Source organism: Sitophilus oryzae, unplaced genomic scaffold (genome assembly GCF_002938485.1).
Source record: "Sitophilus oryzae breed Bouriz unplaced genomic scaffold, Soryzae_2.0 scaffold_1297_pilon_pilon, whole genome shotgun sequence".
NCBI classification, from domain to species: Eukaryota; Metazoa; Arthropoda; class Insecta; order Coleoptera; family Curculionidae; genus Sitophilus; species Sitophilus oryzae.
Genome location: NW_022145945.1, coordinates 11278101 through 11542797, shown reverse-complemented (window position 1 = coordinate 11542797; position 264697 = coordinate 11278101). Strand labels below are relative to the sequence as shown.

The window sequence follows — 264697 nt, the reverse complement described above, 5'->3', positions numbered from 1 at the left end:
CTATCAGTAGGAGTCATATTGACATCTAAATCAAATTTCTCATGTCAAAAAACTCCTAGACACCAATTTTTTCAAGGAAATATTGACGTTACTTCAGAAATTATTTAGAAAAAATCGAAATAAAAATGAAACTTCTACACCCTGTATCTCTGAAACTAACCATTTTAGGACATACATTTATACGAACTTTTTTGCTTATTATTATCTGCAGAATATGCTGCCGAAGTTTCCGGAATACAGTTCGGACTACCCTGTATATCTAGCATTTACATATGAAAAGTATAGATTTTAAAATAAATTTCTTAATATGTTATGGTTTGATGTTAAAAGTTTAAAGCAAATAAAACCTTTTTTTAAAGTAAATTAACTTTTGTTTGATTGCTTCACTATAAGAACCTTATAAGAACTTCATTTTAATTTTACAAAATAACATCACAGATCAAAATCAATAATATGTAATAGTTATAGCTCCCGTATAGCCTTTAGTTATGAGTTGATGACTCGCCAACTCCATGTCCTTGTATTGGGGTTCTGAACCTGGATAAAGGCTGAGCAGATAGGTGGTGTCTTTCCCCTTGCTCCTGGGCAGAAAGACCGTGATGGTCGCCCCTTTTGGGATGTTTTCTCCCTTCACTGCCACTAGTCCCGGCCCTTGCCAATTCTTATTTCCGAAACTAAAATTTTCTATTTTATGCAAACCATGTATAAAATTAATTTATCCCTCCTCCCACGAGTTGATGACTCGCCAACTCCATGTCCTTGTATTAGGGTTCTGAGCCTGGATAAGGCTCAGCAGGTAGGTGGTGTCTTTCCCCTTGCTCCTAGGCAGAAAGACCGTGATGGTCGCCCCTTTTGGGATGTTTTCTCCCTTCACTGCAACTAGTCCCGGCCCTTGCCAATTCTTATTTCCGAAACTAAAATTTTCTATTTTATGCAAACCATGTATAAAATTAATTTATCCCTCTTCCCACGAGTTGATGACTCGCCAACTCCATGTCCTTGTATTGGGGTTCTGAGCCTGGATAAGGCTCAGCAGGTAGGCGGTGTCTTTCCCCTTGCTCCTGGGCAGAAAGACCGTGATGGTCGCCCCTTTTGGGATGTTTTCTCCCTTCACTGCAACTAGTCCCGGCCCTTGCCAATTCTTATTTCTAAAACTAAAATTTTCTATTGTATGCAAACCATGTATAAAATTAATTTATCCCAAATCTATAAAAAATATTTGGAAACCAGGACTCCAATTAATGCCTAATGAAAAATCAAATCTTTCTAAAGTTTCCTATTAAACTATGTCTAAAATTACTTTACCCCAAAATATGCATAAAAAATATTTAGAAACCTGTGTGTCTTACACTGGTTGCTTACTGAAAAAATTAAATCCTGAAATTTTTTATTCAAATGGTCCGATTCTCGTTACATCTCCGAAACTAAATTTTTCTATTGTATGCATATGGATTCATTGTATGTGGTACGGAATGAAAAGAAATGTTAAATGAATATTTTAATTTTAATTAAAAATGTATTATAATCATTATTCTAGATTAAAAGAAAATTATCGTCAATACATCAATAAAGTAAATATATACTTAGAACAGAATGCCTATTACCACTAGTACAAATTTGAAGGAACAATTAACGTTAATGAAATAGTTTTGTGTTGCGTGCTAGTTTGACATTTTCATTATAACGTACGTGCCTTGGTGTCTATCATGAACACAGAAATCAACAAGAACAGTGAGATAAGACCATAGTTAATAGTAAAATTACTTACATTTATCTAAATTGTTTTTATCTAAATGAGTACTGTAAGCTAGTTTAATGTTTATTCAAAAAAGAAAAATAATATGGAATACAAGTACAGGGTGTCCCAATTTTGTTGAAGACATATGGTATCTTCGTTATTAGTGAAGATAGAAAGAAGTCTTCTTCTGTGATAGAAGGGTGCGGTTTGCACAAACCTGTCACTTTTTTGTAAATCGGAAGATTTTCATAGGCCTCTTCGTTTCTGACCTACAGGCTCTTTTTTAAAGTTTTGCAATTTGGGACACCCACCCGTATCTGTTATTGTTAAAGGTATCGAGAAGGTGAAAACTAAACATTATTCTGCGAAAAGAATATTTTTAAAGATATGAACTAAATTTATGTTTACTTGTCTTTAAGATATCGTTTTATTTGGAATAGTAATTTAAAAGTTATTTGCAAAAATTTACCTTCAAATTAGTAAAGTTTGTCAAATTCAATTCATTATGTCATTGTCAAATTCGTTGTTCACCAAATATGTTCGATGTAACTGGATGTAACCAAATAGAGTAATTTTATATAAAATAATTATATATATATGAATTTCGCAACTTCTGAAAAAGTTTTCCCGCTGTGTTAGATATGTTCGCAGCCCAGTCTCCGGAAAGCCTATACCGAATAAATCAACAGTTTAAAGAATAAACTAGAGGTCTGAAACTAAGGGCACTAAAGGTATTAAGCACATGGAAGTGTGAAGACAAAAATAATTTAACAGGAAGAAAACAACAATGACTTGAATATTCTTCATGTTGAAGAAAAGAAAAGCATTGCCTCCCATTTATTTGGGATACAGTAGGAAAAGACCACAGGATCTTTCGCCGAACGATTTCTTCCTGTGGAATACACTCAAAAATCGTCTTTATGGGCGTATTAATTAAATACAGAAATTTAAATGTACTGAAACGACATCTATGTGCATAGAATGTCACTAAAAGGAACTTAAAAATTCCCCCCTTAATAGCTTTGTATTGTGAATATTGTGAAGTATGACTTTCACAATCATTTGAGGTATTGTTTGGCTGTGAATGGGGGATTATGTAAACATTTTATTAATTATTATAGCAAAATAAAACACTAAATCACCACAATACACCAAAACACTTTTACTTTTACAATGGACGCGCGTTTCGCTAACCATGTTAGGTTAGGTTTGAAGACTGAGTCTTGATCACCTGCTGATAATGCTAACATGGTTAGCGAAACGCGCGTCCATTGTAAAAGTAATAGTGTTTTGGTGTATTGTGGTGATTTAGTGTTTTATTTTGCTGTGTAACATCAAAGGTTCCAACCCCCAACTGTAATTAGTATAGTTTAATAAAGTTCCTTTAGTTACAAATATTTCTTTTATTTGTTAAATTATTGTGGATATATGCGGAAGTAGTAGCGAGCAGGCCTGCGAGTGATCGAGTAATAAACAGCAAACATGTCATATACCGCGAATACTATTCTTAGTACAACTAATTCTTTTGTACTTAGATGATCATTCCAATTCAGAAAAAAATATCACTCTTTTCAAACCACATAAATTCTTGTAAACAAAAAAATGTGACATCAAATTTGACAATGACAAAATCATATTTTTGCTGGTATTTTAATTATAGCTTTCTCTGGGCCGTATTATATATTTTTAGTAAGTAATTTGAAGGTAGATTTTTGGAAATAACGTCTAAATGGCTTATTCCAAATAAAATGAAATTTTTAGACGACAGTACAACTTTAACGCCTCTTTAAAAAGGTCTAATACATTTTTTGCATAAAATCATTTGGGGAGATAATATTCGACCTTTTCAATTCAAAATTTTTATGGGATTTCCTATGTCCCGCGTTCCTATACAGGGTGCTACAAATTCGAGGTACGAGCATTGGTATCTCGGTAACCGTAATAGATACAAAGATGGTTAAATTGGGGCAAAGTTGCGCTTTGGGATATTCACCAAAATGCCATCAAAAAAGTTTTAAAAATTTCAAGGATTGCTGAGTTTTTTGGAAAAATATTTTTAAAAATCAATTTTATTTTTTCCTGTCGTTACTTTTTAGAAAATCAAAATACTAATTGCACATTCTCATAGCCGCTTTATTAGGGTTATCTGATAGTATTTTTAGATTTTCAAATCAGCTGATAATTTGTGAGATACAGAGGTCAACTTAATTTTTTTAAATACGGAACTGCATTTTTTATTTCCGAGTTTGAAAGAACTCGCTCTCCTGAGTACAATGATATACCACATTTAATATTTTTTTATTAAGTTATAGTTTTGGAAATTTGGGCACAATTTATTTAAACTAATTTCAAGTCCGGCTCTGTTTTTTTTTAATATTTAATATATTTATCGTTACAATATTGATAAGCTTTCAAACTTAACAGTGACGTGGGTTGAATACGGAAAATCAAATGCAATGTAATAAAGTAATAAAAAAATAATATAAATAAAATGTAATATAAACAATGAAATCATTTTCCCGGAAGATGGATTGGAAATGGTAGGGCAGTATAATGTCCAGCGAGGTAACGTCAAATGATATCTGATAGCGTCAAATAATTTGACAGGTCCAAATTTTTTCAAAAAAGTGAAATTAACACACCTCGGCAGTTACAATAATGAGTACAAAATGCATTCGAAAGTATAAGAAGAAGATCAAAAGCTATAAATAAAATTGAACGAAAAATAAATTTCTGCAATAGGAAAGGTGGTAACCATAGAGTTAAAATAAAATATAGACTGAGCATCTCATTCATAAATAGCTGGAACGTGCGGTCAGACAATGTCTTGTTATTGTTGTGTTATTGTTTTAGGTTATAACGAGTGCGATACGAGCGATAGATAGGTTGTCTCTGTCGTAACGGTCGTTCCCTGACGACTCTGCCGAGAAACACAACACTGTCTTTCGTTTCTCAAGTACACCTGAACTCTCCGTATCATAGCCGGGTAATTTTTTTATTTTAATGCAGCTATAATTAAATTAAAAATATATCGTATTTAAACTTTTTTATATTTTATTAAGATTTAGGACAGGTTTTTTAAATAAAAGTTTAGAAAAAACGTCTTAGAGTCCAAAAAGGATAAAAATAATAAAATACACGTTATAGAAGAAATTTTATAATCGAAATTACGTAATTTTTGAAATGAATAATAAATTATTAATTTTAGTCAAACATTTACAACCCTTAATATTAATCAAAACAGGATCTATTCCACAGATATAATAGAATCGGCGACAGGGAGAGAAAAAAAATATGATTGTGGTATTTTTTTTTCTGGTTAAGTGATGTCTTATGTAAATTAGAGAAAACATAAATCTGTTCCATTAAAGCAAGGAAGGTGATAGGAAGTGGATAAAATGAAAACTACATTTATTTAACTCGGTACTGTCTTTATTATACCGGGTGCGTCCCAAAAGTGGCTCATCCCCCATAATTTTTTTATATTTTCAGATAAAAAAACAAGATTTAGTATGTTAGTATATGACATAAATTAGGATTGATTGACGCATTCAATTGTTTTTGGTCACTTCCTGTTTCACCGGAAATGACTATAACTTTTAATTTTTAAACGGCACTTCTACTTTATTCGATAGAAAATGACACTCTGAATAGAATGACATATCATATGTCAACTTTTGACATTTTCGCATATGGTTTAATTGTAATTGTAACACGCGGTTCATAACGACAATTTGACTCGAAATACCAAGTGTGTGGTATCAATATATTCATAAAAAAAGGCTTTTTCCAAATATGCTAATGAGTCACCCTTGTTCCATTTGAAAAAATTGACATATGTATGATTAAAAATATGATTTGTACATCTTTTAACCGGCCTAGACAAGACACGAAACCCATTAGACGATCAAAACTATTTTTCCAAGGTTCCTTGATTAAAACTTAGTGTTTTTAACAACACCATGGCACCGTGGATTGAAATTTAAAATAGGATTTGTTTTTAAGCGACAATGTCAAAAGTTGACATATGATATGTCATTCTATTCAGAGTGTCATTTTTTATCGAATAAAGTAGCAATATACCGAGGGTGCCTTTAAAAATCAAAAGATGTAATCATTTCGGTGAAACAGGAAGAGACCAAAAACAATTGAATACGTCAATAAATCATAATTTATGTCATATACCTACTAGCATACAAATCTGCTTTTTTTTATCTGAAAAAATAAAAAAGTTATAGGGGGTGGGCCACTTTTGAGACGACCCGGTATATTAAAAAATATTGTTTCATAATGTAATATCATTTTAAAATTCTTGTATGTTATTTTAGATTCTGAAGATAATTTTAGAATAAACCGGAATATATTTTTAATAAAAACATTATTAATTATTAACAGTGTTATAATTATAATTTTGTTACAATGTAAGTAAGTAAATAATGTAATGTAAGAGAAAAAATTCAGATTTTACATTTTACTAAAATATTATCTAAATAAGCGCCTTTCTACAACAACGTCACTGACTCCTAATGGGTAAATTGAGAGTTGCCTACCGGTCAAAAGTCGTTTCAAGACTTAAATGGATTATTTAAGTCAAATTTCTTTGCAAATTTGGCACTGGCGAACCATATTTTATAGTTCTTGAACAGAAAAAGTCAATAAAATAAACACTTAAGGACTACAAGCTAAGAAAATGCGTTAATACAGCCGGGGAGATAGCGGCAACAAAGCTTTACCGCACACGTCCGACACGTACTACAAGGTAATAAATGAATGAATAGGCTCCCTCGGCTCTAATCGGTGTTGTCATATTGTAAAGAACTTATCCTTTTTAAACAGTATTCGACTTATAATTTAGTAGTATAAGGACTATTTAATACATCTATGGAATATTAAAACCTACTTTATTAAACTGTAGTATTAATTTCTCAATATATGTGTATAACAAGAAAAAAAATATTGATAATATTAAAGACGTGACAACATAGGCTGGATGAGGAAGGCTCGGTCGACTGTACCCAGAAGTAAACATGTGTACAAACAAGAATGTTTGTCCGCGTTGAGATGTAAATAGTGTAGTCTATATTTTATTTTAAGTCTATGGTGGTAACCCTTTAGAACATGTAGACTATGTAGAGCATTAGAAACTAGTTTGTAGAAGTTAATTTATTTATAATAATTACGATTAATATTATGCAAATTATTAGATCGTACACTGAGAATTTCAAATTCACAATAAGAAAAGTTAAAAATAATATCTTTAAATTGCTGATCTGGATAATATTTGTTTGAATCTTTCAAGTGGCTCAAATTTTCTTATTCAATGTTAATTAGCACTGATTAGTATTGTTGCGATGAATATAATCAGATTAAATAATTTTAAAAACAGAGTTGGACTTGATTTTTTTTAATAATAATTAAATAGATTTGTTGCTGTTAAGGTACCCAAAACAAAAAAAAGTATAAAGTTTGGCATATCATTGTACTCAGGAGACTGAGTTCTTTCAAAATCTGAAGGAAATAATGCAGGTCCATATTTAAAAAAATAAGTTGGCCTCTGTATCTCACACATTATCAGCTAATTTGAAAATCTAAAAATACTGTCAAATAGCCCTAATAAAGTGGCTATGAGAATGTGCAATTAGTTTTTTGATTTTCTAAAACCTAACGACAGGAAAAAATAAAATTAGTTTTCAAAAAAATCCGTTTTTTTCCAAAAAACTCAGCAATCCTTGAAATTTTTAAAAAAATTTTGATGGCATCTTGGTGAACAGCCCAAGGCACAACTTTGCCCCAATTTATCCATCTTCGTATCTATTACGGTTTCCGAGATACCACTGCTCATACCTCGAATTTGTAGCACCCTGTATATGCACCACACGGTATAAGACTTATTTCTACAACAAAACCTGAATTTTTATTAAACTACTACAGTAACAGGAGATACAGATATATCAGTTGATTTTCAGTGAAACAATTTTGTAACAATATTTTCTGCTCGATTTTTTCCCGTGTACTTTTTTAATGACCTAATTTTGCAAATAATTTAAAAAGTTCCATTAAATGTTTTTTTCCAAAATCAATAGGGAAGCCGACAGCCGACACCCTTAAAATTATTTAGACGGGATTTTCTATGGCCTGAGCTAATGCATAACCTGGTTTCGCCGATTTCGATATATTTTAATCTAGTTTTACTTTAAATTAATCTGATTTTCCTACATCTTTACACTATTTTTTGCTCGAAAAATTACGAATTATTACAGTATTTGCCAAAACTCTCCTTCTATCCTACGTGAGATTTAGTGACATTCAGCTTGATCCACACCTCCCTACATCCCCTTACGTAGTTAATTAACGCCTCCGAAATGTTTCATAAGTATATATACAGGGCGTCAAAATAGCGTTCAAAAATCTAACTGGTGGGTTATGCTACAGATAAAAATAAAACAAAAATTTCCTATGAAGTCCCTGTTTTGAGTGTTCTGGTAAATACTTTGTGAAAGAAGCAACCATCTCACCATTACAATAAACAATGTGAAAATGGACCAATCATAAAAGAAAATCTAAAAAATAGAATCGTAAATAGGAAATCTGTGTCTTGTCTTTCCATTTATTTATTAAAAACTCTCAGAAAGCTTTAATGAGCTTTTATTTGTTACGTTTGATTCATTTTATATTAATGTAAAGCTTTAAAAAAATTATGGGTCCTGTAATAACCTCATGCCTTGTTTGTCTTCATGGAACCATATTAATGCTCTTCGAATCTATTTCAAATTGATCTTCTGGTCTTTCCAACATGTAAGTATATTTGATCACAATTCATGCAAAATAAAGAGGTACTCGATCGATTTCTATTGTGTTAAGCCTATTCTAAATATTGGATTAGAAACATTCTATATTATTTAGATTATTTTTCTATATTATTCTAAACCTTTTAGATTCGATAAAGAAGATTTCAGTAGCAAAGAAGATTACAGTAAAAAGAAATACCAAACATGACTCTTTATGAAATCAAACATGACTCAATCATGAACAAACATGACTCCTCGCATGACTCTTTATGAAAAAGTTCATTTGATGAGTGCAGTCAATTTTTAGATTTGCAAAAATATGAAAAAATCTGTTTTAACTCTGCTCTGTTAATATCTTTATTAAGACTGTCCTTTGTAAAATAAATTCAATTTTTAAAATACTGTTAGGAAAACCTGGACCATCCTGTATCTGTATATTTAGAGGCCCAATAGTTCCCAACAAAAAGAGAAAATATGACACCTAATAGATCTAAAATTTCTATATGACTAACACTAACAGCCCTGATAATCAGCTGTCTTACTATTTATTAAAAATGAAAATAAATAAATTCAATATTGCGCCATAGTAAAATTTTATCTTGGAAAATCACCCACGCTCCCAACGTGCCAAAAGATCGATAACTCCGGCACTTCCACAACTTCCACGGAACACTTCAATTTTCAGTCGCCTCACAAGCGCTAAACACGTGTTTTTCCTTTATTCCAGACATTTTATATCATCGAAATCGGTCTGCAAATAATTATAATCCTGCCGGTACCACCTTATTAATAACAGTACTCGGAACATATTCCACTTCAGTTATCACTGGTCTGTCGTATAGCAAGTATCGCGAGTGGTTCTGTTATTTACAAACTTGTTTTTAGACAAATCGTTTACTTTTTAATATAAAACCATGTCGGAGATGTTGGTGAATGGTTTGAACAAAGGCAGCTCCCTGGGATTTTACTCTACCTTCGATGAAAACGAAGCAGAACAAGAAAATTCTAATAAATTGCTGGAACAAAGAATAGGTTAGTATCTGTTTGTTTTTCGTAGTCGTTGGCGCCGAGAATGAGGTTATGTTTCGTATCGATTTTCTACGTACGAGGGGCGATCGATTGTTGCCCTGACCTGCTCTAGTTTGCCTATGCATCGAGATGGCGTACCATAGATATTAAAAATACAAGAAAACGTATGGGTAAAATTCATAGAAATAGGTAAACTTAGAAAAGTACCAAAATATTTGTTGATTTAACCGTCATAATTTAGTCACATAGTCTTTTACACAAATAAAAACCTACCCCTTTAAAATAAGATGATTTAAAGAAAAAAGAGGTAGTGTTTGTGGTCTTATATTTACGGAATTCTCTGAAACTTTGAACAGCCAAGTTACAGAAAGACCAAAAATATACTTTTGAATTAAAATGATAACAATCTGTCGCTAATATTTCATTTTCATTTGCTCAGCAGACTATATCTACAGGGGTTCGACAATAGTGCGTCGGCATTGTAGCTCCTAGAATAAAAAACTTGGAAATTTTGTTTAAGTGCAAACCTAAAGTATACATATGTACTACGATGTATTTCAGGAAAATATTTTAACTTCTATAGGATGGCTCAAAAAAGTGAGTGGATCAGGATTATTTTTTTTAAATGGAACATGCTGTATATTATTGCATTTTTGTGGCTTTGTTTCAGATTACTTTACATACAAGATACGTACAGATTTCGATAGTTTTAGAGATATTAATAAATAAGTAAAAAAATATATTTTTTCAACCTTGCTTTAAAAAAATTATTACAAAAATACAAAAACTGTCCTGAAATCAAAACTACATTAGGAATTTATTTTAGATCGTCTATACTTACTTTGCTATAAATGTCGTAACCTTAAATCATTATAGGGGAAAATTCTTCGCCAAACTTTCTAAAATATAAAATAATTTTTCTATGTTTTTTAAAATGAAACACCCTGTATATTATTTTTTTTATTAAATGGATAATTAAAAAATAAACATAGTAAAGTAATCGCAAAACAATTTCCGATGCACGTGATCAACTTTGAGTAACAAGCGATGGCGACAGCGCTGCCGGATTGAGATGGATTTGTGAGATGAATCTTAATGTAAAATTGGGAGACAATATACTGTATGATTATTGTTAGTTCCCAGTAATAATTAGTACGCAGAAAGAAAAGAAAAAAAATCGTGGGTGTTTGGGAAGGCTCGAAAGGAAACAATGTTCTTGCGACGTTTCGCGACTTTATTGTCGCTTCTTCAGGCACCAAAACATATATTAGTCCATATTATGCTTACAAATATTCATGGCGACTCCTAACCTAACACCAAGCCACATACGGAAGAAAGAACAGAAACTTATCGGGTATTTTTTTGCCCGATGTACACCGATGCTCGGTTTGTGTCGTACTACAAACGATGCATATTTGTAGGCATAATATGGATTAATATAAATATGTTTTGGTGCTTGAAGAAGCGACAATAAAGTCGCGAAACGTCGCAAAACATTCTTTCCTTTCGAGCCTTCCCAAACACCCACGATTTTTCTTCTTCCTGCGTACTAATATACCGTATGATCGAAAAAAAAACGGCGTCCAGTGGGCTTGGAAATGACGATCGATGACATTTCCCATATAATTTTACATATAAAATGACAGTGATCTTAATTCCATAGCCATTACTGACGCCGTTTTTATTCGATCATACGGTATTTATTATATCATTTTTTAAATATTTTTTACGTTTTATTTTTAATTTAATACTTAATATTTGAGTAAATAATTAATTTATTAATAGTATAGTCACTAAAACTCACAGTAGAAATATTTAAATTTAAGGCAGCAGCTACTCCCTACAAATCGAAATAAGTAGAAATAACTTTGAAAGTGGTATGAAGCTTGGACCTTTGTCAGGTTCTCGTTCAAAATAGTTTTTCAGGAAAGCTACAAGCTCTCTGCTTCGACTCATGCGTCGGCATATTTTCAACACACAATTTCAAGAAATGCAATACAAAAACTCGAAAATTTAGTTCTTCAAAGAACTGTTTGTGCTTAAAAGTACAATTTTTCAAAAAAGACTATGAAAATCCGCAAAAACGGGAATTACTCCCAAAGAAACAACACGATATTATACAAAATAAGTACTGACATTATGATAATTGTCAAATAATAAACGACAACGTTGCTGATCGCGGCGCAATGTGACCAACAAATCGCTTTAAACTAATTTTTGCAGTTTTAATCTAAATAAAATATCTGTTACAATCATTTGCTCCATAAAGTAAAATGAAGAGCTGCTCGGTATCTTTAAATTATACAACAAATATAAACATTTTTGGCCAAAACTTCATTTAGTCAGGTTTATAGGCTTTAGTGTCAATTTTGATATGACTGATGACGTGCATTGGAAAATGTTTTGCGATTACTGTATGTAAATACATAAAATAAAGACTTTAAATAAAGACGCCTGATGCACTATTGCCAGACCCTGTATATTTGTTTGAATGAAAAATACATCTTTTAATACTAATTTGAAGTAATTTCAAGCTTTCTGTTTAATAGTCTGATAGTCTTGACAAATATTAAATTTTCGAAAATACCTATTTTAATAAATTTGGATTCGAAAGACCAAATATCCTCGATATTTAAAGTATAAGCAGTGGTATACCTATGTATATTAAAAAAATAAAGATTACTACAAGCCAAATTGCGTTACATACTCCATGTAAATTGAAATGTAAATATATTAAAAATAACAACCTCGGAAGCTAAGTATCAAAGAAGATTTGTATTTGAAAACAATTCTTTTTAAAAGTATTTTTAACTAATTTACAGTATATTACAAATTCTCCACTATCTTTCGTAGAAAACGATAAGATTATAACAGTACAGTTATTGTGCTACAAAAATTACTTAATGTATTTGTATGGCAAATATTTGCCAATATCTATTGGAGTGGAATCTTCTGGTTTTTTCAACCAAGCAAAATAAACATGATATTTTCCAGCCATTTAGAACCAGTAAATAACATCTTTGTTTATATATCACTTAAATCTTTCTTGTTATGTTAATACGGAAATAAATTTTGGGTAGTGTAGTAAGTGTAGTAATATTTACGTCAATTATATTTGTGCTGCTAGTTCTACTAAAAATAGTTTCAAAATTTTTATTTTGACATTTTATTATCATCTCTAATATAAAAAATAAAAATTTATGTTATGCCATCAAAAGGTATTAATATTTATTTTAATCTTTCTTTTTTATAGCAATAAAATTGTGGATCTAAATCTCTTTTATTAATTTTTAGATTTGCGGCTTAATAACTATATATATACTGTTTTATAACTTTATTTCGAGATAAAAAACAAAAAGGGGATCAAAGAGTTCATAACTTTAGATTATCTTATTTCATAATTTTAATAAATTTTATGAAGTTTTATGTCTTAATATACAGGGTGGTTCAACTAAGATGAGGTGGAACAATACGTTTAAACATAAATGAAATGTTGTAAACTATATTTGATATCAATTAAACTTTTAGTTACGTAATGGATGGCGCGATTTTTAAATTCACTATTGCCATCCATGGACATATTAGGCTCCGGGCTGACTAACTGGAATTTAAATTTCGCGCTGGGGATTCAGATGGTAGCTCTGCATTTATTTATTTATTTCCTGATATTGTCATTCGTTTTGACACTTTAGTTTTGTATTACGAGATTTTGGTTTAAATAAATACTGTTGTGATACTTTAAACTTAAATATGTTTAGTAGCAGTCGAAGTGTGACATTGTTCTTTTTCTCCAAAAAAAATTCTTTATGGGTATTTCGCCACTGCACTGCAAGAAAATTTACAAAATAAAATAGTTATTTTTTGTAAACACTTCTGCGTTAAACCTAAACGGACGCTGCTTGTCAGAAGTTATATTTACAGTAATACAAATTTGCCTAACACAGAAAAAAATGCTGTTAAAAGGACATAATAACAACGTCAACGGTTTCTTGTAGACGTATCTGTTTTAAAAAAGTAAAGTGTTCTCGAATAGTTGAATTTAAATATTTTAAATAGTTTTTTTTCTTTATTCTTTGTATATTTTTTTGCTTCCGACGACGGAAAGAGATAACTTTCCGAAACGTTAAGCATTTTTTTCTTTGTTAGGCAAATTTGTATTACTGTACATAACTTCTGACAAGCAGCGTCCGTTTAGGTTTAACGCAGAAGTGTTTACAAAAAATAACTATTTTATTTAGTAGATTTTCTTGCAGTGCAGTGGCGAAATACCCATAAAGGATTTTTTTGGAGAGATGAATCCGCCACATATACTATAACTGTATTTCAATATTTTAAAATTTATTGCACATTCCGCATTTTTTTTGGTTAAAATTACTTATTAAAACGGGTATTTTTGAGGAAAATTTTTATTTTCTTAAAATTATTCTAGTGTCCGTAAAGTCGAACGGCCCCATTATTTTGAACCATTTACCTATTTTTTTCTATTAAATTTGCATAAAGTTGACCTAGATGCTTTCAAAGAAAAACTATTTTGGTATTCCAGAAGTTTGCTTTTCATTTTGTTTCATTTGGCATGCCTTTCATATCAGATGTTTTAAGATTATTTTAGTTCTATTTATAGGTTTTATGGTATTTATTTCTGGAATAATATAATAATTTAGATTTTTTTATTATTTTAAGTAACAAGATACATTTTGAAAACGTTCTGGTAGTCTTAGAACTTAAAATACAGTTTATTCGTAAAATTGGTATTGGTAATAAAAATCATATTTTTTTCTTATTACAGGTATATCTAAAGATTCGTCTACCTAATCTTAATTTTGTGATTTTCATTTATATACAGGGTGAGTTTCCTACGATGTTCTCTATGGGTATCACGTAAACTATTTGAGATAAAGAGTCGGTTAAATGGCGAAAGAATTGCAGTTTTGTGGGGTCATAAATATGCGCCTTTCAGATTTTTGAAAAAATTCATGGCTTACTAGATATTTCGAAAAAAATAAATTTTGGATATTTTAAAAGTTGTCCCTAATTCCATTATAATCTATTTTAGCCAAAGTTTTTAGATAAAAGTTGTAGATACTCACATCCCTAATGAGTTTGTATTCTCCGATTTTTTCTAAAGCCTTTAATTTTTGACATATGACACAAATATATGTTTTTTTAAATGGAAACCATAGTTGGCCATGACTTCGTAAAAAGCGCCATTTTTTAAGCTTTTCAGCGATATAAGCTATAATATGTTTTTTTCACAAAATTACTGAGTTATAGCCAATTCTTATCTTTCTTGACCAATTTCACTTAGTTAGCCATAGAAACAAGTTCAATTGTTGTTGCTCTCAGAAATGTGGGATCTATCGATTAAAAATATTTTCAGTATTAACTGCGGCACTTCCGGAAATACCGAAAGTTGACAACAACTTTCTTATTTTAAATGGGTGCTCATTTTTTATTACATACTTAAATTCTCTGTAAAATTCTATGAATATTGATGTTAAACACTCTATACCCAACATTAACCGTTTTTGAGAAAAAAAATATTTAAAATTTTTGGACGAAAAAAACTACCTGTCTACGAAATTTGTATAGCTTAAAAGTGAAATAAAGTGATTACCACAGTCACTGTGACATAAAGAGAAGACATGTGGCTATCTATTTCAAAAATTGAATTGTTCGAATTCGATTGTCATATAATATTGGCGGTAGGTCATGGAATTGAGCGATTAAAAATTATTATAAATCATTTTTTTGAAATGGAAACACACTTTTTTATTTCATTAGTGAAAAAGTTTTTTAATTCATTACTTTTTGACTATACATGTTCCTATACCTAAAATAAACCGTTTTTAAGTTATTTAAGATTAAGTTTTAAAATGTATATTTTTCATGATTTTATCTAGCTTCCTTTGACAATAAGTATCAAACAATCAAACAATTTATTTCTCTCTATCAGAAAACTAATTATTTGAATTTCCTATACTTATTATAATACTGTCTGCCTTAAGAGTTTAAAGAGTGTATTTATAAAAATATATCTCGTATTTTCGTTCTTTAGTGATATCTAATAGATTATTATTAATAATATTTCAATTATTGTGATTTATAAGTGAATAAAGGTTTAAGAAAACGAAAGATATCTATTATTAATAAAAATTGTAGATCGAAAAAAAAAACGGCGCAAAGTTGGCTTGGAAATGATAATCGATGATATACTACTATTTGAACAAAGTGTCACAATATGACATTGTCAGAGATCTCTTGTTTTACATCACTTGACGGTTAAAGTCATAGGCTACTGGTTAAAATCAAGAAATACCCTTTAAAATTAAATCTTAAATAACTTAAAAATTTTTTTCACTAGTGAAATAAAAAAAGTAGGTTTCCATTTTAAAAAAGCATATTTATGATAATTTTTTAATCGCTCAATTCCATGACAGCTGCGGCCATTATTCTATGACATTCGAACAATTTAATTTTTGAAATAGATAGCCACATGTCTTCTCTTTATGTCGCAGTGGTTGTGGTAATCACTAAATTTGACGTTAAAAATTTTAAATATTTTTTTTTTCAGAAACGGTTAATGTTAAATATAGAGTGTTTAATAACAGAATTCATAAAATTTTTAAAGAATAAAATAATTTAAGTATGTAATAAAAAATGGGGGTATTGATTTAAAATAGGAAAGTTGTTGTTAACTTCCGGTATTTCCGGAAGTCCGCCATATTGAAAATAATTTTAATCGATACATCTCATTGTAAAACAATGATGTACAAAAAATCTCCGATCTAGATATTTTAGTTCTCTAGAACCTTTTAATTAACGCTCAACCTGGGACACCCTGTATTATAGTAGTCATTATCTCATTACTTGGTTGAGGAAATTTTAAATTCCTAAAATATTTTCTCATATTAAATTTGATTATATTAAGTAATATCCTTGTTAATCAAGGGTAATATTGTAAGGTGCGCACTTAGCCGAAGCGTCGCGAACGGAAGCGTCGCGAGACAAAGCGTCATTTAGCTGATGTCCGCGCACTGGGGCGAAGCGTGGCGTCTCGAACGACGCGACACGAATTTTATTTATTTCATGATTTGAACGCAGTACGTTGTCTAGTGTAGTAGATGAGCAGTTCGTCAGAAGATTACCTTTTTGTACTAAGTTTAATTGCCACTATGGAAGAAGAAGAAGAAGATAAAAACAAGAAAAAATGCTGGGTTCATAATATAAATCAAAAGAGAGACACCTACGGTGAATTTCATCATTTGTTTAATGATCTTAGACAAGATAAAAAGAAGTTTGCCCCAACTTTAGCACCTCTTCCTACCAAATAACGCGAAAACTGGAATATGAGACAAGAATCAACAAATATTTGAATCTTCTCGCCGCCTATTGCCGCGAAACGACTCCTAGTTGGTCCGAAGAGAATTCGCGCGTCTACTGACGCGTCTCTTCGCTTCGCGACCCCGTAGTGCGCGGGCTGCCATTAACTTAAATGTAAATTTGTCGGGCGAAAAATCTACGATTTTCTTCGAGCAGCTTCCGTTCGCGACGCTTCGGCTAAGTGCGCGAGCACCTGTAGTGTTTCTTTCTCTAAAAGAATACAAATGAAGTATTCCTTTAGTTTTCTATTGTATTTTTATTTACAACCGCATGTAATGTTGACATTACTAATTTGTTAAAATTTGGTTTGGTTTGGTGTGTCATATTTTCTGCGCACTTTCATTTTACTCTCGATTATCCCGATTTCTCTCATTTCATTCCTCTTACTCGTGGTATTTTGTTGGTATGGTATGTAACAAAGTTTTTTAAATATGATCAAAATTTAAACATATAAATTTCTAAAAAGATTAAATTATGTAGGTGCTTACTTTTACTTTTACTGTTTTTACTTTTCAATTATGTGAATAAATCAAAATTTGTCATATAGGTCAGTCAAAAAATAGTTTACTATAGGTGTCACAAAAAAGTGTTGGAAAGCTAATTATGGTTTTGATTTGTTCAGTTGACATGAAAGACCAGTACGTATCCCAGGCTTCCCCTTGGTGCAATTTTTGAGGTGGTAGGTGCTAATGCTGTGAGTAGGGATCGGCAAGACAAGAAATCTTGTCTTGACAAGCAATTTCATTTTTTGTCTTTGACCATTTCTTGAGAGTTGATTTCTTGTCTTGATTCAAGAAATCTTGAAATTTCTTGATATCTTGACAAAAGGGGAACCACCTTTTAAAATTCGCTTATTAAAGGGGAACCCCTGTTTAAAAATCGCGGTAAGATTGGTTAATGTGATGTTTATGCTTTATGCGTAAAATCGAGGGTCAGGCATCTAATTTTCAAAAAATTCAAAAACTTTGGGCTCATTATACTACAGTATCCAAAATCATCAGATTTACATAATTTTGTTAATTATTATTATAATTAATTATCTAACATTAAAATGAGTGATTGATGGTTCGTTGAGCAGCAAATCTGAGCCATTCGTAATTGAATCTGGTTCAGAATACCTACCACTTCCAGACACTCAGACACCTGAACGTTGGACGTAGAAGTTTAATTGAGATTTTGACAGTAGTGACGGTGATAATACTACTACAGATAAAAACACTCAAAACAACAATGATAAAAGCATAGATAAAAGAAAATAATGGATAAAAGCTACTCTACTTCAGTGGCGTACAATAAAATGTATGATTTTTTTTTATTTTAAAAGTTTTACGTTAATTCGAAAAGTCTGTATGCCACTGAAGTAGACCCGCTTTGCAAAGGTTTTTTTATTCTAATATCGTAGGCCATAACATTGTTGGCCCACAATATGCCATCTTTGGATATCCGACTTTGGACGTACTTATGTTAACTTTGGACATTGGACATTTTACAAAGTGCCGCTTCGTACAAATCTTTTTTGCTTAATAATTTTTTTTATGCATCAATTAATGGGTATTCATATAATTTACAAATATCTAAGTAAATGAGTATTTTTTTTTTATTTTATATTTTCAAGAAATGTCAAGTTTTTCTTGATTTCTTATCAAGAAATCTTGATCTTCAGAAGTAATTTCTTGTCTTGTCTTGAAAACCAAAAATCATTTCATGTCTTGATCTTGTCTTGAAATCAAGACAAGATCAAAAAGTTGTCACGAAAATGACTACCCCTAGCCGTGAAAGACCAACAGATTGTGTCTCCAACAATAATTATTATTGATGGTTAACTCAATGATATGGCAGTCTTAACAATGAGTCTATCAGCATCTTCCTCCACTATTTTTACAATAAATCCTTCATCATCTAGCTTTTTATGGAGCATGCTAATTAGACGTTTCTTATTACGGTCGTTGAAAAGGAAATGCTCTTTTGAAGTGGCAAAACTGGTAAAAATAACTATTTTAAAGCATCAATTTTAGCTATAATACTACAAATTGTTGGACGACGGAACATATATTACCTACTTGATGTAAAATGCTAATTTGATGCTCTGTGACTTTTATTGTATGATTTATTATTTAGAATGATCGTTTCGGTGTGATGAACGTTTGAATGTCACTTCATTGCGTTTATCAGAAAAATTGGTAAATAGCACTATTCTTCATCTTTCGATTTCTGCCATACTACTGGACCAAATTAAACGAATTAAATAAATAAATGCCTTTATTGACAAAAAATTTTTCAATTTGTAGACAAAGGTAAACTAAACAAACAAAGTAAACAAACAAGGTACACAAACAAACAAACAAAAGATAATACAAAACATTATACAAATAATATTGTCAGTCTTATTGTTTAAAATAAACATTTATAAATGTTTACAATGTCAAAGAACAAAAAAATAAAAATAATATTCAAAAATATTTAGTTAGTTTATAGTAAATATCAATGACCTCTACATAAATTTATTTCGATGTCATTAGTAAATATAGCAATAGCAAACATTAGACCAGTGTTTACAAGATCAAATTCGATTTTCAAAATATAATTTTACGGCGTGGAAAGCCTTGTCTAGTAAATAAGAGTTCATTGCTTTGCGAAATGAAGAAAATGATGTTATGGATTTGATTTAAAATGGCAGGTGATTGTGCATTTTTTCGAGTTGTATAATATTGAACTTTTAACTAACTCTGAGCGTGGGGTAGGCAGATAAAGATCTTGCTCCGCGTTCCTGAGTAGATAAGTGTGAGATGGCCTTTCTTGAGAAGCTGATACATACTTACGTATTAGGTAAACGGATTCAAATATAAATAAGGAAGAAAGAGTCAATATTTTTAATTCTTTAAAAAAGTCCTGGCAATGAGTTCTGCTGTTTAGTCTCAGTGAATATCGAACAGCTCTCTTCTGGAGCTTGAAAATGCGGTTCTAAACTGTTACTAATTGATAGTCATTATACGCAGATTTTAATGGTCTTTAATTTATATAATAATGAAATATTGGCTAGAACGCAACATTTCGGAACCATAGGTAAAAATCCGAAAAAGTCCAAGAATTTTACCATCTTTTGGTCCTCCTGAGCAGGGTTCGGAAGTAGTTAATTAAGACGTACTTTACCGGATTAACTAGGTGTAGTTTTTCTTCAAAAACTACGTCTTTTTCCGTTCATTAACTACATGAAAACTACGTGAACAAACTATATATTGACATTATGAATAATTTTCTTTGTATGAGGTGTAATAGAGGTAATATGATGTAAATATTATATTTAAAGCCATATTTCTTCTGGTTTCTTAAATACATTATGTGTTTTTAAAGCTTCAACTTATTATAACCTCACCTCAAACCTTTGATATTTGAAAGTTACATACATAGGTTACATAAACTACACCCTCTACATAAATTACATTAACTCCATGTAATGTAGTTTATGTAGTTTTTAAAAGTAACATGTAGTTTTCCGAACCCTGCTCCTGAGTCGAGCGGCGGTCGAGCAACCGTGCAAAACTAGGATACTTATCCTTCATGTCAACTGTACAAATCAAGACCATAATTAGTTTTCTAACACTTTTTTCCCAGTGAACCCTCTAATTTGATTGGTCTAATAACAGAATAAATATACACATTATGATGTGAATGTTTGGGAAATTAAAACAACTTTGGCTGCACGTCATCAATGACACCATGCGTCATCTTATGAAGTTTGCTGGTGGTCGTATTATGATGTGCAACCAAAGTTATTTTAATTTCCCAAATTGTGATACCTTGTATTTACATATGTTATATGTTATTGACGTTGTCAATGTAAACATGACTAATGCCAGTCATGAGAGACAAACATGTCTAGAAGAGGTTTGGTCAGTGAATCGTCACATTCGTTCCCAGTTTCTAGTAAGTTGTATTAGCAAATAGCTATTTAATTTAAATGGGTGTCATATTTAAGAACTAATAATTCTAATTAACATTACAGTAAATTGATATCGAGATAATTCGACTCTGTAACATTTGCTTTTATTATTATCCAAGCACTTTCTATATTCACAATCGGCTGTTTATTGAATAATTTTCTCTCTTTATAAGAATGAGCGGCGTTATGAAATTAATTAAGAAGTTTTCAACCTTTATTAAATATACACTCAGAAGAAAAAACGCAACGGAGAATTTTTTCGTCAAGTTTAAAGTGTTAAATGTTATTTTTTTTACTTTTAGCCCTATTTTTATGAATTTTTAGCAAACTGTACTATATGAATCTATCAACTTTAATTCACAAACTCAGTTTTTTATAAACTTTAGTATTTGGCTTATTATACACGGTTAATTGAAGGGTCGTTTTTTATCCTAACTTTAAAACACCCTGTGCAATCATTTTGTCAGTAACTTTTCTTAAAACATTATTTTTCGATCAGAACCATGTCTCCTGAGCATTTTCTTTTTTGACTCATGTTGATAGTCAATGCCTTGGTTAAATTTTAAGAGCGAAATGAAATGGTGTTAATAAATATTAGTAACACTAGCAGAACTATGGATATTAAAATAATAACTGTAACTAAGTAACTAAGTGTACAAACAAAAAACTTGTAAAAATACTATAATACTTCTTAACGTCGGTTCATACTGTTAATGAGACTGCAAATATATTGTGTTATGTTTTCCCATTCTTCTTCAAGGACCAAGAATATGAATAACAAGGAAATTTCAACGAAAACAAAGGAATATTCATAATTTCGGCCATCTTCAACAAGATCAATGACTTTTGCATAATATTCAACACTAAGAACCAAGTTCATTCGTACACAACAATAATCACCAAAGCCACCTCGTCATTGTGAAGACTAACATCAAAAAAAAAATTATAAAATGAAAAAATTGCAAAATGTTTGTGGTGAGTTCATTTTGCTTTTAAAAATTAACCAAGCCACGTGTTGACATTCACAGGCACGTGTTGACAGTCAAGAATCAAAATATTCAGGAGATATGTTTCAGACCGAAAAATGTTTTAGGAAAATTTGCTCACGAAATTATTACACAGGGTGTTTTGAAGATAAGGAAAAAACAAAACTCTTCGATTAACCCTGTAGGTATAATAAGTAAAATACTAAAATTTATAATAAACCAAGTTTACGGATCAGAGTTGATATATTTGTAAACACTTTTCTGAAAAATCAAGGAAATAGGGCTAAAAATAAAAAAATATATCATTTTAAACTAGACCAAAAAATTTTCCGTTACGGTTTTTTGCATATGAGGGTAATTAAATAAAGATACAGTATGCCCTGGTTTAATACGACCGCAAGAGAAGACACCAAAGTTGATGCGTTCATTTGATGCGTCCATGCAGACAGTGAGTATGATGCGTTGCGTCAATGCGGTTCGTGATTGCGACTCGCTTTTTGCGTTAGTTCGTTTGGAAATTCGTCCATTGTGTTCGTAATATTTCCTTGATGGTTCACGCACAACCCAACGCATCGGCGCATACCGCGTGGTGCATCGGAACGCGGGACATAGGAAATCCTATGAAAATTTTGAAAAGGTCAAATATCTCCCCAGATCATTTTATGAAAAAAATGTATTAGACTTTTTTGAAAAGGCGTTAAATTTTACTGTCGTCTAGAATTTCGTTTTATTTGGAATAGGCATCTAAAAGTTATTTGTAAAAATCTACTCTCAAATTACTAAACATATGTAATATATTGAATTGTATATTTCTCTGGGTCGTATTATAAATTTTAATAATTTGAAGGTAGATTTTTGCAAATAACTTTTAAATTACTAGTCCAAATGAAACGAAATTCTACACAAGTACAACTTTAAAGCCTCTTCAAAAAAGTATGATACAATTTTTACAACACGGTACCTATAGTTCAGTCATTGGGGATTTTTGTTTGGAAATAAGTCTTTTGCAACTTTGCAGGTTTATAGGTCTTGGGGTCCGTAACTAAAATCCATAAAATGCACATTTCTAGACTTACCGCCGGCGCCGCCATCTTGCCAAGATGGCGCCCAAAATCGGTATTTTGTGAATATCTCCGAAACTATGCGTTTCTCGCGAAAATTTAAGGAGAGCAGAATTAAAGAGAATAAAATTTCCTATAAAAAAAGTTTTATGAAAATTTTCGCTAAAGTTAACCGTTTAGGCACAAAATCCCTGGAAATTTTACAATTTTTGCTTTAAATATGATATATTATGTATAGTCGATTCCGAAATCAAATGTCAACTAGTTTATAAATCAAACTAGTTTTAGTTTAGTTTCTTCAAACAGTGGCGTATCATTAATTCGGTCATTCATTTATGAATAATTATTGAAAATGTGTACTTGTTTCCATACCACCCAAGAGGTAAAGTACATGGCGCGTTTATTTTAACGTGGTCTCCCCGGAGGCCTCCGTAGGTAATACGGTAATACGTAGGTAATACCTACTCCACTAGGTAAATTAAAAACTTTAACTTATCTGCACAAGCCCGACGGATCTGGCTCATTGCTGTCAAAGTCGATCGTGTCTGCTGTGCTGGGCTCATCAGGGTGGTCTCTCAATACGTCCAACTCTTCATCTTCATCTTCAGCCGCCAGAGGGATATCTACAGGCAAGTCCAACTCTTCTTCATCGGATTCGTCGAGTGACACTTCAGTGACGTTGTCACAGGATTTCTCATTGCAGTATGCACAAATCATTGAACATTTTAATCCTACTTTCCCGCATCCGCAGGCTTTACCACAGTTGTTGGTTTTGCATTAACAGGATAAAATTGCCAATAGGGATTTTGGAGCTGGATCTTTCAACGTTGTGACTGGAGTAATGCCTGTTTTTGTTTTCTTCCAACCCCATTCTTCGGCATCTTTGGTACAACCAGACCAATGCTGAACCTGGTGGTAAGTTCGCAATGAATGCTGTCCAGCACGACAATTAATTATTCATAAATTAATGAGCGAATTAATGATACGCCACTGTTTTATGACAAAATTGAAGAAACTAAACTAAAACTAGTTTTAATGAACACTAATCGACATTTGATTTCGGAAAATCGAGTATAATATGTATATCATACTTTATGCAAAATTGTAATATTTCCAAGGATTTTGTGCCTAAACGGTTGACTTTAGCGAAAATTTTCATATAACCTTTTTTATAAGAAATTTATTCTCTTTAATTTTGCTCTCTTTAAATTTGCGAAAAACGCATGGTTTTCGAGATATTTAGAAAATACCGATTTTGGGCGTCATCTTGGCAAGATGGCGGCGCCGGCGGCAGGTCTGGAAATGTGCATTTTATGGATTTTAGTTAGGGACCCCAAAACCTATAAACCTGCAAAGTTACAAAACTTCCGGACTTTTTTCCAAGCAGGCTCCTTTTTTGATCCCATTGACTGAACTACTAAAGTATGTTATCTATTAGTGGGAAAACAATAGTTAATAGAAATAAACTGTCTTTGTTATACCTGGACACCACACACCAAACTTGAAGAAAATATTTAAAGTAAATATTTAAAAGTAGTTTACGACATATTGCGAGAAATTCGATTTTTTTAAATTTTTAACACCTTGTAAAATCAGAAAGGAAGTAATTTACGACTTATGTTTGTAATAATTGTATTTTCTTATAAACATATACCGGGTGCGTCTCAAAAGTGGCTCAATCCTATAACTTTTTTATTTTTTCAGATAACACAACGAGATTTGGTATGTTAGTATATGACATAAATTGGGATTGATTGACGTATTCAGTTGTTTTCGGTCACTTCCGGTTTCATCGGAAATGACTACAACTTATGATTTTTAAATGGCACCCTCGGTATTTTTTTACTTTATTCGTTAGAAAATGACACTTTGAATCGAAGGACATATCATACATATGTCAATTTTTGACATAGTCACTCAAAGACAAATAGTATTTTAAATTTCAATCTAGAGTGTCATGACTGTGTTAACACACTAATTTTTAATCAAGGAGCATTGGAAAAACAGATTTGATCGTCTAATGTTTTTAGTGTTTTGTCCTGGACGGTTAAAAGATGCCCAAATCGTATTTTTAATCATATCTCAATTTTTTCAAATGGAACAAGGGTGGCTCATTAGCATATTTAAAAAAGCATTTTTTTATGAATAATTTGATACCACACACTTGGTATATTTGGAATAAAATTGTCGTTATGAACCGCATGTCACAATTTTAAATAAACCATATGCGAAAATGTCAAAAGTTGACATATGATATGTCATTCTATTCAAAGTGTCATTTTCTATCGAATAAAGTAACAAAATGCCGAGGGTGCCATTTAAAAATCAAAAGTTGTAGTCACTTCCGATGAAACCGGAAGTGACCGAAAACAATTGAATACGTCAATCAATCCGAATTTATGTCATATACTAACATACCACATCTCGTTGTTTCATCTGAAAAAATAAAGGTTATAGGGGTGAGCCACTTTTGAGACGCACCCGGTATTTATGAGAGACCAAACTCTGAATGTTTTAAACTACTTAAAAGACACCCTGTATATTTACAAATCAGCGGAAATAAATGCATTTTGACAAGTATTTAAAACTTCTCTTAGCACACCGAAAGAACCTTGAGAATCGAAGCACACAGTAGTTGCTAATAATAAAACATTCCATTAATCTATTCCGGACAAAATATATGACTCTCATTCTAATCAGCCAACAAACCGACTTACTACAAAACGATCACATGACATTTTTGATATAAAATATGGTATATTTTAGAGTAGAACAGAGTAATTTTATGTGAAATTTCCGAATAATTATCTAGGTTAAAAAATGCACCGTGCAAAAATTTATTTATAAAATGTTTTTGAAATTGTGCCAGAACAGTTCGTAGTGCTTTTTGTTTCAGTCAATGTTGTTAATTTTTACGTCGTATTATTTCCAATAAGGTTTTCGTCAGTATTGTTCCGTTTAGCTTGGCTTAACAGTGAATTTGGGGGCTTGAAAGTGTAACAAAGTGATATATTTCGCTGTGTATTTCGCTCTAACTTGTATCGATCCTGGTTAGATACTAGAAATAATTCATTTTAGTTAAAAATAAACGTTTGAAGACAACGATTTGTGATATTTTCGTCTTCTGGTTGTGACAATGTGTTCTAGAGGAGTGAATTTGGACTTGGAATTAGAGGTAGTGAACGAAGTAGTGAATTCACCAAATTTTTTGACAGTTAACTCTTTCGTAGACGGAGATAGATCAGGTAAATCAACGAAATTTTTTCATTAGTATTTCTAAATATGTATTTGTACATACTTTATAATAAAAGATTACACACGATACATACTACCGTATGATCGAAAAAAACGGCGTCAGCGATGGCTATGAAATGAAGATCGCTTTCATTTTATATGTAAAAATTGTAAAATTATATGAGGAATTTCATCGATCGTCATTTCTAAGCCCACTAGACGCTGTTTTTTTTTCGATCATACCTTATAACTGTATTATCAATTAACATACAACATACAATACAAAAAAGAATGCATTAAAAGGATAGCAAGGAAAGTAGCAAAAGAAACCTATAGAGACCATCCATAGACATGATATATTAAAGATAGATATGCTAATCATATACAAATATTTGATTTGGCTCAATATACAGGGTGTTTCAAAAACATGTGCCATCTCTCCGTGGGGAGATTTCCCACGTAAAAATAAGACTTACTTTTCATATCAACATAGGTCCGATTTTGCTTTGTTTTATAGCTACATGTAGTTAAAGTCTTAATAATCTTTCGATATATTATAATTTTCTTCCAAGCACTTTTAATGATATGAATGAAATTTTGGGGGTAAAAGTGACTATAAGTGTTACATATTTTAATGCTAAAAAGGTGTCAATAAATTCATCAGGGACTTGCATATGGGTTATCACCGGAATATCTTTCGAGAAAAAAACATGTGCGCCACTGACTTTTTTCTGTTGCTATCAAAACTGTGTAGGGCGTTTAATGCCAATTAAAAGTTATCTCTTGATCCCAATTCCAATTCGGCCTCCTTGATGAGATAAACGCAATTTTATCAATCACAATTAATAAAATTAAAATAAAAACAATTAATAAATTATATACGTATACGTAATTATATACGTATACGTATACCTAATTTATTATTAAATATTATTACTATTAGTTATTATTACTATTAGTCCAACATACAGCAATTTCAAATAAAAAAATAATGGCATTTAAGATAATTACAAAAAACCTAATTTTAAAAAGTTTTAATATTTTGTAACTCTAAAACTATGCATTTCCATACCCATGTTTAGAGGAACTTTTTTCATATTTTTTGATGATGAATCAATGAGTACTTATTTAAAATTTTCGCAAGCTAATGATTTTAAATTTTTTTAAAGGTTGCTATTATTAGACTTGGATCAAGGCAAATTAATAAAATTGCGTTTATCTCATTAAGGAGGCCGAAATCGACAAAATATCCAGAGACAACTTTTAATCGACATTAAACTGCTTATACTATTTTGCTAACAAGAGAAAAAAGTCGGTGGCGTACATGTCTTTTTTTAGAAAAATATTCCAGTGATAACCCATATGCACGTCCTCGGCAAATATGTCGACCTTTTTTTAGCTTTAAAATATGACGCATTTATAGTTACCTTTACGACCACCAAAATTTCATCCGAAATGGTAAAAGTACTTGGAAGAAAATTATAATAAATCAAAAAAATATTAAGACTTTAACACCCTGTAGCTACGAAACAAAGCAGAATCGAACCTATGTTGATATGAAAAATGAATCTTATTTTTACGTGAATCTCCACGAGAGATGGCGCATGTTTTTTGAAACACCCTGTATACAAGCAAAATGTAAACAAATTGTTTATATATTTACAGTTTAATTTGACTAGAACTTTTTTTCTCAAAATTTGATAGGCCATTGGCGTAATTGCAGGATCCTATAAAAAACAGGTCAAGAGTGTTATCATTGAATAATAATTATGAATAATAATTGAATATATTCAATAACGGCAAAGCTGGCGATACGTCCCTGCTTGCCTCCCGGTGTTGGACGGCTTTCCATCCTGGCTTTTTTCTCTCCCTGCCGGAGAAGAGGTGAGAGGTTCTCGCTTCCTCTCTTGCCCTTTGATGGAGATGAGTCAGGTTGTTTCTTGGTTTCTGTACTCTCCCCTTTTCGGAGGAGTTTTTTCGCTTTTGCTTCCTCTGGAGCAAGTCCTTCGTGGAGCAGTCGGAGGTATCTCCGTGCTTCTGCTCCGCTAAGACCTACTCTCAGAGGATCGTCTAGCCCGCCTAGTTGATCCACGCCTGCGCCGGGTACGGTGGATGAAACGGTAGCTTGTGTCGCTCATTGGGTCTAGAGGTAGGCTCCCGACCCTTGCTGGAGAAGGTGGTAACTGGTGTGCCACTTGTGTAGGATGATCCCAAGCATGTGTCAGCAGCCCCTCTTTTAGTTTCATTTGTAATGTTCCCAGTGTCGCTAAGGGGCTTCCCCACAGCTTCATCGGTGGTGTTTTTAATGCTAGATCTCATAGTGTTCCCACGAGTTTCTAGGGATAGTCGGTCCACTTCTACAGAGCCCCGCATGTAGAAATAAGGGGTAAATACAATGGGGTGCCCCCTGATGCTCCAAGGTTGAGGCCAGTAATGGCTAGTCCTCTATTTAGCCACGCATCCATAAGGTTGTCTCCTCTTGGTCCAGGCGGTTAAGCCAAGACCCCCTACACCCTGTACCCGCGAGACATGACCAGAGTCAGTAGAGGGTGCCTGATATGACTTGGTAGTCCCGTCCGGCATCGTTATATGTCTTGGTGTAATTCCCTGGCCACGGACAACCACGGACAACCATTTACAGCCATGGACAAGACGATGAGTGAGATGCTTGTTAGACCAAGCCAAGCGCTAAGGGGATTCCCCCCAGAACCTAACCAGGAGCTTCCCCACCAACGACAAGGTCTTGCATCTCCTACGGGAAGGTGGACTCTCTTGGTATCGATTTAAAAAATATATTGCTATTTATTTAAATGTTATTTGTCCATATTCCTTTCATAGACACAGATCCAGTAGACGTACTTTAGATATGGCGGCGTAAGCGGCACAGATACGAGGTGCCAAAGTTGGAAATTTGAAAATTCGGAAAGAGCACATCAAAATCTATAAAATTACCAATTTTCAAAACTCCTGGAAAACTTTCCAGGTAACGCCCTTTTTTAGAACCAAACAATTCCGAATTGCCGAATTCGAGGATAGGCTTGGGGACAGGTCCAGACTTAACGAATTCTGCTCTGCGCCTTCGGTTCGTTCGGGCTAAAATACTCAAGTCTGGACGCTCTATACCGTGTGCGTCTCAAAAGTGGCTCACCTCTATAACTTTTTTTTCAGATAAAACAACGATATTTGGTATGTTATTATATGACATAAATTAGGATTGATTGACATATTCATTGTTTTCGATCACTTCCGGTTTCACCGGAAATGATTACAACTTTTGATTTTTAAACGGCACCCTCGGTATTTTTTTTACTTTATTCGATAGAAAATGACACTTTCAATAGAATGACATATTATATGTCAACTTTTGACATTTTCGCATATGGTTATTTGAAATTGTAACATGCGGTTCATAACGACAATTTGACTAGAAATACCAAGTGTGTGGTATCAAATTATTCGTAAAAACATGCTTTTTCCAAATATGGTAATGAGCCATCCTCATTCCATTTGAAAAAATTGAGATATGATTAAAAATACGATTTGGGCAGCTTTTAACCGGCCAGGACAAGACACTAAAAACATTAGACGATCAAATCTATTTTTCCAAGGTTCCTTGATTAAAAATTAGTGTTTTTAACACAGCCATGGCACTCTAGATTGAAATTTAAAATACAATTTGGTTTTGAGCGAATGTGTCATAAATTGACATATGATATGTCATTCGATTCAGAGTGTCATTTTCTATGGAATAAAGTAAAAAAAATACCGAGGATGCCATTTAAAAATCAAAAGTTGTAGTCATTTCCGGTGAAACAGGAAGTGACCAAAATCAAATGAATACGTCAATCAGTCTTAATTTATGTCATATACTAACATACCAAATCTCGTTTTTTTATCTGAAAAAATAAAAACTTATAGGTGTGAGCCACTTTTGAGACGCACCCGGTATCTGGGGGCACGGCAGTGCCCCCGCCAAGTTGGGCACAGCCGTACCATCCTTTTCTCGAAGGTATTACCGGCACTTTTGACCCCCCTGCAACTTCGTTGAGGATAAAACAAGAATATTAATTTTCATCACACTTGAAGACATACTACTCGTATAGTTGGCTAGGTTACCAAAATATACTTATTACAATAACATTCAGGAAATAACAATAATAAATTATTTGGATTATTTCTATAATGTTTAGAAACGAGTATCTTTCTTTAAACAAAGTTCTAAATATATTCTTTATTTGTTATCAAAGTTTGCTGAAATGTGTATCTTTTTTTTGAAATTTTTAATACGATGACCTTTTAAACGGACAAGAAATAATTTATTGTGTTGAGTTTTTATATTAACATTAAATAAATAATTAATCGTGTGTTAAAATATTTGTATGAAATTGATACAAAAAAACACAAAAAACACAGAAATTGGTTAAATCTGGCAATTTAAGAGACGATTTCATCACTTCACAAAATGACATCAAAATCAAATAGCATAAACGACAGAAAAATCTTGCAATTATGAGTTAAAGCGCCTGTATCTTCCCTTAGGCCTACTGTCCAGGGGGCATAGCTTCATAGACGTTTCAAAATTTGTGTAGCCTAGCGTACTAAACTCTGTCAACGAAGCGTATTGTAAGCGTGCGATTTTATCCATTCGTGACAATGCCGTTCAACGAGGAAGATGTTATTTTGTCATAATTGGACCCATCTGTACATAATATATTCGATACCAAATAATAAACTTTTAGTTACGTTCATCAAGGGCGCGATTATTAATTCAATTCATTGCTACCAACCATGGCTATATTCGGCGCCGGACTGACTAACTGGAATTTAAGTTTCCCACTGGCGATTCAGGTGGTAGCTCTGCTGTAAAAAATGTCAAGTTGCCACATTTATTTTTTTATTTCCTGATATTTTGATTCATTTTGACCCTTTTAGTTTTGTATTACGAGTTTTTGGTTTAAGCGAATTGTGTTGAAGTGAATAAGTGTATTGAAGTTTGGTTTAAGCGAATCATATTTTAAGCTTAATTTTTTTTACTATCAGACCTTGCAGTCGAAAATTGTTCTCTTTAGAACCGCTTGTAGTGCGAAGTGTGCGAACAGCCATTGCGAAAGACTCATCGCAAGCCTATTAGAATATTTTGAACGAGAAAGCGTGTGACAGTGTATTTATTTTATTTTATAGAATGATGATAGATGACTAGAATAACTTATCAGAATTTACTTCAAATCACTGCACCACTATTATAAAAGAAAATACCAATATGTGAGAATGTGTTCGCTCAGATAGGATATAAGCCTTCCCAGTGCCAAGTCTTTTCTTGCTATTCAAATATTCAGTAATGTTATTGTTATACAAACAAGGATATTTTTCCACAATCTGTACAAATCTCGAGTTCTAACAAATTCAATTCTTTTCGATGTAGCCTGGCGTATAAAAGGCAGTAGTCCACAGAAATTGCGTTAAAGGGGAACACCCTTTTCTATAGGAGATAGACGAAAACTAATATCGGTGTCTGGCACCCAATTTTTATCAAAAACATAATGGTAAAAACCGCAAATCGATATCTGTTAGCGTTTCAGAATTACGGGTGTTTTTCAAAAATGTGCATTTCTAACTAAAAATCGCTGTAACTTTTTTGCTGTGAAATATTTTGAATTTTTACGAAAACATTTCCAAAACACCTTTTTACGTAGAATTAATGGTTTAAATATATATTTTTTCAAATTAATAATTTAAAAATTATCAACAGAAAATTTGATTTTTTATATGGGACACCCTGTATATTTCTAATTCATTAAATATAATTTAAAATTACCTTTCCAAAAATATAGCACACTTAATATTTTGCTCGATTCCTCTTCGAGATATAGAGTTTTTAAAAATTCGCCCACTTTGAGTAAGTACGTCTTGAATGAAGCCGTCTGTAATGCAAAAAAATTCTAGCTGTGAGCAGCAATTCAAACGAAAATAATATTTGCAATTATAGATGCAGAATTTTATAACAATTTAAACTATATTTAAAAACATCAACACATTGAAACTATATCTAATATGTATATCTAATACATAACAATAAAAATAAATAGCAAACCAAGACATGAGATTTTGGTGTTCGACATATCGACCGTCTTTTGTTATGGACAGACGGGACCGTTTTTTCCGATTTTGAACATTTCTTGCGGAATTCATTAACTTAGTAGGGGTGAAAGATACCTTTGCATAACTTCTACTTCTTTTTCTTGTCTAGATTATACAGGCAATTCAAAAATAAGAATCTTTATTCTTCTGCAAAGTAAAAATCCATAGGCACTAAGTCCGGGGGCCTGGACGGCCAACGGTTGGGACAAGTTGGGTTGGTTAGCTGTTGAATTATTCCCGAAATTGGCTACTCAAAATTTGCTGATAACTTCAGCGTTTTGAGGTGATGCCTCGTCTTGCTGGAAACATAATATATTTTTGAGTTCCATTAGGGGCAGATCATCAATAAGTGATCCAAAGCCTACTAGTTAAAAGTGGCGAACTTTTAAAAATTCTGTATTTCGAAGGGGGCTATAACAAAATATCAAGTGTGCTACATTTTTGAAAAGGTAATTTTATGTTATTCCCAGTTAATTAAAAATATACAGGGTGTCCCAAATAAAAAATCAATTATTCTGTTGATAACTCTTAAATTATTAATTTAAAAAAAATTATACTTAAACCGTTAAATTCTACGTAAAAAGTGCTTTGGGAATGTTTTCATAACAATATAAAATTTTCCATAGCTAAAAAGTTACAACGATTTGTTAAAAATCCTCGATTTTGAAAAACACCCCGTAACTCCGAAACGGTAACTGATATCGATGTGCGGTTTCACCATCATGTTTTTGATAAAAATTGAGCTATAGACACCGATATTTTCGTCTATCTCTTATAGAAAAGGGTGTTTCCATTTAAAAGCGTCGAATTTGACCCACCCTGTACAGTTCAAATCTCTCAAATGTCGTTGCATGTAGGGCCCTTTTTACCCACGTTGGTCCGCGTTATGCATCTTGAATGCAGCGACACGAGCGTGAGGCTGTAGCTTTTTCGGAGGTTCACAGTTTTGCATGTTAGGGGCAACCAGGTATAGTCCAAACATATAATGACGTATGAAGTGGACAATAGTGGGCCTTAGGCTTCTGAGATAATAGCATTTTTATGATAGAAATAGAACAATTCGTTAGAACTAAATTATAATTTACAAGTGTCATTTAAACGCAAAACTCCAATTAACAGTTTTTTGATCACACGATTGTCTTCATCAATCATTTTCGAACAATGATAACAACGTTAATGTGGGTTTCGTTAATAAAAATACTGTTTCGACATACTGTATCTTATTTTAATTTTAATAAGTCTGTATAGTATTCGGAGGTTATTAATATACATTAGACGCTTGACAGTAGACAGCAGTACTGTCTGAGATTCCGTGCGTGATGATCGTGCTATACTTTTATTAATTTTCTTACTCTGTTACCTTTTATCTTTACTATACTTTTTAATTAAATTATTTTATTGTGTTGCTTTATCTAATATTGAATTAAGAGGTTTATATTTGACATTAACTATACAGTGATGTATTTTAATTCTTTGTGTGTAGAAGATATCCAAGATATTGAAAAATCTACTCAAGATTCTGGTAATATATGTTTTATTTACTTTTTAAAAATGTATACAGGATACTTCAGTTCATTGTTTTAGTACTTTGTCAGCTCATATTTGAATCGTGATTTGTTCAATGGGCATCAGCAAAGCATTACTTACTATTCAGTCATCCTTGATTTTTAATTTTTTTTCAATCCTACATATATAGTTTCTTATTCTCTGTCCTGTCATTCACAATGTACAAAATATTTGGAGTTTCATATAAAGTGTACCGGCTGCCGTGTTATATTATCATAGGTGGACAACTTAAGATATGTTGACATTTGTCTGGTTTTGCATTGGTACCTGTTGGCATGTGTATTTAGCATACGCATACCTGTAAACAACTTATTTATGATTTTGTTGTAAAATCATTAGGGAAGCCAATATTTGGATAGTCCAAAATTTGCATGGGTTTCCTGTTTTCCAAGCCGATCCCCACCCAGCCACCCACCACCAGGTATATTACTATATCACTGGCTAATACCAAGTGACTTTTCTCAAAACTTAAGTTCCTTAGCAATCACGATTCATTTAAAGTCTTTAATTTTTAAGAAAATTTAAGAAATTTTATATCAATACGTATACGAATGGTGCAAAAACTAATTGCACATTCTCATAGCCACTTTATTAGGACTATCTGATAGTATTTTTAGATTTTCAAATTAGCTGATAATTTGTGAGATACACAGACCAACTTAATTTTTTTAAATACGGACCTGCATTTTTATTCGAAGTTTTGAAAGAACTCGGTTTCCTGAGTACAATGGATATGCCACACTTAATATTTTTTTATTTCGGATATTTGAACACAATTTATTTAAACTAATTTCAAGTTCGGCTCTGTTTTTTAAATATTTAATCTATTCATCGTTACAATATTGATTAGCTTTCAAACTTAACAATGACATCAAATGCAATAAAATAATAAAAAATAATATAAATATAATATAATATAAACAATCAAATAATTTCCTCGGAAGATGATTTGTAAATGGTTTAGAGAAAAAGACTTAATAGTTAATGGCCAGCGAGGTTCCCGGACCTCTCTCGCCAAGGGGCGGTAGGCATTACTTGACGTCATTTGTAAAAGTGAAATCAATACATCTTAACATTTACAATAAAGAGTACAAAATGCATTCGAAAGTATAAGAAGAAGATCTGTTCAAAGAGCAATAAATAAAATTGAACGAAAAATAAATTTGTGCAATAGGGAGGGTGGTAACCCTTTCGAACATGTAGAGCATTAGCAAGTAGTTTGTAGAAGTTGATTTATTTATTATAACTACGATTAATGATGCATATTATTAGATCTTATACTGAGATTTCAAATTCACAATAAAAAAAATTAAAATAATACATTTAAATGGCTGACCTGGATATTATTTATTTGAATCTTTCAATTGGCTCGGTTTTCCTTATTCAATGTTAATTAGCGCTGATCAATATTATTGCGATGAATATATCAGATTAATTAATTAAAAAAACAGAGTCGGACTAAATTATTTTAAGTAATAATTAAATAGTTTTGCTGTTGTTAATGTACCTACCTAAAACAAAAAAGTATAAAGTGTAAAAAGTATGAAGTGTATATATAAGTATAAATATCATTGTAGTCGGGAGACCGAGTTCTTTCAAAACCAATACAGGTCCGTATTTAAAAAAAATACTTGGTTTTTGTATCTCACTAATTATCAGCTAATTTGTAAATCTAAAAATGCTATCCGATAGCCCTAATAAAGTGGCTATGAGAATGTGCAATTAGTTTTTTGAGTTTCTAAAAAGTAACGACAGGAAAAAATAAAATTGATTTTCAAAAAAAAATCTGTTTTTTCCAAAAAACTCAGCAATCGAAATTGAAATTTTTAAAACATTTTTGATGGCATCTTGGTAAACATCCCAAGGCGCAACTTTGCCCCAATTTAACCGTCTTCGTATCTACGGTTTCCGAGATAACAATGTTCGTACCCCGAATCTGTAGTACCCTGTACAGAACAAAAAAAAAATATTTTCTCTTTCATTTTAGTTTTCCTATAATTTAAAATTAGTTTTTACTGAGAGTTGTTAAACTTTTCTTTTAAATTAAATTCCAAGATTCAAAAGTTATTATATTAGGTATTATTATTTTTGAAATCTTTAATATTTTGGTAGAAAACATAATAGTTAACCGTGTTAAGTATTTTATACAAACTAGAAAATGTTCAGTGTTTTCTCGTATTTTTTTATAATTTATGTATATTTAATAAAATATAGTTATAAATTGATGAAAATAAATACATGTTAAAACAATAGGCAACACAATAATTTTATAAATAATTAATTAAACTATTGTTATTCAGAAAATAACTAATAAATATAAGCTTTTTCTATGCTATTTTAATAATTGTTCTTGTCAAAGTATGAATTATTTACATAAATAAAAAGTTTGTTTTGAATAAAATTTTCATAATTAATTTTACCTTAGTATTTTCTTGTAAATATACAAGAGTCATAATAAAAAACAGCAAAATAAAACACTAAATCACAACAATACACCAAAACACTTTTACTTTTACACTGGTCGCGCGTTTCGCTAACCAAGTTAGCATCATCAAGATTCAAAGTCTCTGGAATCTTGATCATCTGCTGATGATGCTAACTTGGTTATTTTGTGGGTTTGGTTATTTTGGTGTTTTATTTTGCTGTGTAACACCAAAGGTTTCAACTCCCAACTGTAATAAGAGTCATAATGTTTACTTTACATCCATTTGAAATTGCAAAATACTTTAATAATGTAGGTACACCAAATTTGGTTCATTTATCTCTATTAGTTCTATTATCTCTATTATTATTTTATTTTTACAAGAAGCTTTTATAACTGAACATTAATTTTTAACTTTTTAAATTTGTTTTTCTATTAACATCTAAAGCCCTTTTATGAATACAACTTGACCACGCTCTATATAGAGCAAGTAGTATAGGTATACAGCTTGTATTAGAAGTTAGTTGACTAGTTGAGTTAGTATTAGATGTTTTTATGAAGCTGCAGCACCTATATTGAAGGTTTTTTACATCTTAGAACTATGATATGTTCCACTTAAAAATATTTTTAGTTTGACGAGACTTCCAGAACGACTGGAAATTGACAGGCTTTTTCTTTTAAATTTATATTTCGTAAAAATTTTCGAATTTTTATATCAAAATTCTCTACACCTAAAATTACATCATTTATGTATAATATTATTATGTCATGTTATATTATTATTATGCCATTTATGTATACACTATAATGTATACTGTCAAATAGAGTATCTTATCTGCTGAATTATGATGAATGCAAAGCTAAATTGAAAAAGATATTTTATTTTCCATTTAATAAGATTTATTTAATTTAGAGTTTTATCCAAAGACATCCTTTATTTTAGTGTGTTGTTTGGTTTTATCATACTTTCCATTGTGCTTGGGTGTATTCATATATAGATTGGTCTGATTACATAGTTGTTACAAGTTCCATCTTCGTAGTTTTTTAATTAACAACCTGAATTTTATTATGCAGACTAGCCGGATTCATTAGTATTCATTACTTTAAATTCATTCTTACTTTATTTTCACACCTTCGATGATATGGTCGATTGTAATTAATTTGAAATGCTTGCATGAATTTGTATTTGTAAGGAACTTATTGTGAAATCGACGTGGGTGTAGGCATAAAATAATATTCCTGCACTTATGAGTATTAATTTCCAATCTATTCCCTCTTAGAGTATACAGGGTGGTGACAATTTCAATGCTCAACATTGGGATCTCAGGAACTACGATAGATACGAATTCGGTTAAGTGAGACAAAAGTTGCGTTATTAGAAGTTTGGCAAACACCTGTGAATAATAATTTAGGTAAAAAATGAAGCCAATGCTTTTTATTTAAATGGCAATATCTCCAAAACTATTTAATCTATAGCAACGTAAATTGGTAGTTTTATATTTTGACTTGTACCAATTAAATGCCGTTTTTAGAAAATTTCTAAGCCTTCTAGATTTCGTATAATCAAGTCAAGTTCTCGTTTTCTTATGGCCGCTATATTAAATTTTTATAACATTAGATATAACGAAAAAAAAAATTATATGGTCATATATCCAATTTTGGACTATTAATATGTAAAATTTTTAGAATTTTTTTAAAATATGCATAAGCATATTCTAATTATGATATAAATCAGGTCTGCCTTGGAAAACCATATGCGGACTTTCATTCATTTGCCGCCTTTGAATTTTGTTGGTATCCGGAATAAAGAGGTAACAATATCAAAATTGTCCGGTTGCTAAGAGACGCCGAACTACTGGAGTGTACCATTTGGCGCGTGGCCAATTAGAGAAATTCTACTGCACCTACATTTAAAACAAAAAATGTTATTATTGTTTAAAATATTTTATTGAGAATATAAATAGTAATGTATAGAAAATTTAAAAGCTATAAAATACAGAGTACAGTAGTACAGGGCGCTACAAATTCGAGGTACGAGCATTGGCATCTCGGAAACCGTAATAGATACGAATATAGTTAAATTGAGGCAAAGTTGCGCCTTGGGATGTTCACCAAGGTGCCTTCAAAAAACTTTAAAAAATTTCAAGGATTGCTGAGTTTTTTGGAAAAAAACAAATTTTTTTGAAAATCAACTTTATTTTTTCCTGTCGTTACTTTTTGGAAAACCAAAAAACTAATTAAGGATTTTCATAGCTAGTTTATTACGGATATCTGAGAGTATTTTTAGATTTTCAGATTAGCTGATAATTTGTGAGATACAGAGGCCAACTTATTTTTTTTAAATACGGACCTGTATTTTTTATTTCAGGTTTTGAAAGAACTCGGTCGCCTGAGTACAATGATATGCCACACTTTATACTTTTTTTTGTTTCGGATATTTGAACACAATTTATTAAATTAATTTCAAGTTCGGCCCTGTTTTTTTTTAATATTTAATCTATTCTTCGTTACAATATTGATAAGCCTTCAAACTTAAGAATGACGTAGGATAAAACATTGAATACGGAAAATCAAATGCAATAACAAATAAATAATATATAAATATAATATAATAATACCTAATATAAACAATCAAATATTTTCCCCGGAAGATGGATTGGAAATGGTAGAGCAGTATAATGGTCAGCGAGGTTACTGGACCTGTCACCAAGGGGTAGAGGGGGCATTACTTGGCGTCATTTGTAAAAGTGAAATTAATATAATAATAATATATTTCAACATTTACAATAAAGAGTACAAAATGCATTCGGAAATGTAAGAAGAAATGTTCAAAGAGCTATAAATAAAATTGAATGAGTAATAAGTTTGTGCAATAGGGAGGGTGGTAACCCTTTCGAAAATGTAGAGCATTAGAAACTGGTTTTTAGAAGTTTATTTATTTATAATAACTTCAATTAATATTATTCATATTATTAGATCGTTTACTGAGATTTCAACAACATTCACAATAAAAAAAGTTAAAAGTAATATCTTTAAATTGCTGACTTCGATATTATTTATTTGAATCTTTCAATTGGCTTGATTTGCCTTATTCAAAGTTAATTAACGCTGATCAATATTGTTGCGATGAATATAATCAGATTAACTAATTTAAAAAATCAGAATCGGACTTGAAATTATGTATTTTAAATCATAATTAAAGATTTCTGTTGTTAAATTACTCAAAAAAAAGTATAAAGTTTGGCATATCATTATCCTCAGGAGACCGAGTTCTTTCAGAACCTGAAATAAAAAATGCAGGTCCGTATTTAAAAAAATTAAGTTGGCCTCTGTATCTCACAAATTATCAGCTAATAACAAAATCTAAAAATACTATCAGATTATAGCCCTAATAAAGTGGCTATGAGAATGTGTAATTAGTTTTTTGATTTTCTAAAAAGTACAACCTAATCTAACCTAATCTAAACGACAGGAAAAAATTAAATTAATTTTGAAAAAAATCCGTTTTTTCCAAAAAAACTCAGCAATCCTTGAAATTTGAAAACTTTTTTGATGGCATCTTGGTGAACATCTCAAGGCGCAACTTTGCCCTAATTTAACCACCTTCATATCTATTACGGATTCCGAGATGCCAATGATCGTACCCCGAATTTGTAGCACCCTGTATATAGTCGGTCCTACGAGTGAGGAAGGATTACAACAGACGACATCCTTACTTACTGCTATTACTCGCTGACGAGTATTTGACACGCATCAGAAGATGGTTACGCAAGGCGTTTTCTTTCATGAGCTTTTCTGTGACTGAAAAGCCCGATACAGGATGATTATCTCTCTTCAGCACTCCGGACATTCAAAAATCTCATTACTTTGTTGCCTCTTTACTTTTTGGTTGTCGTTGTTAACTGAGTTTACAATTCTTCTTCATTGTGTTCTGTTGTGCGCTGCATCCTCCAACTGATTCTGCATGCTTATCCCCTTTAAGTTTTCGTGGAAAATATCCTTGTACCTTTTGAGTTGTCCACCCTTTTTCCTCTTACCGTCTACAAGCTCACCGTAAAGAAGAGATTTTGGTAGGCGGTTTTCTTGCATCCTGCATACGTGACCAGCCCATCTTAGGCGGGATTTAGTAATCATGACAACATCTAAAAACTGAAAGAAAATACAATTTAGGCTATATACTGTTGTAAAACCCGGTTAACAGGGTTGGTAAATTACTGTAAGGATCCGTTTTTGAAAAATATCAACTTAAGACGGAGCAGTTTTATAAAATAGTAGAAATTTAATATTTTGGCAATTTTTAAATTGCAATATTCTGGTTATAGAACTTTTATTGCATGCTCTATTCACCTTTGAAATGGAGTTAAACGTCGAAAAATAATTTGTAAGTAAACTTTGAACTCGTCAGACAGTTTAAGGTTTTATTGCAACAAAAAAGAGATTAAATGACAAACGAACCAGAACAAATCCAAGGTCTATAAACGAATCACTGTCTCACTCTTTCCCTTACCTCAGTCCCAGCGGCTTTGATTGTGACGTCACGCGGCGATCAGTTAAAATGATATTTTTTATTGTTCCAGGAAATGAGAGTCCATCTTCGTTTGCTGGCGGTGCTTTCCCCGAGACAGAACCAGAACTACCCAACGAAATATCAGCTCCATATGAAGTACCGCAATTTCCCATCGAACAAATTGAGAAAAAGTTGCAGATTCAAAGGCAGTTGAATACCAAGTAAGTACTTTTAGCGTAGTTTTTGAAATAATAAATACTGTAATGCCAATCGACAGAAAACATGATGTAAATGGGAGATGGAGGTTCGCGTTGCCAAGACGTTATGGATAGTGTGGAGATTGTTGGCAATTTAAGAATAAATGACATTTAGAGAGTAACCTCGTCAAAATCATCACCGGTTGTCGATTCCCAACCGTGTTTGACGGCGTTTTTATTCGATCATACTGTATATATGATGTGATATTCTATACGATTATTTTATAGCCAAGCCAATTTCATGTGTGCTTTTCTATTTTAATTTTATCCAATGGCATTTCGTTGGCGTGAAATATCAATATAAACAGATACCTTAATTTAATAAATGTGCGTGATTTAAATTAGATTCATATGGATATCCAAGGAATATTTGAATTCGGTCATTTTTTAGTGACTTAACCTAAATATACGTTATTTCAGTAAGTCCAGTATTCGGAAGAGCACCGATGCTTAAATGTGCGCGATTGATAGCTATGACAGCAGTGGGTTTTATATAAAATTGCGAGTGTTGTAACATGTACCTGGTATTTTACTTGTATAAATCAGATTTCATCAGTTATTTAATAAATTCGGGAGGCATCGATCGGTCTAACTACGTCGATACATCGGTTTCGGCTTGATCATCGAAGTTAATAAGCAATTTACACAAATTTATGATAACTCTATCCAATTCGGATATAGTCACTTTTGGAGAAGACTACATTTTCAAAATTTACAAGAATGAACTTTTTTTATTTAATTTACTGAATATACTGATATTTCCACTAATGTTAAAGCTGCTTACTTCGACAAGAAAATCAATAAGGATCATAACGTATCTATTACGTCACTGATTATTAAAGGATTTTCTCGAAAACTTTACAGCTGAAGTTAAATCCTCAGTTTTAATCCAATATACGCATATCTAAAGGAAATTCAAGTGTAATGTCAAACATTGTTTAGTTCATGTTATTTTCTGTATGTATGTAGTACGTATTATAGTTAAATAGAAAATAATACTTGAGATGTTTAATTATTTTACACAAATGTCTTAATTTTAAATAACTAGCTGTGCTTAAAAGTTTAGAAGTATTATCGGAGATATGGACGAACGCGTCTGTATACTTTTAACCGTTTTTACTATGTTAGAATAATGTTTGGTTTTGCCACAGACTGGATAAATTTTCAACGGTAAGGAATATAATAAGTTAATTTCTTTTATTGTTTTTTTAATTTTTTTTTTAAATTTTTTTTTGTGTTCCTAAATACTATCCAGAGCTGCCATCTAATTTAAGAGGAGTACGCTTGTAGCTTTTCAAAGGCAAATCTCTTGATGTATTCTACAGGGTGATTAACGGCGATGGCACGTTAACTAAAAATTAACATTTTTTTTATTTAGTACGGGAGAATAAAATTAAATTAGTGCATTAGAAAATATTTTATTGAATTCACTTTGTCGTGTGTCATTCATATAAAGAAAATTCTAATTTTTAACTAAATGATAAAATTCAAATTTTTTCTATTTTTCCAAATTTTTCCTTAAATTTTCCCTATTTGTCGCGATTTTTTTGGCACAACCATTTTTCCGCTCCATGTGAAACAGCACTTAGGATTTTTTCTTTGCAAAAATAATTTTTCTTGATATATATTTTCATTCATATAAAAACTAAATATGACAGTGCGTACAAATTCTTCTTTTTGTTTCAGAGTTCTAGAAGATAGAAAGACGCACTATGAACCTTCAGTATCAGGAGCTCCAGAAGTGGAGGATTTGGACGAGCATGACCTTTACGTGCCGCATTTCCAAAGAGTTTCGATATCAGGGGAGGATACAAGTGGCGTAAGTCATTTTTTTAAATGTTAGGTTTCGATATTTTATTTCCCATCACAGGGAGAGATACTAATGTTTTTTCGCTAAACAAATTCTTTACGACTAAAGAACTACCAGTTGTAGAGATATTACTGTAGAGATATTACTGTAGAGATATTACTGCACTGCTATTACTCGCTGTAAAACTATTTGACAAGCATAAGAAGACGGTTACGCAAGGCATTTTCATGCATGACCTTTTCTGTGACTGAAAAGCCCGATACGTGATAGATAGTCTCTTCCGCACTCCCGACATTCAAAAATCTCATTACTTTGTTGCGTCCTTACTTTTGGGTTGTCGATGTTAACTGAGTTTACAATCCTTCTCCATTGCGTTCTAATGCACGCTACTTCTTCCCACAGATTCTACATGCCTATCCCCTTTTAGTTTTCATGGAAAATATACTTGTTTCTTTTGAGTAGTCCACCCGGTTTCTTCTTGCTGTCTTTCGGTGTTTCAAGTTCACCGTAAAGAGGAGATTTTGGTTCTCCTGCATCCTGAATACGTGACAAGCCCATCTCAAGCGGGATATATTAATCATGACTTCAACGCTCTCGCAGCTAGCTTTTTCAAGGACCGATACGTTTGAGACATTGTGGAACCATTTGATTGTTAAGAGTTGTCTAAAGAATCTCTGTTGCAACTTGTTTAATGCGTTTATATGCCGGCAGCGGTACGGCGCGGCACCCAGGTTTCGCCACCATATAACATGGTGGGGATTATTATTGCTCGGTACACCGCAAGTTTCTTTTTTATGCTAAAGTCATGATTGTAGAAAACCCTGTCTTATTTCCAGAATGCTTTTGAGGCACTGCTAATTCTGTGCTGAATTTCAGAGTCGATATTGGCCTTTTCCGAAATCAAAAATAGTTCTTCGATTTTTATAGCATTGTTGTGATTTTCCGGCGGAGTGCACATGATCTTAGTTTTATCGATGTTCAGTGTAAGGCCCAAACCCTCGTATTCCTAAGTATATGTGTTCAGCATTTCTTGTAATTGCGCAACTAAAGCGCAGCAATCATTTGTATCTAATGCCGATTTCTCTTTTCTGCAGTTTGCTATCCACTATACTGTGGAGTCTAAAAACCAGTATTATTTCAAAAAATTAATTATTTTAAATTATCCAATTTCAGTGACAAGATGTTTTTTATAATGTAATATTTTTAATGTCATTTTATTATTCTTCAGTTCTCCGATGTCAAGGCCATTGAAACCCCGAATCCTTTCATGTAACGTATAGTTATATAAACGACAACAGTCACGCCAATATCATATTAAAGCCCCATTTCTTAAATCATATCACGTTTTTTATATCTGTAATATTTAAATCACAAAAGAGAATTTATGTCTCTATTTAATAGGCTTGTTCTTTTTTAAATTTAATTATTTAGTTGCATTTGTCATGTTTTATACAGGGGGTTTCAAGAAACATGTGCCATCTTTTATGGGGATATTTCTCACGTAAAAGGTTTTGTATCAAAATAGATCCGTCCGATTCTGCTTTGTTTTGTAGCTACAGGGAGTTAAATCTTTATTTTTTTTTTAATTTATTATAATTTTCTTCCAAGCAGTGCTTTTAGTAATTCGAATGAGATTTTCAGGGAAAAATGAAGTGCCACATATTTTATGAGTGTAGACTGTTTAATGCCAATAAAAGTTGTATCTTGATATTTTGTCGATTTCGATCTCCTCTATATTTATAATTTAATGTAATATGTCCCGAATCCTTCCAAGGGAAGAGTGCATGGCGCACCTCATTCGCCTTGGTTGTATATACGAAAACGGAAAGATGTAGAAACAAAATATTTTATGGGTATATGTGGGGTACATTGCCTCAATGTGCACAATATAAAAATTATTTTGAAATATGCAGGGTGTTCCTGAAATAAGATCCATACCAAAGTTATATGTTTTCTTATGGAACACCCCATATTTTATTTCATTTTTGGGCCTAAAGATTCTTGTGCCTAAAACGGCATTTATTATCAGGGTTAAATATGTTTAAAATAGTTTTCGAGATATTTAAAGATATTTTAATATGCATGCTACAATATAATAGACATTACTTTGCAGAATTAATTCTTGTGCTGAATTTAAAAGTAGAGAAATAAACTTTACTGAAAAAATTTATTACTTCCTTAAATTTATACAGGGGTACCAAAAATTGTCGATCTATTTTAAATATTTATTTTACATAAAACCTTCGTCATTTCAAATGCAACGCCCTGTATTTTTTTTAATAAATTAAAGCAGATTTAAATGCCCTTTCAAACTATATTAGGGTTTCCTATACCTATCTAGCTCAGATTTTGAACAAAAAAATACTTTTCAATAAAATAACAATCAAGACAGCTCGTGGTCGCCATGGCAATTTTCTAGTGACAGTTAGTAACTATTTTCAAAATTGACATTAGTTTATGGACATTTTACACAGCAGTTTACTTAAATTTAACCATAATAGATTAATAAGTAAGTATCCATTTTTTATTAAGAAAAATAAAGCAGTATTTGCCGGCGGAACGAATGGATATGTTACTAGGGTTTTTATTTTGTCTTTCCACTTATATGTTTGTTTATGGGGGCTAATGGCCTCTCATATTTTTTAAAATGTCAAATAGATAACTGATAATTTTTTGAAAGAGGGAGTTATCATGAATAATAGAAAATTAAAGTAATAAAAATCAAATAAACTCCTTTGTAATAATATTTTTTATGTATCAATAGGTTCCTTTGGAAGATCTGGAAAGAGCCGCCAAACTCCTCATACAGGCTCTGAAAATCCGGAAGCGATACATGAAGATGTCACATCAATCGTTTTCTTCCACGGCTGCCAGATTTTTGGACCCCGAGAAGGAGCAAGAACAACACGATGACAAGCAGACTATTGAAGGTACGTCCTATAATATTTTTCCAGGCAATAAACATTTTTTTTTGAAAATAATCTTTTAGTTTTGTATAATTTTACAGCTTACTATCTACAAACGCTTTGTATATAGCAAACCCTGTTTTACATCCCAAAAATAGAATATTCAAAATATATTTACGTATTTATTGCTTTTGTTTATTCAAAAGATATCTAACCAAATATTAGGATTAATCAGAAAAAATGAATTTTACTCGATAGAGAGTCTTTATTGAATAAAATGATGTTCATTTATTAACCGAGAATATCCTACGGAACTGAAATTTGTTTTGTGAACATTTTCAACAATTTTGGCGGAAATTAGCCAATAATTCTTTTAACTTCCCGATATTTGCCGCAATTTTAATAGGAATACAAATTTTAAATTCAGCACACCATACCGGGTCGTCTCAAAAGTGGCTGACCCCTATAACTTTTTTTATTTTTTCAGATTACAGAACGAGATTTGGTATGTTAGTATATGACATAAATTAGGATTTATTGACGTATTCAATTGTTTTCGGTCACTTCCCGTTTCGGAAATGACTACAACTTTTGATTTTTAAATGCCACGAGGCACCCACGGTATATTTCTACTTTATTCGATAGAAATTGATACTCTTAATAGAATGACATATCATATGTCAACATTTGACATTTTCTAGTATGGTTTATTTGAAATTCCAACATGCGGTTCATAACGACAATTTCACTCGAAATACCAAGTGTGTGGTACCAAATTATTCGTAAAAAAATGCTTTTTCCAAACATGCTAATGAGCCACAATCGCGCCATTTAAAAAAATTGAGATATGATTAAAATACGATATGAGCATCTTAACTGACCAGGGATAAGACACTAAAACATTAGATGATCAAACATATTTTCCAAGGCTCCTTGATTAAAAATTGGTGTTTTTAACTTAGCCATGGCACTCTAAATTGAAATTTTAAGTAGATACATTTTTGTTTTAAGCGAAAATGTCAAATGTTATTCAGAGTGTCATTTTATATCGAATAAAGTAAAAAAATACCGAGGATGCCATTTAAAAATCAACAGTTGTAGTAATTTCCGGTGAAACAGGAAGTGGCCGAAAAGAACTGAATACGTCAATCAATCCTAATTTTTGTCATATACTAACATAGAAAATCTCGTTTTTTATCTGAAAAATTAAAAAATTGTAGGGGTGAACCACTTTTGAGACGCACCCGGTATAGTTTAATGTTACTATTTAAAAATAGTCATAAAAAATTAGGTTAGTTATTTAAAAGAACGATGATGAAGTCATCTTATATCCAATTTGGGACTGTTGTATAGGCTTGGTGCATTCTCTGGTGCTGCCGCCATCGGATTGAGATGCTAATATTTAAGGAGGTGATTCTTGGACCTATTCTAAGAAAAAAAACTTCATATGAATATATGTCTTAAATATCTTAACTTTTCAGATACAGGATGGTAAAATTTTCTATTTTGTTTCAAAATATCTCTAATGTTATATTTGACACGCGTCTTCCATGCATCAAAATGCATATTTTGATATACAAAAAAAATTGTTATATTTCTTAATTTCCTTCCAGCCGATGAAGAAATGATTTCCACACAACAGTCATCGCATCAGACTTTCGGCGATTTTATCCTGAAATAAACTGATTTTAATTTTTTAATTTCTTACCGATTTTAATTTTTTAAGCAAAAAAATTAAAATCGGTAAAAAATTAAAATCGGACGAAAAAATTATGAGATAAAAAATGTTTAGCAATGAATGGAGATGTTGACGACAATTTTTATTTTAAGAAGAGTTTTTTCTCCAAAAATATTCAATGTAAAACACGTATGGACGGCACTGGTTGAAATAAATAAAATTATTCGTACACTAAAAAAGTATTTTGATGCATTGAAGACGTGTATTAGGTTTCATAAATATATCTATAATAAAATCAAAGTTATTGTAAAAAAAAATTAGAATTTGCCACCCTGTATCTCAGAAATTAAGATGTTTAGGACATACATTCATAAGAAGTTTTTCTCTTGAACAGGATCAAGTATCGCCCCCTTAAATATTACCATGTCATTAAGGAACATCCTGTATAAATATTACTTCACTATGAGTATATTATACTTCACTATGAGTATCTAATATTTCCATATTTCTGTCATGTTCTAATGTAATAAAGAAATATAGCATTTGACAAACAACAGTGATGATGGTAAATATATTATGAAAATTCATGTAAATAAGATATTCCATTTCTATTTCTGTCTTTATGTCTTGTACCCCCTTTTATTTTTTGTTTTGATTTTTTGATAAAATATTTGAACAAAGCCAATATATTCTATATTTGACGCATAACCCGTAATATACCTTATGATCGAGAAAAAACGGCATCCAATTGGCTGGGAAATGACGATCGATGACATCTCCCATATAAATTTACATATAACATGACAACGATCTTCATTTCATAGCCATCGCTGACGCTGTTTTTTTTTTTCGATCATACGGTTGTTGAAACAGATTTCTATTTGTTAATCTCTAAAGAAAATGATAAAAATGTTATGGAACCTAGATGTGTGTGTGTTGATTATATGTATCTTTTGTACCTGACAAATTTATAATAGCAATTTTGTAACACTCTTTAGCTGGACAGACTATACTTGTATTTTTTAGGTTTCTATTTAGTATTTTAATTTTTTACTTTGTCGTAAAAGATGCAAAGATATATGATAATATGGCTCTGTTCGGATATTTATTCATTTATGATATCTATATATTTTGGATAATAAACAACTATAGAAGTGATTTTAGATTTAACATTATTATACAGGGTGACCTCACAACAGTTTCAACCTCAAGAACACGTCTGTGATGTTGTTTTCGCAAAAAAAGATGTTGAAAATCGTGTGTATTTTCTTTTAAATGTTTGTATATAATTTAAATAACTTTTTAGTTTACCGCAAATTGTCCCACGGTATAATTTGGTAAGAAATTATGTTTTTAAACTAAAAACTAAAAAAATTTCAAAAACATTTTTCAAAAAATTTCGAATTCTCAAATTTCTTTTTCGCGAAAAAAACCTCATGGGCGTGTTTCTGGGGTTGAACTATATTACCAGTTAAAATACTTGCACTTATTTCTGGGACATCCTGTATAGTTAAAAAGAATGCACAATAAATACACTTCTTAGACGACATATTCAAAATATACCGATAATATAGCTTATACAGAATGTTTCGTTTTTATAGCAGGGTTTTTACATACAGAAAATGTTATTTAAAATCTTTCCAGACGAGAATATACACGGTCGGCAACGGTTTCCTTTGGGTACCAATTTTCGTGGTAGTCAACGAAGTGTAAAGTCATTAAGTAAAGCCACAGTTACACATATCAAGTAGCTAAAGCAAGCTACTAAATCAAGTAGCTAAAATTTAGCCTGTTCATCTTAGTGAGCGCCTACATTTTAATGTTTATTTTTGTTTAGTTGTTGATTTAAATGGGTTTTTACTTTTTACATTGAGGACATAAATATCCTTCAACCCTGCTCGCGATTTCATAAATGTTTTATTTTCTTTTTTTTGGCAATAAGAAGTTGACCCTAATGCCCATATTTTGTTTTTAATTTCATGAAATCGGAATCCTTCTATACCCATGATCTCGCCCATGATCTACTTAATTTTCTTATATGCTGTGTCTTGTTTATTTTTATAAACGGCAGCCCTTGTATCCATAAGCCGCCTTTCACGATATTTTTCTACTTATTCAAGGGACAGAATTAACTATTAATAATTCAAATAAAATAAACGCTAGTAGTTTTTACTAATTAACTTGAGTATACACTTGTTTAGTCGGCGCTTTAGTTGGTCAAAAACAAAGGTGTGGATGACCACTTGCGCAAGTACATAGGAATCGTTTCTATTCAGTTGACTAAAAAGTTTACTAAATCTGTTACTTGCGCAAGTACTAAATCGGGTTGTTTGCACCATGGAGGTCACTAAATTTAGTAACTTGCTTTAGCTACTTGACATGTGTAAATTAGGCTTAAATAAGATGCTCTGAACCTTCTCTGAACGAAGGGAGAAGAGCAAGTATTTTTCCAAGCGCGTAATATAAAGCATCGGATTAAGTATATTGTTATGTTTATCTAATAAACACTTCGCATTTTTCTCTCTCTGACTTACAAGTTCACTATAGCGATTCACTCCTAGACATGTAATTGCCTACCCTGTATAACCATATATCGACAAAAAAATTAGCTATAACTTATTGAAAAATGATTTAATTGAAGGTTGTGTACATTAAGTGTCAGTTGTAGTAAGTTAATCTTACAACTAAACCAAACCAAAACAAAATAAACTACAGATCATAGTCCATGCAACGATCCGAAAGATTTGGACAGATGAGATCCAAAAAATGACAGAAAATACAATTGACGTGGGAATTTAAATAATAAACGCTACGGAAAGGGCACCTTGAATATCGGTACGAATATTTCGCTAGTTTTTAAAATCCCTGGTCTATCGACTGTTTAATCCTGCTATAATATACGGAACAAGATGTGCCTATTTTTTCTTTAAAACTGAGTACGGTACCACCAACATCCCTTACAATTTGCATGATAATCCTTGTTAACCTAGATGAAGCGTACGTTGAGCTGTTGAAACGTGCGGCGAGGTCGTCGTTTGATGACGTCGTTTTATCGACGCTGAATCGAGAAAACATCGAAATGTTCAGGAGAGTTTTAGCTACCGATTTGAGTTTCTTCCCAGGTAAAAGACAGTATATGGCAACGTATTTATTTTTTCCTACGCACTACTTCAGAGATCAGATAAAAGTGACATTATTGGGTTAAAAAACATACCTTATTCTAGATAAATATCTTAAAATGAGACTAAGATTCTACTTATATTTAGAAAGTTAAAAAAATATCGAATGCCACGATCTTTTGTTAATATAACTTGCCTTAATATTCATACACATGAAATTATTGTTTGACAATATTATAAACAAACCAAAATATAAACAATTATTGGTTTATTGGTAAATTGAAAGCATCATAGACATGAATAAATTGGAGACTAACCAAAATACTTTGATTTGCTTAAACCCAACATATAAAGCATGATTAAGTTAACAAACCGTTTGTTTATTTCTTTTCTTTTGTTCTGCTTGAGTGCTTTCTTGAGTTATAATGAGTTATAACTCATCATACAGTCACGGGGATTTGACTAAAAACGGTTTCACAGAGGTTAGTTCTCGATCTTCGATATCTCTCTTACCAAACTTCATGACACGAATGGTTGTCATCTCGGCGCACTCAGTAATGAGGTGTTCTGATGTTTTTCCATTTCCCCCCCCCCAGAATCTGCAATTGCCGTTGTTTCTTAGTTTCAGTCTACTGAGGTGTTCATTGAGGAGACAGTGTCCTGTTAAAAATCACGTGACAATCCCAAAGATTATTCTTACTTAAATCTAGAAACATCTTTGAGTTTTCTCGGTCGTAAGTTCTCAGAAATTTCTTCAAATCTTCTTCAAGAGTCTTCCAGATTCTTTAAGAATTTACGCTTTAATTCTTTAAGAATTACGCTTTAAGTTGGTTACCACTTGGGAAGCAGAACGATTCCGGTCCAGTTAGTGGAGTGTTTGCTCCTTTTCTACTAGATCGTTTGCTTTTTCATTGCCTCTCTCCCTTGGTGGGCCTCCTTCCAGTGTAGGAGGGCTTTATTATCTTTGCCTAATTTGTTCAGCTTCTCTAGGCATTCTTTGACCAATTTCGAATTGGTTATTAAGTTGATCGCTTTTAATGTTGCTTGACCATCTAATAAGATAGTTATTTCTTGTTTTCGATTGTTCTTATATAAGATCAGTTGTACGCATCTTTCGGTAGCGTAGATTTCTGCCTGAAGGATGCTGGGTACCCATTGGTTCGGAGTATTTAGTTGTCGGCCCAAATACTCCCATCCCTTCCCTGGTTTGGTTTTAGAAGCATCAATATACCACCTTTGTATGGTTTTGGTTTGGTCTTACCTGTTGAGCGAACGTTTCTCTCTTCCAATCCTTTTTATTGCTAATACTACAGTGAGATGTTTCTCAAAGTTAAGTACATTCTTCGAAGTTGCAGAAGTGGAATTTTTCTTTTGAGGGTGTTCTAAGCTCCTGAGCTGACAATTGCCCCAGTACTGTTTCCGTCAATGCCCATTCTAATCATGTCGCATTGGCATATCTACCAACGATAATGTGCATTGGTGTTAGGTCTACAATGACCTCCATTGCTGCTGTTGGACATGTTCTCATGGCCCCTGTGATGCAGATGCCTATCTATTACAAAGAACCGCACATCTTCCAAACTCTCGCACTGACATAAAATGTGTCCTTTTGTTTCTACTTCAGATTGACAAAATCTGCATATGGCTACATCTGTCAATCTCATCAGCTTTAGCTGCTTAATAAACCTACAAAGTGCCTTGTTAGTAGATCCACTATATCTTTGACAGACTTCCTTTTTTAGCCGATCAGGTTTGTTGTAAATTTTGCCGAATATTCTATTATGAACTTATTCACCTGTCACTGCTCTGGTGAATTTCACCTGCTAGAGATTTGTTGGTCATCCACTGTTCTGTCGTCATTCTTGTAACTGCTTTTACAGAAGAGTTCTTGAGGAAGTTACTTGACTTTTTTTTAGCTTTTGTCATCCTTTCGGTATGACTTCCCATGCCAGGATGAAGTTTTAATACCCCTTACATATATTGGGTATTAATACTTCAAATTCCCATCTGTAATAATATGTGGTATATACCGTCTGTCCTTCGTAACTTGTTTGCCTACCTAACTCTACTTAGTCTTGTGACTTCTGTCACAAGTTTCCAATGTAAAGTCCTTGGCCTGACCAACTTTCGGTCTAGGTTGGTGTGCGTGGTAGAGTCGTAGAGTCAGTCAGAATTATTGAGGCCGGAAAGTGAACCTTTATTAGTTCTTTAAGACTTTCCCCTTTATTTTCTTATAAGTGCCGTCAGATTTTATAACGAAACCTACTCCTTTGATGGTTGTCCCATCTTTTTTCAGGATTTTATGGATACGAGAACCCCCATGCTGGGACATCTGTAATTTCCTCGCAGAACGTTCTTCATGAATTCCTTTTGACTTTTTTTATTTTCTTACTTTGTTATTGTAATGCGTCGACCCCGACTTAATATAATCCTTTTTTTGGGGGGGTTTTGACATCTTTGCTTAGTTTCTAAATTCCATAAACCATGCACTTTAAACGTTTCATCGCACATAATTTCTGTTTTACTTTGATAAATGGTCTCATAGCGTTCAAGAACAAATTTTTAACAAAAATACATAAGATGAAACTTAAAAAATATAAACAAAGCAAAAATTATAAGTTCTTCAGGTGTAAATAAACAACTGTCTTACGAATGTTTCGAAAACTGACGTATATGATCTTCCAACTCCATTTATGTTATTATGAATGATACAGAAACATATAAACAATATATGCCAATAGATCATCATCTGTTTTAGGTAATGGCAATCAAATTGGTTTTAAAATCTATAAATATTTAAATGAAAAAAATATGTGTCTTTTAGAGAAAGAAATTGTATAATTAAAAGAAACATTATAATAATTATGTATTAATCGTAATATACAATCTTCGTCAATAAACTATTTTAATAAATAAGTAGCAACCTAGTAATTTTCTATTTATATCTGCTTAGTACTTACATGTTACCCTATGTTACATACATTAGTTTTGTACAATAGAGAGCTTCTACTTATATTAATTGTTAAAGTTCATACGGTATATTTACGTTAATATCCACTTTTAAAAAAAATAGTGAGAAAACATAGTCCCCTATTTTTTAAATTTTCCATAAATAATCTAATTTATATATCCTATATAAATTTAACCCAATATATGTTACTTTACTATATCGACTTTTAACTTTAACATAGCAAATAAAAAAATAATATACATCTTTTAAAACTCAACAACACCTTAACTAGACAGGTAGTAGATTCGTGTGCAATCGTATAAATATGTACTGTACGTTGCAAAAGTTTGTTTTTCTTAAAGTTGCTGTTTAATCCTACAAACCATATAATACGTCTTTTATCATTTTAATAATAATAATTACAAACTGTAAACTTATATAGATTACACCTCAGTAGACTAGAACACTTATTACACTAAATTAACTTAGTGTGCCATACAGTTTGTATAAAAAATATATATTTAACTGTTCCCTTTTAAAAGAAAATAGATTCTAACATTTTTGTAACTCTATAACAGCCATTGTATTAACATTTACCTCACTCTTGGTCCACTAAATTGCATTTTGTATGTTGTTTTTTTGTATTTTTATAACACCATTGTCCTACATATAATTTGCATTATTTGTTTTTGGATCATATATAGTATAAATCTATTAATTTTTTTCATTCATTTAGTTTTAATACATACATATAGTTTTAAGAAAGGTATAGAAAAATAAAGATTAAATCTGCTTTTTACATATTTAGGTTACAGAAATAGATATTTCACTGTATACACTTATCACTATTTTAAACACTTGAGTTAAAATAAGTATATTATATTAAATATGTAAAATTTATAAGTTTGCTCAGTGTTCTATTTTTTACTTAAAATGTTACCAGAACTACAAGTAAGGTAATCTGTCATATCTAGTTCGTAATCACACCATGTATACTTTGAGCAAGCTTTTTTATTATTACAGACAAAGAACTTATCAGATGTCAGATGTTTTCCATTCAGAGTAATACCAACAATGTAATTTCCTTCAATTTCCAGTAGAGTAATTGTAAATATATTTGGCATACTATAATATAGTTTTCGTTCTTTTAAACAAAGAATGATATAAGAATAATTTCCAGTTCTTTGTCTGTATTTTTTATGTATTTTTTTCTACTATAAGAGTCCGAAATTTCAATAAAACAATTTAAAACGCTTAAAAAATAGAATAATATATTTTTGTCTTAACAATTAACACTGTTATTACACAATGTTATCTTCTAGAACATGGAATTCATCATCCGCCGACGACCAAACCCTGGGAAGCCCCGGAAATTCCAGATACTCCGGAAGTATTCGTTCACAAAGGCGGTATTTATAATGTTTACGCCAACGAAGAAGCTGTCAAAAATGAGACTGCTTACAACTACCCTTATCCAGACGTCATACAATTTACTACAGATTTCTATAATATGTGCAATATGATTGCTGACGGACCTCTGTAAGTTTTCTTATTTTAAGTATAAAAAAGTATATTTATTTATGTATTGTTACGTTTTTCATCGGTACCGTGTGGATAAAAAGTCTAATTTATTTAACACAATTTATTTCACTAAGTTAACAAAAACAATAACGATAAAACAATTAAAGAACTATTTATAAACTTATTTACAACTATTTATCTAAAAGGAATTTATTTCAATTTATTTTAAAAGGCGCGAGCACGGCAATCGACTCTGATTGTTTCTGTCCTTTTCGCACAGATCTCGGTTTATATACGAGAGAAACAGAAAGTCTAGATTTTACGCGATCTTTGTTCTAGTCTTTTCTTTTCGTTATCGCGCGTTCTCTGTCTTTCTGGGGAATTCCGCAAGGTCAAAATGGGGGCAGGACATACTAGAACGGGGCTGATTTCGCAACAGTATATTAATTTAGTTCTGCAAACTTTCGGATATTCTGCCACAAAACCACTTTAAGAATAAAAATTATTCCTTGACATTTCAGTCGACAAGCATAATTTTTTACTATAAGACGGCTTTTCACATAAGAATAACGATTAAAAAAATCAATAAGCGTTTTTTACTTTTTTTTATTAAATAAAATATCAAATTTTAGGTGTATTAGTAAATGCAGTTTCAATATCTTGCTCTAAACCTTGTTCGTCTCCGGCGAATGAGACTCCCTCTATTAGCAATAACAAAATAAAATAATTATTTTAACCTAGTAACACAATATTTTACCAAAAACTAATATTTGTAGAGTTCACATATTTTTGATAAAAACTTCATTATTATATGTATATTTATTATGTATATTTATTTTACAACTACAGTAAAAAACAGTGAATAAAATTTAAAATGTGCCTTATAATTTTTATTAGTTCACAATTGTTCACTAATGAGGGAAGAAGAAGTTAGAAAATTCAACATTTATTTACCTTAACTTTAATTTTAGGGATGTTCCACACACAGTGACTCAGAACTCAAAATATAATATGTATATTATATGTTTATATCTAAACAAAATTATTTGATATTATAATACAGTTATCAGAAAAGTCTAGCGATAATTTTACAAAATTATAATAGTTATTAATGATACAAGTTCGATACGTATAATGAAACGTCGGCTAACGCCTCGTGGCTTAACGTTACACAAGTTTCATTAAAAAGTTCGTATCGAACGTGTATCATTCAAAATTTAATTTACGACGCGACACGAGGGACGATCCAAAGAGATTTGATTTAATTTAAAATATCAGAGATATCCTCATAAAAATTAAAATTCAAAATTATCAGGTGCCCATATTACTCGACGCTGTGGTAACCGTGCTTGTTGATTGTTTCCATTTTGACTTTGACAACTGTCTTAAAGCCATAATGACATCCAAATGACAATATTAAATGTGTCATAATGACATTGTCGTAGGTTAATAAAATAAAATGGTGATTGTTTAATAAACGGCTCTTCCCTTAGTTTTAAAAAATATTTAGTTTTTTTCTCTTGTTTGCAAAGGTAAATTAAAAATATTGTTTATAAACAATAAAAAGTGTATGTGCTCAGAATTTCAATACCATAAAATATAAAAATACAACAAAATGTAAGAAAGTCATAAAATTCAGAACCACACCGTCTTCGATATACTTTCGCTAGCCGAATTAGAGAAAATAAGTGTTTTATGCGTTGACCACAGAACGATTGTTGTCTCCACAGTGCAGCACTTGAGCCGTAAGGGGAAATCAAATCAGCCTTGTCACAAATTCGCCCATTAGGATGCGTATCTTCCCAAATCTTTCAATTAATGGTATTAATATATAAACTTATAGTACAGCGTATTCAAATCCAGTGATACATTACATAAACAATATCCACCATTGAAACGGGGTACTTATCACAGACTACTGGGTGCGTCTCAAAAGTGGCTCATCCCCTATAACTTTTTTATTTTTTCAGATAAAAAAACGAGATTTGGTACCTATATTAGTATATGACATAAATTAGGATTGATTGACGTTTTCAATTGTTTTTGGTCACTTCCTGTTTCACCGGAAATGACTACAACTTTTGATTTTTAAATGGCACCCTCGGTATATTTTTACTTTATTCGATAGAAAATGACACTCTGAATAGAATGACATATCATATATCAACTTTTGATATTTTCGCTTAAAAACAAATCGTATTTTAAATTTCAATATAGAGTGCCATGGCTGTGTTAAAAACACTAACTTTTAATCAAGGAGCTTTGGAAAAACAGATTTGACCATATAATGTTTTTCGTGTCTTGTCCTGGCCGGTTAAAAGATGCCCAAATCGTATTTGTAATTATATCTCAATTTTTTCAAATAGAATAAGGGTGGCTCATTAGCACATTCGGAGAAGTATTTTTTACGAATAATTTGGTACTTCACACTTGCTATTTCGTGTCAAATTGTCGTTATGAACCGCATGTTACAATGTCAAATAAACCATATGCGAAAATGTCAAAAGTTGACATATGATATGTCATTCTATTCAGAGTGTCATATTCTATCGAATAAAGCAAAAAAATACCGAGGGTGTTATTTAAAAATCAAAAGGTGTAGTAATTTCCAGTGAAACAGGAAGTTACCAAAAACAATTATTGAATACGTCAATCAATCCTAATTTATGTCATATACTAACATACCAAATCTCGTTTTATTATCTGAAAAAATAAAAGAAGTTATAGGGGTGAGCCACTTTTGAGACGCACCCGGTATACTATGTTTTTTTATAGTGAGGCTATACTAGATAAATAATTGTGCATATTTACAATTTACAATCATTATAAAGCTTTTGCATTTAATAGAGGTCAAAGTTTTATTTTCATTCTTTTAGGAAATCCTTCTGTTACCGGCGTCTTAGCTATCTCTCTTCTAAGTTTCAACTCCATGTTTTACTTAATGAACTGAGAGAACTAGCCTCTCAGAAGGCAGTACCTCACAGGGACTTCTACAACATCAGAAAGGTTGATACTCACATCCACGCAGCTTCCTGCATGAACCAGAAGCATTTGCTTCGGTTTATCAAGAAAACTTTAAAGAATAATGCTGATGAAGAAGTGACAGGAGTCGGTGGAAAAACCATGACGTTGAAAGAAGTTTTTCAGGTTAGTGTCGGTTTAAACCATAAAACTATAAAACTGGAAATTGCAAGAAATTTACTGTTTCTTTAGGGAGTTGAATAAAACTATAATATAATAATAACTAGTATTTAAAAAAAAATAGTATTTAAAATTGTTAAAATTATCTAATATTAATAAAAATAACTTAAATAATATATTTAATACGAAAACTACAGGTACGCCAATGATACATTTATTTAAAATTTATAAAAACGGTATGTTGACATAACATGGTAAAAATAATGGGAAATGAAGGAATATCGGTTTACTCCATAGCAGTATGTCCCCGGATTGTCTTTATAATAGAAAAAACTTTTTTGTCCGTATTTAAAAAAATAAGTTGACCTCTCTGTATCTCACAAATTATCAGCTAATTTGAAAATCCGACTAAAAATACTGTAGGATAGCCCTAATAAAGTGGCTATGAGGATATGCAATTAGTTTTTTGATTTTCTAAAAAGTAACGACAGGAAAAAATAAAACTGATTTTCAAAAAAGTCAGTTTTTTCCAAAAAACCTTGATTATTATATATTTATTATAGTATATTTCTAATCCTTGAAATGTTAAAACTCTTTTTGTGGCATCTTGGTGAACATTCCAAAGCGCAACTTTGCCCTAATTTAACTATATTCGTATCTATTACGGTTACCGCGAGATACCAATGCTCATACCCCGAATTTGTAGCACCCTGTATATGTATCAATATCGAATCAATGTCTATCACATTCAAATATACTATAATATTATATATTTATGTTTCTTTTTTTTCAGTCAATGAGTTTAACACCATTTGATCTCACGGTTGACATGTTGGACGTCCACGCAGATAGGAACACTTTCCATAGATTTGACAAGTTCAACGCCAAATACAATCCCATTGGTGAAAGCAGACTGAGAGAAGTATTTTTGAAAACTGATAATTTCATCAAGGTAAATATACAATACAGTTTTGGTAAATTTATTCACTGCTATCACCTTTTTGGATACGGCGATAGAAAAAAAAAATATTTAATATATTTTTTTGCTTATATTTTAGGGAAAATATTTTGCGAGTATTATAAAAGAAGTGTCGAGCGATTTAGAAGAATCTAAATACCAAAATGTCGAACTAAGGCTGAGCATTTACGGAAAGAGTAAAGACGAATGGGACAAATTAGCAGCTTGGGCAATAGATTCCAATGTCTATTCTGACAATGTACGCTGGTTGATTCAAACACCTAGACTTTTGTAAGTGTTCTTAACCCTGAACTGGCGTGGTGAATTTATTGTAATGCTTATGGCGTGATGATGAAGAGATTTTATAAAAAGCTTATTATTTTAACACTGTTTACAATATATTCAAACAAAATTCCATTAATTTTCAACAAATTAATAAGAACGGACACAAAAATAAAGTAAAACTTTTTTTGACAACAGAAATATAACTTGGCTAGAGACCCATAGAAATTAAAAACATATATATTTTATGATTTTTCCGTATTATTAACAGTACAAACAACTGAAATGTGAAGCTAAAGTAATAAACATAAATTATTTTCAACAAAACTGCAAGCCATGAATGTATATAACTTTTTCAAATTCAGTTCATGCTAATATGGGATCTGCATTTGCCGCACATGGATCGAGCACATTTGATTCATGAGATTTTTGTTTTTTGTCATTTCTTCATTGACATAGGGTTGCCATATACCACATCTTTTTCTTTTCTCGTATTGATTATTCAATTTTCTCTCTCCAATAAGTAAAAGATTCAGAATCGGAGTTATGGTTACTCTTCGGAGAAAAATCAATGTGTCCATGGTCTTCATCTCACTTAAGCCTCTTTAAGTTCGGATCATCAAACCACTCAATTAATGCTTCCCCAAAATTAGCGTCCCACTGAGGCACACTTTTTAGATTACCCACAATCCTAATAATGAAACATTCTTGGCGTGGTGGTGCCACACAGACCCCAATGAAACTTTAGCCCCCGCTGGTAGGAACAATACTTGATAAAATCAAGTGCGCCTTTAACAGTTGCATATTGGTACCCTAACTTAAAGGTAAATGGCGCGGCGAGGCCTAATTCTTAAACGTAAACAATTTACAGAGGTTTAAATAGTGCTTGGGGTCCGCCACGTAATAGTGCTTGGACCCCGCCACGCCAGTTTGGGGGTTAACTGTCTTATTGTAACTTTTACCAAAAATCATACATAACTATAATTTGTTTTATTTTTTTCAGCGACATCTTTAAGCTCAACAAGGTTCTCACCAACTTCCAACAAGTTATCGACAACATCTTTTTACCGTTGTTTGAAGTTACGGCACGACCAAGCTCCCATCCCAATCTTCACAAGTTTCTTCAGTATGTCATTGGTTTTGACTCAGTCGACGACGAAAGTAAACCAGAAAAGAACCCATTGTTCGACAAAGACACTCCTAAACCTGAGGACTGGAATGACACAGAGAATCCGAACTACGCCTATTACATGTATTACATGTACGCGAACTTGACGGTCTTAAATCATTTTAGAGCTGAGAAAGGTCTTCCTACTTTTGTCATGAGGCCTCATTGTGGCGAAGCTGGTCCTGTGCAGCATCTGGTTTGTGGTTATATGCTCTCAGAAAACATATCCCACGGTCTCCTCTTAAGGAAAGTACCTGTGCTTCAGTACTTGTACTACCTAACCCAAATTGGCATAGCCATGTCACCTCTCTCAAACAACAGCTTGTTCCTAAACTATCACAGGAATCCTCTACCGGAATACTTAGCTAGAGGTTTGTGTGTTTCTTTATCAACTGATGATCCTCTTCAATTTCACTTCACCAAAGAACCTTTGATGGAGGAATATTCTATCGCAGCTCAGGTTTGGAAGTTGTCTAGTTGTGACATGTGCGAATTAGCAAGAAACAGCGTTTTGATGTCTGGGTTTCCTCATAAAACCAAGCAGTACTGGTTGGGACCTAACTACACCAAAGAAGGTGTTGCTGGGAATGATATTGCCAGAACCAATGTTCCTGATATTAGGGTGGCGTTTCGATATGAAACTCTTATCGATGAATTGTCAAATATTTTTAAAAATTTTAATTTAGAATTGGAGTACAGGGATCAACAAAAGTGAGCCTGTAAAGTAGTTTAGTGGAAGGTCAGTCAATACAATTTATCGATTTATAGTATCGTAGGGATATTTTTTGTTGATTTAAGGAAGACAATTTTTTTAACATGATTATCAGATATTTGTGATGTTTGCAGTTCTACTTACCATCTGTAGTGATGTAGATGGTTTATTATTGTTTTCTGCAGTATTTTTTTATTAAAGCTTTGTTTTTTGCTTTAAATTTGCAACCAAAAAACTGAGTCTACGAAAAAGGAAACAGAACACAGACGAAAAAAATACCAATTTTAGTACTATAACAGATACAGATGTCTTCCTTAAAAAAATTGCATGTTATATTTATAAATAATTACAATAACATCAATCGAGTGAAACACTTTATACTTAAAAAAATATTTAATAATTTTACAAAATAATTTTAAAAAACTTTTTAAGTTATTTCAGAATTACGAGTATATCATAAAATATATTTTATTCTTTGTTTATAAGCTTATAATATTAACTCCCATCAACTATATTTTTTCTTTATATTTGTATTTTTTTCTACATATATTTTATATTCCTATAAAATTGTGATATAAACACAGCCTTAAAAAATGATACAGATAAAAATAACGAAGTAGATTCAATTATTAATTTCAAGTAGATTTTATATATTTTTATATTTGTTTAATTTACTAGAATCTATTTAATATAATATTATGAAATAAACTGATTAAACGTATTTAGATTTAATTAGAGTTTAATTCATTTGATTAAAAACCTAAATATTTTATATATTTACATTTTTTAGTATAATAGATTATATTAAAATTTAATAGATTGCGACTGATAGTTCGTCAAATTGTTGTTAATGTAGGTATTTAGTTTTATAATAAAAATTAAATAAGTAATGTAATAGTATATGTGCTTAAATAAATGAATATAGACTAGAGTTTGTTTTATTAAAAAAAACACGAGTTCTTTGATAAAAATCTTTCAACTAATTGTTAATAAATGAAGTAAATATGAATCAGATGAACAAGCGGAATAGCTTATCGACAATTTGAAGAAAGGCTTAAATCCAAATTGATTGCAGATTGTAGTTTAACAACTTATGAACTATGATTCTATTGAAAACTAAAATTTAATATGCGATAACTAACATGAAAGTGAAGGTATAGTATTTTTAATACCCATTTAGAATAACACCATCCTTATTTATTATTAATAAATCAGTTGAAACAAAAAATTACCAACAAAAAGGAACGTCGATTTGTTAGATGTCACGTTTTTGAAGTTACGTCAAATTTTGGTTCAAGAAGCCGCATACGTTAAGTTACTAAAACCGCTGGTACCTCTTATAGGTACATGTGGTAATACCTAAGGGTAATACATACTGTTAAAACAGTTAAAAATAACGAACAACAATGAAGCAAGTTTTTTATTGTCTTCTTCAATGATCAATAATTCAAGAGAGGTACAAAAATAGAAATTATAAATAACTTAAATCTAACTACAAAATCTAAAACTAAAACCTAGACTAAAATTTCCATAAGAGTTTTGTGGTTATTATGTACAATGACTAGCAGTTTTAGATATAAGTTATAGTTTACTCAGAAATAGTTGAAATCTCAGACTAAATCTGGTTTGAGGTTGAAATAGATATAGTCATTTAGATAACGAATTTATTATATTAAAGTAAAAAATATTTAAAAGAAAGTAAATATATAAAGTAAAAACTAAAAGAGTATTCGTTACATGACTACTATATTACTACCCATATATTTATCTTAAGTTATTGATATATTTGCTATAAAATCGTAAATAAAAATATTCGTCTATATCCAATAAATTATTTTGTATGAAAATTTGATGTTGTGTACCTATGTGTAGGCACATTCAACCATTTCTGCTTAAACTATAGCTTGACGCTTGATGACAGAATAGGTTCAATCCATTTGTCTTTATTTAGAATGTGTTTTTTTCTTAACACATTTTTTTTAGGGCGTTAAGTACAAATAAAGGATGACTTTTTATGAGAAACAAACATAATAATAAAAGTATAAAAAGGAATGAAAAAAGAAAAATAGATTATGGATTGAATGATAGTGAGTTATTGTAAAACACACTCGCGAAGTAAACCGAAGTAGGTCAAAGTCGAATAGTGAAGCGGGTTATTTCGTGTATCTTCGCCTAATGAGAATAAGTCGAGACGACACAAATATAGGCCGTTTGATATTAATAATAAGAAGAATGCTAAAATAATATGTACAATGCCTAAAATTATGCAATGGAGTAAAACATTTAATAATTGTCTTGTACACTTCAAAAAAATAAGATTTAACTGTTTTTTATATTTTAAATTACACTTCAAATATAAACTTAAAACGAAAATATTGAATTTTAAAAATTGGAGATGTCTTTGAAAACTTTATTAATTTCCAATAAAATTGTGGTACCTAAGAACGAAGTTTTTCCTACATTTAAAGGAAGTCTTGGAAACACAAGTTATTTTTAAAAGCATATTCGTCAGAATATAGTGTAAAATAAAATGAATTAAATACATTATTAAGTTCGCATCCTTTGATAGGAAGAAACATTGAGGGTTTTTATATCCATTAATAGATATTATAAAACGATATGCTGAGAAATCGCATGCAAATTCTAAACTCTCCAGATATTGGCTCCCCTGTTAATATTATGGTGCGTTTAGACTTGAGCACGCACGAGCTGAGTTAGCGCGCACGGCATTCGTTCGCGCTCTCGGCTCCGTTCAAATTAAAAAAATTTTTTTCGACGAATGAAGTGATCCATATGGGCGCGCACGGCGGAGTTGTGTTGGCGAAAATAATGGACGACCAAGAAATAGTCGAGGCTGCAGTCATTGTTATGCACAACTTAATTATTAAAAAGGAGAAAAATCGAAAACATCGTCGCTGGTAGCAAATCCAAATTTTTAGAAATCGATATAATTTACTGCAACAACTTAGTGACTGAGGAGGGCTATGATTAGTTCAAAAACTTTACAAGAACGACCAAACCCGACTTTGAATATTTACAAAATTTACAAGATCTTGCGTTTTTTTTTATTTTTTTAATAATACAAAGAATGTTTAACATCCCATAATATAGGCAACTTTTCATATTCTTCAATTAATAATAACGAAGATTCATTGATCCACTCCATAATTTTAATAAAGAAAACGAAAAAAAAAATCACACACGCACGCACGAACGCAGACAAAACAAATTGCCGGTGCAAACTGAGCGTTCGCGCACATCAAAATCCCTTTGAGCACGGACCAAAAACCGACACCATGCCGACACCAGACGGCTCACGTTCGCCGCTGCTCGCGCACAGAGAGATTCAGAGTGAGCGTGCGCGCACAGCCGTTTACACTTGAGCATTCGCGGAGGATCAGTGCGTGCGTGCTCAAGTCTAAACGCACCATTACAGCGAAGTCATAAATAGGTGTTTTTAAAGGCCTGTGTATGGCTGTATACGCATGTCAAATTTGAACAATTTTGAACACGCCGATTTTAAGTAATTTAATAAAAACTGCATCTATTTTTAAATTAAAACTGAACAGGCTAGCGATTCTGTACACATATTTGTGACTGACTATTAACTCATCAATCGTATACAAATACCATAGGCTAGACAGGAAAGTTCTTGCTACGAAGCTTACAGAATCCCACTGCAGGTAACAATACAACACCAAGCACCTGCTAACGTACCTGCTTAAGTTGTCATCCTATAATTTTGTCAATGTCAAATTGTATTTACTAAACATTCGGCTTTTGCCTTATCCTAGTTTTAAATTACAAAAATACATTTCGGGGACACTAAGCGTAGCTACTATAACGTTGTAGTTGGTTGTAGTGTAAAATAATAAATACAAGGTGTAGACAGCGGAACAAATTACATTTGACAGTGATAACAGCATAGGTTGACAACTTAGAGTATGATGACATTTGACTGGTTTTTGTTACCTGTTCAGTTTTAAATAAAAATAGATGCAGTTTTTATTAAATTACTTAAAATCGGCGTGCCCAAAATTGTTCAATTTGGGCATGTGTATTCACCATACGCGGACTTCGCTGTAAAATCAACAGATGATTCAATATTTGAACAGTTCCAAATTTACATGGGATTTCCTATGTTTCCAACTACGATGCACCACCCGGTATATAATATGCAATGAGCCACTGAATATACAAACAAAAATATGCCTAGTTCTAGCAAATCGATTCACAACTAACATTTTAACAGAGCTCTTATGTATTCTTTTTTTAAAATCATATTTTATCAGCGAGGCACGTTGGATATTGCTATTAATAAAACCATGTAAAAGGTATTTCGCTATGGAATCAATATACTATAATCATATTACAAGGATATTACTAAAGAATTTACATGGGCGTAGCCAAAGGGACAGTTGGGATAGCTGTCCCCTCTTGAAGTTCAAAAATTGCTTTAAAGACCAAGTTCTCGAGAAATTTACAAAAAATCCCGAAGAATTTGTTTTACCGAATTGTTTTACATGTTTATTCTATTTTTTTTCGAGATAAAATATTTTTGTTTACAAATTTTATTTGTGATGCTCCCAATTTGTAATTTCTCCGCCCTTAAATTTCATCAACTTGCTACCCTAAATTTATTCCTGTTAGAATATTTAAAAAAACAATGCTCTTGTTACTTTCACATAAAATTTAGGAATTATTTTTAAGTAAATGCCTTTTGCTATTAATAATTTAAAAAGTATCTTATAAATAACGGAAGAATGATTAGGATTCAGAGCAATATTAGTTGCTTAATACCTTATAACGTCATCACTTATAAGGCATATTTAAAGTCTATCCAACGATGGTCTAACGAATGAATACATAACACTGACAGTTGTCTGTCATTTTAATTCACGGGTAAATTAGCTTTTCTGTCGTTTTTTGGATGTCGTCTGTCGAAATCTACCCTGACTCGTTAGACCGGACTTTACTTGACTTTAAATAAAAGCTGAACATTTGATTATGTAAAATAGCCTTACATACCTATTTAAATCACAAAAGAATATAGCTCGAAAATATATAAATCAACCTATATTTTATAAATGACTATCTACAGTTGTTTCATTGACATCTTCTGTCTTTTCGTTGTTGTTCTTTTCTTTGTGTTTTGCTGGGAAGAACATAATTGCGAATATGTTCCTGAATGGTGCTTCTATTAATAAATATAATATGAAAGCTACTATGAACGAGAGCACTATATCTGATAATGCGTAACTTATCTGAAAATAAAAGGGAATAATATTAGCATTTAGGCAATATACATATATAGACACAGATATAGGACGAGTTTTTTCTCGTGAGACTTCAAGTTAAGAAAAATATTCTTTACATCTAACTTACAATATCAAAGTATGAAGTTACGTCGGCAGCTGCCTTCTTTGCGGTTGCTCTCAGCTGTATTTGGAAATGTACCAAGTAAGCACCATACACCAGTTTACTTAAGGGTACCCATGGTTTCCAGGATAGTACGTTGTATACCCATTTCACGTGTCCATAACTAGCCACATACAGTACGCCAACGCTTCCTAAAATATACTTAGAGATATACAGTATGTCCTAGAATTGTCTTTTTCAAGAGGAAAAACTTTTTTATTATTGATATTTTGAGAAAAATGCGTTCTTTATAAAAATTTTTGCTTGTTCTAAAATGGTTAATCTCGTTTATACTTTTCCAAATTTCTATTAGAGAAAATTAAATAAAGCATGAAAATATAGTTTTGTAGAATTTAAAAGTTCTAAAACGAATTTCTATATGGAAATATCATTTGGTTCTCATTCTTTGATAGATTGTTATTGATAGAATTTTAATTAACGGCATATTTTTTGCTGTTTGAAAATGTTAATGTTGAGAGCGAGAGATCTTTCACATACCTATTGACCAAACAGTTCTGTGTAAAGATGAATAAGCTGCTGCATCTAGTGTGTCGTATTCGTAGTAAGGGTCGTAGAATATCACACCAGTGAATATCGATACTAGCATGAGGATTATTGATATCAGGAATATCACATAGGACGATATCTGTAAAAGAGATTTCAAAATAAAAAAAAATATCTCCAAATACAGAAATTACTATTAAATTACAGAAAATACTAGATTCAAAAACCATTAAACTCAAAGCTAAACTTATATATTAGAGCAAGCCGCTGACTATTCATAAGTGACGGAGTTGAGTGCAGTCTCACTGTCACTGAGGCTGTGAAAATGTCCATCATTGGATCTCTAAGATTTTATTACTGTTTAATATATACTATATATTTAATATAAAGTAAAAAAATTCCGACGGTGTCATTTAAATCAAAAGTTGTAGTTATTTCCGGTGAAACAGGAAGTGACCAAAAAAAATTGAATACGTCAATCAATCCTAATTTATGTCACAAACTAACATACCAAATCTCGTTTTTTCATCTGAAAAAATAAAAAAGCTATAGGGGATGAGTCACTTTTGAGACGCACCCGGTATAAACGGTTTTATTAAATTTATCTTTTTTCTAACGTTTAAGAAGTTTATTATGGACAAACCGGGATTCCGACCACTACAGGTTGTAGTCAGTGGCGCAACTAGGGTGGAGCAAGGGGGGCTAAGCCCCCCTAGATGACTGGTGTAAGTCCTTTACGATTGGTTTTAACCTAAATCAATATTATCTTGTAGTGACCTAAAGCCCCCCAAAAGACTTGAGCCCCTAGAAGTATATGTCTAGTCGCGCCCCTGGTTGTAGTGCTTGGACCTCTTATGGTAGCAATACCTGACTCCATTTTATCACCTCTTTGCGTATGTTTTTTGTGTTCGTTAAGTAGCAAATTTAGACAACGTTTCGTCTCTTCATTATACGACCCACCGCATACAAACGGTACCTAATGGCAATCTTTCTCTTGTTTGGACGTTTCCGAGTAGCTTTACTATAGACAAAGAAGTTTTACTTCGATAGTTCTCTTAGAACTTCGATAGTTCGGACATATATAGGAACAGCTACCGCCGAATTCGGCACAATAACATTATTATATTTTATAATGTTATTAATTAATAAAAATATCCGGATTACTGGGGGAATATTTTATAATGTTATTGTTGAAATAAAAATGAATGTTGAATAAACATGTGTTTAAATTTTGAGTTTAGGTTGGAAACAATAAAAGTAATCCGGATACTTTATTAATTAATAGCAAAAGTAAAAAAAAATATCCGGATATTTAAAATATTTTTATAATGTTATTGTTTCATATTTTCATTGTTTCCAATCTAAACTCAAAATTTAAACACTACCTAAACACAAAACACTTTATAAAATCTATACTAATATATAAAATCCTTAAGTGACTGATATACTGATTAATCACGATCGTGCTCAAACCACTCAACGTAAGAAGCTCAATTTTGGCATACAGGTTAATTCTAGGGTGTAGAGGTTCGATAAGAAGGGATTTTTCGAAATTCCAGTTCCAAGAGGGTGAAACCACCCCTCAAATATTACAATATTTTTTATTTAAAAAACGGTCAAGTTTCCGAAAAAATGCTTAAACACGTATATTTTATTTTGTTTTTTTACATATTTTAAGATTTTTAAAAATGTATACAGGGTGTTTCCAAAAATCTGGTCATTGATTAATCACGATCCTGCTTAAAGCCCTTGACGTAAAAAGCTGATTTTTGGAAAACAGATTGACTTTAGGGTGTAGAGGTTCGATAAGGAGAGATTTTTCGAAACTCGAATTCTAAGGGGGTGAAACTATCCCTCAAATATTAAAATATTTTTTATTTAAAAATCGGTGCGTTTTTCGGAAAAACGCTTAAACACGTATATTTTATTTTGTTGGTTTACATATTTTAAGATTTTTGATAAATTTATACAGGGTGTTTCATAAAATATGACCATTGAGTAATCACGATTCTGCTTAAACTGCTTGACGTTTAAAGCTGATTTTTGGCAAACGGATTGACTGTGGGGTGTAGAGGTTCGATAAGGAGGGATTTATCGAATCTCAAATTCCAAGAGGGTAAAAACGCCCCTCAAATATTACAATATTTGTTATTTAAAAAACGGTTATTCTTTCGGGAAAACGCTTGGACAAGCATAATGTATTTGTTTTTTTTACATATTTTGAAATTCTTTAAAAAATCATACACGGTGTTCCAAAAAGTTGGGTAATTTCTTAACCACGATTCTGCTTAAACTGCTTGACGTAAAAAGCTTATTTTTTATTTGACTTATTAAGTCAAATTCCAACGAGATGAAACTACCCTCAATATTACCAAGTTATATTAATAATATCGCCATATTGTTTTTTCTCATGCTGACATAAATGTGAGAAAATTTTTTCCAGTTTGTATGTTAATGGAAATTCTTGCTTTGCTTTATCATCACCATTACAAATGATTAATTCGACGCGAACGAAGTCGCTGGTACACGCTAGTATATTATATTAAATCTCGTTTTCAACACATTATTATCTTCTGTTTTATTTAAGACGTCATTTGTTTCCTTTGTTTCCAATGCCTTCTCTTCAATTTGTCTCTGCCTTATACTATTCAGTCAAACCAGAGACAAATTCTTTTTGTACATGGTTTGATTTTTTTATTTGTTCTTTGTACATGGTTTGATTTTTTTATTTGTTCTTTGTAGATATATATTTTTTGCAATATACGATACTCTTGGCTCCTGTACTACAAGAAAAAACTACATACTGCATCTAACCGTCCACCGTCCACGAAAAAATGCGGATTTTCATTAATTTGCCTTTGAATTTTGTTGACATCTGGAATAAGGAGGTAAAAATATCAAAATTGTTCGGTTGATAAGAGAGGCTGAAATACTGAAGTGTGCGAATTGGTGCGTGTCCGAATTAGAGATGTTCAACTGTATTTGTATTCTTTCAAATTTGGAAACGTCAAGAGAGAGCATCTTCCTCAGTCTGACGAACCACTTCGTCAGACTGAGGAAGTTCGTCTGGCTTGGTTGGTCGGTATAATTTTTTTTCAGAATGTTTTACCTATTCTCGTTTGGTTGCTAAGGAATGGTTCGACTGAGAACTTAGATGGTGATTGAAAAAGAAGTTTCAAAAAATCGGTAGAGACTTTATATAAAAAAAGTAAAGTAAAGATTTCAGTTCACGTTTCCTTTTTGCTGCCAGGGCTAATCTGGACGGGGCCTACTTTGTTTACGCGGAATCCGAACCGCGGTCCTCGGCTATATATTGATCAACGGCCTACCGACTTGGCAAGTGATCGACTCTTACTCACGAGATATCCGATCTCATCCGGCCTCAAACCGGCGTGAATGAGCAGTGTGTATCAATAGATTTTACACTTTTGCCTTTTTTTGGACAACAGCACGATACAGAGTTTCGAACTGGTCACCCGTCCATCCACGTCGCCTTACGTCGCTTAACTCCGGTGTTCTAATGGGAACCGGTGGTTCGACGTAGCTGGGCCGTTGCCCTTTATATAAAAAAGATTTCTTTAAAATCAAACAACAACCGAGATTCACCAACTAGGTGAAGCATTTTGAGGAATTTTTTGACCCCCTCTCTCCCTCGCCCCATGTAAGATGTCTTAAGATTTGTATTGACCCACTCCCCCCTCCACTAATCCCATGTAAGATCTTTCAAAATTTGTATTGTGTATTATAAATGCGTTGGTATGGTGAAATCTAAAAGTGGTCTATCTAAAAAAACAATTTGCTGTATTATTTTTATTGACTAGTAAAGACTATGAGTACTTCTTTCAGATCGTAATCTAAAATCACTGTAGCAAATATTAAATAATACCAGATAATCGAAAAAACGTCAGCAGCTTGAAAATTAAGATCGCCGACAGCATGTAAAATTATATGGGAAATGTGAACAATCGTCATTTCCAAGTATACTAGACGTCATTTTTTTTCGACCAAACATTAATAGGGAACATTCATTCTAATTCAGTCCATGTAGACTCGACCACATTTTTCATGTATCAATACTAAGTAATTTTATATCTATTCATGGATTTTAATCGGCATATAAAAGAATTGTGTCAGATTTGGGCATATTTTGGTCTACAAACATGTTTTACTTTAAATTAATCTGATTTACTCATCCCTTCATGTAATTAATTATTAGTTATTAGTAACTTTTTTTGATACGTACTTAAAAGTATAATGAAAAATGCAAATTACAAAAAATAGAATGCAATCAAAAACGTTATAAACATAGACTTAAAATAAAATAGTTATAAATGTTTATATTTTAATTTGATATAATTTAAGTCTTTAACATGTCTTCGACAATAATTCATCTTAGAAAGAGTTCTTATGAAAGTTCTGTCAAATTCTATACAAAAAAAATGATAGTCAATAGCTATATCAGTGGCTATATCAAATTTGGCTATAATATCAACTGACCGAACACTATTTTTATCTATCTAATGCAAACATCGTACGCAATCAATCAGGACATTACAAGGCAATAAATGGATATTTCAAATAAGTAAATTTTACGTCAAAAAATGCACAAACATTATCTTATCATCACCTCACCTTAACCAGTCATCAATAAGTTCGAACATAAAATTATTTTATTTATGTAGATAATACGTTTCAAAGTACCTGCTTACCGCTTAGTCACGTTTCAGTAGCGTTCGGTACGTCCAGGTGATTTAAAGTGAACAATTTTAACAAAAACATGGTTCAAACCATCGCTATTTTTGGTTCTACGGGTCTATCTGGCTTGGCTACCACCGAAGCTGCTTTAAACAAAGGTTATAATGTTAAAGTGCTTGTCAGAGATCCAAGCAGATTACCAGATGACATTAGATCTCGATTAGAACTGATTCAAGGCAACGTAAGCAATTATGCTGATGTCTACAGCACAGTCAAAAACTCAAATGCAGTGATAGTGACTTTAGGAACAAGAAGTGACCTCAAACCGACTACAGAATTAAGCGAAGGACTTAAAAATATCGTCAAAGCCATGCAGGAGTTGAAAGTTGATACCGTTTCAGTGTGTTTATCAGCTTTTTTGTTTTTCGATGACAATTCGGGAAGAATTCCGGAAAGAATGAAGGATATAACCGCTGAACATCAAAGGATGTACGATATTCTTAAAGATTCGGGGTTGAGGTATGTTGCAGTGTTTGCACCCCATATTTCTGAAGAACCAGCTAGCGGGGTTTTGGTGGAAAATGATAAATATATTAGTAGAAGGGTCTCGAAATACGATTTGGGTCAATTTTTGGTAGATTCGTTGGAGAAGAGTGAACATCACGGCAAAATTGTTGGAATTGCTTCGAAATCTTAATATGCTTTTAATACATTTAATTGTTTGTGTTTATATTATATTAGTAAATATTTTTTATTTAATTGATTCTGTATTGAAACGTGTGTAAATTGTGTAAACTATATTATTAAATATTAATACATTATTTATTAGCAGTTTTATATTTAAAATTCTGATTGATCAGCCAAGCAGTTTCCATTATCTATTTCAAATTTCAAACAATATATTTAGTTAAGAATGAAAAAGAAGCAACTTTACATACAAAGACCAAGACTAGCGTTTAATCTGCAAGACCAAGACCAAGATCGATCAGTGCAAGGCTTGTATTTTTTCCGTAGTTTTATTTGTATTAAATTGCCAAAAATAATATTTTTTTCAAGCGTCACAAAAGTGTTAGTTTTTGCGATGTGATTGACTATATAAAAAAGTCATTTTAACGTCTAGGCATATAAGTAAAACACTTTTACGTCTAAGCATAAAAGTACGAAAATATATTATTAAACTGACATAAAGTATCAAATTCAACGAGCGTAACCGCAGTTTCTCGATATACAGGGTGTTTCAAAACAAATGCGAAAAACTTCAGGGGGCGATCCCTTGTTCAAAATAAAGGGTAGTTTCCTTCATAAACGTTGGGTCAAAAGTCAACCATTAGGGAGATATCGCGGTACAAAGATGGCGGAAAAACAAGGTTTTTATTTTTTATCTTGAAAACGAAAAGAGATAGACTAATAAAGTTTTATGGAAGCATTACTGTTATGAAAACACACTTTCTGGTAATTTTTTCACTTTTTTAAAATGAGTGGAAGGGGTTGAAATAAACTACCCCTATCATTCTTGTTAACGAAATTTAAAGAAAAATCTTATCAAACACATGCAAAAAAAATAATTTGGATAGTTTAGTTTGTTTAGAAACTTTTTTTATCTCTTGTATTTTTTTGATAAAACTCACCGATTTGAAATTAAAAAATAAAATGTAAAGCATTACATGTCAGGACAAAAAACATTTTTAGATGAAGAATCTAGTGATAATAACGATAATAATAATCATCTAGGATAATAACGTATTGCAGTAGAGTAATGTCAAATAAAATAATATTAGGAACATCCTAAAAAGTAACAGCGGCCGACTAGATTTTTTCCTAAAAAAATTACAGCTTTAGACAGATTCTTTATCAGAAAGAGCTACAGATTCTTTATCAGAAAATGTTTTTTGTCCTGACATGTAATGCTTTACATTTTATTTTTTAATTTCAAATCGGTGAGTTTTATCAAAAAAACACAAGAGATAAAAAAGTTTCTAAACAAACTAAACTATCCAAATTAAAGCATTTGCATGTGTTTGATAAGATTTTTCTTTAAATTTCGTTAACAAGAATGATAGGGGTAGTTTATTTCAACCCCTCCCACTCATTTTAAAAAAGTAAAAAAGTTACCTGAAAGTGTGTTTTCATAACAGTAATGCTTCCATAAAATTTCATTAGTCTATCTCTTTTTGTTTTCAAGATAAAAAATTAAAACATTAATTTTCCGCCATCTTTGTACCGCGATATCTCCCTAATGGTTGACTTTTGACCCAACGTTTATAAAACAAACTACCCTTTATTTTGAACAAGGAATCACCCCCTAAAGTTTTTCGCATTTGTTTTGAAACACCCTGTATAATTACTTACCAGGCATTACTTTTAAATATTTGTATATTATTTGGAACGTTTGAATTTGTTTAAAAACTTATTTGTGGCGCTTGAAAAAAATAACATGTTTTATTCGGAGTAAAAATGCCTTTTTGTGCCTCGGCTGTATGTCAAGCAAAAATGCAAGAAATAATATACAGGGTTTTAAATAAATGAAAATATTTTTAGAGGTGGTATACCGGGTGCGTCTCAAAAGTGGCTCACCCCTATAACTTTTTTGTTTTTTCAGATAAAAAAACGAGATTTGGTATGTTAGTATATGACATAAATTAGGATTGATTTACGTATTTAATAGTTGTCGGTCACTTCCTTCACCGGAAATGACAACAACTTTTGATTTTTAAATAGCATTTTCAGTATTTTTTACTTTATTCGATAGAAAATATCACTCTGAATCGAATGACATATCATAACTCTAACTGTATAAATATGTCAACTTTTGACATATTCGCTCAAAAACAAATTGTATTTTAAATTTCAATCTAGAGTGCCATGAATGTGTTAAAAACACTAATCTCTAATCAAGGAGCCTTGGAAAATAGATTTTTCTATGCCCAAGATGCTCAAATCGTATTCTTAATCATATCTCATTTTTTTCAAATGGAACGAGGGTGGCTGATTAGAATATTTGGAAAAAGCATTTCTGACGAATAATTTGATACCACACACTTGGTATTTCGAGTCAAATTGTCGTTATGTACCGCATGTTCTAATTTCAAATAAACCATATGCTAAAATGTCAAAAGTTGATATATGATATGTCATTCTATTGAGAGTGTAATTTTCTATCGAATAAAGTAAAAAAATACCAAGGGCGCCATTTAAAATTCAAAAGTTGTAGTCATTTCCGGTGAAACCGGAAGTAACCGAAAACAATTGAGTATGTCAATCAATTCTAATTTATGTCATATACTAACATACCAAATCCAGTTTATTTATCTGAAAAAATAGAAAAGTTATAGGGGTGAGCCATTTTTGAGACACACCCGGTATTTCGACCCCAGGAACACGTCTATGGTTTTTTTCGCAATAAAAAGATGTTGAATATCGTGCCTTTTTTATAATTTTTCTATATATTTTAGAAAACTTTTTAGAACTGCCTGTGTACCGCAAATTTTTCCACGGTATAATTTCTTAATCTAACTAAGCCGTAACGGTTACGGCACTAAAAGGAATGCAAATACCAAAGACAAATACAGAAAAAAAATCGTAATAAATATATTTTTTTAATTTTCAAACTTGAATAACTCGGTTATTTTGGACTTATTTAAAAAACGGTAAAGAGAAAATATGATTCTTTTATCGGAATCTACCAGCGCTGAAAATATTTGCACTTATTTAAAATTCACCCTGTATAATTAGTTAATTCTTGATCGGTTTAGGTTTTTTATAGTCACTTTTTTTATAGTCACTTATCATTCCATTGTTTCCCTCAATTTTTGACAGAGAACTACCGCAAGCTACACAACCAACTATTTTACAGTCTTTTTGGATATATCGCAATGAGTGATAGTGTCAGTGTTAAGTTCTGACACAATTTCCTTCTATATTTACCACTTCTAAACAAAATCAATTGCAGAATAAATAAATAACAAGTAACACAAAATAAGCTCAGTAAAGACAAACAAATCCACAAAATTTTAAATCAAATTCCAATGTTTCAATTAAAACGTCACACAGAACTGTCAAGGGCTATGATGTCAATTCCGTCCACCATGTAGGAATATATGGATAGTATTATACAGGGTGGTCCGAATTGTATTCCGGAAACTTCGACCGCATAAAAATTAGTAAAAAAGTTGGTATAAATGTATGTCCTAAAATGCTTAGTTTCGGAGATACAGGGTGTAGAAATTTCATTTTTATTTCGATTTTTTCCAAATAATTTCTGAAGTAACGTCAATATTTGGATGAAAATTGGTGTCTAGGAGTTTTTTGACATGAGAAATTTGATTTTGATGTTATTATTACTCCTACTAGTAGAGGGCGCCACCTACATATCTTTTAACTGGTTTGAAGAGTAATAACTTTTCGTCCGTACCTGTATAAAGCTACTGAGTAAAACAGTATTCATTTACGACGTTTTTTACGCGAAAAAGGTCTCTTGGTAAAAATCGCTACGAGTAATGGTTTTTGAGATATTTGGAATTGAAATTATCAATACCTGTCAGCATTGACATAACTTAAACATGTTGATTAAACAGTTATTAGACTGAAATCATAAATTTGAAATGTCTTTATACTAAAAGTTCAACAGAAACTGTTTTATCATCATTTTTTGCAGAAAAATTTATGATAAAAAATAAAAATTTCCTAAATATATTATTTCAGTGAAATAACTAACTCAACGTGTTTATTTTTCGTCAATAATGACATGTATTGTCTATTTCCTTGCTAAATATCTTAAGAACGGTTGCTCGTAGCGATTTTTACAAAGTGATAGTTTTTACGTAAAAAGTCAGAGATGTATATTTTTTCGCTCAGTAGTTTTATACAGGTACGGACAAAAAGTTATTACGCTTCAATACAGTTAAAACACATGTAGGTAGCGCCCTCTACTAGTAGGAGTCATATTGACACCAAAATCAAATTTCTCATGTCAAAAAACTACCAGACACCAATTTTCATAGAAATATTGACGTTACTTCAGAAATTATTTAGAAAGAATCGAAATAAAAATTAAACTTCTACACCCTGTATCTCTGAAAGTAAGCATTTTAGGACATACATTTATATGAACTTTTTTTACTTATTTTTATCTGCAGAATATGCTGCCAAAGTTTCCGGAATACAGTTCGGACCACCCTGTATACTCCTCCCTTAATATTTTCATTGAAAGATTTGAACTAACAAAAGGGGACATAAAAAATCTTTGGATCTTCCCTCGTGTTTTGATGGTATGTCAGTATAGATTATAAACTTTGCTTTTTCTTTATTGTTTTTCGTGGTTCCAATTTTCGGAATCGGGCACTAGTTAGATAACTAGTTTGCGCACATAGCACGCCCATTTATGGCCTCTAAAATTGTGCACAGCGCCAGACCAGTTATTAGAGAGATATCGGAAAACCGAATAGCGTCATGCAGTATTTACGTGTACCTTATCATGGTTACGATATGCGCGAGTCAATTTTTAACGCAACACCCGCTAATAACGTAACGCCTGACGTAATTTGCGGATCAATTACACCAAGCGCTATTTATAAATAACGTTTAAAAATTGCTGAACTGGGCATGTGCGGGTATTTGACAACCGGGGCCGGCCGGCGAGATCTTTTATTTTAGGTTGTTTGAATTGTTTTGAATTATTAATTTAGTTTTATTAGGTAATTTGATATTTAATTAGCTGGGATTAGTTTTAATTAAATAAATATGGGACCAAAATATTCCATCTTTATACCAATCATATACCATCTTCCATCTTTATACCATCCAATATCATGGACCAAAATATTCCACCTCTTCCAATATTAAAGAACCTATAAAAAGGCTTAGGTTTACAGCAGATGACGACTTAGCCCTTCTAAGAGAATTTGTTGCTTGTTGCCCTAAACCAAACCTAAACCCACTGGCAGACGTTGAACAATAAAGCACTATGGAAATAAGCACTTTAGCCCTTTAGTTTTAAAATACCTAGTAAACAAAACAATTTCAAAGTTTTAAATTCAAAGTTAAGTTAACTTTAAATAGCGGACGCGACGCGAACAGAATTCTTTCCGATCCGATAACTATAAATGAAGAGAGTTAATACCACGTCACGTAAAGGAAATAACACCTGGCCTTATTAACGTCCATGCACGCTATTCGGTTTAGCGATATCTCTCTATTACGCTGTTTATTGTCATTTTACGCGAGTTTATTTTTGTGCACAGGAAATTTTACTCGTTTGCACATCGTCATAAAAAACAATTTTCGTACCACAAATTAGCGATAAAATTTTTATCTGTATACATATAGTATACCTAATCCGTGGTATAACTGTCACTTTTTGTTCCTGTAACCGTTTATAATTTTACTTTTATTAACGCCGCACCGTAGCCTAATGTCGGACTCGTCTCTCACTGGGACACTGGGTTACGAAATCGACCAATTTTGCCACTTTCTCTTCTTGTTTTATCTCATTGGCGACCTGCAGTTACGTCACTAGTATTTTTTTATTTATTTCTAGTCTAGTTACAGTAGGTCAGACACCGACGCAAATCAGATTCTTGAAGGTTCTTCCTTGATTTATTATTATTAGAGTAGCCTCTTAGGTTCCTTGTGGATTCGTCTATTGATATAGTAATAAAATCATAGAATTACCCATTTATTTATAAATCCACATTTGATTACCAATGTAGTATACAAACATCAAGCAATGAAAAAATAACATACAGGGTGTTCCGTTAAAAAAAAACGAAGAAAAGTAATTTTATACTTTAGAAAGTTTGGCGTAGAATTTTGAACACCCTGTATTTTTTTATTCCCCATTTCTTTCAGAATATTGAGCATTGGTAGCGCACAACTTAAAAATATTTTTATAAATATACAGGACGATTTAAACATATTTTCAAACAAAAGTTAATACTATATGTATATATTTTTAACTTGATAGATTTGGGATGAAATTTCCATTCCAAAAATACCATAATGTCATATTCTATACCGAGTAATTTTTGAAATATAACCGTACTTAAACTAAACTGACAGCTTATTTAAAGCCCTCCCAAAATTCTAAATACGAAGAATTGTAAAACTGTTTATTATACCGGGCGCGTCTCAGAAGTGGCTCACCTCTATAACTTTTTTATTTTATCATATAAAAAAACGAGATTTGGTAGGTTAGTATATGACATAAATTAGGATTAACTGACGTATTCAATTCTTTTCTGTCACTTCCTGTTTTACCGGAAATGACTACAACTTTTGATTTTTAAATAGCACACTCGGTATCTTTTTACTTTATTCGATAGAAAATAACATTCTAAATAGAATGACATATCATATGTCAACTTTTAACATATTTTCTTAAAACAAAATTGAATTTTAAATTTCAATCTGGAGTGCCCTGTCTGCGTTAAAAACACTAATGTTTAATCAAGGACCCTTGGAAAAATAGATTTGATCGTCTAATGTTATTTGAGTCTTGTCCTGGCCGGTTAAAAGATGTCCATATTTGGAAAAAACATTTTTGGAAAAGCATATTTGGAAAAAAAAAATTTACGAATAATTTGGTACCACACACTTGGTATTTCGAATGAATTTTATGAACCGCATGTTACACACTTTCAAATAGACCATATACGAAAATGTCAAAAATTGACATATGATATGTCTTTCTACACAGAGTGTCACTTTCTTTCGAATAAAGGAAAAATATACCGGGGGTGCCGTATAAAATCAAAAGTTGTAGTAATTTAAACAGGAAGTGATCAAAAACAATGTCCATAATAAATATTTTTTTTAACGATTTTATAGCAAAATATGTCAATCAATCCTAATTTATATTATATACTAACATACCAAATATCTTTTTTAGCCGACCATACCAATAGGTATGGTAGGCTATTAGGATCGGCAAAAAAAGTTTTTTTAATTTCACTCAAAATGAGTTATTTGGGTCATAAATGACCTAAATACAAAATATTTTCATGGTGTCTGTCTGTCTGTCTGTCTGTCCATCCCATGGACGGACATCTGTCTGTCCGTCTGTAACACGATAACTCAAAAACCGCTGAACCGATTTTAACTAAATTTGGCACAAAAATACTGTGGCACCCGAGAATCTGGCCATTCGTTTTTGGTGGGGGTGGGGGGTTGGTAAGGGGGTATGGGAGGGGGTTAAAAATTTTAAAAAATCGTAACTCCAAAATTTAAGTTAGCGAAACGCGGTTTTCAAATTAAAATTAGGAATAATATTTGCAACAAAATTTGTAATAACATCAAAATCAGTCAAAGTCACAGTTTTCGAGATATTAACATATTTTAGTATGGGCGGCTATACGTACCTCCCGGCGTCAATTTTTTTATCTGCGAATGTCAAATCTTGTCTTATGTTTTCAAAGAAACTTTTGAAATTTTCTCGATTTCAATAAAGTATTATAATAATAGTATTTTAATAATCAATTAAATATCGATTTTAGGTATAGGAAGGGTTACTAGGATCTATACACTAGGATCTATACACTAGGATCTATACACTAGGATCATACACTACTCCCTATAATTCTTCTTATTTAAAATTTTGAGACGGCTTAAAATAAGCAGTAAATTTAACGGTAGTAAAAACGGTTTCATTTCAAAAATCACTCAGTATAGTATACGACATTATGGCATTTTTGGAATGGACATTTAATGGCAAATCCACTGACCTAAAAAGTGTATAATACATATTCCATTTAAAAAAATAAAACTTTAGTCTGAAAATATGTTTGAATCACTCTGTATGTTGACATACATGTTTTCAAAATGTGCATTACCATTGCCCCCATATTATCTAAAAAATTGAAATAGAAATCACAAACCGAGAACTTAATATAAAGTTATTTCGGAAGCCGGTGTCACCCTGTATATGAAATTTCTTTAAGGTGTAAAATATAAAAGAAATATATTACAATTACAAATGCCCGAGTAGTAAATTAGAACCTAAATAATCCTTTTAATAAACCAGTGGAAATGAAAATCCCTAAAAGCAATATTGATGTTTTTAAATTATAGTTGGTAAAACGTACTACCTATTTCCCAACCCATTCGTTATCTTTCAATACACTGACGTTTAGTACACTTACCCAAGTTAAATTGGCTTTTCTTTCTCTCATCCTGTAGAACAAGTACCCGGCAACCATACCTACGAAATAGGGCGTACTCCTAGCGTGCGATTTGACGTACGTCAACAGAAAATCGGGATGAGTTTTGGGACTTCTGATAAAGTCCAAATAAAAGAACAACACTGCGGGTCTAGTATTGACAAATACTATAACGAAAGGTACTACTATAGATGTGATGAAAGTGATGCCTAACAATATAAGTCCTGTTTTCTTCTTTTTGCTGATGAGGAGGCAGAGGAATATGGCTACTATGAAGTAGTGGAAATCGCAAGGCAGGTACCAGCTGTGCACCATACACTGAAAAGATAAACAAGAGAAAAATAATTAATGCACAATTCTCACAAATTATCTTTGTACTGGGTAAATTATGTTTTTGTTAGGTAATCTTAATTGCGCTTACTGCCAATTGGCCTTAGGAAGGTTTGTAATTTATTTTTATATCGAGTAAAAATTATTTTTAAATGGTGTAGTTTAAAAATCCAGAAAACATATTTTTTCGGAATTACACTCATCGGCACGAAAAACGGACACCTTGAAGTAAAGTTTTATACAGGATGTTTTCTACGATGTTCCCTCTGGGTATCTCGGAAACTATACTGGAGATAGAGAGTCGGTTAACTGGGGAAAGAATTGCAGTTTTGTCGGATCATAAATATGCGCCTTTCAGATTTTTGAAAATGTTTATAGCTTACTAGATATTTCGAAAAAAAAAACAAATTTTGGCTATATTAGAAATGGTTCCTAATTCCATTATAATCTATCTTCGACCAAAACTTTTCAGATAAAAGTTTTAGATAATCACATCCTTAATGAGATTGTGTTCTGCGTTTTTTTCTTAAGCCTGCCACTTTTGATATATGACACAAACATATGTTTTTTTTAAATGGAAACCATAGCCACGACTTCATAAAAGCGCTATTTTTAAGCTTTTCAGCTATATAAGCTATAATATGTTTTTATTTTAAATTACTGAGTTATACCCAATTAATATCTTTGCAATTATCGATTGCAAACATCTAGAAATAATAAGAAAAAACAGCAAATTGGTCGAAGGAATTTATCCTTATCATTCACTCTGATAAATGTTTAAAAAACTTTTCAAATTTCAATCCTTCATATTTTCCCAATGACTCGACCGATCTTCAAAAACGAAGCAGGAAAGTATAAAAAATACAAAGCCCTTTTCATTGCGGTACCACTTGACCACCCTTCCCATTTAAAAAAAGTCGGGAGATGACACCCCCGCTTAGAGGGTTGAAGATTTTGCAATAATTTTTGGTGCAAAAGTCCCCCTCAGAAACAAAATTGACGTGTTTTTGAATTTTCTGAAAAAAAAATTACCCTGGCCGTTATGCCTTGCGGAACGTTTTCGATGGGCCACCCTGTATCTAGTAAGCCATGAACTTTTTCAAAAATCTGAAAGGCACATAGTTATGGTTATGACCACACAAAACGGCAATTCTTCCCCCATTTAACCGACTCTCTATCTGCAGTAGTTTCCGAGATACGCATAGAGAATATCGTTGAAAACTCATCCTGTATATTGTGTTCTAGTGGACTCATTTTCATGAAAGTATTTGTTGCTAAATTATTTTGACAATTAATATCTTTCTTGACAATTGAAATGAATAAGAAGGCATCTACTATTGACTTTTTGTATATTTTTCTAAATTAAAAATTAAAGTTTCCATCTGTCTATTATACGAGGGAAAACAAAATATTGATATTTAGGTAAAAGATTGAAACACCCTGTTGAATATGTTTTGTATTTGACTAAAAGTGGGTCCCATGGGACCATCCACTGCGGCCGCAAGGGCCTTGTTGAATATGTTAATAAAGCAAACAATTTAAAAATAATTTTATCATCTAGTTGCATCTTTTCTTGATAGTTGTTACACTTACCATGTGATCTGCATTGACGTAGTTACTGACATACAGTAAGCTTGTCCACCAATTTTCCCTGCAATCTTGGACTTCCGGTGCTATGATCGTCTTCCACATCGGTCCATGCCCAACAAAATAGAACATGGTAGCGCAGAAATAAATCACATAAGCGTACATAGGGGTCAGTCTAAAAATAATATTCTCTAAATAAATACTGTATGATCGAGAAAAAACGGCGTCAGCGTTGGCTATGAAATAAAGATCGCTGTCATTTTATATGTAAATTTATATGGGAAATGTCATCGATCGTCATTTCCCAGCCAACTGGACGCCGTTTTTTTTCGATCATACGGTACTTGTATTAACTTATTAACTTTATATATAATAAAAATAATAAAAAAGTTTAACAAACAATATTTTTTATTGACTTAAACTTTATTATATTTAGATCAAATGATCTGTTTGTCCACTTTAGTGAAATTTTAGAAAAAAATGCTTTACCTTATGTATCTCATAAGGATAATGAATCCTGGATTTAATACTTTCTTATCGAACTGTATTAGAAGGCAGTAAGTGACGAGAATACCACTAAGGATAAAGAAGGAATCTACAAAGAGATCTCCATGGAAAAAAAGTGTTCCAAGTGTTGATCTGTATTGCTAAAACAATTTAAAATATATTATGATTAAATATTTATAGACTCTTATAAAGTCTATTATGTACGGGGTGACTTCTCATACCACGCGGAGGTTCCAAGGAGAACGGTAGTTATATCGAAATTAAATTTTGGGAACATATGTAGGTTAATTGAAAGGCTTTTATAAAAATATATATAGGACAATACTACAGAATGTCCCCAAAAAAAGTTATGCATAAAAGTTGGGTTTTTTGTAATGGAACACCCTATATCTTAATTAATTTCTGGATTCTAGAAAAAATAAGGGTGGGTTTCATTAAAAAAGCATATGTTTAAAGTGTAAGGATATTGACATATTTCACATTTTGTAAAAATGAAGAATAAAGTTTAAATTTCAATAACAGCTACCTAAATTGTAATTTACCCTGTATATCCTGATATTTAATTACAATAACCATTGAACCTAAACCAAATTAAAATTTGACCCGAAAAGATATACAGGGTAACACAAAATTAATATTAAACATTGGTCACTTTTAAAATCAAGTTACTCCGTTATTTTAAATGAAACACCCAGTATATTATGCCGGTATACAATGAAGAATTCATATATCTTCAAAAGACTATTAAGGTTGCCTACCCCCCAAAGATTTTCCTAGGTATTTTCATTTTTATGATTTTTCGTTAGTAGATGTTTATTATTTCGTAAAATCTGGTAGCTGTGATATATTTTTTGTTAAAATACTCAACAGTAATAAAAAATACGCGTTTAAAACGTATTTTAATTAATACAGAATTTAAACTAGATATAAACGTTTAATTTTGTGACAAAAATTAGCTAGATGAAATCAAATGTTCAGAATGCTTTCTTTCTTGTTCACTGCATAAAATGATTCGCTTTTCAAAAGATCTTTTCATGTTAAAAGGCCATATGTGGAATTACTATTACTACTTCGAAAAGCAGCCGCAATCATGTTGTCGATAATAGTTGGTCGAGTTTTGTGAACACTGTCTTTAACAAATCCCCATAAAAAAGTCCAGACCAGAAGAATCAGGAGCACTTAAATATTATCTTAATTGGAGAATGCACTCTACAGTCACCAACTAATATAATCGTATCAATTCTCTTTGATACTTATACCTATTACAAGTTTTTATTTTCTGCAAATTTCTAAGATTTTTTTTTGTTTTAACTGCCACAAAATGATAACTATAATAGTTGTTAAAGTTGAACTGATTTGACAGCTATGTTGAAGTAACGTCAGACTAAAATGTATGCAGACTGTAATGTGTCAGATTAACGCCAGATTCAGTATAAAATTCTTCTATAACACAGCCACCTAGATTTTATCAACTAATAAAGATCTACTGACACTTAATCATAAAAATGAAAATATCTAGGAAAATCTTTGTTTGGTTAGTACCTTAATATTATTTTGAAGAGTCATGAATTCCCCATTGAATATCGGAATAATATACTGGGTGCTCCATTTAAAATAAAAGAGTAACTTGGTTTTAAATATGACCAATGTTTAATATTAATTTTGTCTCACCCTGTATAATTTTTTGTGTCAAGTTTTAATTTGATTTAAAGTACAATAGTTATTTTAACTACATATTAGATTATCCCGGGTAAATTTTAATTTAAGTAGCTTTTATTGAAATTTAAAAATTATTCTTCATTTTTAGAAAATATTAAATAATCTCAAAAACCTTACATTTTTTAGTCCATATACCTCTTTAAAAAAATCACCTTTATTTTATTCCTAAAATCGGAAAATCAATTAATATATAGGATGTTCCATTACAAAAAAAAAAACTTTGGTGTGTACCTTTTTTGGTGATACCCTGTTACAACTCTCTATATTTTTAAAAAATGCTCTAAATTAACCTGCATATGTTCACCAAATTTGATTTTAATAAAAAAATTGTCGTTCTCCTCGAAGCCTCCGCGTCGTATGAGAGGCGCCACCCTGTGCATAGTGTCCCAAAAACAGAAAAATATATTTTTTCTATTTTTACACTTTTTCGTATCTAGATTGTGAGACACCCTATATATATAAAATACCTCTTCAACTTCATTGAAATTCATGATAGCATTGCTCAAAAATGTTCCAAATCTATGGTCCGTTATGATCATACAAATGCATATCACTCTCATACCATAAAGAACCTTAAGGGCTGGATTGGAATCATCACTGTGACCTAGTCTTGGATAATTTTTCTTTATAGAAAACGAGACTAATAGCCGTCTTAAAGATGAGCCTACAACAGAAATAATAAAGTTGTCAAAATGAATAATTATTAATTTTTAAAATAACAACAAAAATATAGGATTTAATATTATTTATGTTAATATCTATTAAATGAAGCCTTTAAATTGATATCTTAAAACTTGTATTTAGTGATGAGCAAATGCAACACCATGACCAAGGGAGTCTTGGTTATGGTTTTGCTGTTAATAGTAATCTTGCAGGGTTCAGTCTTAGTCTTAGTCCTGGTCTTGCGCTTAGATTTTTACTAAGCGCGCTTTCTACACAGAAAATCTTAAAATAAATAGTATTTTTTGTAATTTAATGCAAATAAAACTTCAAAGAATGAAATTATTAAACACCCTCTACATTATGCGCGAAACAGTTGGAAGTAGGTCAAGGTCATCGAATAGTAAAGACGGGTTATTCCGTGTTTCTATGTCTCATACTCGTCTACCTATGTCTCATATCGGCTTGTCTCGGCTTATTTTCATTTCTTAAAATGCCTCGAAACTACTCGGAAAACCGCGGAGAAGGGGGCGTTTTTTGGCCACTTTCGGTTGTCTCCTGTTGTCTCATTCATTTTCGTTATGTCTCGAAATACTTCCACGACATGTCAGTTTCTGAACCCGAGACAAAGGACTTTTTTTCATGAATCTCACTGAGTAAATAAGCAGACCTGACGTTTCTAAAATATCTGTTGTTACAATGATATTTCTTTAATTACATCTTGTTATGTCGATATATTTTCCACAAGATTGACATATGAACACGCGTTTATAAAATGTATAGCAGATATTTAAGAACAAAACTTTTTACTTAATTTGCAGGAATATAATTACAATATTTGTATTATTTAATTTTATTATAATGAATAATTAATAGATGTCATGTTTACGGACTTAATTTATTAATTAACTGTAGTATTGCTTAATGAGCAATACTAACAACATCATCAATATGTCCAGATGAGAGCGAAAATTATTCATTGACCCGTTGTCAACAAAAGTATAGTCTACGGACATTTTTTAAAAGCAATGTTCTCTCAAGAATATAAACGCGTGTTATAAAAGTTTTGTCGAAAGATTTCGCGAGATAATTCGAATAACAATTATAAACAAACAACCAATCACGGTTTTTCTCGGTTGATTTCGCTCTGTTTCGGTGTTTGCGGCCGAGATTAGCCAAGACCCCGCAATATAAAAAAAAGCATAAGGTTTACTTTTGAAAGTATTCTAGAAATGTTTCGCGAAATGTTTCACGTCCAGAAATATATTCGCGACACATTTCGGGAATAGTGTAGAAACTGTTCAAGACTATAAATATTAACTAATAAATCATATTTCTTTGTTTAGTTTATCCAATGTTATTTGCATTTTAATATTTTTTCTAAAGTTGATATTCGCAAAATATTGGCATAAAATTACGAATGCCATTGCAAATGTTTTTTACATGACTAATATCAAAGATCTAATATGAACTATTATGCGACAACTTAACAAAATATTTCCCATCAATACAGATATCATATTAAAGCTATTATTATTTTAATTTAACAAGAATAATTAGCAAATAAAATTTTAAGTGTCGCTCAAACTTTTATGTCAAGGTTATTAAAAATATAAACATAATTATACATAACAATTCAAAACCTATTTTGTTAGTTGTAGAATAAATTAAATAAATTAATATTTTATAAACAAATTGTTAATAATTAAATAATAACATATAAAGATAAAAAAAATTTAATGGTGAATACTTAAATATTATCGAATGGTTATTTTCCAGAAACGAAACAATTTTATGGGAGAGATTTAAGATAATTTTTATGTAGAAGATTCTCGAACAACAATAAATTTTAACAGTTTTACTAAAACCTAAAATTATGGAAATAAAATTTTCATATTAATGGGTGTCTAAACTTGTATGTCAAGGTAAGGAAAAAAAATCATTATAATAAACATAATCTGAAAATTATTCCATCAGGATCTTGGCACAAATCTTGGTATGAGATAATTCTAGTATCTTACTAAAAATGGCCGAAAGGCACAAAAGAATATTAAAGCGAATTAAAAATTATGATCCAAAATGGACAAAAAGAAAAATTATTTTAATGTAATGAAATGTAAATAAAATGTATGTATTACATATTACATCCTCAAGTATGAACAATTTTACGGATGATTCTATTATTTTTGTATTTTTTACCTTACATACTACTAATTATATTATTGTACATGGTCAAGATTCTAAATGAATAAAGTACTACTGCAGAACTACTTGCTGTTGGTATTATTACCAAGTTTGGTGTAATAAAACTTTATGGGACTTGAAATAAAAGAAATACGGTTTATGTATATCATAAAAAGGCATATTTTGAAGCATAGAATACTCCTCGAAATACTCTAATTTCAGAGTTTGGTCAGTTGGTTATCAGAGAGTTCGACAGTACGTTTATATTATGGCAGATGATTGGCTATAAATTATTTTTTAAACCGCATTGCATTTCTTTTTACCCTTAAAAAATATGCACTTAAGCTTATGCTTCACCTTAGGTTATGATAGAAAAGTGTATGATAATAAAACGGAATATTTTGCAAAAGTGGCTCACCCCTCTTTTTTATTTTTTCAGATAAAAAACGGAATTTGGTATGTTAGTATATTATGACTTAACCCGGGATTGACTGGTTGGTTGGAAATTACTACAACTTTTGATTTTCAAATGGTACACTCGGTATTTTTTTACTTTATATGATAGAAAATGGCGTTCTGAATGACATATCATATATCAACGTTTGACATTTTGAATTAAAAATAAATATCATTTTAAATTTCAATGTAGAGTGCCATCCATAGCTGTGTTAAATAATTAATTCTTAATCCAGGAGCTTTGGAAAAATAGATTGAAAAATAGAATACGATTTGGGCATCTTTTAAGCGACCAAAAAAAGATGCCCAAATCGAATTTTTAATCATAACTCAATTTTTTCAGATAGACCGAGGGTAGCTCCTTAGCATATTTGGAAAAGGCATTTTATTATTGGATAACACATACTTCTTGTATTTCGAGTCAAATTGTTGTTATATTTAGGGCCGTGGCATATAATTATATCAACTTTAATTTGTAAACTAAGTTTTTTTTATAAACTTTAGTATTTGGTATATTATACAGAGTTAATCGAGGGATTGTTTTTTTACCCTAACGTTGACACACCCTGTGCAATAATTTCGTGTGTAAATTTTCCTGAAATACAATTTTATGGTCAGAACCATGTCTCCTGAGTATTTTGTTTTTTGGATCATGTCAATACAGGCCTTGGTTAATTTTTAAGAGCGAAATGAACTTGCCACCAACAATTTGCGATATTTTCAATTATAAGTTATTTTTGAAGTTTTTTTTTCAATATGACAAGGCAGCTTTTCTGATTATTGCGAACTACATATATACTACTATGAACTGCCCATCATGTTCGACGTTTGGGAAATGATTGGCAGGAGCGTAGAGGTCGCGAAGCGTTACAAGCTTCATTAAATGAATTCCGCTTGGTCCTTAAGGAAGAATGTGAAAACATATCGCAGTATGATATATGCAGCCTCAATGACAATATATGAACAAACGTATACAGGCACTTATGGCAGCCAGGGGAGGCAATACAAAGAATTAGGGTATTTTTTACATTTTTTTTCTCTTTGTATACTTCAGTATTACAGATTTTTTCCTTAATATCAATAGTTCTGTTATCGTTATTAATGTTTATTAAAACCAGGACTGTATCGTTAGTCTTTAACATTTTTTTTTCTAATTTAATATAGAGTATCCGATGCAGCGTAATATGACGTTACGACAATAGTCACCAAAACTATCTCATCTTTTTAAAAAATTATATCAAAAGTATTTACTTTAACGATCATTTGATAACTGAAAAAATTGCAAATTGATCGTGATCAGTTCATTTCGCTTTTAAAAATTAACCATAACATGCATTGACATGATCCAAAAAACAAAATGCTCAGGAGACAATACATGGTTCTTACCGTAAAATTATATTTTAGGAAAGTTTACACACGAAATTATTGCACAGGGTGTTTTAAAGTTAGGATAAAAAACAACCCCTCGATTGACCCTGTATAATATGCCAATTACTGAAGTTTACAAAAAACTGAGTTTACGAATTAAAGTTGATATAATTATGTAGAGTTTGCTAAAAAAGCTATGAAAATAGGGCTAAAAATAACAAAAATAAACACTTTAAATTTGACCAAAAATTTCTCTGTTGCGTTTTTTTGCAGCTGAGTGTATAATTAGTAGTAGAATGACTGGAAGGGGGGTTAATCACAGCGACCTTAACTAAAAAAACTATTGCAACCCCCTTTCTTGAGTAATTATAACTTATCATGCAGTTTATAACTCATCATACATAGGTTCATCCTGTTGTAGGGGGGACAGGGTATTTTCCATCGGCCTCTGACAACACATATTCATCCTCCGAAGAGAGAATCTTCTACTTCCTACGAGGGAACACACACTTCCACGGTTGGGATTTAGTCCTCCATATGATATGTCATTGTAATCAGAATGTCATTTTCTATCAAATAAGGTGAAAAATAACCGACGGTATCGTTTAAAAATCAAAAGAGGTAGTCATTTCCGGTGAAACAGGAAGGGAACGAAATTAAATGAATACGTCAATCAATCCTCATTTATATCATAAACTAACATACCAAATCTTGTTTTCTTATGTGAAAAAAGTAAAAAGTTACAGCCACTTTTGAGAAACATAGAGTATAAATTTTTATTTATTGCTTTTGAATTATTTCGATTAAAATTCGAATAACATTAAAACTAAATATAAATATTAAGTAAATTTGTGATAAGAAATACACATTATGATACATTAACAATAATTGTGTTTTTGTAATTATAGTTTCGGAGATATGAGGCTGAATATTATATATCAGTTCAATAAAGGACCATATTTTTATCCTGTAGTCTGACTATTTAAAAAGGGTGTGTGATATATGAATTATAATAATTAATCATACCTCTAATTATTTTTGTAATAGTAATATTAAGATTATACTCGTAAGTTTTCAGACATAAAGAACATACTTATTCAATAGATATATGTTGGAGGCAGATGCCGAATTCGGCCTATGTCCGAAATAATTAGACATATGGCGATTTGTCCATACTAAACTTGCCAGGTGCGTGCAACTTCGTAGTTATAAATAGTCTTTATATAACTTCTTTGCGGAAGGGGTTAATCTTTTTTTGGTATAATATAACAACAAAAGATTAACATCCTCCGCATAAAAGTTGAAACCAATGCAAAACTCTTCCGCGTAACTTTGTGGATATAGGTAGGTATATTTAATTATAATCGCCATATGTCTAATTATTTCGGACATTGGGCGAATTCGGCATCTGCCTCTAACAGATATAAGGAAATTTGTTGTTTAATACTCTTGATGTTTTAATGTTAATACTTTTAACAACATAATCATAATAAGTAAACGTTTTAAAAAGAAGAAGAAAGAAAGAGTCTTCTTTCTTCTTCTTTTTAATTTAAACCATGTCTCTTTGAGAAGAACGGACGCCGTCTATAAAAAAAGTAAACGTTTTACCTTTTCCTAATTTCTCCTCATCAGTCCACATTACGTCACATATAGTCGATGCTATTAATAATAGGACTACTATCAACGTCACCAATCTATAAAAAATATAAATATTATTTAGATAAATAAACTAAATTAGTACACAGTACGGCAAAATCTGGGTATACGGGGTGGTAATAATATCGTTGCTCACCAATAAGCATCGAAAAAAAGATACGAATTCCGTTAAATCAGAGAACAGTTCAAATTATCAAAATCCGGTACAGTAGCGGCTACAACGTCTCTAAAATACGCTTTATTTTTAATACATCGGTTTTTATATTCCTCGCAGGAGACCAAATCATTAAAATGATTCAAATCAAAAAAAGACTTAAGATTCTGTGTCCCTGATCACGGCTAAAATGTTTCTGATATATTTCGGTCTAACCTAAGACATGTTTTATGATCATTCAGCCCTTTTAGACATTGATAGTTTACCGGTATCAGCAAAATTTCGAGAAATGCCTGAGAAAATTGTAAGATGAGCCTGTAGCCTTTCAGGGTACAGTGTTCTTACCCTTAATGTCATCAGAAATTCAACCATTTTTCAGATAAACACCATACATATTTCGTTTTTCTTTATTTATGTAAACAGGGTGGTCCGAACTGTATTCCGGAAACTTCGGCAGCATATTCTGCAGATAAAAATAAGTAAAAAAGTTCGTATAATTGTATGTCCTAAAATGCTTAGTTTCGGAGATACAAAATTTAGAAGTTTCATTTTTATTTCAATTTTTTCCAAATAATTTCTGAAGTAACGTCAATATTTGGATGAAAATTGGTGTCTGGGTGTTTTTTGACATGAGAAATTTGATTTTGATGTCAATATGACTCCTACTAGTAGAGGGCGCCACCGACATGTGTTTTAACTGTTTTGAAGTGTAATAACTTTTTGTCCATACCTGTACAAAACTGCCGAGCGAAAAAATATACATTTCCAACACTTTCTACGTAAAAAATATCTCTTTGTAAAAATCGCTACGAGCAACCGTTCTTAAGATATTTAGAATGGAAATAGTCAATACATGTCATTATTGACGAAAAATAAACACGTTGAGTAGATATAGTTATTTCACTGAAATAATAAATTTGGGAAATTTTTATTTTTTTTAATTAATCATAATTTTTTCTGCAAAAAATGATGATATAACAGTTTCTGTTGAACTTTTGACACAAAAACATTTCAAATTTATGATTTCAATCTAATAACTATTTAGTCAACATGTTTAATTTATGTCAATGATGACAGGTCTTGATAAGTTCGATTCCAAATATCTCGAAAACCATTATTTGTAGCGATTTTTACCAAGAGACCATTTTCACGCAAAAAACGTTTTAAATGTATATTTTTTTACTCAGTAGTTTTATACAGGTACGGACAAAAAGTTATTACTCTCCAAACCAGTTAAGAAATATGTAGGTGGCGCCCTCTACTAGTAGGAGTCATATTGTCATCATAATCAAATTTCTCATGTCAAAAAACTACCAAACAGCAATTTTCATCCAAATATTGACGTTACTTCAGAAATTATTTGGAAAAAATCGAAATAAAAATGAAACTTCTACACCCTGTATCTCCGAAACTAAGCATTTTAGTACATACATTTATACGAACTTTTTTACTTATTTTTATCTGCAGAATATGCTGAAAAAGTTCCGGAATACAATTCGGACCACGCTGTATATTGTTGACCCTAGCAATACATTCTACAGGGTGTCCGGACATTAATGCAACAAAATTTAGTCATAGATTCTTGAAAAAAAAATAGGTGACCCGTATTTTTTATTTTTGGCGAGTGGCCCCGCCTAAATTTCGCCCCTAAAAAGAGTTCTTTTTAATAACTCAGGGCCCTGTTGGACGAAAATTACTAAATTTGGTACACGTTGTTTTACAAAAAATGACATTTTTTGATGCTATTAACTTTTTTTTTTATTTTCATAAGTGGCGTCCCTACGGTATTTAAATTAAATATTATTAAAGAAAAAAAAATGGTACGCCACTGGTTCTTTTTTAATAAAAATTATTTTTAAAATCTACATATTAAATTTGGAACAAATTTGATCTCTTGATTTTTTTTGGTACGACGCGACGCACAGTGGGGTATTTGACACCGATAGTTGATCGAAATTATTTTACCTTATATAAATTATTGCTATTTTCAATTAAAGAGGAAATGATATGAACAAAATAAAGGATAATTCGTCGATTCTAACAAAAAGAAAAATCACTGTTCCCGTGTTTCCACGGTCAATGCCACTAATGCCAGTAGTAATATCGCAACTAATAGTAATAATGCTACTACTGATCTGCGACCAATGCCCATACCACTAAAGCCACTACTAATGCCAAATTGTTCTATACTGCTAACGGCACTAATGCGATCGCTTTGTACACAACAATGCCATCGCCGGTTTACACTTCGCATTAGTATATCACTGATTTGCAAATTAGAGGAAACTAAGAATGTTTTTCTCATTTTATCAGCAAAGTCGCAAAAAGTCGCAGTATTTTATTTTACTGTATGAAAGCCCAATGTTTAGTAAACGTATATAGACAATATGCTGAATTCTTCGAAATGCGCAACTAAATCTCTAAGTATAATAAAAATGTCACAAATTTAATCAAATTTTCTGAACGCCTAACTTTTAATTGCGAAAAAATCGTTAGTATAGAGAATATCAAAATAAATAATATGTTTTTGTAGAATATATACCTGCAGCTTGCTGAGTTCAATCAAAACAATAATAAACGTAAAAGGAGCACAAGAACAACAACAATTTATAATTTTAAACATAAAATTTAGCCATTTACCTCTTATCTGTGAGAAGTAACAACTTTGACGTTTCGTTGAAACAAATGAATGCAACTAAACACACCCATAGCAACGCCATTCATGGCAGAGATGATTTAACTTATCATTTATCTTTTTTTGGGAAATCTTAAACACATTTGCTTTTTCGAATTTCGATCACCTTTTTCATGCTAATACCCCACCGTGCAACGCACCGTTTTCGCGTAAAAAAATAAAAACCATTTTCATACATGACTAAATCGCTAAAATTTTAATGTAAATTTTCATAGCAAAATTTAAAAAACGGCAATTTAGGTTTTTGGACATTTTGGTCCGCACTTAGGCAATAAAAACAAGATTTTGGAAAATAAAAAATTATTTTAAACTTAAGTTTGCCGTTTTAAAAATTTTGCCATTGAAATTTACGGTAAAATTTTAGCGATTTAGTCATAGGTGATTGATGAAATGGTTTTTATTTTTTTACGCGAAAACGGTGCGTCGCGTCGCGCGTCGTACCAAAAAAAACTCTAGAGATCAAATTTGTTCCAAATTTAATGTAGATTTTAAAAATAATTTTTATTTAAAAAAAACAGCGGCATACGATTTTTTTCTTTAATAATATTTAGTTTAAATACCGTAGAGACGCCACTGATGAAAATAAATAAAGTTAATAGCATCAAAAAATGTTATTTTATGGTAAAACAACGTGTACCAAATTTAGTGATTTTCGACCAACAGGGCCCTGAGATATAAAAAAACTCTTTTTAGCGGCGAAATTAAGGGGGGCTGTAAATCCGAAAAGGGGGGCCACTCGCCAAAAATAAAGAATACGTGTCACCTATTTTTTTTTCAAGAATCTATGATCAAATTTTGTTGCATTAATTTCCGGACATCCTGTATAATATCTACTATACAATTTTGCCTCCTATAAAGGGTCCGGTCGGTTGGATTTCCAAAGCTTATCCGATATTGGGCATATTTTTAAGAAAATCTGAATTTTCTAAAGATTTTGGATATTATTGGATCAATAGTGGATAAACTAACCCTAACCGTATATATACATATATTTATTTTCGCACTATCTAATGGTAAAAAAATTCAAAATAGTAGCCATAAGAAAAGAAAAACTTGACTGTTGTTGTGCGGGATCTAAAAAGCTTAGAAATTTTCTGAAAGCGGCATTTAATTAGCCAAGGTAAAAAATATCAAACTACCAACTTACGTTTGATACAATAGTTTTGTGGAGATATTGTCATTTAAAATAAAAAAAAACAAATATATTTTTTTCATATAATTTTACATTTTTTTTTCATTTTTTTACATAAATTGGGAACTAATCAAGTTACCGGTATTTTCGTCCCAGGCATTTGTCAAACTTCTAATAACGCAACTTTTATTTCAAATAACGGAATTCGTATCTTTTCTAGTTTCCGAAATACCAATGTTGAGTATTAAAATTGTCATCACCCTATACAGAGTAATTTAAATTCGGCCCCCAACATTTTATCATCTAAAGGACTTTTTTACACTTACATGAAAGACACATCGATTTGGTCGAATCCTTTGTCGTCATTTTGGGCTTGACAACTGCTTTCCAAAATACTTGCGGAATAAGTAACATTTTCTCTCCTCAACGGTGTGTCTACTGATGACAAATATTCGTTGAGGTAGTCTTGCAAATCTGTTGGCGTACATGATGCAGGAATGCACCAGCCCATGAGAACTACGTTTTCAGATTGTTGAGCAGGATCTTTTTTATCCTGAAAAAAAAGTACTTTTAATATATATGTACAAATGTACAGGGTGTCCCACTAAGAATAGATCTCGGCTGTATCTCGGAAAGTATTAGTCGTAGGGCGTACAAAAAAAAATTATAACTATAAAGGGGCTATGAGAAATTGCTGGAAATTATTTTTAAGTTTGTAGAACGGCCGCTAAAGGGCGCAACTGCTATAAAAAATAAGAAAATTGAGTTTTTACACAATGTTGCCTAGATAACTAGTACTATAAATAATAGCTTCATAATCTACAGAAAATTTTGAATATTTTTTGTTATAACCATTTCCCACTATCTGCCAAAATATAGTAGTGGGGGAAGGTTCGATCTGTTTTTATTTAAATATTAATAACTTCGGACTGGATAAACGGAATATTATACCGTATAAACGATAATAATAAGTTTTTGAATGTAGACGCTAGGAGGCGCGGACTTACAATTTAACAAACATTGCGCGTTTTTTCAAAAAAATTAAATGCGACAGTAGATGTAATTTTAGCTGATGGTAAAGAGTAATAAAAGCTTTAAAAGTCAGTGAAACCCACATCTTGATATTCTCTTTCAAACCAAAGATATTAGCAAAATTATAAGCCCTTAATTAGATTATTTTTATAACGCGGTTACAGTAGCCCTCTTCATTATGACCATTCTAATAAAAAAATAAGATAAAAAAGATTATTATATTCAAAAATCGACAATGTACCAGAATACTATAATAATAGGTGTATTAATATCTAATAATTAAAATATCAATTACGGTAAACAAGAAACGACGCCTCAGTGAATTCATGGTATTATTATAGGCTTTGGAAATAGTTGCGTTTAAAGGGATAGTTTAAACATCATAATATTAGTATATTAACATTTTGATAGTCTCAGCAGCCGTTTTTTATCTTTTGATTGCATTTCTCAAAATATTTTTCTTCAAAAGAGAAAAAAACGAGTAAAGTTTTGACTCTAGCCCCCCGCCCCTTTCGCGAATCCTGGATCCTCATCTGATCGCTATGGCAATCTAGTAAGTCGGAGAGATAAAAATGCGAAATGTTCATTGTATAACATCGCCTATAATAATTACATGGCAGTCATAGTCAGTTTTCTTCATAGTCACTAGCAGTCGCTTGGCAATAAAATTATATTTTGACAGTACATGTACATTTTTACCGAAATGAGACACCCCTCGTATTGACCGTACACACAAAAATCGGCACTCAAGACCAGAAATGCCAAACTGGTGGTATACAAACAAGTTTATGTATAGGAATAATCTTCTTCTTCTTCTTTTACTTATTTGAGATCTTTCAATCTGTTAATTTTAAGGTTCCCCTTCTCAGATATTTCTCTGGATCATGGTAGTGCGACATATCTATTCCTAGGTATCTTAACTGTGATACTTGCTCAATAATTTTGTTTTCTACTACCAGTTTGCATCTTATTGGATCTTTAGAGAAAGTTAAGCATTTAGTTTTTTTTTCTGTGGAGATAATCATATATTATATCACGAGACCTATAAATTTAATCGATTAAACGGGTCCGGTGAACTATCCTGACACACGATTTTTGCATTTGTCTTTTTTTTGTCAAAAAGTACCCATTTTTAGTAGTAGTTTTAAATAAAAATAAATGGAGATTATGCACAGAATTTTAAAATATTTTAATTTAATTTTAGTAGTTTTTGACACATATTTGACGTTACGTTGAATTTTAACACTTGATTTAACATGACAGCGACAAAAGGAAAAACAATGTTGCCAGTTCCACTGAATTTTCTTTTTCTGTTTTTTATTTTTATTTTGAAAAAATAGTCATTTTTAATAATAAAAATGCGTTAGTCATGTGTGAATGGGAAAACTAAAAAACAACAGAAGAGTGAAACAAAAGCAACCAAAACACGCTTACGCGTGTTTTGGTGGCTTTTTTTTCGTTTTTGTTTAAACAAAAATATCAATCAAACAGATAAAAAGAAAAAAAAACAGCCAAATCAACCCAAACCAACCCGACCAAACCCTAATCAACCCATACAAAACCAACCAATACAAAACCAACCAATACAAAACCAAACCAAACCAACTCAAGCGAGCCAAACACAAACCAACCGAGCCAAACACAAACCAAAGAATTGAAAACACGCTTACAGCGTGTTTTCTTTCCTTTGATGGCTTCCAGCTTACAGCGTGTTTTCATTGCTAGAGCTATAACTATAGCAATTGTCTCGCCGGCGCGGTAATTTAGCCAATTTGATAAAACAAAAAAGATGCATGAAATTCCGGATAATTTACTAGCTGATCTGACAACCATGTATCAATTCGCAATATTTGTCAAAATTCGACCTTCACTACTGTCAGCGTAAACATAGAAACGGATATAAACAAGTCCGCCGCTATTATAAGTCCACAAAACATCCCCTTTAGAACTTTTTCTTTAATGGCCATAAGCGGGAGTAAAAGACCAACCGCCCGAACAAACACTAGAGGCGCCACCGGTCATCAAATAGTGTAAAAATTGCGAAAATTTAATCATCTAATTTTGACACAAGGGGTCGCGCTTAACTTTTTCAATTTTAATTCAATATTCATTGTTTTCAAACTATATTATTAGACTTTGTTGTATTTTGTGAATGTATAAATGTTTTCTTAGTATAAAGTTGCATTATAGTAATTTAAATTATATTACATATATATTTAAGATTCAAATATTATGACATATATGTCAGTTGCCGTCTAAAATGTCATCTTGATAACAAAAAGTTAGTTATAGTCAAAAGTAGTTAAAATCATGTTAAAATATTAAAATTTACAAGTTATAATTAGATATTTTATATTACATCAACAACAAACACATAATAGTACAGCGTAATGTTGATATGCAGGTCCAAAACAAAAAGTGCCGTTATATTTTTCAGATTTCGTTGTCAGTCGAGGAAGTTTCAGTGATTTTAGTTTTGTCGGATTTTTTTATTTGTGAAATAGAAATATTGCGTTTGGATTGCAAAACTAAAAGTGGAAGTTTTATTGCAATGTAAGTAAGCGTTTGTCCATTTTATATTTTACTTTTTTCATACCTACGACAAATATACATATATTGAAATTTTATAATTCGTTTTATTTAAAAATGTTAGAAAACAAGCTTGTAATCCTGTAATTGACATAATTGTTATGTAATATATTCCATTTAAATGTAATATATTACTTTACAATTAAAAAAATGTAAATTTAAAAAATATATTAAAAATATATACAGGCATTAATTGAAATTTTTTGAGTGCGAACAAACACGAGAGGCGCTTTATTATTTACTTAAAGATTTACTTTCATTTCTTAACATGACAGACGAAGTTCTAAAGGGGGATGTTTTGTGTATAAGTCTTTTATCTATGCCGCCCCTCTTTCATTATCGGTTATGGAATTTGCCCTGGAATTTGCTATAAAAATAAAATAACATTTTTAAGAATATTTTTTATGTGAAACGTGTTTTTCCGCATCAGATTTTAGTCAAAGAATCCAAGAAGTTCATTTTAAGGTAACATAAACTTCATTTTCTAAGAAAAATCGTGTATCAGGATAGTTCACCGAAGCCCGATTAAACTATTCAAATATATTTTGCGCGTAATTTTGCTTGGAAAAGAGTTGAATTTAATAAAAACCAGAGACCGCTTCGCGGTCTCTGTTTTTTATTCTAAAATTGTGTATGAAACTATTTTCTAAAAAGCAAAATCATGCAAAAAATTATTTGAATAGTTTAATTATTTGGATAGTAAAATTATTTGGATAGTTCATCGTTGCTGATTCCTCCCGTATTGACGAAGACGGAAGGCAGAAACATTGAGTGTCTACGGGTAGTCATGTTTTAGTCATGTCTCATGACTAATCTTACTGTAGACTTGCCCAATAAATTCTTTCTTCCCTTTATTTATATATGTATATATCATGGAAATTTGAAAAAGTATCTCGTTTATTCTTTTTCAAATTTCCATGATATATACCTACATATTCTGTTTGAGAGAAAATAAAAAAAAAACATGAAAATATAGCTGCATTTTTAAAAATAACAAGTTTCTATGGTAATACAATTCCGATTTCAATCTTTGATAGGTGGTTCAGTGCCTTCTATTAAAAGATCAGCCTACGGGCGAGATTTATGACGTCACGCTAGTTAGATATAACGGATTAATAAATATGTTGTAGAATACATGGAAAACATAATTATTCCTCAGATTTTTGGTTTGTATTTTAAAAATGATATAGTTTAAATGAAATATACAAAATATACAGTTAATAACTACAACATATATACCTATTTATAGTAATAAATCCTTTGGCAAATAAACTATGAACCATACAAATGCAGCAAATGTTTTACAATGTACAAATAATGTATAGGTACATAAGATAATGGGTAAAATGTAAATATATTTTAAATTTTGGGGTTTGAAAATCGATCTAATTTAACAAAAAACATTTAATATCTACTAATAGTGATGTATTATTATTTGCATTCACAAAATTTATATGTATATTTTGCAAGTATCAATGTTCGAAAAATTATATTTACAAATAATACAATATTATCTAAAAAAAGGCGTCAGCGATGGCTATGAAATGAAGATCGCTGGCATTTTATATGTTAAATTATTCTAAAATTTTTGATTTTCTTGGGATTTTTAGGTTCGGGAAAAACGCTGATTAAGTTTTCATTTGGGTTTTCATTATTTTTATTTGGTTTAAAAAAAAACGTTTCGGCTAACATTATAGCCTCCATCAGTGTTGTGTCATATGAAAAAAATAGTGTCGAATATAATCCAAAAAATTGCATATACAATATAATTCACACCTCATAATGTTTACTGCAATTAATAAACTAATATAAACTTATCAAAAGATGACCACATATTTTTTAAAATTATTATTCTTAACACTAAAATTATCTACATTGACTATGGAGTACGCAGTAAACATTATGTGCGTGGTGTGAATATTTTATATGCAATTTTTGGATTATATTCGACACTATTTTTTCATATGACACAACACTGATGGAGGCTATAATGTTAGCCGAACCGTTTTTAAACCAAATAAAAATACTGAAAAACCAAATGAAAAATCAATCAGCGTTTTCCCGAACCTAAATTCCAAGAAAATCAAAAAATTTAGAATATTTAGAATCAAGGTTCAAGAATATCAAATTTTCCAAGATTGTAAAATTCTAGTTAATTATTTTATGTGTACAGTTATTTAGGGAATGTCATCGATGTTCATTTCCAAGCCAACTAGACGCCGATTTTTTTCGATGATACGGTATAATTCTTACGTAAAATGTAAATAACATTAGACCAATTAAAACAAAGAAATATGAATTTCTTAGTATTTTTAGTAACACCTTTATTCTTAAAACTTAATTTTGTATTATGCAAATATACCAATTGTATTGTTATTTTATTCATATTGTATTCAGCCATCACTTAAATATTTGATATTAATTTGGTATTATAAATAATCAATACTATTCATTAAAAATTACTGAACAAATATATGTTATGCTTAACATACATTATATATTATCAAACAAAAACACATTCTTCTTTTAAACTGTATCAGTCTTGTCTTTACAAAAATCCTTTTTAAAATTTGAACTCAAAATAATAATCTTTTTCATGATCTCTAATACACATATTCTTTATTTTTCCCTAGATCATAATACCTACTTACGTGTTTGAATCTATCGAAGCTGAACCAGCAACACTTGGAGTGGAGATTCCACAATATGAATAAAATAAACATAATTGTCCAGTTTTCATTAATACCATCATGGGAGAATATTATTTTTAAATTTATTAAAGATATTTTCAATAAAATTCTCTTGATTTATAACTTGTACCCACTTTTCTTGCTCTTCCGGACACTTTAGGCTGCCTAGTATAATAACTATCCTTAGTAACTATCCTTTCCACCAGGAACACAACAAAGATGAGGCATAGCACCAAAAACACACTCCACTTAAGCTTTATTGATGAATTGTTAGAGTCTTAAAAAACACACACAAAAATCACGATAAGTAAAAAATGTATGGGCACTTTTAGGTTAAATCACTTACACAACGTGTAATTTTTAAAATTTATATTTTTTATGCGAAACCGAGAGTGACCATATATCTGGTAGTAGTTTATGTCACTTCAACACCAAAATAATTAGTTTTTTGCACTACAATAATAAATAATACCAAAAATCAAAGAGTTAAAACCAAAAATCAACCGACAAAATATGAAACGGAATCTAACCCAATATCTAAGTATGTACAGCTGATGAAGTATATAGTATATAAGTAAACAAAAGTCCGCCCGTAGGCTGATCTTTTAATAGAAGGCACTGGGTGGTTATTATTACTTTTGATTAATCATTAATCTTATTTATTTTCGTCATATTTTTTGCTGTTGTTAAAGTGTCACATTTTCCGATAACGATTATCATCCTTTCCGTAACATTGGACTAAATAGATTTTGTGCTTCTTTAACATTTTAAAACAGCAAGAAATATGGCGTTAATTAAAATTATATCAGTAACAATCTATCAAAGAAGGAAAACGAAATTATATTACCATATAAACGCGTTTTGATTTTTAGGACTTAGGTATGGAAATTTGGAAATGTACAAACGGGATTAAACCGTGTGAAAACAAGCAAATTTTTTTTATCAAGAATGCAGTTTTCTCAAATTGTCAATAATAAAAAAATCTTTCTTCTGAAAACAACCCAGGGACATACTGTATAAACAAAGAATAAATGACATCAAGGCAACCTTTGGAATAACAATCGTTAACAATGTCTGTCAGCCGGTCTTTAAATATCATTAATTAAAAATTAACATAAGATGTCAAAAATTCTTATTTTATTTAAAAAAAAGTTAAGTCTCCCGATGAGAATTTATTTTCAGAATTAATTTTTACTGAATAAATTTTCCTGAGAACGGCGAATGGTATTTGGAAGTTTTTATTTTTACCTTTTAAATATCAATTTTTGACAAGTTTTTTTTGTCAATTTTTAATAATTTAAATAAGCGTCTGCCACTTCAAAGGCCAATGTAAAGCAGTTTTTTAATGTTATGGTGAAATAATTAAGTTAAACAAGATTCTATTACATATTCATTATGAAATGTTTATTGCATTATAACTTTATCTCGAATATTTTGTTAGAATAAAAATGATCCACGCCACTTTACACACAGGTTTTAACTTCCTTATATGTAATAATTCAGGGCTACGTTCAATATAACCTTTTTTCTTACATTGACCTAAGGAATATTATTGCGTCTGTATATGTACATATGTATATCTATATAATGTCCTGACATTTTCAAGAGAGTTTATATTAAACAAATATTACATGATCGAAAAAAAAAACGACGTCAAAGCTTGGAAGTTATGATTGATGTCATTCGCCTTACAATTTTACATAATATATGAAATGATGGCGATCTTCATTTTTCTAACTCTCAAACGCCATTTTTTTTCGAACGAATGATATTTCTGACAGTAGAACCCTGTGGATTGTGGAATATTAGCATAATTTGTATTCTAACGTAAATGTGTAATAATAAATCTTATGTCTTATTCTGTATATTACACATATTACTGAATACGACAAAAATATGATATATGATATACCGGGTGCCTCTCAAAACTGGCTCGCCCCTATACCTTTTTTATTTATACAGATAAAAAAAGAGATTTAGTATGTTGGTATATGACATAATTTAGGAGTAATTGACGTATTCAATAATTGTTTTTGGTCACTTCCTGTTTCACCTTAAATAACTATATACAACTTTTGATTTTTAAATGGCACCCTCGATATATTTCTGCTTTATTGGATAGAAGATGACACTCTGAATAGAATGACATATCATATGTCAACTTTTGACATTTTCGCATATGGTTTATTTGAATTTGTAACATGCGGTTCATAACGACAAATTGACTCGAAATACCAAATGTGTGGTACCAAATTATTCGTAAAAAAAATGTTTTTTACAAATATGCTAATGAGCCACCTCAAGCCACCTTTCTATTTGAAAAAAATTAAGAAATTATTCAGAAAACGATTTGAGCATCTTTTGACCGGCCAGGACAAGACACGAAAAACATTAGACTATCAAATCAATTTTTTTTACTCCTTGATTAAAAATGAGTGTTTTTAACACAGCCATGGCACTCTAGATTAAAATTTAAAATACGATTTTTTTAAGCGAAAATGTCAAAAGTTGACACATGATATGGCATTCTATTCAGAGTGTCGTTTTCTTTCGAATAATGTAGAAATATACCGATGGTGCCATTTAAAAATGAAAAGCTGTAGTTAGTTAAGGTGACGTGACCAAAAACAATTGAATACGTCAATTACTCCTAAATTATGTCCATATACCAACATACTTTTTTTATCTGTATAAATAAAAAAGGTATAGGGGTGAGCCACTTTTGAGACGCACCCGGTATATCATATATCATATTTTTGTCGTATTCAGTATATACAGAATGAGACATAAGATTTATTATTACACATCTATGTTAGAATTTAAAAATCAAAAGTTGTAGTCATTTCCGGTGAAACAGGAAGTGACCAAAAACAATTGTATACGTCAATGAATCCTAATTTATGTCATATACTAACATACCAAATCTTTTAACATACCGTTTTTATCGAAAATAATAAAAAAGTTATAGGGGTGAGCCACTTTCGAGACGCACCCGGTATATTACGGTTAAAGTCCGATGTCCGGTTAATGTCGATATTAACAGGTTAATGTTTGGGTTTGGTTTTGTTTTTGGTTGTTTTGTTGTGTGGTATTCTCGAGATTAACCGGGTAATGTCGATATTAACCGAATATCGAATCTTAACCGTAACATACAATATACCGGGTACGTCTCAAAAGTGGCTCCCCTTATAACTTTTTTATTTTTTTAGATAAAAAAAGAGTTTTGGTATGTTAGTATATGACATAAATCAGGATTGACGTATAAAATTACTTCCTGTTTCACAGGAAATGACTACAACTTTTGATTATTAAATGGCATCCTCGGTATTTTTTTACTTTATTCGATAGAAAATGACACTCTGAATAGAATAACACATCATATCTCAACTTTTGACATATTCGCTTAAAAAACATGTCGAAAACGTCTAATGTTTTTATTGTTTTGTCCTGGCCGGTTAAAAGATACCCAAATCATATTTTTAATCATATCTCAATTTTTTTTAAATGGAACGGGGTAGCTCATTAGCATATTTAGAAAAAGCATTTTTTTACAAATAATCTGGTACCACACACTTAGTATTTCGGGTAAAATTGTCGTTATGAACCGCATGTTACAATTTCATATAAACCATATGTAAAAATGTCAAAAGTTGACATATGATATGTCATTCTATTTAGAGTGTCATTTTCTATCAAGTAAAGTAAAAAATACCGAGGGTGCCATTTAAAAATAAAGAGTTGTAGTCATTTCCGGTGAAACAGGAAGTGACCAAAAACAATTAATTGAATATGTCAATCAATCCTTATTTCTTTCATATACTAATATACCAAATCTCGTTTATATCTAAAAAAATAAAAAAGTTTTAAGGGCGAGCCACTTTTGAGATGCACCCGGTATATGTATAGATAAACGATATTGTGCATCACATAGAATATCAACGAACAGTTAACAACACATGTGATAAAAATGCCTCGCAAAAGTCTTGTTAGATATTTCATATTGATGAAACATCTATAGACCTTTAAATATCTAAGTTAAAGAACATAAAGTTTTTTAAAAGAATGGGGTCACTTATGCTCATTGAGCACAGGCTATAAAATACACTTCTTTTCACTTTTTGCATTTTTTTCATGTTCCGGTACAAAATTTTGTTAGCAACCCCCAAAATCAAATTCAGCAACCCAAAAAACATTACAAATAGAAGAAATTAGAACACCCTCAAAACTTTCCCCCGTGAAGCTTTTTTGACTAGACTACATATCATAGTCCGGCAGCAGAACCCCGATTTTTCCCTGAAGATGCCAATTGTGGGATAAAGTTTTTTTATGACGGATTATTATAGATCTATATGTCTATTTTCCATATCCGGCTGATGACAAACTGTCACCCTTGGGGAAATCCAGATATACAGCGTGTCCCAAAATATAAGACATAAAAATTGATTCGATAGGTTTTTAAGCTTTAGGCCTTAATTTTTGTGTGGGTTGGTCAATTTATTGTTTATACTAAATATAATAATCATTATTATTTGCAATATAGAGGGTGATTTAAAAAAAATAAAACTTATACCTAATTTTATCCGATTAATATTTTTCTTGTTTTTAGACTTTGTATCTTAAATTCAATTCAACAATCGTTATTGGTATCAATAATTTTAGGTTAGCGTTCGAAGGTATTTGAATTACCGATAATTTTGTGTTTCCATTTCAATGATCCTGTGAAATGTTTAACACACATTTTTAATAATTTAGAATAAAGCCATAACATTGAGTTAATGAAGCCTCAACAAAAATGTTAGCATAGAGATATAGGACTTATCAATACAGTTGCTGATACTTTAGTTTGTAACATAAAGTATCAGTAAAAATAATAAAAATATCATAAACAATTGCATTCAGGCTCCATTAACTCAATTTTATTACTTACATAATTATGTTATACTAATTATATCTTTTTCAGGGTGATGAAGGAAAATGCTTAGTTTGCCAATATCAGTGTCCTTAATTAAAGCCTAATAATTATAAGCCCTGCAGTTCGCAGTTGCAAACTGTAGTTGGCCGTTCCAAGTTCATGAAATTTTAAATCTGATGGAACGACGGACTGCGACTACTGACTGCAAACTGCAGATCTTATAATTTAGACTTAAAGGTCTATCTCAAGGCAGAAAGAGAATTGAAGTGATTTCTATTTCAGATTAAAATTTGATTGTAACAATAATAAGTAGTTAAACATGAGCAAAAAGTGTTTTTTTGACTGGAAGTTTTCCTGTCAGAAGAAAAGTTAAAAACTTTTAATTGCTGGTGCACAACGCATAGAAACTATTATAAAGTATAGCAAAGTGTATCAAGATTGCAAATGTGAAAAATTTGAAGAGAAGATCACTACGGATAAGGATTTTTGTTTACTATATCATAGAGGTTGCGTGCGTTTCGACGTACACATCTAAAACACATTTGAAAAGGACCTTATCCCCGAACAATGCTATTAACAAGGCGGGAACTTCAATTAAGAAAATGCAGCGACGTTCAGAAGTGTCAATCTTTATCTTCATAGAATACGAATAGAAGCACTCACATCGATGGAGAGCGGCTTTCCGGTTTCGCGCTTTAGAAGACAACTCTAAGAAAATGGTAATTAAAGAAGCGATGTTGAAAACCTGTATAGAAAGGAATGATACCTGGGCTTCTGAAGTTAGACTAAGATTAGCGGGCTGTGTAGCAGACCTACATGCAGTAGACGCCAGATACCATCTGAATTGTCCAAACAGATTTATGGGCCGAAAAGCTGTTTTGTAAGCCAAACGACGATCAGACCAGAATAACGACGAAGAAGATATTCCATATAATCAAACCATGAAAAAACTACTGGCAGATAAAGAAAGAATTTGGAACTCAGTTGATATAAACAACATTTATTCTCAACATGGAGGACATATTCCTACGAGAAGCACTTTAATTAAAGCACTTAAAAATCAATGTGACGATCTTGTAATACTTTCTGCTCCAGGATATGCACATATCATAACATTTCCTAACAAAAAGGTGGCATCTTCCGATATATTACAGATTGATTCGTTGCTCTTGTTCAAGTGCCAGTCCGTGTAGCACAAAAATATAAGGGTGCTAGCTTGCTTTGCACAATGTTTTGTATGTGCCACGGGAACGAACATTGTTGCAACGAACTGACCTTCGCTGTACCGGCTTATCATAATGAGGATGAAGATGTTGTGGTTTCCGATAAAGAAGTTGATTCTGATTCTGAGGTTGATACCGACTGATAAACTTTAATGTTTTATGATATGCGTGTTTAAAATATTTACTCTAGTCTGTCGACGGAAGTAATGTTTTTTTTAAATACCCTGTATAAAAAATGTGTTTGTTTAATACATTAGGTATATACATACCTACAAAGTATAGAAAATGCAAAAATTTAATTTTTCGCTTTACCTTCAATTAACGTGAAAATATATTATATTTTTTTAATCACCCTGTATATAAGATCTTTCGTTATCACTTATACCTAAAAAACCTACATTATGAAATAAATCAATGCAAAACACATTTTTTCACGTTAAAAACACACAAAATAACTCGAATAACACTCGATTTCACATAATTGATAATGAATCACCCTGTATCTTAATTTCCCCAAAGATGCCACTTTGTCATCACTCGGATATCAAAAGTAGGACACCTATAGATGATAAATCCGTTTTCAAAAAAACTTATTCCCAAAATTTGGGTTTACCCCAGCGGCTGCCGGACTATCAGTGGGATTTAAGTTTTAACTGGACGGGCGGGCGGGCAGTTAATTTAAAGATATCGGAAGACTGGTTGACTTTTCAAACACGCAAGACTTTTGTAGATAATGGTGAATATCCTGTAAAAAATCGACGGTTCTCTAATACCGCATGTTGTTTTGATTGATGAGCGAGACTGGTCTTAGTCCCGCGGTCTTGGTCTTGCACAAAAAGCATGACCAAGACCAAGACCAAGTCTAGCGTTTATCTGCAAGACCAGCGTACAAGACTCTTGCGGTCTTACATTTTTTACATTCTTTATTTACATCCCTTTTTTATTTTCATCATCTTTAGAAATGACCACGAGTAGTCGCCACTACCTTAGGTATAGATAACTTTAATTCTGTAAACTTTGGTATAACTACCTATATCAAGAGGTGTTTAGAACAAGAGTGAATGTTTGAAAACACCCTGTATAATAACTAATCAATACAATTACCACCTCCACACTGGCCATATAAATGTATACTCAGCTCAGCTAGTTTTATTATATCTTTAAACTTCATATACGATTGATTATTGCTCAACTCTGATGCATTTACCATTTGAAATATTACAAGCAAGCGTTACTTAAGTTTTGAAACCTGTTATTTGGAAAATCGTAAATGTTTGCACGATAGAGTTGATTGCTAATTGAGTTTAAGTCGTTTATTGATTGCAAATACAATTCTAAGTGAAAGACGTTTCGATAGTTATGAGAATGGCATACGAGTTACTACATTATTTTTAAAATGTTTTTTGCCGAACAATTTTACAAAATTAATAAAATATATCAGTAAATCACACACAATAATTTATCACTGAAACAGAAATTTAAAAACCAAGTATTTTTTGTCATAATGTGTCCAAAATTTTTTTGTCATAATGTGTTCGAATCCAACTAAAACCAACAACCACCTTCTCAGTAGCTTTTGTATATCCAAAAACTACCCAGTAGATCCAGTACTATGAGGATATATTTAAAATGTTTAGTAACATACGATTTATCACCTTGCATATTTATAAGAACATTGTGGTTAAATTGTGAAATTTTCTGCTGTTAACACTAAAGGTTAACACCAAACCAACCCTTATAGTATTGATACACTCATCGACACGAAAAATGGGGACCTTAAATTTTTCATTTATTTTAAAGATTTATACAGGTTGTACCAGGCTGAGCGTGTATTAGAAGTTTCTAGAGAAATTGTAGTTCTAGGTCGGAGAACATACTTTTGCACATCACTGTTTCACAACGAGATCTATTGATTAAAATATTTTCAACATGGAGGGCTTCCGGAAATACCTAAAGTTGACAGAGCATCTTTCTTATTTTAAATAGGAATCCCTATTTTTTATTACATACTTAAATTCTCTGCAATATTTTATGAATTTTGATATCAAACACTCTATGCCTAACATTAACCGTTTTTTGAGAAAAAATATATTTAAAATTTTTGGAAGAAAAAAACAGCCTGTCCAAAAAATCGGTTCAATCCTCGGCATAGGTCCTCGGTTAAGCCTAAATGAGAAATTTAATGATTACCATAGTCACTGTGGCATAAAGAGAAGACATGTAGCTGTCTACTTCAAAATATAAATTGTTCGAATGTTATATAATATTAGCCGTAACTGTCATGGAATTGAGCGATGAAAAAATATCATAAATCATTTTTTTCAAATGGAAACACACTTTTTTTATTTCACTAGTGAAAAGGTTTTTCATTTCATTACTTTTTGATTATACATGTTCCTATACCTAAAATAAATAATTTTTAAGTTATTTAAGATTTAGTTTTGAACAAGTTTTGAAGTGTATTTTTTTCTCGATTTCCTTCCTTTGACATTAAGTGTCAAACCATCAGACAATTTATTTCCCTTTGTCGAAAAACTAATTATTTGAATTTCGTATATTATAAATACTGCTGGTGAAACTTTATAAAGGGGAAACTTTATGGGAAAGCGGAGAGGTACCTCAGGACTTTTGCAACGCGAATATAGTGAATATATTTAAGAACAAAGGAAGTGCATCAGACTGCGGAAATTACCGGGGAATTTCACTACTGGATATCGGAGGAAAAATTCTTGCAAACATTATGTCAAATCGCTTGCACCCACATATAGAAAAAATCCTTCCAGAATCGCAAACGGGTTTTCGCACCGTTGCACCGTCGATTCCATATTTTCCATCCGCCAACTACAAGAAAAAGTAAAAGACTATGTTGCATTAATAGATCTAACAAAAGCCTTCGACTCTGTGAACAGAGATGCACTTTGAGCAATTATGAAAAAGTTCGGTGTACCCAACAAATTTCTTACAGTGTGTAAAAGCCTCCATAACAACAACCAGTCAAAAGTGTCACATCATGGATCACTGAGCGATCCCTTCCTGACAAATACAGGAGTTAGACAGGGATGTGTCTTAGCGCCTCTCCTATTCAACATATTCATGGCAGCGGTCTCCATTATAGTGGACAGCAAACTGCAGGAGAGAGGATTGGGCATTAGATACAGATATGACGGCGGTCTGTTCAACATAAAAAGACTCAGGGCAAAGACACGTACGAAATTCATCACAGAACTTCAATACGCTGATGACTGCGCTCTAGTCTAGAAATGTTGAACACATATACCTGGGCATACGCGGCTTTGGGTCTTAAGCTAAACATCGACAAAACCAAAATCATGTGCACTCCCCCAGAAGATCATAACAATGCTATAAAAATCGGAGAAGAACTATTGGAATATGTAGCGGAATTTAATTACCTCGGCAGTTTGATTTCGGAAAAGGCAAATATCGACTCTGAAATTCAACACAAGATTAGCAGCGCCTCAAGGGCATTCTGGAAATTAAAAGACAGGGTTTTCTACAATCATGACTTGAGTACAAAAACAAAACTTGCAGTGTACCGAGCAATTATAATCCCCACCATGTTATATGGGAGCGAAGCCTGGGTGCCGTACCGCCGTTACATGAACGCATTAAACAAGTTGCAACAGAGACACCTTAGACAACTCTTAAGAATCCGGTAGTTCCATCATGTCTCAAACGTATCGGTCCTTGAAAAAGCTAACTGCGATAGTATTGAAGTTATGGTTACAAAATCCCGCTTAAGATGGGCTGAAGAATGCAAGAAAACGGCATACCAAAATCTCTGCTTTACGGTGAGCTTGTAGACGGTAAGAGGAGACCGGGTGGACAACTCAAAAGGTATAAGGACATTTTCCACGAAAACTTAAAGGGGATTAATATCCAGAATCATTAGGAAGAAGCAGTTAACAATAGAACTCAATGGAGAAGAATTGTAAACTCGGCTAACAGCGACAACCAAAAAGGAAAGAGGCAACAAAGCAATGAGATTTTTGAATGTCCGGAGTGCGGTAGGCAAATAACATCACGTATCGGGCTTTTCAGTCACAGAAAAGCTCATGAAAGAAAACGCCTTGCGTGACCATCTTTTGATGCGTGTCGAATACTCGTCAGCGAGTAATGGCAGTATGTATAATATACAACAGTATGTATATTATACATATTATGTGTGTATAAAGCGTATTTATAAAAAAAATATATCTCGTATTTTAGTGATAGTTAATGGCAATATGACATGGCCAGATATAGTTTTTACATGGCGATGGCGTGACGTTTAAAGTCATAAGCTACTGTACGTAAAAAAACAAAAAATATACCCTTTAAAACTAAATCTTAAATAACTTATAAAATCATTTATATTAGATATAGGAACATGTATAATCAAAAAGTAACAAATTAAAAAACCTTTTCACTGGTGAAATAAAAACAGTAGGTTCCCATTTGAAAAAAATGATTTATGATAATTTTTTAATCGCTCAATTCCATGACAGCTACCGCCATTATTATATGACATTCCAACAAATCAATTTTTGAAATAGATAGCCACATGCTTTCACTTTATGCCACGGTAGCTGTGGTAATCACTAAATTTGTCATTTTGGCTATACCGATTTTTTTGACAGGCAGTTTTTTTCTTAGGAAAATTTTAAATATTTTTTTTCGCAAAAACAGTTATTAGGTATAGAGTGTTCAACATCAAAGTTCATAATATTTTACAGAGAATTTAACTATGTAATAAAAAATTGGGGTACCCATTTAAAATAAGAGTGTTGAGATAAGTTGGCTGTCAACTTCCAGTATTTCAGGAAGTGCCGCCATATTGAAAATATTTTTAATCGATAGATCTCGTTGTGAAACAATAATGTGGAAAAAATCTCCGATCTAGATATTGTAGTTCTTTAGAAACTTCTAATGCACGCTCAGCTTGGGACACCCTGTATATTGTGTTCTAGTGGACCGATGTTGATGCTTTTTAATCAATTTGTATCTAAATTATTTGACTTTTTAGTACCTCCTTCGAAATTAAAAATGAAAATTGCCGTTTGTAAATTATACGGGAGGGAGAACTAAATGTTGATATTTTGGTGAAAGTTTGAAACATCCTGTGGAGTACGTTAACAAAGGGAAGGAATTTAAAAATCATCTTATCATCTAGGGGTATCTTTTCTGGATAGTTTGTTTTTTGATTCATCTCAATAGCTTTTTTTTGAAGATATTCGCTCTTAAGCTCACGGCCACACAGAAAGCGTTTTTAGCGTTTTGCGTTTTTGCGTCTCAAGCGCTTTTTGCGATTTTACCGTTAAAAAAATATTTTTTATTAACTTATTGTTTCTGGTAAAAAAACCTTTTTTACGCAAAAAAAAATATTTTTTACGCGTAAAAAAACTATTTCTTACACGTAAAAAACTATTTTTTACGCGTCAAAAACTTATTGTTTCTGGTAAAAAAATCTTTTTTACGTGTAAAAAAAGTATTTCTTACACGTAAAAAACTATTTTTTTACGCGTCAAAAACTTATTGTTTCTGGCAAAAAAAACTTTTTTTGCGCAAAAAAAAATATTTTTTACGTGTAAAAAATTATTTGTTACGCGTAAAAAACAAATTTTTTTAGACGTCAAAAACCTATTGTTTCTGGTAAAAAAACTTTTTTACACAAAAAAAATATGTTTTACGTGTAAAAAACTATTTGTTACACGTAAAAAACTAATTTTTACGCGTCAAAACCATTTGTTTCTGTTATAAAAACCTTTTTTACGCAGAAAAAAAATACTTTTTACGCATAAAAAACTATTTTTTACGCGTAAGAAAATATTCCCTTAATTTATTACTTTTTCAACATTTCATTAATAGAATCTTCCTAAACAGTAGATATTCTCTATAAAAATATTTTTAGATAATCCCTAAACGTAGATAATATCCTAAACTGAAAAAAATGCTATTACTATTTAATTTATTTTTATTGTATTATTAAATATTACGTTCGCCTATGACGGGGTCTCATAGAAAACGCTAAAGACGCTACAGAAAACAAATTGATTTGTTTTCATTTGCGTTTTTTGCGAGACACGCCGACCGCTAGACGCTTTTGGTGGGGCCACTCCTATATAATCCTGTTATTTTGTTTTAGACGCAAAAGACGCTTCACGCTAAAAACGCAAAAAACGCTTTCTGTGTGGCCGTGCACTAACATTTTTTCGTATTTTTTACATGAAAACCATGCCTTTGTTTTTGGTCCGAGTCAACAGACCTAGAAAATACTGTTTATGATTGTCTGTTGGGCAGTTTCTCTAGCACATATGGGTTTAAGTCCAAAAGTTAATCTCTACCATGATCAATTAAAGCAACAATAGCCGAGACTTTAGAACTTAAAACCATCTCTACTAGAGTAAACATCAATAAACAATAATAATATGACTTTTCAATGACAGTGACATTACAAAAACAATAAACACTATTTTATAAGTGTGTTGATGAGAACCCGAAATAAATACTAAAATTGCTGTAAATCATTACTGTCTTATTTAACAGCGAATATCTCCAATAAAAATAAAGCTATTGAGATGAATCAAAAAACAAACTATCGAGAAAAGACGTACCTAGATGATAAAATTATTTTTAAATTCCTTGCTTTGTTAACATATTCCAGAGGGTGTTTCAAACTTTCACCAAAATATTAACATTATTTTTGACCTCGTATTGATAGACAGAAACTTTTTTAAATTAGAAAAATACATTAAAAAATCAAATAATCTAGCTAAAAATTGTTTAAAAAATCATCAAAATCGGACCACTACTAGAACAAAATATATTAAACTTTAAAATACATCAAAATTTTAAGGCGCCCGTTTTTCGTGTCGGTTGTGAATAGGAGAGTGTATCATTATCACATTTAAAACTTACATTGATTTTAAGCGAGTTAATTCTTATAAAATTTTATTAAATTGTGTCAGATTTTTTTATATTAAACTTTTAGTTTAAATATATTTTATATTGAATTTTTTTTTTCTTAAATTTTAATACCAACTTGTATCTATATTATTTCCTTGTTTAGCCTTGTAGTTCCAAGTCTTTTTTAGAGAGAATTAATTACAAAACATCATTTTAAGCTGTTGAATGGTCGATATCTTCTTGTCATTTTAAGGTCATTGAAAACTTCTTGTTGGAACGGCAAATAAAAAAATCAATTGTCGTTTGACCAGTAACCATTTATAGCAGATTACCCTGTACTAAATGAAATAAAATACTTCCTGTATTGTTTTCTTGACAAGATACACGTTGCACGGTTTTGGTTTTTAACCTGATGACGCTTATCTCAAGTGAAAATCAATGAAAATTAAAATTAATTGTTTCGCAACGTTTATCAATATACAGGGTGCCTCAGAAATAAGTGCAAGTATTTTAACTGGTAGTATATAGTTCAACCCCAGAAACACGCTTATGAGGTTTTTTTCAAGAAAAAAAAAATTGAAAATTCGAAATTTTTTGAAAAATTTTTTGGAATTCTTTTTCAATTTTTAGTTAAAAAACATAATTTCTTAATAATATAGCAACATGGGTATTAGATTAAATTTACAATAAAGAAAATCTAGAAAAGATTCAGTGGTTCTCAAAATTTTAGCAAAAAATCATTTTTTTTGGAAATTTTCAAAGTAAAATTACTCCGTTATTTTGAACTTATTTGAAAAACGATAAAGAGAAAATATGTTTCTTTTATCGAGATCTACCACCTCTTAAAATACTTGCACTTATTTCTGGGACACCCTGTATAGACAGATTCTATTTGTAAAATTATATTGTAATTGTGTTTCTTAGTATCATATTTAAGTGTGATCTATAAATATTCATAAATATGATACTAAGAATCTATGCACCAAAAAATGCTATAAGATACCTTGGAGTTTGGCTTGATTCAGAACTTAATTTGGCGAGCATATAAATCAAGTTATACGAAAGGCGGAAAGAACTTTGACCGCACTGGGTAGGTTGATGCCTAATATAGGAGTACCAATTATTGCTTCCAAACGAAGAATCCTAGCCTGTGTAGCATATTCTCACTTGCTGTACGCTGCACCAGTGTAGCACTTTGCAATTAACAAAGGAATAGGGCATAATAACAAAGGGATATAACATAGGTATAAGGCAAAAACTTAAAGCTGTACACCATAAATTGAACCTCCAGATCTGCAGTGCATATAGAACCGTCTCCGCTAAAGCATTAAATGTCGTAACCAGGGTACCTCCTATTCACCTGCTTGTAGAGGAGAGAAGAGATAATTTCAAATGACATCAAAACTAGAGCCGCGAAACACACTGATGAATAAGTGGCAAAAGGGGTGGGATATCGACAGATATGGTAGATGGACACACGATCTCATACCAGACATTAATGCCTGGTTATGCAGAAGTTTTGGAGAGACAGACTATTTTCTAACTCAGACTTTGACAGGGCACGGATGCTTTAACGGCTATCTGTATAAAAAGGACCAAACCAATGCATGTATTGCACGGAAGTTGAGGAGTATCGAACACAGACTATTTCTCTGTAATGGGACAGTGGCGGACAAGTTTTTAATGCCAACAATATGATGCTAAGTAGTGAAAATCGGGGAAAATTACATATAAATGCATTCGGAGAAATAGTGCAGACCAAAGAGAATAGAATGCGGCGCCATATCGAAGTATCTAATCTATCAAATCCAGCTGAAGTAATGCGCAAGCGGTTTCCAGCTGGGTAGAGCGTTGGAATGCCAGGAGGGTTTTTTTAGTCGGTAGAAATCCGACACTACCCAACAGAGTGTCGCATTATGCAAGATGTTTCCCCTCCTCCTCAAAAAATAAATCACGCTTAGATAGCTTTTGACGTTAAGTCACCGGAACTGTAGTTCATAATGTCTATATTAGTTCTAATTAGTTTTTTAAACCTTTATTAGGAAATATTTTCTATATAGGTGGTATAAACTATATTAGTTTACACTATAATAGAAAACGAATTTTTTATTGATAGCAAAGATATTTTTATTTCTAACAACCAATTAGTGTTTCTAGAAATAACAATAATATATATCTATCTTTCTTGAGTTATAACTCATCATTCATCATACAGTCTTAGGGCTTTGACAAAAGCCAGTATCTGAGACGATTTTACAGAAGTTAGTTCTTAGTTCTCCATCTTCGATATCAGTCGTACCAGAATTTATGTTATGATGTGTTCAGGTGTTTCCCTATCCTCCCCACACAATGTGCAGTCGCCGTCTTTTCTTAGCTTCAATCTACTGAGGTGTTCATTGAGGTATCCCGTTAAAAACCCCTTAATAATTGTCGTAAGTAATTAATAATCTCTGATTTTCTTTTGGTTGGGGAAAAAAGTCCTGGGAAATGTCTTCGAGTGTCTTAGACCGCTGGAGGACCAGGTTATGAATGGAGTCGTCCAGGTTATTGAGTTCTACTTGAAGTTGGTCTACGCTTGGGAAGCAAAACGGTTCTGATCCAGTGAGTCGAGTATTCTGGGTCCTTTTCTAGCTAAAGCATTCGCTTTTTCATTACCTTGTTTCCCTTGGTGGGCTGGCACTCAGAGTATGAGTACTTTATTTTCTTTGCTTAATTTCTTCAGCTTCTCTAGGCATTCTTTGACCAACTTCGAATTGATGGTTACTGAGTTGACACTTTTTAAGGCTGCTTGACTATCGGATAAAGGATTGATTCTCACTATACCTTCCGTTTTTCTTCCGTTTACATAAAATATTATATCATGTAAATGAATAGGACAATGCACACTATCCGTTCCGTTTCCCTTCCGTTCCATATCCTTTCCTTCCATACATTTTTTTGGCGGAAGGGTTGAAGCGTATCTGAAAGAGGGTTGTCAAGTTCTTACATTTATACCAGCTCTGTAAACATTTTGCTGATTTTTATTTATTATTAACTCTTAATTAAATCTATTACCTTTTTAAGGAGATACAGATTTTTAAAATTAAATTTTCGTAATATAAATTGTGCAATAAAAAGTATGGAACTGATACAGAAAGGAAGCATACGTATAGCGTGAATATAATCAAAAATACGACACGAATATCAATGGATAAGGAATGGAAACGGAAAGTATAGTGAGAATCAACCGATGGTTCACATGATGGTTCATGATATTCTTGCTTAGGCAGTTTCAGAATGGATCAATTAACCACACCAAAAACATCTAACGATAATGGAAACTAAGAAACAAAAGTCTCATTAATGCTGATAGAAATAGCGCGTGTGATGCCGCTGTATAAACAAGTAACTTTACATTACACATGTAGACTCTGATTGGAAAGTGTAGAAACTATAGAGCACATTATTCCCTGACCAGCTGGCTACAATACCAGCTTGCATAAATATTTTTTTTTTTTAAAATAGGAATTCTAATTTATTTAATCTCGAACTATCTCTGATGTACAAGCAACAGTCTAGAAGCTAATTCAACTGGTAGCTTATGTAACTAACATTTCAGGAAAAACCTTGTTTAGTTATTAAGTAAAGCAATTTGCAAATTCCAGCACTAGAACTTTGAATCTATTTACCATACAGCAATAATTTATTGAAATAAATAAAGACCTTGTAATTGTAAGTATGTTTACGATAACTTGCAATTTCCTGGACTAAAGCTCTAGATTTTTCACAGAAATTTGTAAAAATATCAGAGGTGCCGTAACACGTGCATGTAAACAATTTTCAGACAGGACCTCGTAGAGTGACATTGAAAGTAAAAGTTGAACAACTGACCTACAATCGAGTTTAATAACCTGGTCACCCAACACGTCCTTTCTCGTGCTGTTCCCCTTTCTTCAGCTTTATAATACTTTAGCTGTGACGTAACCTGTAACGTAAGCTCGTCTTTATTGTCTTTCGTAGATATATTGTTGTTATTCCGCTTATTGATTCATTCTCTGAACAATATGGTTATTGTCAAAATTGGCCAATAACAAATGATTCTGAGTAACACTTTTATTGTATTAAAGAAGTAGATCATTTACAAAGTGTTTTCTGAGTAACGTAAACTCATCTTTTTATGGCCTTTCGTGGATATATTGTTGTTATTCCGCTTACTGATTCATTCACTGAACAATATAATTTGTTGGAAGAAATGGCCAATAACAAACAACTTTGTGAAATTCTTTTATTGTAATAAGAAATTAATTTACAAAGCGTCTTTGAAGTACGATAAAACAATTCAGAAATTATGACCCAGGGCTTATAAACATAGACAGATTATTTAATTTTTCTCAAAATGTTAATAATAAAAGTTTTTCGTTTCTAAAAGTTTTTTATTACTTATTTCTATTCTCTTTCTATATTCTAAAATGGTTAATCCCGTTTATACTTTTCCAAATTTCCATACCGTTTTAGAGAAAATTACAAAAAAAAACATGAAAATAAGCTTGAATTTTTAGTCCTAAAAATTAAAAGGCGTTTCTATGGTAATACAATTTCGATTTCATTCTTTGATAGATTGTTATTGATAGAATTTTAATTAATGTCATATTTGTTGCTGTTTTAAAATGTTAAACAAGCACAAAATTTATTAAGTTCAATCATAGAGTTAATGCTAATAATAGCCTAACGTTTTTCATCGGTTCCGTGTGGATAGAAAGTCTAATTTATTTAACATAATTTATTTTACACTAAGTAACAATACAATAACGATAAAACTACTTAAAGAACTTTTTATAACTTATTTACAACTATTTATCTAAAAAATAAAATTTATCTTGAATTTAGCGCGGCAATTGTACGCGTCGACCGATCTGTTTGTTTTCCCCAGGCCCCAAGCGTCGGCGTCGGTTTAAGCTAAGGGTTTAAGTATGAGAGAAACAGACAATAAACAGTCTAGATTTTTCTATTTGTGTCTAGCCATTCCATTCGTTCTCGAATGGGGGCGGGGCCAGGTTAGGCCGACATCAATAGTTATAAATTATAATAATAATTATTGTTATCGGAAAATGTGATACTACAGTAAAAATATGATATCAATCAAAATAAATAATAGCCATCTATCAATGAATGAAATCGAAATTGTATTACCACTCTGATTACCATTGAAACTCCTTTTGATTTTTAGGACTTGATTCATGTTTTTTGTAATTTTTTCTCTAAAACGGTATGGAAATTTGGAAAAGTATAAACGGGATTAAACCATTTTAGAACAAGCAAAAAGTTTTATGAAAAAGGCATTTTTCTCAAAATGTTAATAATAAAAAAGTTTTTCCTCTTGTAAAGACAATACGGAGACATACTGTATAGACAAGTCCCTCAAGAATATACAAGGAGTATATTCCTCACTACCCAGCTGAAATCATAATCAAGTTTGAATTACTGAGTCAAATTACAGGTAAAACTGTACTATCCCTAGTGGACGTTGAAGACATTTTCAGATAGGATATTTTTATCCCATAAAATAAACTAAAACACTTTTATCAAGCCGTGCTTATATAAGAATACTGAACATAAAATTGAAAAATTGGAGGACATGACATGTAGATTGTAGAATATATAGGTAAAGTTATGAACCGCGAGATCTATTCTGTCCTCCTTTCTTGAGTTAATAACTCATCACACAGTCTCAGGGTTTTGACAGAAGTCAGTATCCGGTTTTTCAGTTGTACCAAAGTTTATGGTACGACTGATATCAGTGGATGTCGGGTGACATATGTTCTGGTCTAGTTAGTGGAATGTTCGCTCCTTTTCTAGCTAGATCATTTGCTTTTTCGTTACCTTCTATTCCTTAATGAGCTGGCCCTCATAGTAGGATTTGATTCAGTTTATCTAGGCATTCTTTGACCAACTTCGAATTGATGGTTACTGAGTTGATCGCTCGTAAGGTTGCTTGACTATTGACTATCGGTTAAAATGGCTATATCTTTTTTCCGATTGTTCCTAAGCATTGTACGCATAGTTCCTACAAGTTGGTACAATCTTTAGGTAGCGTAGATTTCCTGAAGGATATTGCGGTAGGTGCCCATTGGGGTATGGAGTATTTAGTTTTCAGCCCAAATACTCCTACCTTCCTGACTTGGTTTTGTAATAATCTGTTGTAACCAAGTTATTATATGGCCTTTTAACTGCTGAGAAAACATTTTTCTCTTTTAATTATTTTATTGCTCAATATTACAGTGAGGTGTTTCTCAAAGTTGTACACACACTCTTAATATGTCATCCACTGGGAGTTGGAGGAATTGAAATTTCCTTTTGAGAGTATTCCAAACTCCTGAGCTGACAATTCTCCCAGTAATGTTTCCGTCAATAACCATTCTAATCATTGTCATATCTATCAATGACAATGTGCAGTGGTGTTAGGTCCACTGACCTCCATTGCTGCTCTTGGTCATGTCCTCATGGCTCCTTTAAATGCAGATGCATGTTAGTTTCTGCATTTTTGAGAGGTTTTGCCTTGCTGTGCTGCTCCATAAGTAATCATGGGTCTTACTATCATGATATACATATCTAGCGCAAAATGTTAAAGACGCAGCTCACACATGACATACATATAAGGTCCAGTCATAATTACAGTTCAGAAATACAATACTTACGTAGATTTTTCTTAAAACGGATTCATTGGGATCATAAATCAGAGATTTCGGATCCCTGGGTGATTCTGGTGCGGGTACGTCTGCAGACACCGTAGCTATGCAGTACTGAGTGTGAAAAGGCGCTTGAGTGCTGAGGCATTCTTCGAACTGCCCGAACTGGGCTATGCCTCCTCTCAGGAGCCCGTTTACCGATTTTGCTGTGGAGTCACGCACTGAAAGAAAAAAAATATTAGAACATCAACTTTACTATTTAGAAAAATAGAGTTCTTCAAAATATACTTATTGTACATTGTACCTATATATGTAATGTAAATCACAAATCGTAAGAATTTCGGACATCCATTGTCGTCATTTTTTTTTAATTACAAAACGTTTTAGTCAGATTAACTGATCTGATTTATAACACTCACTTAGTATCGATTTCGTTATTGAATCATAGTCTACTACATTCAAAAATTGCCTTAAGTAATCAATACATGTCGTCATCATACATATACAGTATGTATCTGGATTGTCTTTACAAGAGAAAAAACTTTTTTTATTATTGACACTTTGAGAAAAATGCATTCTTCATAAAAATTTTTGCTTGTTCTAAAATTGCCTAATCCCGTTTATACTTTTCCAAATTTTCATACCGTTTTAGAGAAAATTAAGGAAATTGTAGTACCATAGAAACGCTTTAGGACTTTAGAAAATGCAACTACATTTTCATATTTTTTTTTAAATATTCTCTTAAATGGTATGGAAATTTGGAAAAGTATGAACGAGATTAGGGGAAGCCGAGGGAATTCCGCGCACATAAGCAAAATAGTTGCTAGATTGATGTTACTTTTTTTTATGAGGTAATTTTTTGTATCAGGAGTATTGATACAATATACAAACTATTGCAACATCGAAAATTAAACATTTTTGTTTTGTTGTACCTATTAACACAAAAAACTAAAAATGTGTGACTGCGCGGTATTACCCGGGCTTTTGGGTAATACCGCGCATGGTCTCGGGGAATAGCACGCATTGAGGTATTTTAAGGCAGTTTAACAAGACTTTATTGTACATAAAATACAGGTATAACACAAATAATAAAAAAGATGATAGTGAGAACAAAAGTAAAGATACATTATTGTATATTAACATAACAACACATTCTAACACAGATATTTATATAAAAAATAAACTGTTACCTAGCAACAGTAGTCACAAAGGTAGATTTTTCCTTTCTCCTTTCCACTACAAGCAGCATGGGCCCACTTTGAGTAGGAATTACAGTGATACCAGACCTCGTTGTCCCTTCCAAACTCTCCACAAATTAAACAGATGTCATCTTCACGGGTTGGGAAAGGATCAACTTCGTCGAAGTCATCATCAACACAAAGCTCGCTTTCAGAATAACTCTCAGGTTCAGTATCATCGTCATCAAACTTAATATTACGAATGTGCTTTGGCTTCTTGTTGATTTTTTTTTACTTTCTAAAGTTGTTGAGAGTTTACTTTTTTTCAATACAATATTTGCTTCTCTTTTCTGCCTTTTGTCTCTTCTCTTTTCCTTTATATTTATATTACTTGCTTCTTTTTTTCTCTTTTCTCTCTTCTTTTTTCTTCCATAGTTTCCAATTCTGATTTAAGTGCATCCGCTGACCATTTGTTTTTCTCTGATGCCCTTTGGTATGTTCTGGGCATCATAAACTAAAAGAAACAAGCTATAAAAAAATAAAACAAGAAGAGTGTACATTTGGGGTAATACCGCGCAGCGCGTTATTGTTTGTTTTGGTTTGGTTGTTTTTGCGCGGTATTTCCCCGGGAACCGTTTTTTTACCTAAAAATTTATTTTAGCAAAATTACTTACATTTTATTGGTGATCGCTTGCGATAACACTTATAGGTGCACTGGTAAGTGGAAATAAAATCAAGCTGCTTTTAATAATCACAAGAACTACTAACTATCAACCGATTAAATTGCCGAAAAGATAGATGAAAACCCCATCTAGCACTAAAATGTTCGTTATTGGTTAACGACTGCCGGCAATTATTCCAAACTTTTGGAGCAAACTTCATATGGCTTATGCAACACTTCCAGTCTCACAGCTGTGTATTACTATGTTGTAGTTTTTTCTACAGCGGCGTGCGCGGAATTCCCCCGTGCGCGGGATTCCCCCGGTTTCTCCTAAACCATATTAGAAGAATCAATTTTTTTATGTAGAATGCATTTTTCTCAAAATGTCAATAATAAAAAAGTTTTTCCTCTTGTAAAGACAATCCGGGGACATACTGTAGACTGAAATCAAAAATTTGAAATGGTTTTGTGTCAAAGGTTTATCAGAAACTGTTTTATCATAATTTCTTCTAGAAGAAAATTATTATTAATTTAAAAAAACAAAAATTCATAGATTTACCATTCAGTCAAATAACTATACAGTAGACATGTAACAGGGATTTTTACCACGAGACCTTTTTTGCGTAAAAAACTGAAGCTATATGTATATCTTTTCAGTCAGTAGTTTTATACATTTACAAACAAAAAGTTATTATTCTTCAAACCAGTTGAAAAATTTGTAGGTGGCGCAGCCCGCAAGTAAGAGGCATCATCGAAATCAAAATTTTCATGTGATAAGACACCTAGACGACCTAGACACCAATTTTCATCTAAATATCAGAAATAATTCGAACGAAGCATTGTAGGAAATAAATTTATACGAACTATTTTACTTATTTTTATCTGCAGAATAGACTGCCAAAGCTTCCCGGATACTTTTGGACCAACCTGTATATCTTCATGTAATACATAATAGGAGCCTGATGCACAAGTAGAAAAAAGATTGATATGTCCATTTTTTTTTCTTCCAGCAATTGTATTAAAAAAAATGAACACAGCAACAGTGCAACAGTGCCTAAAATATGTTTGTATGTTATAAAAGACAGGTTTGTGATGTAAAGAGCAAACACAAACATTCGGATTCTTGTAATAAATTATGTAAGGAAACACACATGTGAAATTTTCATCAGCGGTCGGTTCGGTCGAGTACCAAAACCAAGAAGAAAGTGCTGCTTTTGACCGAAATGACGTAACAGACTCACCTGATAATCCGAGCTGAGCCACTTTGTTTTAAGGTCATCGAAAATAAAAGTTCTCTTCCTTTTGAATTTAATCAGAAGCCTTGAAAGGTGCGAATATTAAACAAAGTTATAGGTATAGTGATGCAATTTATTCTAGCATTTTGCACTGTTTTATTTAATAACTGTAATTGTTTATAAGTACTTATTTAGTTGTATGGAAATTTAAAAAGAAATGCTAAAAATTCTTTTAAGGACGTCGAAAATAAAAGTTTTCCTCTTTACAACTTCAATAGTAAACCTTGAAAGTTATAAATACCACAATAAAATTATATAGATATGTAATTTATTCTATTTAGTTCTACTGTTTTTAAGAAAAAAATATTTATTATGGTTTGTAAAATGCTATTACAGTTTTAGCTAGTACTTATGAATTCTCAAAGAATGAGGAAGATGCATATATTTTATTTTTCGTCAGAAACTGTTCAATTTATTAGAATAAATATGTGTAAATGCAAAAAAAAACTTTTTTCTTGAAAGCAGTACCACAATTTTATAAAACGGGCCATTAAAATACTATGGATAACGCAAACGACGCCTCGCGAATTGAAACGATATTCTATTGGTCTGACGTCACCCGCCGTTCTCGTCGACGCGCGATGGCCAGCAGCAGCCAGACGTGTTCCGTTTATTTATCTTTTAGCGTTGGTTGAAGGAGCTTTTTATGCTTTTTTGTGCAGTTATTATTTGTATGTCTTGTGTGTTCTGAGAATTTTTTAAGTAATGGCAGATTCCGGGTTTGTAAAAGCACAATAAGATAACTTGCCAAAAGTCGATGCTTTTATGTTGGCTGCTTTTTAAACGGTTTTATTTAGCTCGACCCGTACGGTATTTATTATTTATTTGTTTGGGTCAAAATTAGAAATTGAAATTTAAGTACCTTCCTGTTGTCAGATTGATCTGAAATTTGGTACACACCTTTAGTTCCGATGACAATAAAATATAGTAATATCAATAACATTGTAAATCTAAGATGGCCGCCGGTACAAAATGGCGGATTTCATATTTTTCCACAACCCCCTCAATATGGGTATCAAATGAAAGGGCTACACTAGTAGAATACTGTGATTATGACAAAATTTAAAATCCAAGATGGGCGTCGTTACAAAATGGCGTATTAGGTGAGGGCATGAGTAGTCGTGTCCAGAACAGTTGTGTCCAAGATTGTGTGACGTTAGAAGGACAGATAAAAATAATAATGGTGCACTAAATGAATTAAATAGAAAAAGGAATATTCGGTAGGCATTTCCGTTAAATACTAAAAACTAGAAAATAAAAAATCGGTAAAAAACTTTTAAGTTAATCGGTTTTATCTTATGTGCACTGAAAACTGGAAAAAATTAATAACAATTAGGTATTTTGAACTTCTAGTTCAGAAATATTTTAGTACTAGGCAGAATAGCTTTTAGGCATATTAGACTGAAATAAAAACGTGGAGCCCCTCTGAAATCCTACCTATGGCAAAGCATATATTATCTTTATACTTTGGTAGATCATGAGCTCGGCGTTCGCTGGTGAAGCCGCCACGGCTGGTTATTGATTGTCAAAATCTCCAGTTACGATTATAGTAAGTCGATGCAATCCACAATTAGTATAGAAGAAAGTATTACAGCAATAGTTAATGGGCCCCACGTTTTTATTTTAGTCTAATATGCCTAAAAGCTATTCTGCCTAGTACTAAAATATTTCTGAACTAGAAGTTCAAAATACCTAATTGTCAAAGATCGCGCACACTATACCTACACGGACCAGTACGGACCAGCACAGCACAAACCTGCATCCTGCATGACATCGCACACTTTACCGCCACAGACCAGCAGCATAAGCGAGAGTTTCGGAAAAAGTACAGTTGTCAAGGCTCAACTACTAGAGCGTGCAACATAAAAGTATTGAAAATGAGTAGTTCAGAGGAAGAAATTATTATTTTAGCCATGTTGTGTGAAGAAGAGGAGGAAGAGAAGGAAGCTAAGAAAAAAAGAAGATTTTGGGTTCACACTATAAATCAAAAGAGAAAGCAATATGGCGAATTTCATCATTTGTTTCCTGAATTAAAAAGATTCGAAGAAAAGTTTTTCCAATATTTTCGAATGTCACAAATCAAATTTAATTATTTTTTTTTGCTATCGACTCCCATATTGCATCTTTTCTTTCTTGGTCTCTATATATAAAATGCTTGGCTCGTATCGCACAGCTCTGAATACTTTTGTACCAGTAAAATAAGCTTTTTTTCATTCATATTTAAAACGATTTAAAGGTTCGAACAAAAATAAACGAAATCTAACCTACATCATGCAACTTGAGCCAGCTAGCGTACTCGAAATACTGACAAACCCTTCAATATTTGCATGTTTGTGGAGGTGTGCTGGTTCGCCGGTGCGCACATTAGGTCGGACCAGCACGACCAGGCATAAATATTGCCGGTCATATTTGTCCCTGACCGACACGACCTGTTTTGACGGTCGTGGCTTGTGGCGGTACGTGCTGGTACTGGTCTAGTGTGCTCTACTCTATTAAATAACACGGTCACCTTCACCGGTAGATTTTACTGGTCTGGTCCGTGCCGGTCCGTGTAGGTATAGTGTGCGCGATCTTTTATTATTATTTTCTAGTTTTCAGTGCACATAAGATAAAACCGTTTCACTTAAAAGTTTTTTTTACCGATTTTTTATATAAATACAAATTCCCAATTTATTGGTGCTGAATTACGAGGAAAAAAACAGAGAGGTATGTAACATTTATTCTTTGTAGTACTGAGGCATATTTAAGTATAAGTAGGTACCTACTGTTACGAACTTTTATATAGTTATAAATTAATGTTATAAACTTATTTTTCAGATCAGGTAGGGAGACGTATGGAGATAATGCTGTAGGTTATGTAGAAGTGAAAAGAGACAAAAATATTTGTTTAGTACGTGGAAAAATAACTCCAGAGCATAGCCTGAAAAAGAAAGTTTTTTTTATATATTGACACCCCTTTACCCTTGTTATTTTCAAAGATTGTTTTTTTTACGAAATTATAGGAAATAAATTGTTTATCAGTAATGAAAATATTATACAAGGTGTCCCATAAGCAAAAGCCAAAATTAAGTTACTTTTTTAAGGGAAACACCCTATATATTTTTGGATTCTTCGGAAATTTCTAGATATTCTAGATATATTTCATGTATAATATCCTAGACCTATCTTCAAATGTTTACGAAATATTGACAGTTGAAAAGCGAAAAATACCTACAATTTTCTGCACCACCTTTTTTGTATAACTAGAATTAATTTTAATAGAGAGTATATGAAAAACCATGCAACTTTTTTATTTAACATACAGACATATTTAACTGCAAGTTTTCTTCTAAAACTTGCAGTTAAGGCTGTATGTGGGTGTCAAAATATAATGAATAACCCTGTACATTCAAATTTCATATACCTATATAAGGCAATATACATAAATATATGAACTTACATCAAAATGATCTTCACAACAATAAATCGTAAAAATAGAGGATAATTTAACGTTTTTCTTTTTATCTCTTCTCATGGCCTTGGACCATTTTTTTCTGTTTTCGCTCATCCATTACTATTTATAAATATCACTAATTACTGATTATGTATTAATTAACACAAATAACTAAAATTTTGACTCGGATTCAACAGCGTTTAAAAGCAAACTATGTAAAATAAACACGCGTCTGGCTCCACTCAACCAGAAGAACGGCGGGTGACGTGACAGCGGCAAGGCGCGATAGAGAGCGTTTGCCCGGCCATTTAAATTAACAATATTTAATTATTTTATATTAGAGTCATTTCTTAACCGATATCAACGATTTTTTTTGTTCAATTTGTAATTATATGAACTATTTTTTAAAACCATTATTTAAAAACATGCATTTTCCTCATTACTAGAAATTCTTGTAATTATTGTTGCCTCAACTACTCGTCAAATTTCTTGCACTATTATATTAATGTGCGCCTTTAGTATTTACAGGGTAATTACAACAATTATTTTTCATAGACTAAACATTTAAAAAATTTTAACAACTAGTTAATGTTGATTTGGAAATAATTATTGTTATTAATTATAAATTATTTTCGACTAACTTCAATATTTTTCTAATGGCAATACGTGGGTATGTCAAGATCTTTAGGTATGTGTATGATCAATTAAAATATGTTTAAGGCTTTCTTAAAATATTTAAATTAGATTTGTTTTTCCCTCAGAAAACCATCTAAATCATCAGTCTAATCCTTGTCTGGCTAAACAGCTCCCATGTTCGTACAGTGGACACCCAGCTGAGTGATACTATGAGGTTAATATCAGGCACCATTAAATCGACCCCCACCCAATCCATTACCAGTCTTCTCTAACATCCCTCCGCCTTATGTCAAACGAAAACTAGCCCTAAAGAAGAAATCGCAGAAGTGCTCTAATAACGGGCAACTACCTATACACTATACACCAAGACAGCACAGATCGCACACTAAGATTGAAATCCAGGATAACAGCATGGAGATTGGGCCAAGACCTTCTCAATACCAATTTTACTGTTGCAGAGGCTTGGCGTCGGGAATGAATGGAGTCTACCCTGACTCACTCTTCACTTGATGACCCAACTGTGCGACTTTCAGGTTTTAACCTCATCAGAAAACTGGGCACAACGCTCAACCGAATCCGAACCAATCATGGTAGATGCATGCAATTATTGGAAGCATAAAGGTTGATTTTCACTATTATTTTAACCAAAGTAACCAATTCCGTATCCGCTACTTTCCGTTTACGTGAAATGTTATATCATGTAAATGAATAGGACAATGCACACTATCCGTTCCGTTTCCGTACCGTTTCCATGGTTACGTCTTATAAAACGGAAACGGCAAATATAGTGAGAATTGAGAATCATTAAATGGAGTATTACTGACTCATAACACTAATAACTAAAGTGAGAGTGACCGATCAACGTTAATTTTTGAAGACTGTGTTAGTGGCCCGGCCTTTAGCGTCTAACCCAAACTATGAGCGCATTATCGATATAGTAGATTGCGTTCATACCTATATACTGGCGCCAAAAATTTAAAATTTGTGTATTTGAACAGAATCTTAATCTTTCAAGTTTATAATAAGAAATCTTCGTAGTTTTTCTAGATTATTTTGTTGACAACGAAAATTGTCAACAAGCCTGTATTAGACTTTAAAACCTATAAATAAAATACTGTGTAGGAACATAATAATTTATTTAACTTAGTTTGGATTTCAGTTTTTGCAGAATTCATTTACCAGGTTATTGGTGGGTTGTGGATTGTCATGCCTTTTCTTGAACTAAAAATAAATAAGTTTAATTTTTCATTAAGGTTTAATTTTACATTCTTACCAGTTTAGGTAATCCGTTTCTGTACATGTCGTAGTGGAGCCCATACTCCTTGCCATACTCCAACTCAAGGCTGCAATCTTCAATATCTTTTTTATCTAACTTGGTTGGGAGTAAACAGGGAAGCACGGTTGGGAGCTAGCACAGAGTATCAGTAGGTATCCCGTAGGTATTCAATGTTTTTGATAGTCTTTATTCTATAACAAGAACCTATCAGTTGAAAAAATAATTTGTATTACTGGTAATTGGTAATAATACCAGGTATAATACCTAGTCGTTCCATATGTATCAGAAAAGAATAAGAATGTAATCTTTTACTTTTACAATCGGATTTATCCCATAGCTTATGCTTACCTAGGTAAATTAGCAAAGAGCTAACAACGTCTAAAAAACAAGTATTTTAAGACGTCTGGCTCTTTGATATATATTTTACTATGCTCTCTAGAACAGCATGCGGCCCGTCTGGCTGCCGGTAAACGTTGCGTTCCCTACTGCGCATTGAAAGATCCTATATTTTATTAGCCATTTAAATTCTAGTATTGAATATAAACCGACCGAGTCTCTATAACTCAATACATAGAGTTTCAGACCATGAACCGAGGAGTCAGAGTTCGAATCCGGGTCAGGACAAAAACTTTTTTATTTTATTTTCGTTTGTATTCTGATAGTAAAGTATTAAATATTTGTTTTTTTTAATCAATAAATTATTTAATACTTTACTATTAGAATATATACGAAAATAAAATAATAAAGTCTTTGCCCTGACCCAGATTCGAACTCTGAATCGTCGGTTCGTAGTCGGAAACTCTACGCACTGCGCTATGAAGATATGTTCGATTTATATTCAATACTAGAATTTATAGGACTAAATTAAAAAAAATATAGGATCTTCTTCAGATGAGCAGTAGTGAACGCAACGGGTATCGGCAGCCAGACGGGCCGCATACTGTTCCAGAGAGCAAAAAATATAAAAAGATATATCAAAGAGCCAGACGTCTTAAAATACTTTCTCGAAAACGTTGCTAGCTGTTAGACTATATTATGTGCACTCACTATTACTATTAGCTATTTTAAAATAATTACCGAGATAAAACTTACCTTTAAAGGAAACGTTTTGTCTGGATCTCAACCACAAAACAAAAATTACAAAAATGCCGAATAATCGTGGAATCTCAAATAATCAATAATGACAATCATATGACAATAATCTTCTCTTCTCACAAGCTAAAAGAACGGGTACAGTCAAAAACAATTTATTACTCCGATTATCAACAGATTTTAGTTATCTCCTTCTAGAGCTAAGAAATAGAAAAAGCTACTGACAATCTAATTAATCCTGTCAAATGTTTAACTTACAAAGTTGAAAAGTTGGCTTTTTTGACCGCCTAAACGCTATGCGCGTCTGGGAGGCGCGGTGACAAAATAAACTTGTCTACGAAATGCCCTATTCCAAAAGCCCTCTCACTCTGACTCACCATACTGCGATTGCCTCCCTTTACATACGCCACAACATATCGTTTAAGAATGCCTTATGAGGAAATGGGGGATCTATTCAAGATCTTCATCAACTGAAGGGAATCGCAATAGACTAATTGATAAATATAGACATCCAACTCTAAAAAAGGCTTTACCTGCTCATGCTCTGTATTTTTACCAATATTTTATTTTATAGTCTGAAATTTTCGAAAAAATTACTTTTGTTCTACACTCTGTATTTATATGTACTATATCTATTATAAATATATACTGTCTATTATATGCGTATATTGTTTAAATGTTATATTATCATTCATAATTAACTAAAACAGCATAATAAAATTACTTTATAAACAACTAACAACGCTACGAATGTACTAAACAGATGTCCTATATGCCCAAAAAAGTAGTATTGTTGATGGAAAGAATCGTTCTTTCAAGAACAATTCTTTCAATCTACGGTAACATTAAAAAAGACGTAGTTCAGAATAGTTACAACGAGGATATAATTAAAAAATAATTGCAAAATTCCAATCCAAAGTAACCAAACTAAATCTCAAATAATACTACCAAAGATACATATTTTCTATTGAAAATTTCCTATATAAAAAGAGTCTTTTTGGTCAGAAAGAAGAGTTTTTTTTGTAAGCGAGTGCATGAATACGGTACCAAGTGAGTGCAGAAAATGTTAAAATAAAAACAAGAAGACCTCTGGAAAGTAGACTTAAGGAAGGTCACACCAAGACAATGGTGAAGAGTGAATTCTCAAAACCAGAGATGGTAGGCTATGTTTGTTCGAATCAACATCACATCCACTATCCACTGGTCAGAACTGAACCACTTTTGATTTGTATGACTCCTACTATGCAAACCGACAGATTAATATCCCTCCGTCATCAGAAACACGTGGGCACATGCACTATCAATATTTCAAAAGCTCAAGTAGTTTTTTTTTACTTTTTTGAAAACCTGTATGTATATGCTCACCCCACCAGTAAACGAACATACACGAAATGCCCTTTTTTCTTTTTGGCATACTTATGTAAAGCTAAGAAGATTTGTAAATTGACGTTAAAATGTTAATAAAACATTGCAAACGGAGTACCTAAGAAGACTATTGTATATGATATAAACATACAGGGTGGCCCATCGAAAACGTTCCGCAAGGCATAACAGGCAGGGTATTTTTTTTTCAAAAAATCCAAAAACACGTCAATTTTGTTTGTGAGGGGGACAACTTTTGCTCCAAAAATGATTGCAAAATCTTCAACCCTCTAAGCGGGGGTGTCATCCCCCAACTTTTTTCAAATGGGAAGGGAGGTCAAGTGGCGTCTCAATGAAAAGAGCTTTTTATTCTCAAAATTTCCCCACTTCGTTTATAAAAATTAAAAAAAACTTATCTTATTAATGAAGCAAATGCTGAAAATGTTGCCCGTCAACCTCCATACAGTAAAACAAATTATTTTCAATCCGTTCTAGAACATTCTGAAGAACTTGCGGGGTCACTTCGCGACAAATATCAATAATTCGTCTTCGCAAGTCTTCTAATGAGGCGCATGGAGTGCTATACACTTTACTTTTTATGTGTCCCCATAGAAAAAAGTCTAGAGGAGTTGAGTCGGGTGACCGGGGAGGCCACTCAATTGCACCCCTTCTTCTTATCCACCGAACGGGAAAGTTATTGTTTAAATAATTACGCACGTTTTGAGAGTAATGTGGAGGTGCACCGTCTTGTTGAAATATTAGTTCTGCTTCAACGTATCCAGGATTGTTCTCTATGATGTCAGTTAGATATTAATGTCTATTAGGTAGGTCGATGGTATTTTCCAGTAAATACAAGTACTTATCACCTGCTAGATTTCCAGGAAGAAAAAAGGACTCACAATAGAATTTCTAAAAATACCAGCCCACACTTTCAATTTTTGAGGGTTTTGTGTGTGCACCTCGTGAAAAACCCTGGGGTTGTCCTCAGCCCAGTACCGACAGTTGCGCCGATTAACTACATTGTTCAAAAAGAAAGTACACTCTACCTAACCTGATCGTTCAACCTTGTGACAAGTGAAAAAATGCGTAAACATCTAGAAATAATAAGAAAAAACAGCAAATTGGTCGAAGGAATTTATCCTTATCACTTACTCTGATAAATGTTTAAATAAACTTTTCAAATTTTAATCCTTCATATTTTCTCAATGACTCGACCGATTTTCAAAAAACGAAGCGGGAAAGTATAAAGAATAGACAGCCCTTTTCATTGCGGTACGACTTGATCCCCCTTCCCATTTGAAAAAAATTGGATGATGGCGCCCCCGCGTTGAAGATTTTGCAATCATTTTTGGGGCAAAAGTTGTCCCCCACACAAACAAAATTGACGTGTTTTTGAATTTTCTGAAAAAAAAGTTACCCTGGTCGTTATGCCTTGCGGAACGTTTTCGATGGGCCACACTGTATTATAATTTTACGTAAACAAAACTAATTTTTTCACGGCGAATCTTTATGAAAAAAGTCCATACCTAATAATAATCGCCTAATTAAAAAAAAACTTAATATTTTTTTTTCAAATGTCACAAAAGTATTAATTTTTGCGCCGTGATTGACAATATAAAAAAGTCATTTTAACCCCTAGGCATAAAAGTAAAGCACTTTTACGCCTTGTAAAGTGTCAAAAAATAAAGTGTCAAATCCACGAGTTTAACCATAGTTTCTCGATATGTAATTACAAGGTAATGTCAAACGCACAGCCTCGCCACAAAAATAGTCTATTATTTTATTAGGAGTAAAAATGATACTTTTTGTCGCACGACATTACAGGCGAGGAACAAAGTCATTTTTACTCCGAATAGAACATGCTATTTTTTTCAAACGTCACATTTATGCCTAGAGGCGTTAAAATGACGTTTTTATTTTTATACTCAACCATTACTCATAATTAAACAACAAACTATTTTTTCACTCCCTATATTGAGATAATTATATATTGGTAAAAATAAAAATAAAAAAGTCGTAAGATTTTACACGAAAAATACCCTTATCCTTAAAATAGCAACCACCTCGCGAATTTTTTTCACGCTTATTTATTTACCCCCCTCTTATATAGTACTACATAATTTTATAAGAACAATATATATTTCTAGTTCACGTCTGGGTACCTTTCGACCCAAATCTGCACAACGCGGCGTTCTTTCAGCTATATTAAAGCATAATTCGCCAATATTCAGCTTCCTCGTTATTAGATAAGAATTAATCAGTGAAATTTCTCTTTTCAAACCTTACTGTTCGCCACAATTTGTTCTTTGTACGATTTTACAATCGACACAGAAATTTAAATCAGTTAATTCGCGTCTTTTGGTAATTGGTTTACGTGCTAAAAAAATAAATGAAATAAACTTATTGATATATTAAAAATATTGAACAGATGAATGAACAGCAAACATTCCGCATCTATTGTTTATTACCATGGGCGTTCCATATTCGTTTTATTGGTTCATACATAGTTTCTTGTAGTTCAATTCAATATTCAATTGAAACAGAAATTTTTATTGTAAGTGATAATTTTTTTATCAATATCAATATCGTTACTATAATATTGAGTGGAACTGAGCTCATGGATATTGAGTTTAAGAAGAATAATAGAGATGTTGAAAATACGGTGAAAATCTTGGCGTTGAAAGAGTAAGTTGTTAGAGCTGTGATAAACTATAAAAGCAAATATACTAGCAAAGCTGCGAAATAAATGCATTTGTATAGTGATGGGAATACCGGTTCCACTTGATGACATGGAGACACGTTACATTAGCGACCGTTCCTGAGAAATACCAGGAGAAAATACCACGATTTTGTAACGAGTTCCAAAGTGTCGCTATTCTCGCCTATGCGGTATTTCTGATCACTGTAACTCACCCTCATCCCCGCTGTTATCTGTGTTTCCGTGAAAATTCATAAACAATAACAATTTATTTGTAAACCATAACAATGTGTGTGCGTGTCTGCACTAGTGTACACTAATAGACGGAGAGCTGGCTACATAAAAAACCTTACCATCGTTACATGGCTAATTTTTCTTGTAAAGAATCCTTTTGTGTAGCCATTATGAAATAGTCATGTCTGCCAGCGCGATCCCGGGGCTTAAAGCGGAGGCGGTCAATCGAAAGGGTGAAATTTTGACACTAAAAATATTATACGTACACGAGTTATAATTGTCAAGTAGCTTTTATTTATTGAAAGAAGAACTAGAAACGTGGAAAATTGTTGGCAAACCTTTTTCTCGTGACAACAACGCGAAAGAGGCATAAAAAATTTATTTAATAAGTATATTTATTTAAAAAGCCGTATGCAAAAGAGCAGACACAATCATCGTGGCTCAATCAGGGGTAGACAATTATCAAAAGCGCAATATTACTCTACAGCATGTCTTCAATAAGTGCAAATATTTTCAGAGCTGGTAGATCTCGATAATAGAAACATATTTTCTCTTTACCGTTTTCCAAACAAGTCCAAAATAACCGAGTTATTTAAGTTTGGTAAAAATGCACGATTTTTAACGATATTGCGAAAAAAACCTCATTACTTGCACTTATTTAAGACTCTTATAACTCTCTATGACTCTTTGCACTTATTTAAGACCTTGTATAAGCGTTTTCTGAAAACGCTCGCCGCGTTATCAGTTGAAACATAATATATGAAGTCTACAAAAATTTTACGGTGCAGATATCGACTCAGAGGAAAACTCGTTTGCGAGAGCGAGGATCTGCAGTACGACAAGTCAGATACAAATAGTCAGACAGACAGGGACGCGCCGTCCATATGGGCAAGTACGTTGTACGCAAGTACGCAAGTTTTTGGAACTTATCAACAAATTAACATAAAATTTAGGTAATACTTTTATTTATGAACGCCAGTGGTGAAAATATATTATCCACCAATGTCGAGCGCCGCGCCGCTGGTTATTGGAAATTTTGGCTTAATATTAAGGTGCGTATCGACTGCCCGCGGCTGCCTCGCAAGCCATGTTCGCCCGCGTCAAACCAATTATCTGCCTCGCGAGCCAACCTTTTGGCATTCATTTGGTAGTGCGCGGCGGCCTCGCAAGGCAACCGATCCAGCCTTTCGCGCAGTTGTTCGCAAACTGCCACCATGGACATCCGTGCAAGAGTAGCAGCTGCTTTCATTGCAATTCATCACATCATTAAAAAACGAAACGAAAAGTGCCTATTGGTGGATGAAGAAAATGTATAGTAATAGGATGCAGTATGGTATTAGTAGACTTATGGACGATATGCGATATGAAGCCATTGATGACACAATAAAAAATTTCAACGGATGTCAACCAGAGATTTTGCGCAGTTAAAAATATTAATTGATTATATGGACACTAACTTCCGAGATGTGATTCCAGTTAGTGAAAGATTAGCTATAACTTTGAGGTTTCTAGCCACAGGAGATTCATATACTAGCTTGCAATACCTTTTTCGAGTGTCAAAACAATCAATTTCAAGAATCATTCCAGAAGTTTGCGACGCATTATGCGAAGCTCTGAAGTATTATATCGTTCCATGCATGTTGCCTCAGCGACTTGTTATGATAGTGTGGATATTTGCTGTTCCAGAGTAATTCTCTAGCACCATATAATTGAATTAGAAGTTGGCACTTATCATTATCCATGGTTAAAACTGCGAAAACATTGCACGCGCCACTGTCTGTTGTGGAATATACAAATTTTGTTTTGTTCTGCAGCGCATGCCAAATTAATCGCCACGAACCGTCCGAACTGCACTGAAATCACTCACTAAACCTCCTTTACCTGACCCAAAAACCGACAAAGATTGGTTCGCACCATGGCAGATTCGAGCGAACATCAGTACCAAGCTGCTTCGCGTGCAAGCGCAAGCTGCCTCGCGCGGCAACTCGGTATCCATTGAGCGCGGCTGCCGCGCGAGCCAATGCTCGAGGGTTTGCTGCGGGCAGTCGATACACACCTTTATAATATTGGCGAAAGGCGCCTACCCTTATTTCACAAAACGGCGCCGAAAATACTTGGCGTATCGCTGCAGACAGAATAGTAAATATATGATATCTGTTATTATTATATTATTTATACAGTTATAAAAAAATATATTTATAATAACTCGTTTTACTTGACTAGTAGGTATTACAAATTACGCCGTTACATCACGCTGTTATAGTTTATAGTCGCTAATATCGAGGAAAGGCCGTGATTATGTTAGAACGGTGATAAACGAAAAATAAAAAAACGACGTTTTTTGCAAAGAAACTTCTCTTTACCAGCGAAACAACGAATTAAAATGCATGTATTTTGTTTATATGCAGGTGTTTATGATCAAATGGGGGTAGATAATAAATTATATATTTTTGCGCTCTTTTTTTGGCGGGGGTGATAAAACTTTTACAGGCGAATGGTACTCGTTCCAATCATCATCTCGAGAGAGATGATCATAGAGTATAGAGACGTATCTCAGACAGTATGGGAGGCACAATTTTTACCTACTAAAAAAGTCCACCTCAGAGGAATCAGCTGCACAGTCAGCTGCCGAAGTATAAGTAGTCAGCTATTATCCTTTTGATATTGAGGAATATTTCGTTGCGTCTCTACTATGTCTCCTTTGCTTTTGTAGTTTATCAGTTCCAATATAAATACGACCTGAACTCGAGTTCAGGCCGTATTGTTTGTTTATATTGGAGCTGCGGTAGAAGCAATGAAAACATCCATAATTACGGCGATAATAACTATTCAAACCTGTTCAACGGTATTCTTTTGTAATGCGTTTATGGAGCTGTAAATTAATTAAGTAAAATCACAGCTAACCGAAGTGTTGGGTTATTACAATGGGTGTGGGCAGGAATTTTTAAAATTATCTTCAAATTATGCAATCAATAACGATAAAAATGATAATCAACACATCTCAAAATAAATTTTGAAAATTTCTTCATTTATACCCTATTTAAGTCATTATTTTTAGTTATAGATAGTAGTCCTACATATCGTCCCTTAGCTAACAACACCGCTCAAGTCGAAAATTGGCGGTTTTTACATTTTAATGCCATTGGATGAAGCTGCGCATTGCGCGTCGAACCATTGGTCTCATGAAATAGATTTCGGCCAATCAGAAGCCGTAATTCAAAAAATAGTGACAGCGCTCAAGTCGGTTGGCGTCGCAACACCGCACAAGTCGTTAGTCTGTCATAATTTTCGCGGAAAATACTTCGCGCTCTGTGTTTTTTCTATTTTTAAGTGAATTTTATCGCTGGAACGTTCTTGCAAGTAGTTTTAATAGAAGATTAAGAGGTAAGCTATAGAATAAAGTAATGTTTATTGATGTACGCGTATTAATTTAGAAATAAATGATCAAATAATATCCTTACTTACTTAGGCGGTGTTTACTAACAATTTTTTCTTAACTTAGGCGGTGTTTCAAAATTTGTTATTTTTTACCTGACTGCCAAAGAGGAGGGTAATGTGTTTAGGATTCCACAAATATGGGTATCAAATGAAAGCTTGTGATGTGTGTTACACAAAATTGAAAGTTTTATCAAAATCGGTTCAGTAGTTTTTAGATTCTTGGTCGGGGGTTTTACGACTTTCTGTCGACTCAGTTAATAATAATATAAGCTTGTTATGAAATCCTATGATTGAAATGGTGTTTCAAATTTGTTATTTTTTTAGGAAACTCAATAATTGAAAGGCGCTATGGATGGAGAAGAAATTGATTCCTGGAGTGATCTGGGTTCAGGTGATGAATGGTTATGTGCCCAACTACAAAAATCAGGACTGATGTCAAAACATAAACGGCGTAAACAAAGTTGCAAAGAAGATAATAAAATAATTAAACTAGGTAAGTACTATGGGTTTGTTTTGAGGTCCGAATTTTATTTTTGTTATTTATGTTTTTAATAATTCCTATTATTTATTTTAGATGTGAATCAAAAAGATCCTCCTAAAAATGAAACTATTGCAACACCAATAAATGATCAAAACTTCGGGGAGTCCATAAAAGGTATTATAAGTAGCCAGGATAATGTAAACGCAATATTTGACCAGAACATAGACTTGGATAATATTGAAAACATTGACATTCACAATCTACAAGTTGTAGAAAAAGTTGGTAATGACTTCTTTGATCTGCAACATATACCACCCGAATTTGCTACAGTGACCATCGAGTATCCTCAGCCTTCTGCATTGAATGTAGCCAATATTTCGGTAGAAAGTGAGAACGTTGTACAAGAACTAGGAAATATTCATATCGAAGCTTTACCTACGAATACTCAAGACCCAGTTTCGGATATAGTAATTAACACAGATATAATAGATGAAAATAAAACAACTCAATATATACCACCCGAATTTGCTACAGTGACCATCAACAATCCTCAGTCTTTTGCATTGAATGTAGCCAATATCTCGGTAGAAAATGAGAACGTTGTACAAGAACTAGAAAATATTCACATTGAAGCTTTCCCTACTCAAGACCCAGTTTCGGATATAGTAATTAACACAGATACAGATATAATAGATGAAAATAAAACAACCCAAACCAATATACAGCAATCCAGTGTCTCTGCTACTCCATCATGTTCTTCAAAAGTGGTCATACTCAGCAATATTCCTTATCACGGGGATTTGTTAAGTAATAAAAAAAGACAGAACAAGGCGTCAAAAGATCCAAATAAATATAAACGCAATATAAATAAAGAATTACGGATGAAAGGTGAAAGTTATTTAGGATACAGAAGAGACAGAAAAGCAAAGACTAATGAAAAATTTAAAGTGAAACAAGACGTATTTAAGCCTGCAAGATCCATGAAACCACCCTGCACTTCTGCGTTTTGCAAGAAATCCAAACTCAGGTCATGTGACAACATAAACGAGGAACAGCGAAAATATTTGTTTGACAATTTCTGGAAGAACATGAACTGGGAGCAGCGAAGATCATTTATAACTTCTCACGTTAACAAAGTATCAAAGAAAGTTACAAAAAATCCAGAATCATCCAAAAGAACTGATAGTCGAACTTACGTTTTGACGATTGATAATGTACGTCACCAAGTCTGCAAAAAAATGTTCTTGGCCACTCTTGGAATTAAAGATTGGTTTATAAGATATTGGTTGACAAAAACCGATTGTGCTATGCCTCCCGATGTGTCTTCTTCAACCAGTAATCGCAGAAATCCAGAGAAAATTGAAGACCACAAACATGTTGAAAAGTTTTTAGGAGATCTTCCAAAGATGCCGTCACATTACTGTCGTGCTAAAACATCACGAGAATATTTAGAACCAATTTTCTCGAACATGACACAGCTCTATCACGCATATAAAGATAATTGTGAATTAGAGGGTAGAGAATGCCTTGGGCGTAAATTATTTGACAAATTATTTTTGAAACTCAATTTGAGCCTATTCCACCCAAAGAAGGATCAATGCGACGTTTGTTGCAGTCATAAAACTGGAAACATTACTGATGAAGAATACGCTCAACATGTTCTGAAGAAAGATCGAGCCAGGAAAGAAAAAGATACTGACAAAGGAATTGCACAGTCCGGAGCTTGTCACGTATTCACACAGGATGTTGAATCGGTAAAATTGGCCCCGTATCTTCAAGCTAGTGCAATTTATTATAAAACTAAATTATGCGTCCATAATTTTACATTATACAATATAGCAACTAAGGAAGTAATGTGTTATTGGTTCGATGAGTCAAATAGTACGCTTGAAGCCTCTGTTTTTGCTTCATGCTTAGTAGACCATCTAGAGAAGGTTTTGAGTCTGAAATTATTGCCTGTGGTTTTATATTCCGATGGTTGTTGTGCTCAAAATCGCAATGTTACCTTAAGCAATGCTTTATTACGTTTAGCGATTGAAAAAAATATTGTGATTACTCAAAAGTACCTGGAAAAAGGCCATACTCACATGGAATGTGATTCGGTACATAGTGCCATAGAGTGTAAATTAAAAGGTAAAGAAATTTACCTTCCACAACAATACATGGCTATAAGTAAAACTGCTAGGAGTGATCCTATGCCTTACCAAGCTTGTTATTTAGATTATACCTTTTTCACAGACTTTTCGAAAGAATTGATTTATAAATCTATAAGGCCTGGTAAAAAAGTAGGTGACCCTGTCGTCACAGATTTACGTATGCTAGAATACAGACCAAATGGCACAATTTGGTATAAAGTTAGTTTTGATGACGAGCTTCACCCGTTACCACATCGTCCCACGGCAATTAACAGCATTAAACAAATAAATAGCTTGCAAAAATTGTACGCAGCTAGAATACCAATTACAAAGCGGAAGTATCAAGATTTGCAAGACCTAAAAAGTGTATTGCCATCTAGTTGCCATTCTTTTTATGATGACCTTCCGCACAGCAATCACTAAAGACTGCAACTAAACTAAAGACTAGAGATTTTGAGTTTTCTTTATTATTTTATTAATAGATACTATTATATATTATTTCTTTGGAGTTTATTAAAGACTAAGTAAACTAAGATTAGTATTTGAAACATTTACCTATTAAAAGATAAAAATATTAGGTACTTCATTTAAGTTCTAACTAGAGGTTTGTGTATTACCAAATTACTTTAAGCAATTGATCTCAACATGTGATTCTTAAGATTTAAGTAAAGATACCTATCTATGTTATAAAGAATGTTAATTTTCTTTTCTTAATAAAAGCTTTTATTTGCAAATCATCTTTTAATACCTTCTTAATCCCTAACATTTTCACAAACAACACCGCCTAAATCTAATAAAATATCAGTCAACACCGCTCAAGTCATAAATAAAAGTTAAAATAAAGTAAATCGTCAAAATAAGTATAAATAATTATTTCTTAATCGTTAACTAGGATGTATTATGAAGCAATAGAAAAAAAACACAGATTTTTTAAAATAGACAGTTTTTTTCGTCTCCTGTAAAGTTGGCAAAAACGACTTAAGCGGTGTTGTAAGCTAAGGGACGATATGTATAAAGCCGGCAACTGTTGATTATAATATGTGGGTGCTGATAAAAAAAACATCGCCGCTTTTTTGCTGGTCCACAAAGGCGAGTCGATGTACTCACAACTACAAACGCGCATGCACCTGCGTGCAAACACATACATTTTATGTCATTTATTCGCTAGCATATTTGCTTTTTTTATTTATCATAACTCCACCCTAATCAAAGCCAAGGTCTGGTAGATGAAAAGCAAATATATGTTCAAAAAATTAATTTGAAATCGAAATTTTATTAATTAAATAAAGTTACCATTTTATTGAGTCAGAAATAGGTGATTTTTGAAGTGAAACTTCTTTACGTGCGCTGGGAGTAAAAATTCAAGTCCGTGACACGACACGCTAGACGACTCACGACAAAACAGGAGAGAGGAAAAGTAGTAAGGACAGCCTACGGTTTAGAAAAAATCGTTCGATTTTTCGACATGTGTCACTGTAATAGTTAGTTTTGACATAAGAAACGTCAAAATTTGATGTCGTTCGATCGCGACCAAATTTTTAGTAGGCTATGTAAGCAACGGTGCACACGGTCCCACCTTGCAAAGTTGGATACAACGTTTTTCATTAGGATGGGACTAAGAATTTGATATTGAAGAAAAATGTGGGTCGATTTCGGCATAATTGTGTTTGTTCTGAATGGACGAAATCATAAGGATTTTTCTTAATTATAGGTAGAGGTACCCGAATGGAGTCCTCAGACGGACAGACGATATTTTTAATACAAATATTGTGAATCAAATTATTTATTAATTTTTAATTTATTACTTTTTCAACATTTCAAACTACACTTTTTCAAACATGTCCTTCAAATCCCTCAATTTAATAGCTGTTAGTAAGAAGTTTCACTTCAAATATGCGCACATAGTGCACACACAATTTTTTTGTAGTTTATTCTTCTAAACTTAATCTATTACTAATATTGACATGTATATTGAGATATATTTTTTAAATGATAAGTTTTTTGGTTTGGTTAGGTTAAAAAGAAAATCGTCATAGGTGTTAAACGTTTTAAAATCTATGACAACCATAATGACGACTTTAGTTTACTGCTATATCCAGGCTGCTATTATTCATAATCTTAATCTGTATCTAAAATTATTTTCTTTGTCCAAAAGGGACTGGCACATCATTAAGTTTCTTTAAATCCTTTAATTTTTAGTTTATTTTATTAATTAAATTATCTTTAAAATTTTAATTAACATTTTTATACACTTTTATTAAAAGCATCATTTAAAAGTAAAGAATGTGTGATAATTATTGTAGCAGTATAATAAAATTATTTACATAAACAAAAAATACATACTTTTAGCAATAATATAACATTATATCTAATTTACCTTATTATTAATTACTAAATTAATTAGTTATTATAATGTATTTATGCAAATTATATCATTAAATTAAGGAAATGCCATTTATTAGTACACATGTTTGATTTCGGTTGAAAAATTTCCATAAATATTATACGATTTTTTTTGTATTATTTATATTAATGAATATCAAATTAAGATGTAAATCAAGTTATAATATTGTTTTTGTTCTCCAAAGATATTGTTATTCGCAAAAATTCCACTCTTTGTGTTTGGTCTAAATTTAATTCAAAATATAAGTTATTCAAATTTTCAAATTATTGTATGAAAAACATAACTAAAACTGATTCGTTGGTGCTTTTGTTTTAGTTTTTTACGGTATAATTTTAAAATAATAATACAGTTTTTAACAGATACATTATAATATACTTTGTAGTATTAGATTAGTTATTTGACTTAACCTGTTTAGGATATAAACTTTTGTCAAATTTTCATTTTTTTTACTTTTCCTTAATTGGTAAAAGATATTTTATTTAGCTAAAATTATAATTATTGTAGATTTCCCATTACAAAATTGTAAATATTAATAATTTGTATTTAAATTTAATGCAGAAAGACGCCATCTACATTGGCTGCGCCTTTATTAGAATATTTTAATTGATTTTGTAATCCAATTCTAATTTTAGTTGATTTTCTTTTAAACGATTCTCAAAGCTTTACAAAATGTTTTTATTTTAAATTCCATATAGTTAAAACTGATTAGACCATAAATTACTGACTAGTTCTTTTAGTAAAATAAAATAAAAATAAGGTTACATTTGCAGAAATGTAACCATAAATATAAATGCACTTTTGCAGAAAGCCGAAAATATATCTGTTTTTATTAAAATAGACAATGTTATTATATAAAAGCGGTCACAATATCATTTTATAGAAGCTATAAACAATTTTCTGCGAAAAAAGAGGACGGGATAGATTTTTAAAAAATAATAGATACAGGTTTTCTTAAATTAATTAAAAACGGCTTGCCCAAAATTGTTAAAATTTGGCGTGTGTATTCAGCATATGCAGGCCTTTAATAACCCTATTTACAACTTCATTGCAAAATTAACAAGGGAGCCAATATCTGGAGAGTTCAAAATTTGCATGTTCGATACCTATGTACTTATTTATAATATCTTGAATAAATAAAGTATCTTATTAACTCAACTCTAAGAAGAGTTTGCACAAGTGCAGTTCTCACAACTGTACTTATAGGTACCTATACGTTTTATAAATATTTACTTTTCAAATGGTTGAAGATTCAATTAATAGTAAGGGGTCTGTGACAAAAAATTTACATTATGATGGCTCACAGCCCATTTTAGATTTGTTTGAGCAAAATTAAAAAAAATACTAATTTTATACCCACCAGTGATTTTATTTAAAAAAAGTATTTATGTGTGAGTGAATTTTGACAAGTATCTGTGCTATTTCGGATTTTCAGAATTTCATAATTTTAAAATTTCAGAAAGTTCAGAATTCAAAATTTAATTCGAAGCGGTAAAAGCACTTAACGAAAATTATAGTAAATTGAAAAAATTGATTTTTTGCTAAAAAATTTAGTCAGTAATTTAAGATTTAATAAACCAGTTTTAACAATATGTAATAAAAAATAACTTTTTGTAAAGATTTAAAGAAATATATAGAAAATCAACTAAAATACTCTAATAAAGCAGGCACAGGCAGGCACAGGTAATGTAGATAGCATCCTTATGCATTCATTAAATGGAAACTATACAGGGTGAGTCTTAAGTAAGTTCAAATATTTTCAGTGCTGTGATCTCAATGAAAGAAACATATTTTCTCTTTACTGTTTTTTGAGTAAGTTCAAAATAACACAATTATTTTACTTTGAAAATTTCCAAAAAAAAATATTTTTGCTTAATTTTGAAAACCACTAGATCTTTTCTGGGTTTCTTTCTTGTAAATGTAATCTACTACCTATGTTGTCATATTATCAAGAAATTAACTAAAAAGTAAAAAAAAATCCAACACTTTTCAAAAAATTCCAAATTTTCCAAAAACAAATTTCCTCGAAATAAACCTCATAACTGTATTTTTGGGATTGAAATAGACTACCCCTAAAATATTTGGCACTTATTTTATTTAAAACTTACCCTGTATATATTTACAATTTTATAATACGAAATCGAGACAATTATAATTTTAGATATTATGTAAAATCTTTTACCAATTAAGAAAACGCAAAAAAAATGGAAATTTGACAAAAGTCAAAGACTAATGATCATAGTCTAAATAGGTTATGTCAAATAACTAATATAACTAATCTAATAAAACAAAATATATTCAGGGTGAGTCTTAAATAAGTGCAAATATTTTTAGGCGTGGTATATTTCGACCACAGGAACAAGTCTATGAGGTTTTATTCGCAAAAGAATATGTTGAAAATCGTGCATTTGGTATTAAATTTTCCTGTATATTTTAGATAACTTTGTAAAACTGCTTGTTGTTATAATTTCTTAATCTCTGATTTACCATGGTTACGGCTTTACTCTATGGTTACAATACTAAAAGGGATGCAAATGCAGAAAAAATCCGGTAGCTCACAATTTTTTTAAAAAATAAAACAGTTTTTTTTCAAATCTCATTTCTTCATTTCAGACTTGAATAACTATGTTTATTGAATGTTAAAATGTGTTTCTTTTATCGAGATATACTAACCCCAAAAGTATTTGCACTTATTTAAGATTCATTTTGTATAATTTCATCTGTCAAAGAAACTGAATCAATATTTAAAAATTATACTGTATACTATATTTAAAAAACAAAATATAAAAGCACTAACAAACTATTATCAGTTTAGTTATATCTTTCATACCAAAAGTTGAATCATCTTATATTTTGAATTTTTGAAGCAAACACAAAGAATGGAATTTTTGCTATAAATAATATACCTACAATAACTACGTTTTATTTAAAAAACAAAGACTGCCTGATTATACCTGATATAATATATAAATAATACAAAAAAATCGAATAATATTGATGGAAGATTTTGAACCAAAACCAAAAATATGTACTAAATATCATTTCCTTAATTTCCATCAATTTAATGTTATAATTTGCATAAATCAATTATAATAACTAATTAGTTTAGTAATTAACGATAAGGTAAATTAGAAATAATGTTATATTATTGCTAAAATTATGTATTTTTTGTTCACGTAGATAATTTATTACACTATTACATTAATTATCATACAGTATTTACTTTAAACTGATACTTTTAATAAAAGTGTATGAAATGTAGCTTCCTCTATGCGATGCAAGACCTAAGTAGTCGTTGATGGGGAAGCTCCTGGTCATGTGCTATAGGAGGAATCTTTGGCCCTCTGGCTGGGTCTAAGGAGCATCTTATTGTCTTATCCCTGGTTGTAGTGTCTTAGGCAGTGAATTACACCAAGACGTATAACGATGTCCGTCATACCAGGCACCCTCTACTGTCTGTGGTCATGTATCACGGGTGTAGGGCTCGGTGTAGGGGGTCTTAGCTTAACCGCCTGGATCAAGATGAGAAATCCTCACCAAAAATCTAAACCCTATGATGGCGGGGCCAGGTCAAAGGGATGCGTGGCTAGACAGAAGACTAGTCTCTACTGGTCTCAACCTTAGGGCTCCAGGGGCAACCCATTGTATTCTCTTCTCCCTTACTTCTACATGCGGGACTATGTACAAGTGTATAACCATAGCAGTGTAATTGACCTCAAATTCAATGAAGGCAATAGAGAAAACAGGATATATCCTCTATAATCGATTCGATAGAACACCGGTATCAGGTCTAAGAAGAGACCAAGTTAAAGAGATGGAGAAAATGGAGACAGATCCTCCAGCCTCCACCTCACGGGTACCTTAGCCGGAGACAAGCTCCTCGACTGTGAAAAACCCCAACCGTGGCAGGGTTTACACTCATAGGAGGAGATACATGCCCACTCCTCAGAGGATGAACATTTCCCTGTCTTCCCTACAACAGAAAGACCTCCATGTATGAGTTATAGACTCTATCATGAGCTATAACTCAAGAAAGAGGGACACAATAGTTCATTAAGGTCGCGATGATTACCCTCCCCCCCTCATACTCATTCTACATTCTACATGAAAATGTTTATAAAGTTTTTTAACATAATCTAATTAAAATCCATGAATATGAATAGATGTAAATTTATTTCGTTCTTATTAACTTATTTATGTTCGTTCTTTAAAAAAATTACTTACAAAAAAATATCTAATACTGTGCGACGCAAAATGTGTTTATAGTTTGTTTAAATGAACGAATCGTAAGAGTCGATTCATTCTGAAATATTGAATCGCGGATGCAAAATCTCATAATGTGTAATTCATCAAAATCACGCAAAAAATAGCCATTACGATTCATTTTAGTGTCTAATATCTCTGTCTAATATGATAATAGCCTATCAGGGACGCGCCAAGTATTTTCGGCGCCGTCGTGCGAAATAAGGGTAGGCGCTTTTCTCCAATATTATAAAGGTGTGTATCGACTGCCCGCAGCAAACCCTCGAACATTGGCTCGCGCGGCAGCCGCGATCAATGGATACCGAGTTGCCGCGCGAGGCAGCTTGAACTGATGTTCGCTCGAATCTGCCGTGGTGCGAACCAATCTTTGTCGGTTTTTGGGTCAGCGGTAAAGGAGGTTCAGTGAGTGATTTCAGTGCAGTTCGGACGGTTCGTGGCGATTTTTTTGGCATGCGCTGCAGAACAAAACAAAATTTGTATATTCCACAACAGACAGTGGCGCGTGCAGTGTTTTCGCAGTTTTAACCATGGATAATGATAAGTCATAAGTGCCGACTTCTAATTCAATTATATGGTGCTAGAGAATTACTCTGGAACAGCAAATATCCACACTACCATAACAAGTCGCTGAGGCATGATGCATGGAACGATATAATACTTCAGAGCTTCGCATAATGCGTCGCAAACTTCTGGAATGATTCTTGAAATTGATTGTTTTGACACTCGAAAAATGTATTGCAAGCTAGTATATGAATCTCCTGTGGCTAGAAACCTCAAAGTTATAGCTAATATTTCACTAACTGGAATCACATCTCGGAAGTTAGTGTCCATATGGTGTCCATTTTCTTCACGTATGGCTCAATTAATATTTTTAACTGCGCAAAATCTCTGGCTGACATCCGTTGAAATGTTTTATTGTGTCATCAATGGCTTCATATCGCATATCGTCCATAAGTCTACTAATACCATACTGCATCCTATTACTATACATTTTCTTCATCCACCAATACGCACTTTTCGTTTCGTTTTTTAATGATGTGATGAATTACAATGAAAGCAGCTGCTGCTCTTGCACGGATGTCCATGGTGGCAGTTTGCGAACAACTGCGCGAAAGGCTGGATCGGTTGCCTTGCGAGGCCGCCGCGCACTACCAAATGAATGCCAACAGTTTGGTTCGCGAGGCAGATAATTGGTTTGCCGCGGGCGAACATGGCTTGCGAGGCAGCCGCGGGCGAACATGGCTTGCGAGGCAGCCGCGGGCAGTCGATACGCATCTTAATATTAAGCCAAAATTTCCAATGACCAGCGGCGCGGCGCTCGACATTGGTGGATAATATATTTTCACCACTGGCGTTCATAGATAAAAGTATTACTTAAATTTTATGTTAATTTGTTGATAAGTTCCAAAAAATGGTTTTATGATTTTTTAAAGTCAATGACAGCAGGCGCCTTTAGGGCTTTGGCGCCGTCGTGCGCCGCACGTACTTGCCCATATGGACGGCGCGTCCCTGTAGCCTATCACTATTCTAAAGTAATCAACCCAATAAATACATAGAACTTGTTATATTCTTTAAACTTTAATCAGATCCTACAGATAAACTATTAAAAACAGAAAAAGTTAAGACAGTCATGTTTCATCTATACAATATTCTTAATTTAAGGTTCCTAAGCGAACCTGGACAATTTGGACATAGACTGTTAATTTTAAAAATGGGGAATAAAAGTTTTTCATTTTATTTTAGATAAATCTTTCTATGAAATTATTTCTTAAAATATTTATATTTTTTATAAATAAATTATTAAATAGCTCGGTAAAATCAAGCAAATTGTATATTCTAAATGACTATACCGGGTGCGCCTCAAAAGTGGCTCACCCCCTATTACTTTTTTCTTTCTTCAGATAGAAAAAACGAATTTGGTATGTTAGTATATGACATAAATTAGGATTGATTGACGTATACAATTGTTTTTGGTCACTTCCTGTTTCGCCCGAAATAACTACAACTTTTGATTTTTAAATGGCACCCTAGGCATTTTTTTACTTTATTCGATAGAAAATGACATTCTGAATAGAATGACATATCATAAATATGCCTACTTTTGACATTCTCGCTTAATAAAAAATCGTATTTTAAAATTCAATCTAGAGTTCATGGCTATGCTAAAAACACTAATTCTTTTCGTTTTTAGTGTCTTGTCCTGGCCAGTTAGAAAATGCTCAAATCGTATTTTTAATCATAACTCAATTTTTTCAAATGGAACGAGGGTCATTAGCATATTTGGAAAAACCATTTTTTACGAATAATTTGATACCACACACTTGGTATTGTATTTCGAGTCAAATTTTCGTTACGAACCACAAGTTATAATTTCAAATAAACTATACCTATGCTAAAATGTTAAAAGTTGACATATGATATGTCATTCTATTCAGAGTGTTAATTTCTATCTAACAAAGTAAAAAAATACCGAGGTGTTTAAAAATCAAAAGTTGTAGTTATTTCCGGTGAAACAGGAAGTGACCGAAAACAATTGTCAATCAACGTCAATCAATCCTAATTTATGTCATATACTAATATAATCTCGTTTTTTTAACTAAAAAAATAAAAAAGTTATAGGGGTGAGCCACTTTTAAGACGCATCCGGTATATATCGTGTAAGCGGTGCGGCTTTTCGTAACTTTTTATACAGAATATAATAAAGAGGTTTTTGATAACATTTGTTTAGAAGAAATGATATAATATTGACATTATGTCACAAGAATGTTTGTTTGACCACAACGGGATTTACTTTTTGCTTAATTAGGTAATATACAGGGTGTTCCAAAAACATGTGACATGTGAGGAGATTCCTCACGTAAAAATTAAATTTATTTTTCATATTAATATGGGTTCGATTCTGCTTTGTTTCGTAGCTACAGGAGGAAAATCTTTTTTTTTCGATTTATTATAATTTTCTTCCTTCTAAGTCCTTTTAGCGATTCGAATGAAATTTGGAGGGTAAAAGTTACTATTAGTGCTATGTATTTTAATGCTAAAAAGTGTCAACCAATTCATCAGGGGCGTGTATATGGGTTATCATTGGAATATTTTTCTAAGAAAAAACATGTGCGCCACTGATTTTTTTTTCTTCTTGGCATAAAATTTGTGTATGCAATTTAATGCCAATTAAAAGTTGTATCTTGATGTTCTGTTCATTTCGATCTACACTATGAGATATACCTAATTTTATTAATCCCAATTAATAACATTCAAATAAAAATAAAAATAATAAATTATTAATTTAATGTAATTTATTACTAAATTTTATTAAAATTTTTAGCAGTGATGTATAGTGATCTACAGCAAATTCACCCAAAAAATAATAGTATTTAAGATATTACAAAAGGCCTTTTTTAAGTTCATCCTGTAACTTTAAAACTAAACCGCAGTCATGCTTATAGGAACTTTTTTTCATATTTTTTGATGAGGAATCACTGAGTATTATTTAACATTTTGGCAAGTTAATGACGTTAAAATTTTTTAAAGTACTGTTACAATTGGATTGAGGCAAATTAATTAAAACGCGTTTATCTCATCAAGTAGACCGAAATCAAGAGACAACTTTTAATCATATGCACGTTCTTGGTGAATATGTCGACACTTTTTAAACATTAAAATATATAGCACTCGTAGTAACTTTTACCCTCCAAATTTCATTCGATTCGCTAAAAGCACTTGGAAGAAAATTATAATAAATCCAAAAAGATGTAACTTTAACCCCCTGTAGCTACGAAACAAAGCAGAATCGGACATATGATCGAAATACGAAAAGTAAATCTTATTTTTATGACAGGAATCTCCCCATGAGAGATGGCACATCTGTTTATCGTTTTTTGAAACACGCTTTATTATTTTGCATATCCAAAAATTATTTTGGCAAAAAATATTTTTTGTATGAAATAAATTAAGAAATATGGATCACGTTTGAACTTTAGGTGGGATTTCTTAGGAGTAGGTCAGCGATGCAACGCACAGTATAAAAAATACTTTTGAAACATTCAAAACCAATATTTTTGTTGTTTTTGACTTCTTTTACTTACTTTCATACGCCCACAAACTCAGGTTCCTCAAACTCTCCAAGTACATCCTTGTCTGCTCCCTGCACAGAACGTTCTTCCCATTTATTATCCCAAAGGGCAGATCCGGAAAAATATCCTTTTTCTCCTCGTAGTACTTCTCATCTTGACCCACCGCGAAAACCAAAGTAGTACCCGCGAGAACCAGCAAAATATCGGCAAAAAGATTCATGACAAGCGGTGCACCACGCGCGCGAACCACCGCTGGTAAAAGTGATTTTTGGGGTACTGCCGAAGAAACAGCACCGTGGTAGGCGAATGATGATACTCTTTGGTGGAGTGGTACCGTGGTGGAGTTGCGTAAAGACGGCCGGCAGGCAACCTTCGTTCTCGGTCTGCTAAGTCGAAATATTTGCTTTTTGATTTTGGTTATGTAAAAGAAAAGAAAACTGGATCTTAGTGTTTACGAGAATACTAGATATGGTATACGTTGTGTTAAGATTGTTCCCGCTATCTTAAAGGTTTTCCGTATCCTATATATTTGGTGGGGAGTGAACAGCCTTGAAGACGGCAACATCTAAATGGTTTACAGGAAATAATTTATACATGTCAAGATTTATTTATTTACTCCTGTCCTGAACCCAATACCTTAAACCTTTCCAATATTATCCATATTTCCAGTAATATTATTCCATAATACATGTGTTGGCCACATGCAGTCATATTGACAGACATAGTCTACAGTCTATCCAACGAGAGGATGCATGACTGACCGTTGTCTGTCATTTTAATACACAGATAAATTGGAGTTTCTATTATTCTCTAAAAGTCGGCTAACGAAATATTTTCTGGCTTGACGTTGTCTAGTCAACTTCATCTTTACTATAGTACCTATAACTTTAAGACTAATCTCCTTCTAGCTTAGAAAATAAAAACTTAAAGCTTTCAGACAAGATGTAACAATACTGGGTGCGGCTCGAAAGTCAAAGTGGCTCACCGCTATAACTTTTTTTATTTTTTCAGATAAAAAACGAGATTTGGTATGTTTGTATATGACACAAATTAGGATTGATTGACGTATTCATTTGTTCTTGGTCAGTTTCTGTTTCACCGGAAATGACTACAACTTTTGATCTTTAAATGACACCCAGGCAATCATGGCAATGGCAATCTAGAGTATCATGGCTATATTAAAAAAACTAATTTTTAATCAAGGATCTTTGGAAAAATAGTTTTGATCATCTAATGTTTTTCGTGCCTCGTCCTGGCCGGTTAAAAGATGCCCATATCGTAGTTTTAATCATATTTCAGTTTTATCAAATGGAACAAGGGTGGCTTATTAGCGTATTTGGAAAAAGCATTTTTTTACGAATAATTTGATACCACACACTTGGTATTTCGAGTGAAATTGTCGTTATGAACCATGTTACAATTTCAAACAAACCATATGCGAAAATGTTAAAAGTTGACATATGATATGTCATTCTACTCCGAGTGTCATATTCTATCGAAATAAGTAAAAATATACCAAAAGGGTGGCATTTAAAAATCAAAAGTTGTAGTCATTTCCGGTGAAACAAGAAATGACCAAAAACAATTGAATACGTCAATTTATCATAATTTATGTCACATAATAACATACCAAATCTGTTTTTTTTTCTGATAAAATCAATAAGTTATAGGGGTGAGCCACTTTTATACTGTTATACAGACGCACCTGGTATATTGTTATACAACTCTATAATATAAATATATATAATCATCATCATCATCATTTTCAGCTTATTCAACCATTTTCAAATATGGTGTATTCTCCCTTACATATTTAGATACTGTCTTTGTAGTTGGGCCCATTGTTGTCTATTGTTGGCTATGCGGGCCGAAGTTATCACTGCTAATTTCTTAATATCATGGTCCCATCTCAGGTTCGGTCTTCTTCTAGGTCTCTTAATCCCTCGTGGGTACCATGCTGTAATTTTTGTGGTCCATCTATTGTCCGTTCTTCTTGCCAGGTGTCCTGCCCATTGCCATTTGAGAAATTTGACTCTGTGGATAACATCTATTATCTGGGTTTTTTGTCGTATCCACTCTATTCTTTTACGGTCTCTCTTGGTTATCTCCAGCATATTTCGTTCCATTGAGCGTTGTGCGACCTGCAGTTTCCTTATGATGTCCGTTTTAAGTGTCCAGGTTTCGCATGCACTGGTAGTACACATTGGTCGAATGTTTTCTTGTTTAGATAGAGTGGAATTCTAGATTTGAATATGATTGAGCTTCTTTCATAAGTACTCCATGCTAACTTAAATTCTTCTGTCGATTCTTGGTAGTAGAGATCCCGAGCTGTGTATTAGTTGTCCCAAATATTCATATATATATATATATATATATATATATATATATATATATATATATATATATATATATATATATATATATATATATATATATATATATATATATATATATATATATATATATATATATATATATATATTATATATATATATATATATATATATATATATTTTTCTACTGTTTCCAGAGTTGTGCTATTTATTAGAATGTCTTTTCTGTTTATTAGTTTGTTCTACTTTACTTTAGTTTTTACGAAATTCATTTTGAGACCCATTTTATTGCTGGCTGTATTTAGTTCATTAATTTGTGCTTGTAGTTTTTCAGGACTATTGGCAATTCGGACTATGTCATCTAGGAGTTTTACGCTAAAATACATGACAGTGACAATTGTTATTTGTCATTTTAATTCGCAGGTAAACTTTTTTTTGACGTCATCTGTCAAAATCTTCCCTAGCCTCTGTACTTGGGCGTTGTGAAACGTGAGATCTTTTTCTGTAAGTCAAAAATTCTGTGCGGGATGGAACCTAGACACCAATTTTAATCCAAATACGCCCTGTATCTCCGAAACGCATTTGAGGTTGAGGACATAAAAGTTATACAAACTTTTTTACTTATTTTTATCTGCAGAATATGCTGCCACAGTTTCACGAATATTAGGACCATCCTGTATACAAGCATATGACTAGATATTTGGTGAAATTAAAAAATAGTAATAATAAATTAACTATAACGGTTTTCACTCAATAAACTTGTTTATCGCGTCACATAATCTAGTGCAGAAATCCTTGAAAGAAAAAAAGATTTAGAAATTCCATAGTATTAGTGAAAAATATAGATTTACAGAAGTATGAGTATGTAAATAGATAGTAACAATAAAAGATTATATAAAACAAATAGCATAAAGGTATTAAGAGACAAATATATATTTACAATTCTTAACAATAAATATTCTATAAATAGTATAAAGGTATGTATTTTATAAAGGTAAACAATGTATTTTTATCCATATCACAGAAATGCAAATTGTAAATTAATTAAAAGTAGTTATTTATTATTGAATTAAAATTACAAACAACAGTCACTGCTATACATTCTCTCTTTAGATAGACCTGTAGTAGTTCTGTAGAGTATAAATACATAAATGAACTAAAATAATGGAAAGTGTATATTTTGGACCAAGGGCGTAGCCGGGATTTTCTCCAGAGTGGGGTAAAACTTTCTCTAGGATGCATATGGGGCAAAACCAAAGTCAACTCTAAAAAACGTAATACAAATTACTTATTAAAAATAGCTTTATTTGAACAGTGTTGAACAGTTTAGCGTTGACTTAACTCAATATAAGTATACACAATTTTCTCTTGGTATATGGGGCAACTGCCCCGCCCTCAACCCTGTCCCGTTGGAGCTACGCATATGTTTTGAACTCTGTCTTATTACTAGAGATGATCCAAAGTATCAATACTTCGATATTTCGATACTCGATATTTTGTATCGACATTTTCAGTGGGGTTTAAATAGTCTGTCCAATGGGAGGATCCCTGAGTTGAGTGACAGTTTTGGCTGTCAATTTAATTCACAAGCAAATTGTATATTCTGTCATTTTTTGGTTGTCGTCTGTCGAAATCTTCATTAGGTGATTGGGGACAAACCATACCAATATCTGATCTATTTATGTAAGTTTTAATAGTATAATTTTATGTTACTAGCGTGTACCAGCGACTTCGTTCGCGTCGAATTAATTATTTGTAATGGTGATGATAAAGCAAAGCAAGAATATCCATTAACATACAAACTGGATAAAATTTTTTCACATTTATGTCAGCATGAGAAAAAACAATATGGGGATATTATTATGTAACTTGGTAATATTTGAGGGGTAGTTTCATCCCGTTGGAATTTGACTTTCGAAAAATCCGTTTGCCAAAAATAAGCTTTTTACGTCAAGCAGTTTAAGCAGAATCGTGGTTAAGAAATTACCCAACAGTTTGGAACACCCTGTATGATTTTTTTAAAAATTTCAAAATATGTAAAAAAAACAAATAAATTATGCTCGTCCGAGCGTTTTTCCGAAAGACTAACCGTTTTTTAAATAACAAATATTGTAATATTTGAGGGGCGTTTTCACCCTCTTGGAATTTGAGATTCGAGAAAACCCTCCATGTCGAACCTCTAGACTCCACAGTCAATCCGTTTGCCAAAAATCAGCTTTAAACGTCAAGCAGTTTAAGCAGAATCGTGATTACTCAATGGTCATATTTTATGAAACACCCTGTATAAATTTATAAAAAATCTTAAAATATGTGAAACAACAAAATAAAATAGACGTGTTTAAGAGTTTTTCCGAAAAAGTCACCAGTTTTTAAATATAAAATATTTTAATATTTGAGAGATATGTAGTTTCACCCCCTTAGAATTCGAATTTCGAAAAATCCCTTCTTATCGAACCTCTACACCCAAAAGTCAATCTGTGTTCTAAAAATCAGCTTTTTACGTCAAGCGCTTTAAGCAGGATCGTGATTAATCAATGACCCGATTTTTCGAAACACCCTGTATACATTTTTAAAAAATCTTTAAATATGTAAAAAACAAAATAAAATATACGTGTTTAAGCGTTTTTTTCGGAAACTTGGCCATTTTTTAAATAAAAAATATTGTAATATTTAAGGGGTGATTTCACCCTCTTGGAACTGGAATTTCAAAAAATCCCTTCTTATCGAACCTCTACACCCTAGAATCAACATGTTAACCAAAATTGAGCTTCTTACGTTAAGTGGTTTGAGCAGGATTGTGATTAATCAGTATGTCAGTCACTTAAGGATTTTATATATTAGTATAGATTTACTGATAATATATCTAAATTAGCATAAATTCATCTTATTTATACGCACCACCTCTTGGTTTTGTATCGAAAGTATTTATCTCGCTGGATCGATCTTATTAGAAGCATTGTACAGGGTGGGTCAAATTGGATGTTTTTAAAGGGAAACACCCTTTTCTATAGGAGATAGACAAGAACTAATATCGGTCTCTGGAGCTTATTTTTTGTCAAAAACATGATAGTGAAGACCGCACATCGATATTTGTTACCGTTTCGGAGTTACAGGGTGTTTTTCAAAAATGTGCATTTTTAACAAATCGCTGTAACTTTTTGCTATGGAAAATTTTGTATTTTTATGAAAACGTTTCCAAAGGACCTTTTTGCTTAGAATTTAATGGTTTAAGTGTATTTTTCAAAAATTGTAAATTAAAAGTTATCAACAGAAAAATTGATTTATTATTTGGGACACTCTGTATATCTTTAATTAACTGAAAATAACTTAAAATTACCTTTCCAAAAATATAGCACACTTCATATTTTGCTATAGTCCCCTTCGAAATACAGAATTTTTAAAAGTTCGCCACTTTTAACTAGTAGGCTTTGGACCGCTGCCGTTGTCCGTCGAGACCGCCGAGGCCGCTGGACTTTGCGCCTATGGATTTTTATCTTTGCGGAAGAATAAAGGTTCTTATTTTTAAATTGCCCGTATAATCTAGACAAGAATTAGAAGTACTTAGCGATTGTACGAGGGTATCTTTCACCTCCACTGAGTTAATGAATTCCGCGAGAAATGTTCAAAAACAGTCCACTCTGTCCATAACAGAAGATATGTCGTACACTTGGAGCAGAATCTCATGTCTTGATTTAAATGTGTTGATATAATATAGTTTAAATTGTTATACCAGCATCTCTCATTGCAAATATTATTTTATTTTAATTGCTGCCCACAGCTAGAATTTTTTTACATTACAGCCGGCGTCGTTCAAAGCTTACTTATTCAAAGTAGGCGTATTTCTAAAAACTCTATATCTCGAAGATGAATCGAGCAAAATATCAAGTATGCTCTATTTTTGGAAAAAAATCAAATTTACTACGAAAATTTCACACCTCTACTTTTCAACCAATAACATGCTTTAATGTTGACTAGTTACCATGGCAACTGAAAAAATTTCCGGAAATTTTTTCGAGGCGCCACGAAACTTTAGTGGAAATTTTTTGACAGTTGAAAAGGTTGAACTTAACAAATTGAAATTATTTTAAAATGTCATGTTGGATTAATATTTTTTTTTTCAAATTTAGGTGTGAAATTTTCTTACCGAATACCACGCCCACGCAAGCTTAAATTATTCCTGGAAATTTTCTTTCGGGCACGAATATTTTAGGAAAATTATCCCTCGTCTTCGACTCGGAATAATTTTCAAAATATTCGTGCCCTCAAAAAAATTTCCGAAAATAATTTAAGCTCTTGTGATATTATAAGTGATAATTTTTAAATTATTAATTTTAAAAAAATATACTTAAACCATTAAATTCTACGTAAAAAGTTGCTTCGAAAATGTTTTTATAAAAATACATAATTTTCCATAGCAAAAAAGTACCACAATTTGTTAAAAATGCACATTTTTGAAAAACACCCCGTAACTCCGAAACAGTAACAGATATCGATGTGCGGTTTTTACCATCATGTTTTTGATTGAGCGAGAAATTGAGCTCCAGACACCGATATTAGTTTTCGTCTATCTTCTATAGAAAAGAGTGTTTCCCTTTAAAAGCATCCAATTTGGCCCACCCTGTACATTCCTTTATTCAATAAAAATAAGGCAAAACGTATAAAAAAATCTCTTAAAGTTTCTGTAAGAAAATTTTATTATACAACAAAATGTTTCCTAAATATACATATATTTTAAAAATTCTACTTTACGTTTTATTTTTCATATTTATTTACAGACTAATCTAAACTTACTAATTAATTGCATTGCAGAATAGTTGCTGAATTACAATTTTTTTAAATTACAAATGTTTATTTTAAGACGTAATTTTATACGTTAGATTATTGTTATGTATATTGTTTATACAAACAGTATCTATTATTATAAGAAACTAAGTACATATTGTTTATCTACATTCTACAAACCGTAAATAGATTAAACATTTTAAAATATTTACACATTAAAAATTTAAATGGCAAATAGTTAATGTTTTAGTCCCTTAACTATTTTACATATACACTCACCGGCACTAAAAACAAGCACCTTAAAATTTTTATGTATTCTAAAATTTTATATACCTATTGTGCTCTAGTGGACCGATTTTGATGATTTTTTAAGCAATTTGTAGCTAAATTATTTGACTTTTTAGTATCTCCTCCTAAATAAAGAATTCATCATCTGCCAATTATACGAGGGAAAACAAAAAGTTGATATTTTGGTGAAAGTTTGAAACACCCTGTAGAATAAGTTAATAAAGCAAGGAATATAAAAATTATTTTTCATATATTAGGTGCATCATTTCTCGACAGTTTTTTGGTTCATCTCAATAGCTTTATTTTTTTTGGAGATATTGTGAAGAAGACACTAAATTTTTTTCGTAATTTTTACATTAAAACCATGCCATTGTTTTTGGTCCTAGTCAACAGATCTATGAAATATAAGTGTTTATGAGTTGTGTAATGTCATTGTCACTAAAAACTCATATTATTATTGTCTGATGAGTAGCTACTCAAGCAGAGATGGTTTTAAAGTCTAGAAATTGATCTCTACTATGTTCAACTAATGCAACAATAGTGGATACAACTTCTGGACTTAAAATCATCTCTTCTTGATTAACTCCCCACAAACAATAAAAAAAGACTTTACCATGAGTGACAGAAAAACAATAAACTCTTTTTCATAGGTGTATTGATGAGGACCAAAAGCAAAGGCACGATTAATGCTAAATATGCTGTAAATCGTTATTGTCATCTTCAAAAGCAAATATCTTTAATAAAAATAAAGCTATTGATATGAACCAAAAAAAACTGCCGAAAAAAGATATACCTAGATGATAAAATGATTTTTATAAATTCCTTGCTTTATTAACATATTCCACAGGGTGTTTCAAACTTTCACCGAAATATCAAATTTGTTTTCCCTCGTATAATTGAAAGACGGTGACCATTTTTAATTTTAGAAAGAGACATTTAACAAAAGTTAAATAATCTAGCTACCAATAGGTTAAGAAATCATCAAACTTGGCTCACTAGAACAAAATATATTAAACTTTAAAATACATCAAAAATACATCTTTTTTTCATGCCGGTGAGGGTATATTGTGTCTCTGATTGAACACTATTAAAACAATTGAGGCACTCTGGAGAGTATATTTTATTTTGTCCCAATTTGCATCTTTTAACTCACTATATATTTTTTATTTTTAGAAATACAACATTCATTAAAAACAATAACACCGAAAAAATATGTAATTAATTGATTTATTTAGATTTGAGTGATTAAAACACTGATTATAGGGTTTTCTTACGGTATTACTTTTGTATTACTAAAAATGTCACAGTGAAATCGGAAAAAATATGATATTTAATACATTTAATATACGCCTGATTAAAAAAAATTCTTCATATTAATATCTGTGATATTTGACAGCGTTAACATGTTTGGTAATACTTCATAAAACTTGAAAAGAAACATTTTTCTTTTCTTTAATGAGTATCATCTCATAATAATGACAACAATAAAAAATTATAGCCTGCAAAAATGGGACAAAATAAAATGCTAACATATTGTACATTTATGTACCTTTTACAGCCTGCTGTCTGCTTCGACATTGACATTATTACCATTATAGGCGTGATTATTTCTATAAATAATGCCATTTTCTATAGCCGAATCTCTTAAGGTGGTTGTTCCTGATTCGCTAATTTCATTCTGATGCTTAGGCTTTTTGGGTTCCCTTTTAGGCATCAAGAGCTCTTTGAATATCTTCCTAAACGGTGCTTCTATCATGAGATATAAGCACAGAGCGCTGAGGAAGGCTAATACCATGTCTGAGAATGACAAACTAATCTAAAAGAAACATAATAATAATTTTAAAATTTATTTTGTAATAAATATTCTGTGTTAAAATATTTCTACCAGCTTGAAGTTAATTTGGAACCTATTTGGTCATATGTTAAATACCTATTATAAATTTTCTTACCAAGTCAAAATATGAAATGTATTTGGGGCTCATGAATTTAGCCGCCGATCTCAACTGGAACTGCATGTGAATCAAGTACGCCCCTGAAAATTAATTAAATTCATGAAATTAATGCCATTTCGGTTCATAAAATGATTATAAAAAACATTAAATAATTATTATTCGATTGAATACGTAGCCAAAAGTCAATCGAAATCTTATGTCCATTCATATTTGTTTGTTTATATGTACGCATGATATGTACGTATTTATGTTGATTTATTTATTTACTTGGTCAATTTAAATCAATCGATGAATATTATTAATATTTTGGGTCAATGATAAAACAACAAACTTAACTAAATCAAGAACTACGTGAGGTTTTATTATGCAATGGAAATGTTTATTTTGGGATTCGAGATAGTTTTGATATATGAATGCATAGTCAAATCATATATGTATTTAAAAAATGTAGCTATAATGGAATATAAACCATGTCACAGTAGGTATAAAAATAACATTCTAGTTTTTGTCTAGTTATTGGTTCTTCTTAAAAGCAGTTAAGCAAATAACTTTTTATTTTGGAGTTTGATTGAAGCATGAATAGAACCTGAATGTTCAAAAAAAAATTAATTAATTTTTCTCTTCTTGAACCAATCCGTTTTTCATCTACAGGATTTCCGCTATGATTATATAGAAACTGTGATAAGTGATGTAGAGCCCTTAAATTATTTAAATGATGTATAAAAGAACAAATTCTCTAAAGTTGGTCAGAAATGTGTTGATTGACTATCGTTTTCATCGTTGTTGGTTGTCGTTTTGGTTGTCATATTGCAGAATTTGAAAGTTACTTTTAAAATTCTTTTCCAGAATCACTAGTTATTTTATTAACACAACACTTCGGTCAACTGGTTGTATTTGATTAATATCACAACCCCAACATAAACGCATCTAAGAAGGATACGATCTGGAAAAATTATTATCGTCGTTTTTATCGATGTTCTCATTGCTTTTATTATGTTGGGGTTAAGCTACAAAAGCAAAGATGCTAGGAACGCAACGACATAGAATTTACCTATTTATACGAAAAAATCTCCGATCTAGAAGTGTCTAGCCCTAGCAGTCAACTTTTAAGCTTGACCAATCAGGTTGGTTAGCGTGGTTATTTGAAGTGTGTTAATTCATTTGTGTTTGTCAAAAACTCTAACGTGATTGGTCGGGCTTAATAGTTGCTTGCTAGGGCTAGACACAAGTGCCGATCTACTCACAGCTTCAACAAAAAAAAATGCGTATAAATAAAATATGTATATGCATTTTGTTTCGTTGCTTCGCTGATAAGTTTTCTTTGTGTTTATCGTTTATCATAGCTTCAATATTGTAATCACGGCCTTTCCTTCCTAAAATAAAAAATAACCTTCTCGTCGAGTAAAACGCATTCTCATCAAGTAAAATATGTTGACCGAAGTTTTGGATTTTGTAAAATTGGTGATTCTGGAGAAGAATGGATCAATATGGAATGGGTATTAAAACCATCATGCATAAAAAAGAAATGTAATTAATGTGCTCGTCTCATCAACACTTTTCGAAGTAAATTTGGAAACATCCGTAACTTAAATAATCATTAAAGGGTGCATTTCATGCATCCATTATCCGACGATACGATATTAATTTTTTTGCTTGAATTTAAAGACTTCGATTGGTTAGAAAATTACGCAGTTTTTAAATTTATGCATTTTCATGCCTTGCATTTCTCTGATATACGAATTGCTTGTGATTGGTCATTTTATACTTTTATTTCCATAACGATTTCGCTGTTTTACTTATATTTTTATTAAGGTTAGATTAAATTTCTGAAAAAAGTGTCAAAACGTCCGTTATCATACGAAAAGTTAAATTTATTTTCACTTTCTCCGTTGACGGACTGGAGTAAAAAATTTACAGATAAAAAGTGGCGCGAAAACGCTATAACTAAACACTATATAGCCACAGATCAGGTATCCTATAAGTATACAGATAAAAATCTTGTCCCTAAAGCCGGAGTCTCATGCATCCGAAATCCGATGACACGACGATCCGACGGTGCTCCTATTGGTCGAAATATTTTGACAACAATTTTTATCCGATAATTTTAACTAATCATCCGACGTCGTATAAAGTTAAATTTTGTTTAACTTTTGTACGATATCGTGTGTTTTTTAACCTCACTTTTTTTTAAAACATTTGTTTTTAAAAACAAGTTTAGTGGGAAGTGGGCAATTTCGGGATATTTGGCGAGGAAGTTATTTTATAAGTGTTTCTCCAATAAAACATGACATGAATCTCTATTCAGCGCAGCAGAAAAATGTTAAAACTGTCAAATTTCGGAACGAACTTTCGGATGTATGTGACAGGCTTTTTTTATTTCACACGATAACTTCAAATTTCGGATGTCGTACCATCGGATTTCGGATGCATGAGACTCCGGCTTAATTCGTGGTACAAAAATTGTTTTTTATGACGATGTGCAAACGAGTCAAATTTCCTGTGCGCAAAAATAAACTCGCGTAAAATAACAATAAACAGCGTAATAGAGAGATATCGCTAAACCGAATAGCGTGCATGGACGTTAATAATGACAGGTGTTATTTCCTTTAAGTGAGGTGGTACTAACTCTCTTCATTTACAGTTATCGGATCGGAAAGAATTCTGATCGCGTCGCGTCCACTATTTAAACTTAACCTAACTTTGAATTTAAAACTTTGAAATTGTTTTGTTTACTAGGTATTTTAAAACTAAAGGGCTAAAGTGCTTATTTCCAGTGCTTTATTGTTTAACGTCTGCCAGTGGGTTTAGGGCAACGAGCAACAAATTCTCTTAGAAGGGCTAAGTCGTCATCTGCTGTAAACCTAAGACTCTTTAGGTTCTTTAGTATTGGAAGAGGTGGAATCCATATTTTGGGCCATATTTATTTAATCAAAACTAATCCCAGCTACTTAAATATCAAATTACCTAATAAAAGTAAAGCAATAATTCAAAACAATTCAAACATAACCTAAAATAAAACATCTCGCCGGCCGGCTCCGGTTGTCAAATACCCGCACATGCCCATTTAAGCAATTTTTAAACGTTATTTAGAAATAGCGCTTGGTGTAATTGATCCGCAAATTACGTCAGGCGGTAAAGTTATTAGCGGGTGTTGCGTTAAAAATTGACTCGCGCATAACGTAACCATGATAAGGTACGCGTAAATACTGGATGACGCTATTCGGTTTTCCGATATCTCTCTAATAACTGTGCCGGTCAGGCGCTGTGCACAATTTTAGAGGCCATAAGTGGGCGTGCTATGTGCGCAAACTAGTCACCTAACTAGTGCCCGATTCCGAAAATTGAAACCACGAAAAACAATAAAGAAAAAACAAAGATTATAATCTGTATAATCTGTGATATAGCTAACGCTATATAAATTATAGCACTGTTGGACCATCGTATCAACCAGGTGGATGACACTTCTTATGGGAGAACTGGAAATGGTTGAAAACTTGACTACAAGCGATTTTCTAGGCATCTTCCTTACCGATAAATTATTGACAAGAGTGACAGATAAAGCCTTGACGTTCTTTCAGTATTCCAGTTCATCTCTTTTTCTTTCTAAAGTGTGCGTTGAAAGGAGACAAAAACAATTTTTGGTGACCCATAATTTGTTATTCGAACACCACTTTTCTCCTTGTCGGGTCGTTGACGTTGACTTGTCGCCATTTTATTTCTTTTGTTTACACGCTGCATTTTGCTTTGCAAATTTAATACATAAATTATTTAGGCAAATATATAGGTTTTTAATAAAACTCCTCGGACTAACGTGTAGGTAAGTGTTGATAATTTTTTTTTCATCTTAACATGCTCATTGTCGTTCTCCTGATTTTAGGTGACAGAAAAGGATCATCAAATCAAATTGAATTTTATATTTTCCTTCCTATTTATCCTTCCTAAATATCAACGAGATGAGCCATCGGAAGAAAGGGACCATAGTACAAAACAGAAAGGTGATCTTTTTTCTTTCCACTTCGGATATTGAAATTATTATATACTGTAGTCGTGTTCGGCATTATGCTCTGAGAAATATAGATAAACAAAGAACAACAGATATAAAGCATCCCAGAGGAAAAGAGAGGCAATACCTGTATGTACTCTCTCTGATATTTGTGAAAGTTACAGCAAAGTATTGTTGTAAATGTCATCTTTTTGATCGACCTGAAAACTTCGAGCAAAAAGATGACACTTTCAACAATACCCTGACAGATATCAGAGACGATACAGGTTTTTCCTCTCTTTTCCCCTGGAATACTTTTAATTTATTATTCTTTGTTTATCTAGATTTCTCAGAGCACTATGAACGAACTCAGCTTGTATGTTTGAAATAATCGTCCAGTTGGCTTAAAAATGATGATCGAAGACATTTCCCATATAATTTTACTTTCAAAATTATGATATATCTTTTATTTCTAAGCCATCTATGACGCCATTTTTTTCAGTTTTGTTATAATTAATTTTGTCTCTTGATCTACTTGTAACATTATTCTTTTAATTTTATTAATTTATTGTGGTGAAATTAATTTCTGTTGTATATTTGATATTGATATTAAACATATTTTTAAAAAATGGTGTATTTTTTGTGTTTTTGTGTATGTCATAATTAAAAATAAATGAAGAAATAAAATTGTTTATTTTTTTAAACTTCCCGCCATGCGTGACAATTTAGCCCGTAGTTCCTACAAGCGAAATTGGGGGCGCTAGTAGCAGTAGACTTGTCAACAGTGTCAAATTTAAACGTCAATTTCACTTTCCAATATTTAGCAAGGCGCTCGCACTTCTTCTTGTGTATGTGTTTTGTGGTATCAACGTATCGGATGCAATATATTTTAACAGAACGTCAGCGGTTTTTGTAGACGTATCTGTTTAAAAAAAAAACTAAAGAGTGTTCTCGAATAGTTGCATTTAGATATTTCAAATGTTTTTTTTCTTTGTTTCTCTGCATTGTTTTGCTTCCGAAGACGGAAAAAGATATACTTTCCGAAACATTAAGCATTTTTTGTCCTTTAGGCAAATTTGTTCGTTAGTAAGCCACTGCTGACAATTAGTCTCCGTTGGATTAACGCAATAGTGTTTGCAAAAAATAACTATTTTATTTTGCAGATTTTATTCCAGTGATTTTGATAATTCAAATGATAATAATGTAAATTAAAGAATATTATAATTTAAATATAATATTCTTTGGTTAAACGTATACGAACAGTTTTTTTAATAAATAGATACCACAACATTAATATCTGTCGTCCATCGATACGTTTTTTTGACTCTCTCAAAAGGCAATAAACCTTGAAGCGGCTTAATATTTCGATTGACTATTTCGAGAACGATCAGGTTGTTCACCGAATATCAAGTGCCCGTATAGCCTTGGAAGAATCAGTCGCGCTTCCATGGGATACAACTAAAATTCAAGTAGACGTTAATAAATGGGCTCATGTTGCAATTTGGGAAGGTCGGCGGCTCTTGCAAATCTAATAACCAAAATGCATTTCTTGCATAAGTTTAAGTATCATAGTCTGTTACATTAGTAGGTATTTATTGATAACATTTTGATATCACCATCATCATTATTTTCAGCTTATTCAAGTATTTCCAATTATGGTGTCGTCTCTCTTACATATTTACTTTTATACTCTCTTTCTTTGTAGATGGACCAGTGGCGCAACTAGGGAGGGGCTAGGGGGTAGCTTAGTCCCCCCCTAAATTACTTGGTTTTACCCTCAAATGAATATTATCTTATAGTGACCTAAGGCCCCCCAAAAGACTTGAGCCCTCCTTAAAAGTAGGTGTCTAGTTGCGCCCCTGAGTTGAGCCCGGTTGCTGTCTATTGTTAGCTATGCGGGCCCAAGTTATCCCTGCTAATTTCTTAATATCATAGTCCCATCTCAGGTTTGGTCTTCTTCTAGGTCTCTTAATTTCTCGTAGGTACCATGCTGTAATTTTTGTGGTCCATCATTTTTGTGGTCCGTTCTTCCTGCCCATTGACAGTTGAAGGATTTGATTCTGTGGATGACATCTATTATCTGGGTTTTTTGTCCTATCCACTGTTCTTTTACTGTCTTTCTTGGATATTCCCTGCATATTTTGTTTCATTGAGCGTTGTGCGATCTACAGTTTCCTTATAAAGTCCCTGTTAAGTGTCCAGGTTTCGCATGCGTAGGTCATGACTGGTAGTACACATTGGTCGATTTTTTCTTTTTAAGATACAGTGGAATTCTAGATTTGAATATGATTGAGTTTCTTCCATAAGTACTCCATATCTCCTCTAAATTTCCATCAACCTCCTCCACATTTTGATATAATGGTGTTTATATCCGAGATCGATATATTATCAATATTCGCTAAGTTAGCATAGTTTTACTGTCTTTACTCGGTGTTCGGTGTTACTATCAAAAAGATCTCAAATACTGATGAGAAATTAGTGGAGTGGGGGATGAGGTTCTTTTTACTCACCGCGCTTCACAAGATAGAAGGTAACCACCCCAACATTTTTTTAATACGCATTATTAATGAGGTCTCTTTGGGGTCTCATTAATGGGGTCTCATGGCAGATTTCAGACATGTCGATGACGATAATTTTCTATTGGTTAAAATATTTTGACTGGAATCTGTATCCAAATATTTTCATGTTATGTTTTATAGCATGGAATCATAGAAAACCAGTGGTTTTAATATTAAATCATTTTTAACGTATAATCATCACTTTTATTTTGAATTTTGATTCCAAAATGAATGAAACTATTAATTTAAAATAAAAACAAGTTGGAAAAATTACATTGCTAATATATATAATATGCGGTACCGGTATGCGCCGAAGTAGGTCAAGGTTAAATAGTAAAGAGAATTATTTCGTGTTTCCTCATCTAATGAACATAAGCGAGATGAGACAAAGTTAGACAAGGAACACGTCTCGTCTCGCATCAAACTCGGGTCCGTCTATGAGGCAGCCCTTTTTGATGCCTAGACGGAACTTTTAGATCGTATACCTAATATCTTCCTAATATTCCTTGATATGTGTTACTTTAAGTTAATATTTAAAATTTTAAATCATATGACTAATTTTTGAGATACCTATCAAAGTCTAAAAAGTAAGCAACATTGTTGAGAGAAAACAACTTATATTTCACATTTTCTGAGACAAAAAATCTGAAATACACATAAGGAATGTTCCATCCTCCAAAATGTATCTAAGATCTTTTAATAGTATGTTTTATCTATGAGAATCGGCCCCTATAACTTTTTATTTTTTTTTCAGATAAATAAACGAGATTTAGTATATGACATAAATCAGGAATGACTGACGTATTCAATTTTTGATCACTTCCTGTTTTACCAGAAATTACTACAACTTTTGATTTTTAAATGGTACCGTCTGTATTCTTTTTATATTTATTCGATAGAAAATGACATTCTGAATAAAATGGCATCTCACATGTTAACTTTTTACATTTTTTCTTAAAAAATAGTATTATAAATTTAAATATAGAGTCTCATATTGTGTCCATAACAATTTAACTCGAAATACCAAGTATGTGGTACAAAATTATTCATATGTTTCTTTTTTCTAAAGATATGCTAGTAAGAATAAGCCACCCTCGTTCCATTTGAAAATTTCAGTTAATATTAAAAATACGATTTGAGCGTGTTTTAACCGGTAAGGAGAAGTCAAGAAAAACATTAGACGATCAAAAAAATCTTTGATTATAAATTAGAAAATTAGTAGGCAAAAAGGCCCTTTGATTATAAATTAGAAAATTAGTAGCTTTAACACAGTCATGGCGCGAAGATATCAAAAGTCATTACATCATACGTCATTACATTCAGAATGTCATTTTCTATTTCTATAAAATAAAAGTGAAAAAATACCGAGGGTACCATTTGAAAATCAAAAGTTGTAGTCATTTCCGGTGAAACAGGAAGTTGCGAAGTGCATAGGAACTGTCATATACATACATCTTTCTTATCTGAAAAAGTAAAAAAGTTATAGGGTGAGGTATATTTAAATCAGCTGTAATGAGGTATTTCTGCCAGCATTTATAAGGTTTCGGGTTCGAAGCTTGGATATTTGGATGTTCTTGGCGGTTCCCAAACCGAGACTGACATTAGTCCCTATAACTTTATACTTTATTATTTCAGTTTCCATTCCATGATTATCTTTTTTCACTTCTCATCTTGCCTACGAAAATTTTAGGTCCGGTTCTGATTCCGCCAACGATTGCTCCTGTCCTGATTCCACAAATTACCGATAATCTGTCTTTGTCTTAGCGAGGCATAACATAATAACAAAAATTTATTATCAATTTATTTTCCGTTGAATTAAGATTACGTTTTAAGTTTATTGAACCATTTTTATGAAATCTTGCTGGTCATTTTGTATTAAACAAATTTTCAAATTTACCTACCCAATATAGCAGTTAGTTTATTATTTTAAATATAAAATAATCAAATTCAAATTAAATGCATATTAGATACAAATTTATGAAATGCATATTAAATATTCAAATTAAATACATATTAAATATCTGTAGAAACACAATTAACATTTTTATAGAGAAAATAGGATCGTTCAGCGATAATCATAGTTTGTGTATGAACTTATAGTTAATTTATTACTATTCCAATTTACACTCATCGGCAAAAGTCTTGCACCCCCCAGATAATTTTTTTTTTATCGGATCGTTCAGCGATAATCATAGTTTGTGTATGAACTTATAGTTACTTATAGTTAGTAATTTATTACTATTCCAATTTACACTCATCGGCAAAAGTCTTGCACCCCCCAGATAAATTTATTTCTTTGCATAGCATATTGTTGTGGCTATGTGTACAAATACCTTAATATGTGTCTACAAAGAATAGGTCATAAAAGCAATGAAAGAAAACCTTATCGATGGAATGTATATGATTTTGCTATTTGCAGTCAAATTTTGTTTCTCAGTTCGAGTTCAATCTTGTAGTAAGTGTTGTGAAAGGCGACAAAAATGCCAGGGCACGAAATTTCTGCCTTCAAATTATTGCTTTGCATGAAGAAGGTCTCAGCAGGCTTCAAATTGCTGATCGTTTAAATTTACGAAAGTACTGTAAGCCGAATTATACAACGGTATATGGACACCGGAAATGTAAAAGATCTCGTCCTAGGTTGGATAGTACAAGGGTAACTACTGAACGACAGGATCGCTACTTGGCTCAATTTGCCAGAAGAAATCGGTCAGTTCCAATTCGAGAGCTACGATCTCAGTTTCAACGAACTTGAGTGATATCAAGCCGAACCATTTCCAGGCGACTTTCTAATGCTGGATTGCGGCGCGCGTATACGTTCACTGCAAGCCCCTCTATTAATTTTACACCATAGGCAAAGGAGGCTACAGTGGGCTAGAGAACATCAGAACTGGTTATTACCTCAGTGGAGAAACGTAATTTTCACTGACGAAACCAGGATAGGTTTGATTAGTGATAACTATCGTCAGCGAGTGTGGAGGGAGGCAGGGAGGCCGCATCGCTTGAATACAGCCCTTGCTGTTGCTCCTTATCAAGGAGGAACTGAGATGTTCTGGGGTGGCATCATGAACAATAGGCGAACAGAGCTCATTCATATTCCTGAGATAATAAACGCACATTTGTATGTGGAAACTGTAATCAGATCAATAATTTATCCACTGCGAGAAGAAAAATCGGCAATAATTTTATTCTCATGGATGATAACGCTCGTCCTCACAGAGCTAGGATGGTCCAGGAAGCATTAAATGAAGGGGAAATAACTCGTCTGGACTCTCCCCTCAACTCTCCCCCGACTCGCCTCCACTCTCCCCCGACATGAATCCTATTGAACATGTCTGGGACTACATCACCGGAGCTGTATTTCGCAGAAATAACCCACTAAGAAATCGCCTGGAGTTGATCATTGCCGCTCAAGAGGAATGGCAGAACTTACCTCAAGAAACCATAAACAACCGTATAGTGGAGATACCCCGAGGACATGATGCACTCATAACAAATCGAGGAGGCAATACTTTATATTAGTAACCTTAATTTTGTGAGAATTTATTATTTATTAATTTATTTTCTCTTTTTTGTCAAACATTTTTCTTTAAGGAATTTGCATTTTATTGTATTTTAGCAAGTATATTATTAAACTTGGTGAAAGTTTTTCCTTTTTTGTGTTATTTTTTAACATAATTTTAGCATCTCTTGATTTCCAGGAAAAATTAGTTTGAAATGTAATTTTTTATTAAAATAGTAAAGGGATGCAAGACTTTTGCCGATGAGTTTATTTGGATATTTTTTTATATACATACCATACTGTAATTTGCTTAATGGAATCCAAGGACTCCAGGTGAGGATCTTGGTTATGAAGCTGGCATGTCCGTAGCTAGCAACAAACATTATTCCTATACTGCCCAGAGCCCATAGAGGTCTGTGTAGGGCTGCATATGCTCCACTCTCGTAGGGGTTGTAGGGATGATAAGGGTTGTAGAAAACTGCCCCGCATAATACAGCAGCTGCCACTGAGATGAGCGAAAGCAGAACTATAAAAATCGACTTTGTCTGAAACAAATTTATAATATATTAATATTAACGGTAATAGCTATTTATGTAACTAGTACCTAAAATGATGTTTTTTAGGACGAATCATTACTGTTTGCGGACGAGGCGTTAGCCGAGTCCGAAATAGTAGATGAGTCCTAAAAAACATAATTTAGGTACGTGTTACATACACTATTTTTTGTCATACGCTTTTTACAGTTTTTTAGAACGCATATTTGCAAATTTTCCATATTTGAAATTATAATGTTTGAAAAAGTTGGCTTATAAATTCATATCTTAGTAACGAGTTTGTTTATTTCATCGCATTTTGACATGTCATTCGAAATTTGTCACAAAATCACACAAATTCATCAACAATTTAGACATTTTAGTCCATAAAGGTTGCCATGACGACCTTTACGGCCTAGGCCGAAAAAGAAACATTTTACGGACTGAAATGAGTCCGTAAAATAGCTGTTTTTGGGAGCGTATGACAAAAAAATATTTATTGTGCAAAACTGGATATATTTCAGAAAAAGCCTGTATAATTACCTTACATATATGGGTGTCTTTTCCCTTCAGCTTGTAATACAAATAGCCAGCAAACATTCCTATGAAATATGGTGTGGCTCTCGTGTGAGACTTGACGTAAGTCAGCAGGAAATCGGGATGCACTTTTGGTCCTGTCAGGAATTCGGGATAAAACATCAACATCGCCGGTCTCTTATAGACTACTGTCAATATAAAAGGGATAACCTAAAAAGTTGATGAAAATTATTCCAAAAATGGTAACAACCTAAAACACTTATTAACGAATCCATCAAAAATTAGAAATATTTATAAGTATATAGGGTGGTGACAATTTCGATGCTCAACATTACCATCTCAGAAACTACGAGAGATACGAATTCGGTTAAATGGGACAAAAGTTGCGTAATTAGAAGTCTGACAAACACCTATGAAGAAAACACCGGTATCCTGATTAGTTTCGGATTTATGTCAAAAAAATGAAAATTGATACGTTTTTTTTAAATGACGATATCTTCAGAACTATTGTATCTATTGCAACGTAAGTTGGTAGTTTTATATTTTTGACCTCTGCCAATCAAATGCCGTTTTCAAGTTAAGTTTTTCTTATTAATAATTAAGTTAATCTATACGGTGGTATCTAATTTTTATTCATTATTATGTAAATTCACTAAAAAAATAGATGTTTTAAAAATTCGCTCAAAAGATCAAGTATGCCTTAGAAATCCAATTGACACTTTATATGACAGCAACTTATTTTTGGTTTATTCTATTAAATGTCAAATCTGAACGCACAAAAATTGTATATCAGAGGCAATACAGGTCAATACAGAACCTAAAATTTTATGGTACAGAACACGTTCAAAGAATATCTTATTTGTGGTCTGGCTTCTCTAATTAAATGGGGATTTTCTTTTGCAAAATAATGTAAATTTTTTCTATTAAATGTATCGGAATTTGTAAATAAAGATTCATCCGTCCGTAATATTTTTCTAGAAAAAAGGGAGCTCTCTTGAACACTTTACCGAAACCATCTGCAAAATTGTAATCTTCTCTCGTGGTCACCAGCAAGTAAAAAAAATGTATATTTGGTATAGATTTAACTTTAAAGTTGTGATATTTATGTTTTTTGATAATTTTTCCTACATAAGAATCACTTATACAACACTCGCAACTTATTTTACGGCTAGAAGTTTCCGGATTAATTTCAGTTTGAGCTGCTACATTAATATCATTAAGCCTTTTAAAATATTGCCCTCTTGTTTTTATAGCTACCAGCAACTGATAAATTTCTTTAAATCGTTGCAAAAATAGTACGATGAGGCTGTGTCCTTTCAGGATACAATGTTCTATAACTTGCGCATGCCATATCGAAATTTCTATTATTTTTTAAGTAAACATCATATATATCTCGTATTTTCTCACTTGTAAACATATTGTTGACTGTTAATACACTTTACACTATCTACTATACATTTTTGAGTCCAGATTTGACACTTAATAGAGTAAACAAAAAATAACTTGCTGTCATATAAAGTGTCAATTGGATTTCCAAGGCAGACTTGATCTTTTGAGCGAATTTTTAAAAAATGTATTTTTTTCAGTGAATTTACATAATAATGAATAAAAATTAGATACCACCGTATAGATTATTTTTTGCTCTATCTAACAGGATAAAAATTCAAAATGGCGGCCATAAGAAAACAAAAGCTTGACTGTTGTGCGAAATCTAGAAGGCTTCGAAATTTTCTGAAAACTGCATTTAATTGGCCTAGGTCAAAAATATAAAACTACCAACTTACGTTGCAATACATACAATAATAGTTCTGAAGATATTGTCATTTAGAATAAACGTATTATTTTCATTTTTTTAGCATATTCGAAACTAATCAAGATACCGGTTTTCTTCATAGGTGTTTGTCAGACTTCTAATTACGCAACTTTTGTCCCATTTAACCGAATTCGTATCTCTCGTAGTTTCTGAGATGGCATTGTTGAGCATCGAAATTGTCACCACCTTACATATATACTTATAAATATTTGTAAATTTTGATGGATTCGTTAATAAGTGTTTTAGGAGAATAAATAAATAGTAAAAAACTCTAAAGAGAAAGAAAAAAATAAAAACGAAGTGAAAGAAAAAGAACAAGTAGTACTAACAAATCAATAGTTCTATCCTTAGAAATGTTGTATATATTGTATACTTACCATTGAAATTATGATTATTGTAAATAAGGCACTCAATCCAACTTTCTTTTCTTTCTTTATCAGCAAACATATTCCTATGGCTATGATAAAATAGTGGAAATCGCATGGCAAATACCAGGCATGCGTCATACACTGAAAAAGGAAAAATTTAGCAAAAACTGCTATTTATAAATTACTTATAACTTATAACAAAAATATAGTAAAAGTTGAGGTAAAAGTAGTCACACACGTTCAATTTTATAACAAAGCTTTGGACTGTGCTATCCAAACCTTAAGATATTCTTAACATGTATGATGGAAATTTGAGGAGGCTGATGAACTGTACAGCCCATTTAAACAATTTTAAAGGCCTAGCCTAGACTGTTATTTTTGCTTTGAGGAAAAACTGTGTTGCTTGCTACCTAAAGGTGCGTTCACATCGGCTGCGCCGCGCAAAACCTTTTTTTAACATGTACTTTTGAAGTGTATTTTTTGCGCGCACAAAAGTATATGTTAAGAAAATGATTTGCGCAGCCGGTGTGAACACACCTTAAGACAATTCGACGCATGTTTGAATCATGAATCATAATTTTGGATATGTTTTCTTGTCTTTTTAAAAAGAACAAAATTAAAATTTTTCACCTTCTTTGTTACTTTGACATTAAGTGTCAAACGGTCAGAAAACGAATTATGTGAATTTCCTATAGTATAAATACTGCCTGCTTAAGAATTTAAAAAGTGTATTTATAAAAATATATCTCGTATTTTCGCTCTTTAGTGATATCTAGCAGTTGATATTATTAATAATATTCCGTATGATCGAAAAAAAACAGCACGAAGTTGGCTCGAAAATGATGCTGCTTTTTAAACAAAGCGTCACAATATGACAGGGCCAGATCTATTGTTTTACATCACTTGACGTTTAAAATCATAGGCTAATGGTTAAAACCAAGAAAAATATACGCTTTAAAAATAAATCTTAAATAACTTAAAAACGATTTAGGTATAGGAACATGTATAGTTAAGAGTAACGAACTGAAAAGCCGTTTCACTAGTGAAATAAAAAAGTGAATTTTCATTTGTGATAATTTTTTAATCGCTCAATTCAGCTGCGACCAATGACAGCTGCGGCCATTATTATATGATATTCGAACAATTTAATTTATGAAATAGATAGCCACATGTTTTCTCCTTATGGCACAGTGGCTGTGGTAATCACTAAATTTGACGTTTAGGCTATACACATATTTTTGGAAGGCAGTTTTTTTCGTTCAAAAATGTTAAATATTTTTTTTCTCAAAAACGGTTAATGTTAGATATAGGGTGTTTATATCAAAATTCATAAAATTTTACAGAGAATTTAAGTACATAATAAAAATTGGGGGCACTCATTTAAAATAAGAAAGTTGCTGTCAACTTCCGGTATTTCCGGAAGTGCAGCCATATTGAAAATATTTTAAATCGATAGATCTCGTTGGGAAACTATGATGTGCAAAAAATCTCGGAGCTAGATGTTGTAGTTCTCTAGAAACTTCTAATGCACGCTCTGCCTGGGACACCCTGTATATATATCATACTGTATTACTAAGAAGTGATCTTACTGTATTATTAAAAAATAAGAATAACGTCATGTGTGTATAATGTCTAAGTGTCTTAACGCAACACACACCGTAATTAAAAATAGTAGAAAGTTATATTTAATTATCAAGCAAACCCGTTAAAACAATAATTATTTAAATCTTACATAACTCTTTTTGAATATTTTAAAATATAATACAAACAAGATTTTTATACAAACGAAATAGTTATACTTAACTGTACGCTGTGCAATATTAATGTTTAATACAATAATATTTTATTTCCTCTGAAGAAAAATGAAAACTTTCTTTATTGCCACACATGCTAACTCTTTCATGTTTGGATATTTGTTTAACCGCAATGTTATCATATCGAGAAAGACCATTATAGACACGAGAATAGAGAAATATGTCCATTAAGGTTTATTAGGTAATATACAGGGTGGCCTCACTTAAATTTCGAAGAGCTTTCCAGTTGAATAGGTATGTATAAATATTTGGTTGCTCAAAAGTCTGATCAAGAAACGTACCTAATAGGAAAATACAGGGTGCGTCTCAAAAGTGGCTCACTCCTATAACTTTTTAATTTTTTCAGATAAAAAAACGATATTTGGTATGGTAATATATGACATAAATTAGATTGATTGACGTTCGTAATTGTTTTTGGTCACTTCCTATTTCACCGGAAATGACTACAACTTTTAATTTTTAAATGACACACTCGGTATTTTTTTACTTTATTCGATAGAAAATGACACTCTCAATCTCAATAGAATGACATATCATGTCAACTTTTGACATTTACGCATATGGTTTATTTGAAATTTTAACATGCGATTCGAAACGACAAATTTGACTCGAAATACCAAGTGCGTGGTACAAAATTATTCGTAAAAAAATGATTTTTCCAAATATGCTAATGAGTCACCCTTGTTCCATTTGAAAAAATTGAGATATCATTAAAAATAAAATTTGGACAGCTTTTAACCGGCCAGGACAAGACACGAAAAGCATTAGACGATAAAATCTATTTTTCTAAGGCTCCTTGATTAAAAATTAGTGTGTTTAACACAGCCATGCTACTCTAGATTGAAATTTAAAATACGACTTTAATCGAAAATATCAAAAGTTTTTGCCAAAACAAAACCAAAAGCAATTGAATACGTCAGTCAATCCTAATTCACTATCATATACTAACAAACAATACTATACTAACAAAAAGATAAAAACCGAGGTTTAATATGTGGTGCAAATGGGGTAACACCAGAACACCTTACTACTTATTTACAATGCCTCCTATGTGACACCGATTGCTGTCTCTACCAGTTAGGAATTACACTGCATCAAAGTGCACTCCAATCCCTCAACGTGCAGGACGAAAATGGTGCCAAAGTGCGCAGCAGGAAACCTTGCTAAAGGTATTTATTTATTAACGAACACTTTTTTTGTGTAGGTATGAGCTTAACCTAGTAGATACTGTAATTTAGACTGTAGTTAATTCGAGAAGAAAACGAAAATAAACAAAAATGAACCAACAAACCAAACCAAAACATACCTAACCAAAGCAATCAAACCACGCTGGAAGCTAAAACGCTTTAAGGTACACCCTTGCCTGATTGCTGGTGTCGAAGGGCTGGCCTCTCTGGAGTCGTCTCAGATACTGGCTTTTGTCAAACAAAGTTCCAATGAAGCTTTATTTAAAAAAAAACGATCGTAATTGGTCCTCCGACTACTAGCATACGTACGAGAATAGGTGTAGGGTGCAGTAGTTAATACGCGGATATTAAAAGAAAGGGGAGACCGTCAGCTGGTACTGAATATGCTGTGGTCCGTTCTAAATGTTTCATTCGTTCAAATATTTCAAAAATAAGAAACAACTAAATCATTAATCTTCAACAAACCACAAATATAAATAATGCGAACGTTAGCCTAGCCAATCGAAGCTGTTAGAGTTAGATAACAAACGAGTAGTTATATAATAATAAAGTAATGAAACCGTCTAGGTATCTGTTCAATAATCTATCCTACCTTCTATAGCAAGTACCGTTTGGAGAATGTGTGTGAATATTATACGTAAACGAAACTACCGACGACCTACATTTTATCAAGCACAATGAGCTACAGTGAAATCTATACCCTTTTTGTAATAAGTAATTTTAGTAAGAATTAATATTTTCGTTACGCATACAGTGCCCGATACTATAGATGATACTTTAGTGTAAGTGAAAATAAATACAATTGAAAATTGGAAAATTTGGACAATCACCAGACCATATTTAGTTGATTCTTTCTTTGTATTTTTCGTTATGCTCTTAGATTAAGTATAAGGTATATGCTCCAGGAATATAAAAATAATTTAGGTAATTGATAATTAAACCCAGTGGCGGCTTGTACTTAAGAGCAAAGATAATAAAACTCAATAAAATATATACCTATAGATATTTGAGTGCATGCTGATATTTTTATACAATCAAATACTGTACTCGTCGGGTAATTTCTAGCATAAAGACTATGAGGGGATAGATATTATCTATTAAAACTAGGTGGTAAGATTTTTTTCTGGAAGACCCCAAACCCTCCTTCAGATCTCTCGAGTCATCAGCTGGTTAATTCTTAAAAAGATCTTTAAAAAATCTAGCGAAAACCATTTCAATTTAATTTAAAATAGAATTATATTTGGTTATGCCGCTGGTTGAAGCACAAAATTTATACCTAGGCCCTGCTTTATCACCTAACGTCAGAATATATTGCGTAGTTAAACCGTAGGATCGAAATAAAAACGGTGTCTATGAAATGAAGGTCGCTGTCATTTTTTATATGTAAAATTATATGGGAAATGTCATCGATGTTCATTTCCATGCCAACTGGACACCGTTTTTTTTTTTTCGATCATACGGTATATTCTGTGGGTAATGGTTGAAGGCTATTTCTCTTCAATCAACGGTTATACTAATGACTTATTTAAATTACTAGCCGCATTTGTTGATTGATACCTTGTAATAAGGTTTACTATACTGTTATGAATTAGTAAAGGCACTATTTGCAAAATAAAGTCCACTCCAGCCACCATCCAGCAATAACCACCACTTCTTAAGGAAAGAAATAAAATTGAGATAGTTTCAATGCAGAAACGCAAAAAAGCAAAATGCAAAAAGCTGAAACTCGTATACATAACGTGGGAGTGACAGAAGATTTAGAAATAAAAAGGAGGTAAGACAGGGGTGTATTTTGTATCCAATGTTGTTCAACTTGAATGTGGAAAGAACATTCGTTGAGTCAATCTCCGACAGTTCCATTGGTTTAAAAATAAATGGTATTCCAATTAATAATAGCCGATATACTTTAAACAAAAAAGATTTTTGAAGTTCACCCTCAAGACCTACTATTTTAACATAGGCTATTATGTCCGAGGGTGATATGTCTCCTTGGTCTGATAGGTCCCTAACATGGTTTCGCCAACCACTTCAAACCTAGTCCTGCTCCCAGCACATAACATGCTTCATGGTTTCTGCGTTTGGATGGCCCTGCTAGGATTTTCTTGGCATGTTCCATTTCGGGACTGTCATTCCAGTCCCGAAATGTCGACCGGGTGAGAAATGATGATACTCTCAGAAGAGCTGGGCTAGAAAAAGAATGTCATTTTCTATCGAATAAAGTAAAAAAATACCGAGGGTACTATTTAAAAATCAAAAGTTGTAGTCATTTCCGGGGAAACATATAGGTAGTGACCAAAAACAATTATTATTGAATACGTCAATCAATCCTAATTTATGTCATATATTAACATACCAAATCTCGTTTTTTTATCTGAAAAAATAAAAAAAGTTATAGGGGTGAGCCACTTTTGAGACGCACCCGGTAGATAATAAAATAGTACAATAATATTAAATATATTATATAATATCCTTGTTTACATATACAAGGATAATATGTTCGGAATTAATTTTCTTGAACACCCTAAATTTTTGATTCAATATATTTTTTTAAAAAAACAAGTTAGTTGCGAAAATCATACCTATTTATTAACTACTAAATAAAGCAAACACTTATGAATATATGTAATAAAATAATTAATTAACTAAAGAATTATTAATAGCTGTTGTGTATGAAGGGTATGATTTAGATTATTGCAAAATTCAAATTTATTATCAGGTAGCGGGTACGTGCATTTTAAAACGGTTTTTCAAGTGGGTAACACTTGACCTACTTTGCCAAATTCGACTGTCACGTCGTTAGAAATCTAAAACTAAAAATCTGAGATTGGCAACGTTCTTATCTTATTTGTACGAGCAGTACTTATGACGAATACTATCGCTCATACAAGCTATAAACTCTAGTAAAAACATATTTGCAAGTCATTCTTGTCGGTACTCTACGAGGGATACCGAGACAGTATAAGCACTGTCACAAAGGGTTTTCTCGATTTGACAATTAATATCGTTTATGGCAGATTTTCCTAATTTCTACATACACCTCTGGTTTGTTTGCGAAGTGAAGCAGGTCTAAGCTGTATTAGTAAGGATAAGCTGTACTTTCTTCATCCTCCTGATAACCGCATCTCCGCCACAATCTCCGCCACAATCTCCGCCGCCATCGGTGTTCATGATACGTCCTAGATATGTAAACTATTCGACACTTTCAATGCAAACATCCCCAATTTTAAAATTGGTAGTATTGGTGAAACTAATGAACATTGATTTGGTCTTATTGATATGAAAGACATTTATTATAATGAATTTTATGGCAATTAAATATACAGGGTGTCCCAGAAATAAGTGCAAGTATTTTAAGTGGTAGTATATTTCGGCCTCAGAAACACGCCTATGAGTTTTTTTTTGAGAAAAAAAATTTTGCCAAATTTGGAATTTTTTGAGTTCTGAGTTTTGCAAAAAAGCATTTTTTGTTTAAATTTTCAAAGTAAAATAATTTGGTTATTTTGGACTTGGAATTGGACTTGGAATTTGAAAAATGGTAAAGAGAAAAAATGTTTCTTTTGACCAGATCTGCCACCCCTTAAAATACTTGCACTTATTTCTGGGACACCTTGTGTATGTAAATACATATATTTAATTTTAAATATATAGGGTGTCCCAATATTCCGTGGACATAGAACTACTAAGTATTTTTGGAATCAAAGTAAATTCATTGGACACAATTTACCTCTATACAAAAGTGCTTCGTTTGTCCGCTAGAGAGCATCAAACTTTAAAAACATATACACATTTTTTCAGATATTTTAAGAACCGTTAGTCTGACAGATTTTCTTTTTGTAAAATGGTTTTCTATAATGTTAGTATTTACTACATTTTTTGTCTCTTGTAAAAAACGCTACATCTCATAGTTTTTGTGAAAAAAAAATTGGAAAATTTATTTTTCCAAAGCAGACTTACAAATTATACAGCGAGTTCCAATATTCCGTGGACATAGAACAACTACGTATTTTTTTATCAAAACAAGTTAATTGCATATAATTTATCTTTATACAAAAGTGCTTCGTTTGTCCGTTAGAGGGCATCCATAAAAAATTAACTCGAACGTTCATTCATTTAAAAATTAATCGTCCGTCGGTGGAGTTCAAAAATATTTATACCAAAATGTATGTAGGGGTGAGGATATTAATGTGTTTATGTGATGCCCTTTAGCGGACAAACGAAGCACTTTTGTATAGAGGTAAATTGTGTTCAATGAACTTATTTTAATTCCAAAAATACGTAGTAGTTCTATGTCCACGGAATTCTGGGACACCCTGTATTACGTATATTATACATATCCTCTGGCTTCTTTTGTAATTAAAAATTTAGAAAGTACAGATGCCGAAAATCAGGTTAATGCTAAAATTGAAATGAAAACGTTGCACATCTCTTGGAACGATTTTAAATAGTTTCATAACTTTATCGAAATAAAAGTTTTAAAAAATTTAATTTTTAAATTCTTAAAAACATTGAAAAATAGCACACCTACTATATTTTTTCAAACATGCATTGAAAACTGAAATACAATTTTCATTCATACCCTTCCATTATAATAATTTTGAAAATAAATATTTATACTAGTATTTGTGGAAGTAATTTGATGAAAAGATCTTAGTTATTGATATCTTAATTAATCAAAAATACCAGTATGATGTATAGATAAAAGCGTCTTTAAATACCCTGTATAAGTAGTAAAAATTACCTCACTAACATAATCAGTCATTATGCAATGGTAGATAATGTTCATGATTGAAATCACCATTAAACTCTCTATTTTATAACGAATCATATAACAAGTTTCGTTTACAGATTGTTTAAATAATTAATGCAAAACTGTTGACCTACATTTGCGAACATCTGTTTTAGAGAAGCATAGAACTTATCTTTTATATCTGTTATTATAAATATAGATTTTTTGTAACTTAATCTATATGCTGTTAGCTAGTTGATTTCGTTAGTTTTTGAGTAGACGCGCATCACCTGCCGCGCCTGTTCTCGTACTCTTGCAGGCAGTCAGGGTTTCAAATTGAGCTCTTCAATGAAGCTCAGAATTTCGTTTGTTACATAACGTAATATAAGCGAATATCTAGGTAGGTATGCAAAGTCCCGCGTAAATTATCACAAATCGACTGGCTGTCTAATGAATAAGCTGTGCTACTAGTCTAGTAATATAATAAAATGTTGGTGGTGCCTATAATCAAAGCTATAATCAAGATATTCTTTGCTATAATGCAATTAATATTCTGCTACAATAGAGGTATACCGGGTGCGTCTCAAAAGTTCTGAAAAAAAACGAGATTTGATTGAAAAACAAAAAACAACAAAAAAGTTATAGGGGTGAGCCACTTTTGAGACGCACCCGGTATATTAAAATTTTGGTAAACCCAATTTGAATTCATAGCTCACAACAGTTCAAAAAAGAATTGGTCGATATTATCATAGATAACAGTTAATACAAAATAATAATTATTGTTATCAACACTTTTGTTTCCTATAACGGTATAAGCTTTTGTTTGTACAGTACATCTGCTGGATCTGTGTCTATGAAAGGAATGCGGACAAAAAATATTTAAATAAACAGCAATATATTTTATACGTCGATTTGACGAGTGCGTCACCGCAAATCGCTCCGCCCACTCATTTTATTGGCTACTGGCATATTTGTTGAATTTTTATTGATGGGACGCGTCGTCTGTTTTTTTACGAAAAACATCGAGAGAATATCGTTTCCCCTCTCACGGATACCCCGTAGCTACAGAACGGACAGACGTACTGTATATGTTACGGTAAAGGTCCGATGTCCGGTTAATGTCGACATTACCCATTACCCGATCAATCTCGAGAATAACCTATGAGAATAACACACAACAAAACAACCAAAAACATAACCAAACCCAAACATTAACCTGTTAATGTCGACATTAACCGGACATTGGACTTTAACCGTAACATATACAACAAACCAAAGTGTGTGGTAAAATAAAAAATATTCTTTGGTGACTCAACCCGGCGCATTCGCCATAACCGACTTTTCTCAATTTTTACATTAACGTTGGTTGTTGTATCTTTCTAACTCTCTGCCTATACCTAAAAAATATATATTTATTTTTTGCAATTTTATCAACCACGCATATTGCACTGATTACATACACCGTACCGTTTTAAAATACATTTGAAACTTATTGACTATTTGGCGAAGGAAAATTAAAATGACAAAAAATATTAAAAGCAATAATTGATTATTTTAAGTTTAGTCTGTGATAATATTATAACAAACTTTATAACAAGAAAATTTTAGATCTCTGACTGATGTATAAAAAGGCATGGATGTCCTTTTGATGTAAGAATATTATCCAATCCATTTACATTTATACTTATACAGTATGTCCCCGTTTTGTCTTTACATGAGGAAAACCTTTTTTATTATTGACATTTTCAGAAAAATACATTCTTCATAAAAAAAATTGTTTGTTCTAAATTGGTTAATCCCGTTTATACTATTCGAAATGTTCGTACCGTTTTAGAAAAATTAAAAAAAGACTGAAAATATGGTTGAATTTTTTTTCTAAGTTCTAAAAATCAAAAGCCGTTTCTATGGTAATATAATTTCGATTTCATTCTTTGCATAGATAAATGAAAGAAGTTTAGATTGGAAAGTGCCCATAAGGACAATGTAAACACTATTTAGCGCTATTCTTGCAACGGTCGCGACCCAAAACTTTTGAAAATTTCGGAGCGGTTCGGCTTTTTCCGGAATTATATCGCCAAAAATTGTTTATTCAAATTTATTATTATTTTCGTTTAATTTTATAAATAAAATACAGTGTGTTGCATACAAGAAACTTTATTTTATATAAGGACGCATGTATGAAATACCTATGAAACATTGGAAACCGACGTTATGCCACGATCCAGGATGGTTTTTGCAGTTCACAGTTCACAGCACAGCGTTTTAACTTTTTAATGCCACTTTTCACAATTATCACCGGTTGGAGTAAATAAAACTTGAATTAAACTCACAAGATAGCAATAATTACTTTGAAAATGGACGCTATAAACACTTTTCGGAATTTCTTTAATGATTTAGATTTTGAAAGATTATTATGATTTTTGAAGATTCTGACTTTGACAAGAGAAAATTATTTCTGTTTTTGTTTGCCATTGTTCTTAGCGACCGCTATAGCAGCGCCAGATCGCGTATAACGGTCGCGACCCAAAATAATTTCGCGACCCAAAATGTTTACGGGCTTTCCAATCTAAACTTATTGCATTTATCTATGATTCTTTGATAGATAGTTAAATTTTGATCAACGTCATATTTTTTGCTGTTGTTAAAGTAGCACATTTTCTGATAACTATTATCACTCTTTCCGTAGTAATTTAGTGTTTCTTTAAGATTCTAATACAGCAAAAAATACAACGTTAATTAAAATAACATCAATAACAATCTATCAAGGAATGAAATCGAATTTATATTACCATAGAAACGCGTCTTAACTCTTAAGACTTTCAAAAAAATTCAAACATATTTTCATGTTTTTTATTTAATTTTCTCTAAAACGGTATGGAAATTGGGAAAAATAAAAACGGGATTAACCATTTTAGAACAAGTAAAAATGTTTATGAAGAATGGATATTTCTCAAAATATCTATAATAAAAAAGGTTTTCCTATTGTAAAGACAATACGAGGACGTACTATATATGTTGATGATGTTGATCTTATTATCATATCATAGATATTACTAGCGTGTACCAGCGACTTCGTTCGCGTCAAATTAATCATTTGTAATGGTGATGATAAAGCAAAGCAAGAATTTCCATTAACATACAAACTGGATAAAATTTTATCACATTTATGTCAGCATGAGAAAAAACAATATGGCGATATTATTATATAACTTGGTAATATTTGAGGGGTAGTTTCATCTCGTTGGAATTTGACTTTCGAAAAATCCGTTTGCCAAAAATAAGCTTTTTACGTCAAGCAGTTTAAGCAAAATATTTAAGGTTAAGAAATTACCCAACTTTTTGGAACACCCTGTATGATTTTTTAAAAAATTTCTAAATATGTAAAAAAAACAAATAAATTATGCTTGTCCAAGCATAATTTATTTGTAGCAAAAGACTAACCGTTTTTTAAATAACAAATATTGTAATATTTGAGGGGCGTTTTCACCCTCTTGGAATTTGAGATTCGAGAAACCCCTCCTTATCGAACCTCTACACCACAGTCAATCCGTTTGCCAAAAATCAGCTTTAAACGTCAAGCAGTTTAAGCAGAATCATGATCACTCATGGTCATTTTATGAAACACCCTGTATAAATTTATAAAAAAATCTTAAAATATGTAAAACAACAAAATAAAATATACGTGTTTAAGAGTTTTTCCCAAAAACTCATCGGTTTTTAAATAAAAAATATTTTAATATTTGGGGAATAGTTTCACCCTAAGGTTTCACCCCCTTAGAATTCGAGTTTCGAAAAATCCTTTCTTATCGAACCTCTACACCCTAGAATCAACCTGTATGCCAAAATTGAGCTTCTTACGTTGAGTGGTTTGAGCAGGATCGTGATTAATCAGTATGTCAGTCACTTAATGATTTTATATATTAGCCTTGTTTATATATTAGTATTGATTATTATGTTAAAAACTATTTCTATAAATGAGATTTTAGACAAAGTATAAAAATCTGGAGCGATTGTATTAGGATTTAAATTACAATAAAATTATTGTGAATCGTAGAATGGAGATTTAAAAACAGATATTCTGTCAAAGCTTGTGCTGTGCAACATTTCATCGTTCCTAACAACTTTACAGTTGAACTTCTTCCTAATTTTCACTTTTTTACCCAATGATAGGACATTAAAAAGTATTTTTGGTATTTGTGCGAATGGAGAAAGATTTACAAAAATTTCTTTGTTTTCTAAAATAATAAATTTAAGAACAAAAGTGGTATGTATATGACAAAATTTGATTTTTCAACATCATTTGAAAATCAATAGTTGCATCATCAATTTGTTTATAATATGTATCGCGTTCTTATTTTATTCTAATTTAAATCTTATTTTTCAAATTGTCTATATCTCATGCAAATATAAGCAAATCAGGCAAATCCAAATAGCGTAGAAACATGCAACAGCTGCAGTTGCACTCTTGACAGAAAGTGAAAGAAAAATCGATTTCAAAGATTTTTTCTTCGTTGTCTCTAATTTCAAGGATACGAAAATAAAGTTTATGCAAGTGTATTTGTTGGAAAATGATTCAGCACTTCATTTGCAATTAGTAGCGCACAACAAGCTGATGCAGATTACATTTTTTAAGTTTAATGTCATACAAGTTTTAGATATAAGCCTTATATAAGTTAAAAACTTGTAAGAAATATATTTATTTCAAAACTCGAAGATTTATAAAAAAAAATTGTAAAATATTGCAAGCGGTGTTGCTGGTTGAAAATTCTGTATATACACTCAGATGCAAAAAAACGCAACGGAGAAATTTTTGGTGAAATTTAAAGTGTTATATTTTTGTTATTTTTAGACCTATTTTAATACATTTTTTAGCAAATTGTATATAATTATGTCAACTTTAATTCGTAAACTCAGTTTCTTATCAACTTTGGTATTTGGCATGTTATACAGGGTTAATCGAGGGGTTGCTTTTTTACCCTAATTTTAAAACACCCTGTGGAATAATTCCGTGTGTAAATTTTCCTAAAATTTAATTTTACCGTCAGAACCATGTCTCCTGAGCATTTTGTTTTTTGGATCATGTCAATATATGCCTTCGTTAATTTTTCAGAGCAAAATGAGTTTGCCACCAACAATTTACAATTTTTTCAATTATCATTTCTTTTTGAAGTTATTCTTTAATATGGCAAGGCTGCTTTGGTGATTATTGTGAATTATATACTACTATGAACTGCCCATCATGTTCGACGTTTGGGAAATGCTTGGCAGAAGGGTTAGAAGTCGCGAAGCGGTACCAGCTTCATTAAATAAACTTCACTTGGTCCTTAAAGAAGAATGAGAAAACATAACGCAATATGATATATGCAGCCTCAATGACAATATGAATGGACATATACAAGGCATATACAGCATCCAAGGGCAGCAATACAAAGTATTAGCGTATTTTTTACAATTTTTTTCTGTTTGTATACTTGAGTATTACAGATGTTTTCTTTAATATCGTTGGTTCTGTTGTCGTTATTAATGTTTATTAAAACCAGGACTGTATCTACAGTCTTTAACGTTTTTTTTTTAATTTAGTATAGAGTACCCAATGCAACATAATATGACGTTACGACAATAGTCACCAAAACCATCTCGTTATATTAAAAAACTACATCAAAATGTAATGATAATTGAAAAAAATGCAAATTGATCGTGATCACTTCATTTTGCTCTTAAAAATTAACGAAGACATGTACTGGCATGATCCAAAAAACAAAATGCTCAGGAGACATGGTTCTGACCGTAAAATTATATTTTAGGAAAATTTACACACGAAATTATTGCACAGGGTGTTTTAAAGTTAAGGTAAAAAAAACAACCCCTAGATTAACCCTGTTTAATATGCCAAATACTAAAGTTTATAAAAAACTGAGTTTACGAATTAAAATTGACATAATTATATATGAAAATAGGGCTAAAAATATAACACTGTAAATTTGACCCAAAATTTCTCCGTTGCGTTTTTTTGCATCTGAGTGTAGTATACCAAAATAATAATTCTTGATTTGATTAGTGATATCTACAGACCAAATTTCTACTTTTTAATGTGAACCATGAGATAAAACTCAGTAATATTGAGACCTCCTTGTATAGGCAAATAACTTTGAATGGAAGCACAAAATTAAAAAAAATTATATCTATTCTAAATTTTGTTGCACTTATTTATTTACACCTTGTGTGTTACGGACAAATATCTTCCTCTAGGAGATGCGAGACCTTGTCGTTAGTGGGGAAGCTTCTAGACAGATGCTAGGGTGAATCCCCTCTGGCATTTTGGCTGGGTCTAAGGAGAATTTCATTATCTTGTTTAGCCAGGGAATTGCACCAAGACGTGTAACGATGCCGGATGGGACTACCCTGTCATACCAAGCACTCTTCTACTGTCTGTGGTCATGTATCACGGGCGTCTTGGCTTAACCGCCGACCCAAGAGGAGACAACCTCACCAAAAACCTAAAACGTACGATGGCAGGACCAAGTCAAAGGGATCCGTGGCTATATAGATGACTAGCCTCTACTGGTCTCAACCTTGGGACACCAGGGAGCAACTCATTGTAACTGTCTGCCTTACTTCTACATGCGGAGCTCGGTAGAAGTGCCACAAACTTGCCACTGTAGACAACCCTTGCGGTGTATCACCAGCTTTGCCAAAACTCCAATGTAAGGACATTGGCGAGTCATCAACTCGAGGCAGGAGGGCCATGGTCAGGTCCTCACAATAGAAATTGACCTCAAATCCAAGGAGGCAATAATTTTCCTTGGATAAACACTCAGCCGTATTCCAGACAGAAATCTTTGCCATTCTACAATGTGCGAGAGAAAACAATAAAAAAGCTTATTCAGGTAAGCTCATCAATATATGCTCAGACAGTCAGGCGGCACTTGGGGCGCTTATGAGCCCAAAGGTATCGTCGAGACTCGTCTGGGAATGCCTAGGTGAACTGATTGAACTGACTGGCACGAAGAAACAGAATTAAATTATTCTATGTGCCGGGCCACAGCGGCATCCAAGGCAACGAAAAATCCCATGAGCTAGCTAGGTAAGGATCTCTGAACAGCGGCATCCTATCTTGGTCCAGAGTGAGTACTGGGAATACCCAAATGTATGGCCCGTAGTGCACTAAAACTCTGAATGTCCAGAATGTCCATTAGAGAAACAGACAGGGGTACAGGCACAGCAAGGCAATCCAAGGACCTAGCTCTAAAAGGACACATGGCTGTCAAATGTTACCTGAACAAGCTCAACCTTTATCAAGGAAGTATTTGCTGCAGACTCTGCGATAAAGATCCTGAAACAGCGGAGCATATGATATGTCATTGCGAGGCTCTGGATCGCAAGCGGCATGCGGCACTTTTTATTTGGGAAAGCTAGGCTAGAACTGAAGGAACTATGCTCCCATCCTATCAAGGACCTGCATAAGTTAGTGCAGGGCACAGGGATAGGAGAATGGGTGCAGATATAGAAAGGGGACAAAGACAATAGGCCTCACAGTTCGCAGTGCTTCCGGCAGAGTTATTGTTATTGAAAAAAAAAGAGCCTTGTTATTGAAAAAAAAGGAGGCGAGAGAGAGAGAGAGAGAGAGAGAGAGAGAGAGAGAGAGAGAGAGAGAGAGAGAGAGAAGGTATAACCCCCTATTATAGATCCGGGACTATATTAGATTTAAGGAGAGACCAAGTTAAAGAGGTGGAGAAAATGGATGATGATCCTCCAGCCTCCACCTCAAGGGTACCTCGATTGTGAAAGGCACGAAAAGCTAAACCCCAAGCTAGGGTTGCAGGTACTCTCGTAGGAGGTAGATATCTACTCCTCGGAGGATGAACGGCTGTTAAGAGGAAGATGGAAAATACCCCGGCCTCCCTACAACAGGAAAATCCTGGAAAAGGATAGATTAGTATGATGAGTTATAGACTGTATAATAAGTTATAACTCAAGAAAGGACACACAGATAGATCTTTAAGGTCGCGGTGATTAACCCCCCTTCCATTTATGCTCCATTCTCTACGGACGAAGATGTAAACATGGCCCAGGACAGTATTGACTGACTGGTCATTAACGCAAATCTAAAGAAGTCGGAACATATTGATGAGCTGCATAAACTATTGATTAACGATTTTGCCCGGGCGTTGACGTTATTGTCTGTTTTAATGCGCGCAATCCTGATAAAGATTATAAATATGGTAATGTTTTTGATTATTTTGTGCTTACCGGTTAGTAATTCAAGCATCTAGCCTCTACCGGTAAATTAATGTATTTGTATTGTAGTTTTGATTGCTGTGGTTTCAAACTATGATTTTCTGATTGCTTTGAATGTCTTCATTTTAAAATTAAATTTCAAAGTCCGGGTTCAGTGAAAAGTGTTAAAAGAGACTTTCTATCAGCCTCTCCATCAGCAGTCGACAGAACAAATGGCCTAGATATTAATGTTTAACGTTCGTCATAATCTTTTATCCTGACAACCTTTGTATAATACAAATTTGGATCTGTTATGTCCTCTTTTTAAGTTTTTATTTTATTTTTATACTTATACATGGTTTTAGTCTTTTGCTTTATACAGATTTATTTTTTTAAGTTTGTTTAGTTTTTGTGTGCTTCACAATGACAATATTATCCAATGAAATTGGGTACTCACATTATTGACCGCTTATTATCATAAATACCCTTTTCCCTAACATATATTTTAGAAGTTGGATTGGAAACTGGATATAGAAAAGGAAAGATATAGATTGGAATGATTGGATATAGGAAAAACAAGTATTTTTTAAAGAGAATGTCAGGATAGTGTGAAAATAAAATTGAAGTGTTTCGCCGAATCTCTTAGAGTTTAGAAAACTTAGGTATTTAAATTATATGCTTGTAGAAAAGGAAAGATATAGATTGGAATGATTGGATATAGGAAAAACAAGTATTTTTTAAAGAGAATGTCAGGATAGTGTGAAAATAAAATTGAAGTGTTTCGCCGAATCTCTTAGAGTTTAGAAAACTTAGGTATTTAAATTATATGCTTGTAACTTACCATATGGTCTGGATTGATGTAATTATTAAGATATAACAAGTTAATCCACCAATTCTGTTTGCAATCGTTTGAGTCTGCTCCTGCAATTATTTTCCACAGTGGACCGTTCCCAGTGTAATCAAACACGGTGGCGTAGTAAAAAATAACGAAAGCATAAATGGGAGTTAATCTAAAAATAATAAAAATAGCAAAACGTTATTATATTGATATGGATAAAATAACTAGATGTAAATATATCAGAAAAAATATATTAATAGTTGCTACACCATTTTGAAGCAGTCAACCTATTTATGATAATTAAAAATGACATATAGAAGAGTTTTTTAAGTTAAGTCTTCTTTTTAGTGCTAGAGTTTATATGAGGGAAAACAATACCAAAATCTCAACAATATGTTGAGATTTTGGTAAAAGTTTCACACCCTGTGGGATGTGGAATATGTTAAGGCAGAAAGGAACTTAAAAATATTATCATCTAGGTATACCCTTTCTCAATAGTTTGTGTCTTGGTTCATCTCAATAGCTTTATTTTTGTTGGAGATATTCGCTTTTCAAGAAAACACTAGTATTTTTTCGTCATTTTTACATTAAAGCCATGCTTTTGCTTTTGGTCCTAGTCAACAGACCTAGTAAATGGTCCCAAAACAGGCCTTCTTCACATAAGATTTGTTTCGTTTAATCTTCTTACAGTCCGTTCAATTACGTGTACTTCCTTAGGTGCAATTCTTTATAAATCTGAGAAGCTGGCAAACGGCGGTTTTTTAGCGATTCTATTCTAGATATGCTATACGTCCAGGTTCCTGGACGTCTATATGAACTTGTCTCGAGGAAGCGACTGCACTGTACGTCGTACATACCTAAATTTGTTAGCGGTATCATTTTGATCTCTATCATCTTCAATTAAACCGCGTCTCAGTAACTATAGCGGATACAACTTCTGGACCTAAAACCATCTCTGATAGAGTAAGTGCCCAACAGCCAACAGACAATAATAACATAATTTTTCAATAACAGTGACATTACATAAATCATAAACACTATTTCATAAGTCTGTGTTGACTGTGACTATAAGCAAAGACATGGTTTTAAAGTAAAAATTGCGAAAAAATGTTAGTGTCTTCTTCAAAAGGAAATATCTCCAAAACAAATAAAGCTATTGAGATGAACCAAAAAATAAACTGTCGAGAAAAGATGCACCTAGATGATAAAATAAATTTTAAATCCCTTGCTTTTTTAACATATTCCACAGAGTGTTCCGAACTTTAACCAGATTAACAACATTTTGTGTTCCCTCGTATACTTGACAGATGTGAATTTTCATTTTTATTTTAGAAAGAGATACTAAAAAGTCAAATAATATAGTTACAAATTGCTTAAAAGATCATCATATTCAGTCCACTAGAACACAATATGTAAAAATTTAAAATACATCAAAATTTTAAGGTGCCCATTTTTCGTGCCGGTGACTGTACAGGGACATCATTTTAAGTGTCTCACTCGATTTATAATTTTCCTGTTTGGTATTTAAAGATAGTAGAAATATTTTCTAATGTAATTTTTAATTAACGTCAATTTTGACAGATACGGCGCCATCTTGATTTTTTTTAAATGGAAACCCCCACATATTTTAGCATGGTCCGGTAGACATATTTTAGCTAATTTCAAAAATATATAGTTTAGTATACTTTGCACTTACCGTTTTCGATATACAGTGGATTTTAAAATGAATTGTTCCAGAATCATTTTAAGTGTCTCACCTAATTTAAAATTTTCCTCTTTTCTATTTTAAGATAGTAAAAAGATATTTTAATGTAATTTTTCGTGAGGATGCTGATTTTCTACATTAACATATTTTACAACGTCAATTTTGACAGATACGACGCCATCTTGATTTTTTTTAAATGGAAACCCCCACATATTTTAGCATGGTCCGGTAGACATATTTTAGCTAATTTCAAAAATATATAGTTTAGTATACTTTGCACTTACCGTTTTCGATATACAGTGGATTTAAAAATGAATTGTTCCAGAATCATTTTAAGTGTCTCACCTAATTTAAAATTTTCCTCTTTTCTATTTTAAGATAGTAAAAAGATATTTTAATGTAATTTTTCGTGAGGATGCTGATTTTCTACATTAACATTTTTTACAACGTCAATTTTGACAGATACGACGCCATCTTGATTTTTTTTAAATGGAAACCCCCACATATTTTAGCATGGTCCGGTAGACATATTTTAGCTAATTTCAAAAATAGTAAAGTATACTTTGCACTTACCGTTTTCGATATACAGTGCATTTAAAAATTAAATCTTTAGAATTATTTTAAGTGACTCATCCAGTTTACAATTTTCGAATTTTAAAATTCTTGAAAATGTCAAATTTGACAATTACGACGCTTAATTTTTTTTATTTATTTATACTTTGATTCTTCTTAAATATGACCTTTACATACGGGGTGATTCCGAAAACTTTGGCAGCATATTTTGCAGATAAAAATAAGAAATAAGTAAAAAAGTTCGTATAAATGTTCTAACATGCTTAGTTTCGGAGATACAGGGTGTAGAAGTATCATTTTTATTTCGATTTTTTCCAAATAATTTGTGAACTAACGTTAATACTTTGATGAAAATTGATGTCTGGGAGATTTTTGATATGAGAAATTTGATTTTGATGTCAATATAAATCTAATTTCTAGGGGGCGCCACATACACGTGTTTTAACTGTATTGAAGAGTAATAACTTTTCGTCCGTACGTTTGAGTATACGTACTATAAAACTACTGAGTGAAAAAATATTCATTTATAACAATTTTTACGTAAAAAAGATCTGTTGGTAAAAATTGTTACGAGTAATGGTTCTCGAGGTATTGGGAATGGAAATTATCAATACCTGTCATCATTAACATAAATTAAACATGTGGACTAAATAGTTACTAGACTGAAATCATAAATCTGAAATGTTTTTTTGCCAAAAGTTCAACAGAAACTGTTTTATCATCATTTTTCCGCAGAAAAATTTATAATTAATTTAAAAAAATAAAAATTTCCCACATTTATTATTTCAGCCAAATATCTATCTACTCAACGTGTTTATTTTTTTGTCAATAATGACATGTAGTGACTATTTCCATTCGAAACATCTTGAGAAAGGTTGCTCGTAGCGATTTTTACCAAGAGACATTTTTTACGTAAAAAGTCAAGAAAATGTATATTTTTTCACTCAGTACAGGTATGGGCGAAAAGTTATTACTTCTCAAAACAGTTAAAACACATGTAGGTGGCGCCCCGTACAAATAAGAGTCATATTGACATCAAAATCAAGTTTCTCATGTCAAAAAACTCCCAAACACGAATTTTCAGCCAAAAATTGACGTTACTTCAGAAATTATTTGGAAAAAATCGAAATACCTGTATATAATAATACAATACATATATATATATATATAGAATACACCCTGTATCTCCGAAACTAAGTATTGTAGCACATATATTTATACGAACTTTTTTACTTATTTTTATCTGCAGAGTATGCTGCCGAAGTTTCCGGAATACAGTTCGGACCACCCTGTATATAAAAAAAATGAAAATTTAGTTTTAAATTGCTCATTTATCATAAGATAGCTCAATTTACGTAAATTTCATGCATTTGGATACAAATGCCACTCGGTTGTAAGTGAATGGCATTCATATTCAAATACATAAAAATTAGAGGAATTCTTGATTTCAACCCCCTGTATATAGAAAACGGTAAATGCAAAGTATACTAACTATATATTTTTGAAATTAGCTAAAATTTGTCTACCGGGCGGTGTTAAAATTTGATGTGGTTTCCATTTAAAAAAAAATCAAGATGGCGTCGTATCTGTCAAAATTGACGTTGTAAAAAATTTTAATGTAGAAAATCGGCATCCTCGCGAAAAATTACATTAAAATATCTTTTTACTATCTTAAAATAGAAAAGAGGAAAATTTTAAATTGGGTGAGACACTTAAAATGATTCTGGAACAATTCATTTTTTAATCCACTGTATATCGAAAACGGTAAGTGCAAAGTATACTAAACTATATATTTTTGAAATTCGCTAAAGTTTGTCTACCGGGCGGTGTTAAGATTTGATGGGGTTTTCATTTAAAAAATAAAAAAGATGGCGTCGTATCTGTCAAAATTGACGTTGTAAAAAATTTTAATGTAGAAAATCGGCATCCTCGCGAAAAATTACATTAAAATATCTTTTTACTATCTTAAAATAGAAAAGGAAAATTTTAAATTGGGTGAGACACTTAAAATGATTCTGGAACAATTCATTTTTAAATCCACTGTATATCGAAAACGGTAAGTGCAAAGTATACTAAACTATATATTTTTGAAATTAGCTAAATATGTCTACCGGACCATGCTAAAATATGTGGGGGTTTCCATTTAAAAAAAATCAAGATGGCGTCGTATCTGTCAAAATTGACGTTGTAAAAAATTTTAATGTAGAAAATCGGCATCCTCGCGAAAAATTACATTGAAATATCTTTTTACTATCTTAAAATAGAGAAGAGGAAAATTTTAAATTGGGTGAGACACTTAAAATGATTCTGGAACAATTCATTTTTTAAGCCACTGTATATCGAAAACGGTAAGTGCAAAGTATACTAAACTATATATTTTTGAAATTAGCTAAAATATGTCTACCGGACCATGCTAAAATATGTGGGGGTTTCCATTTAAAAAAAATCAAGATGGCGTCGTATCTGTCAAAATTGACGTTTTAAAAAATGTTGGTGTAGAGAATCGGCATCCTCGCGAAAAATTACATTAGGAAATCTTTCTACTATTTTTAAATACCAAACAGGAAAATTATAAATCGAGTGAGACACTTAAAATGATGTCCCTGTACATGGTGGGTCAAATTGGAGGCTTTTAAAGGGAAACGCCCTTTTCTATAGGTGATAGACGAAAACTAATATCGGTGTCTGGAGCTCAATTTTATCAAAAATATGATGGTGAAAACCGCACATCGATATCTGTTACCGTTTCGGAGTTACGGGGTGTTTTTCAGATATGTGCATTTTTAACAAATCGCTGTAACTTTTTTGCTATGGAAAATTTTTTATTTTTATGAAAACATTTCCAAAGCACCTTTTTACGTAGAATTTAAAGGTTTAAGTATAATTTTTTTAAAATTAATAATTTAAGAATTATCAACAAAAAATTTGAATTTTTATATTGGACACCCTGTATATTTTTAATTCATTTAAAAGAATTTAAAATTACCTTTCCAAAAATATAGCATACTTATATTTTATGTATTTATGATATAACATTTTTATATATTTATGATATTTTGCTTGATTCCCCTTCGAGATATAGAGTTTTTAAAAATTCGCCCACTTTGAATAAGTAGGCTTTAAACTGCGCCGGCTGTAATACAAAAAAATTCTTCCTTGTAATAGCTAACTGCTATTACGAAAATAATATTTGCAATGAGAGATGCAGAATTTTATAACAATTTAAATCATATTTAACAACATCAACATGTTTAAACTATGTCTCATGACAATAACAATTAATAGCAAACCAAGACATGAGATTTTGCTACAGTTCGACATGTCGACCGTCTTTTGTTATGGACAGACGGGAACGTTTTGGAACATTTCTCGCGGAATTCATTAACTCAGTGGGGATGAAAGTTACCCTCGCATAACCGTTAAGTACTTCTAATTGTTATCTAGATTATACGGGCAATTTTAAAATAAAAACCTTTATTCTTCCGCAAAGGTCTAGAAAAAAAGAAATCTATAGGCACTAAGCTCAGCGGCCTCGATGGCCAACTGCTGGGATCTTGGCTGGTAATTCAATTATTCTCGAAATTGGCTGATAAGTTCAACGTTCTGGGGAAGGTATTTTTCCCCACTTATAAAGGGAATCCGCACATCTTCCATGGCCAGAGCGTATCCTATTCAAAGTTGACCATGTTTTCCGGTTTAGATCGGTACCCGGTGTCTGGCAATAGTTACGTTTGAACCAGGAAAATAGATGCGCATTGGCCATTTCTCTCCATAACTGAAGCCACTGTTCTCGAGAATTGTAGTTACTGCTTTTTAGTTGTTCAGCTGTTCGCAAAGGTGGATTCCTCGACTTAAGTCTATTCACCTGTAAAGCAGGAAGTGTTTTATGAACAGGTAGCGTTGGGGTAGCTATTATTTTATCAAATTCTCTAAGAAGAGCCTCGTTTCTGCGTAGATTTGGAGGTAGGATGTTACTCAGAACTGGAAGCCAGTAACTAGGTGTGCATCTGATTGTCCCTGTAATCAGCCGCATGGTGTTGTTCAGCTGTCTGTCTACGAGATTTGTGTGGTGGCTATTCAACCACAGGGGTGCACAATACTCTGCCACACTGAATACCAGACCAAGGGCGGAGATCCGAAGTATTGTTGCTTTTGCACCCCACGAAGTACCACAAAGTTTTTGTATAATGTTGTTTCGTGTTCTGATTTTCCCAGCAACATTTTCTAGGTGTTTTCTTCGAAATGAGAGTGTACGGTCTAGAGTAATCCCCAGATATTTTGGATATTTGTTATTACTCAGAGTGGTGCTACCAAACTGGACGCTTATTTCAGTATTCGCCAGCTTGTTATTAAGATGGAAGGTAGCCACTTCTGTCTTATTTGCATTGGGTTGAAGTCTCCATTTTATAAAATAGGCATTCAAGGATGCGAGATCCTTTGTAAGCGTTTCTTGGGTTTGATATAGCGATTCATATTCCGTTGCTATGGCTATATCGTCTCGTAAAACAAAATTTTCTAGATTGCGTATCTGGTAGGTCAGAGATGTATAAGTTGAATAAGAGAGGGGCGAGAACGGAGCCTTGGGGTAAGCCGTTGTTATGTTTTTTAGGTTTACTTGTGCTCTCTCCCTGAAATACTTGGATATATCGGTTACTTAGCATGTTGTTGATAACTCGAGCTATAGTTTGACAAGGAAGTGCTTTAAGTAATTTATAAACCATACCATCTATCCAGACTGTGTCGTAAGCGGCTGTTAAATCGACAAAAGCTATGGAAGTTTTAAGCTTAAGTTGGAAATTTCCTTCAATGTGAGATGTAAGTGCTAGGACTTGGTCACAGCAACTGCGTTTAGGAATGAAACCTGCCTGTTCAACTGGAATATGGTCTAAGATACTATCCTTTATTCTATTGAAAATAAGTCGTTCTAGGAGCTTATAGGTACAACTAAGAAGGGCTATGGGTCGATAATTCTGAGGTTGATCTTTAGATTTTCCTGGTTTTAACACAGCTATTATTTTAGTTTTCTTTAATTCCTTTGGAATGTTGCCGGTTGATAAAATTCTCGAGAAGAAACTACAAAGCCACTTGAGGGCAGGGTTTCCAGCGTAAATAAGGAATTCTGGATGAATGTTGTCATATCCAGGAGCTTTGTTCGGCTTGATGTTTTTAATAGCTGTGACTATGTCTTCAATTTCGAAGGGCTGTGAATATTCCGAGATATGGGGAGTGGTTGTTCTTAACTCCTTCAATTTCCTCTTAATCTCAATTGTGTGCTCCTTATCACGTCGAGACCTAGATGTCTCAGCTATATAATTTGCAATTTGATTAGCTGATATTTGAGAGCTTGGCCTATTTTGTCTTGTTGAACCTCCTAAATTACGTAGAAGGGTCCAGGCCTTCCTACTAGATCGATGGAAGTCTGTGTTTTCCACTGTTTCAATCCAGCGGTCTCTTCTAGCAGTGTCTAGACTATGGAGGAGGTTATCTGCAACTTCTTGATCTCCACTCTCTTTGAATTCCTCGTATAGATGTTCACTGTGTTCGTTCCAGCCCGGTATGTATTCTTTTCTATACCCCCTAGGAATGTATTTATTCGCTGCTAAAATTACGGCCCCGATGAAACGATTATAGTTTTCTGGTTCAGGTGGTATAAAGCGGATACATTGGTCTAATTTTTGTGCCTATTGGTCCCAATTACCTTTCTTAAAGTTCCATCTAGGACGAGGTGTGGATCTGACCACAGGGATTGATACACCCACATTCAGGATCACTGATCTATGTTGGCTGTGGGGGAAGTCACCGGCAACTTTTCTTTCGACTGGCAATGGAACACCGGTATGGTTACTAGTAACTAAGCAGAGGTCTAGATTGTAGTCTCTTCTCCAGGCAGCAGATCGAAAAGTACCCTTATCTTTGGCATCGAAAATCAGGGGGGTGTGTGAAGGTTGTTAACTTCCGCCCAGTCTGCTAAAACAATGCCATTTTCATCATTACCAGTATAGTTCCACTGCTCGTGGTGGCTATTAAAATCTCCCGCGAATATTGTTGGATGATTCAAGGCTGGGAGAATGTATGTAGGCCACGGTTGATTTGGTGGTTTAAATACATTGACAATGGTTGTTTCTTCAACTTTAATAATGACGGTATGGATGCTGTTGTCTGTTGTAGCAGCAATGAGATGTGCGTGTTCAATGTTCCTTCGAATGTATGTCGCAGTACCGTAAAATTGACTGTGTGTGGCTCCCAGTATTTCAAAACCGTTTATTCTTCCCCTTTTTAAGATCTCATCATCAGATTTAGTATGGGTTTCTTGGAGTAATAAGACATCAATGTTATTGTCAAGAAGAAATTTCGAAAGAAAATCGCATTTTGCCTTGCTGATTCCTTCTACATTTAGTTGGCAAATTCGGACTTAAGGCCCGAGTTTCCTCGTCAATAGATCCTGAGAAGGACCTTTACGGATATAGTTGTCTTGCTCTTGCATGCTTGAATGACCAGGAGATCGCTAGGATAGACTGGTCGCCAACTGTTTTAGCTCTTTAGAGTTACCCAGGGTGCAACACGGGGAGGCGAGCTAAAATTGCACCCCATTTGGTGAAAAAGGTTTTTTTTTCTTTTTTTTTATTTGGTGAAAAAGGTGTACCAAATAAAAAATTTGTTGATAACTCTTAAATTATTAATTTTAAAAAAATTATACTTAAACTATTAAATTCTACATAAAAGATGCTTTGGAAATGTTTTCATAAAAATACAAAATTTTCCATAGTAAAATAGTTACAGCGATTTGTTAAAAATGCACATTTTTGAAAAACACACCCCGTAACTCAGAAACGGTAACAGATATCGATGTGCCGTTTTCACCATCATATTTTTGATAGAAATTGAGCTCCAGACACCGAAATTAGTTTCCGTCTATCTCCTATAGAAATGGGTGTGTCCCTTTAAAAGCTTCGAATTTGACCCACCCTGTACATATATTTTTAAACGGTTTTATTTAGCTCGACCCGTACGGTATTTATTTATTTGTGTGTTTATTTGGGTCAAAATTAGAAATTGAAATTTAAGTACCTTCCTGTTGTCAGATTGATCTGAAATTTGGTACACACCTTTAGTTCCGATGACAATACAATATAGTAATATCAATAACATTGTAAATCTAAGATGGCCGCCGGTACAAAATGGCGGATGTCATATTTTTCCACAATCCCCTCAATATGGGTATCAAATGAAAGGGCTACACTAGTAGAATACTGTGATTATGACAAAATTTAAAATCGAAGATGGACGTCGTTACAAAATGGCGTATTAGGTGAGGGCATGAGTAGTCGTGTCCAGAACAGTTGTGTCCAAGATTGTGTGACGTTAGAAGGACAGATAAAAACAAATAGGTGATTAGATGTACCTACGTACTTAGCGGTAGCTTTACCACCCAAGTTAAGGTAATAGGTTAAAACGTGCTGAGGACTGTATGGCATTAGGGTGGCTAAAAATGTAATGTCGCAAGCGTTTTCCCCTCAAGATTGGGCGCCTCTTGTTGTATATTATAGCCTATAAAATGTCCATTACTCGTGGGAACAACATGGAAACAATAAATAAAAAAAACAAACAAAAATAAAAACGAAACTGCTACACAACGAAAAAGAAGGCTCGAAAAGGCGAAAGAAAAGTATAGAACGAAACGTGCAAAAGAAAGTGAAAATGAAACCTATAGTCGACTACAGAAACGAAGAGAACGGTTAGCAACAGAAACACCTGAGCAACATGATGCCAGGTTAATAGCACAACGTGAGAGACAAAGGCAGCTGGTAGAGTCAGAAACACCAGAGCGTCATGAGTCCAGGCTAGCATCACAACGTGACAGACAGAGAGAGTTGTTAGCGGCAGAAACACCTGAGCGTCATGAGTCTAGGCTGGCATCACAACGAGAAAGACAAAGAGAGTTGTTAGCGTCAGAAACACCGGAGCGTCATGAGTCTAGGCTAGCATCAGAACGCGACAGACAGAGAGAGTTGTTAGCGTCAGAAACACCTGAGCGTCAGATTGTAATAAATTATCAGGTAAAAAACCATGTAATAATGATGCACTAAATGAATTAAATAGAATGAGGAATATTCGGTAGGCATTTCCGTTAAATACTAAAAACTAGAAAATAAAAAATCGGTAAAAAAACTTCTAAGTTAAACGGTTTTATCTTATGTGCTCTGAAAACTAGAAAATAATAATAACAATTAGGTATTTTGAACTTCTAGTTCAGAAATATTTTAGTACTAGGCAGAATAGCTTTTAGGCATATTAGACTAAAATAAAAACGTGGGGCCCATTAACTATTGCTGTAATACTTTCTTCTATACTAAGTGTGGATTGCATCGACTTACTATAATCGTAACTGGAGATTTTGACAATCAATAACTAGCCGTGGCGTCTTCACCAGCGAACGCCGAGCTCATGATCTACCAAAGTATAAAGATATGCTTTGCCATAGGTAGGATTTCAGAGGGGCCCCACGTTTTTATTTTAGTCTAATATGCCTAAAAGCTATTCTGCCTAGTACTAAAATATTTCTGAACTAGAAGTTCAAAATACCTAATTGTTATTATTATTTTCTAGTTTTCAGTGCACATAAGATAAAACCGTTTAACTTAAAAGTTTTTTTACCGATTTTTTTTTATATTACGTTTGTGGTATTATTTATTTATAACACGATTATTTATCCTCCCTTTCCATTAATAATTTAAAGGCGTAATAAACTGTTGTTGTTTTTCTACATTTGCCCTAATTAAATAAGTATTAAAATAATAATATATGTAACAAAAACATATTTAAATAAAATATGAATACGCTGACTTAATTATGAGATATTTCATTTAATTGTATATTCGATTTAATTATTGTGTTGTTTTTAGATTGATGCAAATAGGCTGGACAATGCGTCATATATCTACACCTAACTTTGTTCTGACTATATTAAGATAAAAAAGATTTTCTTCGTAGTAATTGAGTCAATTAAGTCAAACCAATTTAAATCCAAAGGTTACCTATTTTGAATAAATGGGTTTAAAATGCTCTTAAATTGTCTTTCTGTATTATTTATATATGACGGAAAATTTCCAGTTTTCTGTAAGGTTTTTTTAGTTTGATATTGTTTTTTACAGTGATCGCTGAACCTAAAGGGCACAGCTAACAGTGTCCAACTAACCGCCAATACGAAGAAATAAATAGGTACATACGGGGTAGCCCGGGTAGCCCATTAGTGCAAGGAAGTCTACTATCAGCGTCGTTGTCGAAGATTCGAAAAAAAGTTTTATACAAATGCAGCATTGTTTATAAAGAGGCATATCCTAAAAATATGTTGTCGTATTAGTGATGTAAAGGGTAATATTACCGGCAATTTTGGTAATATTACGTAATATTACCGCAAGATTGGTAACATTGGAAATATTATTTTTTTCCCAGCTCTAAAATAAGCATGTTGGCTGTAGACATTTGAAATGTATCATCGCCAATAGCCGCAACCGAAAGAATCTTTAGTACTTATGAATTTGTTTATCAGAAGAAACATGTACTTACCGCGGAAAACTTACTGCTTATATTGCCTACAATTATAATTTACTAAATAGAAAAGAACATCCAAGAATATTAGAAGCAGCTGAAAAAGAAATGGTAGAAGAGGATATCGATTTCGAAGTAATATACTTGACTCAATTATCGAAAGAGAAAGAAGAAGCAGAATTGAGGATGTGAACCACATTGAGGATGATTTGCCATTATCTAGGGTTCCAACCCTCAACTGTAATCTGCCATTATCTACTCTATTACATAGGTATTATATATTGTAACATAGGCCACTCTGACTCTGACTAGTTTAAAAAACGTTCTCGTCTTTTTTTGCAATGATTTTATGATTTTACACTTTTGAAAAAAAAATTATATAAAAGGCTGTTTTTTTATAAATTACCAATGTTGCCGTAATATAACGTAATATTGTAGCGTTTTATTTTTCTTTTTATAAAATTCCAAATTTTAATATTGCTGGCGCCATCTATTCGCTAGATGTTAATTAATGTTAAATAATAAAAACAAATTTCATTCAGTATAGACGATAGAGTTCACTTAATTGCCTTTGGTCATATGACCTGTCAATTGGAAGACTTCCGTTTTGCGAAAAGGAGGCTTTTTCCGAGAGATTGAGATCAAAAAAAGACGCGTGGTTCAGCGTCCGACGAATCTCAGAGAAAAAGGGCTTTCTGAAACACTTTTCCTAACAGTAAAGGCACGGGTATCCAAAAGTGGAGATTTGAAATCCTGTAGAATATACTGTTCAGAGCCTAGTTCGTGTTTTTTGGCCTTTTCCTGGAATAAGATCACAGTAAGTGTATCTACCATTTTGTATCGCCATGTCTAACTAAATTTTATTTCAGTTATTCCCGTTTTTTATTTATTTTGATAATGTTTGATTGTGCATTACTGGTTTGGATCAGCATATAGTTTGGCTATATTTTGGAATGTGTACAGCTGATTTTCAGACCGTAAGTTATTTTTTTTGGTATTCGGTGACTGTTCTGAGAGTTTTTTTTTTTATATAGAGTAACTGGCGTATAAGAAATTGACGTATAAGTAATTGGCATATGAGTAACCACTTTTGAGACAGTATTTATGACTCTACATTTATTCTACTGATATCGAAGACTCCTGCTACTATCGAAGAGTCTACATCCACTTCCGTTAGTCTGGAGACTGCCTGCCTACCTGTTCACTACGTCATAAAATAAAATAAAAAATACAGATAAGTTCTAAGTTCAACACACAAGGTATTCCCTAAATTTTTTTTACTTTGAGATAATATTTTGAATATCTCTGTGAATTGTTGTCATTTATTCCATATATTATAGTCAAAATTTACCTTTTAGTTAACATTATAAGTCATGCTTTGTCCTTAACGGTACGTTTTACTTCAGTATGATCTTTTATGTGAGAATCGCTAACACGGATTCATTTTTGAAGGTTATTGTACACGATTTGTTTCGAAACATCATCGTATTGGTACTTACATAAATTTCACCTGTTTATATATTACGTAGTATAGTATACTGAAGAGAACTTTAACTAAATTTGAGTTTACTTAAAGCAACTAACGATTTCATTGGGATAATTGAAACTGGGTTTAAACTGATTGATAATTGTGTTCGTTTTTAAATAAATGTTCAACGTAGGATAGTTATATCTGATTTTATTCTTGATGAACATAATAGACCCTTATTGCTGTTGATTATTTTATTTTAGCTATTTCATGATCAAATTTTCTTACTGGTTTCTTACTTTACCTTTTCATACCCAAAGTAAGTGGCGCCCTTTTTACTGTCTTTGACCATTACTATTTGAATACTTAACATCAATTTTAGAATCTTTGCAGCCTATACATTATTACTTTTATTTTATTATTTAACAACATTATTAAGTCACCACAGGTCACAAGCCTTACCTACGAACCCAGCTCTCCTCTAACCCTGAGCAACGGATACCTTTTTCTTTCTGTTTGAGTGATGACAGAAAAAGTCGTCACAATATTACCGGTAATATTATCGATTTATAAATTACCAGGATATACAGGATGTCCCAAAAAAAAGTTGTGATAAAATTTTAGTTTTAAGCTTTTTTAAATTACACCCCCCCCCCTTTTTTTCTACACACATTTCAAGTCAACTTAAAATTCTGCAATAGTACTCTTTATTTCCTGCACTACCCGGTGGTTGCCATTCTATTTTATATTTACTAAAACTTCGGGTAAAAACACTATATTCGAAAAGTGGTTAAAAACTAGAATTTAAAAACTTTATTAATACTTAATCCTAAACAACAACGATAACGCAATACACCCGCGAAGAAAAAATTACCATTATCTTATACGGGGTATTTTTTATGGCGTCGCCAACCTCGCAATATTTAAAATGCTATATCGCTATTTTGCAACACCCTGTATATTATTTTTCTTTTAGATGCACAATTAAAAAAAACAAAAATGTTTTGTATTTAAATTGTTCCTAAATGATCCCAAAATGAAAATGTAAACCCTGAAAGATTTCAATTTGAAAAAACTTAAGCTAAGGAAAAGACACAATCATCTTCAGCAACACTTTTAAAAATCCTGCTGGTATAGAATAAAATTAAATGCAAAGTTAATATTTTATGTGTAATCTATAATTTGTAATTCAATAACATAATAATCATAAATTTTATGTTAATCCATCCTAATGGTTATTGAAGTGTATCTACTATTACATTTATATGTTCGTCAATAAATTATTTTGCTAGAATGTAGACAATTAAAATGCCATTTATAAAATACAATAATTATAAACAAAATATGAAGAGGACGTGATTCGTAATATTGGATAATTGAATATTTATATTTCTATATGTGCGGGAGTAAATAAAACTAGTTTAAACGCAATTTTTCATAGTTTATATATAACTCATTTCGACAAATGAAACCGTTCGTTGTTGAAAATCCCAGTTTTCCTTGCCGATTTCTTTGATATGCATATCTCTGATCTTGCAATATTGACTTACTACGCAAACGACGAATAAAGAAGAACGCACACTGAATCGACTCGGACCAGTCGACTCGACTAAAAACTATCGGCAGGTTTAGGTCTCGGTTTAGGTATACCGACATAGAAATAAATGTAATCATCAGACGTTTCGTCAAGTCGACGGATCTGAAGCAGTGCGCGGGATTGACGTCGAGCAGTCCGATAATTACATTTATGTGTTTATGTATATAGATGTGTTTAAAAACTCCATTATAACATGTAATGCAAGGCTCATAGAAAGAGTAGATAAATTTCAGTACTTGGGCATCTGGCTCTCCGAAGATTGGACATCAGACAAGGAAATTAAATGTCGCATCGAACAAGCTCGGCAGGCATTCTTGAGGTTCCGAAAAGTACTTGTCTGTTCTGATTTTGACCTTAACCTTAAATTAAGATTCGTAAAGTGTTACGTGTGGTCGGTGCTCCTTTATGGTATGAAAGGTTGGACATTGAAAGCAGCTACCATTAATAAACTAGAGGCTTTCGAGATGTGGCTATATCGCAAAATTCTAAAGATACCTTGGACTGCCTAGGTTAACAAATGAAGAAGTTCTGACACGTGTTAACAAACAGCACGAATTGTTTGAATTGATTAAGAAGCAAAAAACCGCATACCTGGAGCACATAATGCGAAACCCCAAATATAAATTCTTGCATCTGTTAATCGAAGGCAAGATCGAAGGCCGGAGGGGTAGAAAATGTCTTGGCTGAGGAATGTTCGACAGTGGATAGGCCGACACGATGTACAGTCGTTAATAAACACCGCCAGGAACAGAGAAGCGATAGAAAATGTCAGTAGCAAACATCCATTAATGGATTTGCACTAGAACAACAAGAAGAACATATACCGAAAGCTGTCGATAGCTCTTAGTAGTAGTACTCGAGTCGACCGGTCGGAGTCGATTCAGCCTGCGTCCTCCTTATAAGTACGTCTTCGGCAAAAAACTATGTAAAATACGTTCCACGATTGCACAGACACTCAGCTAATACAGCTACTTGTATATTAAATTAAGCTATTTGACATAGGTAACATCTGGAGCAGAAATATTATTCCTACGCATAGAGTGACGTCATTTTATAGAATACCTATTTTATAAATAGGTATATATCCCAGTGAGCAAAGTTTTGTCATAAAGTTTTGAAAATTTAGGAAACAGTTACGTATCTGCGTTTTATTGCTTCTTATCAGGCAAAAGATGGGCGTGGTAACGTAACAACTACGTCACCTAGAACACATTTCCCTTAAAAGTCTATTACGCTATACTTTCGGGTTGCTCTCAGGGGTCGGGTAAAGCGGGTGTGTGGCCGTAGGAAATATATATTATATTCGCGTCCAGTCCGAATGTATTATCTTGATTTTTCTATACGTAGTACCGTCCCTGCGTGCACAATTTTAAAGCTATAAGCTAAATTCCCTCCCGCTACCAGTCTAGGAGGCCGCGCCGGCCCTGGCGCGGCGGTCGGTATTCATTCGTCTTTCGTGCACGGTGCGGTGCGGATCGTAGCTCTCCGATTTCTTCGTCGTAGATCGATGAAGCCATTTTGTTTATTCTCTACTCATTTTGGATATTACTATGTAATATACGGTGTTCTACAGCTAGGTAGAACACAAGGAACAATATGTAAGTATTGTATAATATTTATTTTTAGAGAAAAACGAAGTGGACGTAAATAACGGAATATTAGAATTAGATAAAAGAAGAAAACAATAAGAATATTATATATATATATATATATATATATATATATATATATATATATATATATATATATATATATATATATATATATATAATATTCTTATTGTTTTCTTCTTTTATCTAATTCTAATATTCCGTTATTTACGTCCACTTCGTTTTTCTGTTGTACTCTCAGTGAGACAAAGTTCGTACGTGTAAAGAATGTCCTTCTCCTTGTAAGAGGAATTCTCATTTATATAAGGTTCTATATCTCGCAGTCAAGAGAATATTATAAATGCCAAAGTGTTGCATCTCCGAGTGAGTCAAATTTCGTACTTTTAGAGGATGGCCATATGAGAGAGATTCCTTTTATAAGTCAATATTGATATCCCACTATCGAGAGATAAATTACAGGTATCACAGGTAAGTATCTTATAATATTTATTTTCAGGTAATTAAATAATGGAGGGAAATAATTGAAGTGGAAGCAAATCTCTAAATGTAGAAATTAGAGGCAAGGAGGAGACAATGGAAGTAGACAAATGGAGAAAGCAATAAGAATATCGTATATATCGAACTGTTGTGCTCCCAGTGAGACAAAGTTTCCTATTTAGAGAATGCCCTTCTCCTCGTGAAAGGGATTCCTATTATATGAGGTTAGAAATCTGGCTATCAAATAATATTATAAATATCGAACTGTTGTTTTCCCAGTGACGCAAAGTTTCCTATTTATAGAGAATGCCCTTCTCCTCGTGAGGGGGATTCCTATTGTATGAGGTTCTAAATCTCTCTATCAAGAGAATATTATAAATACCGAAGTTGTGCCGAAGTGTTGTATCACCCAGGGAGTCAAATTTCTCATTTTTCGAGAATGGCCGTCTCCGTGTGAGGGATTCCTTTTATAAGTCATTGTTGATATCCCCTATCGAGATATTAATTACACGTATTACCGGTGAGTATCTTATAATACTTATTTTTAGGAAATTAAATAATGAATGGAAATAATTAAAGTAAAAGCAAATTTCGAAATATGGAAATTAGAGGCAAGGAGGAAACAATGGAATTAGACAAAAAGAAAAAATGAGAATAACATATATATATCGAACTGTTGTCCTCTCCGTGAGACAAAGTTTCGTACTTACAGAGAATGCCCTTCTCTTCGTGAGAGGGATTCCTATTATATGAGATTCTAGATCTCGCAATCAACAGAGTACTATAAATGCCGAAGTGTTTTATCTCCCAGCAATGAAATAAGGTATGAAACAAAATTTTGTACTTTTAGAAAATGCCTATCTCTGGAATGGATTTCTTTTTTTATGAGATTTTAGATCTCACTCTCAAGGGAATATTATTTATATATTTAGGTGCCAAATATTTGTATCTCCCAGTGAGACAAAATTTCGTACTTTTAGAGAATGCCCATCTCCGTGTGGGAGGGATTTCTTTTATACGTTATCGATAGCCTTATCGAAAAATTAATTACACGTATTACATGTAAGTCTTTTAGAATATTTATTTTTAGACGAATATTGGATGGAAATAAATAGAAGTACATCCCGAAATGTGGGGATTAGAGGAAAGGAGAAAACAAAGGGATGAGGAATATTGTATAAACACGGACTGTTCTTCTCCCAGTGTTCTTTTCATAGCGAGACAAAGGTTAGTACTTTTAGATAATCCTCTACTCCGTGTGAGAGGGATTCCTTTTTTAAGATATTCCAGAGCTCGCTATCGAGATAATATTATAATAACCGAAGTGTTGTTGTCTCAATGATACAAAATTTTTTAATTTTAGTGAATGCCCTTCTCCGTGTGAAAGGGATTCCTTTATAAATGACGTTCTCGGTCTCGTTATCGTAGAAGTAGATTTCACAAAAGAATTTCAAGTGATAAATCTAAAAATTTTAGACCCTCAAAAAAAAAACGATATATTTCAACAGGAAAACTCCCCCACACATTATATTTATAAGGCTGTACGTTCAAAAAGCAGGACAGTCGTTATTTAAGTGTCACTATCTCATAACAGATCGAACACAAGGTCAGCAACTAGGAAGAGGAAAATAACCAAATCTAGCGATTTGTGCAGTTTGTTGGGGGAAGGGCAATCCAAAGAGACTACAGAACATTCGACTCTTCGATGATGATACATTCTTCTTCGGGAGACGAATTCAGTCTTAGCCAATGATCTGGCTTCAGCACAGAACAAGGTCCAACTTTTATATCTGAGAAAATATTTTAGCTCCCTAATTTACCAAGGAGCCATGGCATGTCGCCTATCCTCTCCTGTGTCATAATTGTTAAGATGAAGTCCAGCATATTTTCGAAATCAAACTCTTAAAAAAAAATATCTGGGTTATAAAATTTAACAATAGTCGTCATAGACTTAATATTCTTTTAAAGGAAGAGAAAAATATTCATAAATATATCATGGAACAAATATGGACGGTTGTTATAGATACCGGACGCATAGTCCTAATGTGGTTGACGGTATCTGGATAAATTTACGTTTGAACCTTGCTTAGAGGAAAAGATACAAACAACGGAATGTATCCAGATATTTGTGACAGATATTCGAATATGTCTTTACCTTCCTTCTTTGAAAAAGAGGGGGGGGGGTGATACATGAGGCACGAGCGGCCAATTCCTCCAGTTTGCTGCCTTGCCAGCCTCCTACCATAAAATAGGCGACAACCAACTTAACGTTGACCTCCAAGTCATTAAAAGTAATCAACTTAGCTGACCAGCTAATAATATAATAACTCAAATATGTATATAATAATAAAATAGCTAATATCCTAGATTTTCATAGCTAATATGTAGTGTGTGTGTGTGTATATATATAAAGAGGAAAAAAAAACGTCTCCTATTTTTCTCTATTTTGGCTAAAGAAATTTCTCTATTTTGGCTAAAGCTATTCTAATGGAAATGTAAGTTTTATTCTAAATCTTAAGAACACGTAACTGTGTGTCATTTCAAAAGGAGGTCCTTATGATAACGGCTGTTAAATGCTAATTTGTTTATGTAAATCTTTGACTTTCATATGTTGAAATACTCACCATCTACATTTAGAGTTTATATTTACCCATTTCGGTCTATAAAAGCAGTGTTGTGTTTTGGCCAATACTTTATACATTTTGACAAAGTGACAGACTTTGTGCAAATTATCGAAACAAAAAGTTAGTTTTTTCTTAAGCTTACAGTATATAATATATATTTTCTCCTCTACAATACACTTTCGAAAGAGATGATTATAATAACATTAATGTAAACTTTCGCAGACTTTGAATTTTTTCTTAAATATATCTGGATGGTTTCTCGTTGAAAGAGGCTTTTGTAAGATATGATGTGTCTAAGGTAGAGATGAGCAAAACTGCGATTTTCCAATCGCAGTTGAAACTGCGATTGTGATTTGTAAATCGCTGCGACTGTAACCTGCGATTGCGATTTTGATATTTTTAAATTGGTACGCTGTAAACTGGGAAGCTCAATCCCAAAATTTTTGAGAAAAAACAGAATAAATAGGGGAATAATTTTTTTTTAATAAAATCTTACAAAGAAACTGTTGGGTGTTTCGATGCCATATGTTTTTAAAGTGTTTTTTATTATATTTTGCTCTGCACACATATTGCAATTTTGTAAAATTTTCATCAATTACCAAAAAAATCAAACCAAACCAAACCAAACCACAAATAACTTCGTTTCCTTTTTAAACATTTTTGATAAGAATAGACCGAATAAATTTAACAGGGAAAAAAAAATACATAAAATGTTCAAAATATCGAATGTGCTTTTAGACAGTCTGTAGGTATACTAACGAAAAATTTATTATAAAAAAGGTTGCCGCCAACCTTAATTCAGATAACGAGAAAAAAAACTGTTTATTTTATCTTTTTTTTTTCTTTTAAAAACATTTTCTTTATATGTAACTCAAAAGAAGCCGACGCCGACGGCTTTGATACGGCCCGTCCAGTGCAAGTGCAAACTTTCGAACTTTTAGATAAATAAAAGGACAATATCACATTTTATTATATTTGAAATTTCTCTAAAATGAAAAAAAACTGATTGTAAAGGATGTATTTAAATTAACATAGCAGCCGATCCACAATTGTTTAGAAAATTATATTATATTATGGATTGTTATAAAAATGTTTATAATAATATAATATACATATAACAAAATATAATAAAGAGAAAGGGCTGTTTCTTTTTCGTGCTCTATATCTTCTAGTAAATAAAGGATAAAAATAGATATTTTTTTATAATTTGAATCCAAAACTGTCCTTGAATGAATTATTTTACCTGAATCATTACCTGGGAGCAACTGTAACTATAATTAGTCATAACCGAAAACAAGAATTTTTTAACCTTCTAAATCCATAATTATATTATAAATCTAAAACTATTATCAAAATTTAAAACTAAAAAATTATACATATATATTATGCGGTATATAAACATATATAAGCCTATTTTCCAACGCTTCATAAAAATTGCGGGGCCATGATTGCGAATGTGATTTTGCGATCTAGTCTAGGCCGATGTGTTGAGAGCTGCGAACGAAAATCACAATCGCAGCTCTTCGTTGGCGTGCCCACTCCCAATGCCGCGCCGCCGGTGCCAACGAAAATCGCAATCGCAATATTGGGATGAGCTGCGATTTTCGTTCAGCTCCTCGTTCGCCTGCCCACTGCCGTGTTGATGACGCGCCGCCGCCAGCCGGTGCGTACGAGAATCGCAATATTGCGATTTTCGTTCCCAGCTCATCGTTCGGCTTCTCAGTGCCGTGTCGATGCACCGCCGGTGCAAACGAAAATCGCAATGCTGTGATTTTCGTTCGCGTGCCCACTGCGATTGCAAATCGCAACTGGTGTAATATTGGTTGCCTAAAAATCCAAAATCGGCAGATATATGTTTCAATCGCAAGTCGCAGTTTGTTATGGAAAGGAATCACAGGTTGCGATTGCGAATTTACAATCGCTGCGACTAAATCGCAGTTTGCGATTTTCTGCTCATCTCTAGTCTAAGGTTTACTGCATTCAAATTTTACCATAAATGTTCCCTAACAGTTCTACTTTCTTATCTAGAAATTTCGGAAAGAATAGACATATCAATTAAATCATAAAGTAGAAATAGTTTTCTTGCAGTTTTACGTATATAAATAGATTATATAATTCTTGCCGTGAACTGCTATGAAAAATAATAAATCATATATTGGTTTCACGTTTAACCTTAGATATCAGAGACAGATGTCAGTTTGTTTTTAGTCAGTATATAATTATATATGCATATCATAGTTACTGAAAATTATCAACAAAAAAAAAATAATACAAATAATAATAAAACTTCTGGTATAAAATTGACACAGATCAATATCTGTGTCTACTTTATATCAATGTCCACAATATCCATACCAATGTATGGATCGAAACCTAATATATATGATGACTCTGGTTTAATTCATCGACGTAATTAAAGCATTTTGGAAAATAAATTATTGAGAATCTTAATTTCTTACTAAAGGCTTAAAAAGTAAGGCCTTTTAAATATTAAGCAATGGGTTATAAACACCTTAAAAAATATATATATCGGTTAAACCTCACTATAGTCGAGTTATCCACGCAGTTCTACATTGAGACAGGGATTTCTATCGACACGATGAGTTAACTGGTTTATAAAGTATAATTGAACAATTTTGGCAGAATCCTTTATGGAAGTGCCATCTTATGGGTTTCTGTCTCTGCTTAGTATACATATATGTATAGGTTAAATTGTCACAATTTAATAAATCCATGTATTGATGGCCGTTAAATTGGTTTCATCTTGGTTGCATTCAATAAACATATTTATAATTTCAGCTATTTTTGTCTCAAAAAAAATGCTTTCTGCACCACATTCATTAATTTGCAACCATCAGTTCTTTAAACATCTACGTATAGAAAAATCAAGATAATACATTCGGACTGGACGCGAATATAATTATACGATCAAACGAACTTACCTGAAGTGAAGTTCGATCGTAATTATATGAGGCGTCCAGTCCGAATGTATTATCTTCCCACCCCTCCCGTTTTGGCCCCATGGTCGCTTGAATTAATGAATAAATCTTTGAAAAATGAATACCGACCGCCGCGCCAGGGCCGGCGCGGCAACCTAGACTGGTAGCGGGAGGGAATTTAGCTTATAGCTTTAAAATTGTGCACGCAGGGACGGTACTACGTATAGAAAAATCAAGATAATACATTCGGACTGGACGCCTCATATAATTACGATCGAACTTCACTTCAGGTAAGTTCGTTTGATCGTATAATTATATTTCAGAAATCTGCCTAAAGCTTAACCCGATCCTGTCGTGTTAAGCCATACCCACAATTCCAAACACACGTGCTTTTATTAAGGCTTAATTAAGGTTTGCAGAGCTTCAGCATTTACCATAAAATACAATTTGTTACAAAACCATATAAATTGTAACCCTGTAATCAAAAGCAAAACTTCAATCTATTTCCGTATTGTAACGGAATTTTAAATTATGTCTTTATTTTCGAGAAAATTTAGTCCAAACATAAGGACTATTTTGTTGATGTTTGACCATCAAAATCTTAAAAATAAAGAAATTGTGCTACAATACGGATATAGTATAATCCTTTATCTTTAATTTCCTTCTTCATTTGTGTAAAAATACCTATCCAGTTTTGCATAAAACGTTAAATGCCGAACGCTTATTTTGCTACTTTTTCGGACTAGTGAAATAGACTCTTAAAGGAATAAAATGATCACTGGGATTCATTTCACTAATTATTTAAAAGTAGAAAAAATGTCCATAGTGTCTTAAAAGCTTACTTTACCTTATATATCGAAGAAATACGATGAATCCTGGATTAACCATTCTTTTATCGAACTGAGATAGCAGTCCATAGGCCACTAACAATCCACTCAACAGAAAAAATGAATCCACGAACAGGTCTCCATGGAAGAGGACACAAGCAAACGGTGCTCTATATTGCTGAAAAAATCCAATTTTATATTATAAAAAAGTTTGGTTAATCTACTTTAAAACAAAAATACAAAAATCTTCCTACTAGACTAAAGGCCCCCACAGACGCTTAGTCTTATCACTATGCGGTCTTGTGCATACCTGGTTTGTGCAGGTATTATACCGTATGATCGAAAAAAACGGCGTCCAGTTGGCCGGGAAATGACAATCGATGACATTTCCCATATAAATTTACATATATAAAATGACAGCAATCTTCATTTCATAGCCATCGCTGACGCCGTTTTTTCTCGATCATACGGTATAAGTATGTGGAAAGTTCGGGCCATCTGTACAGGGTGTCCCATTTTGGTTGAAATTATACGGTATCTCCGTTATTAGGAAAGGTAGGAGGATGCGGTTTGCACAAACCTGCCCCACTTTTTGTCAAACGGAAGATGCTGTAAACAAAATTTTCATAGCGTTTCTGAGCTACAGGGTCTTATCGAAAATTTTGCAATTTGGGACAGCTCCCGTATCTCCGTTATTATGGACAGGGCCGGCGGTAGGGAAATATTGAGACCGGGCGAGTACCCACCTGGCGCCCCCCCCCCCCTAATACACTACTCAAAACAATTAATGCATATTTGGGTAAAAGTGATTATTACATATTTCTAAATAAAACATGCATTTTTCTGCCTTTCACTTGTGAGTTTTTTTAGGATAATTAGGGTACGCACTGATATGTAATTTTTAGTCGGCCGACTGGGGTGCGTATCGAAAGTGACTCACCCCTATAATTTTTTTTATTTCTTTAGATAAAAAACGAGATTTGGTATGTTAATATATGACATAAATTAGAATTGATTGGGACACTTTCTGTTTCACCGGAAATGACTAAAATTTTTGATTTTTAAATCTCGGTATATTTCTACTTTATTCGATAGAAAATGACACTGAGTAGAATGAAATATGTAAACTTTGGGCATTTTCTTTCAAAAAATATTATATTTTAAATTTCTATCTACAGTGCCATGGTTCCGTTAAAAATATCTACTAATTTTTAAACAAGGAGCCTTGGAAAAATAGATTTGATCGTCTATTGTTTTTCGTGTTTTGTCCTGGCCGGTTAAAAGATGCCAAAATCGTATTTTTAATCGAAAATATCAAAAGTTGGCATATGTCATAAAGTAGAGGGTGCTATTTAAATACCGAGGGTGCCATTTAAAAATCAAAAGTTGTAGTAATTTCCGGTGAAACAGGAAGTGATCAAAAACAATTGAATAGGTCAATTAATCCTAACTTCTGTCGTATTTAACGTAATAAATAAACAAGTTATAGGAATGAGCCACTTTTGAGACGCATCCCGTATAATATAGAGTTATAAGAAATAGAATTCCAACTTTGGCAGTCTCGTCTGGTATAAGTGATCTTTGAAAATATTAGTATTTAGTTTCAAGCAGTTGCATTATTTTTCTATAAGAATTTAAGAAAATTTTCTTTTCTTTAAAAAAAATTTCACAATCAATTATTTCGTGCAGAATCAGTTTATGATCAGATATAGTTTTGTCGGCTTCAAAATGAAGTTACTCATTTTGAAGTGTGAGAGATGCATTCTTATGTCGTGCCCTAATCAGAAAATTCTCTACGATTCTGCTACCATTTTCCGTGTATTACTACACATTCAATTCGGAACAACCAAAACTACCAAAAGATTGATATCTTTGCCCACTACTGTTAATAAATTAATTTAATTAATGAGGCAAACTTATAAGCTTCTTTTTGATAATAAGGATATCGGGATCCTCTTTAGCTTCTTGTGAATAAATATTTACCTCATATAATTTTAGGGTATATCAGCCATTAATAACAAATAAAAGGTGAGGGTAGTAGAAAAAGTGCGATTTTGAGCAGTCAGTCTAAAACTATCAATTTTGCTGGCTCTTGACCCAAAACAGTTCGTTTAGAGAAAATGTATAAAAACAAGAATTATAGAAAGAAAGGTTATTTATAAAAAGTTGATAGCTTTTGAGTTATAGGTAAGTAAAATAACACGAACAAATCAGATTTATATTTTTTTATTTTATTTTAAGATTTTTCCACGAAAATGGATTCGCAAATCGAAAAAAACATATAGAATAGAAGAAATCAAAACTATCCGGAAGCCTTTGTGCTAAGGATTTTTTGAGCATAATTTCAGTAAATTATAATAGGATACGTCTAGGATATAGTAGTGTTTATAATGTTTAATCAGATATTCTTCCCTATGTGGTGTGGTAATTGCTAATATTTTAATGTGGAAATTAATAGTACCGATTAATTATTGATCTGGTTATCCGTTACTATTTGTTTAGATTACTTTTTTAAAATATTTTAGTTGCTGTCGTGGCGCCCCTCACATCCGGCGCCCTGGGCGGCCGCCCGGGTTATGGATGATATTGAACAGATGAAACCTGATTCTTGTAAAACTTTTTACGTAAAATACTGTGGCGTAGTCTGTTTTTCTACAAAAAAAAATATTTCTGCAAATATGAACTAATAATAATAATAGCTCCCGTATATAGCGTTTAACGCCTTGAGAGTAGCAAGTTACAGCTTGCTATACTAGAGCCGTTCGGTATACAAGGAAGGTAATGTGGCTAGCACTACGCTTCAACCGCCTATTATTCAACCTCAGGATTGTGAATCCCAAGTACTCATTTAAGGCTGAGTCGACCTAGATACCCAAACTATTTTTATTTTAATAAAAATAGTCGGCTGATGAAATGCCGGGTGTGGGAACCGAACCCACACCTTGAGATTGGTAGACGAGAGCCTGTACCTCTACGCCACCGGGCACCTTAATATGAACTAAAATTATGTTTTTTCTAATGCAAAACCCTGTATATTTATAAATCATATGATCCGTCTGAGCTGCTATGAGCTTATCAAAAATATATATCACTCCATATTTATTTTCACTATTTACCGCAATATTTAAAATATATCATTTTTTTATTATTAGGCCGTAATATATTACGGCTATAATTTATAAATAATTACCTATTATTTTTTTGGGGATTGATATATTTTACTTTTGAACAGTTACCACTGAATCTCTGAATATATTTTTATTTATTTTTATAACGGAATTTATTATTACAGTTGGGGGTTGGAACTTTTGGTGTTACACAGCAAAATAAAACACTAAATCACCACAATACACCAAAACACTTTTACTTTTACACTGGACGCGCCTTTCGCTAACCATGTTAGCATCATCAACAGATGATTAAAACTTATCATCTGCTGATGATGCTAACATGGTTAGCGAAACGCGCGTCCCGATCCGATGTGGTGATTTAGTGTTTTATTTTGGAATTTATTATAACGGGATGGGTTTGCAAATATCTAAAAACTTGCATTATTAAAGCATTTTCCAGGTGTTCGACATTGTTGTAGTTGCCACGATATATTTCATATTTCAATAATCCCCAATATCAAAAATCAAGAACGGACAAATCCGGGAATTAGGGAGCCCATTATATGGGTCCAATCAATGGTGCCAATTCATTGATTTGAAAAATAATAATTTAACAAAATTCTAATATTTTCAAAGTTATGAAGGGGAATCCCGTCTTACTGGTATAAAAGTATATTTCACATAAATTAGCTAAAGAAATATGTAATAAGTTCCGGTAAGATAGCTTCCGAGATTTACAAATAGCGGTAGAGAGTTAAGTTTCTCTAATATATAAAGAATTTATTGGTGGCTCCCAAAATATAACAAGAGACAGACAGCAGTATATTAATAATTCTTTAGTTTCTTTTATTAACAATCATGGCCTACTAATAAATATGATATACATATAAATATCTTTTAATATTTTTTTCTTAATATTGCAGTAAATAGTGAAAATAAATACAGCCTAATATATATTTTTGAGAAGCTTATGGCGAGTTAGATCATATAATTTAAATTTATAAATATACGGGGTGTTCCATTTAAAAAAACATAACTTTAGTTCATATCTTTAAAATATTCTTATTGTAGAATAACAGACTACGCCACTGAATTCTACCCGCAAAAAGTTCTACAATAAACAGTTCTTCTTGATACCTTTAACAATAACAGAGATACAGAGAGTGTCCCAAATTGCAAAATTTTCAAAAAGACCTTGTAGCTCAGAAACGAAGAGGTCTATGAAAATTTTGTTTACGGAATCTTCCGTTTGACAATAAAGTGGGATAGGTTTGTGCAAACCGCATCCTTCTATCTGCACGAATATCGGAGATACCATATAATTTCAATTAAAATGGGATACCCTGTACAGAACGCTGGCCTAAGCGTGACCTGAGCGAAATAAAATCCCAAATTAGCACCCAAAGCCAGGTCTTGCCGACCGTGTATACTTCCACAGGTCTAATTTTTATCCAAAAGGACTTTTTTATCACTATGTTTTTTTGTAAATCAAATTAGACGCAGACATTTTTGTGTGACCTATTGAAATACTTTGAAAGACAAAGAAAAAACTAAGTAACTAAGAATTAACTAACTACACTAACTAAGAATTGTTTTTTCTTTTCTACTCACTATTTCCACATAATTGAAATTAATCAGTGCCGATGACGTAAAGGTTCCAAATCTGTGATCCATGATAATAACCATGATGGCGATGGTTCTAAGACCGTAGAGAATATTCAAATCATCGTTAGTAGTTTCCTTGTGGGTCATTTCCACAAAATTCAACCTTGCAGAAAAAGCCAGTATCATTTTTTGGCCTAAAGTCTCTAAAATAAATCAATGAATTTCGTTTTAGTAACTGCAGGTAGTAATGTCGTGTTATACAGCAATGTGTTTCTCTCTTCCAATGTAGTTGGAATTAATTTAAAGAAATGTAAGGTATGAGCACAAAATTTATACAATTTAGATGAATGAGTGACTAATGTAGCAAATTCGATAACTTTCTTCAAAACAATTTTTATTATTGACAACAAAATTAATAAAATCTGGTTTCTAAATATATTTTGGTTAATTTATTATTGTCAGAATATGAAATATTTTATACGCATCTTAAAGGTTCGTATGTCAAAAAGAAGAATGGCAAATCATCGCATTTTTTCTAGTACGAGACTAGCAAAAATGCCGTGAGTTGACATTTTTGCTTCCATTTTCAAATTAAAATAATATACCAGCCTCAAAGAAAAGATTTTTTTACTGTCTCGAGATTTTTGTTAATACCTCGATAGTAATGAAATACCCACTTCTGTATAGTTTTTCTGAAGTCAGTTGGAACAGATTGAGACTCTTAATTGCGGCACTGTCTTTGTCGGTGCCATTATTTGTCAGCGTCGGTCGTCTGCACTACAGAATTAAAAGTCTCAGTACATCCCATTGACTTTGGAAATACTATTCCACAGCTTACTATACTCCGAATGTAATATAACTATTACTCACTTTTGACTGGTTTCTCGTCAGATTTCGGTTTTTTTGTTTGATAATCGTACGTAGTAGATATAAGGACCAGTACTGCCAAAATTAGTGTGATTAAGCTGAAAAATAGTAATGACAATAACACCAATACTTTTCAATCGTTATACAGGATCATATCATTGTTACCATCCTTACCCAAAAGAATAATCAGCATTATTATAATGCTGTTTCTCATAAGCCCTCGTACAAAATTCTGGCTTAATAAAGGCAGTGTAACTGATGTTCTTCTTCTCCAAAGGTACATCTATGGTGTTTAAATATCTGTTCAAAGATAACTCTAAATCGTGTAAGCTACATGATGCTGGAATACACCATCCGAAGTTCACAGTGTCTCTAGCTTGCTGAGTAACATCTTTGTATCTCTAGAATTTAAATCAGACGAAAGAAACTAAGACTAAATGTATTACTAGATTAATATACACGGAAAAAATAAATAAATTCAAAGAGTGCTGGTTAAAAAATAAACTTAGAAACTAAAAGAGTCATAAATATTAATTGATATAGAACCGTCATTTTTTTATTTAAATCTTGCAATGCCGAACATTTTACATATACAAAATTATACTTCAGTTGGACACGTCCTCCTAGATCACCATGTAGTAATACTTCTGTCACTGTTTTGAGCGCATGTTTAAAGAAAATGATTCACCGCCTCTTATATCACACCACTTTTGTATCTCATTATACTTCTTGCGCTGGCACGAGCAGCAGTGTAAATTTAGCAGACAATATTTTATACAAAACTCGCGGAAATGGGTAAAGAAAAGAGAAATATGTGGTGAGGAAAGGGCCAAGAAAAGGCGGAAAATGAAAAAACTTGAAAAGAAACTCTATACATATGAATCAAGTAAGTAAATAACCTTTAATTCCCTAATTAGTTTTTTTTAGTTCATACAAGTAAACAAGGGTAGTAGAAATAGCTATGAGTTGGTCTAGGGGGTGTAGGCTATTAGTCTACACCCCGCATTACCTAAAATTATATTATTTTCTTCGGCGACGCAGCCGTAAATTGCCTGCCTTAAAACATACCATTCATGAGTCATAGCACTATCGAATCCGGTAAATAAACAACTTTTTATCGACTCGAATATAAGCAATTTTTCTTATCGGCTCGATAAAGTAAACCTATATTAAAATTTAACGGTACCTAAAAGTTATTTTCGGCATAGAAAATGTGGGCTCTTGCTAAATAATCAAGTGCCAGTAATACCTACAGGGTGCTAATAAAGTACTTGCTAAATATCCAAGTACCGGCAACACCCATTGGGCGTCAATGTCCTACAAGATTACTTGCTAAATATTGAAGTTCAAGTCTTAGTTGCACTTGCTAAATATTCAAGTGCCAGTAACACCTACAGGGTGCTAATAAAGTACTTGCTAAATATCCAAGTACCGACAACACCCATTGGGTGTCAATGTCCTACAAGATTACTTGCTAAATATTCAAGTTCAAAATCTTAGTTGCACTTGCTAAATATTCAAGTGTCTAGAAAATTAGCGTAAAAGGCCAAAGCCCAAAGTCACTTTGGCAACCCAAAAGAAAACAAATATGTGTTCGGAAATATGAATTAAGTCTTATCCTTAACGCAATATTTTTGTTTATTTTTAGACATGTCGCTACCTGTAATGGTTATCAATAATAGTGAGACAAATATTATGATTCTGTCTAATATTTACTAGCTTGGATACTAGTTAGTATTACTAGCTAGCCAGCATAGTCTTTGACTGTCCACATAATTATATACACGTATAAATATAAATAGGCAAAGAAAAACTCATTTGTAACCCAGCATAGTCCTTGACTTATGCACGCTAGTATGTCTCCGAAAACTATTAACATGATCTGTATTTTCCGGCTGGATCTGGAAAATGGTGAGACAAATATTAGAATTTTACTTAATATTTACTAGCTTGGGTAATCCACCTTGTGGATATAAACATATGCTCATATAAACATTGTAACCCAGCATAGTTCTTGACTTATGCACGCTAGTATGTCTCTGAGAACTATTAAAATGATCTGAATCTTGGATCCGTTATTTTGTGGCTGTTTTTGAAAAATATGCTTTGCAGTTTTTATTAAATAAAAGCTTGTGCGAAAACAGGTAACTTATATATGTTATACCCGGCCACAGAACGCCGAACGGAGTGTTTCTCTTTTAATTTTTAACTCTATGGTTTTTCTACAGCACCAGGGTGACGCAACATTGTTATTTGTTTACCTTTTTCTAGTATGCTTTTTGCTCATTTTTGATAAATATTTTATTGTTCGTTTTGAATTGGAAATAATGAACTATATATTTTTTAGACAGGTCAAAACGAATCTGAATCTGTTTAAAAATAAAAGCTAAAAAAACTATTGTGTTGACTAAGTGCAAAGTAAATATCGCTATTGGTTCTTAAACTAGAATATTGCTATGGGGACGGGGAACTGCAGAAGTTGCACAAATGTACCTTAGGCCCTTGTTTATATATTCTTATATACAAGGCTTAGGCTGAGTTATAAAATATTTTATTAAAAAATATTTTAAACGCTCTCCAAAAATGTTTTTTGTCTTTGATTAAAGGTACAGATGCAGATAGTGTTATATTAGGATTTGTCTTACACATGTTTGCAATTTAAGAGGCCTTTTGGTTGCCATATAGCAAACAAAAGGCAGTCTAAAATAATTTTTCCCATCCCCAGCAATTGCAGTATATTATAAGGACCGAGGTTAAATCCGGGGGTCCAAATCATGTTTTCTTCGACAGAAAGTAAGAAATATATTTTTTGATAGACCTACAGCACGGTTTTAGGAAAAACAATGTCACCACTAGACCAAACAATTACAAGTTTAGTGGAACTTTCCAAAGAAAATAACCAAGGTAGTTACTCTTAAAATCTGATAAATTTAGGGAAACCGTTATGTAGGGAGCATCCTACCGTACGAACCATCGCATCGTAAGATTTTTTTATTAAATTCACACTTTAATAGTAAAATTAAAAGCGTGACTATGCGATAGGTCAAATAAGCCATAATATGCCTTTTAGTAAAGTTTTAGTGAAAAATGCAAAGCCAAGAATATTGACAATACCAAAAAAAAAAAAAATACTAGCAGGGTCATTTCAGAAGCCAAAACACTTAAAAATAAGTACTTTGAGATCCAGGTGAAGGTCCACAGACAGAATAATGAAAAGATAAGAGGAGGCAAATTCCTAGAAGAGCCATTTTAAAAAGAACGAGGGGTGACCAAAAATTCGAAAGATGGCAGGATGGATTGGAGGAGACAATAATTCAGGTTAGAACTCAAAACAAATATGCTGGTATAATTAATTATTTACAGCCAATGGTTGGAAATACCACATAACAAACTTGTTTTATGTTATGTAAAAGGTTATAATAAATAAGGTTGCGATTAAAATATATTTTAGGGCCTAAACTAGTAGACCTAAACCTAAAATTTTAGACTAACCTAAACAATATAGTTATCGAGAAACTCTTATTGCAGCAAACTGGAATTTAAATTAAACCTTTAAAATATAATATATGTAACGTTCATATTCACGGGACAATATGAATTTTAAGCTATTTTTCTTGGAATTTGCAACATATGTTTTTCAACCCCCTGAACACCTGGAATTAACTGTTTAAGGGAAAATATTCTTTGTGAATGACTACGAATCTTGATGATGTTCTTTTATCAGACAAAAATTTAGTGTGTACTGGAAATGTACTGGAAATATAAATAAAAAAAAAGGTCTTTTCATACCTAGTCAAGAAATTTCAACAGCTGGCTTTATACATATTAAGAGATTTGAATGAGCTCAATACAAAGCCCTTAAGGAAAATAATGAAAATTATAACGCGTTCTTTGTTCCAACAAGTTTTTTTTTTCTGAAGTTTATGACTGGTGGCTCAGAAACATAAAATGTGCAGATCAAAACTTTATGCTTCCTAAATTCAATTCAATTCAAAATGTCTTTATTAGGTATATAAACAATTGTATACAAATTAAAATAATAACGATGGCGACGTTTACATTTGTGGTCTTCCACGCAACCATCAAGGTATGTACTACTAGATCATAAAGGTACTTCAATAACCTAGTATTGATGCATCAAAATCGGGCTAGGGTACCTATTGTAATTATTTAAACGCTAGAGGTTTTTGAGACCAAGAATATCATATACTGATAGAATGGGAGGTGTAAAACCTAAATTTTTTTTGCACCTTAATTTTAACACTACTAAAATTTGGAAATGGTTTTCCAGCAAGAAACCTAGGTTCAACTGCAACCTAAACAAACCATTGATTGCCAGGTTTCTCTGGGCACAATCAAACAGTATAATATAACATATAAAAAATGGTGGGCCTTTTGTCAGTTAAACATGATTTTCCAATACAGTATACTCAGTATATTTTAAAAATTTTAAGTCAAGAATATCAAAATAATTCAAAATATAACACCCTCAACGCTCACCGATCAGCCCTTTACATCTTAACGGATGCGGGGAAAACTGAATCAGTGGAAAGGCTTATGAAAGGTATATTTAAATGTAGATCATCATTCCCAAAATATGAAAAAATTTGGGATCCGCATCCGGTGTTAGTAATGCTTGGAAAACTGTATCCATTACATGACCTTGACTTGAAAATTTTATCAATAAAATTAATCTTATTACTGGCCTTATGTACAGCACAAAGGGTTCAAACTCTATCAAGTATACGGTTGGAAAATACACATCATAGAGAAGAAGGACTGCACATTAAAATTAACGATATTTTAGAAACATCTACCCCAAAATCTGCACAGCCGAAGCTTTAACTTTTCTTTTTTGCTGAAAACCCCATCTTTGTGCTGCCACCACGATTTTGCATTACATAGAACGTACTAAAAACCTTAGGGGTAACGAACAACACTTATTTATAACAACAAAAAATCCATACAGACGGGTCTCCACCCAAACCTTAAGTAAGTGAATAAAAGAAGGTTTAAAAAGAGGGTTTAAAAAGAGAAAAATGTAGATAAATTTAAAGGTCACAGTACACGACATGCCGCGACTTCTGCGGCGGTGCGAATGGGGGTAACCATTGAAACCATTCGCAATGCAGCAGGCTGGTCCGAAAAATCACTAACGTTTTGTAAATTTTATAACAAACCAATAATAAGTGGTGCCAAAGAGCAGTCGTTTACTAATTTTACATAAACGACATTATTAATAGCAAAAAATAAGAAGTAGATTGTTAAGTCGTGGATACTTTAATGTTAATTGTTCGTCGTTATAGCAAATTAAAATATATAAACTTTATAAGTTTTGGTATAGTAGTTTATTAGAGTGTGATTTATTAAACAATAAGCTACTATACGTATTATGTTCATATAATTATTATAATTTAATAAGAAAAATAGCATAACGGGAAATGTTATAAATGTTACATACTATCAAGTTCTTATTATAATTAACATATATATATTTGTTTTGCATTTTCTTAAAATGCAGCAAAATTTACATGCAGATCGCCTTAAATTTCTTTAAACATCTACATGGTGATCTAGGAGGACGTGTCCAACTGAAGTATAATTAAGGATTAAACGACTTACCTGTAAGGAAGTTCAATCCAAATTATACGAAGTTGGACACGTCCTCCTAGATCACCATGTAGTAATACTTCTGTCACTGTTTTGAGCGCATGTTTAAAGAAAATGATTCACCGCCTCTTATATCACACCACTTTTGTATCTCATTATACTTCTGAAGCATTCTGATCGCCGTTGGGTCGGGTATGTATCTATCATATAGGTAGTTTACCTTTGATAGTGTGATTCACTTTGTGAGACACATAAGGGTGGGTTGATCTAGGAGGACGTGTCCAACTTCGTATAATTTGGATTGAACTTCCTTACAGGTAAGTCGTTTAATCCTTAATTATATGTATACAATTTAATTAATCAATATCGTTCAAATTCTCTTTAACACTCAGTTCGTGTTTTTTTATTGCATTTTAACATAGCAGTGTTGAAATTTACTACAATTCAATGGATATTTATATGTAGAGCACCTCTATATATGCATATTTCTCGGAGACTTTTCTATGTTCACAAGCAACTGAATTCTTCAATATTAAGACTCCTTAATAAATATATTTTATATTAACCTAATATATATTTTCTTAATTTATATATCTATATAATTCTTCTTTAATATATTTTTCACAGAACCGTCATAATTAAAAATTCTAAACATTCTTAGTGTCAGCAAAAATAAACGATAGATGGTAGATGGGGAAATGGCTGGAGAATGACAATCGATGACAATTTTGGCAAGGTCAAGCCATAGATATGTCGTTTTATATTGAGTAAAAATTATTTTTAAATGGCGTAATTTAAAACTCGACAGAAAATATTTATTTGGATAAAGATTCGTGTGTATGGAAACATTCTATCCTTTTTTAATCTTTCTCTAATTAGTGTTAATTTTTGACAAGTTATATGTGAATTTTTTACAAAATAAAATTTATAATAAAAGGGTACAATTGGACAAAATTGATAAAATTGATGATATTTCAAAAAGAGGTCAAAAAAATAAAAGGCACCATGCTGTACAATGTACGGTGTAAAAGGGCTGTTTATGTTATGTTTATGGGCTATACAGGGCCTTAAATAGGTGCATATAAATATTTTTAGGGGTGCTATATTTTGACCCCAGAAACACGATTATGAGATTCTCAAAAGGAGTGGTTCTCAAAATTTAAAAAAAAATGTTTTTTTTTTCAAATTTTCAAAGTAAAATAACTCGGTTATTTTGGACTTATTAAAAAAACTGTAAAGAGAAAATATGTTATCTCTTTACTCTTTTATCGAGATCCAGCCGTGAAAACATTTGCACTTACATATTTAAGGATCACCCTGTATAACTATCAATATCCCAAATATTGTACACGAGTATCTGTTGTGAGTAAATAACAGAATTTTATCTTAAAAGGAAATACCAAAGATAATTCTACTATTGTGTTAACTATAATATTCTTTGGAAATACCTTGAATGCCTCTGCAAAAAAGCCTCCTAGGTTCAACTCCTAGGTTTCTGAGGAATAAACAATGTATTGGAAGTGGTTAACAAAAACGGAAGTTGTTTTTATTGGCGGGAAAGAAAAGTTATATAAGAAAATTACAAAAACTAAAGTAAAATATACTAAGAAGACTGAAGCATCAAATTCCATATTTCCTTCTCTTATGCAATACATGAATGCAACACAACAATGAAAAACAACAGGACGAATTCATTAGGACTTTAAAAGACAACTTAAATCTAAATTAATTATTGTACTGCATATTCATTTCTTTGAGCACTATGAAACTATGATTAAAAATGAGTTTTAATCTATGAATTTTCCAAGGAACAAGCAGTATTACTAAGCAGTAGCTATTCACTTCCATTTCAAGTCTGTTATGGAATCTATAATTGTTGTAATTCCAAATATAACTAAAGCAAGTCAACTCCGACGCCGACCTCGGTGTTGACTATCATTTTATTGTTTGTTTATTTTATTACACTTTAGAAATTCTATAATTCTATGTACTATATCATGATAATGATAAAAATATATTTAACTAAAATTTAAAAAAAATCAAAATAATATACACAGGTGCAGGCTTCTACAATCGTATTCAACTCATTGTAGAAGCAATTATCAACTCTATAGATAAGTAGGCAACATTGAAACAGACCTATTTTTTATGTGAGAATTCTTCAAAAATATTATTCATTGATCGCTGTTGCCAACTATGTCATTGAGGTAGGCCTGTTCCAAACACCGGAACACCGTTTTAATACCGGTGTTGGGCTGACACCGGTGGCCAAATATAGACTATCCGGTGTTCCGATATCGATACCGACACCGGTGTTAGCACCGACACCGGTGTTCATTTCGATACCGGTGTTCATCTACAACACCGGTGTTCATCTCGACACCGGGTGTTGGTCTGGACACCGGTGTTCATCTCGATACCGGTTTTGACTACGACACCGGTTTTGATATTGACACCGGTGTTTTGTAAAAGGGTTAAAGAAGAAATAATGATAATTAATAACTTCAAAATAAACCTGATAATAATAATGTCGTATCGGTGCTTATTTTTATAGTTTATTAAAGCGCGCCGACTTTAAATTAAAGCTTTCAAGCTTAAATATAATGTTTCTATCAGACTAATCACTAAAATAAAGTAGAAGCGTCAGATAAACAACTATTAAGTAAAAAATTGTTTAATCAAAAACAAATAGAAAACAAAACAAAACATAAACAAATATTCGTAGCTGTAAAATAAACTAAAAAATATTACATTAAAAAGCTAAAAAAACAAACCAACAGCACCATCGACATCGACGATCGACACCGGTGTTCATTGCGATACCGGTGTTGAGATAACACCGGTGTCAAGATAAACACCGGTGTTGTAGATGAAAACCGGTGTCGAGATAAACACCGGTGTTGAAATGAACACCGGTGTTGAGATAAACACCGGTGTCGGTGTTGACACCGGTACACCGACTGAAACACCGGTGGTCATCAACACCTAACACCGGTGTTCAAATCTCAACACCGAACAGGTCTACATTGAGGGTCGGATCTATCATACAAGTGAATTTAAGAATTATTAATTGATGTGTTTTTTAAATTTTATTTTGACTTGAAATTGCCCTGTGTCTATGGATTGTCCCATGTAAGCTCAGTAGATTTAGTATTAAGTTTAGTTTATAGTTGAAACGTTGTGGAAAATTTTCTAAATTAAAGACAGTCATTTCAAATAGATATTTCATTTCATAATTCATCTACTACTTTCAAACAAATGTTCTAGACACCTTGTCTAGCTACGTTACATCTTCAAAAATGGTAATACTTACTTACATAAAGCCTATCCAGTACTGAGTCTGCACCATCGAAATCGATACTCAGTACGTCCCTATCGGGTTTTTCTAATCTTGGAACGTGCATGGTGACTGTTGCCATACAATACTTGGTTTCAAAGGGCGCCTTTGCTGAGAGACATTGTTCAAAATGGCCCATTTGAAAGGTGTTGCCTCTGAGGATACCAGTAGAAGATTTGGCAGTAGCATCCCACACTGTAACAAACCATTTATGTGCATACATCCAACAGTATTGACTAATCCTGTATATACAAGACATATTATAGTTTATTTAGTTGCAATTAGTTCTATAGTTCTTAAGAGGAAATTTAATTTTTCATCAATAATTTTGAAAAATCGGTTAATTAATTTTAAAATGAATTTATACATTAAACACTATAAAATTAGAATGGGAATACAATATAGTTAATAAACAAAGCAAAAAATGTAAACAATTCCATTTACGAAAATATAATTAAAAATACAAGGCTAAAATTAAATTTTAAATCACCATATTAATTATCAAAAGTATTTTCAGTGGGTCTCACTATACTTTAAGACAACTGCATAGAATAATTCAAATCAAAATACGACTTTAAATCCTGCTTATACAGGGTGTCCCAGGAATAAGTGCAAGTATTTTAACTGGTAGTATAGTTCAACCCCAGAAACACGCCTATGAGGTTTTTTTCGTGAAAAAAAAATTTAAAATTCGAAATTTTTTGAAATTTTTTTTGGATTTTTTTTAGTTTTTAGTTAAAAAACATAATATCTTGATAATATGGCAACATAGGTATTAGATTAAATTTACAAGAAAGAAAATGCAGAAAAGATCTAGTGGTTCTGAAAATTTTAGCAAAAAATCATTTTTTTAAAATTTTCAAAGTAAAATAACTCCGTTATTTTGGACTTATTTGAAAAACGATAAGGACAAAATATGTTTCTTTTATTGAGATCTACCACCCCTTAAAATACTTGCACTTATTTCTGGGACACCCTGTATATGTGATTGTTTATAATAGTATTTCTGCGTGATAGGTATATCCTATAAAAAAATGCATATCAATTGAATTCATTGTGCATTTGTATTTTAAATAGTTCTTAAAGCATTTTTTAATGTTATTCTTGGAAATATGAACTGAGCTGGTGTATTTAAGAGTATATTTATCTTTAAGGATGTAGATTGATTAATCATTGATTTACAACATGGTCATTTTGATTTTTATTGTAATTCTATATATTTATGCACGAATGAGTTTATTGAATGTATTGAATTGAATTCATTAAATAAATTAGGATAATATATCTATTAAAAATGCTGGATATTTGGTTTTAAAATATTTCAAACAATATTCTTCGTAGAACTTGAAAGAGAGATACTTGTTAGGTACCATAATCTGACCTAACACTTATTAACAATTTAAAACTTAATCTTAATATTAGAAAGAAGAAAGAAGTCATAATCAGCAGTGGTGTGCCGTATAGGGGGCACGGGGAGGAGGGGCGATTGCCCCCTCCGCCCTTAGGGCTCAAACTCACTGACGACCAGGTCGCAACGACCTGGCCGTCGGCTGGCCGGATGCATTGCGTTTTTAGCAGCGGCCAGATGAACGACCAGTGTCAACAGAGTTGTCAGATCTAACGATTTTTTACGTTTTACCAATTATAAAATATTGTTTCCGAAATGTTAAAATATCCGAGTTAACTAAAAAGCGAAGTTGCTATTCACAACAAACAAAAAGTATTGTGTACGCGCGACCGACAAAAAGGGAGATATTCTGTTTCTTTTTTCTACTGATATGGCGCCCTTATCGACTTTAGAAGTAAACATATTAGGGCCATCGTAAAAAAAGATCGTCAGACACTGGCTCTAAAGGCGACGTTACACGGTGCCAGTAACTTGTTCAAGTCACTAAAATCCAAAACTAAAAGCAAGTGTCTTTGATGACTTGAGCATTTACATGGTTCCAGTACTTGTTCATTTTAGCCGAGTAAACATATTACGTTTTAGACTAGGTAAAAAGTTTTCGTTTTATTTTTTTTATTAATGAATTCGAGGCAGAAATGATGAAGAAATCTATGATATCGTGTGTGAAAGTAGTGATAGAGGAGTTAATTGATAGTTTACAAGATACGTTAAAACCAAGAAATAGGATATGGGTTAGGAAATGGTTGGCAAGGAGAAACACCCATGGCGCCTCTAACATGCTCTTAAGGGAACTCGCCCTTGAAGATATTCAATAATACAGAAATTGCATGAGAATGTCTCCTTCTTTGTTCGACATACTTATAAAAAGTATATAGAAAAAATAACGCCAGCTATTATACAGCGATCTGACATGATTATGAGAATGGCCATACCTGCCAGAATAAAATTAGAAATAACATTGTCATATTTAGCCACTGGTAATAGTTACCGAAATCTGCAACAGCATTTTCGAGTTTCTCGACCTGCAATTTCAAAGTTTATTCCGGAGGTGTGTGACGCTATCTATGATGCTTTAAAGGATTTTATGCAGGTAAATAAACTTTGTTCTTAACATTTTCAAAAGGCCTCATTTATCCCCAATTGGTATTGTCTTCACCAAAGGTACTTTCATACGCTTCTCAAATGATATTTGTGATAGTGCTGTCATTCTCCAACTGCATAGATGTTTGGTACGATTGTGCAGGTGTATCGAATCCTGGAGACGGAGAATGGTTGCATGACCTAATGATGTGTCTTGAAGACTCGGTTGAAGATGGTAATGGGGCAGTGTACTTTTGAGATTTGCCAGTCTAAAACGAGTCAAAAGTTTCTGTATTTCATCTTGAGCTGTAATAGCCTGTTCAAGCGGCAACTGCTTCAACTGTGCTCCTACACTCTTCCCGAATATGTCAAATTCATTTTCTGATGGTTCCATATTTTGAATAGATGTAGCTAAAGAACTTAACTCTTTAACACAAGCAGCAACTTCTTTGACTTTTGTTTTTCCAAGCTTGTTACGTTTTGGGGTGGGCTCGTTGTAAATATTAACTGTGTTCTTTTCTCCTTCTATTGCTAGAGATGCTTCATGTGTTGTCTGTTCTGTTTCATCTTGTGATGTCTGGGAATCATTATCGATTTCAATTCCTGGTGAAGCCTAAAAAAATAAACTCTAGTACTGGATGTCCCAAAGTTAAGTGTATTGTATTGCGATTCTAAATATTATGTTTTATTTTAGGTTCCCCAAACCAACAAAGAATGGAAAGCAATTGAAAGTGATTTTAGGAATAGATGGAATTTTCCAGGATGTTACGGTGCCATTGATGGGAAACACATAAATATCCAGGCTCCTGTGAATTGTGGCAGCGACTATTTTAACTATAAAGGACAAAACAGTATCATTTTAATGGCAATTGCAGACGGTAATTACAATTTTACGTATATTGACGTTGGTTGCAATGGGCGGTCTTCAGATTCGGTCTTCAGAGGAATTTTTGGGCAGTGCTCTATGTTTGCAGCCGCCGAAAATAATATATTACCCGATGGTGGATTTTTTGTTGGGGATGACGCTTTTCCTTTAAAACATTATTTACTCAAACCATATTCAAAAAATTCACTTACAGTTCAAGAAAAATTATTTAATTATAGACTGTCTTGTGCAAGAAGGATTGTGGAAAATTGCTTCGGCATTTTAGTCTCCAGATTTCGGGTATTTCAAAAACCGATATCTTGTGGATAATCATCAGTTGATAAAATAGTTAGAACGTGTTGTGCTATGCATAATTGGCTAAGAAGCAATTCTAATGGTTATTTGCCAAAAGGATCCGTTGATGAAGAAGAGGATCCATTTGCCAAAAGGATCCGTTGACAGAGGAAGAATTGTTCTTGGTATTTGGAGAACAGAAGTAGAGGGCCTGTCATCCGTTTCACGCATGGGAGGCAACCATTCATCACAGTTTACCAGAAATTTAAGGGAAAAATGTAAACATTATTTTATGACTGTGGGAGCAGTTTCGTGGCAAGAACGAATGATTTTTTGAATGTTCAATATTTTGTATACCTACACTTATTACTATGAATAAATTGTTTTGGCTAATTAATTCTACTACAGTTACTTACCAAATTGCTAATTGTTTCCCTTCTTTTATTTATTTTATGCAAAAACGCATACATTACTTGAAACCACTTCATTTTGTATATATACATCATCTGCTCCTGCTCCAGAACTTTCAGATTTTTAATTTTGGCGACCTCTTGCACATAGGTCGACCTCAAGTTTTTAATTTTGTTTTTTACCTCTACTGGACCGAAATCTTCAATAGCCATTGCATTAGCTATTCTTCTAATAGCGGCTTCACGTGCTTGTTTATTTTTATAAATAACAAGCTGTGTATTCCACAGGCATTCTTCATCCCTATACATTTCAACAACTGTTTTGTCCTCTGGCCATTTTGAACACATTTTAAAAAACATTCACGCAAACTCACACTACAGCGAAATTCTTTTTAATGTGTACTAACACTAAAACCAAATGCTTGAATGACTACTAAAAAGTGTGTTTACACAGGTTTTTTTTTTCGATTTTAGTGGGAGTAGGAGAGCCACTTGCTCCAGTAAATAGGACTGCTTTCTATTCGCTGGACTGGAATCATAGCTAAACCTGGCGCTAAATTTTAGTACTAGAATACTTGTCTATACACAACAAGTACTAAAATCCAGTACTGGATTCTAGTGACTTGAACAAGTTACTGGCACCGTGTAACGTCGCCTTAAATATAAGCAGGTAGAAAGTGTAGCTTCCAGTTATTTCAATGTTTACAATATAACGAAGAATCAACAGTAATTACTTCTATTTTTATGAATGTTGAAGTTACTTTATTTTTTTTTTCAAAATAATGTACCTAGTAGAAATATAGTCTAATGAAGCTTGTTTGAAAAACGTTAAATTAAATATAATATTTAAAATACAGTTGTCCACTTTGTACAGGGTGGGTCAAATTCGACGCTTTTAAATGGAAACACCTTTTTCTATAGGAGATAGACGAAAACTAATATTGCTGTCTGGAGCTCAATTTACATCAAAAACATGATGGTGAAAACCGCACATCGATATCTGTTCAAAAATATGAATTTTTAACAAATCGCTGTAACTTTTTTACTATGGAAATTTTTGTATTTTAATGAAAACATTTCCAAAGCACCTTTTTACGTAGAATTTAATGGTTTAAGTATATTTTTTTTTAAATTAATAATTTAAGAATTATCAACAGAAAATTTGGGACACCCTGTATATTTTTAATTTAATATAAATAATTTAAAATTATCTTTCCAAAAATATAACATACTTGATATTTTGCTCGATTCCTCTGCGAGATATAGAGTATATGTATAATAATTCGCTCGCTTTAAATAAGTAGGCTCTGCACGGCACCGGCTGTAATGCAAAAAAAAATCTAGCTGTGAGCATCAATTAAAACGAAAATAATATTTGCTATGAGAGATGCAGAATTGTATAACAATTTAAAATATATTTAACCAACTTCAACGCATATAAACTATATCTAACAACAATAAAAATAAATAGCAAACCAAGACATGAGATTTTGCTACAGGTGTTCGACATATCGACCGTCTTCTGTTATGGACAGACGGTGCAGTTTTTGAACATTTCTCGCGGAATTCATTAACTCAGTGGGGGTGAAAGATACCCTCTCATAACTGCTAAGTATTTCTAATTCTTGTCTAGATCATACGGAAGAATAAGGAACCTTTATTCTTCCGCAAATATATCCATAGGATTAGATCCATGGGCACTAAGTCAGGCGGCCTCGACGGTCAACGGCTGGGATCTTGGTTAGCTATTAAATTATTTTTGAAATTGGCTGCAAAAATTTGCTGATGACTTCAGCGTTCAGAGGCGGTGCGTCGTCTTGCTGGAAAAATATGTTTTCGAGTTCCATTAAGGGCATATCATCAATAAGGAGTCCAAAGCCTACTAGTTAAAAGTGGCGAACTTTTAAAAACTCTGTATTTCGAAGGGGATTATAACAAAATATCAAGTGTGCTATATTTTTGGAAAGATAATTTTAATTTTTTTTATGATAATTAAAAATATAGAGGGTGTCCCAAATAAAAAATCCGTTTTTCTGTTAATAACTCTTAAATTATTAATTTTTAAAAAATTATACTTAAACCATTAAATTCTAGGTAAAAAGGTGGTTTGGAAATGTTTTCATAGGATTTTATAGAAATTTACATCCTGCATAAGTTTTATTTTTGTTTGTATCCTTAAGGATACACTATGCACTATATCTCCCGCACTACTCAACCTATCATAAACTCAAGGACTGTTTCAAAATCAAAACAAAAGAGCGCATATTCTTTAACCTTTTTTTGCTACGGAGTACGGTTCAAAAAAAAATGAAGAAAAGCAAGTTGATTTCTTTTATTATTTTTGACAGAAAAACAACCTGTCAAAATAAACAAACCAAAGCAAAGGTCATTATTTCTACTTGACGAAAATCGGTTAATAAATAAGAAAGTTACGATTTTTTAAAGAATAGGATCAGACGCCATCTTTAATTCAACATGGCGGAGGAAGCAAGCGCTCTAGGAGGTGTAACATTTTTTTACAGAGTACTGTTAATGAGTACTATCATTTGTGAAAAAATCAGCTTGATTGCAAAAACTTCCCCTATTTTTGCTAACTGCCTTGGCGTATAAGAAATAAAATCTGTTTAATCGTAGATAGACTGGCCGCTTTTAAAGAACAGTCATCTACCTTTTGTCGACCAACGCTTCCTCGGCGTTAAGCCAACCATTTTCTATGTAGCAAGTGCCTTTAGTAAAAATCTATTAAAAAAGTGCAAAGACTGGACCTTGCAAGAAGCGAGTCTTAGGCTCGTTCTTATATTTGCTCATCACTAGTTAAAACAGTGCAAAATAACATAAGTGTATAGAGTCTTTACGACGTTGTATAGCCCGCTTTAAACAGTGCCGCGCAAAATAATTCAAAATATTATTTTATAGCATTAGAAAAAAAATATCTAATCTTACGCTCATGGATCAACAAAACCTCCATTCGCAAACTAGGGTTGGTCGCAATACAGTTGTGTCATTGATGACGCGGTAAGTTTTTCTTTAGATGCAAAAACTATACAAATCTTTCTGGCCTGTATAATTAGAATGATTTTAATAAACACACTTATTGCGTATATTAATTATATAATTTGTCAGATTTTCGAATAATAAATAGTAGGTAATTACATTACTCCTTTCAACCATTATAATAGCTAATAGTTATTTTTTTTAATTAACTTCTAACGTTTTCCAATTGTAAAGCGTGAAATAAAACTTTTTACAACAATATTGATATTCACGTTTCTAAATTGAATATTTTTTATAAGGTAGTCCATTAGTGGCGAAGTAAAAGAGCTGGTAAAAGAGCCATAATATGGTAATACAATACCGCGAATATCTGCGAAACAGTTAAAAATTTAGGTTAAACACTTTAAACACAAAAAATGTTCGTTATTAATTATGCATCTTTGAAAAATAATATACAGGGTGTTGCGTTTAAAAAAAGATATAGCATTGTGAATATGTATTTCAATGTTCGCCAGGCCATAAAAATATCATGTATAAGATAATGTGTTAATAATAATTTTCGAATAATTATATCTACCAATTCTTATTTATCATCAGGCAACGGCCTAGCTACGTTGAAACACCGGTTCCCATTAGAACACCGAAGTTAAGCGACGTAAGTCGATACTGGTGGATGGACGGGTGACCGGTTCAAAACTCTGTATCGTGCTGTTGTCCATGGGAAAAGTGTAAAATCGATTGATACACACTGCTCATTCACGCCGCACAGTGTAGCGCTCTATGGACAAAAACCAGATAAAGCCTGTTTCGCATTTATACAAATATTATTATTTATCGCCTTAGGAAGGCCTATAATCACCAAAAAATATATGAAAAAAATTGATACATGAGCAGCAATGCAAATACCAAAAATTGAATATCAGTATTTTTATTATAGTGGAAGTGTGTTTAAGTGACCGCATTTTTCAATTAAATTGGGGTGAATATTGTGTAGACGAAAAGAATATTTCCTAGCTGCACAAAATGGAGAAAAACACTTATAGTAAGTACATTTTTTTCCATATTAGTTGTTGTTAAATTCGATCATTGCTTTTATATACATGGCCATTACAAAAAGTCAAATCGAGTCCGAATGAAAATTAGTAGTGTAATTTTATTTAAGGTTTTAAAAAAATGGTATAAAATGGTAGACGAGATTTTTCGTGTAAGGTTGTCCCAAGTATTGTACTTTAAAACCATTATTTCAGTTTCTGCGGAAAACTGCGATATTTTAAGTTTTCGATTTTTTTTAGGAGAATGTCCAGTACTTAAAATAAAAGATATTTTTGAACAATGGTACAATAATGCCAAAAGTGGCAAAAATTTGTGAAAAAAATAAGTTATGTTTACATTTAGAAGATTGTTCTGAAAAAGTTGATTCGTTTTTACAAGAAGAAAGTCGTTTCCAGGTGAGAAAGTTCTTGAAGTTTTTTCGTTTTTTGTTATTTAATTGTTTTAATTTTTTCAAACTGAGATTGCCATAATGTTATCTGTGACTGAATAATTGTGACAGAAATAACTTTTTAACCTTTTTTGAAGAAAAAATTAATCTTTTAATTTGTTTTATGATTGTATTTTATATTTTTTGACCTATGTATGACTATTGGAATTTGTTTATTATTCTGATTGTATATTTTAGCTTTCTTGGGCCTGAAGATGGGAATTGTTAGTCCCGAAACATGTCGCCCCCCTTCTTTTTTTGAAGCAAATTAAATTTAAATAAACTTCTTAAAAGATTGTGAGTTTTTTGTCCCCTACCCCTCGTCAGAGGTTTTACTTTGATATGTACTCACACTGGGTTGGGAGAACGTTTTGTTTTTAATTTGTTATTTATTAATAATGAGAAATAATTACCATTTGGGCTGCAGGAGATTTTTTCTATATTTATAAAAATTATAATTAATTAAATTTTTAGTTTATTTTTATATCATAAAAATTAGTTTCAAAATCATCATAAAATATTATGTTATCTTTTATTACTAATGTAAATAAATACATTTTCTGGCGGTGAAAATCGAGTTTTCCATTTTTGTTCACTTTCCCCTATACTTCAAAACAATGTGCGCCGGTTCGAGGCCGGATGAGATCGGATATCTCGTGAGTAAGAGTTAATTTAGACACTTCCTAAGTCGGTAGGCCACTGACCATGGTTCGGATTCCGCGTAAACAAAGTAGGCCCCGTCCAGATTAGCCCTTGCAGCAAAAAGGAGACGTTAACTGAAATCTTTACTTTACTCTTTTCATTTATCATCACCATCATTTTCAGCTTATTCAACAATTTCCAATTATGGTGTAGCCTCCCTCGAATACTCTCTTTGTAATTGGGCCCATTGTTGTCTATTATTGGCTATGCGAGCACAAGTTATCCCTGCTAATTTCCTAATATCGTGATCTCATCTCAGGTTCGGTCTTCTTCTAGGTCTGTTAATTCCTCGTGGGTACCATGCTGTAATTTTTGTGGTCCATCTGTTGTCCGTCCTTCTTGCCAGGTGTCCCGCCCATTGCCACTTGAGGGATTTTACTCTGTAGGTGACATCTATTACCTGGGTGTTTTGTCGTATCCATTCTATTCTTTTACGGCCTCTCCTCGTTATTCCCAGCATATTTTGTTCCATTGAGCGTTGTGCGACCTGCAGTTTCCTTATAATTTCCGTTTTAATTATCCAGGTTTCGCATACTCGTAGTAGGTACACATTGGTCAAATGTTTTCTTCTTTAGATAAAGTAGCACTCTAGATTTGAGTATGATTGAGTTTCTCATTTATAATGAGGTATATATTTATTGTTTCAAATTAAATTCAGGTCTTCTGATATCTCACTGGCTCATGGACAGACTCATGGTCAACTGATATCTATGACCGATACGAGGATTGTCTTTTATATCTCGTGTGTAGAGGTAGAAAAACACAGTAGATAACTTAACACTACTGCTTTTAGAAGTATTCTCCACGAAGATAAATGCAATTTTACTACTAATTCTGAAAGCAGTTATTCCACTTACTTCTTGGTACATTTAAAATTTCCTTTTTGAAGGCGCTGACTGCATTATCTTCTGGGAACTGGAATTTTTGACCACACAGTCCATTCTTAATTTTTGGGAAAGTAAAAAGTCGTTAGATTTGAGGTCGGGATTGTATGGAGGATGGTCCAACAATTTGATGTTTTCCAAGTTTTCTTGCTTTCAAAACTCATTTGTTTTTCGAGCTGTGTGGGAACTTGCATTGACTTGGTGGAGGTTCATTCGTCGTTGACGGTTAGCTTTTTAAAACTCAGCAACTATTTCAGGCAAACAAATAGTTATGTACCAATTATTAGTAACAGTTCTTTAATCTTGCAGAGAAATTGTTGCTACATAAGCCGCTTTTAAGACAAATATCGACACCACCTTTTTGGGAACACTTCGAAAACGCATAACTTTCGTCGGTTTTGGTTCATCAACACCCAAACAGCCGATTAACCTTTATTTTCAGGTTCATAAAGGTAATTTCGGAATTCATGACCACTGACAATACTGTATATATTTCTTGAGTTACCTACTGCGTTAAAGCGATGCGCGGTGTATAGAGGTTTTTGACACCAATTGACTCTCCATATTTTCTGTTATTTCATTAATAGATAGGTATCCAACGAGAAACTAATTTTTTGTAGATAATTCTGCATGAAAAAATTGTTGAATTGAGGTCTTTGAAATGCCCAATGGTACTTCCATTTCACGATATGTGACATATTCATCTTCTTGGATCAGCTTATGTACAGCATCGACGTTTTCCTGGGTGACTGCCGTTGTTGGTGTACCTGTTCTTGGATCGTCGCTAAGACTAATCCGTCCACGTTTAAATTCTTCATACTAATGAGAAACTGTCAACTGATATGGTGCTTATTGGCGAAAACAGAAAGCAACTAAGCAAGGCATTCTTGTTGAGACAACTGTCTTCTAAAATTGTAAAAAATTATTGCGCGAACATTTTCTCGGCTTAATTTCATTTTCCAACTGAATCATCAACTTAAAACATTCAGTTTAGCTTCAGGTTTAAAAGAAGCGGTCTAAAACTTTGGCGTTAAGTTAACTATAGATGACAGTTAATTTTGACATTTTGTTATATGTTAACAGGCGCCTACTATTTCTCTATACACTTGTTTTACTTTGTGTTTTGCCTGTCAGTTAAAACTGAGGACCGTCTAAGGAACCGACTGCAGTTCTTTAGACTTCTCTTCGTCTTAGCCCAGTCTTGACATAACATCTTCCCTGTCAGTTAAAAAGGTCGGGTAAGACGGATTAAAGTCTAGCATATCCACTGAAAGTTTTATCTGCGATTTTAGATCAGTTTTTGGAAAAGGTCATGGAGGAAACTTTACTTATATACATCAATTATAGCATTGTATTTAGTGAAGTAAAAAAAAACATGAAATTTTACTACAAAATGGTACCATACTATCGAAAAAACCGCGTCAAAGAACGGCGTCCCGTACTCGCCCGTACTCTTGTTTCTTAATGGCGGATACTGCCAGTTGGCCTTAAGAAGGAATATCGGTAGAGTTTCGATTCAGTTCGAGAATTTTTTTTTTTAAATATATCTGTGTGTCTGAAACGCTCTATCCTTTTTTAATCTTTTTATAATTAGTGTAAATTTTTGACAAGTTTTATGTCAATTTTTAATAAATAACGTCTAGAGATTGACCTCATCAAAATTGTTAGCGATTATCATTTTCCAGCTGTCTTTGATGCCGTTTTTTTTTCGATCATATGGTATTTCTATTTCGGTTTAAATTCCATTTCTAAACACGCAAAGTAACAATTATAAAAATAGTATAAAAGTATATATCATTTTGCAATAATCATTAAGTATCTGTAAACAATTTGTGTAAAATTACACTATTTTGTGAAATTATACAAAAAATGCTGAAATATATTGGTATTATTTTTTTGTAAATTTACATATTTTTTCACTGACAATGCGATAGTTTTACTGTAAAACAAAATGATACCGTCAATTCTCTATACCGGGTGCATCTCAAAAGTGGTTCACCCCTATAACTTTTTTATTTTTTCAGTTAAAAACGAGATTTGGTATATTAGTATATGACATAAATTAGGATTGATCGACGTATTCAATTGTTTTCGGTCACTTCCTGTTTCACCGGAAATGACTACAACTTTTAATTTTTAAATGGCACCCTCGGTATTATTTTACTTTATTTGATAGAAAATAACACTCTATTAACTGAACTATTAACATTTTCGCATATGGTTTATTTGAAATTATAACTTACGGTTCGTAACGAAAATTTCATTCGAAATACCAAGTGTGTGATATCAAAGTATTCGTAAAAAAATGCTTTTTGCAAATATGGTTCTATTGAAAAAATTGAGATATGATTAAAAATATGATTTGGGCATTTTTTAACCGGCCAGGACAAAATAGTAAAAACATTAGACAATCAAATAAATTTTTCAAAGGATCCTTGATTCAAAAATTAGTATTTTTAACATAGCCATGACACTCTAGATTGAATTTTAAAATACGATTTTTCATTAAGCAAAAATTTCAAAATTTGACATATGAAATGTCGTTCTATTCATAATGTTATTTTCTATCGAATAAAATAAAAAATACCCAGGGTGCCATTTAAAAATCAAATGTTTCACCGAAAACAATTGAATACGTCGATCAATCCTATTTTATGTCATATACTAAAACATGAAATCTCGTTTTTTTATCTGAAAAAATGAAAATGTTATAGTGGTGAGCCACTTTTGAGATGCACCCGGTTTAGGCTTGGTGCCTTTCAGTTGAGTTTAAAAATTCCGACCGCAGCGCTCAATTCATCTCGATTTATCAATAAATTGGAATTAAAATATCACACGGTCTCAATTTAGAATTTAGGGGCATGTTTTCTGTTTAGTATTAAGTTTATCTTTTGTTTTTATTTATATATGTATATTTGGCAAGAAAATGGATTTGTTAAACACAGGGAATTAAACAATTTATAAAAGTGATTAAATACAACTATTAGCTATGACAAATCTCTAACATTTACCTTAATAACTATCGTATATAAAATTATTCTTTGTATTGGACGAATATATTAAGCCAAGGTAATATATAACTAATTTTTACTTGTTGATTATATACGTTTACGTATAATATTACAAAATACATATAGAATTTATAAAAAATATTGCTGTTACTGTTAGAGTTACGATAATAATTATGTTACTTGGTGCGTAAATTTTGCAATAACAAATATCAAATTTAATGAAATGTTAATACAGACAGTTTAATATATCAATATTATTTATAATAGTATTAATAATATAATATTAAACAAAGAATCTAATGATAATTAAAAGAAACACTATATATTTGATTGTTTTTTTTTCATTTATGCATAGAAATAAATATCTAAAGTATGTCCCCAGCATAGACTTAAAATTTTAAGTCTATGATCCCCAGATTGTCTTAAGAGAAAAACTTTTTTATTATTGACATTTTGAGAAATACGTATTCTCATAAAAATGCTTGCTTGTTCTAAAAAATGGTTAATCCCATTTATACTTTTCCAAATTTCCGTACCGTTTTAGAGAAAATTAAGATAAACATGAAAATTTGGTTGAAATTTTTCCTAAAAATCAAAAGAGTCCTAAAAATCAATAGGCGTTTCTATGGTAATATCGATTTCATTTCATTCTTTGATAGATGGTTATCATGATGGTTATTATTAATTTTGATTAACATCATATTCTGTGCAGTTGTTAAAGTGGCATATTTTTCGATAACTGTCATCGCCGTAATATTGAACTAAATAAATTTTGTGCTTCTTTAAGATTTTAAAACAACACAAAATATTACGTCAATTCAAATTCTGTGAGTAACAATCCTTTTAATAATAGTATGGTATGAACTACTTTATATAGAAAAAGATGTGTCCAGGGTGGCTCAAATTCGACGCTCATCATTGGGATTTCGGAAACCGTAAGAGATACAGGATCGGTTAAATGGAGGCAAAGTTGCGCAATTTGATGATCAAAATTCCGTATTGCATTTTGAAAAATTCCGAATATATCCGAATATATTCGAAAAAAAAACGAAATTTTCAATTTTATTTTCTATTGTTTCCTGGCTTTATTTGTTAAGATAACTTAAAATGAAAAACCACATTTTCGTGTCCACTTTTTCTGCTCTATAACTCTGTGTGATTAAATGTTGACTCTGACGTTTCGACTTCTGGTGACCATCATCAACTTAATTTTTTTAAATACGAACCTGATTTTTTTTTTCAATTTAATTAAATCCTTTCGTCACCCTTAAAACACTATATATAGTCACTTTGATATTTGCCAATGTTTCGTACAGAAAATTCCATCACCAGAATATTTTATACAAAAAAAATAAATAAAAGATAAAAATGCAATAAAGCATTTTATTGAGCATCAAATTGCGCAACTTTGCCTCCATTTAACCGATCCTGTATCTCTTACGGTTTCCGAAATCCCAGTGATGAGCGTCGAATTCGATCCACCCTGTACAGGGTGGGTCAAATTCGACGCTTTTAAATGGAAATACCCTTTTCTATTGGAGATAGACGAAAACTAATATCGGTGTCTGGGGCTCAATTTTCATCAAAAACATGATGGTGAAAACCGCACATCAATATCTGTTACCGTTTCGGAGTTACGAGGTGTTTTTCAAAAATGTGCATTTTTAACAAATCACTGTAACTTTTTTGCTATGGAAAATTTTGTATTTCTATGAAAACATTTCCAAAGCAACTTTTTACGTGGAATTTAATGGTTTAGGTATAATTTTTTTAAAATTAATAATTTAAGAGTTATCAACAGAAAAATTGATTTTTATTTGGGACACCTTCTATATTTTTAACTAACTGAAAAGAATTTAAAATTACCTTTCCAAAAATATAGCACACTTGATATTTTGTTATAATCCCCTTCGAAGTACAGAATTTTTAAAAGTTCGCCACTTTTAACTAGTAGGCTTTGGACCCCTTATTGATGATATGCCCTTAATGGAACTCGAAAACTTATTTTCCAGCAAAACTACGCGCCGCCTCTGAACGCTGAAGTTATCACCAAATTTTTGCAGCAAATTTCAAAAATAATTGAATAGCTAACCAAAATTCCAACCGTTGGCCGTCGAGGCCGCCTGACTTAGTGCCCATGGATCTAATCCTATGGATATATTCGCGGAAGAATAAAGGTTCCTTATTCTTCCGTATAATCTAGACAAGAATTAGAAATACTTAGCAGTTATGAGAGGGTATCTTTCACCCCTACTGAGTTAATGAATTCCGCGAGAAATGTTCAAAAATTGCCCCGTCTGTCCATAACAGAAGACGGTCGATATGTCGAACACCTGTAGCAAAATCTCATGTCTTGGTTTGCTATTTATTTTTATTGTTATTATAGTTTAAATGTGTTGATGTTGGTTAAATATATTTTAAATTGTTATAAAATTCTGCATCTCTCATAGCAAATATTATTTTCGTTTTAATTGATGCTCACTGCTAGAATTTTTTTGCATTACAGCCGAGCCGATGCCGTTCAAAGGTTACTTGTTAAAAAGCGGGCGAATTTTTATATACTCTATATCTCGAAGAGGAATCGAGCAAAATATCAAGTGTGTTATATTTTTTGAAAGGTCATTTTAAATTATTTTCAATAAATTAAAAATATACAGGGTGTCCCATATAAAAAATCAAATTTTCTGTTGATAATTCTTAAATTATTAATTTTAAAAAAATTATACTTAAACCATTAAATTCTACGTAAAAAGATGCTTTGGAAATGTTTTCATAAAAATACAAAATTTGCTATAGCAAAAAAGTTACAGCGATTTGTTAAAAATGCATATTTTTGAAAAACACCCCGTAACTCCGAAACGGTAATAGATATCGATATGCGGTTTTCACCATCATGTTTTTGACAGAAATTGAGCTCCAGACACCAATATTAGTTTTTCTCTATCTGCTATAGAAAAGGGTGTTTCCATTTAAAAGCGTCGAATTTGACCCACCCTGTACATACAAAGAAGAATCTGAATTTACTGTTAGTAACTAAAAAAAATATTAAAAAAAGACGGTCAAAATTTCCCGATTTTTCTAAAAATTCCCACAAATTATTCAAAATCAATTACAGTATCGTCGAGAGACAATATTTGGGGGGGGGGGTGTCTTTCGTTGGTGTTCATTTACGCCGATTTTTCGATGAACTTAACATATACTGCCGTGTTAACGAAAACCCATATATTTTAAACGATTGAACTGAACGAGCTAGGAAAGATTTCGACTTCGACAGACGACATCCAAAAAATGACAAAAAATACAATAATTTACCCTTGAATTAAAATAACAGACGCATCTGTCACTGTCATAGATCGTCTCGTTGGTTGGAAAATGAAGATGTAGGCAGTGTGTAGGCAGTCTACGTGCTGCGTTGTACGTCCTGTATGAGAACCGCGGTAAGCGATACACGAAATCTTATTTTTACCAAGTGAGAGATTTAGATGTATTTAGCTGATATAATGCTTTACGAAAACGTCTGGAAAACTTTTTCAAGTTAAACTCTATTCCTATTAATTGTAAAAAAATTGTCGACAGGTAGCGCAATGATTAAAATAATTAGATTTTGTCTTACAATACAATACACTATGAGGTATTTATAAATAGGGTATAAACACAGATAACACATAATTATGTGTTATCTGTGGTATAAATATATAATTTTTGTCAAAAATTGAACTTAAGAGGTTTACGAACGATTAAATATTTTTTTACGAATGAACTTGAGAATTTCCGTTTCTGTTTGTGTCCGAGTGTTTTGTGTTAAAATTTCCCTTTTATCTCTGGATCTCGAAATTTCCCAAAAATCAGGAAATTTCCCACGAGTTTAAGGTTTCCATAAAGGCCTTTGGAAATTTCGGACAAGTGAACTCAGAAATCCTAATGCCGGGTCCAGACCAAGGCGACAAAAAGTAAACACGATTTTGAGACAAAAACAAGAAAAACTTACGACAAAAAATGAGAAATTCTGACAAGACAAGCTTGGAGAAATTGTCCACACCGCAAGGACAAAAGTACAATAAAGTCAAAAGTTTAGTTCATGTTTAGTTGTTGCGAATGAAATCAGTTTTATTAACCATGTGTGATTTCACTGGCCTCCTACTGTTGGCAGCACACGCCATCCACACTGCGCCGAAAACTTGTCGTAAAATATATGAACAAAACATAGACACTTTGATCTTTACTGACTCTAGACGGGACATTGAAAAGTCTCCGAATTTTGAAACAAAACAAAAATGGAGACAAAAATGTCTCAGAAATGTATTGAAATTGTCGCAATTTTGTCGTAAAACATGAATGTTTCTGTCTTGTCGTTGTTTTGTCTACTTGGTCTGGACCCGGCATAACAAAATCTGGACAAGTAAACTCTGAAATCCGGGCAAAATCCGGACGTCGCAAAAAATACTATAAATTTATTTATGAACTTTTATAGGACGCAAATAAGAGCCCCGGGATCACAAAATATAAACCAAAAAAAAAACATTCACTTTCCAGGAATGCGCCAAAAGCGAAAAATTTGAGCACCAAAGTATAGAAACGGGTACTTCGGGTAACATGCGTCGGTTAAGTAGAACTGTAGAGCTGTAGACTAAAATATCCAACAAAGTAACAGAGAAATTAATTCAACTATAACTGTAAAATATTTTAATAAGTTAAATTGTTTTGCAGTCAGGTTTTCCGGACGCTTTTCCAAATCCGGGCAGGACTGCCCCGGACACTTTAAAAATCCGGGCATGTACGTATGAAAACCCTACACGAGTTGGCATCACTACATGCAACAAATATCAACTTTTTAGTATGAATATTTTTAGACCCAAATATTAATGTTAATTCACCCTGTATACGAAAATAAGTTTTCAGAAAAATGTTAAATTGAGAAATTTTGTATACGAGAAAACCTCCTATTTTTTAAAAAAACTAACAACCTTCCAAACTTTTTAGCAATTATTTATACACCCTGTACTTTTTATCGAAAAAATATTGTAGATTATTTGTTTTTTGATCCTCACAGTAGTTCATTCGATTTTTAAGAGATTTTGCTATTCTATTTGACATAACAACATCTTTTACAAAATTCATATATAATTTTTGATATCAGCTTTCTATAGAATAGAGAATAATTATTTATTAAACTTACTCTCATGGGCCCATAAAGTAAAATTCTTCAAACTTTCGACGAACAGATCACTGTGCAACTTGCACAACTCATTTTCTGTATCAGGAACACCAGTGGGCAGTTCGGGAAACAAATCGAAATCTTTTTGAAATACACTGGACACTGACTTTAGTACACAGAGAGTCACAAACACCACCGCACTAGATTTTCCCATTTTGGATTATTTTTATATCACTTTTTGAAGAAATTCGTATTTTTTCCTACATGTCGTCAAATTTACTTAAAATATTTTTTAGTCTATTAAAAATTAATTGACTTGTGTAGTCCATTTTCAGGTTCTTTCAAATCTCCCGCTAAACTATTTCCCCAAACCACTTCATGTCGATGTTGCATTCGATCTAAGAATGAAATCTATCAAGGTACACATACATATATGCAACTGCATGTATAACGAATGCATAAAAAGAATGTTTGACCAGGAGCCTTTATTTATAAGATTGTGAAGGTGCATGAAAACGCACTACTGTAACACGTTGAGTCCTTGAAATTATCCTTTTCTTGGTCAAGTTTATGACTGGCTGATTGCGGAAAAATAATTGTGGACTGCAGGTGGAAATTTTTAGAAAATGATCTAGTTTGTCTATTACCTTTGCTATTACGTAGTTTGATTCCTACATAAAATAAAGAATAAAACATAGATACTATTAGACAATTACTTTGTGTATATCACAATGGAACAGATAACAAAAAGATATATCGTTTTGTTATACAGGGTGGTCCGAACTGTATTCCGGAGACTTCGGGAGCATAATTTCACACAAAAATAAGTAAAAAAGTTCGTACAAACTTATATCCTAAAATGCTTTGTTTCAGAGATACAGGGTTTGATAATTATTTCGAATTTTTCCTAATAATTTCTGAACTAAATCCAGTATTTAGGAGAAAATTGGTATCTGGAGATTTTTTAACATGAAAAACTTGATTTCGATATCAATATGACTCCTACTTGTAGGGGGCGCCACTTACGTCTTTTTCATCCGTCCCTGTATTACTCTACTGAAGGAATAAATATCTATTTCCGTAATTTTCTAAATAAAAAATGTCTCTTGGTAAAAATCGCTACGAGCAACCGTTTTCAAGATATTAGAATAGAAATAATCAATACATGTCATTATCGACAAGAAATAGACAATGATCATTAAATAGTTATCTGACTGAAAGAATAAATTTGGGAACTTTTTAATTTTTTAAGATAATCATGAATTTTTCTAGTAAACAATATGATAAAACAGCTTCTGTTGAATCTTTGACACAAAAACATTTCAAATTTATTATTTTAGACATGCATAATTTTTGCCAATAATGACATGTATTGACTATTTCCATTCCAAATATCTTGAAAACTGTTGCTCATAGTGACTTTTACCAAGAGACACCGGAAATGACTGCAACTTTTGATTTTTAAATGACACCCTTGTTATTTTGTCACTTTATTTGATAGAAAATGACACTCTGAATAGAATGACATATAATATGTCAACTTTTGACATTTTCGAATATGGTTTATTTGAAATTGCAACATGCGGTTCATAACGACAATTTGACTGGAAATACCAAGTGTGTGGTACCAAATTATTCGTAAAAAATGCATTTTCAAAATATGCTAATGAGCCACCCTCGTTCCATTTGAAAAAATTGAGATATGATTAAAAATACGATTTGGGCATATTTTAGCCGGCCAGGACAAGACACTAAAAACGTTAGACGATCTAATCTATTTTTCCAAGGCTCCTTGATTAAAAATTAGTATCTTAAACACAGCCATTCTAGATTGAAATTTAAAATTCAATTTCGTTTTAAGCGAAAATGTCAAAAGTTGACATATGATATGTCATTCTATTCAGAGGGTCATTTTCTATCGAATAAAGTAAAAAAATAACGAGGGTGCAATTTAAAAATCAGAAGTTGTAGTCATTTCCGGTAAAACCGGGGGTGGCCGAAAAGAATTAAATACGTCAATCAATCCTTATTTATGTCATATCACAGATAATTTGTGGCAGTAGATCTATGTCTACGAAATATTGGGACACCCTGTATATAAAATAATATACAGGGTATTTCATAAATAAGTACAAGTATTTTAACTTGTAGAATATTTCTACCATAGGAACACCCCCATAATTATTTGTGTAAAATTGTTAAAAATGTTACATTTTTTCTTGACGTTTTCCGGAAAATTTGTATGTCTTTTTAGTGTTCCAGATTCATTCTGAAATTTCATGTCGGTGTATCGCCTTGCAGTGTTGCAACCTCCTACGTTACCAATATTCTGCATATTAGTGTGTACATAAGTTTTAGAGTAATTTTTAACATTAAAATATGTCGCACTTGTAGTAACTTTTACCCTCAAAATTTCAGTCGAATCACTAAAAGCTACTACAACAACCCTCTGTAGCTACCAAATAAAGCAGAATCGATCCTATATTTATATAAAAAATTAATAAATCTTATTTTTACGTGAGCAAACAATCTCCCCACGAGAAATGGCACATGTTTCTTGAAACAACCTGTATAATTTATTAATTCTAATTCCTAAAAAACACGCACTCTATAATGAACTTAACAGCCATCAACCTTTATAAAATATCTCTCCTTCAAATTAAGTGGTGAATTTTGGACTGAGAAAAATTTATAGGAAAAATAATGGAAGACCTCGTAATTAGTATTTTTCTAGATAAAATTGTTCTAAAAAGTATTGATTATTATTTAAGCATTTATTACTGTCAACGGTTTTGAATATATAATAATATGTTTTTTATTCAATTTCAAAAAACTAATTACTAAGCTAAAATTTTGAAATAAATAAATAAATCTAATAGGCCCATGTGTCTGTTATTAACATCAATTTAGAGTTTAATGAAAATATCATTATACAAACATTTTAGTGCAATTTTATTATTTTTTTAGTTTAAAGTCTTATTGACCTATTCCATAAAAAATAATTTGAATTCGTTGGCATTTTCTAATTAGTAATTTCCTAATATATAAACTTGATATCACGTATTGACATAAAAAGTAATTTGGAATATTGTCATATAAGGTTGAGATGCAATTTTCCTGTTTATAATGATTTCTTTTGTATCTATTATTACAAAGCTTTTGATTATCTATAAATACTAGCGTGTACCAGCGACTTCATTCGCGTCGAATTAATCATTTGTAATGGTGATGATAAAGCAAAGCAAGAATTTCCATTAACATACAAACTGGATAAAATTTCCTCACACTTATGTCAGCATGAGAAAAAACAATATTGCGATACTAATATTTGAGGGGTAGTTTCATCTCGTTGGAATTTGACTTTCGAAAAATCCGTTTGCTAAAAATAAGCTTTTTACGTCAAGCAGTTTAAGCAGAATCGTGGTTAAGAAATTACCCAACTTTTCGGAACACCCTGTATGATTTTTTAAAAAAATTCAAAATATGTAAAAAAACCAAATAAATTATGCTTGTCCAAGCGTTTTCCCGAAAGACTAACCGTTTTTTAAATAACAAATATTGTAATATTTGAGGGGCGTTTTCACCCTCTTGAAATTTGAGATTCGAGAAACCCCTCCTTATCGAACCTCTACACCCCACAGTCAATCCGTTTACCAAAAATCAGCTTTAAACGTCAAGCAGTTTAAGCAGAATCGTAATTACTCAATGGTCATATCTTATGAAACACCCTGTATAAATTTATAAAAAATCTTAAAATATGTAAAACAACAAAATAAAATATACGTGTTTAAGAGTTTTTCCGAAAAACTCACCGGTTTTTAAATAAAAAATATTTTAATATTTGGGAGATAGTTTCACCCCCTTAGAATTCGAGTTTCGAAAAATCCCTTCTTATCGAACCTCTACACCCTAAAGTCAATCTGTTTTCCAAAAATCAGCTTTTTACGTCAAGGGCTTTAAGCAGGATCGTGATTAATCAATGACCAGATTTTTCGAAACACCCTGTATACATTTTTAAAAAATCTTAAAATATGTAAAAAAACAAAATAAAATATCCATGTTTAAGCGTTTTTTTTCGGAAACTTGACCGTTTTTTAAATAAAAAATATTGTAATATTTGAGGGGTGGTTTCACCCTCTTGGAACTGGAATTTCGAAAAATCCCTTTTTATCGAACCTTTACATCCTAAAATCAACCAGTATGCCAAAATTGAGTTTCTTACGTTAAGTGGTTTGAGCAGGATCGTGATTAATCAGTATGTCAGTCACTTAAGGATTTTATATATTACGTAGTATAGATGAGAGGCTCTTTTATAATATAATGTGAGTCTATACTATGTCTATACTATAATATATAACCAAAATTTATAGGCATTATGTTTTTCGATATGAGAAATGAGATTATTAAACTTAGTATTCTTACTCATTGAGTAAGAACTCGACTAAAATTCAGGTATATGAATTTTGCAAAACAAAATGTTGAAAATTTTCAACAAGTTAACAAGTTCTGAGTGTAGTGAGTTTTCAAAAGTATTTGCACAAAGAGCAAAAACCAAGACCAAGACCAAAATCCAGAACGCTTTTTTCACCTTTTTTATTTAAATCTAATTTTTCATAGATAATAAGTAAAAAAAAATACGAAATTTTTATTTACCTACTTACTCCTCCCAATAAAATACACTACTCAAAACAATGATCGCATATTTGAATAAAAGTAATTATTACATATTATTTCTAAATGAAGCATTCATTTTTCTGCCTTAGTAACGCACTGACATGTAATTTTTAGTCGGCCGACTATTTAGTTGCAAAAGTGTCAACAATACATTCTTATGGAGCCGGTCGGACCAATATTTGATTACATTGCGTAGTCTTAGGCTATCGCTGACAGGCAATTTTTAATCGGCCGACTATTTAGTTGCATATTTAGTAACCAATATATGGTCGATCGACTTCATAAGTATGTATTGTTTTCAGTTTTGCAACTAAATAGTCGGCCGAGTAAAAATTACAGGTTAGCGCTTAGGCTTATTGTATCGAATTTCCCTTCACAGTATCCATACTATTTAAAATCGTAAATCTTAATATCTTTTTTAGAAAATATGCGATAATTCTTTTGAGTAGTTTATAAATATCTCCTTTTAAATATCTCAAAACCAAAGTTTTAAACATATTTAACCCTTATATCAAATGTCTTTTATTGGGCTCAAGAATCAAAAAATGAAATAAAATATCGGGTGTTCCATAAGAAAAAATATAATTTTGGTATGGATCTTGTACATAACATCATTACAGTTGTTAAACATCAAATTTATTTTCTATTTTTTTTACTATTCTTCATATTTTCTCAACTCTTCCTTGAACTTCTACATACCTCCTGGTGATGCATCGTCGTTGGAAACATAGGAAACCCCATACAAATTTTGTCATACAGGGTGGCGCACATGATTCGCCTCAGTTGATTATACCAAAACGGAAAGATGTAAGTTTAATGTATAGAGGGGTATCAAAAACTGCTGGTCTATTTTGAATATTTATTTTACATAAAAATTTCGTTATTTCAAATACAACACCCTGTACATTTTTAAATAAGTCTAAGCAGATTCAAATTTCAAATGCTCTTTCAAACTATGTTAGGGTCTCCTATACCTATCTAGCTTAGATTTCGAATAAAGAGCAATGTTCCAATAATGGCAACCAAGAGGGCTAGGGTCGTCATGGCAAGTTTCTAGTGACAGTTAGCAGGGCCGTCCTGAGGGGTGGAGCAGAGGAGCAGTTGCTCCAGGCGGCCAAATTTGAGGGCGGCCGTTTCAGTACAATTGTACTGAATTCGTTATATTTTGGCCAAATTCGGTACGTCAGTACTACATTTAGGCAAAATCGAGGGGTGTCTCACTATTGGAATTACATGTACATTTTCTTGGTCAGTCGCTGGCAGTCATTGGCAGTCATTGGCAGTCTTATGGCAGTCGCCTATAATTATTACATGGCAGTCATAGGCAGTCTTCTTCATAGTCATTGGCAGTCGCTTAGCACTGGAAGGATATTTTGGCAGTACTTGTACATTTTTTACCCGAGTGAGACACCCCTCGGGCAAAATGGTCATTTTCGGTACGAAATTTCCAACGGTATAAATGCAACTAGTAAACTGCTTCAGAATGAGAAACTCGACATCATTGAGTCCACAAAAGCTATCGACGACTATTTTGTCAAAATAAGGACTGACGACCATTTTAGAGAAATATTAGTGGATGCTGCAAAGCTGGCAGAAGAGCTGGAAATTGAAGCAGTTTTTACTAATGACATTAGACCTCGTCCCAGAGAAAAAACTAGACAGTTTTTGTATGAATCAGTAGATGAAGCAATTTTAGATCCACAGGAAAAGTTTATAATCGAATTTTTCTTTGTTGTCCTGGATACAATCCAGGAAAGATTTGACCTGTTAAAAGCTCACTCGGACTATTTTTCGCTTTTATACGACTTCACAGTTCTCAGGAATATCAACCTAGAGGAAATAACAAAGCATTGTATTGATCTTCATCTCTATTTAACGGACGGAGACAAACATGATATTAATAGAGCTTCAGGACGAGATTTAGCTCTAATTGCTCTAATACCACCAGAATAATGCCGAAAACTTCAGTTGTCCAAAACAAACAGTAAAATATTTAAAAATTCACGATCTGATTGGAAACTTTCCAAATATTTACATCTGCATAAGAATCTTATTAACGCTGCCGGTTTCAGTGGCAACCGGAAAGAGAAATTTTTCTAAACTCAAAATAATTGATAATTTACCTGAGATCAAGTATGACACAAAAACGAATAAGCGGATTATCTTTAATATCTATTGAGCACGAAATAGCGAACAGTGTAAATTTCGACGATTTTATTTTAGAGTTTGCCGAAAAAAAGGCAAGAAAAAAGTTTTAGTTATATATCCATGTTAGGAATTTTGTTTCTCAGGATTATGTCTATGTATTTATTACGAATTTTGTTTTGTTAATAATTTATAATAATTTATTATATTATCTATAGTTTTAGGTGTTAGTTTGTCTAATGTACCTTATAATGTTTTTTTATTCTTGTTAGGTACCATGTGACGCTCCTTTTAAATACAAAATTTAAATGCTAATTCTGAAAATCTTGCAATATTTATTTCCTTTTTTTTTCGGAAAGCGTTTGATAATATTTCTTACCATCTGTTGCACAACTTTCATAATTTTTTTTTCGCACCTGATTCTTCGAATCAAACTTCGCACTAATAAAAAAACGATTGTCTGTAGGGGGGAGGGGCGCATTTTTTCGGGCGTGCTCCCGGCGGTCAACAGTCTAAGGACGGCCCTGCAGTTAGCTATTTTCAAAATCGAAATTAGTTTATGGACTTGATTAAATTTATATCTGTTTACTTTTATTTAATTTACCTACAATAGTTTAATAAATAATATTTATTAAATATGTATTTATTATCATATCAACAAAAACGAAGAAGTAGTTCTTTGATTTATGTTACAATGACTTGTAGATATATCGATTTTCTATAAAAGAGCCAATTACGGCAAGTTAATTTTCTTCGCTTCCAATGACAGGTTTCTGCCTATTAGGTTTTTTATAAACCACACTACCAGCTCTGCAAAATCGGACAAGTAGTTTTTCTAAGGAACAAGAAGATTCCCATTTGGATATCTTTGAGCATAACCAAAGAATATTATTTTGCATAAGCCCTTGAGGCCAAGAAGCAATTTTCCTCACAAAATAAAATCACTAGTAACATATTCATTCGTTACGCCAGCAGATACTGCTTTATTTTTTTTGATAAAATAATGAATACTTATATTAAACTATTGTAAGTAAATTTAAGTTAACTTGTATAAATTAAAAATAATAATGTCCATAAACAAATAAATGTCAATTTTGAAAATAGTTACTAACTGTCAATAGAAAATTGCCATGGCGACACCAGCCATCTCGATTGCCATTTTATTTAAAAAACTTAGATAGGTATAGGAAACCCTAATATATTGGGCATATTATAATGACATTCACAGTTTCCATACCAGTTTATCGGATGGTAGACAAGAATCTTTATTTCATTCCATCAGGGACATGAAGCAAGATATTTTCAACTTGTCGTCTATTTTATTGGACAATCATGATGAGTCTATTAAGGTCCAAATTCATGACTCATCAAAGGAAGACTTATCAAAGGAGTTGGGTGATTTGCGTTTGAGTGTAAATAAAATGGCACTCATGTTGGAAAAGTTGGCCTCCAGTGAAAAGACATCCAAGAACATTCCTCCAAAGAACATTAAAAGTAACCCACAAATAGAAAAAAAATCTAGTTCGACGCAGACTGACCATTCAGATAACAAGGATACAGTGGGTATTACTTCTCCAAATACCATTACACCCACACCTCACGGATTGTCCAAGAAGGAAGACTGGCATTACCTGATAGTGTCCAAACTCCCACCTCCTTGTACAGCAAACCAGCTTGCACACTATGCCAAGGAAAAGGTTGGAACTACTGACTTTATCCGATGCTTTCCCTTGCTGAAAAATAAGGACAGTTCACACTCTGACCTCAAAATTGGTGTGCAGAACAAGAGCCACCTTGAGCAGCTGAAGGACATAGGTATGTGGCCGCCAGGTACTGAAATAGTCACTGCCAATTCTTTTACAAGACCATTAAAAATATCGCCGCCAGCACCAGGTACTTCGTCCACAGGCTGTAAACACAACTTATCAAACACTGTTGACATCCGAAGTCTACCACCTTGCTCAGACTCGACATCCGTAATTATACCGGGGGAGGTCAAATCTGTTAAGATTTGTTCTGACAAGGAGGCTATTGCTGCTTGTAAGTCTCTTGGGCTGAAAAATGTGGAAATGGTTGTGGAAGAAGGTGCGAGGAAGGATGGCGGGCTACATGTGGACCCGTTGACTCCGCCTGTAGTTCGAATGACGCAAAATTCGGATGAGACAAGTGGGCGTTATTTGCTAGCTAGACTGAGGGACCCTTCCATATTAAAACCTATTCGGCTATTCCTCGCCTATCTCCACGATCAACCCTCAAGTGTGTGTTTTGAAGGATACACCAACACCAGCATCAAATTATATATATCCTCAGAGGGACTTCCTAGTGACGCGGATTCCCTGCGTAGGATATATTATCGCTTCCACAACGTATATGGTATTGACTCAGCTGAAGTGGACGCGGATCTTTCTGTCTTCAGGTCCTTCTTTTCAACGGAAAAACTCAACAGCTTCAGAGAATTAGGGAAAGTCATACCAAGTCCACTCCAATGGCTCTCCAAATAAAAGTAATTTTTTTAGGTGAAATGACGCGAACAGAGGATCAAGCAACCTCTGAAAAACTAGACGATAGCAAGCTTAGTGTTTTTTAAATTAATATTCAGTCCTTAAGACATAAAACGGATGAATTATATCTTTTATTAGAAGAGCTCAATTTTCCAGAAATTGTTGCCATAACTGAACATTGGTTAAATATGGATGAGCCTGTATTTGTCAAAACTTACACTACAGTAACTTAGATTCAATAGAAGTAACTCATCTCATGGAGGTATTATGATAATGTCTACTAACAACGACTTTACGGCAGTAACTAAGTTCGATACTCTAATCTCCGAAATTTTTTTTTAATTTTCCGTCGGTTATCATAATGCTTTTGACCTTTATATTATTTGTATTTACAGAACATCTGACGCTGACGTGCATATTTTCAGTCAAAAATTGCTAAGCTTGCTTGAATCCCTACCTATAAAAAGTAAATTGATTTTGTGTGGCGACCTAAATATTGACTTTTCCAGTGTGTGTGCAGCTAGGGAGTCCATTTTTCATTCTTTTGGTATACTCATGCATGTTGACTCACCAACTAGAATAACTAAAACTGGCTCTAGTACTATAGATTATGTCGTGTCGTCTTTTGACACGGAATTCGTTGACTGTAGAGTCCTTCACGCAGGTTTCTCTGATCATGGGGCAGTATTGACAACGTTTTTGCCACAATCCAAATGCAAAAATACCTCGCGCAAATTGGGCCGTATTTTTTCGGATAAAAATTTTCTAAATTTTCACCACCTATGTCTAACAACTGAGTGGGTTGTCCTCTCGGCTGACGTCGATTCCGAATTTTCTAGATTTATAAATACCTTGTCTAATCTGGCGTGCAAGGCGTTTCCTCTTAGGCCTATCAAAACGTTTTCTTTCATAATTACGTGAAACTTTATAGAAGGGTTTATCGTAAGACTATAAAAGCTGCCAAGGACATTTATTATAATGGGAGGCTAGCCAAATCCGGTAATGTTGCTAAAGAGACTTGGGCTATTTTAAATGACTTAAGGAATAAGACTTCTTCGTCTGGCACAGTCTTTAATTCACCTGAAGATTTAAACACTTACTTTGTTAATGTGGCTAAAAATTTAGTGAACACCATAACTCCTTCCCATGATTCACTTTCATATCTCCCTAAAGCAAATGAGAATTTACACAGTTTCTTTTTCACGCCCGTAGCATTAGATGAGTTCCGTAGTACAATTAAAAGTATTAAAAATAAATTCTCATCTGGGACTGGTGGGCTTACTCTCAAAATCTTCTCTGAACTTCAGGAATGCACATTAATCTATCTTACTACTTTAATTAATGAGTCACTCCAAAAAGGAGTTTTTCTAAACTGCCTTAAGACAGCAATAATTATTCCTCTGCATAAAGGAGGAGATAAAGATCAAGCTTCGAACTATCGCCCAATTGCTCTCCTGCCCACATTATCTAGGATCATTGAAAGATTGGTTAAAAAAAGGCTTCTGTCTTTTCTCCTTAAATATAAAGTACTTTCTACCCATCAGTTTGGATTTCTAAGTAACAGTTGCACAAATGATGCTATGTTCGACCTTTTTAATAATGTATACTCTAGCCTGAATAACCATCACTACAGCTACAATTTTCTGTGATTTCTCTAAGGTTTTCTGTGTAAATCATAATATCATAATTAACAAATTGCAATACTATGGATTCAGGGGAGTGCCGCTCGAATGGCTTAAGTCGTATCTTGGCAACAGAAGGCAGCTTGTGAGGATTGATACGTCTATGTCTTCTTGTAAGCCTATAGAATGTGGTGTCCCTCAGGGTTCAGTACTTGACCCTATTTTATTTCTGGTGTTTATCAACGACATTGCAAATCTAGACATTAGTGGTAAAATCTGCCTCTTTGCGGACGATACTAGTTTCACTTGGAGCGGCCCAGATGTTACGGCACTATGTAATACTATATCCAGTGACTTACGCACCATTAAATCTTGGTGCGATTCTAATCTCCTATGCCTCAACCTTTCAAAAACTAAAGTTTTGTCATATAAAAGTACTATATGTACAACCTTTTGTACTTAATAACACCACTTTTGGCGTCGTGAACTCTGTGAGATTCTTAGGACTTATTGTAGACAACTCGTTAAAATGGAACTTGCACATCGAAGCCTTATCAAAGAAACTACGCTCTGCCTGTTTTGCGCTAAGATCAGTTTCTAAGGAACTTAACTCATCAACCTCTAGAATGGTCTATTATGCCCTTTTTGAGTCGCATCTTCGTTATGCCCTTCCATTCTGGGGTACTTGCTGCGCGACAAAATTTGATCGTATTTTCAAACTTCAAAAGCAGTTCGATACTTATTGGGACTAAACAGTAGGACTCACTGCCAGAATTTCTTTAAAAACACATATATCTCACATATTCTATTCTAGAAGCACATATTCTCTATTCCGGAAAGGCCTTCTCACAACTATCCACTTAGGAATGCGGAGCACGATATTTATCTGCCAACCCCGAGCTCAGAACTAGTCAAGGGCTCAATACTGTACAATGCCAGGAAAATGTACAATCATTTGCCTTCGAATATCAAGTCACTCTCATTCTTTCCCGCATTTCGCAAAGCTCTGAAATTATACTTACTGGAGAGAGCCCTATATGCGGTAAACGACTTTTTTGTTGTTGTTTAATCATGAGCAATTTTGAATTTTAAAATTTTGATCATCTCACACACTGGTTAAAGGTCTAGTATTTAATATTTTATAACTCTTGATTTAATGATATTAATTTAACGATTTAATGATTTTATCCATTTACAGTTTTCCTTTTGTAAAATGTTTTAGATACGCCTGTGTTCTGCAATGTCCATATATGTTTTATTTGTAATTTTATGACGTAAATTTTTTTGAATTGATTTGTATTGTGTGACATTTTGTTTATTTGTATATTTGTTTTTGTGCTTTTTTGTTTTGTGAATGCTTTGTCGATGAAGCTGTTTTGGCTTTTTGTACAATAAGGCGTTGTTTTTTTTTATAGTTTGAAAGAGTATATTTTGAATCTGCTTCGATTTATTTAAAAAAATACAGGGTGTTGTATTTGAAATAACGAAGGTTTTATATAAAATAAATTCTTAATAGATCAACAATTTTTGGTACACCTGTATAAATTTAAGGAAGCAATAACATTTTTCAGTAAAGTTTATTTCTCTACTTTTAAACTCAGCACAAGAATTAATTCTGAAAATTGATGTACAGGGTGTTAATTATCTATTCTATTGTAGCATGCATATTTAAATATCTTTAAATATCTCAAAACCCAAAGTTTTAAACATATTTAACACTTATAATAAATGTCTTTTTTTTTGCACCCATGAATTAAAAAATGAAATAAAATACCGGATGTTCCATAAGAAAAAATATAACTTTGGTATGGATCTTAGTTCTGAAACAGCCTGTATATTTCAAAATAATTTTAAATTGTGCACATTGCCTCCCCACATATATACCCATAAAATATTTTGTTTCTGCATCTTTCCGTTGTCGTATAATCAACCGAGGCGAATGAGGTGCGCCACCCTGTATATTAATATTTTGTTAATTTTTCAGCACTAAGTGTAGGACACTATCACACTATAACGTAGTAGTGTAGACAGCACAATAAAATACATTTCATCAAAAAAAAATTCCAATGATGATATCCGGTATATTTCAAAACCAAAATTAGTCAAATAGGGCAGGCCGTTCTCGGAGTTTTAGCGAGACTTAACAAACGTCATTTCATTTCGTTTTTGAAGTGAAACTTCCGAGGAAACTCGCGCTGGGAGGGGAAGGGGGGGATAAAAATTCAAGGCCGTGACACACGAACTAACATGATGACACGCAAGAGCCGACACACAAGACGAAAAGTAGAACGATCGAAAAAGTGGTAATGAGCAAGTTGAGATGGGTCTTTGGAGCGTCGTATCTCGGGGCCTGGATCGGCGAAAAAATCGTCCGATTTAAATGAAATTTGGTATGTCGATAGATTGACCAAGGCCAACTTGACCGTGTACGACAAGCACAGACGACAAGTGTCAATGTGATAGTTAGTTTTGACGCGAGAAACGTCAAAAATTGGTGTCATCATCACATGGTCTAAAGATATTTAAACTCTATTGTTAACTCAACCTAACAAACTCAACCTAACCTAACCTAACCGAGTTTAAATATCTTTGACGCGGTCCCACTTTGCAAAGTTGGATACGACGTTTCGTATGCGTTTCGTTTACAACTTCATCAGGGTGGGACTAAATCTAAATATTTTATATTGAAGAAAAATGTGGGTCGATTTCGGCATAAATCGAGACGGGCTACAGGATAACGCCCTCGACGTTTCGAACCTTAGTTTCGAACCGATGCACAGTATTTTGAAGTATATGGGAAAGTAGACAAAATGGAAAACTCTATTTTCACCGCCAGAAAATGTATTTACTTACATTACAAATAAAAGATAACATAATATTTTATATTTTAAACTAATTTTTATGATATAAAAATAAACTAAAAATATTTTTGCCAAAAAAAAATTAACTTATATTTTTTATAAATATGGAAAAAATCTCCTGCGGCCCAAAGGGTAATTATTTCTCATTATTAGTAAATAACAAATTAAAAACAAAACGTTCTCCAACCCAGTGTGAGTACATATCAAAATAAAACCTGTGACGAGGGGTAGGGAACAAAAAACTCACAATCTTTTAAGATGTTTATTTAAATTTAATTTGCTTCAAAAAAAGAAGGCGGGCGACATGTTTCGGGACTTAACAATTCCCATCTTCAAACCCAAGAAAGCTAAAATAATTACAATCAGAATAATAAACAAATTCCAATAGTCATACAGAGATCAAAAAATATAAAATACAATCACAAAACAAATCAAAAGTTTAAAAAAAAATCAAAAAAGGTTAAAAAGTTATTTCTATTACAATTATTCAATCACAGATAACATTATGGCAAGCTCAGTTAGAAAATTAAGACAATTAAATTAAAATCATAAAGGGCAATAATTTAAGTTCAACAAAAAACGAAAAAACTTCAAGAACTTTCTACCTGGAAACGACTTTCTTCTTGTAGAAACGAATCAACTTCTTCAGAACAATCTTCTAAATGTAAACATAACTTAATTTTTTCACAAATTTTTGCCACTCTTTCACTTTTGGCATTATTGTACCATTGTTCAAATGTATCTTTTATTTTAAGTACTGGACATTCTACTAAAAAAAATCGAAAACTTAAAATATCGCAGTTTTCCGCAGAAACTGAAATAATGGTTTTAAAGTACAATACCTGGGACAACATTACACGAAAAATCTCGTCTACCATTTTATACCATTTTTTTAAAACCTTAAATAAAATTACACAACCAATTTTTATTCTGACTCAATTTGACTTTTTTTAATGGCCAATAAAAAAATATACAAAAATAAAAGCAATGATTGAATTTAACAACAACTAATATGAAAAAAAATGTACTTACTATAAGTGTTTTTCTCCATTTTGTGCAGCTAGGAAATATTCTTTTCTTCTACACAATATTCACCCCAATTTAATTGAAAATGCGGTCACTTAAACACACTTCCACTATAATAAAAATACTGATATTCAATTTTTGGTATTTGCATTTCTGCTCATGTATCAATTTTTTTCATATATTTTTTGGTGATGATAGGCCTTCCTAAGGCGATAAATAATAATATTTGAATAAATGCGAAACAGGTTTTATCTGGTTTTTGTCCATAGAGCGCTACACTGTGCGATGCCTCTAAATGGACGAAATCATTAGGATTTCCTTAATTATGGGTCGATTAGAATGGGGTCCTCAGACGGACAGGTGCTCATAAGTGAATAAATTATTTATTAATTTTCAATTTATCACTTTTTTATCAACACTTCAAACTACACTTTTTCAAACATGTCCTTCAAATCACTCAATTTACTAGCTGTTAGAAGGCTATTAGTAAGAAGTTTCACTTCAAATCTGCGCACGTAGTGCTCGCACAATTTTTTTATGTTCTATCTTCTCTAAATATTTCTCCTATCAATTCAATATATTATTACCATTTTTGTTATAAAAGAAAGAATGTTTCTTATAAATAAATATGGAGTCTGAATCATCTTACAGCCGTTCAAACCAACAATCTCAGGGTTAAAAATAATACCCTTTCTAAAAAAAGCTTATAACATTTCGCTAAACTGCTTACTAATATTGCAATTGTAAATACATGCTTATTGTCGTTATATATAAATTTATTTATATTTAACGGCTTCACTTTTCCTATTATTCGTTGTTCTTGTCTGTGTGTGTGTATATGTATAATATTAGAAAGGCCGGAATAACTTAACAGAACCGATGAAATACCGAAGCTAGATGGTGTGCAGATGTGGAAATTGTGTTACAGAAAAAAAGAACCAAATAAACGCAACAATTTTCATGAAATTGACGGAAAAGCGAGCGTGAGAGTAAAATTTTAGTATAATTAGGAATTTGGCAACATTTCAGTGCAATAGAAATTGTAGGGAACCAATTGGAGTAGAAAATAATTGCCTATCTTTCACTAATTAATTGGCGATGACTTAATACCAAAAAGGTATCAGTGGAGGAGTAAATATCAACGAATTGTGAAGATGGAACATGTCCCACCGCGTGGGGGGCAACTCTTGATGAAATCTAACCTCTCATTCCTTGTCCATTACCCACTGAATAAGGAGTCTATTATTATACAGGCAGTACTAATTATTTTCTAGTTTGATCAAATTGACTGCAAAAAAATATAAACTAGCACTAAGAGAGCATATCTTCTTAATAACATTTTTCAAGAAGTTAACAAATAAGGGAGTGGGTCGATTTTTGAACCAGGTTAAAGCAAATAGATAATATGTAATGATCTAATGTATAAACCCTATGTATCATCCAATGTAAGAAAAAAGAGTAAGTTCGTTTCATTCTCAAAAATATGCCCATATCAAGTAAATCAAATTTAGTTTTTCGAGAAACTCGCATCCTATGAGAAATGATCGAAAATATACAGGATATGTTAACGATTTTATAAAATATCATCCAAGCCGTAAATTAGGTGCACTGAATAAAAAGAAATAAACGTCACAGATACATTTGTTTCTATATTTTAAATTTTTATCACACGAAATTTGCATAGAAACTGTTTAGACGAAAATTATTATTACCTATATGATACACAACGAACTCAGTGTCACCAATGCTCACTGGTCGAATATTCAACCACTTTTGTTAACTTTTCGCACCAATTCGGCCAGCGTACATAGATATGGCTGATTAAATGGCCAAAGCGCGCATAGAAATAAAAGCATAGCAAATAAAGTGGGCGATAATACACTTCCACGCGACTGATTAGTTGGTTAAACTAAAGTGGTCGATTTAGCGACCATCAACCTATAAAAAGTTAAGGCTAAGGAAGGAATCTAATGCTATTTTTATATTCATACATTCGAGACGGAATCGACGTCACGATGAGACGCCATTTTTGACAGTTTTGTTTGGCGTATCATTTGACGAGTTTGGATTTGACTTAAATTTGGA

The 264697-nt window shown here is 32.4% G+C and overlaps 4 protein-coding genes and 2 long non-coding RNA genes across 12 annotated transcripts; 4 read left to right on the top strand and 2 right to left on the bottom strand.

The window, feature by feature from the left end:
- Window positions 1-9209: 9209 nt before the first annotated feature.
- Window positions 9210-61805, top strand: LOC115874791 (AMP deaminase 2). 5 transcript variants are annotated; one of them, XM_030890069.1, is made up of 10 exons: window positions 9210-9558; window positions 40860-41010; window positions 42733-42865; window positions 45621-45786; window positions 50431-50562; window positions 54832-55048; window positions 57907-58177; window positions 58965-59123; window positions 59230-59420; window positions 60415-61805. In XM_030890069.1, exons 1-10 carry the CDS (start codon window positions 9441-9443, stop codon window positions 61292-61294), a joined length of 2418 nt encoding a protein of 805 aa, XP_030745929.1. In that variant the 5' UTR covers window positions 9210-9440; the 3' UTR covers window positions 61295-61805. The 5 variants fall into 5 exon arrangements, with proteins under 5 accessions (XP_030745929.1, XP_030745933.1, XP_030745932.1 ...); XM_030890072.1 differs by lacking the exon at window positions 9210-9558 and adding an exon at window positions 20788-20859; XM_030890070.1 differs by lacking the exon at window positions 9210-9558 and adding an exon at window positions 25809-26167.
- A 4031-nt stretch (window positions 61806-65836) lies between these two features.
- Window positions 65837-152624, bottom strand: LOC115874790 (nose resistant to fluoxetine protein 6-like). Its single transcript, XM_030890067.1, has 11 exons — window positions 152188-152624; window positions 121532-121743; window positions 95835-96061; window positions 91480-91565; window positions 85671-85867; window positions 83467-83624; window positions 82984-83152; window positions 81043-81378; window positions 67208-67355; window positions 66677-66861; window positions 65837-66555 (listed from the first exon to the last, which is right to left on the bottom strand). The coding sequence occupies exons 1-11, from the start codon at window positions 152393-152395 to the stop codon at window positions 66373-66375; spliced, it is 2109 nt and encodes a 702-aa protein (XP_030745927.1). The 5' UTR covers window positions 152396-152624; the 3' UTR covers window positions 65837-66372.
- On the top strand, window positions 138470-142262 carry LOC115874789. Of its 3 annotated transcripts, none has more exons than XM_030890065.1 (3): window positions 138470-138771; window positions 139150-139318; window positions 139400-142262. In XM_030890065.1, the coding sequence occupies exons 2-3, from the start codon at window positions 139174-139176 to the stop codon at window positions 141862-141864; spliced, it is 2610 nt and encodes an 869-aa protein (XP_030745925.1). In that variant the 5' UTR covers window positions 138470-138771; window positions 139150-139173; the 3' UTR covers window positions 141865-142262. The 3 variants fall into 3 exon arrangements, with proteins under 3 accessions (XP_030745925.1, XP_030745926.1, XP_030745924.1); XM_030890066.1 differs by having other exon boundaries at window positions 138470-139318; window positions 139400-139786; window positions 139985-142262; XM_030890064.1 differs by having other exon boundaries at window positions 138470-139318.
- A 6606-nt stretch (window positions 152625-159230) lies between the features above and the next one.
- Window positions 159231-248251, bottom strand: LOC115874785 (nose resistant to fluoxetine protein 6-like). Its single transcript, XM_030890063.1, has 12 exons — window positions 247805-248251; window positions 229481-229695; window positions 220728-220954; window positions 220557-220651; window positions 219693-219889; window positions 214992-215149; window positions 191606-191774; window positions 174830-174961; window positions 172646-172849; window positions 171865-172114; window positions 161528-161610; window positions 159231-161394 (listed from the first exon to the last, which is right to left on the bottom strand). Exons 1-12 carry the CDS (start codon window positions 247995-247997, stop codon window positions 161131-161133), a joined length of 2187 nt encoding a protein of 728 aa, XP_030745923.1. The 5' UTR covers window positions 247998-248251; the 3' UTR covers window positions 159231-161130.
- On the top strand, window positions 208338-210450 carry LOC115874786. Its single transcript, XR_004048902.1, has 2 exons — window positions 208338-209404; window positions 209672-210450. It is a non-coding gene; the product is annotated as an uncharacterized LOC115874786 (long non-coding RNA).
- On the top strand, window positions 210771-213643 carry LOC115874787. Its single transcript, XR_004048903.1, has 2 exons — window positions 210771-211503; window positions 213175-213643. It is a non-coding gene; the product is annotated as an uncharacterized LOC115874787 (long non-coding RNA).
- Window positions 248252-264697: the final 16446 nt, after the last annotated feature.

Coding starts and splice junctions, on each gene's coding strand:
- LOC115874791 (XM_030890069.1), top strand. CDS start 9,441: ATGTCGGAGATGTTGGTGAATGGTTTGAACAAAGGCAGCTCCCTGGGA. Junction 55,049..57,906: donor ATGATTGCTGACGGACCTCT/GTAAGTTTTCTT, acceptor TCATTCTTTTAG/GAAATCCTTCTGTTACCGGC. Junction 58,178..58,964: donor CGTTGAAAGAAGTTTTTCAG/GTTAGTGTCGGT, acceptor CTTTTTTTTCAG/TCAATGAGTTTAACACCATT.
- LOC115874789 (XM_030890065.1), top strand. CDS start 139,174: ATGGATGGAGAAGAAATTGATTCCTGGAGTGATCTGGGTTCAGGTGAT. Junction 139,319..139,399: donor TAATAAAATAATTAAACTAG/GTAAGTACTATG, acceptor TATTTATTTTAG/ATGTGAATCAAAAAGATCCT.
- LOC115874790 (XM_030890067.1), bottom strand. CDS start 152,395: ATGAATCTTTTTGCCGATATTTTGCTGGTTCTCGCGGGTACTACTTTG. Junction 121,744..152,187: donor GAGTTTGTGGGCGTATGAAA/GTAAGTAAAAGA, acceptor TTTTTCTTTCAG/TGCGTGACTCCACAGCAAAA. Junction 85,868..91,479: donor TGAGGAGAAATTAGGAAAAG/GTAAAACGTTTA, acceptor TTTCTGTTGTAG/GCTCATCTTTAAGACGGCTA.
- LOC115874785 (XM_030890063.1), bottom strand. CDS start 247,997: ATGGGAAAATCTAGTGCGGTGGTGTTTGTGACTCTCTGTGTACTAAAG. Junction 215,150..219,692: donor ATTTCAATTATGTGGAAATA/GTGAGTAGAAAA, acceptor GGATTTTTTCAG/CAATATAGAGCACCGTTTGC. Junction 191,775..214,991: donor GTATTTCTTCGATATATAAG/GTAAAGTAAGCT, acceptor TATTATTTTTAG/ATTAACTCCCATTTATGCTT.